Below are 288,358 nucleotides of genomic sequence, written 5' to 3' on the forward strand. Positions count from 1 at the left end.
TAGGAGGCAGACCTTCTAGTTTCGGTATAGGATACATATTCTTACGTTCATCATCGTATATCTATTATGCATCAAATTATTAAAATGATATCTTGGAAATTAAAAAGAAAAAAAAACACCCCATGCAAGATAATAAATGAAAACATGTATGGTCTGTAACAGTGAGCATAACACTTTTCTGTTAACTTTCATTACTTTTAAAGTCAATCTAATAAATTAATTGCTGTGTAATATGTATATATATTTCATGTTAAGTCATCTTCTTAAAATCATAATACAAATTATGTAACTCCTTCAATTATAAATTTCGTGGAATTTCAATAGGTATTTGTACTCGTTTAACATTATTAATGTTTTTTTTTTTCCATTTCAGGTAAGAAAAATACAGAAAGTTTGATGCAAAAAACCGGGAACAATTTGATAACAACTGTGCTGCAAGAAACGTAAAAATGTTAAAAGTCTAATAGATTATAAAAACTCACTTTAAAAAAGATGAGAACGTACAATTCATATTAACGAGACAGTAAACCCCAAAACACAACTAAAATAAAGACATCTGATAATTCTATCGAAATCAGGTATTAGTACACATTGTATTGAAGAAATGTGCATTTGTAAATACAGCTTAAAACTTGGACATTACGATTTTTATACTTTTGGCGTGTCAAACTGTTGATCTCAAGTATTCTTGAGGAAGGTTTCCCGAAAACACTTTTGTACTGTTGTGCGCACTAAAATCTGTATCATAGGTTTCAAATTACTTGTTCTGCTTGGCTTTTTATATAAAAACAAACAAAAAGAAGAAAAAAACAAAAGAAACAAAACAAAAAAACTCGATACTAGATGGCATCTCTAGTTTGATAAAACTCTTAAATCATGACAATATTTGTTATTAACCCGTTAAATTTATATTGTGTGGTTTAGTGGTGTTCTCCCGCATTTGAGTGCTTGGATTAACAGGCAGCATTTTATCGAAATCTGACAAATAAAACGAATGAAAACCTCTAACTTTGTTAGGGATCGTCTGGACTTTAGAGTGAAGTTAAGAGTTCAACATCAATATGTTGCTGCTTTTTTTTTATTATCTTGACACAAAAAATTAAGTAAAAGTATTACACGAGAACGTATGTCCGAGTTTTTTTTATGTCCCACATTTTGGTATATTTTCCCCTTATCAGTATATTATATATCAAATGAATAATTAGACTACTGATATCCATTATCAGTTCTAATATATACCAATTCATCAATGACCATTGGTTTTTCTCGTTGTTGAAGGCTGGACGATGACCAAACATTGCTGATATCCACGTCGTTTGAACTCTTTTCAATACTTGTCTCATTGGCAATCGTACCAGATCTCATTGTTCTGTTTATATGTTTTTAAATTCGAATCTGCATGTAACAATTTGTTACTTGTATAATATAAGCGAACTTCAAATTATTATGAATAAAGCTAATGGAAATTAAATATTGGTATTTTTATATTTCTATCGTCTTATCTTATTCTTTATTATATACTTGGTAGTAAATATAATTCTCTAATTCTTCGTCAATTTATCCCTTTGTGCACCCATTGTATAAAAAAAATTTAATCAACGTGTGGTTCGTTTGATCTCAGTTCTTCATTGGTTCAAATCCGATTATGACGTCGAATTTTCTTGCTTTCCTCTGAATTTCCTATTGTGACGGCATGAAAAAAGGCGACCATGCCTGATGACGTCACATAGAAAGAACACATCTTTTTGCAGATCATTCAAAAAGAAGGAATATGTTTGCCTGCATATTGTTTGAAAATCATTAGAGAAACAGATTCCACCACCAAATCTCGTGTAATACGATATTTATCCACTCTCGACAGTTAAATTTTAAATATTTAAAACGCTCGGCGAGCCTCGCGTTTTAAATTTGAAAATTTAACTGTCTCGAGTGGATAAATATCGTATCACACTCGATGCAGTGGTAGAATCTATATGTAAATTGTATGTGTAATACAATCATTGACAATCGTTATGTATCCGCCATCCGTGATGATATCGAAATCAGTTACGATTGGCATGTTTTTATCGAAAATACTGGTATAAATGTACCCCATGATAAAACTGATTTGTACATATATTTATTCATTAAATTTGAAGAATTGCTTTAGCCGTGTGATATGACTTTTGTTATCAACTGCTTCCGGTTTATATCAACTGCTTCCGTTTTATATCAACTGCTTCCGGTTATTAGCGCATGCTTTTCTGTAACGTTATCGCATGACAAAACGACGTAATTAGGCAAATTCCGGAAAATACACCTCAATGGTACGTATTGTGTGTAAAACATAACAAAGTTGGATGAAAAAAATATTAGGAATCAAGAAAATATATTATTAAAAAATGCAAAACATATATTACAACAAATGCATTTTTTCAAAGTTTTAAAAATAGTTTTTGTCTGTATGTCTTCTGCTGAAGTATATGATAAAAAGAATGATTGGAAACAGTTTCTTTAGGTCACCAAAGATGCTCTTTCCTCGTTTTGTAAAAATTGATGTAAACGGGAAAAATCTGATTAAAAATCTCTTGATTCTTATTTAAATAAATGTATGAATGTGATAGATAATGGAACATCACATTTTGAAAATAGTTTAGAAGTAAATAATAGAGTACATAATACGCCTATTTCCAGAATAAGGAATAAACTTCAAGAACTTTCAAAGCGGTTTGTGTTTGTACCGGCCGACAAAGCAGCCAACAATGTGGTGGTGGTATGCCGTAAATACTACACGGACGTTCATAAGAATGAAATTTTAAATTCATCTACATTCAAGTCAATGAGCCCCACAGAGAGTCATATAGTTAACAAACATATCATAACCACATTACAGCTTAAGGCATCTTCTGAACATTTGAAGGTCCTTACTATGTATTGGTTACCTAAACTACACAAAAAGAACAGTAAAATATCGTTTCATCTCGGCCTCTAGTAAGTGTTCTACAACTTATCGTTCAGTGCTTTCAACAAGTTCCTTAACTACTATCAAAAAACTTATCATAAACTATTGTAATAAAATATATGAAAATAGTGGAATTAACTATTTTTGGAGTGTAAAAAAATCCTTGGATGTTTTAGATAAATTACGTGCTTTTGATGGTCCTTTTGATTCTGTTGACAGTTTTGACTTTTCTACTCTTTACACTACACTTCCACACAATCTTATCAAACAAAAATTTGACTATTTAATTAAATGGTCGTTTGGTAAATCTGAATGCAAATATATTTGCTGCAACTCATTTAAAGCCTTCTTCTCTAATGAGAAAGGTAAATATGCTAGATATACTTACTGGAGGTGTGATGAGACGATTGAAGCTGTTAATTTTCTCCTTGATAATATTTATGTACGTTTCGGCAGCAAAGTTTATCGACAGGTTGTAGGTATTCCTATGAGCACTAATTGCGCCCCTTTATAGCAGACTTGTTTTTGTACTGTTATGAATCACAGTTTATGACCAAACTCAGTAAAGACCCGTCTAAATTGCATTTAATTGAAAAATTCAACAACACTTACCGTTATCTTGATGATTTTTTTTCGTTAAATAATCAAGAATTTTCTCAATATACTGCCGAAATTTACCCAAAGGAACTTACTTTAAATAAATCAAATTTAAACGGTAACAACTGTCCTTTCCTAGATTTAGATATTTCGGTTTTACACGGGAAACTCCACACTAATATTTACGACAAAAGAGACGATTTTTCGTTCCCTATTGTTAATTTTCCCTTTTTGGATGGTGATGTTCCTTTGGCACCATCTTACGGTGTTTATATTTCACAACTCGTTCGCTATGCTCGTGTCTGTTGTGACGTTTTTTGATTTTAACGAACGTAATTTACGTATTACTGGTAAACTATTAAGCCAGGGATTTCGTTACCACAAATTACTTAAAGCCTTTACTAAATTCTTCCACAGATATAAAGATTTGGTTTTGAAGTTTGGTTGTACCTGTAGAAAACTTATTTCAAACGGGATTGCACATCCTCATTTTTACGGCAATATTGTTTACCGTGCCCGGAAATTTAGAAACGATCCTGGTAAACTTATCGATCCTTTAAATAAACTTATTCTAAAAGGTTACCAATTCAACACTGTAATTAGATCATTAAACATTGTTTTTATTGGTACTAATATTGATTTTGTTATCAGTAAATTAAAAGCAAACTAAATATTATTGTTATATACATAATATACACATTCATGGATCTACAATCTGTCGATACCTGTATCTTGGCATTGCACAAGGTCGTGTTTTTCTCTGACTGTTTATGACGTCTTTACACTACATCCATTGAATGTTGGATGTGTACGGATTGATAATTTAGTCTTAGATGCATGATTTTTTTTATTAGTTGTTAGTGGCTTTGAACTAGTGTCAGTAACTGCGAGTACTCTCAGATCTGTACTTAGTGTCTTTTTGTTGTTTGGATGTACAAGTCCCCGGCCACGTCCACTTGTATTTGTAGTATTTGTATTTTTATCTATCTGATGAGTTAAGCCTCTTTCAGCTGATTTTTATAGTTCGTTCTTATGTTGTACTGTTACACCACTGTCCCAGGTTAGGCTAACATGTTTAACCCCGCCACATTCTGTATGTATGTGCCTGTCCCAAGTTAGGAACCTGTAATTCAGTGGTTGTCGTTTGTTTATGTGTTACATTTGTTTTTCGTTCATTTTTGTACATAAATTAGGCCGTTAGTTTTCTCGTTTGAATTGTTTTACATTGTCATTTCGGGGCCTTTTATAGCTGACTGTGCGGTATGGGCTTTGCTCATTGTTGAAGGCCGTACGGTGACCTATAGTTGTTAATTTCTGTGTCATTTGGTCTCTTGTGGAGAGTTGTTTCATTGGCAATCATACCACATCTTCTTTTTTATATATAACATGTCATTTTTCATATCAGACCCCTTATCAGCCCATGGTCAAAATCTAAAAATTAAAACTAATCATCCCTGAGGCCCTCATACACTAACTACCCTCAACCAATATAATACCTCTAGGGACTATATTCAATGTGGTGTCTCGGGTTGACACGGATGTGATATTGAAAAGCCATATATGATATTTTTTATGTATCATATTTTGTTGCTTGTGATTTATATCAATTAAGAAACATTACATCGAATCAATATGTTACTGTGTTTTGTTCATCTTGACACAAAGTGTTAAAGTTAAAGTAAAAGCATTACACGAAAACGTTAACTTTATCAGAGTTTTTTTTAAATCCCACGTTTTGATACATTTTCCCCTTGTCAGTATATTATATATCAGATGAATGATTATTCTATTGATAGCCATTATCAATTTTAAGATATATCAATCCATCCAATGTTACTGCCCTGGAAGATATACATGTAATGAATATTTTGTTTTACTTTATTATTCCAGATAACGTCAGTGACCGATGATCGGTAAGAGAACCAATGAAATAAGTAATGTAACAATTTAAAATTAAAAATAGATGGAAGATACCAGGGTGACATTCAAAACTCATAACTCGAATATACACTGACAACGCCATGGAACTCGAAGATACACTGACAACGCCATGGAACTCGATAATACACTGACAACGCCATGGGACTCGAATATACACTGACAACGCCATGGAACTCGAATATACACTGACAACGCCATGGAACTCGAATATACACTGACAACGCAATGGAACTCGAATATACACTGACAACGCCATGGCACTCGAATATACACTGATTACGCCATGGAACTCGAATATACACTGACAACGCCATGGCACTCGAAGATACACTGACAACGCCATGGCACAAAAAAACCCCGAAAAGACGACAAAATGACAAACAAATCCACAACTTTACTACATAGAAAACTAAAAACTGAGTTTATGTTTTGTATATATGAGAGAATACGCATTTGTTCTAGAAAAAATGTGTAAACTGAACATTGTGCAGTTGAAATTTTGTTTGTAAATTGCTAAATCAGATGCGACTGTTTATTAAAAGATTTATGAATCAGCGCCCAGAAGTAATTTTTTTATCTTGTGATTTCATTGTATCATATATACCTATAAGGGATTCTAGTATATACTGAATCGCTAATTTTCAATTCTACCAATATACGTAGGTGTAATGAAGCAAGGATGACACGGGTCATAAATAAGAATAAATGAAACAGAAAATTGCTAGACTACCACACTGTCGCTTCGTCTTTTCTCTACATTGTGTGATACCAGTCAAATTATGGAAATATTCATTCATTTTTCATTTTGGCAAATAAATTGATTTTACATCTTTGAGAAATGTCAAGATTAAATCTATAAAGTATGAAATCTAACCTTTTTAGACTGTGTTGGTCATTGATAAGAATATTGCAATTGTTCGTTTTTTTACTTCCTGTGTGTACTACTGATATTGATAATCAACCCCAGGATATAACATTCACTATGATCAAATCGCTTCTTGGTAATCGATCATCGCATAAATCTCAAAACCAATAGGTTTGAAAGGTTCAAAGATGTTGGAATCTTAGTTCAAGTAAGTTTTTTCTTACCTGGATTAAAGAATTTCTATAAAAATTTTTGTAATTATTTCCTGATGGTCAGTTAACATTCTATATAAATAAGAAGAGACAAGAATTTGTTAGATACAGGTACATGTATTACAAACGGATTTGATAAATACAAGAATTTGAATGTTTTACCTATGTAGAATTTGAAGAAAAACTAGATACACATCGATATTCGCCTGAGAATGTGCAGTTTGTTGTTCTGGTTTCCCAGATATCACAGTCGCTGGGTTGATGTCTCATTGACGGATACCCCAGATATCACAGATATCACAGTCGCTGGTTTGATGTCTCATTGACGGATACTCCAGATATCCCAGTCGCTGGTTTGATGTCTCATTGACGGATACCCCAGATATCCCAGATATCACAGTCGCTGGTTTGATGTCTCATTGACGGATACCCCAGATATCCCAGATATCACAGTCGCTGGTTTGATGTCTCATTGACGGATACCCCAGATATCCCAGTCGCTGGTTTGATGTCTTATTGACGGATACCCCAGATATCCCAGATATCACAGTCGCTGGTTTGATGTCTCATTGACGGATACCCCAGATATCCCAGATATCACAGTCGCTGGTTTGATGTCTCATTGACGGATACCCCAGATATCCCAGATATCACAGTCGCTGGTTTGATGTCTCATTGACGGATACCCCAGATATCCCAGATATCACAGTAGCTGGGTTGATGTCTCATTGACGGATACTCCAGATATCACAGTCGCTGGTTTGATGTCTCATTGACGGATACTCCAGATCTTTTCTTATTCAAAAGAACTCTTTTAAAGAATAAAAAAATTAGCAGATTGATTTTATTAGGAAAACGCATGGTTAAACGTGACCAAAATGGGATTTTAAATTTCAGAGTTCTTGCATTTGAAATAAAAATAGACATAAATTTTCAGTTTTGTCAATAAAATTGTAAGAACTAAGGTGTGTATAAATAAATTAAATTGGAATCGTCAGGTGAAATGAGAAGATGAAAATAACAAACCTTTGAAATTCATTATATTAAGGGCATACGATACAGTTTTGAATTTTTGACGAAAGTTTGCATACAAGCTATTTTTCACCTAGTAAATTCAAATATGTTATAAAAAATATATCTTCATGTGCTACTTTTAGAGATAAATGGGGTCGACATTTTTGACATTTACTGGAAATTTCTGTTTCTTGGATATTTCTATCCTTTGGAAAGACATATCAAACTTTTTTTATTTTAAAAGATAAATGCAAGCGGATTTTTGTAAAAACATTTCCAATATCTTCTCTACATAAGTTGTCTTTGAATTTGTGTAACAATTCTTTGGAAGTAATCCATTTTTATCACACTTTCCTGATTTTAGTCAAAAACTGGCATTTCTTTATGTATATTTATCTAATTTAAAAAAATTACATCGGTGAAATGTTATTAATATTGGCACAAATAATCTTCACACATAATCAAGCCAAATGTCATTTTTAAAAAAAGGGGTCCATGAATTCGTTTTCGAGTTAAATCAGTCTGAATGAAAAAAAAAATCAGTCGAAAAATGCATCTTTTCCCGATATGTTACAGTTTGACGTCGCGAAAAATAATATTTTACGTTAGCGACGTCATTACCTCCCCTGTAACTGTATCGTATGCCCTTAATATAATCAAGCTCGTGATAACATCGTACATTTGTATCTATATAATATTAGTCTACCTTGTACAAAGATCACGACACCATATCAATCAAGAAGCTATGATGCTATTATTGTTCCTTTTTTTAGGTTAAACTTTTATGCCACAACTGCAAGATCGTAGAATGATACAGTATTGATTTGTCTAAGAAGATTATTTGGAGAATAAATTTGAGTGTTGCTGACAAATTTTTAGTAATTCGGTTTAATCTATCCACAACTTTTTAGACCTGGGACGATTAAGACACATTGTATAGACACCTGTCTTATGTCGAAGACTACTGTCTTATGTCGAAGACTGTAAGACACATTGTATAGATACCTGTCTAATGTCGAAGACTGTAAGACACATTGTATAGACACATGTCTAATGTCGAAGACTGTAAAGACACATTGTATAGACACCTGTCTAATGTCGAAGACTGTAAGACACATTGTATAGACACCTGTCTATTGTCGAAGACTAAGACACATTGTATAGACACCTGTCTATTTGCCCTGTAAATGACTTTTGATTTTTCGAATCGGCGGGTTGATTTCTGATTGACGTATACGTAACCATTCATTTTTATCTAAAAGTCAATAAGAATAGTCACACTAGTAAAAACTGTACCCTCCTGAAAACCTTACCCCCTTTTTACGCCTTCCAGAGAGAGAGAGAGCAGCAAACAAAAATGATCCATCTACCAAAATGTACAGTACTTTTTGAGTTTACACGCTTGTGTGTCTATCTCTATTTTCATTTATTTTCACGGCTGTTTAACTAAAAACTCAACTTGAAATCAAATAGCTGTAGTGAGTGTATACAAAAATACATACAAGCATATTCATAACTTGAATCTTTTTACAACATATAACTTGAATCTATTTACAACATATTACTTGATGATAATTGATTCGGTTATTATTTAACTATAAATCTTCAAAAAATCCTCACAATGTTACAGCCTACAAATCAAAGAAAGAAAGAAAGAAAAGAAGAATATAATTAAAAAAGAATTTTAAGTGTATATCCGAAATAAATCGTGTATTTTATTAATGTGAATGGTTATTCTTTTCAACACATAATATTACTCTAGGGTCTAAAATCAACGTTTCCTATCTGACTCCAAATATTTAAGCAGACGTGTCCTGAAAATCTTACTAAAATAAAAAAGCATGGATTAATTGATGGCTGCTTAACGTCCAGCAAGAAATATTACATATATATGCAGCACAATTACGTGTTTTTATAATGATATATGAAGATACCCGGCTTTGTACTAGACCAACACGCTGAACCGTATTTCATACTGTATAAAAAGTAACAATCCACAGAAAGACGTATCACTTTCTTCGTTCATGGCTGCAAAGCTGCAATTATTAATTCTAAATTTTTGGTCCCTAATACTTCAGCTTTGTACTATATTAAGATTTGATAATGTCGACCATTTTTAATGTATTTGATGGGTCTCAGGCTTATATGTACCTTATGATAGAAATCTCATAAAATATGTTTTTGTCACTTAAATCGATGTCAAGCGTACATAATAAAAAACAAGAACAGAATATATTTTGTCAAGACGAAAAGGACAAATTCATTAAAGTCTTTTGTTGGACTCTCCCTTCGATCGAATCCATGACTTTTGCACTCGTTGAGAGTACGCTGGCGGGAAAGCATTGAGATGGTTAACTTTATGTTTAACTAACATAAGTTTTAACACTTTTAACGAAGTGCTGAAACTAAAGAAAGATTAAGCTTATTATTCTTCAATATTATTGAAAGTAACACAACATTTGGAATATAAATGTTTTAATCTAAAATTATGGAATCATACTAAAAGCTTATACGGTTGCAATTACTTCAGACAAAGTTAACCTCATACGATTGTATTTGTTTTATTTAGACCAATTTGAAATTGATAATGTCGACCATTTTTTTTTTGGTATTTAATTGGTCTCAGACTTATATTACCTAATGTTAGAAATCTTTCATCACTTAAATCGATGTCAAGCGTAAGTAATTAAAAACAAGAACAGAATATTTTTTTGTCAAAACAATAAAAGCCAACTCAGTAATAGTGGCAGAGGCACTTGTTCCTTTGCGATATTAAAGCCCCCTCCCTCTCCTCCAAAAGAAAGAGGGAGGGGCATTATCATCGCATGAAACAAGTGCTTGTGAATGTTGGGTCAAAATTTGGCACGTTCTGATTATTCCAAACGTTGCTAAATACGAAATGAGACGGTATATATAACAAAATAAGGAAGGCCAGAATTGAAATTTTGAATTGGTCAAATTTAAATGAAAATAGAGTTTTCGTCCACAACTTCATGTATAACGGAGTGAATTTTCTTTAGAATATAAGAGGGATATGACTGACGATTTCTTATAATTTATCTCAGTAAAATAGCAGAGCCTCAGAAGGATTTTTATGGTTTTTTTCTTGAATAAATAAGTACTTTAAATACCCTGCCATTAATTACATGCACTACCAACTTAATTTTAAACGTAGCTGGATATTTTAAATTAGTATAACATTACATGTGTTCGATTCTTATTTTGACCACAACTTGAAATCGGCATTTAAATATATCTTCGTATGAGTTTTATAGTGTTCAATGTCCACTTTTCATAAAGTATAGATAGCTTTATATTTGAGATCCAGTTGCGATGATCTATCTCCATATATAAAACAAGAATACGAAATTTCTGCGTTCTTCGATTTTTACCCAGAACTATACTGTTCTATCTACATATTTCTCATTACATTATAACTTGATGTAAAAATCCATTGTCAATCTTCAATCTAAAAAAAGAACATTTCTAAAAAAAAAAAAAAATCCATTTTGTGTTGCAGTTTATTATTTCGAGAACAGGTGTGTTTTTTTTTAAATTTAAGTTGCTTGCTTATTCAAAATAAAAGCACACACCGAGTTACTGTTCAAGTTCATAAATGAAATTCTTACATATCTTCCAATTTTTAAGTCAAATATTTAGAACTTGGCGCTTACAACTCCATATTCAATTTCCAAACATTTAGAAAAAATGGACTTAGAACATTACATTATTTCCACGACGATAATGTTATTGTTACATAAGAATATTGTTTTTGTTGTTGTTGTAATTTTTTATTAATGCAATTCTTTTCGCCCATTTCCATAGGGTGTTTTAAATAAATGTTGCTAAACCAAAATGAGATCATATATACCTCCTTGCTATACCTCAATGTGTTAGTAACCTTTCGTCTCTCGCAGGAAGATAAATTACAAATAACTATCTGAAAAATTTCTGTTCCTCAAAATGCCAATAACAATCATCCTTGATACATTTTCATTTTTTTTCACAATTTTCTATAATTTTACTAAATCTCCTGGATACTATTATAGCCATTAAATAGATCATAAATCAATTTATTATTATAAGCAAATTGGTTGGACTTCGATACTACTTCTCCAGTTGAAATAAACCTTTCTGGTAGTATACATGAAAAACGAACAGTTCTAAACAATAAAATACGCATTGTTATTTCTATGTTATCTGACAATTATAGCTTATTTAAAAAAAAAAATCTTCATGAATATATATATATATATATATTACGATTTTTTCTTTATAAATTACATAATCGTTATGTGGTCGCTTCTATTTTCTAATTTTTCCAAACGAAAGATCACAGTTACTCTCAAGGAAAAGTATGAATTCTCAATTTGTAAAAATTCTTCAAAATGCTCTGTACACGAACTGAATTCTGCTGAAAAATCAAACAAAAATCAGAACTTGAAGATATATACAGACAACATTATAACCAAAAGTATAAAAAAAAAAATAAATAAAGAACAGACAAATAATAGTCCGGAAAACACATCACAGAAAACTTATTATTGAGTACCACAAACCCAACCAAAACCGGTGGTGAACTTAATATTGATTTGACTGTTAACTTTTATTGTCTTTAATACAATTCAAAATCATTTAGAACATATTGTAGCGCTTCATGTGTCTCAAAAAAGTCAAAAAGACTATGTCATCATTTTCATACAGAAAAAAAATAGAATTCACGAAGGTTTGGAAGTTTTAAAGATTCAATTTCGCATCTTCTTTGGGACTGTTTACACACATATGACAAAGAAGTCTTCCAAAGTCGTCCTACATTTTACTAGCAAAATATTCAGTGGACTTAAATCATGATTTTCCATTTTGAAGCGCATTTATATTAGATGCTTGCATACGTTGGTAACAAAATATTCAGTGGACTTACACAAACATTTTCCTTTTTGAAGCGCATTTACAGTAAACGGTTGCATACATGTAAGTTCTCTTTTCTTTAAGCTACACACACGTTCATGAATCAGTAGCAGTACAAGATTAAGTCATATAGTAGTCAAACAACACATCAAGCCATTAACTTTGTTTTAATAACCATCATGCCACATTCCTCAGCATGAAATCAATTAGAACACCGCCATTCTTATCTTGATAATGATATGTAGTTAGAACATTTAATCTTTCCAATTGCGAAAAGTAATCATTTTATTAACAAATAGCCCACAGACTCGATACTGTTGTATTGTTTGAAGTGGCTTAACCTCAACACCTTAAAATCAAAATTATTTATCTTTTATCGCTAACTACTTAATATCATGACTTCATTTCACTTTGGATATAATAGTGAATGTTTACTGATTTTAGCACCTAGAGAAGAATTGTATGGACGTAGGGTTTAGTCACTACGCGAGAGTGTTTACCGAAAAACTTAACTGTAGGTGTTTGGAAGTAACACTTCTCCATGCAATGTTTAATATAAAAATCCTCCCATTTTGCGTGTTCCATTCATTCAAACTTGCGACCTTTTCATTCTTAGCCAATCAACGTGTGTATCATGGTTATCAATGCAAACTCAGATAAATATATATGATAGGGCGCTTCATCAAAACTTAAAAAACATTCAATTTGTGTAAAACTAAATAGAAATAAAAATTAGTTACAAGAAATAAGAAATATTCTTGTTTGTCACGTAAAATTACAAAGAAAAAAAATCGATTTGATGAATAAAAATCGTCAAGTGGTGAATAAGTTCGTGTAGATTTCAAAAGAAATTGGATATTTTCTCTATTTATTATAAAATTGAAGTAGTTTTGAACACATGTTTGATTTATTTAGAGAGATTTTATTACTTGCTGGGTTTGCACACCTGGTCGTAACAGCCGAAATAAGATTTTCGGCATTACGTCCAGAACCTGAAATCAAGGAGCGAGAGAATTATCAACCAGGTAAGAAGTATTTCATTTTTTAAAGAAAAAAATGTACGTTTTTCTATCTGTATCTGTTGTTTTTACATCCAGTTCAGAAGAATTTTTAACCTATCGAAGAAAAAAATCGGGGTTATTAACCTGTAAGATCAGTTTTAATAATCTTGATCGGTTCCATATGTAAGTTTCAATTAGAATATATTTCTTGTCGTATTATTGTATTTCTTGTATACATGGGACGACTATAGATACCATTCCTGTCGAAGACATTGGGACACTGAAATTTCATTTTTCTTAAAATTGCACATAGAAAATTTCTACAGTTTTCTTAACTAATTCAGTAGCGATAATGCATTTTATGTAAGATTTTTCCTAAATATTAAAATTATCTAAAAAAATATGTAGTCTATATCATTTCCGCTTTTTTTCTATTAGTTTTGATATAAATTTTAAGCCATTAAAATACTTTTTGTGTCGAACAAATGCGATTCTTAATTATTTGATTGCAAAAAATGCACTTACAACCCATAATCATATATCAAAAGATTCACAATTTCGTTTAGTTGATATAATCATTTAATATATTGATTGACAATTTAAATATGTTCTCAACATTATTACTGCATTAACAGAATGTTCTCAAGTAAATTAAAATGTTTGCACAGACTTCCCCTTCATTGGGTAACTTTGGTTTAGGCCTAGTAAATGTTAATACTGCTCAACTTTCATTTCTTTTAATATTAAGTAGATTTTTTTCCAGAATGAAATTTCATTTCATATCAAATTATGAACCATAAATCTGACGATTTATAATTTTATAATTTCAGTTTCATTTTTCTTGGCGTGTCCGAAATCTTATGACATGCATATATATATTTATAGAATTGTTAGGCTTATTTCCACAGACCCGTAAGTTAGGGGACGATCATTTGATATTCGGAAGTGTTTCCCCCTTATAAGAGTCTCGCTTGACTTTTTTTGCGAAAATTGATTTTCACGTTTGTGAAATTTTATTTCCTGTCCTTTTTTGGACATAATATATTGATTTTTATCCTGTTTTGGGCAAGTTATTTTTTTCGGCTCTTACCAGGCCAGAATAGTTATTTACAAAATCTTTCTGTCGCCCTCCCCCAACCCCAACCCCTCCAAAAAAATATAAATATCAAATGGTTCTTCACTTAGCACATTTGGGAATTAAAATATAAATTTGACATTAAACATCCCCCCATTTGCCAGTCTGATTAAGATAGACATCTAGATGTGTTTTGTTTTATTGTATCGTTAGGTTGTTGTCTAGACTAATCATGACGATTACCCCGTATTTTTATCCTTTAATTCATATTTCTATGAAATACATTTCCTCCATTGTACTAAAATTTTGATAACTAAATCATTTGTTTACAGTTTAATTATGTTTTAACTGTCTCGTTGATGTTTATAGTTTACCCATATCTATTTTTAATCTTTCTGTTAAAGATTATCTAGATTGTTACAGAATAAACAAGATAAATATGACAAGAGAGTTAGGTCACGCACGCGCGGATCCATCCATTTAAAAAAGGTGGTTTGAACCCACGGAACACCATAAAACGTCCCCCCCCCCAAAAAAAAAAAATCGTAAAAAGAGGGCCCCAACCCCCGGAACACACCCTGGATCCGGTTTCGGATTGACTATTCATTTTCATCTGTTGCTACGCATGCTTATTTTTTTACGGCTTCGCACCACAAACAATTATTTTCACTTTTGTAAACAACTATTTCTTGCATTTTGTGTTGCAGATTATGCACTTTCATTCTGTCTTATGCGAGGTTAGTTTTTTTCAACTCTTATCAGGCTAGGATATTCATTTTTAAAAGCCTCCTGGCACCTTCACCCCCTCCAGAAAATCAAATGATCGTCCCCTAATATAGGTATAACCCTTTTGTTTCGATGAGAAACAGGTAATACATTTCTTTTATTTACCTGGTAATAAATAAATATGGAACAAAAACTTAAAGGAAGTTTAACCTGAAGTCAAAATCTGAAAGAAATAATTTCATCATTTTGATCACCCACAGAGGTTTGGTTTAATTTATTACATACTCCAGAAAAAAGAATAAACGGAGCCCTTTTCTTTTTGTTATTGATGATCAGTGTTTTTTCAAATAAAAAGCTTATGGGATCGATTTTGTTCGGAAATGATACTCGATTGATTTCGTCACTTCAATCAAATCGAGCAGTTGAAAACGGGAATGATTGTAAATTTTGCTCACTGCACTTCATACATAAGTGAAATTTCGAAAGATGAAAAAAGGTTTCCTCACCAATAAAACTTCACATCTCTTGTTTTGCGTTTTTTTTACCGGGCGGAAGCGTTGTGGTGGTAGTAAAATTTAAATAATAAACCCCTTCACACGTGCCTGTTGCAAGTCAGAAATACCCCCAATGATTCTCTGATGATTTTTTTGTCTCTACAAGAAGTTTAGTGTTGACAACAGTTTTTTTCATTAACAACTTGTATAGAATCGGAACGATTCGAAGTTTGACATGTTGACATTTGATATACATAACTGGCTGATCAAGTCTGGGTATGGAACGCCAAAACTGTCTTATTATGTCCATTTTCATTTTATGATGTGCAAACACCTTTATCATGTAAAGGTAAAATCACATCATATTATGGCAAATGCACATCATATAATGAAAATGAACATAATAAGACAGTTTTGGCGTTCCATACCTGAACATTGACCTGTAGGTGTCTACTGTTTCATTTACATAAAAAATGGAAAGGTTTGAAAATGACACAATTACTGAAATTATTTGAATGATACATAATAAATAACCCTCCAACGAAGTGTTGCAACGAAAATTCAAATGTTGACCGATCCTCCATATTAAACATTATGAAAATAACATAACATTATTTTGAATGAAATGATACTCAATTTTTTGTCCAGTATGTATTTGGGGTCTTCTGTGGCCGAGTGGACTAAGAAGTTTAAATATGGTCTCACTATCCTGTCAACCCTCAGGTTGTCAGTTCAAACCCTGCACGTGGCAGGTGCGTTCGATTCCAATATTAAATGACTAAGATTGCCTGTTTTCCTGCTGAAGGTCGGTGTTTCTCTCTTGGCACTCCAGCTTCATCAACCAATAAAAACTGACCACCACGAAATAGTCAAAAGAGTTGAAAGAGGCGTTAAACACGAGCAATCAATCAATCCAGTATGTATTTAAAGATGTATGATTTGACATAAATTGCTGTGGAATTGGCCATGTGTTCTTATTTTGATCGTAATATGCAAAGGAAGTTTTATAAAAAGCGTACATCTGATAACAGGAAAAACATTTTTACATGAACATTTTCTCTTTGTTCTTACTTTAATTATGAAAAACTTCTGACCTACAACGAATAATTGTTTACTATAGATTAATCCCATAAAGACTTGGCCTTGAATAAACCTCATTTCTACAGAATAATTAGTTACAGTAAGAAATACTTTCGCTAGAAGGTTATCACGAAGTATTTGCGGTGCAATTTTAAGAGCATTTTACAGGCGCTAATCCAGGATTTGATGTGAGAGGGGGGATTGGGCGTACCTGAGAATAAGGCACTAAAGAATTTATTTTGACACAAAATCTGCTGTAATTTTTCATTTATTACATTTCCCCCTCTTTTATGGGTGAGAGGGTGACAAGTGAGCCCCACTTTGAATCCGCGCCCGTTTTATGATTTTTTTAATTTACAAGCGGACTTGTGAGCGTTTTGCCAGTATTTTAAGATTTATTTTCTTAATCTTTCCATGCATCTTACGCTAAAACTAAAAAGCAGTATATAGTATTACAAATTGTATATGGAGAAGACTCCATAAGTATGTCGCATCCATTTTGTTTAGATGTAGCAAATAAAATATGTTTAAACTAAATTACAAATTGTATAAAAGTAGTAATAGGAATGGATTCACCCTTTTCATTTGAAAGTTCTTCCTTTTATTTGTTTTTATATACTCCTCGAAATGCAAATGACCATCTAAATGATCTATTGATTAATTGCTGTTTGCTTAGCTTCCAGTGACAAATATTCCAAGCATTTTCAGGATGATGAATGGCCGTCTGACGAGGCTTAAATATTTGATTTGTTTAAAGTTAGCTGTCTCCAGACAATCATTTTGTAATCAATTATATGATTAATTATAGGATAAATCAGCTTAACCTCTTCATTGACCTAAAACTGCACTAAAATATAAAATAAAACCACACCTCTATTAAACAAGCTATTAGCATAACCCCATCTTCAATATCAGCTACCCTTTAGAACCAATTTGACATCGTTTGCTTACTTAAATATATGCATATATCTTGCAAAGATAGGTTAAATAGAAGTCTGTTAAAGAATACACTTACGGCAGTATATAATACTAAAATAGGAAGATGAGGTATTTATGATTACCAATGAGACAACACTATCAACCAGAGACCAAAGGACGAAGCCAGTTCTTAGCCAGGGACCTGTTTCAGTTGATTGACGTTGACTTTGCGTATATTTGATTACTGATTCTGACTAAAATCTCCTTGCATCGATAACAGATATGTACAATGGTTGTCTCTTTTGAAATTTCACCTTTTAGTTTACCCTTTTACTTTAATGATTTACCCTGCGATATGGGTCTTTATCCTTTGTTCAAAACCATACTTATCTGCACGGTAATAAGTCTTCTTTGTTGACAGTTTGTAAATGTTTATCCTTTTTAAGATAACATGCGAGTCTTTCGCCATCTTGAATCGTACAATAGCAGAAATCGACCGGTCTGGATGTTTAATAAAAAAAAGGAAATTTTTTAGACAGGAACACAATTCATCAGTTAGACTTCATTTAGATTAAGAAAATTGGATTTTATCTTATTACAACGTCTGTTTTTGCAAATACAGATTATTTGTTTTATTTATTTCAATTTAGAAAAAAACTTTATCACATAAGAGGAGATAACTCAGTTGTTTAATCTAAATTTCTATTTTCTATAACAGCAAGGAAAAAATTTTGTCAATTAGATTTATTTTTATAGCATTGTTTAAATTTTACAAAAAGTGTTAATTTTTCCAAAATCTGTAGCTTAAAACCAAGCTCAGTGATCGATATTTTTGAAAAAGCACAATATAAACTACTTTTTTGCAAAGTGTGAGAAATTCTGTCTTTTTTTTGTATTATACCCCATTACTTGGTCTACCTTAATTGGCTTTTAAATTAGAACTAGAATCTGCTTTTCGAAAAGACAACTATACATAATTTTACAGTCTCACAGATGTTGGTTTCAAAGTGACAAACAAACAATAAAGTCACCACCTTTTCACTAAGAATACGTTGTTGTTATTTGTATAACAGATGAAGTAAGATTACAAAAATAACCTGAAGCTGGTATTTATTGAATGAATATAACAAAACATTTCTTTTTTTTATTCTTCTGTCTTCTAACACAAGATTCCCATCAAACTGAATTTTACATTCTTTCAGTTATTATAAAAACTTGACAATTCTAGTAGACCAAAATTTCTGTCGTGCATATTCAAAATTTTACCTATAATTTTTGTTTTTGATATCTAAGTTTTCGTATATATTTGATGATGTAATTTTCTTAATATACTTATATGCCTTGGAACACTAAACATCAAGTTGTAAAAAGTACTTTTCCTCCAAGAATCAGATCAAGCCATACTCCCGATGTTTGTAGCTTTTTGTAATAGTAACGACACTTATTTAGCCCCTGGAATTTTGAAATAAAAAAGTATTAAAAATCTGCCGAATAGTAAGCTTTTCAAAGATATTTATGTTTGTAAAATATCGTTTTGGTTTAGGGTGTCGCTCATATTTATTTTGCCATTTTTAGTCAAATATGTCAGTTTCGCAAAAGTGACATCATAAATGACCTTTTTGCACCAATGTGTCCAGATTATATTACCCTGTTCATTAATCCATTAAATGAACATAATTTTGAAAGTCTGTCATAAATTTACTACATTTGCAATTATAGGGGCCAACTAATTGCCCTTTTCATACCTTTAGTTGTAATGTAAGACAAATTTCATATCTGGTCAACCAGTAAAAAAATCGTTATTTATGTTTTGTCTGGATTGAAAGACGTAAACCACCTCTTTGACCGTTTGTCTAGCTTTCTGAATGACCAACAAACGCCTTAATCCCTCCATCATCAAGTACATGTATTGTACGTGAAACTTAGGAATTTTATTTCGAGCATTTTCAAAAGAAACATTTTAAATCGAAATGAAAAATCTTTTTGAATTTGAAGTTTTACACCATAGATTTAGAATTGACGCATAATTTTCCGTTGAAAATGTAAATAATAGTATGCTCTGTCTGATTTTGTTTGTTATTTTTTAATCTAATTTCGAATGATGCAACTCGATTACGATTCAGTAGTGTAGTGCACCTGTGACTATTGAAATATATTTTTTTAAGCTATCGTTTGAAATATTTACCATTGATATACGGGTGCACTGACTGCGCTGTTTAAAGCATATTTATGTTAATATATACTAACACAAGTAATTGACGTAACATATTTTATTAGTTATAAAATACTAAATTTTTGTTTATACTATTCATAAAGTGTCAACATTTTCATGTCTTAACGAGATATATTATATACTGTTGTTCAGTATTTCGATTACAGAATATACAGAATATAGTACCCTAATCTTATACATTTCATTCCCCGTTTATTTGAATCACCGATTGTTGTAATGTCGGGAAACATATTAATTCGGAGATATGTATTGCGCATTTGTCTTTTAACTTAATCTAGAACTGACACATTTTTTTCAGTAATTTTTTGATGCGGTCTTTTTGTAAGTGTACTTTGTCGACATTATATATTTCCAGCCGAAGGTCGGTGGCTCTCTCAGGGCATCCGGCTTTCTCCACCAATAAACATTGACCGCCACGATATAGAAAAAAGTGCTGAAATCAGAAAGTGGCGTAAAACACCAACAGTCAATCAATCAATCAATCAATCAATCAATCAATCAATCAATCAATCGATAAACCAATCAATGGACATTGAATAGTCTCATTAGGACATACACCAATGGAAGATGTGTATATATTATTGCATGCAATAAATTGATCTACGGTCCAAGTTTTAAAGATTGCAGAGAAGGAATATTTCTGTGATCATGTGGTGTAAGGAACATTTACCAAAACGAGGTTACGTATATCATTCCAACAATTACCAGATGCGCATTATTTCGAGTTTCATATCAGATATTTTCTGGTTTTTAAAAGGAGAAATTTTCTCCTACTGAACCTGTAAAATTTTTATAACGTTATATTATATGCCCATGTACGGACTACCTACTTAATTTTTTTTTCTGGTCTCAAAAAGTGTTCCAAATTATAATGTTCAACTTCCCATTCTATCTGAACTTATATGTATGTTTACACCCCAACTCAGCTACATGATATGGGATGACATCTATCTAGAAATGTAAATGTGCTTATGTGGATACTAATAAAAGAACCAGTGCCCTGTACACCAACTTACATTACGGCCAAAAGGTGATATTTTCGGAAGATTAGTTGCTTTAGTAACCATGGAAACAGCAAAATTGTGAAAAAATTCTTAAATGTTTCAAACTTTAGTAAACATTTACAGACATAAGTGTTGTAATGCATATTTGTGCATTCAATGTTTGAAAATTTCAAAATGACTGGCTGCTGTTGAGTAGCAATTGGGGGACCGGGGTGACATCGGCTATTACTTGCAATGGCAATTCTAGATAGTGGTACATGTACATGTAGTATTAGGTTCAAGTCGGGAGCTAACACACTAATATTGTTTGAACTGAAATGTTAATTTTAATCCCAAACAATCTTTTAAGACTGAACAATAACTTTAAAGTCATATTCAATCCGTCCGTTAATTTTCAGACATTTTAGTTTTGGTAAATTCAGGAATGTTAAGACACTTCATTGCAGTCAATTCAGATCTGTTCAACCTATTTCCAGCTGTTGTTTTCATCTTTGCTAAATATTATACATTGAATTGTCGATGAACAGGTCTAAGTTAATCGCAAGCTAAATATCTGTAAGACAAACAAACAAAAAAATACTTGAAAAGATTTCTACATGAACATCTACAACATGGATTCGTTGTATAATAGTTCAAAGGTCATGTTTAGAAGGAGCGGGATTTATGCAATGCCGAATTATGAAATGCAAAACAATATAAATTGTCATAAACTGACTTGCATAATAAAAGTACGGCTGATCATTATATGATTTAACAAAAAGAACAAGTCATTTTGCATTGCAGTATTTGCTAGTTGAATATACCTAATGGCATTAAAGCAGACTATAAATGGATATAATGACAATGGCATGATTTATTTCTTCATAAAATATCACAATTTCCTCCTAGCATGTTATAGAATTATACATTTCCATTCATAAATTGTGTTTTCAAACTAAGAATGTCTCCAAGGAACCAAAGGTGTGGTTACAAACAGGCTAACATCCACACCTGAGGACAAAACCAGCATGTTTCATTCAGAATAAGTGTCAGCTCTTAACATAAAATTCCAGTTTATATCCACTGAATAGCATGTTAGCTTGCTTTGACAGGTTTTATATCAAGTAAAACTATCAGTCTGTATGTGATATAGTGCAGTCCTTCGTTTGTGTAGGTGTTTTGTGTTGTATTTTCAAATTAAAAACAGAATTTTGAATTGATTAAAGCAAGGTTATTTTTCATTTGTTTTAAATCGATCGATTCCTATTAACGAGCAGTCTTTTTTGTTTTGTTGTTTATTTTTTTTATAATCTGTCAATCTATTTAGTCTGCTTTTGTGGATATCTTTTTGGGGTTTGTCCGATTTCAGGTGACATGTTGACAAAAAAGTTTGAACTTAGGACTTGTCAAAAAGAATTTATGTTTGAGGAAAATACTTAATTTGTATAACCAAAGTGAGCCGTCTTATTCTGTCATTGCAGATGACATAGATTTTAAGTTTTACAGTACAAACTAAATAAAATAAATGTTTTGTTCCACTATAGAAAAAAAATGGATATAGTGTACATGCTCACGAGTCAGTACAAAAGATCATTAAGGGGGTATTGTCGTTGTTGACAGAAACTGCGCAAAGACACTGACCGTTATTTTTAAAGTCAATTCAAATCTTTTAGTGATATCAATATACCTGCAATAGTTGCCGCTAATTTTTTAAACGTCTTGAATTACTTGTTTTCATTTTCTTATTAAAGTTTAGATAATTCAGAATATTTGAAAAAGCAACTGCCAGTTGACAAAGGTTGACAGGGATATTAGTTTTCTCGACGTCAGCAGGATATATTGACACTAAATCGGGCAAAAAATGACAGCTAAATTGGCGAAGAAATTTCATAAAGAAATCTCATAAGAAGAAATGAGATATTTCACGAGAAAACGGATCTGCAAAGTATGAATAGCAAAAAAGTAAACCGTATTCCTCAATTTAATTAATAATGCAATAGAAAACATAACTTAATCACTATTCTGAGACCAATGAGATGATTTTCTGTAATTAAAGATAGTAAACACTTCATTCGCATTTTTCAATACATCACTTAAAATTAAAGAATACTGATATTACATGAATTATTTGACATCAACAAACCTTCAAAATAAGTTTGTATCGTCAATTCCGTGCCCTTGTAAAAAATCTCGCGCCAATCTTATATTGACGGTTAGTTGATGTCAAATTATATAGTCCTGTATTTGTTCATATTTCTTTATGACAGACTGTTGCCAAACCTTTTTGTTTTCACCAACTACATTACCTAAGCCTATATTTCAAAAGAGACAAGAAGAAGTCTAATAGAGAGAGTGAAATTTAACTTTTTTCTAGAAAAAAAGCATTTAGATGCGAGTAGCAGAATAGGAGGGCGGAATGGTTTTTTCTCTCTCTCTCTCAAAAAAAAAAGTATTGAACAAAGATTTAATAATGTATTGTAACCACCGAAATTTGATAAATTTTGATCTCAATTAGTGACCATACTCTCTAAAACTAGGCAAAACAATAGTGGAGAATATCAAATCTCTTACTGTTACAGGTTGTATAAAATTTTGAAAATCATTTAGAATTAGGGAATGTATCTCCCTCAGGCATAGCTTTGACGGGTCCCTTTTAGATTTATCAGCTCTTAAACGTTTACATTAGGTTTTTGATTTTCAAATCATTTAGTCTGGAGCCTCACTAAAGAGACATTAATTGTCATCCAATACAGTAAAATTGGTACCGAAAGTGGTAGTCTTGTTGATTTCTCACAACTCTTACAGGCGAGAACATCATCACACAACCAAAGGGAACGATGGAATATTATTTTTATTCTTTATGTAAAATGATTGCCTCTAAAACTCTTTTTATGGTGATTACCCTCTATAAAAGTACAAATTAAATAAAATAAAATTATAGTGAAATAACTTGAAGAATATAAAAATTGTACGCATGTTTGAGGTGAAATACTTTATAGAAATAGATATTTTAGTTCATTAAAATACAAAGTTTAACAGAAAAATAATAGCTATTTATCGTGTTGAATACGAATCACTTTAAAAGGAAACAAAGAAAAGATAAAATATTTAACAAAATAACAACTGAAGAAATGTAATAAGATGTGTTTAAAATGTTGACATCTTTGTTCAAAGGTCTCGCATCACGAAAGACACCATATCAAATACTAGAAAATTAAACTTTATTTTGTTCTGGACTCGGATGAAGACGTGAAATTCTTTTGTATTAAAGTAATTCCATCCGTACACTTGATAATCAAGTATGAAGCATGTTCATACGGTTAAAATTTAACTTTATATTATATTTCCTTTACTAACTATCTAGGGTGTTAACTGAACATCAAATAGCCACAGATAATTTGAATGTATTTTGCTTATTGTTGAAAGCCGTACAGTGTCCTGAAGTTGCTTACATCTTCGTCCTTTTGTCTGTGGTGGATAGGTGTCTCATTGACAAGCATGGTTATCTAGGCTCTTGACCGTTGAGCATCTTATAGCCACAGATATTCTTTACGTATTTCGCGCATTGTTGAAGGCCGTGCAGTGTCCTATATTGTTTAACCCTCGTCCTTTTGTATTTTGGTGGATAGATGTCTCGTTGACCATCATATATTATTTAGGGTCTTAACTGAACATCATATAGCCACATATAATCTGAACGTAGTTTGCTTATTGTTGAAGGTCGTACAGTGTTTAAATAATCGTCCTTTTGTCTCTGGAGGATAGCTGTCTCATTGACAATCATATCTTATCTCCTTGTGTTTATATGTATTTTTTTAAAATATGTATATCAACAATGAATATTACTTATAAAATGTAAACAAGACATTTTGATAATATTATATAATATATTATAAATACTTGTTTTCATATGCATACAAAAAAGGGAATGTTACTATTAGTCAAATCCTGTTCATCTTTGTTAGATATAAAACCATATTTCATGACGGACTAGCGGGTACGAGCACATCTTTGTTAGACGTTTATTAAAAAAACTTGTGACAAATATTGGTGACCATAACTTATTTTACTTATAGAAAAGGGCAGATATCTGAATTTACCTCGAAATCAATAAACGTTTCTGATCTGTAAACCACAGAAGATGAAAACTACTTTTTCTAATACTGTCAAAATAACAACAACAAAAAAATAATAGTAAACATATTTAATGACATTGCTATAGGTAATCCTATATTTCCAAATCTTTCCGATACTGGAAAACTAGTCGTCCTGCTGAATCCTTCAAATCTAAAGCAAGTGAAAAAAACGGGTTCTTTATAAAACAGTCTTTGGAGCTGAGGACAGGGGACTCTTAGTTCAGTTTATTTTTCGTTGCTTTTTTATCATTTGTTTTTGTCACAAGTATCAATTATGTTAACATATATGATAAAAAAGGTTTATAATTAAAATAAGAAGGACCATGATCTGAATTTATTTCAGGATGTTGGCTGGGGAAACATCATTACAAGCTTATGGAGAAATTTTCACCTGCATTGGAACCAAACGGAAGACTTGTTTGTATTCTTTGCCAGTGTATTCCGGTAAATATTACTACTTATACATATGTCTAAATATTACTACTTATAAATATGTCTAAATATGACTACTTATATATATGTCCATATGTCTAAATATTACTACTTATACATATGTCTAAATATTACTACTTATACATATGTCTAAATATTACTACTTAAACATATGTCTAAATATTACTACTTATACATATGTCTAAATATTACTACTTATACATATGTCATTGCTTTTGAAATTAACTTAAATTGCTAAAAGATATATTTTGTTATTCTCCTAAAAAAAAGTGTTATACCACACAGTCGAAGATCCGGGATTTATAATAAAGAGGAGGACCGGAGAGTCTCACCGGAAATCTTGCCTTAAAAATGAGAAATAAGAATCGTCCATAAAGGGGGAGGAGGAGGCGGGTTGACTTGGGCTCTCCCGGGATTTACCCTAGCCTAATCACTATACGTGCACGGACTTTTCACAGAAATTATGAGGTTTTATTTAATGTGTTAGAACCATCTACATCAGAGATCTATTGAAGTTTTCACAGTGAAAAAGTGTTATAAATTACTGATCTTCCAAACCTGCGATGTCGTGAAATATTTGCTACTGGACATTTAGCAAGCTACATTCAATCGTTTTAAATTAGAATTGGAACTTTCGTGGATTGTAGAAAAGAATTAATTTAAACAAAACTTAATTTTTATCACATCTCATCGATTGCATAAAACAGGTACTTTTTTGCAATTTTCCATTTTCAAGGCGAATTGTGATAATTATTTAATATGTAAGAGAGGAGTAGTAACAGCGCAGTTGGTAACCATGTCAATTTCTAAAAACAATTTGCAAAAATACTGCGACTACACGACTTTATGAATTCCTGAAGTAAAGATTATGTCACGATTCTCTTACATAACTCTCATTTTATTTAAAAAAAAATAAGAAATCGAAAACGACTTCTACTTGTATGCATTTTTCTTACGTAAAATAAATTGAAAAGCTGAACAAAACGACATCTATTCATACGACACGACTATATGAAACAAAACACACATACAAAAAAAAAAGAAAAGAAAAAGAAGATATGAATAGAACAATTAGAGGTATTTTGTGTAAACTCGATCTAAATTTTCATGCTTGTCTACATTTAATAACTTCAAACCATAGAGAAATTATATTTCGGTAATGTACATAGAAGGTTAAAATAAGGCACCAAGTCTATATATTTCATGCATGATAAAAACAAACTATGATGCAAGATCTTTATTTCATTGACTGAAAGTAAAATAATAACGATATTTTGTCAGTGAAAACATATATAATTTATTTTGAAAAGGTCCATAGAAAGACTGGATCACTATGACACAAATTTTACAGACAAATTCTAATTGATATGTGTGGTTTGGTCAAAGAAAAAAAAACACAACCAGTCCATTCGAGTCAAACAAAATATTCTGATTTGCAGTGTATCTACTAAAACAAGAAAGTTAAGAGTCTAAGAAAAAAAAAACAGTGGTCTCCGAGTCGGATGTTAAATTCTGTTCTAGTACAAAGATCGATTCACATAAAGATATTTCGTTTTGATCGTGTATAACTTATTGTCCAATATCTCCGGTGGAATTGAACTCCGTTAGACTTTAGATATTTATCAAAACCTTCATTATTATTTTGACATTACTTATGTTAAATGAAAAATCAATGCAAGTAAAATACTTGCTCTTGTAAACTTTTTTGAATAATATTTTTCTGAAGTTAAATAGCTAGTAAAATATGTCGGAATGGCAGCTGTCCCTATGAAAAGTATCTGTAGCTAGGGTTTTTGGGTGTAAAAACATCAACATTACATTTTTTCATAATACACATTTTCTAGAAGAATTTTATCGCCAATTCGCCCACTCACACAATCAAAAAGTATTCCGACACCTGTTTCAATGAAAGTCATTACATATGTAGAGGTATTCATTTCAAATAGAATGGCTTTACCATTTTTTCTCGTAAGGAATTCAAATTCATCTTTGTAGATCCGTGTTTTCATTGGGAGTAACCATTACAAAATGAAATCATATCTGCTGTTTACAGCTAATTATACTTGTCATAATGATAAAACCTGTCAATATTCTTGCTAACGAGGGCAATACACATCTCTCATCCGATAGCATGGCACGCGCGTTAACTTATCGCCTGCTGGTTTGTAATCAACAATTTTATTCTTCGTGCTAATTTGTTTAGTCTGTGTTTTATTGATTTGCTTACTTACCAACACACTTTTTGCTATGACATGTTCCGTCCTTTCTTATACCAATTACCTGAAAATAGTCTTTGAATGTTACGTTCCTTCTTATACAAATTACCCAAAAAATAGTCTTGGGTATGCATTAATGCATTGCATTGTTGATAGATAAAATAGATTAAACTTTAAAATATCGGAGATAACTAACAAATAGACGAAAGTCATGTTCAATTATAACTCAAAAGATCATTCTCCTAAGCCTACTTAAAGATCTGATTTGCAAAAAAAGTATAGAAACATGTACCTTTTGAGAATTTTCTTCCATATTTTGGGGGCTATTTTTCTCGTTTTCCCCCACTATTTTGGACAGAATCTTTTGACTCGTTATTAAAAAAAGTTTAATTAATGCAGAAAAGTTCTTCGTTTTTGACGACTCGTAGTCGATAAAATTGAGAATGGAAACGGAGAATGTGTCAAAGAGACAACAACCCGACCAAAGAGCAGAAAACTGCCCAATGCCACCAATGGGTCTTCAACACAGCGAGAGAATCCCGCACCTGGAGGCGGGCTTCAGCTGGCCCCTAAACAAAAATGTGTACTAGTTCAGCGAAAAATGGATGTCACACTAAACTCCGAAACATATAAAGGAACCACAATAAAAAAAAAAACATACAAGACTAACAAAGGCCAGAGGGTCCTGACTTTGGACCATCGGAAAAATGCGGCGGGGTTAAACATGTTTTGTGAGATCTCAACCCTCCCCCTATACCTCTAGCCAATGTAGAATAAACAAATACATAGCAATACGCAAAGTAAAACTCAGTTTAAAAGAAGTCAGAGTCTGATGTTAGAATAGGTAACAGAAGAAACTAAGCAAAATGACAATGATACATAAATTAACAAAGGACTACTAGCAGTTACTGACATGCCAGCTCCAGATCTCAATTAAACTGATTGAAAGATTATGTCATCTAGCACAACCCCTCCCGTAACACTTTTTGTAGACGAGTAGTTAGTCTCCAAGTCTAAAATCCGCTCAGTCATCACTAATTTACCACTTGCAATGAATAATCTCATGCATCAAAATCTTAGGTCAAAGAAGAGCAAAAAAAAAAAAAAAAAACAATGACCAAAATAAAAAAGATGAAAAGATTAAAACCAGTCAAAATACTATACAGGAAGCTTAAAATTGATAAAAAAAAACTGACTATAAACTCGGGTACTAAAAAAACCCCAAAAGTTCTACAATACTTATAAAAAAAAAGTTCAATAACTTAAACTAATATAGTATCACACAGTTTTGATTTTGGTCCATTACAGACCAAGCATTTCATCAATTATACCTCTTGACACATTTTACTGGTCATTATAAATAAAAAGATGTTGCATGAGTGCCCATGAGACAACTCTCCATCCAAATTTTTAAATTATAGATTTATAAAATTTATTCTCAGATGATAATTTTTTTTATAAGTTTTATGAAAATTGATGTTATTACTTCTCTAAGTAACTTTTTCATGTGTTTTGGGTATAAGTCAAGGCAAATGTATATGGATCAATATGTTTTTATACGTCGGTTGCCGTCCAAACCTATAAAAACATGATTTTCATGGTTCTTAGTGATATCTAATCCAGAAAACCGCATTGATTTATCTTTCCTGTCCCTTGTACGAAAAAAAACCCAAACTCATTCATATAAAATCATTCATGATTTGTTACATATCCTTTCTTAAATTGTCCATTTATAAATTTAGAAATCATTAAGAAACTAAGGTTCAAACTCCATCAGGCAAAGTTGAGCTTAGAGGGATTTGGCTATTATTGTTAGGTTGTCTTTTAATCATATAGTTCTTCACGTTTTTTGTTACTTATACATATTTGGCTTTCAAATATTTGACTTTGAGACCGTTCCTGATGAAGGTAAATCCAGAAAAGCGCTTCTGACGCATACAATTGATATTTTTTTCATTTTTAGAGCAATTTTTAGATCAATCTCTGTTGATTAGATTTGTCTATTGTTTAAGGATGTACACTTCTGAGGAGCCAAAAATTTCTAGAATAAAACCTTTTTCTTAACCTGAATTTTGGGTTTATATGACTGTAAAAAAATAATTGGTGAAGAAAAAATCATATGGTGGTGCACTTCTTTTTTTGCTACAGCAATTTGAAAGTACCCAATTTTGATGATTTTCCCATTTTTCATCAATTTTTACCCATTTTTGGGCTATTATCATGAAAAAAAATCACAGTTTCACAATTAATTTTTTTTTCATACTTTCACTAAAGATGAAGTGGACCAATCTGAATAAATTTAACATAAAAAAAAACTATGGGTAGGTGTTAATATAAGAAAGTTTTACAAAATTTTGTTGCTTTTTCGTGTCATATTTACCATGTAGTCAATTTTATAAATTTGGGATTTTTCTTTTTTTCAGAACAAAAAGCATATTATTTCAACTTCTTTGTTATAAATGGTTGAAAAAATACATATCTAAGAAATTTGAAAAGAAAAATTGATATGGGATGTGCATGTATCTGGTAAAACCATTTCTTGTACCCCTCACCCATTTTCTCAACATTTTGGCTAATGAGACTGACTTGATTGGTTATAAAATTAAAAAAAAAAAAAAACTACATGTACTTATTGTAAATACACATTTTTTTCACAGAGTTAAGTTTGATTATACTTTTTTTTAAAATTCATTGATATTTTCCACGTGTATCACATGTTTTTGAAATAATAACAGAAGGAGATTTCAACGAGACTGAAACGTCAGAAGAATACATCCTTAAGGTCACCTGTTGACATAAATTGTTTGTCGCTTTGTTGCTTTCTAAATGGCGTAAACCCCGCATTCTTTTTTTTGTGTCGATTGTATTTCTGCGACTTTTGCTATTTATAATAAGTTGACAAAATACTTTTATTTTGTATACTTTTGAAGTTTCTAAATGCTTCCATGTCTAGAGCGCTGGACACGGTTCAGGCGGTGTTGTCTCGATATCCCAATAGCATGAGTTCGAATCCCGGCGAGGGAAGAACAAAAATTTGCTTCAGCAAATTTGCAGATTTAACATTGTTGTGCTGATATTTAGTGTAATTATGAATATAATATGTGTTTTCAGCCGTGTATCATCTTCATTGGTGATCCAATGAATGGATCTGTCGTAGAGTTGTCACTTGTTTAGACGTACTTACTAATATTCATATATATGCACGTACAAGTTATTTCTGTCTCGTAATTTTTTTTTGAATACAGGGTAATTTGAAAAGTTTCTAGACTAACACTCATACCAGACAAAAATAATTCGGTGATTTATTACAATGACAAATTATTCCAATTTTAAAGCGAAACATGATTGTAAAATTGTTTTTAATTATACCACTTGAGATTTTCAAAGCAACGTGTACCAGAAAATGGTTAAAATTCGTTTCCTACAGCTTGTCGTCTGTCCAAATAAAGTTATCAATTTAAATAATTTATAATGCAGGATTAAATTTGTACATAGGTATACTAAAGAAACGGATTTCCTGCAAGCAATAGTTTGTGCCTTATTATTCATACGGATACCGCATAAACGCCATGTGTATGACTTCGCTTTAAGACGACCGGATTAAATCGATCGTCGGGGCTTAACACTTACAATTGTTCAAGAGCAATTCAAAAGAGAAAATTAGACGGGAGGTGTTAAAATGAATAAATAAACATCGAAGAATTTAAAACTCCCGTAAGATTCAGGTTAAAAGGTTATGGATAAAAGAATGATTACCTTTTGAGAATAGTGGTATAGATTCTTTCTTTTATTGGTGCGAGTCTATGATTTGACTATAACACTCCGGTTGAAATCAAGTTGTCGTTGCTGAGTCGTAGATTAAACGTTTATAAGGATGTTCTATGCATCTGATTAAGCACGTTTAGGTCGTTAGATTTTAATTTATTACTTGAAAAGTATCAGTTTCAACCATTACAATAAATTGTTTTTACATCATCTGTTGTTATAGATTTCGAAACGTTCTGTTTACTTTAAATGAACTTCAAAGGACGAACAGTTTATGGGACAGAAACATTAAATACGGCGTTAATTGCTGCTATACCGACCATAACCCCATATTAAGCATGCTAAATTCATATAAATTTAAGAATCAATCGATAAACGTTGACGAGATAGTAAAAATAGTAGAAAAGAAAAAAAAAAGAAAAAAAGAGGAGACTTACTTTAAGGATCTAATATGGAATTAATTTGCGCATAATACAACACATATTTAGACGATATAATATCCTTTTCCAATTTAGAATTTATAGTTTGTCATCGATTCTTGCTTAGAGTACCCCGTCGTTCCGTGTTTTAGTCAACTAATGATTTTGTTTTTATTGAAATCTCAATGCCATAACAAGATTTTATGGAAATATTTGACATATTATAGGGAAAGCTTACATGAACAAGGACAATCGACAACTAAGCAAAAATAAATCCGAACGGTCTTGAATATCAGCAGAATATTTTACTTGATATCTATCGACTATATTCAAGCAAGAAAGTTAAAGAACGAAGAAGAAAATGAAAAACCTCCGGCATTATTTTTGTGCACTATTTTTTTATACAGCATATTTTATTCTAACCTCTCTCTCTCTCTCCCTCTCTCTCTCTCTCTCTCTCTCTCTCTCTCTCTCTCTCTCTCTCTCTCTCTCTCTCTCTCTCTCTCTCTCTCTCTCTCATCTATCCACTTTTATTCTCAATCAGACTACATACCATTCAACAAAACATCTTCAGTTTGACTTTGCTCAAGATATATCAGTCAAACAAACAAAACCTATATTGAACTAGCCGTCTGAGAATACAATAATCTAAGTATTGATATATAATGGCAATAAATTGACGTAGTACACAATTGAGACGACCAAAATACTTACGTTGATTTTGAATTCGAATAATCTTTTTTGGCATCCATTTGGTCTTTAAGAGAAGTAAAAATAAGTGTTTTAAACGTGTGTCATTTTTTTAAAGAATAAATTACAGTACTCTCTCAGATGTATACAGTTATTAAGTTATGGACAATTCATCAAACAAATGCCAGTGTATACATGTGCATTTTGCAAAAAACAAATGAACGAAATACTGAAATAAAGGTCTCAGAAGTACATAAACTGTACACTACGACATTACTAATAAAAACATTAGGTATTTCCGGAAGGCTTTCAGGTTTTTGTAAGGCAGGGAAGTTTACCATTTGATATCACTGATACAAATGGTTTTGTTTATTTCTTACTTGATGTATTGTTTGATTATTTCTCGTCCTGAACATGCATGAAATATTTGCCACTGAATGTAACAATACTAAATCTTAATCTAAAATGCATTTATCATGTAGTATTAACTTTATTGACTTGCAAAATAAGCATATGAACTTCATTATTGTTTCAAAATTATCAAAAAATTAGTGTGCTTCCTTAAGATGACGGAGAGAAAAAATGTTGTACTTTCAAGAATCACACCCTATTATCGGCTATCATACAATAGGATTTTTGTTCCCGACTGCCATTCAAAACAATTATTTTTGCTATCGTGTACAGCAGATTTTTGTCTGCATCCCGATTAGCATTGCAGTACATCGTGTACAGCAGATTTTTGTCTGTGCTACCCATTGCATTTGCAGTACCGATAGCCAATAAAGGGGCGTGTTAATGCATCAATAATTTGCTTAATTTGTTAACAGCAAGCCGATAATTTGTTTAGGGTCTAATGGGGTTTTTGATTTCTATATTCTTTAAAGTTTTAAGATATTTTTCTCTATTCTTTACTTTGTTGTCTATCATTCTCTTTTCTTTATATTTTAGCAGCCCACTATAATCATCTTTTTGGTTTTTTTTGGACCCATCATTGTTCTCTAATATTTAAATTTTTATCCTTTTCTCTATTTTTAATTAATATTCACTATTCTGTAAACACCATTCAAACCCAGATTACTCTAAAACCGCCTCGGTAGTCTCGTAGGAACGTGCTCGTCTTGAGTGTGGCATGTCATGAAATCGAACCCCGGGCGGGTCAAACCGAAGACTTGAAAATTGGTACTTGCTGCTTTCCTGCTTAGGGGCATTTAGGAGTAAGAGCAAAGACTGGTAGTCTCGGAGTCAGAATAACGTGTCCGGGTAGGGTGACATGTCTTCCTGCGAACTGTTACCTTGTGAACTAGCACGTTAAAAAGTCGACTCAGCGTGTCAGTCTAGTACAAAGCAGGGCTTATATCACATGATCATGTTCTCGTCCTGAGTATGCATTTAATTTGCCACTGGCTGTTACACAGCCATCCATCCATCCATCCACCCAAAAGTACTTGTGAAATTCAGCTACATTGTAACATTCTATTACAGGTGACAAGGAAAGGAATAATTCAACATTATGGAAAAGCGAAATGTGTCAATATCAAAGATAAATGTCCATTACCTAACTGTCACAATCCAATACTGCCACCCGGCAAATGCTGCAAATCTTGTCAAGGTCAAGGTCAGTATTCCGTTTGTTCAAATTGAATTAGAGATAATTTCGTTTTAAATATAATATCCATGTTTTTTCGTAAAGTAAAAGACTATTTTCTTGTTACCAACATTTGACTCCGGAGTGTATAACTACTTACTCTGTGGTAAGACATTCTAGTACTCAGTCAAGTGAGAGCAATTAATTGAAGTAAATTCAAGCTCACAATCGGTGCAATTTGGAGAAACAAATAACTGTTTTCCGATGATTTTGTTGTGTATAGAAAATATAAAGCAGTTAATTTTTTCCCCAAATTGCACCGATTGTAAGCTTGAGTTTACTTCTTTTAGTTGTCCGTACTTTATCCAGTACCAGAATGTCCTACCAGAGTAGGCAACCTGTCGAAACATTATATACTCCGGAGTTAAAAGTAGGCAATTATGAAACTAGTTTTAATAGCTTATTCATTGTTGCTTTTAGTTAAGCATATTCACGGCAAGCTATGATTAAATTTCAGGTCTGGATGTATCTCCGCATTATTATTTAAACAGAATTACAAAGGGCGCTTATTTTTTTCATAAATAAACATGTTTCATGCTTTTTTTATTCAAATCTTCTAACTTCAAAGCTTTTCTCATTTCTGTAAGCTGTGGGGCTATAATTGGAAATGGAATTAAAAAAGTAAATAATTGCCAGACAAATAATACATTATGATAAAAATAGAACCTAATACAGAACCGTTTTTCTTACTGAAGCACACTCAAACACCCTAATTATGCTTCTTCAGTTTTGATATTTTAAAAAAGGCACTCACTATACAAACAAAGAACGTGAGAAATTTTCTGGCATACAGAATTTTTTATCAAATTATATTTATGACTAATTATTTCTACATTTTTGACATTTTTAAATGTGACTATATCAAATACTAATAATTCTAAAAGAACTGAAAACAATAGAAAAGTCTTAATGGTATTATTTTAACGGTATATTTTGTTACAATTTTGTAAATATTAACTGAATAAATCACGTACTTAAGTGTTTGTTTTTCTACACCGTGTCAAAGTAATACTTCACCCCTAGATGGATATTAAAGTTGTTAAAAGTAGCAATTCTTACCACTACGGCTAGTGACTAGGTAAATACGGTACTTAGAAAACTTAGATGGTGATATTACATCATTGTCAGTGTTTGCTGGGTGGACTTAGAATATAATAGTCCAGACTAGGGGCAAATAGTTCTCTATTGATCAAATATTTATTTATTAAACCGATACGTGATTTTATTTAAATTTTTGTCAAAAAGTAAATATAAAATTTTGAATGAGAGTGGTTATAATTAAATAGTCTGAATTAATAACATAGTTCAATGGTTATTCATAAATACGTGTAAATAAAAAAAAAGATACTAAGGGAAAAAGGAATAGGTAGTTAATCCTAATAAGGCATTGTATAAAAAGTAATGTTATAAAGATATTCCAGAAGCGAAAATGTTTAGAAAATGTTTTGAAAATTTAGACACATTTCAATTTAGAAATCATATTCATATGATTATATTTTTTATCATAGAACGTTGCATAACAGACACATTTATATGATACTTGGTTGGGCTACAAACGGAAGTACATGTATTTAATAAAAAAAACAAACATTTATTTCATTGTAAATCAAAACATCCAAAATTAGCTGTATAATGAATTAACTTGTACATGTACGATAAAATTAAGGTGGTACCAAAAACCTTGACTAAAATTAATTTGGCTCGTTTAAATTTCATAAAACTTTGACAAAATATTTACTTTGACCCTTTGACAAAAATATAAAAATTTCAAAAAACTTGAACCACACACTTTATCGGAAAAAATTCATTGGATATATAGCAGTTTGACAAACACTAATTTTGATCTTTGCGAAGTTTTATATTTCCTTAACAATAGAACGTGATTAAAACGTTCAGCTGATATTTACAGACTTATCGTTGATTTTAGTCTCTGATGCATGATTTTTTATTATTAATTGTTTTGGCTTTTAACTAGCTGTCAGTAACTGCGAGTACTCTCAAATCGTACTTTCTTGTTTATTTGACCTGTTGATACTAATTGTATTGCTTTTTTGTTATTTAATGTTATTCAGGGTTATATCTGGTCTATATACCATCTTTGATAATTGTTTGGTATAACTATAAATTTTCACTTCGTACTATGAACATCAAAATTATTTATTTTGTAAAAATATTTCCTTTCTCTATTGGTACTGTACACGTATACCTAACAACAAAATTATTTTCATTTACCTGTGTTTAAAGTTATTACAAATGGCTGATATTATTGTTCGAGCATATTGTTTTTCTTTAATTGTTTAACATTTCTTACCGATATAACATGTTACTTTTATTATTCTGCCCTTAGTTTATTTATTTTGTATTTACATTGTGTCATAGGTCAAATTTATTTGTTCAGTGTATGTTCAATGGTGTTAATATGTCCTTTGATTGAGTTAAGCTATTTCAGTTGATATTTTATAGTGTGTCTTTCTATGTTGTGATGTTACACTATTGTTTCAGAAAAAGGGTGAAGGTTTGGTACCATTAAAACGTTTAAACCCGCTGCATTTGTTTGCACCTGTCCTAAGTCAGGAATCTGATGTTCAGTAGTTGTCGTTTGTTGATGTGGTTCATAAGTGTTTCTCGTTTCTCAATTTTTATATAGATTAGGCCGTTGGTTTTCCCGTTTGAATGGTTTTACACTAGTAATTTTTTGGGGCCCTTTATAGCTTACTTTTCGGTGTGAGCCAAGGCTCCGTGTTGAAGACCGTACTGTGACCTATAATGGTTTACTTTTATAAATTTTGACTTGGATGGAGAGTTGTCTCATTGGCACTCATACCACATCTTCTTATATCTATTATCTCCCTGTAGTGTTATGTACCACCTTAATCAGGCCTAAATCATTATTGTATATGTCCTTGGATTTTTACTTAATTGTTTCAATATAAATTTATAGGTTAAATAGCATACACAAGTTATTGATATAAAATTAAGGTAAAACAATCTCTTTTTCATTCTCCTTTAGTTTATTTAAACAAAATGGTGCATATAGGTTGCGTATATAAGTATTGGTAGGTCACCAATCATGTTTTGTTAGCTCTTAATCGATGGTTTTTATCAAATCAAATAGCAATGCACAACAGTATGTCTAAAAAAGAGAGGCGAAAGATAACAAAAGGATCTTCAAAGTCGAAACAAACTGACAATGCCATGGCAAAAAAAAAAAAAAAAAAAAAATGCGAAAAACAATCTAAAGAGAATACAAAACACAAAAAAAAAAAAAACTATTTCTGAGCAACACGAACCCAACCAAAAACCAAGGGTGGCCTCAGGCGCTCCGGGAGGGTTAGCAGATCCTGCTCAACACGTGGCACCCGTAGTGTGGTTTGTAAGGCAATTAATTCGCATAGTACATTTCTACTCTCATTGATGAAATATCTACACCTTGCGACATATGTATATGTACAACAATTTTGAACCATAAAACACATAGCAACACTACAATGTACAAGGTGCAAAAAATACCATTAACTGTAAGTTTTGCTTAATGGAACTCCGTTTTATAATATCATAATATGATTATTCGAGGTATCCGAAAAACACTCTAGTAAGGGATATGCCTAAGCTATGTTCTTTTTTATACTTATTCGTATTGATTAAATATTATTCTGCATTCACCTTGTCAGTCCGTACCTTCTCGTCCATACGTCTGTCCGTAATTTCTTTACATTTAACTGTACCGTGCTATTGTTTTAAAGAATGATTTTATATTTGGTCTTGAACTTTTTAATGTTGAATTCAACAATATTAGCGGTTTTCACATCTGCAAGACACTTCCTGTTTGACGATGTTTTAATTTTTTTTTATTATACCAACTGAGCATGGAACTTTCATTAAAATATTATTCAGATTTTGTGTAAAGGAATGACTTGTTAAATATTTTGCAACTTTATAATGTTTAGTTGTACCATTAACCATACTCCCGGGCGGTCACTTCTCTTTTAAAGGTACTTTGAAGTTTTATTACAATCACTGAGCATGGAATCTGTTGTCGGAATCTAATAACGAGTTGAAGTATCCTTTACACGACATCGCGTGTACTTTCTTTTTTAATGTTTACAGTATCGTTTGAGGACCAGTATGTTTTGCTGCCACAAGACGTTAATGACCATTATGAAAGCTCTGTGAATTCTGATAAAGAAGCAAGGGAGGAATACAAAGAGCAACGTATGTAGTCATTGATTAACTTATTTATATTTAATAGTAGAAATACACTGTAGATTTAGAAGTTGTGGTTTTCTTGGAATCTAATGGCAGTGGTTTTTTGGATGATTCATCTTTGCAATTTAAATTGATGATGAAATCGAATGAGTTTCCAAACCGTTGCCACAACTTTAATTTTATCTTCAACAATCCATTAAGGTAATATTAACGAACGTAGCAATGTATAACGTTGGACGATTATGATTACCCTCTTTTATATCCTTTGAGTTTCGATATCCATTTCTTGGGGTATTTTTTATTTTCCGTCAAAATTGCAGTTTTGAGTCGTCTTTAGGCATAATTTGGTTAAAAGCTCTAAGAAATACACCATTATGAACTAAAATTACCATTGATGCTGTGAAATTTAACTAAAGCTACTTAAAGACTTTTCAAAGTGTCATTGGTGTGAAATAAATTCGCAAGAAATTGGCCTTTCCTTTTCGGTCAACAAAGACCAACCATTTTATTTTATTTTATATAATTTCATCAATCTCCTACACTTACTGGTATATGAAGTAATTCGTTTAACGGTAAGTGAAATAAATCATGTCTTTTTCTAAATGACAAAATAAGGTTACAACTTTGTGAGACAAACTTGACTTAATATGGAGTTTGCTATTCTGTTCTGTTTATGTTTTGTTCTGTTTTGAAGCTCCCAAAACATATTCTTGTAGTTTTTGTTCTTTACCGTTTTACTTGCAGACTATGTTTTAATATTGTGATATACCTTCGCGCGGTATGATTTATATTAAAATGCGCTTGATTTTTATTTCAGGATACACAGCTCTGTTGGTTGGTAAGAATGTAGTTGGCTCCCCACCTCTCATGACAAAAGCAGTTGCAATGGTATATTTATTGGTCAAGAAAGATGCTACACTCCAGTTCTCCGTAAGATATGCAGAGTAAGACATTTAAAATATTCTTAAAATATGAATTGTAATATACCTTCATCTAATTTTACTTTTATTTTTATCATAAAGTGGCTTTGACTGCCAATGTCAGTCCATCTACCATTCTTCATTTGTAGTTTTTTAAATGTACTTGACGGAATCATGTTTACAGACAGTAAACAGACAGTGTGAAGTTAAAAAGCAAATTGAAAAGAACTACAGTTGTTTGCATGTAGATCAGACAACAACAGGAATGATCCACCACATGTTGTGCCTTTAGCAATTCAGGGTATCAGGACCATTTGTTGTCGTTGTGTTTGTCTTTTTTTCTGTGTGTTTTTTTCCGAAGGAATTAGGTGTTGGTGGTTGGTATAGTCTGTTCTGCTGTCCTTTCTTTTTGGTGATTCCTGTTATTCATGTACGTTTTATAAGACAATGTTGACCATATTGATTCGAAAAGAATCGCAAATTGAAACAAAAATACGCTGAAATGAGAAAACCAATAGTTGCCTGTGTTAACTTATTTTTTTCTTCAATTATGATAGAAACAACCGACCTTCAGTTTTTCTGCCGGAGATCGGTAGTTCTTTCCTAGTATTCCGGCTTCCTCCGTGACAGTAACAACTGTCCGCCACGATATAGTCAATAGTGCTGAAAGTGTCGTTAAACACCAACAACCAGTCAATCTTCAATTCTTCAATTGTAAGAACTTGATGTTGATGTCTGATCTTTCGTAGTCTCTATTTCATGTCTGTCGTTAAAGAACCGTATTTTGATATTTACTGATTGTCCCAATGTGATATTGGTTCAAGATAAATATTCATATACGCATCTGCGTGTAAAAACATAACATTGCTTACATCCACTTCATTTGAACTTGGGTGGATAGTTGTCTCATTGGCAATCATACCACATTTCCTTATTTTTATATAACTTTATGCAACCGATTCCATTTGTGTAGTGAAATCATCTGCGTTCGTATTTTTCTTATTTGTTTCAACGAAAACAACAAAGATAAAAGATTATGAAAACAATAATGTTTCCATAGTACACGGATGCCCCACTCGCACTATCATTTTTTATGTTCAGTGGACCGTGAAATTGGAGTCAAAACTCTAATTTGGCATTAAAATTAGAAATATCATATTATAGGGAACATGTGTACTAAGTTTCAAGTTGATTGGACTTCAACTTCATCAAAAACTACATTTGACCAAAAACTTAAACCTGAAGCGGGACAGACGGACGAACGGACGAACGAACGGACGCACATATCGAAAATCATAATGCCCCTAGGTGGGGCATAAAAACTATGCCTGAAATTTATTGGAGACAGTCTTATGCTTTTGAATGTGCTTAAACAGTTTTTTGTTTTAGAATGTTACAGGTAGAGTAAACATTTGTAGTACTATTTGTTGTTAGAACAAGCTTTGCGAGAAACAATTTTCAGTGATTGCGAAAAAACACAGTAGATCTCTACTTTTGGTTACTGGTGTTCGAAAGTTACTTAATTCTATTAACAAGGTTTCAAATCTTCTTTTTATCATGTTGTACGATAATCATAGACATGGTTGTAGTTCTTATGCACGTATTGAAATATATTTATATTGTTTTGAAACAGACTACAGAATCCCAAACAAATAAATGTTGTTGATAGCAACGGAAACATACTGCTTGAACATGACTTCCAACAAACAAGAGACAGAAAGTTCTGTGGAGAATGGTATAATGTTCCATCCTATTACCTAAATTATATAGCGAAAAAACAACTTCATTTGACGATAACGACCAAAAGATACCCTCGTGGAGAGGTAGCTGGTATTCCTGAACATGACACGTCATTCGACCATGGTAAATATTTCTTACAACTGCATTTCAGAGAGACTTGTGTTAAAATAGTTAAATTATGAAGAATCATGTCTAAAGCAAATGTACTGCATTTCAGAGCGACGTGTGTTGCAAAAGTTAAATTATGAAGAATCATGTCTAAAGCAAAGGTACTCTTGTTTTAACATGGTTCATATAGGTTTTCTTGAATGATCTTACAGAAACTATAAGAAAGTCATATAATGTACTATCGACTCTCCGGAGCACCTGAGTTTATCTTCCTTTGGGGGTGATTGCCCTTTTCAATTAACAACTTATATGTAGTTATATATCAGTTGACACTATGCTATTTTCTTTTAGTGTTATTTATTCAGAAAGCCAGCTTAAAATGTATAAGATTATGTGAAACTCGTTTTATTTGTGTCCTGCATACAATAAGTATACTATTATAATTGAATAATGGTTACAATGTTTCCAGGAACATTTGGGGCCTTACTTATATCACCAATACCACGTGGTATAGGAGCTTATGTAGAGTTTAGATATTCCTATTCAAGCAGACGAAAGGTTATTGACTATCTCATTTATCAGGATGGATTTCTGGACAACAAAAGTAAGTTTGATAATTTTAACATTTTTCTCCAAGAGGAGTATAAAAATAAAGAGATGAGGTGTGATTGTAAATTATTTTATTCCACTGTATGTAAATCGGGATGTAAATACAGATAACGAAATCAACATTTGATTGGTTGAGACTAACCCACGTGACATTGAACAAAACTTCATATCTACCTCAGACACGGGAAATAAATGTATACACTTCTATCTTTGAAAACAATTAGTGTACCAGAAAAAAACTTCACTATTTTAGACCTGTCCCTTTACTTTATTAACTTTCTTAAAAAAGAAATCATCAAAGATACTTGTAAATGGTTCAGCATATACAAAAATCCACCAGACGAGTTTAGTCTACATTGGAAACACAAGTGGCATTCGGATTTTAACATTAAGGAGGGCCAAAATCAAATTAGAGTTAAAGATCTGTACGAGGCAATTTATTAACTAGTATTAACATACTTTGCTTTCGAAATAAGCTTGAATGATTGGATACACGTAAAAAATATACCGCTGTCTTTGATATAATTTTTGATCAGAAGGAAGCATGTCTCCAATTAATGGTATAAGTACTTTAATAGACTGCTTTCTTCCGAAGTATAAACATTAAAGTATATTGTCCGAATGTGTTCCTTTTTGTAAAATGGTACAAAAATCAGTGTATGGATAAATCTCTATTTTGAGTGGCTTCTTAAAGTATTGACAGCTTTTTATTGTGTATTGCTTTCATCAGTTATGAGAATGTTTGATACATTTCTCTCTTCGCTAGTTTAATTTTAATATCTATATAGCTTTATAGAGAAGGATATGTTGAAAATGTATTCGTACATGTCTTTCTCTAGTAGTATGAAGATTTGGATACATATTAACGTACTGAATAAACTCATCATAGATACCAGGACTAAATTTTGTATATACGCCAGACGCGCGTTTCGTCTACAAAAGACTCATCAGTGACGCTCGAATCCAAAAAAGTTAAAAAGGCCAAATAAAGTACGACGTTGAAGAGCATTGAGGACCAAAATTCCTAAAAGTTTTGCCAAATACAGCTAAGGTAATCTATTTCTGAGGTAGAAAAGCCTTAGTATTTCAAAAATTCAAAAGTTTTGTAACCATTTTATCTCTGACATATATACTCTTGTCTATCTTTGTTATTTTACGGACTTTGACAATTATTTCATGATATGACCTATCAATTGTTTTGCAAGCGATAAATACTGAGAGGGAGATGATCAGAATGTTTACGCATCTGGTATAGCCTAGTATTGAGTTCATGTGAATCCGATTGTTTACACCTATCTTTTCTTTTTGTATCTAAGGCAATATATTATAATTCACTGATTTAAAGGAGAATGAGTAATTTCATTTTTTCGTACCCCAAAACGAAGATAAAAAAAACGTCACACCATTGTTTGAATTTCCATTGCTGAGGACATCGTTAGCTAATCACAATGCTGTGGTGTACACTTTCGGAACTATTACCCACAATGCTTTAGATTATGAAACGGCGAGTTGACTTCATACGCGATTTTTATATAATTATTTTTACACGACATTTATTGATCCTGTTTTTCTGAATTTTGCTGAACGGATACATATAGATTCCACCACTGCATCGAGTGTGGTACGATATTAATCCACTCGAGACAGTTAAATTTTCAAATTTAAAACGCGAGGCTCGCCGAGCGTTTCAAATATTTAAAATTTAACTGTCGAGAGTGGATAAATATCGTATTGCACGAGATTTGGTGGTGGAATCTGTTTCTCTAATGATTTTTAGACGATATGCAGACAATCATAATCCTTCTTTTCGAATAATCTGCAAAAACTGTGTTCTTTCTATGTAACCTCGTGACATGTTCGCCTTTTTTCATGACGTCACAATAGGAATTTCAGAGGAAAGCAAGAAAATTTGACATCATAATAGAATTTTGACCAATGACAAACTGAGATCAAACGAACCACACGTTGATTAAATAAATATAATCAACAGGTCAGGAAAATGATAAATCGGGCAAGAATTAGAGAAATGCATATTCATGTTGTGAAATAAAATTTGTGTATACATTTATTTTTTTGTTTCTAAAGGAAGAAAACTTGAATATTTCGTGACCATTGAGAAAAACACGAAAATTATACATCAAGATACACGACGAATACGGTACAAGTCAAACAAGGTACTAAAATTGTTGCAAGTTATATGCACCATGAATTTTTTTTTTTATGGAATGGACACTTACAAATTTGACAAACTTATTCCCATAAAAAGACAAAAAAAGACAGAAAATATCCAAGAATAAAAACCTGGTAAAAAATAACACTAAATCAAACAGATGAGTAAAAAAGGATATGATGAAAAATAGAGACAAACATTATATTTACTTGCGATAGTGCTCCGAGAATTAGAAATGTTTCAAAGGCATTCTTGGAAATTGCTCAAAAATATAGAAATATTCGGACTTAATGAAAAAGCATTTCTAATTAAGATAATTCCTAGAACCAGCAAGTTTTTCATAGAAGTATGTTCATGCATGGTACAGACTAAAGTGCGCCTGTCTCGTTTTTGTTTTGAAAGCCCACACAAAAAATGCTAGAAACCAAATAAAATGAAAAAAAACAAAGCAAATACAGTACAATACAAAGAATCCATGGAAGCAACAAAGAAAATAAGTCGATGAAAGATAGACATCCTATGCATCCCAAAATGAAAAATTGACAAATTTTTTGTAAAGTATTTTTGAAACACCACACCGGAAGGGCATACACACGAACTCACACAAATCGTTTCAGAAGAACTCGGAAGAAGTGAGTTGCTAACTGATAGACGATAGAAATATTTTTTATCTTATTTATGACCTCTTCGTTTTAGAAAGCAAATTTGAACGGATCTTGGAAACGACCAAATAAAAGAGAAAGAAGATTAATGACTAGACGAAAACTTCGCTTAAGGTTAACATCTAAAGGAGGAACAACAATGATCGGTGACATTACACCAGTACTCACATGTCAAAGTATGTGATGATTTTGCATTTATATATTTAAGGGGGTGACACGGGGGTGCTCATTTCCCAAATCCCACTTTTTTGCATTTTTTTCCCACTTCCCACTTTTTCTTACTTTTATCCGATCGCACTTTTGTTTACATCCTATAATCCACAAATTTTTGATATCCCCTTCATCCAATCCCTCACTTTTTTCCCCTCTAGAAATAAAATACCATGGGTAAGATAAAAAAAACCCATATCAAATCAAGACTGAGAACACCACGTCAACGAGACAGAAACAAAACAAAACAGTAGATGCAGAATTTATGTTCATACAACAACTAACGGTCCTTAAGTGTAGACAAGAGTCTATATCATATGTCAAGCTATGAATCGACCCTTAACCAATGATAATGACTTCAGTTTTCTTATTATGAACTTTTCACTTGTATACAGCTGCATATGGAGTATATACTTCCATTTGATACCATATTCCATGACATACAGTTCTATTATGACATCTATGATAGAGGGTAACTAACTGCTCACAAAGAGGCAATTGAACGAAAAGTTTTTAATGATAATTTGAAGTCATCTCTACGAACGTTTTTTGCGAAAGCCATCCTGATTTGTTTGACTGTTATGAGATATCTGTCTCTTACGATGACTAGTGTTTTCTTTTCGTCGTAGACAAAAAACTAGTCTTCTTTTCATCTTATGCGACTTGAGCATTGGAATTTTACATCTCTTGATCATACGACGGTGATGCTAATAAACTTTTACCCTCCCACCCGAATAATTTGAGTTAATCACAGGTTTTCGAAGGGTTCATGTTGCTCAATCAATCTTTCTACTGAGTAGAGGTTTGGGGAATGTCGCTTTTCATCTGTCTCTCTTCCTCTTTTGGTTTGTAGTTCGTTGCCTCATTGAAGTCTTTGTATTTTGTTGTTGAAAAAATTAAGACTTTGAATGGACGCATGGAATTTATGAACTGTTATTCTCGTTCTGCACTTTGCAAAATGGCTTTGAACTGTTTCCTGGAAAATTTCTATTAAGTAATATTTTATGTCTTTGCAATCTATCTCAGGCTGTCTGCAATTATCTCAAAAATGTGAACAAATTTATTGATCATAGTAGGTGTGATCAGTTAGAAAAAAAAGGATTTGGTCAGGGTAACATTAACAAAAACAAAAAAAACACTTGCTAATGAGACAACTCTCCATCCAAGTCAAAATTTATAAAAGTAAACCATTATAGGTCACAGTACAGTCTTCAACACGGAGCCTTGGCTCACACCGAACAGTAAGCTATAAAGGGCCCCCAAAATTACTAGTGTAAAACCATTCAAACGGGAAAACCAACGGTCTAATCTATATAAAAAACGAGAAACGAGAAACACTTATGAACCACATCAACAAACGACAACTACTGAACATCAGATTCCTGACTTAGGACAGGTGCAAACAAATGCAGCGGGTTTAAACGTTTTAATGGTACCAAACCTTCACCCTTTTTCTGAAACAATAGTGTAACATCACAACATAGAAAGACACACTATAAAATATCAACTGAAAAAGCTTAACTCAATCAAAGGACATATTAACACCATTGAACATACATTGAACAAATAAATTTGACCTATGATACAATGTAAATACAAAATAAATAAACTAAGGGAAGAATAATAAAAGTAACATGTTATATCGGTATGAAATGTTAAACAATTAAAAAAAAACAATCTGCTCGAAAAAAAATATCAGCCGTTTGCAATAACTTTAAACACAAGTAAATGAAAATAATTTTGTTGTTAGGTATACGTATACAGTTCCAATAGAGAAAGGAAATATTTTTACAAAATAAATAATTTTGATGTTCATAGTACGAAGTGAAAATTTATAGCAATACCAAACACTTATAAAAGCTGGTATATAGACCAGATACATGTCTGATAATTCTTTGAATATTTTAGGCACAGAAATTGTCATTAATTTTAATTAAAATAGTTTTTCAGGCTGTTTTGTCAAGCAGTGAAGCATTAACTGACTCAGCTCATCCTCTAACCAGTGTTGGATCAGCTGTCTTCCAGCTTCATGATAATGGTCAAATAGCATACATGGTAAGTAAAAAATTATTTCCATTTATTTGATTTCATTACGTGTATAATGATATATACCAGTGGGGAAAAAAATGTGGTTGTTAGAAATCCAGAACAAGGGCATCATTTCGATTGTCCAAGTCAGACCTTTAAAAATCGTATACAACAAAGTAGTCGTAAAACTTTTTAATCTAATGAAACAGTAGTTTTCTGCAGTTCAAATCTCATAAATCGAGTAAGAAGACAAATAAACGTAGCAAACAAAAACATGGGGCATCGTATGAGTTCCAAAAGGAGCGAGACCTGATTGTCGTACACAGACTTAGAATTCAACCAATCAGAATGCTGGATTTGTTATTTCGAGCACGAAATTTGAAATCCGAGTACTGAGTAAAAAGTAAAATAAAAAAAAAGAAAAAGAACTCCAAGGAAAATTCAAAAACAAAATTAAAAAATGTTTGCCCTGGTTACTGTCTTTTTTTGAAGACTCTTGACTTGAATTGAAATTTAACCAAGTTTCATAAAATTCGATCAAAGTTTGACAAAGTTATTGATGTCGAAAGAACTTTAACCCAAGACTGTATCTAAATGTTAACTGCCAAAGAAGTCCATTTATCAATAAAATACGTATTAATAAAAAAAAAAAGGTGAATCAAAAGCTTGTTATTGTATTAGATGATGACCACAAAGAAGCTACTGTCCCAGTTCGTAACAATTCATTGGAGGGTTGACAAAGTTATTGCTGTATGATAAACTTTAACAACAGACTGAACCTAAATGTTGACTATACAATGACGACGGAATGTTAGATTTCTATGTATAACCGTCGCGCAATTTATTACGAAGGCGAGACAACAAGAGAGTGAGAGTATGCTTAATTAACGAACAAGTTGGATGGATGTTACATGATCACACAAAATTTATTTCGAATATCAATATTGTAAATTGTTCATCGAGGTGTAATATTATTTACATGAAAAAACAACTTTTGACTTTTTTACCTAGAAATGATACAACTATTAACTACAAATAAACAGGGGTAGTAATAAACCATAGTGTGAAAATTTGGTGTAATTCTAACATGTTCTGTACGAGTTACTGAATAGGATGCTATGGGTTGACCACGATTTTTCTAATAAACTGGAAAAAAGTAACTGTATTGATTTTCACTGATGATAAATGAGCTGTTTGTTCAATGTACGTAATGATTAATAGAAACAAAAAATGTATTTACAAAGTTACTTTTTATATAACCCTGTTTTGTTTTTTTAAGATACGGCTGTATAGTATGAAACAGAATTTAGTATCGTTAACATTAGAATCAACACCAACACGACGGCGGAGGAGAAGGGTTATACAAGATCTGACAAAGACGTTTAGATATAACACATCCTCTGATAACGGTTTTGTAAGTTATTTTCAAACATATCATGTTGTCATAAACTCATTAAATAAAGGCAACAGTAGTATACCGCTGTTCGAAAGTCATAAATCGATTGAGACAAAAACAAATCCAGGTTACAAACTAAAACCGAAGGAAACACATCAACTATAAGAGGAAAACAACGAAACAACAGAAACACTGAAGTGAACAAAAATCAAACGACAATGCAACACACACAGAAACGAACTATAAGATAACAACTGACATTTTACTGACTTGGTACAGGACATTTTAAGAAAAAAATGGTGGGTTGAACCTGGTTTTGTGGCTAGCCAAATTGAGATACAAGGATTATAATTTTGTACGTCAGACGCATGCTTCGTCTAAAAAAGACTAGTCAGTGAAGCTAAAATAAAAAAAGTTAAAAGACCAAATAAAGGACGAAGTTGAAGAACATTGTGGGCCAAACATTTAGAAAGGTTTTGCCAAATACAGCTAAGATAATCTATTCCTAGGGTAAAAAATCCTTGATGCGAACAATTCAAAATCTTTGTAAACAGTTGATTTATAGATATGACAATATATATGATATTAGATTATCTTCATTTTTCTATAACATTGTCTTAGCTTTATTACAAAATGAAATTAAACATAACGAAAAATAAGAAAAGAAAAAAAATGTTACATCCGCAAATGTAATCAACCATTACCAACAATAAACAGGTGTTTAACGAACTTGAGTACCCACGAGGATCTCGCCTGGTCCGTCAATAAATCATTCCGAGCATAAAATGTGAATTCTATAAGTTGCAAATGTTAACATCAGAAGGAATTCACTAATTTTAATAAGTTAAAGAATTTTAAATGATTATGAAACGATATTCAGTTCAAAAAAAATTACTTGAACCCTAAATTAGCCTTTATGATTGAAGAAAGTGCCAAGAACTAGATTGTATATTTAGGCATATAAGTATTAAATCTCTTTTACATTACATTTAATTCATATTTTATGTTTTAAAGGCCGTAGGTATTTTCAAGAAACCAACAGCAAAAGACCTTACCATGTTTTTGACCGGAAAGTTGTACATTAACGTGGGAACCTCATATAGACAAATCAGTGCTCTTCGTGGAAAAATAGAACGGACTGAGCATGATAGCACAATAGATATATTAAGAAGTATGTTAATACATATTGATTATCTAATATGATTAAGGAAGAATGTAATTTCAATCAAAATGTGTTTTTTAAGTCATATAAATCTGAAAACGTAAGGTACATAAATATTTTAATTGGTGGAGGAAACCGGAGTGCCCGGAGAGAACCAAAACCTTCGGCAGGAAATCTGATAATCTTAGTCAATTAAGATATGAGTTGAACGCATCTGCCAAGTGCGGGGCTCGAACTAACAACCTCAGTGTCGACATGCTCGTGAAGCCGTAAATGAACTACGTAGACCACTCGGCCACCGAGTCCCCTAATAATTTTGAAATATGAGTAGTGCACTGTTGATAAATGTTCAAATGATACATATTCTATATTGTATGAATTCAAAAATAAACATAATAAACATAAACTTGATTTCGTCTGCAGAAAACCAACAAAATAGCAATATCAAAATGACGAACACAAATAAACTAATTCTTCAGTCATTTATGAAATTCCATAAATTTCACCAATCAGTATCCTTGAAGAGTGTGGTAAAGGGTTATTTTCGTGCAACGTGTTTTGCTATTTTTATTTCACGTGCAGCCGTGAAAAAGGTTCGTTATTCACCGTGTTTCGTGAAATCGGTAAAAAGATCAACGATGCAAGAAATTTTTAATTGTGAAATGGCAATTTTATTTCACGTTCTTCCGTGCAGATACCCCCTTTACGCCCCTCCTTGAATTCTTTTAGAACAATAGCATCCTCTAATTTAATATAACTGATTGTTTAGATAACAAAACAATCAAAGGAGGAGGCGCCCTTAGGGTTCAAATTAGTTCCAAAAATTGAGTATGGTATAAGTTTGAAAAAAAGTAAGATCTTTGAAAAATAATGAATATTCAAGGAGATTTGACGGTCGAAGGATAGAATAATTAATTTTTTTCTACTAAAAATGACGAAATTTGCATATTTTCACAAATGATTAAGAGTGGGAAACCAAGAGCCACAAATGTATTTACGCTTTAGGTGTTGATATAGTCAAACATTGTGTAAACTATTTAGCTGATTCTTTATATGTTTTATAGATGCGAATCGGAAAACTATAAGAACATTTACACATATAAGAAGACCTTTTCCGTGACGTCACAATTGGACATTTAATTTTGTGAAACCTTATCTTCAAACAGAAATATATTGAAATCTTAAATCAGTTGTTCTATTTTCAGTATAAAAATAGGCCAAATAAGGTCATCATCGCACCTTGTCATAATTTATGGAATTATATTTATTTTAATAACGTTTCCGTTTTAGATGCGCCTTTTATTCTGATGGCACTACCATCGACCCCGTCAACAGGTGTCGCTGGTCACGCATGGTTATCCGTTACTGATAAATGTGTACTGCATTATCAGATATTGCTGTCAGGACTAAGAGATCATACTACAATTACAGCTCTAATCACAGGGAAATATGATTCAGCTCCATCATATAGTGGAAATGCAATATACACAATCATCATTACTGATTTTAAAAATGGAATAGTGAGTATTTGTAGATTTACGAAATACATATACACGTTTAAGAAATGATATCGACAAAGCATTTTCGTGACATTCTAATTTCATTTTATCTACATTTAGATAGTAACGTTGTTTTTGTCAGTTTTTATGGACTTCCCCTGTTTGAATTTACGTTGGAGTAATTTTGTTATAGTTATTTAGAAACTAGGCCCTATGACCAACACTGCAGTCCGATTAATTCCGACACATTATACCATATACATTGTATCCTTTTTTTTCAATTCGTTGAGTTTTGGTTAAAATATTAGATATGAAAAGATGGAAAGTTATTAACGAAGGGAAAACTTTATATTCATATTTCTAAGCGAACAAAACACGAATTATAGCAAACAAATTGTAAAATAATCATAAGCTTTTAAAAAAGTTCGTCCAGTTCTAATGATATAGTCTTTCTAATTTATCAGCTGCTGCTTAGTCGAATGATATCTGTGAACCATTATTATATAATTTGTTGACTAACTTTTTTGCCTTAAGGCAATCTCTCACAATTGCAGTACATTATTGTCATGTGCTAGTTTATTTTTGAATATGATTTGTCATTTAGGCTAGCGGGCGTATTTCTGATATCTCTAGAGAAGTATTTCAAAGTCTTGACAGAGGGACTTCCTTCATGCAAATAGACGTTGTAGGTGTGACTAAAGGGAGTATATTTTCAAATGTAAGTGCAAATTTAAAAATCAAGATCCTCTGTTTTTATACAATTATTATGTTACTGATATTTTAAGTTAAACATGTCGATGGATCGTAAAATCTCTAACAGTACATTTATTTCAGACTGAAACGTCAATTTTAGTCATGAATGGCCTGACATGTTTTTGGTTAAGTTAAATCAATTCAGTATTTCGTTTATCAATTTAAGCATAAATAAGGCTGTTGGTTTTTCTTTTGAATGTGTCAAATTTTGTCAAGCCGCGACCTTTTATGGCTTACTAAACGGAATAGCTTTTGTTCATTTTGAAACCTATATTAGGGAGCTACGATTTGATTTTCATGGGGTGCTAGGATGAAAGATTTTGTCCTGCATTTATTTTTAGTTGTAATCTCTGTCCTGCCTTTTTATTTTTTACTCTATTCGGTCCTGCCTTTTTTTTTATTAGTTTATCCTGACTTTTTTTACATAGATTGTCATCCTGCCTTTTGTTTTGCCAAGTTGCTCATCCTGCCTTTTTTTTACTCAAAACTCCTGAAGCCCCCCCCCCCCCCCCCCATAAAAATCAAATGGTAGCTCCCTCACATCCTCGTCCTTTGGTCTCTATTTGATAGTTGTCTCATTGCAATCTTACCACATCTCGTTAAATATATATTAATAATTATTCAGTCTAAAGTCTGGAACCTGTTATTCAATGTCTGTCGGTGGTTGCTGTCTGTCGTATTTGTTTGTTTGTTTAGTAATATAAGCATTAATCTAGCTATTGAATATCTCTTGAATTGTTTAACTTTGGGATGCCGGGGCCTTTGATAGCTTACCATACGGTATGTGATATATTGAAGGCCGTAAAGTGCCCTATTGTTGTTTACATCATTGTCTTTATGTCTCTGGTGGATTTGGGTCTGTTTTGCAATCATACCACATCTCATTATTTATATAGGATTTTTGCCTGCAGTCACTGTGATCCATTCAAAAGTGTAATATGTGGCAATCTCCCTCAGCACAAATTGCATTTGGAGTAACCGAGATTGAACTGATTGCATCTCTCAGTGTTGCAGTTTTTCATGCCACTTTGGTCAATTCACAATATTAGGACATTAACTTATTTGATACACGTATGATATTTCGTATTTTTGAATTAAAACCCACAAAATTTATCGATATACTATCATACTTCAAACAGTGACAGTAAATGTCTTTCAATCCCTTAGTAAGATTCTAATATTTTGTTACATTTATTTTTATTTTTTGCTCCTCTACGATGTTAGTTTGAATAAAATATCGTTTTGTATATGGCAATTGGTGGATTTAATTTCAACAATTAGGACCAACTTTTCAACTGTATATTTGTTTTATATGTTTGATTATTACGAAACCTTGACATTCGTTTGTAATCTTAAATGAAGTAATCACTAAATAGTATTGTATTAGTTGGAAAATGATGGGTTGATAGAATTTCGATTTTTTTCAAACAATTTTTAGGTATTCATTGACTATTTTCATTTACTACATCTTATGTTGGTAAATTCTCAATCTGAAATAACTAGATATCATTGAGATGGGAGCCATCTCTGTTGGCCCCGCTGTCAATAATGTATGGTAAAAAATTTGTATCTTTATCATTGGACATGGGGTTGTCAACTGAAACCAAAGTTTTTGACCTTGACCTTTGACCTAGGAAGTTGTACATAAATTATGACACACCCTCTGGTGTTGGTTTATATACATGTGAAGTATAAACTTTGAAATCATAACGGTACTCAAGATATAGAGCGGACACGATCTTTACCATAGGACATGGGGTTGTCAACTAAAACCAAAGTTTTTTACCTTGACCTTTGACCTAGGAAGTTGTACATACATTATGACATACCATCTGGTGTTGGTTAACATACAAGTCAAGTATAAACTTTGAAATCATAACGGTTCTTTAGATATAGAGCGGACACAAGTTGTTACGGACGGACGGACGGACGGACAGACGGACGGAAAGACGGACAGACGGACAGACTGATCACTATAAGGCGTCCGCCATTCGGCGGGGCCCTAATTATCGGATATAAAATTTAGTATGTTGAATGTGGAAACACGATCAAATCCGGAGTTCAATCGACGAAAAATAAAAGTTAAAAACCATCCATAAAATTAATCATAGAACAACAAAACTGACAAATCAGAACCCCAAACACAAAAAAAAAAAAAAACTAAAAGGTTTGGACATAACAAACTTCCATAAAATTCATCTAACAGTATCCTTTGATTCTTTAATTTGATAAAGTAAACAGAAATTGTACAATGCCTCGTAGTTGGATTTATTAAATTGTTATATGATATATAACATGTATAATGTTGGAACCATACCAAATATTAAAATGAAGTAGATACTTTAGTGTTTTGAAACATTCTTCTTTTATCTTGTGGCGATCAGTTATTTACAAAACAACAAGTGTTCAATACACAAAAATTTTGAATCATATTATATTTTTGATTTTGTTTGTAATCGATGATGATGATAATATATTTTCTATTTTTTTTCAGTTGAGCATTGTAAATGATTGCTGGCAAAAAACGAATGGAAATAATTATAACATGCTTTTAGATGAGGGCTACAAAGTGCGGGATAGAAATCCTATCACGTCCTGTAATTATGAAGGTCGAATTTACGATGACGGATCAACATGGATTCCTGTTGGAAACGATTCATGCTACACATGCACGTGTCAGGTAAGTGTTTCTGCTTAAAATAGTTGTGATGGCATTCTCTTGTCTGTTTGCTTCATGTCTAAAGACTATTTAGCTTGAGTACGTTTCCGATATTTAACACACAGCTGATCACTACCTGACTTAAGCGATGGATATTAAAATTGGTTTTGTTGCAGAACATGAAATACAATTACAAGATTGAAACTTGAAATTTAACATCAACCTCTTATTATTCGAATACCCCCTGAATTATTCTTACTTTTATTTATAATGATAAAGTGTTTCAAAAGGAAGACATGAAAGTTAAAATTCAACTGTTACAGAAAAAAATACATTTATAGATGATTGCACTGTTAATGCTCAGTTAATGTAGAACTGACAATTTAAATGAACTTATCCGATTAAAAGCACTCCGTATACACTTTGTTTTTATGAAGAATTTAGTGCAACTAAAACAAAACTATTAAACAAGTAAGTAGTATTTAATGCATGGTGTCAAAGGTTGGTTTCATCAAATATCAAAAATATGAATGTACTTAAATACACCAAGTATAAAGCTGGGTCAATTGCCAATTAAATATTTTCATTTGTTTTTTTTATAATCTTTTTTGGTTCATCTGTCTTTCGGTTTGTATGTCAATCTAAAAAAAAACATCTTCCAAGCAAAAACCGCGCTTTTTGTCTTTGGTTTTGGTTTGTAAGAAACGCGAAGCGATTTTTTCATGCACTGATGCGCAATATTCATCCTTTTTCTATTGAAAAAGACATTAATAAAAATCACTATTATTTGTTTCTATTAACAAATTATTCAAATTGAAATTTTTAAATCAGTTTCTATTTACCTGAAAAAATGTGTAAAAGTACATTCCTTATATTTAAGATAAGTTATGGGGTATTGTATTGGACTCGTCTGATACTTATGTAAATCTAGTCAATGAAAATTCTACCCTTCTCATTGCAGTAAAGGTTTTGAAACACATAAAGCTGAGGGTGAAAACACTTGTGTCTACAATTATTTTTCTTCTTCTTCTCGAAAAAGATTTTAAACAAAAATATTGTTTCGTCTTTGTCATATCAGTTTTAAAGTATGGCTTTTTCATTGCCGTGCATGTTAAGACTATGGCTCAATTTTAAACTTCGATTTCCATTTCTATGTGAGCTTTTGACTCAACTACAAGTTTGGTTTGCCTATATTACACCATCTTCTAAGTGATCTTATTATCCTTTTGTCAACCAGTCATAGGATTCCCTGAGTCAGTCTCTGTTTGTTACCTTGATTTGTCTCTTCCTAATCGACTTACGAGATTTGAACATCGGTAAACTAATGTCGCCTTGAGGATGTTCGCTCCTTTGGGTTTTTGAATTTTTGTCAGATGTTCGGAATCCTCTGGTTTTATCCATATAGTGCCATTAAAAAATTTTGCTCATTAACCCCTACTTTTCTTTCCATAATTTGATTACATATAGTTTAAATGTCATCTTTGAAAATCTTATGAAATCCTTGTTCTTTTTTCATCGTTTTTGAAAGAAAAAAGGTGCCAATGTTAAATGTATGAAAAATCTATAGAGAGAATTATTTCCCGCCAAATTTTCAATGGCTTATATCTCGAAAACAAGCACACGGACCTTTCATTTTTTTCTGCTTTTTTAGTTTCTTTATTTATATACTATCAATTTATATCAGTCTTTTAAAAAGCTTGTTATTTTGAAACAGAGTAGCGAACATCCTTCACTCATACCAGTTTTGTTTTGCGATATACAAGAGTTGACTGAAAGTGTTTTTTACTTTTGCATAGCCAATATAATTACAGATATTGTTTATGTATATTGACGTTTCATTAACAAACTAACGTATGTATTCATATATTTTTGTATTTTTTTTTTCTTTTTTCTTTTATAGCAACAGAAAATACTGTGTGATGTTGTTGTCTGTCCTGACCTCAAATGTGAATATCAAGTCAAAGTTCCAGGACTTTGTTGTCCAAAATGCGCAGGTTTGTTTTAATTTTTATTATTGATTGATTATATTTATTTTTCATAAACTAAGATACGATATCGTTAATACGCAAAAATAAAGCAAAAGATAAAATACGAACGTATTCGAATTAACGTATTTATTCTTGATTCATTCAACTTGTTTTTTGATGCATTTTCTAAAAAAAATAAATGTTAAATTGTTGTAGTTTGAAAATATTACGAAAATGGGACGAAAACGCTTTAAAAATACCAGCTCATGTGGTACGATCGTTTCGTCTACAGGGACCCTCGAATCAAAAGTTATTTTTTTTGTGTCAACACAGAGCTGCTGACTAAATTAGTATGTGTTTTCAAATAACTCCGAACTCAAACAATACATTGATAATACCATATAAACATGTTTATTTTGCAATCAGTCTTAAACAATTTTGTAAAGAATTGTAAAAAGGGAAATAATTTACAAATGTTCAAAAGAGCACATAATCTATTTATGACTTTTAACAAGTTGTCAAACAGTTTGTGTATGGCAGCTTCTCATAAAATAATCTTGTTGGTTTTAAATGGGTATGAATCATATCATCCTGTTATGTTTAGAATGGATTGTTAACTCAGTTTTAAGAAAAGAATATGCTTTTTCTAAAAACGTTTGTTTGTTATTTATAATATTATGTAAATTGATATGAGGTCGGTTTGCAAGCATTAATGATATGAGCAACTGACAATACATGAATGGCGTAAAATTATTATTACAGACAAACCAGACATAACGCGTATACCATTTACCTCACAGAACAATACACACTCTGAAGGCTCCTGTTATTATGACGGTGATAAACGATGGCATGCCGCTGGAACCAAGTGGCATCCCTATGTGCCACCATTTGGCTATGTCACATGTGCGGTTTGTAGCTGCATGGTAAGATATTTATGAGTTTGAACACACAAGCACTAAATTAGTTTATTAAATGGTCCCTGATGCAGTTCTGATACATTTCAAATATATTCAACATTGTTTTTCAAGAACAAAAGTCGGAACATCCTCTCAAAGTAGCAATTCGAGAAACACAGTAATTCTTTGTGGCAAAGCTCTGCCGTTTTTCTGTCGTTTTTTAAAGTGCAAATCTATCATGGTGTTAACAACAGTCATGGCTTCTTTTCAAAAGTGGTTATACATAAACACATAAATAAATAAATATATAAACGACAAAACACAGCACTATGAGTATGTTCAGCATAACCTTGCTTTATATAAAGCCAATACATATAATTATCAAAACCAGGCAAAAGGTACAAATACATCGGAAAAACGGATGCATTATTTATTATCAATGCCGTTTGCATACATGAGACACCGAGTAACAGAGTAAAAGAGAGGCGAAAGATAATAAAGGGACATTTTAAACTCATAAGTCGATAACAAACTGACAACGCAATGGGAAAAAACGAAAGATGATCAAACACAAAAACAATATGCAAAACACAACAGAGAAAATAAAAGACTGAGCAACACGAAAACCGCCAACATTAACAGTCTTTCGTATCACAATTAATCAGATGATTGAAAACGATTTCTTTTTTTACTCAGACAGATGGCAGTTATGACTGTAAAAGATCTCCGTGTCCGGTATTGAATTGTTCTAAATCTGAGGCAGTTCGTATCAAAGCAAATGATTGTTGTCAGGTTTGTCCAGGTATAAATTTTATATAGCAGTATGAATGGTGTTTCTGAAGCTTTATAAGGTCTTTAATTTTTTTTAGGCCAGAGAATATGTTAAATGCTCCTTTTACTATTCATATTCATATTCTCACCTGAAACAACTTAATTCAAAATGTCGTTGTGATTGTGAAATACAAAAGCGCTAAGACTTAGTAAAGTAATTGAGTTTTTTTCTTCAAATTCTTAAACATACAATGCTAAAACTAAAGCGCACAATCTATCAAACATTTTGTAAATACTAAGTAAACGTTATGAGTGTGACAAGTATTTGTTTGGTATTTCTGTACATTGTAAGTCTTTTACAAAGAAGTATAGTTTGTTCATGAATCATTTGAATACCTTCATTATTCTATTTCAGACAAAACACTTGTCATACCAAATGGTGAAAGCCAAGCTGACCACGCCGTTGCATCAAAAGAAAAATGTACGTATATATAATCCATGGATGAAGATATTTTTAAAAAAAAAAGACGAATGGTGAAATAATTATTTTACCATTAGCTCACCTGACCCGAAGGCTGAACGTGACAATAATTGGGACCAATCAGCCAATATTGTGTAAACATACGTCGCAGACATGCAACACAACATACTCAAATAATTCAAACAAACATACGATTGAATTGCAATAACATGCGAAATAGAAAAGCATTGCTTAATATAAGTCTTTGTGTAGACGATTGCTTTTATCATATCTACTTTGTATTATAGCTTGTAAATTTGGAGATGAAGTTTTTCCGCATAGAGCGAAATGGCACCCTAAATTGTCTGATAATGAAGAAGTAGCGTGTGTGAAATGCAGGTGTAAGGTAATAGTATACATTTCCTATTATGTCTGTTTGTTTTGTTCACACATTGTTGTCAATATAATGGAATTTTATGCGACTGTCATACAAGTGAGAGGTTTAGCTAGCTATAAAACCAGGTTTAATCGACCATTTTATACATAAGGAAATGCCTGTACCAAGTCAGGAATATGACAAATAATGTCACTCACATTTCATTATCTGCTAGCAGTGCACTATTACTTTGTCAAATGCATTTGAATAAAATGTTTTACACATTATATAAGCATGAGACAAAATAATAAGAATGTTTATTTCAGAATGAAGGAAAACACTTTTGTTTTGTTGATTTTCAGAATGGGAAAGTAAAATGCAAGCGGAAGAAATGTACACCTGACGATTGTAGAAGAACTAAAAACAAAAATGTAGAGAAATGTTGCCAGTGTCCAGGTGTGTAAAATTATTGCACAATTGTTATAACGATTGAAGATTAATTATTTTCTCCAGGTAAACATTGTGAAAACATAAAAGAATTGATGAATTTTTAACAAATAAGTTGATTAGTTCTCTATTACTAGCGTTAGAGTCTTCCCTTCAAAGTAATTTACAAAAAAAAAGCTTACTCAAATAAGTAGAATGTCGTTGCTCTGGTGTGGTAATCATACACGATGCACAGGTTATCACACATTATAAATCGCAGACGTACAGTAAAACCAGAACTAAAATTATTAAGACGAATTAAGAAATACAAATACACATCTTCTTATATCTATATCTATGAAACATAATCTGAAAAAACACTGTGAAGGAAACAAAAATGACGCATACACTGGTGCTTATGAAAGAGTAGCATTTGTAATATCCCCTGTTTGTATTGCTACTGACCACTGTCCATATGTTTGTTAGTAATATTGGAAGTCTTCTTTCCAATACATTGTTGATATACTTAGACTATAGCATTTTCAAGTGCTTATAATAGATCAATTATTTTGACCAAAAACACTTTATGAGATTTTTTTTTTACTTAATACCTTAAAATCGTCATCGGGTATATGAATTCATTTAACGACAAAAACACTTTAAAATGCAGATTTTAGAAAATTGGTTCAATCCAGTTCAAAATTTTTTTGTAAATCTTCTTTAGTTTTTCATCTACAAATAAATTAAGTTACAGAATGATAACCACGTGATATTTTACAGGTTCTCACAGGAAAAGTCGAGGAAGAAGTAAAGGCAACCGATAATAATACCTTTCACTATTTGTTATCTATTTATTTTTACATTCCATTTTTACTCATGTTAATATTTTTACATATTTGTTTGAGTGCTTGTTTTCATTATGTATAAATATGTTATCATAAAAGAATGTGATATTTTTATATGTTCCATGCTGGCACATATCACTTGAAAACGTTAATGTTTTAATTGTGTTTGAATCGAGATACTGAGGGTATTATTGTTTAGTGTACAATGGAATTATCTATGAAACTGTGTGCACTTTTTCTCATATTTTGCTTTTAAATGTTATAATATGAATAATTCATTCAATAGTTGTGGTATCAATGAAATCTTGAATAATTTTTATGAAGATGTGATACTGTTTTATTTCAATTATTGCCACATTAACAAATTGTCTATTTGGGTTGCTCATCCAATTTTGTCAATATAACAAAACTATAAACAACTGTCATACAAGTTGAGGGTTAAGCTAGCTATAAACCCAGGTTTAACCCACCATTTATTCTGCAAATGCCTATACTAAGTCAGGAATATGACAGTTTTTTATTCGTTCCGTTGGTTTATAGTCTAGCGTTTGATTTTGTCAGTTTTTACGGACTTCCCTTTTTGAATTTCTCTTGGAGTTCCATATTTTTGTTAATTTTTTTTGACTGGGAAGATGTTAATGAATATTCTGATTTAGGATAATGTTTTAAGGTAACAAGAATAATAATATATACGAATGAGTAAAGTAACCTTGTTTTTAATAGACGAGCTTACGTATCACTTTTTGAAAATAATTTAATCGAGTATGAACAACAAACATTTCAAGTAAATATAGAATTTAGTACTAAGTATTCTCTTGGTTTATGGATTCTGGATTCTTTTCGACATTTAATGTGGTCGCCTCAGGTATTCATTATACTATAAAAAAAATTACGTCCAAACTTGTTTTGCAAAAAGTACAATAACATGTATAACTTATTCCTTATCTCTTGTTTTAAAATTGTTTGTCATGACTAAAAAATCGGTCATAGTCTGGTTTGCTGAATAGCTACTCAAGTATTTAAAAGTATTAAGATAAAATAATATTACAATTATTGACTTAGATATGTTCTTTCCCTAACTGTTCTTTGTTCACATTATATTTAATAAACGGATGAACAATACTGAATACCTGAATTATGATTGCTTATCTTATTTTTTTATTTTTGTTTTGTATCAGTATTTTATGTAAATATTGCTATTTATTATAAGATGTAAATCAGACTGGTAATTGATATTTTCACACACATAAATGCTTTAAAGAAATTAAAAAAGTTTTATTTATTACTGTTGCATTTTAATTTTTAAGTTACTAGCGAATGATTAATAGTTATCAAAGGTACCAGGATTTTAATTTTATACGCCAGACGCGCGTTTCGTCTACATAAGACTCATCATTGACGCTCAGATCAAATAGTTAAAAAGCCAAACAAGTACAAAGTTGTAGAGCATTGAGGACCCAAAATTCCAAAAAGTTGTTCCAAATACGGCTAAGGCAATCTTTGCCTGGAATAAGAAAATCCTTAGTTTTTCGAAAAGTTCAAAGTTTTGCTGACTACTACCCTCGGGAAACGTCCACCAGCAGTTGCATCGACCCAGTGGTGTAAATAGTTATCAAAAATAGCTCATTATCAGGATAGTTGTACATTTGTTCAGTTTTATAGAACCTCTTGCCGACGATAGAAATTCAAGGAACCCATTTAGTACCCTTGCATTGCACTCCTCAACTTCGTTGTTTATTTTGTAATGAAGACATTATGAAATAACCTACCCTCTCCTATGACTTGACCAACCACTAGATTATAAGTTTCTTGCTTATGATACTCATAGAAAGAATGTTGCGAGTTACCTTGTTAAATTGCGTACAACCCTCCCCTTTATCATTGACAATGGTAAAATAGCACAACATATGATCACATTGCCATAAGTATTTGTAAAGGGTCATGACTCTTATTTATTATGTTATGAAATTCACTAGTTGGAAATTTTCAAACTGTCAAATTATCCACTGATAACTGAATAGGTTGATATACTCTGGTCACTTCAGTTCAGAAGTCAGTTATTGTGTAATTATTACGTCATACAACGTTGAAATGAAGCAGCAATTTTAGCATATAGATTTTGGTAAAATTAGTTATAAACCACCGCCTTATCCCAAACTATATTTTACATATGTTGACAACTTTGTTTGAAACATCTTGTGGCAAAATATGTTGAGGGTTAAGCTTAGACACATATCTAAATATCAACAACAAGATCTCAAAATAAGCATATGGAGTCGGATTTGCACGAAATGGAGGGAAATTGAAGACTTAAACGTGTGTTAAAAGAAATACGTAAGACAAAATTAAAAAAAATATCAATATTCATATATGATTTTCCAGATCAAGGGTCCAAAAAGTTGTTTTATTATACCGTCTCCCGTGTAAGAATGTTTAGTCTTTAAATAACATTTTGGCGAAACGGCTTTGCAAACTGAAGATTAACATGTGGAATAGGATTTGCTTACCCTCATTAAAAAAGAAACAGAATATGGTACGGGTTATGTGTAATCATCTCATCCTGCAGTTGTCAATCCAGATCCCTTAAAACGCACAGACATTTTCCACATATGCAGAGTTGTGTACCTACTGTTATGGAATTGTTTTAAGATGGGTTTCTTCTTATTCAAGACTTTTTATCAGCAAAATTTACAAAAGACCTGCTGCTATGGAATTGATAAAAGAAATTTAAGTCATTGTTCCAGAATTTGGAACTTGAGTAATTTTTCAACAAAATTTGCAAAAAGTAAAATAACAAAAATACCGAACTCCAAGGAAAATTCAAATCGGAAAGTCCCTTATCAAATTGCAAAATCAAAAACTTAAACAAATCATACGAATGGAAAACAACTGTCATATTTCTGACTTGGTACAGGTATTTGCAGAAAATGGTGGATTAAACCTGGTCTTATAGCTAGCTAAACCTCTCACTTGTATGACAGTCGCATACAATTCCATTATATTGACAACAATGTGTGAACAAAACAACAAGACACAAAAAGTAAGTATGTCAAAAATAGGGGTACAGCAGTCAACATTGTGTTATAATCTAAATCACTATGAAAACCAAACTGCAAAAGACAGTACCGATTGATTGTAATCCACTCCTCCTACATTTTCAAAATATATCATTAAAACTTCCTAGTCAGATACCGGTATATAGATTGCAGACATATTGATGCATAATTGTGCACCTGTTATTATTGAATTGTTTGAGGAGTTTCCCCCATATTATGACTTGCAAACATAGTCATTTTGCAGGAGTAGTTTCAAACGATGAATGAATGGATCCTTTATTCTCATAAATAATGTTACAAAGAAAATAATTTTTTTGTATATACATATGAACAATTTAAGAATGTATGATGTTGTGTGAATCAAATCCAAAACAAATATGTGTCTAACCAGGAAGAACGACCTTCCCTTGGACGATCTTAATAAATAGAGATCGTACCAAATTTTGTTTTCAACCCAAGTCTCTAGAACTTCACATAAAGTATACAAACCTATTTAGATTGGGTACCTTTATCTATGGAGTTGTTTAAAAAATTTCCCCATTTTTGCGCTTTATATTTCCGTAAATATTTCGAATGTTCAGTATAGACGATGCTCCTTTGTTTATGGCACAATCTATGCAACTCGGAAATTTGATTCTATGATTCATTTTTATAATATATATTACGTTATAATATAACTTATTAATTGAGGAAAAGGTGATACGCGTCTCAATTGAATAATCTAGTATGGAAATGTTAATGATAAATTCCAATTAATAGCGCTATAATACAAAACAGTAGCACCACTAGCACATTTAACATATTTTTTATATTATTGTTTTCATTGAGAAATTCTCTTCTCTCCTTCATTCCGAATTCTGAAGATTTACTAGAAGTAGTTTTTCCAAACAGGAAATTTGTTATCCGTCGAAGAACTGGGAGGCTGACTTCTTCGCTTACTTCTGAATAAAAGAAATATTATTAATAATAATATTGATACTAATGATAATAATTGTAAATTATAGGTTAATCATCATTATCGTCACCATCATACTCATAATCCATAAATACAGAGACTAAGGTTATTTTTTTTCTACAAAAGAAACGATCAAAATTGCAACATTTGTCGTGTTTTGTCATATTTAGATTTGAATTTTCCTTGGAGTTCGGTATTTTTGTTATTTTACTTTTTAGATATAAACATTAGTTTAAAGATGCATTTATTATTTCTGTTGGTTGTTTTTGTTGAAGATTGAAACACAAAAATTAACTGACCTTGCTTGTTATCTTTTTCGATGACGGCAATTTTGAACATTGTTCTAGAAGAAAAAGATGCCTATATAGATGTTTTCCTTTTTGCAATAATATTAGTGTTTGAGGAGTCAAGACATAATATTATACAAACCTTTTGGCATCGAAGCATCAATATGATCTGTAAATGTCGATATATTTTCGCCATCTGTATTCTGTATATCCATTTGAGTAGAAAATACCGTCGTATCTGTTTGATCTGAACACGTGATATCGTACCGGTTTGGTTTAAGTCTTGTCCACCAAGTGCAGCCCTTCAGCTGTATTAATAAACATATTTTCTGAGGATTTAAGGTGGTACCCAACACCTTGACTAAAATTAATTTGGCTCGTTTAATTTTCATAAAATTTTGACATAATGTTTACTTTGACCCTTTGACAAAAATATAAAAATTTCAAAGAATTTGAACCAACCACTTTATCAGAAAAATTTCGTTGGTTATATAGCAGTTTGACAAACACTAATTTTGATCATTGAGAAGCGTAATATTTCCTTAACAAAACAACGTGATTAAAACGTTTAGCTGATTTTTACAGAGTTATCTCCCTGTAGTGTTAGGTACCACCTTAATAATATATTTAAAAAAAAATAAAAATAAATAAGAATGTTAAACTTCTTCTAAATGCTTTTGGAAATTTACGTTCTGACCTTTTTAGAGAGGAATCTTTAATGTAAAGTTCAGCGGGTTATGAGGTTTTGTCAGACACCGTAACCTTTTTTTATTGATATTGCACTATAGGTTTATCCAAAAAGTAAATCAACAAAAATACCGAACTCCAAGGAAAATTCAAAACGGAAAGTCTCTCATCAAATGGCAAAATCAAAAGCTAAAACAAATCAAACGAATGGAAAACAACTGTCATATTCCTGACTTGGTACAGGCATTTTAGTTTCCTGTGTATAATTTGGAGTTTAGTATGACGTCCATTATCACTGAACTAGTATACATATTTGTTTAGGGGCCAGCTGAAGGACGCCTCCGGGTGCGGGAGTTTCTCGCTGCATTGAAGACCCATTGGTGGCCTTCGGCTGTTGTCTCCTTTATGGTCGGGTTGTTGTCTCTTTGACACATTCCCCATTTCCATTCTCAATTTTATTTGTAGAAAATGGTGGATTAAAGCTGGTCTTATAGCTAGCTAAACCTCTCACTTGTATGCCAGTTGCTTATAATTCCATTATATTGACAACAATGTGTGAACAAAACAAACAGACATAATAGGAAAAAATGTTAAAAATAGGGGTGCAGCAGTCAACATTTTGTTATAATCTTCATTTTCAATTCATCGTATTTTCTACTTTATCTAAATTCCTTTTTAAGCCTATATCTTTGGATCTAAAACGTCAAAACTGAGATAAAAATGTTACGATCCTCCTCGTCCTCCTCCTCCTCCTCATCATCATCATTTGCCACATTTTATGTTCGTATCGGCAGACAAACGCTGTCATTGTTTGATGTTTGTACTTAACTGAAATACTAAGTTCACGAATTGGAGAACGTTAAAAAGAATTAAGGTTAAGGTAACTGCAATCTGCTAATCATGATGAACCAATTTATGTGTCCATTATGTATGTGTTTCTCTGATTAATCAAGAAACTTAAAATTTAGATTGATATCTGCCTCAAGTATATATTCAACTACTACTTCTTCTGACAAGTACTCTTATAACCGTCATAGAAGTCGTGGTCATATATTGTGCCAAAGCTAAAGTTAGAAGGGACATTAACTACACAGTATTACAGCATACTTTACTTGAAAGTCTTGAATAATACTAGTATAAAAATATGGAGGTGAGGTATAATTGCCAACTATCCACCAAAGCTCAAATAAAGTGGATGTAAGCAATTATAGGCAACCGTGCGGCATTCAACGATGAGAATAACCCATACCGTATAGTCGGCTATTAAAGGCCCCGACATGAAAAATACGAAACAATTCAATTGAGAAAACTAACGGCCTAATTTATAACAAAACAATTAACGAAAAACAAATATGACAGACATAGCATACTACACTACCGCATAGCTTTATCAAACGAAAATGTTTGTATTCGATAAAAGAGTCATTCTAAAAATCTAAGTGTACCTCATCTTTGATATTCGATTTAAAGCCTTTTTTCATTGATTAAAGTAAAATAATACACCCTGATTGAATCTGAATGTAATAATTTATATAATAGTCTATATCTATAGTATTTACTTTCGATTTTTATATAAAGTATACCGCTAAATGGTTGGTACGCCGATGTGTATTATCTTTCCCCCTAGTATGGCCAATTCACTTCTTTACTGTCAATAATTACAGTTCATGGCTTAGTTTATCAAGTCAAGACGATTTTTTTAACAATGTCTGAAAAAATTTTCATGACTTTCTCTGTGTATTCACACGTCTCTAAAAAATATACAGTTTTGGTAAGAAACTTTACGATTCAAAGCCTGACTTTATATTGTTGAAACCCTGTTTTGACCTCAAGATTTCTTTTGGGTATTCTGAGTAGCTGTATTTTGTCACGCTATCTTCTACCCCACATCTACTTGAATTCAAAACAACAAAAAATCAACATTGAATATAATATGTTTTCTATATTTAAAAAACAAAAGACTTGCATAAGTGTTTTCTTTTGGTTAATATACCATACCTCTTTGTCTGTTCGTCTGTTACGTTTGGTCATGAAACTAATGCTGATAATTGATAAAATAGTAAAAATATTGATAATAACACCAAAGTACAAAAAATGCACTTTGGAGAGTACAGCTGGTCTTCCATCATATTCTCCACAAGCAGGCTCGGGATATACAAACATTAATATAAGACGAGCAAGTCCAACACAATTTGCTAGAAGCAAACCATAGAAACAACCCTGTAATATAACGATCCTCATTGATATATTTTAGAAACTCACTTTTACGTTTTTTATGTTGTATTTTGTAGACTGTTTGTCCATTCGTTGCTTTTCGTTTTTTGCCTTGTCGCGTTGTCAGTTTGTCTTTGACTTGTGAGTTTGAATATTCTTTGGTAACTTCCGGCTCCCTTTATAAACTGTTGGCGTTCATCGGTCGTAACCATATGAATTTTAGTCGCGATAAAGTTTCTTAGAAACTTTGTACAGTTCATAATTTTTTTCTTGAGTCCTTATTTTGATTTCGGAGATTGTGTTATACTGTGTATTTTGTGATGTCCATGAAAAAAAGGCAGGACGGAAAGCAACATTTTTTTTTTCAAGCTAAGTGACTCCTTTTTTACATATTTGTTTCACAATTTTGAGAAATATATAGTTTTATTTTTACAATTTTTTAATTGATCAACCTTTTGTACACATTCCACCAAAACACCCCACATTTAGTGGGTAAACTCGACTGCACATGCTTAATATATGAAGATGAAGAGCACTTCTGTGTTGACATGAATTATCATTGGTATAGTCATAATTTTAAATTTACTGTTTACAAAACTTTCAATTGTTCGAAATACTACGGATTTTCTACCCCAGGAATCGTTACCTTAGATGAATTTGGCAAAATCTTTCGAAATTTTAGGCCGATCCTCAATACTTTTCAACTTTGACTTATTTGGCCTTTTTAACTTTTTTTTATTCAAGCGTCACTGATGAGTCCTTTGTAGGCAAAACACGCGTCTGACCTTCAATTTATTTTTAGTCCTGATATCTATGATGAGTTTATTGGTACAGTCTAGGTAACTGTGGGTGTATATTACATTTAATTTATATTGTAAAAACAATTTGTGATCAAATAAAGACCAGACTCAAGCTAGCGACCAATTCTAGCGACCAATCAAGCTAGCGACCAATTCTAGCGACAACTCAAGAACACAATGAGAAACAACTTGTCTAAGAATCATTATGTGGTATATGAGAAAACCGCAAAACCACATTATGAAACAACGTCCTGTTAAAAAGAAAATCTATCTACCAGTACGGTATACATATTGTTTTTAGCGTTTAAATGACCAGAAATGTTCATCAAATTAAGGGAGAAGGGACACTACAATACGAATGACGTCTGTAGCTGAATGCACTAACTAGTTTGGTTGCTAAATGTCTGCATCAATATCAATGAGTAAAATATAACGTGCCAGAAAATCGTAAAAGTCAAAACAATTTAATACAATAGAAAAACAAAGGATATGGGGTATCCCTCCATGACATAAAATCAGTAAATGCACAGCGAAAAACACACAAAAAGCTAAGGAACATTCTTTGTTAACGAACTATTTTTATTCCCCTACATTCGAACACATACTATATGTTATCATATATGTATTTATATAAATAAAGGTGCGCCCCTCTCCGGAGTTTATTCTATCGGGAAAGGGACTAGTTAGGAAAAAAAGTAATCCATATTTTGACGTCTTCTTTACGTTTTCTCTGTTTTCCAAACTCTTAACCGAGATCGCAAAGATAAATCAATTATTGTAAACAAAATATTAAAAACGGAGCGTATATCCCTCAAGCACATAATGGCTATACAATAGTACTTTGCGGTTTAGAAATCAGAATAAAAAGCCAAAGAGTTTTTAGAATTTGAATAATAAAAAAAAAACAAGAGTGTTTGTTTATGATGATTTGCTCGCACAATCGTTTTCAACATTCAGTGAACCGTAAATAATTTAAAAAGTACATATTTTAATGAATATGTGTACCTAGTTTCAAGTTGATCTGACTACAACGTCATCTTAGACTAGATTCAACACTAACGTCATTCTAATGCAGTATGAATGGACGGACAAACGGACGAATGAATTAACGAACGAACACAAAAACCAGATAATATTATGGGCTTTACTGTCGTAGGCGGAGCATAGAATAACTATCTAATGTGAGTTCACTTAAACTTGTTCATTTGTACAATGTATCAGCTTTCAAATAAACGAAATAAGAAAAATATTATGTGCGAAAGAATAACTATATACTGGCTTTCCATACACTCGGCATCCTCAAATATCCTTTATTTTCTAGAAAAGGAACTTTTAATGTCTATTCCCTATACTGAAAATGAAAACATACAAAATAACAAACTGTAAGAGTACATTTCATGCCCACAAACAATATTTTGAATTGAAAGTATACGTGCACTATTTTGTACGGCAAGCATCCTTACTTAAAAGAAATGTAAAGATTTTTTTGTTTAAAAAAAAAAACCGTACACTTTGAATGTCAACTTTGAACCCCTTCAATTCCCAGAAGGTCCTAACCCCCAAAAAATCATTTCAGTGGGTCCTGCTCTGATTCATTACCTTTCATTTGAGCTATGTCCGGTGTCGAACTTTGCCGTACGGAGCTGGCGAGACTTGCCGAAAGAATGTACGGTGGAAACGTAAAAAAAAAAACCCAGCTTTGAACCCCTTCAATTCCCAGAAGGTCCTAACCCCCAAAAAATCATTTCAGTGGGTCCTGCTCTGATTCATTACCTTTCATTTGAGCTATGTCCGGTGTCGAACTTTGCCGTACGGAGCTGGCGAGACTTGCCGAAAGAATGTACGGTGGAAACGTAAAAAAAAAAAAAAAAACAACTTTGAACCCCTTCAATTCCCAGAAGGTCCTAACCCCCAAAAAATCATTTCAGTGGGTCCTGCTCTGATTCATTACCTTTCATTTGAGCTATGACCGGTGTCGAACTTTGCCGTACGGAGCTGGCGAGACTTGCCGAAAGAATGTACGGTGGAAACGTAAAAAAAAAAAAAAAACCAACTTTGAACCCCTTCAATTCCCAGAAGGTCCTAACCCCCAAAAAATCATTTCAGTGGGTCCTGCTCTGATTCATTACCTTTCATTTGAGCTATGTCCGGTGTCGAACTTTGCCGTACGGAGCTGGCGAGACTTGCCGAAAGAATGTACGGTGGAAACGTAAAAAAAAAAAAAAAACCAACTTTGAACCCCTTCAATTCCCAGAAGGTCCTAACCCCCAAAAAATCATTTCAGTGGGTCCTGCTCTGATTCATTACCTTTCATTTGAGCTATGTCCGGTGTCGAACTTTGCCGTACGGAGCTGGCGAGACTTGCCGAAAGAATGTACGGTGGAAACGTAAAAAAAAAAAAAACCAACTTTGAACCCCTTCAATTCCCAGAAGGTCCTAACCCCCAAAAAATCATTTCAGTGGGTCCTGCTCTGATTCATTACCTTTCATTTAAGCTATGTCCGGTGTCGAACTTTGCCGTACGGAGCTGGCGAGACTTGCCGAAAGAATGTACGGTGGAAACGTAAAAAAAAAAAAAAAACCAACTTTGAACCCCTTCAATTCCCAGAAAGTCCTAACCCCCAAAAAATCATTTCAGTGGGTCCTGCTCTGATTCATTACCTTTCATTTGAGCTATGTCCGGTGTCGAACTTTGCCGTACGGAGCTGGCGAGACTTGCCGAAAGAATGTACGGTGGAAACGTAAAAAAAAAAAAACCAACTTTGAACCCCTTCAATTCCCAGAAGGTCCTAACCCCCAAAAAATCATTTCAGTGGGTCCTGCTCTGATTCATTACCTTTCATTTGAGCTATGTCCGGTGTCGAATTTTGCCGTACGGAGCTGGCGAGACTTGCCGAAAGAATGTACGGTGGAAACGTCAAAAAAAAAAAACCAACTTTGAACCCCTTCAATTCCCAGAAGGTCCTAACCCCCAAAAAATCATTTCAGTGGGTCCTGCTCTGATTCATTACCTTTCATTTGAGCTATGTCCGGTGTCGAACTTTGCCGTACTGAGCTGGCGAGACTTGCCGAAAGAATGTACGGTGGAAACGTAAAAAAAAAAAAAAAAACCAACTTTGAACCCCTTCAATTCCCAGAAGGTCCTAACCCCCAAAAAATCATTTCAGTGGGTCCTGCTCTGATTCATTACCTTTCATTTGAGCTATGTCCGGTGTCGAACTTTGCCGTACGGAACTGGCGAGACTTGCCGAAAGAATGTACGGTGGAAACGTAAAAAAAAAAACAACCAACTTTGAACCCCTTCAATTCCCAGAAGGTCCTAACCCCCAAAAAATCATTTCAGTGGGTCCTGCTCTGATTCATTACCTTTCATTTGAGCTATGTCCGGTGTCGAACTTTGCCGTACGGAGCTGGCGAGACTTGCCGAAAGAATGTACGGTGGAAACGTAAAAAAAAAAAAAAACCAACTTTGAACCCCTTCAATTCCCAGAAGGTCCTAACCCCCAAAAAATCATTTCAGTGGGTCCTGCTCTGATTCATTACTTTTCATTTGAGCTATGTCCGGTGTCGAACTTTGCCGTACGGAGCTGGCGAGACTTGCCGAAAGAATGTACGGTGGAAACGTAAAAAAAAAAAAAAAAACAACTTTGAACCCCTTCAATTCCCAGAAGGTCCTAACCCCCAAAAAATCATTTCAGTGGGTCCTGCTCTGATTCATTACCTTTCATTTGAGCTATGTCCGGTGTCGAACTTTGCCGTACGGAGCTGGCGAGACTTGCCGAAAGAATGTACGGTGGAAACGTAAAAAAAAAAAAAAAAACAACTTTGAACCCCTTCAATTCCCAGAAGGTCCTAACCCCCAAAAAATCATTTCAGTGGGTCCTGCTCTGATTCATTACCTTTCATTTGAGCTATGTCCGGTGTCGAATTTTGCCGTACGGAGCTGGCGAGACTTGCCGAAAGAATGTACGGTGGAAACGTAAAAAAAAAAAAAAAAACCAACTTTGAACCCCTTCAATTCCCAGAAGGTCCAAACCCCAAAAAATCATTTCAGTGGGTCCTGCTCTGATTCATTACCTTTCATTTGAGCTATGTCCGGTGTCGAACTTTGCCGTACGGAGCTGGCGAGACTTGCCGAAAGAATGTACGGTTTTAACGTAAAAAAAAAAAAAAAACCAACTTTGAACCCCTTCAATTCCCAGAAGGTCCTAACCCCCAAAAAATCATTTCAGTGGGTCCTGCTCTGATTCATTACCTTTCATTTGAGCTATGTCCGGTGTCGAACTTTGCCGGACGGAGCTGGCGAGACTTGCCGAAAGAATGTACGGTGGAAACGTAAAAAAAAAAAAACCAACTTTGAACCCCTTCAATTCCCAGAAGGTCCTAACCCCCAAAAAATCATTTCAGTGGGTCCTGCTCTGATTCATTACCTTTCATTTGAGCTATGTCCGGTGTCGAACTTTGCCGTACTGAGCTGGCGAGACTTGCCGAAAGAATGTACGGTGGAAACGTAAAAAAAAAAAAAAACCAACTTTGAACCCCTTCAATTCCCAGAAGGTCCTAACCCCCAAAAAATCATTTCAGTGGGTCCTGCTCTGATTCATTACCTTTCATTTGAGCTATGTCCGGTGTCGAACTTTGCCGTACGGAGCTGGCGAGACTTGCCGAAAGAATGTACGGTGGAAACGTAAAAAAAAAAAAAAAAACAACTTTGAACCCCTTCAATTCCCAGAAGGTCCTAACCCCCAAAAAATCATTTCAGTGGGTCCTGCTCTGATTCATTACCTTTCATTTGAGCTATGTCCGGTGTCGAACTTTGCCGTACGGAGCTGGCGAGACTTGCCGAAAGAATGTACGGTGGAAACGTAAAAAAAAAAAACCAACTTTGAACCCCTTCAATTCCCAGAAGGTCCTAACCCCCAAAAAATCATTTCAGTGGGTCCTGCTCTGATTCATTACCTTTCATTTGAGCTATGTCCGGTGTCGAACTTTGCCGTACTGAGCTGGCGAGACTTGCCGAAAGAATGTACGGTGGAAACGTAAAAAAAAAAAAAAAACCAACTTTGAACCCCTTCAATTCCCAGAAGGTCCTAACCCCCAAAAAATCATTTCAGTGGGTCCTGCTCTGATTCATTACCTTTCATTTGAGCTATGTCCGGTGTCGAACTTTGCCGTACGGAGCTGGCGAGACTTGCCGAAAGAATGTACGGTGGAAACGTAAAAAAAAAAAACCAACTTTGAACCCCTTCAATTCCCAGAAGGTCCTAACCCCCAAAAAATCATTTCAGTGGGTCCTGCTCTGATTCATTACCTTTCATTTGAGCTATGTCCGGTGTCGAACTTTGCCGTACGGAGCTGGCGAGACTTGCCGAAAGAATGTACGGTGGAAACGTAAAAAAAAAAAAAAAACCAACTTTGAACCCCTTCAATTCCCAGAAGGTCCTAACCCCCAAAAAATCATTTCAGTGGGTCCTGGTCTGATTCATTACCTTTCATTTGAGCTATGTCCGGTGTCGAACTTTGCCGTACGGAGCTGGCGAGACTTGCCGAAAGAATGTACGGTGGAAACGTAAAAAAAAAAAAAAACCAACTTTGAACCCCTTCAATTCCCAGAAGGTCCTAACCCCCAAAAAATCATTTCAGTGGGTCCTGCTCTGATTCATTACCTTTCATTTGAGCTATGTCCGGTGTCGAACTTTGCCGTACGGAGCTGGCGAGACTTGCCGAAAGAATGTACGGTGGAAACGTAAAAAAAAAAAAAAAAACAACTTTGAACCCCTTCAATTCCCAGAAGGTCCTAACCCCCAAAAAATCATTTCAGTGGGTCCTGCTCTGATTCATTACCTTTCATTTGAGCTATGTCCGGTGTCGAACTTTGCCGTACGGAGCTGGCGAGACTTGCCGAAAGAATGTACGGTGGAAACGTAAAAAAAAAAAAACCAACTTTGAACCCCTTCAATTCCCAGAAGGTCCTAACCCCCAAAAAATCATTTCAGTGGGTCCTGCTCTGATTCATTACCTTTCATTTGAGCTATGTCCGGTGTCGAACTTTGCCGTACTGAGCTGGCGAGACTTGCCAAAAGAATGTACGGTGGAAACGTAAAAAAAAAAAAAAAAACAACTTTGAACCCTTCAATTCCCAGAAGGTCCTAACCCCCAAAAAATCATTTCAGTGGGTCCTGCTCTGATTCATTACCTTTCATTTGAGCTATGTCCGGTGTCGAACTTTGCCGTACGGAGCTGGCGAGACTTGCCGAAAGAATGTACGGTGGAAACGTAAAAAAAAAAAAAAAACAACTTTGAACACTTTCAATTCCCAGAAGGTCCTAACCCCCAAAAAATCATTTCAGTGGGTCCTGCTCTGATTCATTACCTTTCATTTGAGCTATGTCCGGTGTCGAACTTTGCCGTACGGAGCTGGCGAGACTTGCCGAAAGAATGTACGGTGGAAACGTAAAAAAAAAAAACCAACTTTGAACCCCTTCAATTCCCAGAAGGTCCTAACCCCCAAAAAATCATTTCAGTGGGTCCTGCTCTGATTCATTACCTTTCATTTGAGCTATGTCCGGTGTCGAACTTTGCCGTACTGAGCTGGCGAGACTTGCCGAAAGAATGTACGGTGGAAACGTAAAAAAAAAAAAAAAACCAACTTTGAACCCCTTCAATTCCCAGAAGGTCCTAACCCCCAAAAAATCATTTCAGTGGGTCCTGCTCTGATTCATTACCTTTCATTTGAGCTATGTCCGGTGTCGAACTTTGCCGTACGGAGCTGGCGAGACTTGCCGAAAGAATGTACGGTGGAAACGTAAAAAAAAAAAAAAAACCAACTTTGAACCCCTTCAATTCCCAGAAGGTCCTAACCCCCAAAAAATCATTTCAGTGGGTCCTGCTCTAATTCATTACCTTTCATTTGAGCTATGTCCGGTGTCGAACTTTGCCGTACGGAGCTGGCGAGACTTGCCGAAAGAATGTACGGTGGAAACGTAAAAAAAAAAAAAAAACAACTTTGAACCCCTTCAATTCCCAGAAGGTCCTAACCCCCAAAAAATCATTTCAGTGGGTCCTGCTCTGATTCATTACCTTTCATTTGAGCTATGTCCGGTGTCGAACTTTGCCGTACGGAGCTGGCGAGACTTGCCGAAAGAATGTACGGTGGAAACGTAAAAAAAAAAAAAAAACCAACTTTGAACCCCTTCAATTCCCAGAAGGTCCTAACCCCCAAAAAATCATTTCAGTGGGTCCTGCTCTGATTCATTACCTTTCATTGGAGCTATGTCCGGTGTCGAACTTTGCCGTACGGAGCTGGCGAGACTTGCCGAAAGAATGTACGGTGGAAACGTAAAAAAAAAAACCTAACTTTGAACCCCTTCAATTCCCAGAAGGTCCTAACCCCCAAAAAATCATTTCAGTGGGTCCTGCTCTGATTCATTACCTTTCATTTGAGCTATGTCCGGTGTCGAACTTTGCCGTACTGAGCTGGCGAGACTTGCCGAAAGAATGTACGGTGGAAACGTAAAAAAAAAAAAAAAACCAACTTTGAACCCCTTCAATTCCCAGAAGGTCCTAACCCCCAAAAAATCATTTCAGTGGGTCCTGCTCTGATTCATTACCTTTCATTTGAGCTATGTCCGGTGTCGAACTTTGCCGTACGGAGCTGGCGAGACTTGCCGAAAGAATGTACGGTGGAAACGTAAAAAAAAAAAAAAACCAACTTTGAACCCCTTCAATTCCCAGAAGGTCCTAACCCCCAAAAAATCATTTCAGTGGGTCCTGCTCTGATTCATTACCTTTCATTTGAGCTATGTCCGGTGTCGAACTTTGCCGTACTGAGCTGGCGAGACTTGCCGAAAGAATGTACGGTGGAAACGTAAAAAAAAAAAAAAAACCAACTTTGAACCCCTTCAATTCCCAGAAGGTCCTAACCCCCAAAAAATCATTTCAGTGGGTCCTGCTCTGATTCATTACCTTTCATTTGAGCTATGTCCGGTGTCGAACTTTGCCGTACGGAGCTGGCGAGACTTGCCGAAAGAATGTACGGTGGAAACGTAAAAAAAAAAAAAAACCAACTTTGAACCCCTTCAATTCCCAGAAGGTCCTAACCCCCAAAAAATCATTTCAGTGGGTCCTGCTCTGATTCATTACCTTTCATTTGAGCTATGTCCGGTGTCGAACTTTGCCGTACGGAGCTGGCGAGACTTGCCGAAAGAATGTACGGTGGAAACGTAAAAAATAAAACCCAACTTTGAACCCCTTCAATTCCCAGAAGGTCCTAACCCCCAAAAAATCATTTCAGTGGGTCCTGCTCTGATTCATTACCTTTCATTTGAGCTATGTCCGGTGTCGAACTTTGCCGTACTGAGCTGGCGAGACTTGCCGAAAGAATGTACGGTGGAAACGTAAAAAAAAAAAAAAAACCAACTTTGAACCCCTTCAATTCCCAGAAGGTCCTAACCCCCAAAAAATCATTTCAGTGGGTCCTGCTCTGATTCATTACCTTTCATTTGAGCTATGTCCGGTGTCGAACTTTGCCGTACGGAGCTGGCGAGACTTGCCGAAAGAATGTACGGTGGAAACGTAAAAAAAAAAAAAAAACCAACTTTGAACCCCTTCAATTCCCAGAAGGTCCTAACCCCCAAAAATTCAATCAGTGGGTCCTGCTCTGATTCATTACCTTTCATTTGAGCTATGTCCGGTGTCGAACTTTGCCGTACGGAGCTGGCGAGACTTGCCGAAAGAATGTACGGTGGAAACGTAAAAAAAAAAAAAAAACTTTGAACCCCTTCAATTCCCAGAAGGTCCTAACCCCCAAAAAATCATTTCAGTGGGTCCTGCTCTGATTCATTACCTTTCATTTGAGCTATGTCCGGTGTCGAACTTTGCCGTACGGAGCTGGCGAGACTTGCCGAAAGAATGTACGGTGGACACGTAATAAAAAATTAATACCAACTTTGAACCCCTTCAATTCCAAGAAGGTCCTAACCCCCAAAAAGCATTTTAGGAGGCTCTGGTCTGATAAAAATCAATTGATAGAAATCGTTTGTATGTTTTTTGGTAGATTTTAAGTCCCTGTCTATGATTATTTCAAGAGTGTCAGTAGATAAAATTCATTTCGCCTTGTTATTTTGTCGCCATCCTGAGTTTTTTTTTTGTCTTAAATGTACATTGTACATTATATGAATAACTTAATTAGAAAAAGCCAAATGAAATTTTTAAACGGCACTGAATGAAAAAAAAATTGTAAGCTTAAAATTATTTATTCAGCAACACTACAGACGTCACATGTCAAGCAGGATCTTCCTGCCTTGCCACAGAACCAATATATTTAGGGTCAGCTCATCCATGTAGACGGTTTCGATAATTTTACAACCCAATTCGCGATTTTTTACATGTTGACATGATTTAGTGTGAATCAATATTTCTATTGATACATGTATGTACTATCTAAGGCCATCCTGTTTTTTCCTAAAACTTTCATAACTCAAATCTATTTTATTAAAGAAACATGTAATTTTAAGGGATATAAAAGATGACTTAATCAGGGTACGAAGGTTCGATTCCTTCCATAGGCTTTAACCTTATTAGCTGGTCGCAAAGAGGACATATTGCCTAGTGGCCTCGCCCTGCTAAAGTTTTCTTTTTTCAGATTATAGTAATGTTAATGTATAAAAAAAATATGCTAAGTGTTTCATTTAATGCGGGGAGGGTGGAGGGGGGGGGGGGGGTGCAAATTAACACAACTACTGGTAAATTTTCTCAATTTACCAGCAAAGCACAAGCTGTGAACAGAATACAAGTCATTATTTAACATCCCAGGTTCATGTATCAACCTGCAATTAACACATTGCATATTTCTTAATGGTCTAAATCAAATAAGTGAAAACAGACTGTTATACTCTACACATCTGACATTCAAAAAGAACGAATTTCACTGTTCAGTACAAAAAACATGTACTTTAAATGTAGTTCATTTCAAAACTTTATAGCAAGATATTTTTCTAATTAAACAGACAACAAATCAATAAAAAAAATAAAAGAAAAATAATACCATACATCTTTTTTTTCAATTTGAATACTTAGAATTCCAAGAGTATGAATCTTCAACCAGGCCTTAGAACGCAGAAATCGTTTTCTGTTAAAAAAAGTTCAAGATTACACATTGGAGGAAATATACTCTGTTATACTTACAGACATAAAATTGTTCTCAGCACAAGGATTAATTGATTGAGGGTTGTTTTTATTTTCATCTAGTGACAAATAGTTCGTGCAGCTTTAAAGCGAATTAGTACAACCGATAAAATGTGACATGGCTTTAAAGCAGTTTGTATGAAAACTTTAAATGTGTAAATATGCATTTTTTTTCAATGAGATGAACAACCTGTAAAATATAATTGATTTGTAATATATCTTGAAAACTACCGAAAAAAAACAAATGTAACCGTCATTAGAATAATTATTTAATCCTGGTTCAACTTGCTGGAATCCGACATTTATTTTTACTTTCTGATAGCATAATGAAATTACCTGCGAATACGATCATAGATCATCATACACGGGGCGCAAAATTTACTTGCGAGAGCTTCCATCTCATTGGATAAAACGGTAACGTGATCAATTTCTAATATTAATTTAGTTCAAGCTGTCAATCATTTTATTTATATTACGAATTATATATACCACGTGTCTAACTCATTAAAATATTTAAACAAACTCATCAGTCGGATTCGTTTGTTTAAATATGTGTAGTCGTAAGAACCATGTTATATATATTACATGTACGGGAGGTTCAAGTATATAATGATTTGCATTTCATAAGTCTCTCAGCTTTCCCGAAATATTCTTCATTTTCTAAACTTTTATATATATAATGTATCATACACTTTATACTGTAAATTCCATCCAGACCCTCAGAGCAGTTGCTGGGCGCTTCTGAGAGGTCCGCGTTTGAACAATATATATTACTGCGTCTCAGTTCAATGTTTCCCGCCAAAAGAAATGAAAACTTAAAAGGAGTTGCTACAATGTATTAAATTCGATGCGTTTTCCATACTATGATAACTGTTTGGAATGGACACTTTGTGAAGTTTTTTTTATGCGTGGTTCTGACGGATGTTCAATTTATATGGATATTTCTAATGTAGTCGTATGAAAAGAACAACGTGGTAAGTTTATCTTTTTATCATACTTTATTCTTTGTCTGCAATAAGCTAGTTTATATTTTGTTGTTTATATGTCCGTTCGTCTATTCGCTTAGCAGTCCGTTACACTTTGTCTTACTTTTATATTTGCCCATGCTTTTGTCTTAAAATGGTAATGAATGTTCCTGTTGCTATCTTGTACCAGTCATTAAGCTTAAATCCCTTTTTCTACAACGGTTTTTAATGCAAGAACGTGTTGACTAATGTGAAAAGCTGACAGTGTCACTTTTAACAAGATTTCTTAAGCCAAATATCGGTTACAGACTAGGTGATGCATTGTTGCGCCCAATTTTTAAAACATATCTCTAATGGTATATTTAAAAGATAAATTTACTTCTTTTCATTGCAATCAATAAACATATAATAAACCAAAAGGTGAAATATTCACTAAATTATAAGTAAAAAATAGAAATATAATTAAACATTAATTCTTCAACTTTCCTTCTTTTATTGTCAAAATGTATGTTGCTTAATGTTTTTTACACCGTACAAGTATGTTAATTTTGTTTTACGCGTGTGTAGGCACAATCAATAGTTGCGAACAAATTGAACGCAATAAAAGTTCAGAAGGTTCCATATCAGATCAGGGGCAGGTTGTCTGATGTATCTGAAAATTTCAGGAAATATGTAGGGAATTTTTGCAGATTTAGGAAATGATCTTGAATAATATAAAAGATAGAGAAAACTGTAAACAGCAAAAGTGTTAAGCAATGTAAGCTCTACAAATAAGTCAACATGATCAAAATTTTCAATTGAACTCTTTAGGAGTTATTTTAAAAAAGAAGATGTTGCCCCTTAAAGTAAATTTTACAATTTTACTCAACTTTTCGTTAATTATTGTAATCTTTTACAAAAATCTTCTCATCTGAAACTACTGAGACAAATTTAACAAAACTTGGCCACAATCATCGTTCTGGTATCTATTTTAAAAAATGTGTCCGATGACCCCACCTGCCAACCAAGATGGCCGACATGGCTAGTATAGGGGTAAAATGCAATTTGTGGCTTATATAAACCAAAGCATTTACAGCAATTTGACAAGTGACAAAATTCTTCATTTGGTCAATATCTATTTGTCCTGAAATTTTCAGACAAATCAAGCAATCCGTTGTTGGGTTTCTACCCCTGAATTGGTAATTTTAAGAAAATTTTCAATTTTTTTGTTATCTTCAATATTATTATAGATAGAGAAAAACTGTAAACAGCAATAATGTACAGCAAAGTAAGAGCTACAAATAAGTCAACATGACCAAAATGGACATTTGACCCGTTAAGTAGAAATTGCCCTTTATAGTAAATTTTTAACAATTTTCGTAAATTTTGTAAATTTTTGTTACTTTTTACAAAATATTTTCCTCTGAAAATATTGAGCCAAGTTCATTATAGATAGATATAATTGTAAACAGCAATGATGTTCAGTAAAGTAAGATCTACAAACACATCACCATCACAAAAACACAATTTTGTCATGAATTCTATTCTTACATATTGGAATTATTGTCTATAATGTATGTCCTTTGTTAAATACGCACATAGATTAAGGTGAGCGACACAGGCTATTTAGAGCCTCTAGTTGATAATGCTTTTTTTTCCTTCACAAGATTCTTCCTGGCAAAATTAATCGGAACCTTTCTCATCGTATCCAAATTATTAAGGCAACATGATTAACAATTATTGATTGATATGGCTAATCCGAAAACTGTAAACGGAAATGTCGGTAAACACGCACGGCACTAACCTCGTGATCGTATATTGAAGAATGCGTTGTGTATATTAAGATGAAAAAGATGTTTATACCAATGAACGATTTAATGACGGATCCGGAGTGACAATAACATTCACACATAGATGCCATGACGTTTCATACAGACAGCGCTGATGCACAAAAGTACATGTATAATTTCAACAGTACTATGATAGTCTCTACTTGTCTTGGATCACAAGGGAGCTATTAAACCATGAGTTCCAAATGGCGAAGTTGAAATCAGCCCTTTGTAAATATGTTCCTTATGTTGTAACTATAATCCCGTTCCCTTTTCACAAATTTGACCTACCGAATTAGACAATTTCCCGGGTTTGTAATAACATAAGCAACACGACGGGTGCTATATGTGAAGCAGGATCTGCCTACTTCCAAAACCCCTGAGATCACCCCAGTTTTTGGTGTTGTTCTTGTTGCTTTGTTTTTAGTTTTCTATGTTGTGTCTTGTGTGATATTATTTGTCTTTTGTCTTTTCTTTTTTAGCCATTGCGTTGTCAATATAAAAAAGAAGATGTGCTATGAGTGCCAATGAGACAAATCTCCACAAGAGACCAAATGACACAGTAATAAACAACAATAAGTTACCGTGTATGGCCTTCAACAATGAGCAAAGCCCACACCGCATAGTGAGCTATAAGAGACTTCGAAATGACAATGTGAAAAAATTCAATAGTTATCAAAGGTACCAGGCTTATGATTTAATGCACCAGGCGCGCGTTTCGTCTACATAAGACTAATCAGTGACGCTCAGATCAAAATATTTAGAAAGCCAAACAAATTTAAAGTCGAAGAGCATAGAGGCGCATCAAGGAGCATTGAGCATCGTTTTCAAACGAGAAAACTAACGTCCTAATTATGTAAAAAAATGAACAAAAAACAAATATGTGTAACACATCAACAAACGACAACCACTGAATTACAGGCTCCTGACTTGGGACAGGCAGATACAGAATGTGGCGGGATAAAACATGTTAGTTTATTTTCGGTCCGTCTGGTATCTGTCGCCACTCTTTTATCCTTAAACTTATGCCTAAACATGTTTATGGATTACAGCTTACTATTACTTGATTAATTTCATCTGACTGGGCGGAGTTTAACCCGTTCGCTTATTATAGACCAGACCATCTGTAGACAGGTGTTTTGGGATAAACTCATCAATGAAATGTCTAGTTATGGTCAGTGGTCCACTTAGAATATATAAATATTATATGTGTATTCGCAAAATAAATACTTGTAATGTACACAGTTTAGATTTTCTTGTAGTGCGGAGTTTAAAAACATGTGCAACTGCTGTCGTTATAGTTTCACTTTCATATTCACAAATTCCTACATGTGACAATTTCGCAAAATCTGCATATGTCGTTATTCTATAATGTTTTGGTGACACTGATAGGTGATTAGAAACCAGTAATAACTATAACAGCAATCATTCTTATCCCACACATCTACAAATAGACTGCCCTTATGCAAATTGAAACGTAATTATACAGCAAACAGTAATGAATAATATATCTTACAGAAAGAAATTCTCTTTCGTTTTAAAAAGAAAGCTATGAACAACAGCCGAAAGCTAAATCGTTTTGGTCTCCAATCTAAACATTCTAAAAATCTAAGACAGTATATAAACCATTGATATTTCCCCATCTTTAACAGCTTCTGACATAACTTTTCATTTGAACATATACTCAGAAAAGATTGCTACGAACTTGAACCTGAAATGACATTATTATCAAGGTCAACAGTGCAGACCGTAGAAAGATAAGGCCAACAATATTAATGTACAGTAAATTTGGTACCGCTAATATAGTAAATAACCTATCACTTTATTAAAGGTTAAAAAAAAAAGCTCATGAAGACCTCATGTGTATTAAAATTTAAACACCTGCTTGAGTTATATGTGCATCAATCAATTTCGTATTGATTATTGTTGAATAGTTTCAATAAATTTCTGACCATATGCTTTTCATATACTTGTTACGGTTGGTTTTGTTCTTATGCTTTAAAATCAATGTTTTTTTCAAATGTTAACATAACTTTTTTTCAGGATTTATTCGATAGATATTTCGAAGACGAAAGAATAGAAGCAACCTGCTGTAATGGCGTAAAGAGATGGCGACATATTCGTTTAATAAATGTGCCATCAGATCTGTCAGATCTGTCAATCTGTCTGGTGCGCCACACGTCAATGAACAACATAACAAGAAAGAAAAGGAAACCAATATCAATTGACAGAATTTTGAATATGGGAAAATACATGTCTACACAAACGGATCTTTTATACAGGCTTACTGGTGTTGTAATTCACCATGGAACTAGTCCAAGAAATGGACATTATAAATATGTCAAGATAGATGGAGGTCCTCAAATACAGATTAATGATTGCTCATTTAAAGTTTACGATGATGCTAATCTTTTGAAAGATTCATACCTTCTGCAGAACGAACAAATTCCGGATGATGAAGCCATATGCCACCATTACCTTCCAGATGTAATAATGTCCATAACTGAGTGTGAAGGCTGGAAGAAATTAGAAAACACCATTCAATTCTCTGTAGGTCTGAGCGTGAGGAAAGATATGCTTTTCCAACTGATGCAACAAATTACGATTACGGAGGAAATACAGATACACTCTTGGAAGGCCTATAAACTTATCCAAGAGGTTATTGGTTCGGTGATTGATACTTCCATTGCAGACATTTCAAAAACAGTTTTAACTTATTTTTCCAACAACTGTCCCGCAGCACTGTATGAAAACTTTGGAATTACTAGCATAAGATCCTATCATTGCTGTAACTGTGACAATAAAGGTACAGATTGTGAGCAGCACTTGTTACATGATTGTCAAATGTTCAATAATCCAGTAAATTCATCCGTTACTTCCCGCAAACTGTCGACCTGCAATATGTGTGGAGAACAATCTTTAACTGAAGAAGAGTACGTGATAAATCGGGCCAGGACTATGATTGTGAAGGACTGTCTCGACATTTTAAAACTTGAGCAGTTGGAATCACTTATGTCGATATATAATCCAAGGGCAATCGTCTCAAACTCAGGAACAGTTATTTTTAAATACGCATCGGAAGCAGTACACATATTGTTGGTAGAAAGACATGGAACAGTTTGCCAAATAAACGTAGGTCAGGTTTACGAAGCAATTCGTAACACCAATGAATGTGTTATGTTTCTAGAAAAGAACACGAAGCAGTCTGGATATGAAGCAGAGGCTAGCAAGTTTGCACTAATAAAGGAACAATATATATGTAAAAATGATAACGATCCATTATCACTTTTCCTCTGTGAAGAAGAGAAAAACCTTATCAAAAATTTCAAAGTGCCGGTTTGTGTTGGATCACTTCATTTGAGTAAAGAGGAGACCGACAGATTTTTGTTGGACGACTTTTCCGACCTGAATATTGATGCTTATTTAGAAACTTTGAAATCGAAATCTGACAATAACATGTTTCATCCTGCTGTGTGGTATAATGCTACATTTTCGTCAACTTTCGTGAGAAAACCAGATACTTCTAAAGCTTGGTTGAACAATGATTTAATTTTTGTACCTGCCAATGTTGATAGTAATCACTGGGTATTAATAGTCATCAAACCTAAAGAGAGATATATATATTATCTTGATCCACTTGGAAAAGACCCCAATCATGATGTATTGGATCTCCTTTGTAAATTTCGAAACAATCAAATATTACTGGAACATTTCGAGAGCCACCTAACGGTATGGAAAGTGGAAAACCTGATGGATAATTGAATATTTCCAAGTCCGACAGATTCAACATCATGTGGACCATTGATATGCCTGTATGAAAAGATGATATTGGAAGACAGGAGATTGATGGAATACCACGTTTCTCCTGTACAGATCAGGCAATATATCTTCAAAGAAATCATTAAAGTTTACAAAAATGACTTAAACACTGATCTTTCATCTGGACTAAAAAATATTATATTTACTGAGGATTTGGATGCAGTTGTCTACAATATTGTTATGGGAAAACACGTATGTAACGATTTGCATAACAACTTTTTAAAGAATCCATGCAATATGAAGCGACAGGATTTGATAGGCTTTGCCGATGAATATCTCTCTCCGGACGTTTATTATTTAATCCAAACTTACTTATCTGATACTTACTTTATGCATGTTACACGTCCATTAAAACTACCATACCAGCAATCAATTTTCTCTGATGCAAAGCAGCTGAACACTAAACTGCAGCAAAATGTTATGTACGCAAACTGGTACGTAGAATGTGTTTTGGGAAAGGAGGTAATTGCAGAGATACTTGGATGGTTCCAGAACATCACAACTGTTGAAATGAGACAAATCTGCTCAAAGACAGAGTATTCCTGTCGTGAAGCCATAAAGGAAGAAATCCAAAGTTTTAGACAGGCAAGAAAGAATTTGAAGATGAATTAATGCGAAGAGTGATAAATTTCAAAGGTTACTTCATGATATCCTTTTGTTTTAATCCGTAAGAGGGTTAGAACGAAATTTCTGCATACCTGTAACAACTGTTTACTGTATTATGTTTGAATACTATGGTGTTAATAATGATAAAGATGAAGATACTTTATGATGATGGTACATTTTTATGGTAGTGCTGAGAATGTTGATGTTGAAGTAGGGTTAAATAGACGAAAGATATGTTATTGATTATAATGGTGATACGTTTCTGGTTATTGTGCTTAGCATGATGATGGTGAAGTAAAGTTTATATTGCCTAAATATATATCAATGATCAAGATGGGGATACGTTTTTGTTGATGGTGCTGAACATGATTATGTTGAAGTAAAGTTTTACTCGACAATAGAAATGTTAAAGATAAAGATGGTGTTTAAACTTTGTTGACGGTGCTGAACATGATTATGATGAAGTAAAATTTCAGCTAACAATAGTGATGTTAATGATGAAAATGGAGGTATATTGCTGTTGATGGTGCTGTCATGAAGATGGTGATGTTACGTTTTAACTGATGACAGTGATGCTAATGATTATGATGGTAATACGTTTTCGTTGATGGTGCTGAAAATGATGATGTTGAGGCAACGTTTTAACTGACGACAGCGATGTTAATGATTATGATGGTGGTACGAATCCGTTAATTGTGCTGAACGTGGTGATGGTGAAGAAACAGTTTAACTGATGACAGCGATGTTAATGATTATGATGGTGGTACGTTTTCGTTAACGGTGCTGAACATGATAATGATGAAATAAAATTTAAATAGCCAATTGTGATGTTAATGATTATAATGGTAGCACATATTTGTTCGGGGCTAAACATGACGATGGCGAAAAAAGTTTTAATTCACGAAAGATATGCAATTGATTATGATGGTGGTACGTTTCTGTTCATTGTGGTGATAGTGACGATGGTGAAGTAAGGTTTTACTTGAAAAAAGTGATGTTAATGACAAAGATGGAAGTTACATTTTTGTTGATGAAGCTGAACATGATGATGGTGAAGTAACGTTTTACTTGACAATAGTGATGTTAATGACAAAGATGGAGATACATTTTTGGTGATGTTGCTATACATGAAGATGGTGAAGTTAAGTTTTAATTGACAACAGTGACAATAATGATTATAATGGTGATACGTTTCTGTTGACGGTGTTGAACATGGTGATGGTGAAGTAATGGTTTAACTGACGGCAGGATGTTAATGATTACGATGGTGGTACGTTTCCGGTGATGGTACTGGATATGATGACGGTGAGGTCACGGTTAAACTGACGGCAGTCATGTTAATGATTACGATGATGGGACGTTTCTGTTGACGGTGCTGAATATGTTGAAACTTGAAATAAAGTTGTAGTAGCCAATGCCAGTATATATTTGTTAGCGGTGCTGAACATCACGATGGTGAAGTAAAGTTTAAATTGCCGAAAGCTATGTAATTGATTATGATGGTGGTACATTTCTGTTCATAAGAATGATCATGAAGAAGTAAGGTTTAAAATGTCAAGATGACGATGAAGATACAATTTTGTTGATGGTGCTGAACATGATTATGTTGAAGTATATATTTTTTGACAATTGTGACGGTGCTGAACATTACGATGGTGAGTTTTATTATTATGATGATGGTACGTTTCCGTTGACGGTGTTAAACATGATGAGGGTGAGGTAACATCTTAATGTGAATGATTATTATGGCAGTATACATTTGTTTACCGTACTGAATATCACGATGGTGAAGTAAAGTTAAGATTGCTGAAATATATGGATTTTGATTCTGATTGTGGTATGTTTCTGTTGACGGTGCTGAACATGATGATGATGACGTAAATTTTTGATAAGCGACGGTGATGTTAATGATTCTGATGGTGGTACGTTTATGTTGATGGTGCTAAATATGATTATGATTGTGGTGGAACGTTTTTGGTAGTGCTGAACATGATTATGGTGATGTAAAGTATAATTAACAGTAATTACCAGAAGTAAACGTTTTAGTTGCCAAAAATTGTGTTTTTAATAAAAATTGAGATATATCGTATTGACAGTACTGAACACAATTAAGGTGAAGTAAAATTCTAATTGCCAATAGTGATGTTTATGAATATAATGGTTGTATATATTTGTTAACAGAGCTGAACACAATACTGATGTTCACGATAATGAAGGTTGTGCAGGTGTTAATTTGGTCCTGATGATTGTTATAACGATGTTTTGTTCACAATGCCTGTGATGATGATGATGATGATGATGATGATGATGATGATGATGATGATGATGATGATGATGATGATGATGATGAGGAGGAGGAGGAGGAGGAGGAGGAGTAAGAGGAGGAGGAGGAGGAGGAGGAGGAGGTAAAAGAGGAGCAGGAAGGAAATGAGAAGGAGTAGGATATGTAATGATGTTAATGAAAATGATGAACATTTGAAGTACAATGGAGATGAAAAGATGGTGACAATTTTGGTTATTTGGTTTATTTTTATAACGTTTTGGATGGTTTTAATTATTATAAATGTGAATGTGTCATGTGAAAGACAGTTATATTGAATATTGTTTATGATATGTTTATTGTGATTGTGACAATATTTGTAATGATATAATGTGTAATGGTGTTAAAATATTCCTAATAATGACCAATGAAATAATGTGTGTATTGCTGATTATCAATTCTTTGTGATGGTTAATTCATCTGTGATGCTTATCAATAGTGGTCAATAATAATAATGATTTTGATGGCATAGAGGAATTGGACGATTTTATTTGTAATGGTAATGATGATACTTATAGGATTATGGTCATACTAATAGTGATAATAAAGGTGCTATTGATAGAGGATAGAGAACCCGATATAATGTTGATGATAATAATGTGACGTAACTTTTGTAGACAAAATGGTTGATTTTGATGTTGATGACGATTTGTACAAGAAATAAACTTTCATAAAATCATTTGGAATCAATCAAGATCAATATATTTGAATATTGTGTTATTTGTACAAATGCCATGTTTTTAATATAAATGTCTGTTCAATGCAATTCTGTAACTTTGTAAGAGTTGTTTTAAAACCGTTTTATGACTTTCTCCTATTATAGTTTCAAAATAATTATGACGACGATGAAGATGGTGGAATCTGTTACGAAGCATTTAAGCATTATTATGGAAGAATATGGTACGAAAATTATGACATAATCTTGTTTCTTCTTGGGTTTTTTTACGATTAAAACAAGGACCAGTCCATAAAGAGCAAAAGTCGACAACTAACTGATAATATCATGCAAACAAACAATCAACACACAGTCTCTAAAAATATAACAACATGGAAATCAAAAGACCGAACAAGACGTATCACACAAAACAAAACCCATTCAGTTGTCAGGTTTCAATTATATTAACATAGTAGGGAAACTCATGAATAAGTTTACATTTTTTTGCCATTGCAGGATCAAAATGAGAACATTTATCAGCTCTCCTTTATGTATAGAGGGACCGATTTTATGGTATTCCAAAATTAATAGACCTTTGCAATGTTTAGAACGGGTTTGTGAAATTCACATGTTATTTGAGAATCAGTAACATCAATTCGTTAATTTTACTGATGCCATCACGAGTTGGTAGAACGTAATAGAATAATTTTTCGTTTCAAAGATGATAGCGGATATGTTCCAAATGTCATAACTACAATCCCGTCCACTTTTAAGGAATGAGACCTACCAGACAATAAACTGTTTTATAACTCTTCAAATGTTTCGGATCCGACATATCCTTGGCTGTCAAATATTAGCTTTCCTGATAAGGGTTAAATTCAGAAAATTGATTCAGATGCATGGTTATATATTATTTCATTGAATTTATGAAACTTCTAATTAAAAGTGGTATATCGTCAGATATAGTAAGTATCTATATTTACAGTAGTGCAACCGAAATTCATCGATATGGCAAAATTTGCTCATTTCATAATATAAGAACAGATAATTTATGAAGGACAATTCACGAAAAAAAATAATGACGTACATGATACCGATTAAAGAGTCCCTGGAATTACTAGAATTATTTAAAAGACTAATACATGATTCAAGTTATTTCAGAACTACCCTATTTTTAATTTATCTGAATACATGTTTGGTAATGAGTACCCATTCCTAAAAAGTCAGAGCAGGGCCCACTGGTTTTCTTTCGGCAAGCCTCGCCACCTTCGTACGGCAAAGTTTGACACCAGTCATGGTTCAAATGAAAGGTAATAAATCAGAGCAGAGCCCTCTGTAATGATTTTTTGGGGGTTAGGCCCATTCGGGAATTATAGGGGTTCAAAGTTGTTAAAAAAAAAATACGTGTCCACCCTACACTCTTTCGGTAAGCCTCGCCAGCTTCGTACGGCAAAGTTCTTTACCGGACATGGCTCAAATGAAAGGTAATGAATCAGAGCAAAACCCACTGAAATGATTTTTTGGGGTTTAGGACCTTCTGGGAATTGAAGGGGTTCAAAATTGGTATTATTTTTTTTTTACGTTTCCACCGTACATTCTTTCGGCAAGTCTCGCCAGCTCCGTACGGCAAAGTTCGTCACCGGACATAGCTCAAATGAAAGGTAATGAATCAGAGCAGGACCCACTGAAATGATTTTTTGGGGGTTAGGACCTTCTGGGAATTGAAGGGGTTCAAAGTTGGTATTATTTTTTTTTTTTACGTTTCCACCGTACATTCCCTTGGCAAGTCTCGCCAGCTCCGTACGGCAAAGTTCGACACCGGACATAGCTCAAATGAAAGGTAATGAATCAGAGCAGGACCCACTGAAATGATTTTTTGGGGGTTAGGACCTTCTGGAAATTGAAGGGGTTCAAAGTTGGTATTATTTTTTTTTTTACGTTTCCACCGTACATTCTTTCTGCAAGTCTCGCCAGCTCAGTACGGCAAAGTTCGACACCGGCTATAGCTCAAATGAAAGGTAATGAATCAGAGCAGGACCCACTGAAATGATTTTTTGGGGGTTAGGACCTTCTGGAAATTGAAGGGGTTCAAAGTTGGTATTATTTTTTTTTTTACGTTTCCACCGTACATTCTTTCTGCAAGTCTCGCCAGCTCAGTACGGCAAAGTTCGACACCGGACATAGCTCAAATGAAAGGTAATGAATCAGAGCAGGACCCACTGAAATGATTTTTTGGGGGTTAGGACCTTCTGGAAATTGAAGGGGTTCAAAGTTGGTATTATTTTTTTTTTTACGTTTCCACCGTACATTCTTTCTGCAAGTCTCGCCAGCTCAGTACGGCAAAGTTCGACACCGGACATAGCTCAAATGAAAGGTAATGAATCAGAGCAGGACCCACTGAAATGATTTTTTGGGGGTTAGGACCTTCTGGGAATTGAAGGGGTTCAAAGTTGGTATTATTTTTTTTTTTACGTTTCCACCGTACATTCTTCCGGCAAGTCTCGCCAGCTCCGTACGGCAAAGTTCGACACCGGACATAGCTCAAATGAAAGGTAATGAATCAGAGCAGGACCCACTGAAATGATTTTTTGGGGGTTAGGACCTTCTGGAAATTGAAGGGGTTCAAAGTTGGTATTATTTTTTTTTTTACGTTTCCACCGTACATTCTTTCTGCAAGTCTCGCCAGCTCAGTACGGCAAAGTTCGACACCGGCTATAGCTCAAATGAAAGGTAATGAATCAGAGCAGGACCCACTGAAATGATTTTTTGGGGGTTAGGACCTTCTGGAAATTGAAGGGGTTCAAAGTTGGTATTATTTTTTTTTTTACGTTTCCACCGTACATTCTTTCTGCAAGTCTCGCCAGCTCAGTACGGCAAAGTTCGACACCGGACATAGCTCAAATGAAAGGTAATGAATCAGAGCAGGACCCACTGAAATGATTTTTTGGGGGTTAGGACCTTCTGGAAATTGAAGGGGTTCAAAGTTGGTATTATTTTTTTTTTTACGTTTCCACCGTACATTCTTTCTGCAAGTCTCGCCAGCTCAGTACGGCAAAGTTCGACACCGGACATAGCTCAAATGAAAGGTAATGAATCAGAGCAGGACCCACTGAAATGATTTTTTGGGGGTTAGGACCTTCTGGGAATTGAAGGGGTTCAAAGTTGGTATTATTTTTTTTTTTACGTTTCCACCGTACATTCTTCCGGCAAGTCTCGCCAGCTCCGTACGGCAAAGTTCGACACCGGACATAGCTCAAATGAAAGGTAATGAATCAGAGCAGGACCCACTGAAATGATTTTTTGGGGGTTAGGACCTTCTGGAAATTGAAGGGGTTCAAAGTTGGTATTATTTTTTTTTTTACGTTTCCACCGTACATTCTTTCTGCAAGTCTCGCCAGCTCAGTACGGCAAAGTTCGACACCGGACATAGCTCAAATGAAAGGTAATGAATCAGAGCAGGACCCACTGAAATGATTTTTTGGGGGTTAGGACCTTCTGGGAATTGAAGGGGTTCAAAGTTGGTATTATTTTTTTTTTTACGTTTCCACCGTACATTCTTCCGGCAAGTCTCGCCAGCTCCGTACGGCAAAGTTCGACACCGGACATAGCTCAAATGAAAGGTAATGAATCAGAGCAGGACCCACTGAAATGATTTTTTGGGGGTAAGGACCTTCTGGAAATTGAAGGGGTTCAAAGTTGGTATTATTTTTTTTTTACGTTTCCACCGTACATTCTTTCTGCAAGTCTCGCCACTTCAGTACGGCAAAGTTCGACACCGGACATAGCTCAAATGAAAGGTAATGAATCAGAGCAGGACCCACTGAAATGATTTTTTGGGGGTTAGGACCTTCTGGGAATTGAAGGGGTTCAAAGTTGGTATTATTTTTTTTTTTTACGTTTCCACCGTACATTCTTCCGGCAAGTCTCGCCAGCTCCGTACGGCAAAGTTCGACACCGGACATAGCTCAAATGAAAGGTAATGAATCAGAGCAGGACCCACTGAAATGATTTTTTGGGGGTTAGGACCTTCTGGAAATTGAAGGGGTTCAAAGTTGGTATTATTTTTTTTTTACGTTTCCACCGTACATTCTTTCTGCAAGTCTCGCCAGCTCAGTACGGCAAAGTTCGACACCGGACATAGCTCAAATGAAAGGTAATGAATCAGAGCAGGACCCACTGAAATGATTTTTTGGGGGTTAGGACCTTCTGGGAATTGAAGGGGTTCAAAGTTGGTATTTTTTTTTTTTTTACGTTTCCACCGTACATTCTTTCGGCAAGTCTCGCCAGCTCCGTACGGCAAAGTTCGACACCGGACATAGCTCAAATGAAAGGTAATGAATCAGAGCAGGACCCACTGAAATGATTTTTTGGGGGTTAGGACCTTCTGGGAATTGAAGGGGTTCAAAGTTGGTATTATTTTTTTTTTTTACGTTTCCACCGTACATTCTTCCGGCAAGTCTCGCCAGCTCCGTACGGCAAAATTCGACACCGGACATAGCTCAAATGAAAGGTAATGAATCAGAGCAGGACCCACTGAAATGATTTTTTGGGGGTTAGGACCTTCTGGAAATTGAAGGGGTTCAAAGTTGGTATTATTTTTTTTTTTACGTTTCCACCGTACATTCTTTCTGCAAGTCTCGCCAGCTCAGTACGGCAAAGTTCGACACCGGACATAGCTCAAATGAAAGGTAATGAATCAGAGCAGGACCCACTGAAATGATTTTTTGGGGGTTAGGACCTTCTGGAAATTGAAGGGGTTCAAAGTTGGTATTATTTTTTTTTTTACGTTTCCACCGTACATTCTTTCTGCAAGTCTCGCCAGCTCAGTACGGCAAAGTTCGACACCGGACATAGCTCAAATGAAAGGTAATGAATCAGAGCAGGACCCACTGAAATGATTTTTTGGGGGTTAGGACCTTCTGGGAATTGAAGGGGTTCAAAGTTGGTATTATTTTTTTTTTTACGTTTCCACCGTACATTCTTCCGGCAAGTCTCGCCAGCTCCGTACGGCAAAGTTCGACACCGGACATAGCTCAAATAAAAGGTAATGAATCAGAGCAGGACCCACTGAAATGATTTTTTGGGGGTTAGGACCTTCTGGAAATTGAAGGGGTTCAAAGTTGGTATTATTTTTTTTTTACGTTTCCACCGTACATTCTTTCTGCAAGTCTCGCCACTTCAGTACGGCAAAGTTCGACACCGGACATAGCTCAAATGAAAGGTAATGAATCAGAGCAGGACCCACTGAAATGATTTTTTGGGGGTTAGGACCTTCTGGGAATTGAAGGGGTTCAAAGTTGGTATTTTTTTTTTTTTTACGTTTCCACCGTACATTCTTTCGGCAAGTCTCGCCAGCTCCGTACGGCAAAGTTCGACACCGGACATAGCTCAAATGAAAGGTAATGAATCAGAGCAGGACCCACTGAAATGATTTTTTGGGGGTTAGGACCTTCTGGGAATTGAAGGGGTTCAAAGTTGGTATTATTTTTTTTTTTTACGTTTCCACCGTACATTCTTCCGGCAAGTCTCGCCAGCTCCGTACGGCAAAGTTCGACACCGGACATAGCTCAAATGAAAGGTAATGAATCAGAGCAGGACCCACTGAAATGATTTTTTGGGGGTTAGGACCTTCTGGAAATTGAAGGGGTTCAAAGTTGGTATTATTTTTTTTTTACGTTTCCACCGTACATTCTTTCTGCAAGTCTCGCCAGCTCAGTACGGCAAAGTTCGACACCGGACATAGCTCAAATGAAAGGTAATGAATCAGAGCAGGACCCACTGAAATGATTTTTTGGGGGTTAGGACCTTCTGGAAATTGAAGGGGTTCAAAGTTGGTATTATTTTTTTTTTGTTTCCACCGTACATTCTTTCTGCAAGTCTCGCCAGCTCAGTACGGCAAAGTTCGACACCGGACATAGCTCAAATGAAAGGTAATGAATCAGAGCAGGACCCACTGAAATGATTTTTTGGGGGTTAGGACCTTCTGGGAATTGAAGGGGTTCAAAGTTGGTATTATTTTTTTTTTTACGTTTCCACCGTACATTCTTCCGGCAAGTCTCGCCAGCTCAGTACGGCAAAGTTCGACACCGGACATAGCTCAAATGAAAGGTAATGAATCAGAGCAGGACCCACTGAAATGATTTTTTGGGGGTTAGGACCTTCTGGAAATTGAAGGGGTTCAAAGTTGGTATTATTTTTTTTTTACGTTTCCACCGTACATTCTTTCTGCAAGTCTCGCCACTTCAGTACGGCAAAGTTCGACACCGGACATAGCTCAAATGAAAGGTAATGAATCAGAGCAGGACCCACTGAAATGATTTTTTGGGGGTTAGGACCTTCTGGGAATTGAAGGGGTTCAAAGTTGGTATTTTTTTTTTTTTTACGTTTCCACCGTACATTCTTTCGGCAAGTCTCGCCAGCTCCGTACGGCAAAGTTCGACACCGGACATAGCTCAAATGAAAGGTAATGAATCAGAGCAGGACCCACTGAAATGATTTTTTGGGGGTTAGGACCTTCTGGGAATTGAAGGGGTTCAAAGTTGGTATTATTTTTTTTTTTTACGTTTCCACCGTACATTCTTCCGGCAAGTCTCGCCAGCTCCGTACGGCAAAGTTCGACACCGGACATAGCTCAAATGAAAGGTAATGAATCAGAGCAGGACCCACTGAAATGATTTTTTGGGGGTTAGGACCTTCTGGAAATTGAAGGGGTTCAAAGTTGGTATTATTTTTTTTTTACGTTTCCACCGTACATTCTTTCTGCAAGTCTCGCCAGCTCAGTACGGCAAAGTTCGACACCGGACATAGCTCAAATGAAAGGTAATGAATCAGAGCAGGACCCACTGAAATGATTTTTTGGGGGTTAGGACCTTCTGGAAATTGAAGGGGTTCAAAGTTGGTATTATTTTTTTTTTTTGTTTCCACCGTACATTCTTTCTGCAAGTCTCGCCAGCTCAGTACGGCAAAGTTCGACACCGGACATAGCTCAAATGAAAGGTAATGAATCAGAGCAGGACCCACTGAAATGATTTTTTGGGGGTTAGGACCTTCTGGGAATTGAAGGGGTTCAAAGTTGGTATTATTTTTTTTTTTACGTTTCCACCGTACATTCTTCCGGCAAGTCTCGCCAGCTCAGTACGGCAAAGTTCGACACCGGACATAGCTCAAATGAAAGGTAATGAATCAGAGCAGGACCCACTGAAATGATTTTTTGGGGGTTAGGACCTTCTGGAAATTGAAGGGGTTCAAAGTTGGTATTATTTTTTTTTTACGTTTCCACCGTACATTCTTTCTGCAAGTCTCGCCACTTCAGTACGGCAAAGTTCGACACCGGACATAGCTCAAATGAAAGGTAATGAATCAGAGCAGGACCCACTGAAATGATTTTTTGGGGGTTAGGACCTTCTGGGAATTGAAGGGGTTCAAAGTTGGTATTTTTTTTTTTTTTACGTTTCCACCGTACATTCTTTCGGCAAGTCTCGCCAGCTCCGTACGGCAAAGTTCGACACCGGACATAGCTCAAATGAAAGGTAATGAATCAGAGCAGGACCCACTGAAATGATTTTTTGGGGGTTAGGACCTTCTGGGAATTGAAGGGGTTCAAAGTTGGTATTATTTTTTTTTTTTACGTTTCCACCGTACATTCTTCCGGCAAGTCTCGCCAACTCCGTACGGCAAAGTTCGACACCGGACATAGCTCAAATGAAAGGTAATGAATCAGAGCAGGACCCACTGAAATGATTTTTTGGGGGTTAGGACCTTCTGGAAATTGAAGGGGTTCAAAGTTGGTATTATTTTTTTTTTACGTTTCCACCGTACATTCTTTCTGCAAGTCTCGCCAGCTCAGTACGGCAAAGTTCGACACCGGACATAGCTCAAATGAAAGGTAATGAATCAGAGCAGGACCCACTGAAATGATTTTTTGGGGGTTAGGACCTTCTGGAAATTGAAGGGGTTCAAAGTTGGTATTATTTTTTTTTTTACGTTTCCACCGTACATTCTTTCTGCAAGTCTCGCCAGCTCAGTACGGCAAAGTTCGACACCGGACATAGCTCAAATGAAAGGTAATGAATCAGAGCAGGACCCACTGAAATGATTTTTTGGGGGTTAGGACCTTCTGGGAATTGAAGGGGTTCAAAGTTGGTATTATTTTTTTTTTTACGTTTCCACCGTACATTCTTCCGGCAAGTCTCGCCAGCTCCGTACGGCAAAGTTCGACACCGGACATAGCTCAAATGAAAGGTAATGAATCAGAGCAGGACCCACTGAAATGATTTTTTGGGGGTTAGGACCTTCTGGAAATTGAAGGGGTTCAAAGTTGGTATTATTTTTTTTTTACGTTTCCACCGTACATTCTTTCTGCAAGTCTCGCCACTTCAGTACGGCAAAGTTCGACACCGGACATAGCTCAAATGAAAGGTAATGAATCAGAGCAGGACCCACTGAAATGATTTTTTGGGGGTTAGGACCTTCTGGGAATTGAAGGGGTTCAAAGTTGGTATTTTTTTTTTTTTTACGTTTCCACCGTACATTCTTTCGGCAAGTCTCGCCAGCTCCGTACGGCAAAGTTCGACACCGGACATAGCTCAAATGAAAGGTAATGAATCAGAGCAGGACCCACTGAAATGATTTTTTGGGGGTTAGGACCTTCTGGGAATTGAAGGGGTTCAAAGTTGGTATTATTTTTTTTTTTTACGTTTCCACCGTACATTCTTCCGGCAAGTCTCGCCAGCTCCGTACGGCAAAGTTCGACACTGGACATAGCTCAAATGAAAGGTAATGAATCAGAGCAGGACCCACTGAAATGATTTTTTGGGGGTTAGGACCTTCTGGAAATTGAAGGGGTTCAAAGTTGGTATTATTTTTTTTTTACGTTTCCACCGTACATTCTTTCTGCAAGTCTCGCCAGCTCAGTACGGCAAAGTTCGACACCGGACATAGCTCAAATGAAAGGTAATGAATCAGAGCAGGACCCACTGAAATGATTTTTTGGGGGTTAGGACCTTCTGGAAATTGAAGGGGTTCAAAGTTGGTATTATTTTTTTTTTTACGTTTCCACCGTACATTCTTTCTGCAAGTCTCGCCAGCTCAGTACGGCAAAGTTCGACACCGGACATAGCTCAAATGAAAGGTAATGAATCAGAGCAGGACCCACTGAAATGATTTTTTGGGGGTTAGGACCTTCTGGGAATTGAAGGGGTTCAAAGTTGGTATTTTTTTTTTTTTACGTTTCCACCGTACATTCTTTCGGCAAGTCTCGCCAGCTCCGTACGGCAAAGTTCGACACCGGACATAGCTCAAATGAAAGGTAATGAATCAGAGCAGGACCCACTGAAATGATTTTTTGGGGGTTAGGACCTTCTGGGAATTGAAGGGGTTCAAAGTTGGTATTATTTTTTTTTTTTACGTTTCCACCGTACATTCTTCCGGCAAGTCTCGCCAGCTCCGTACGGCAAAGTTCGACACCGGACATAGCTCAAATGAAAGGTAATGAATCAGAGCAGGACCCACTGAAATGATTTTTTGGGGGTTAGGACCTTCTGGAAATTGAAGGGGTTCAAAGTTGGTATTATTTTTTTTTTACGTTTTCACCGTACATTCTTTCTGCAAGTCTCGCCAGCTCAGTACGGCAAAGTTCGACACCGGACATAGCTCAAATGAAAGGTAATGAATCAGAGCAGGACCCACTGAAATGATTTTTTGGGGGTTAGGACCTTCTGGAAATTGAAGGGGTTCAAATTTGGTATTATTTTTTTTTTTACGTTTCCACCGTACATTCTTTCTGCAAGTCTCGCCAGCTCAGTACGGCAAAGTTCGACACCGGACATAGCTCAAATGAAAGGTAATGAATCAGAGCAGGACCCACTGAAATGATTTTTTGGGGGTTAGGACCTTCTGGGAATTGAAGGGGTTCTAAGTTGGTATTATTTTTTTTTTTACGTTTCCACCGTACATTCTTCCGGCAAGTCTCGCCAGCTCCGTACGGCAAAGTTCGACACCGGACATAGCTCAAATGAAAGGTAATGAATCAGAGCAGGACCCACTGAAATGATTTTTTGGGGGTTAGGACCTTCTGGGAATTGAAGGGGTTCAAAGTTGGTATTATTTTTTTTTTTTACGTTTCCACCGTACATTCTTCCGGCAAGTCTCGCCAGCTCCGTACGGCAAAGTTCGACACTGGACATAGCTCAAATGAAAGGTAATGAATCAGAGCAGGACCCACTGAAATGATTTTTTGGGGGTTAGGACCTTCTGGAAATTGAAGGGGTTCAAAGTTGGTATTATTTTTTTTTTACGTTTCCACCGTACATTCTTTCTGCAAGTCTCGCCAGCTCAGTACGGCAAAGTTCGACACCGGACATAGCTCAAATGAAAGGTAATGAATCAGAGCAGGACCCACTGAAATGATTTTTTGGGGGTTAGGACCTTCTGGAAATTGAAGGGGTTCAAAGTTGGTATTATTTTTTTTTTTACGTTTCCACCGTACATTCTTTCTGCAAGTCTCGCCAGCTCAGTACGGCAAAGTTCGACACAGGACATAGCTCAAATGAAAGGTAATGAATCAGAGCAGGACCCACTGAAATGATTTTTTGGGGGTTAGGACCTTCTGGGAATTGAAGGGGTTCAAAGTTGGTATTTTTTTTTTTTTACGTTTCCACCGTACATTCTTTCGGCAAGTCTCGCCAGCTCCGTACGGCAAAGTTCGACACCGGACATAGCTCAAATGAAAGGTAATGAATCAGAGCAGGACCCACTGAAATGATTTTTTGGGGGTTAGGACCTTCTGGGAATTGAAGGGGTTCAAAGTTGGTATTATTTTTTTTTTTTACGTTTCCACCGTACATTCTTCCGGCAAGTCGCGCCAGCTCCGTACGGCAAAGTTCGACACCGGACATAGCTCAAATGAAAGGTAATGAATCAGAGCAGGACCCACTGAAATGATTTTTTGGGGGTTAGGACCTTCTGGAAATTGAAGGGGTTCAAAGTTGGTATTATTTTTTTTTTACGTTTCCACCGTACATTCTTTCTGCAAGTCTCGCCAGCTCAGTACGGCAAAGTTCGACACCGGACATAGCTCAAATGAAAGGTAATGAATCAGAGCAGGACCCACTGAAATGATTTTTTGGGGGTTAGGACCTTCTGGGAATTGAAGGGGTTCTAAGTTGGTATTATTTTTTTTTTTACGTTTCCACCGTACATTCTTCCGGCAAGTCTCGCCAGCTCCGTACGGCAAAGTTCGACACCGGACATAGCTCAAATGAAAGGTAATGAATCAGAGCAGGACCCACTGAAATGATTTTTTGGGGGTTAGGACCTTCTGGGAATTGAAGGGGTTCAAAGTTGGTATTATTTTTTTTTTTTACGTTTCCACCGTACATTCTTCCGGCAAGTCTCGCCAGCTCCGTACGGCAAAGTTCGACACTGGACATAGCTCAAATGAAAGGTAATGAATCAGAGCAGGACCCACTGAAATGATTTTTTGGGGGTTAGGACCTTCTGGAAATTGAAGGGGTTCAAAGTTGGTATTATTTTTTTTTTACGTTTCCACCGTACATTCTTTCTGCAAGTCTCGCCAGCTCAGTACGGCAAAGTTCGACACCGGACATAGCTCAAATGAAAGGTAATGAATCAGAGCAGGACCCACTGAAATGATTTTTTGGGGGTTAGGACCTTCTGGAAATTGAAGGGGTTCAAAGTTGGTATTATTTTTTTTTTTACGTTTCCACCGTACATTCTTTCTGCAAGTCTCGCCAGCTCAGTACGGCAAAGTTCGACACAGGACATAGCTCAAATGAAAGGTAATGAATCAGAGCAGGACCCACTGAAATGATTTTTTGGGGGTTAGGACCTTCTGGGAATTGAAGGGGTTCAAAGTTGGTATTTTTTTTTTTTTACGTTTCCACCGTACATTCTTTCGGCAAGTCTCGCCAGCTCCGTACGGCAAAGTTCGACACCGGACATAGCTCAAATGAAAGGTAATGAATCAGAGCAGGACCCACTGAAATGATTTTTTGGGGGTTAGGACCTTCTGGGAATTGAAGGGGTTCAAAGTTGGTATTATTTTTTTTTTTTACGTTTCCACCGTACATTCTTCCGGCAAGTCGCGCCAGCTCCGTACGGCAAAGTTCGACACCGGACATAGCTCAAATGAAAGGTAATGAATCAGAGCAGGACCCACTGAAATGATTTTTTGGGGGTTAGGACCTTCTGGAAATTGAAGGGGTTCAAAGTTGGTATTATTTTTTTTTTACGTTTCCACCGTACATTCTTTCTGCAAGTCTCGCCAGCTCAGTACGGCAAAGTTCGACACCGGACATAGCTCAAATGAAAGGTAATGAATCAGAGCAGGACCCACTGAAATGATTTTTTGGGGGTTAGGACCTTCTGGAAATTGAAGGGGTTCAAATTTGGTATTATTTTTTTTTTTACGTTTCCACCGTACATTCTTTCTGCAAGTCTCGCCAGCTCAGTACGGCAAAGTTCGACACCGGACATAGCTCAAATGAAAGGTAATGAATCAGAGCAGGACCCACTGAAATGATTTTTTGGGGGTTAGGACCTTCTGGGAATTGAAGGGGTTCTAAGTTGGTATTATTTTTTTTTTTACGTTTCCACCGTACATTCTTCCGGCAAGTCTCGCCAGCTCCGTACGGCAAAGTTCGACACCGGACATAGCTCAAATGAAAGGTAATGAATCAGAGCAGGACCCACTGAAATGATTTTTTGGGGGTTAGGACCTTCTGGAAATTGAAGGGGTTCAAAGTTGGTATTATTTTTTTTTTACGTTTCCACCGTACATTCTTTCTGCAAGTCTCGCCAGCTCAGTACGGCAAAGTTCGACACCGGACATAGCTCAAATGAAAGGTAATGAATCAGAGCAGGACCCACTGAAATGATTTTTTGGGGGTTAGGACCTTCTGGAAATTGAAGGGGTTCAAAGTTGGTATTATTTTTTTTTTTACGTTTCCACCGTACATTCTTTCTGCAAGTCTCGCCAGCTCAGTACGGCAAAGTTCGACACCGGACATAGCTCAAATGAAAGGTAATGAATCAGAGCAGGACCCACTGAAATGATTTTTTGGGGGTTAGGACCTTCTGGGAATTGAAGGGGTTCAAAGTTGGTATTATTTTTTTTTTTACGTTTCCACCGTACATTCTTCCGGCAAGTCTCGCCAGCTCCGTACGGCAAAGTTCGACACCGGACATAGCTCAAATGAAAGGTAATGAATCAGAGCAGGACCCACTGAAATGATTTTTTGGGGGTTAGGACCTTCTGGAAATTGAAGGGGTTCAAAGTTGGTATTATTTTTTTTTTACGTTTCCACCGTACATTCTTTCTGCAAGTCTCGCCACTTCAGTACGGCAAAGTTCGACACCGGACATAGCTCAAATGAAAGGTAATGAATCAGAGCAGGACCCACTGAAATGATTTTTTGGGGGTTAGGACCTTCTGGGAATTGAAGGGGTTCAAAGTTGGTATTATTTTTTTTTTTTACGTTTCCACCGTACATTCTTCCGGCAAGTCTCGCCAGCTCCGTACGGCAAAGTTCGACACCGGACATAGCTCAAATGAAAGGTAATGAATCAGAGCAGGACCCACTGAAATGATTTTTTGGGGGTTAGGACCTTCTGGAAATTGAAGGGGTTCAAAGTTGGTATTATTTTTTTTTTACGTTTCCACCGTACATTCTTTCTGCAAGTCTCGCCAGCTCAGTACGGCAAAGTTCGACACAGGACATAGCTCAAATGAAAGGTAATGAATCAGAGCAGGACCCACTGAAATGATTTTTTGGGGGTTAGGACCTTCTGGAAATTGAAGGGGTTCAAAGTTGGTATTATTTTTTTTTTTACGTTTCCACCGTACATTCTTTCTGCAAGTCTCGCCAGCTCAGTACGGCAAAGTTCGACACCGGACATAGCTCAAATGAAAGGTAATGAATCAGAGCAGGACCCACTGAAATGATTTTTTGGGGGTTAGGACCTTCTGGGAATTGAAGGGGTTCAAAGTTGGTATTATTTTTTTTTTTACGTTTCCACCGTACATTCTTCCGGCAAGTCTCGCCAGCTCCGTACGGCAAAGTTCGACACCGGACATAGCTCAAATGAAAGGTAATGAATCAGAGCAGGACCCACTGAAATGATTTTTTGGGGGTTAGGACCTTCTGGAAATTGAAGGGGTTCAAAGTTGGTATTATTTTTTTTTACGTTTCCACCGTACATTCTTTCTGCAAGTCTCGCCACTTCAGTACGGCAAAGTTCGACACCGGACATAGCTCAAATGAAAGGTAATGAATCAGAGCAGGACCCACTGAAATGATTTTTTGGGGGTTAGGACCTTCTGGGAATTGAAGGGGTTCAAAGTTGGTATTATTTTTTTTTTTACGTTTCCACCGTACATTCTTCCGGCAAGTCTCGCCAGCTCCGTACGGCAAAGTTCGACACCGGACATAGCTCAAATGAAAGGTAATGAATCAGAGCAGGACCCACTGAAATGATTTTTTGGGGGTTAGGACCTTCTGGAAATTGAAGGGGTTCAAAGTTGGTATTATTTTTTTTTTACGTTTCCACCGTACATTCTTTCTGCAAGTCTCGCCACTTCAGTACGGCAAAGTTCGACACCGGACATAGCTCAAATGAAAGGTAATGAATCAGAGCAGGACCCACTGAAATGATTTTTTGGGGGTTAGGACCTTCTGGAAATTGAAGGGGTTCAAAGTTGGTATTATTTTTTTTTTTACGTTTCCACCGTACATTCTTTCTGCAAGTCTCGCCAGCTCAGTACGGCAAAGTTCGACACCGGACATAGCTCAAATGAAAGGTAATGAATCAGAGCAGGACCCACTGAAATGATTTTTTGGGGGTTAGGACCTTCTGGGAATTGAAGGGGTTCAAAGTTGGTATTATTTTTTTTTTTTACGTTTCCACCGTACATTCTTCCGGCAAGTCGCGCCAGCTCCGTACGGCAAAGTTCGACACCGGACATAGCTCAAATGAAAGGTAATGAATCAGAGCAGGACCCACTGAAATGATTTTTTGGGGGTTAGGACCTTCTGGAAATTGAAGGGGTTCAAAGTTGGTATTATTTTTTTTTTTACGTTTCCACCGTACATTCTTCCGGCAAGTCTCGCCAGCTCCGTACGGCAAAGTTCGACACCGGACATAGCTCAAATGAAAGGTAATGAATCAGAGCAGGACCCACTGAAATGATTTTTTGGGGGTTAGGACCTTCTGGAAATTGAAGGGGTTCAAAGTTGGTATTATTTTTTTTTTTACGTTTCCACCGTACATTCTTTCTGCAAGTCTCGCCAGCTCAGTACGGCAAAGTTCGACACCGGACATAGCTCAAATGAAAGGTAATGAATCAGAGCAGGACCCACTGAAATGATTTTTTGGGGGTTAGGACCTTCTGGGAATTGAAGGGGTTCAAAGTTGGTATTATTTTTTTTTTTACGTTTCCACCGTACATTCTTCCGGCAAGTCTCGCCAGCTCCGTACGGCAAAGTTCGACACCGGACATAGCTCAAATGAAAGGTAATGAATCAGAGCAGGACCCACTGAAATGATTTTTTGGGGGTTAGGACCTTCTGGAAATTGAAGGGGTTCAAAGTTGGTATTATTTTTTTTTACGTTTCCACCGTACATTCTTTCTGCAAGTCTCGCCACTTCAGTACGGCAAAGTTCGACACCGGACATAGCTCAAATGAAAGGTAATGAATCAGAGCAGGACCCACTGAAATGATTTTTTGGGGGTTAGGACCTTCTGGGAATTGAAGGGGTTCAAAGTTGGTATTATTTTTTTTTTTACGTTTCCACCGTACATTCTTCCGGCAAGTCTCGCCAGCTCCGTACGGCAAAGTTCGACACCGGACATAGCTCAAATGAAAGGTAATGAATCAGAGCAGGACCCACTGAAATGATTTTTTGGGGGTTAGGACCTTCTGGAAATTGAAGGGGTTCAAAGTTGGTATTATTTTTTTTTTACGTTTCCACCGTACATTCTTTCTGCAAGTCTCGCCACTTCAGTACGGCAAAGTTCGACACCGGACATAGCTCAAATGAAAGGTAATGAATCAGAGCAGGACCCACTGAAATGATTTTTTGGGGGTTAGGACCTTCTGGAAATTGAAGGGGTTCAAAGTTGGTATTATTTTTTTTTTTACGTTTCCACCGTACATTCTTTCTGCAAGTCTCGCCAGCTCAGTACGGCAAAGTTCGACACCGGACATAGCTCAAATGAAAGGTAATGAATCAGAGCAGGACCCACTGAAATGATTTTTTGGGGGTTAGGACCTTCTGGGAATTGAAGGGGTTCAAAGTTGGTATTATTTTTTTTTTTACGTTTCCACCGTACATTCTTCCGGCAAGTCTCGCCAGCTCCGTACGGCAAAGTTCGACACCGGACATAGCTCAAATGAAAGGTAATGAATCAGAGCAGGACCCACTGAAATGATTTTTTGGGGGTTAGGACCTTCTGGAAATTGAAGGGGTTCAAAGTTGGTATTATTTTTTTTTTACGTTTCCACCGTACATTCTTTCTGCAAGTCTCGCCACTTCAGTACGGCAAAGTTCGACACCGGACATAGCTCAAATGAAAGGTAATGAATCAGAGCAGGACCCACTGAAATGATTTTTTGGGGGTTAGGACCTTCTGGGAATTGAAGGGGTTCAAAGTTGGTATTATTTTTTTTTTTACGTTTCCACCGTACATTCTTCCGGCAAGTCTCGCCAGCTCCGTACGGCAAAGTTCGACACCGGACATAGCTCAAATGAAAGGTAATGAATCAGAGCAGGACCCACTGAAATGATTTTTTGGGGGTTAGGACCTTCTGGAAATTGAAGGGGTTCAAAGTTGGTATTATTTTTTTTTTACGTTTCCACCGTACATTCTTTCTGCAAGTCTCGCCACTTCAGTACGGCAAAGTTCGACACCGGACATAGCTCAAATGAAAGGTAATGAATCAGAGCAGGACCCACTGAAATGATTTTTTGGGGGTTAGGACCTTCTGGGAATTGAAGGGGTTCAAAGTTGGTATTATTTTTTTTTTTTACGTTTCCACCGTACATTCTTCCGGCAAGTCTCGCCAGCTCCGTACGGCAAAGTTCGACACCGGACATAGCTCAAATGAAAGGTAATGAATCAGAGCAGGACCCACTGAAATGATTTTTTGGGGGTTAGGACCTTCTGGAAATTGAAGGGGTTCAAAGTTGGTATTATTTTTTTTTTACGTTTCCACCGTACATTCTTTCTGCAAGTCTCGCCAGCTCAGTACGGCAAAGTTCGACACCGGACATAGCTCAAATGAAAGGTAATGAATCAGAGCAGGACCCACTGAAATGATTTTTTGGGGGTTAGGACCTTCTGGAAATTGAAGGGGTTCAAAGTTGGTATTATTTTTTTTTTTACGTTTCCACCGTACATTCTTTCTGCAAGTCTCGCCAGCTCAGTACGGCAAAGTTCGACACCGGACATAGCTCAAATGAAAGGTAATGAATCAGAGCAGGACCCACTGAAATGATTTTTTGGGGGTTAGGACCTTCTGGGAATTGAAGGGGTTCAAAGTTGGTATTATTTTTTTTTTTACGTTTCCACCGTACATTCTTCCGGCAAGTCTCGCCAGCTCCGTACGGCAAAGTTCGACACCGGACATAGCTCAAATGAAAGGTAATGAATCAGAGCAGGACCCACTGAAATGATTTTTTGGGGGTTAGGACCTTCTGGAAATTGAAGGGGTTCAAAGTTGGTATTATTTTTTTTTTACGTTTCCACCGTACATTCTTTCTGCAAGTCTCGCCACTTCAGTACGGCAAAGTTCGACACCGGACATAGCTCAAATGAAAGGTAATGAATCAGAGCAGGACCCACTGAAATGATTTTTTGGGGGTTAGGACCTTCTGGGAATTGAAGGGGTTCAAAGTTGGTATTTTTTTTTTTTTTACGTTTCCACCGTACATTCTTTCGGCAAGTCTCGCCAGCTCCGTACGGCAAAGTTCGACACCGGACATAGCTCAAATGAAAGGTAATGAATCAGAGCAGGACCCACTGAAATGATTTTTTGGGGGTTAGGACCTTCTGGGAATTGAAGGGGTTCAAAGTTGGTATTATTTTTTTTTTTTACGTTTCCACCGTACATTCTTCCGGCAAGTCTCGCCAGCTCCGTACGGCAAAGTTCGACACCGGACATAGCTCAAATGAAAGGTAATGAATCAGAGCAGGACCCACTGAAATGATTTTTTGGGGGTTAGGACCTTCTGGAAATTGAAGGGGTTCAAAGTTGGTATTATTTTTTTTTTACGTTTCCACCGTACATTCTTTCTGCAAGTCTCGCCAGCTCAGTACGGCAAAGTTCGACACCGGACATAGCTCAAATGAAAGGTAATGAATCAGAGCAGGACCCACTGAAATGATTTTTTGGGGGTTAGGACCTTCTGGAAATTGAAGGGGTTCAAAGTTGGTATTATTTTTTTTTTTACGTTTCCACCGTACATTCTTTCTGCAAGTCTCGCCAGCTCAGTACGGCAAAGTTCGACACCGGACATAGCTCAAATGAAAGGTAATGAATCAGAGCAGGACCCACTGAAATGATTTTTTGGGGGTTAGGACCTTCTGGGAATTGAAGGGGTTCAAAGTTGGTATTATTTTTTTTTTTACGTTTCCACCGTACATTCTTCCGGCAAGTCTCGCCAGCTCCGTACGGCAAAGTTCGACACCGGACATAGCTCAAATGAAAGGTAATGAATCAGATCAGGACCCACTGAAATGATTTTTTGGGGGTTAGGACCTTCTGGAAATTGAAGGGGTTCAAAGTTGGTATTATTTTTTTTTTACGTTTCCACCGTACATTCTTTCTGCAAGTCTCGCCACTTCAGTACGGCAAAGTTCGACACCGGACATAGCTCAAATGAAAGGTAATGAATCAGAGCAGGACCCACTGAAATGATTTTTTGGGGGTTAGGACCTTCTGGGAATTGAAGGGGTTCAAAGTTGGTATTTTTTTTTTTTTTACGTTTCCACCGTACATTCTTTCGGCAAGTCTCGCCAGCTCCGTACGGCAAAGTTCGACACCGGACATAGCTCAAATGAAAGGTAATGAATCAGAGCAGGACCCACTGAAATGATTTTTTGGGGGTTAGGACCTTCTGGGAATTGAAGGGGTTCAAAGTTGGTATTATTTTTTTTTTTTACGTTTCCACCGTACATTCTTCCGGCAAGTCTCGCCAGCTCCGTACGGCAAAGTTCGACACCGGACATAGCTCAAATGAAAGGTAATGAATCAGAGCAGGACCCACTGAAATGATTTTTTGGGGGTTAGGACCTTCTGGAAATTGAAGGGGTTCAAAGTTGGTATTATTTTTTTTTTACGTTTCCACCGTACATTCTTTCTGCAAGTCTCGCCAGCTCAGTACGGCAAAGTTCGACACCGGACATAGCTCAAATGAAAGGTAATGAATCAGAGCAGGACCCACTGAAATGATTTTTTGGGGGTTAGGACCTTCTGGAAATTGAAGGGGTTCAAAGTTGGTATTATTTTTTTTTTTACGTTTCCACCGTACATTCTTTCTGCAAGTCTCGCCAGCTCAGTACGGCAAAGTTCGACACCGGACATAGCTCAAATGAAAGGTAATGAATCAGAGCAGGACCCACTGAAATGATTTTTTGGGGGTTAGGACCTTCTGGGAATTGAAGGGGTTCAAAGTTGGTATTATTTTTTTTTTTACGTTTCCACCGTACATTCTTCCGGCAAGTCTCGCCAGCTCCGTACGGCAAAGTTCGACACCGGACATAGCTCAAATGAAAGGTAATGAATCAGAGCAGGACCCACTGAAATGATTTTTTGGGGGTTAGGACCTTCTGGAAATTGAAGGGGTTCAAAGTTGGTATTATTTTTTTTTACGTTTCCACCGTACATTCTTTCTGCAAGTCTCGCCACTTCAGTACGGCAAAGTTCGACACCGGACATAGCTCAAATGAAAGGTAATGAATCAGAGCAGGACCCACTGAAATGATTTTTTGGGGGTTAGGACCTTCTGGGAATTGAAGGGGTTCAAAGTTGGTATTTTTTTTTTTTTTACGTTTCCACCGTACATTCTTTCGGCAAGTCTCGCCAGCTCCGTACGGCAAAGTTCGACACCGGACATAGCTCAAATGAAAGGTAATGAATCAGAGCAGGACCCACTGAAATGATTTTTTGGGGGTTAGGACCTTCTGGGAATTGAAGGGGTTCAAAGTTGGTATTATTTTTTTTTTTTACGTTTCCACCGTACATTCTTCCGGCAAGTCTCGCCAGCTCCGTACGGCAAAGTTCGACACCGGACATAGCTCAAATGAAAGGTAATGAATCAGAGCAGGACCCACTGAAATGATTTTTTGGGGGTTAGGACCTTCTGGAAATTGAAGGGGTTCAAAGTTGGTATTATTTTTTTTTTACGTTTCCACCGTACATTCTTTCTGCAAGTCTCGCCAGCTCAGTACGGCAAAGTTCGACACCGGACATAGCTCAAATGAAAGGTAATGAATCAGAGCAGGACCCACTGAAATGATTTTTTGGGGGTTAGGACCTTCTGGAAATTGAAGGGGTTCAAAGTTGGTATTATTTTTTTTTTTACGTTTCCACCGTACATTCTTTCTGCAAGTCTCGCCAGCTCAGTACGGCAAAGTTCGACACCGGACATAGCTCAAATGAAAGGTAATGAATCAGAGCAGGACCCACTGAAATGATTTTTTGGGGGTTAGGACCTTCTGGGAATTGAAGGGGTTCAAAGTTGGTATTATTTTTTTTTTTACGTTTCCACCGTACATTCTTCCGGCAAGTCTCGCCAGCTCCGTACGGCAAAGTTCGACACCGGACATAGCTCAAATGAAAGGTAATGAATCAGAGCAGGACCCACTGAAATGATTTTTTGGGGGTTAGGACCTTCTGGAAATTGAAGGGGTTCAAAGTTGGTATTATTTTTTTTTTACGTTTCCACCGTACATTCTTTCTGCAAGTCTCGCCACTTCAGTACGGCAAAGTTCGACACCGGACATAGCTCAAATGAAAGGTAATGAATCAGAGCAGGACCCACTGAAATGATTTTTTGGGGGTTAGGACCTTCTGGGAATTGAAGGGGTTCAAAGTTGGTATTTTTTTTTTTTTTACGTTTCCACCGTACATTCTTTCGGCAAGTCTCGCCAGCTCCGTACGGCAAAGTTCGACACCGGACATAGCTCAAATGAAAGGTAATGAATCAGAGCAGGACCCACTGAAATGATTTTTTGGGGGTTAGGACCTTCTGGAAATTGAAGGGGTTCAAAGTTGGTATTATTTTTTTTTTACGTTTCCACCGTACATTCTTTCTGCAAGTCTCGCCAGCTCAGTACGGCAAAGTTCGACACCGGACATAGCTCAAATGAAAGGTAATGAATCAGAGCAGGACCCACTGAAATGATTTTTTGGGGGTTAGGACCTTCTGGAAATTGAAGGGGTTCAAAGTTGGTATTATTTTTTTTTTTACGTTTCCACCGTACATTCTTTCTGCAAGTCTCGCCAGCTCAGTACGGCAAAGTTCGACACCGGACATAGCTCAAATGAAAGGTAATGAATCAGAGCAGGACCCACTGAAATGATTTTTTGGGGGTTAGGACCTTCTGGGAATTGAAGGGGTTCAAAGTTGGTATTATTTTTTTTTTTACGTTTCCACCGTACATTCTTCCGGCAAGTCTCGCCAGCTCCGTACGGCAAAGTTCGACACCGGACATAGCTCAAATGAAAGGTAATGAATCAGAGCAGGACCCACTGAAATGATTTTTTGGGGGTTAGGACCTTCTGGAAATTGAAGGGGTTCAAAGTTGGTATTATTTTTTTTTACGTTTCCACCGTACATTCTTTCTGCAAGTCTCGCCACTTCAGTACGGCAAAGTTCGACACCGGACATAGCTCAAATGAAAGGTAATGAATCAGAGCAGGACCCACTGAAATGATTTTTTGGGGGTTAGGACCTTCTGGGAATTGAAGGGGTTCAAAGTTGGTATTATTTTTTTTTTTACGTTTCCACCGTACATTCTTCCGGCAAGTCTCGCCAGCTCCGTACGGCAAAGTTCGACACCGGACATAGCTCAAATGAAAGGTAATGAATCAGAGCAGGACCCACTGAAATGATTTTTTGGGGGTTAGGACCTTCTGGAAATTGAAGGGGTTCAAAGTTGGTATTATTTTTTTTTTACGTTTCCACCGTACATTCTTTCTGCAAGTCTCGCCACTTCAGTACGGCAAAGTTCGACACCGGACATAGCTCAAATGAAAGGTAATGAATCAGAGCAGGACCCACTGAAATGATTTTTTGGGGGTTAGGACCTTCTGGAAATTGAAGGGGTTCAAAGTTGGTATTATTTTTTTTTTTACGTTTCCACCGTACATTCTTTCTGCAAGTCTCGCCAGCTCAGTACGGCAAAGTTCGACACCGGACATAGCTCAAATGAAAGGTAATGAATCAGAGCAGGACCCACTGAAATGATTTTTTGGGGGTTAGGACCTTCTGGGAATTGAAGGGGTTCAAAGTTGGTATTATTTTTTTTTTTACGTTTCCACCGTACATTCTTCCGGCAAGTCTCGCCAGCTCCGTACGGCAAAGTTCGACACCGGACATAGCTCAAATGAAAGGTAATGAATCAGAGCAGGACCCACTGAAATGATTTTTTGGGGGTTAGGACCTTCTGGAAATTGAAGGGGTTCAAAGTTGGTATTATTTTTTTTTTACGTTTCCACCGTACATTCTTTCTGCAAGTCTCGCCACTTCAGTACGGCAAAGTTCGACACCGGACATAGCTCAAATGAAAGGTAATGAATCAGAGCAGGACCCACTGAAATGATTTTTTGGGGGTTAGGACCTTCTGGGAATTGAAGGGGTTCAAAGTTGGTATTATTTTTTTTTTTACGTTTCCACCGTACATTCTTCCGGCAAGTCTCGCCAGCTCCGTACGGCAAAGTTCGACACCGGACATAGCTCAAATGAAAGGTAATGAATCAGAGCAGGACCCACTGAAATGATTTTTTGGGGGTTAGGACCTTCTGGAAATTGAAGGGGTTCAAAGTTGGTATTATTTTTTTTTTACGTTTCCACCGTACATTCTTTCTGCAAGTCTCGCCACTTCAGTACGGCAAAGTTCGACACCGGACATAGCTCAAATGAAAGGTAATGAATCAGAGCAGGACCCACTGAAATGATTTTTTGGGGGTTAGGACCTTCTGGGAATTGAAGGGGTTCAAAGTTGGTATTATTTTTTTTTTTTACGTTTCCACCGTACATTCTTCCGGCAAGTCTCGCCAGCTCCGTACGGCAAAGTTCGACACCGGACATAGCTCAAATGAAAGGTAATGAATCAGAGCAGGACCCACTGAAATGATTTTTTGGGGGTTAGGACCTTCTGGAAATTGAAGGGGTTCAAAGTTGGTATTATTTTTTTTTTACGTTTCCACCGTACATTCTTTCTGCAAGTCTCGCCAGCTCAGTACGGCAAAGTTCGACACCGGACATAGCTCAAATGAAAGGTAATGAATCAGAGCAGGACCCACTGAAATGATTTTTTGGGGGTTAGGACCTTCTGGAAATTGAAGGGGTTCAAAGTTGGTATTATTTTTTTTTTTACGTTTCCACCGTACATTCTTTCTGCAAGTCTCGCCAGCTCAGTACGGCAAAGTTCGACACCGGACATAGCTCAAATGAAAGGTAATGAATCAGAGCAGGACCCACTGAAATGATTTTTTGGGGGTTAGGACCTTCTGGGAATTGAAGGGGTTCAAAGTTGGTATTATTTTTTTTTTTACGTTTCCACCGTACATTCTTCCGGCAAGTCTCGCCAGCTCCGTACGGCAAAGTTCGACACCGGACATAGCTCAAATGAAAGGTAATGAATCAGAGCAGGACCCACTGAAATGATTTTTTGGGGGTTAGGACCTTCTGGAAATTGAAGGGGTTCAAAGTTGGTATTATTTTTTTTTTACGTTTCCACCGTACATTCTTTCTGCAAGTCTCGCCACTTCAGTACGGCAAAGTTCGACACCGGACATAGCTCAAATGAAAGGTAATGAATCAGAGCAGGACCCACTGAAATGATTTTTTGGGGGTTAGGACCTTCTGGGAATTGAAGGGGTTCAAAGTTGGTATTTTTTTTTTTTTTACGTTTCCACCGTACATTCTTTCGGCAAGTCTCGCCAGCTCCGTACGGCAAAGTTCGACACCGGACATAGCTCAAATGAAAGGTAATGAATCAGAGCAGGACCCACTGAAATGATTTTTTGGGGGTTAGGACCTTCTGGGAATTGAAGGGGTTCAAAGTTGGTATTATTTTTTTTTTTTACGTTTCCACCGTACATTCTTCCGGCAAGTCTCGCCAGCTCCGTACGGCAAAGTTCGACACCGGACATAGCTCAAATGAAAGGTAATGAATCAGAGCAGGACCCACTGAAATGATTTTTTGGGGGTTAGGACCTTCTGGAAATTGAAGGGGTTCAAAGTTGGTATTATTTTTTTTTTACGTTTCCACCGTACATTCTTTCTGCAAGTCTCGCCAGCTCAGTACGGCAAAGTTCGACACCGGACATAGCTCAAATGAAAGGTAATGAATCAGAGCAGGACCCACTGAAATGATTTTTTGGGGGTTAGGACCTTCTGGAAATTGAAGGGGTTCAAAGTTGGTATTATTTTTTTTTTTACGTTTCCACCGTACATTCTTTCTGCAAGTCTCGCCAGCTCAGTACGGCAAAGTTCGACACCGGACATAGCTCAAATGAAAGGTAATGAATCAGAGCAGGACCCACTGAAATGATTTTTTGGGGGTTAGGACCTTCTGGGAATTGAAGGGGTTCAAAGTTGGTATTATTTTTTTTTTTACGTTTCCACCGTACATTCTTCCGGCAAGTCTCGCCAGCTCCGTACGGCAAAGTTCGACACCGGACATAGCTCAAATGAAAGGTAATGAATCAGATCAGGACCCACTGAAATGATTTTTTGGGGGTTAGGACCTTCTGGAAATTGAAGGGGTTCAAAGTTGGTATTATTTTTTTTTTACGTTTCCACCGTACATTCTTTCTGCAAGTCTCGCCACTTCAGTACGGCAAAGTTCGACACCGGACATAGCTCAAATGAAAGGTAATGAATCAGAGCAGGACCCACTGAAATGATTTTTTGGGGGTTAGGACCTTCTGGGAATTGAAGGGGTTCAAAGTTGGTATTTTTTTTTTTTTTACGTTTCCACCGTACATTCTTTCGGCAAGTCTCGCCAGCTCCGTACGGCAAAGTTCGACACCGGACATAGCTCAAATGAAAGGTAATGAATCAGAGCAGGACCCACTGAAATGATTTTTTGGGGGTTAGGACCTTCTGGGAATTGAAGGGGTTCAAAGTTGGTATTATTTTTTTTTTTTACGTTTCCACCGTACATTCTTCCGGCAAGTCTCGCCAGCTCCGTACGGCAAAGTTCGACACCGGACATAGCTCAAATGAAAGGTAATGAATCAGAGCAGGACCCACTGAAATGATTTTTTGGGGGTTAGGACCTTCTGGAAATTGAAGGGGTTCAAAGTTGGTATTATTTTTTTTTTACGTTTCCACCGTACATTCTTTCTGCAAGTCTCGCCAGCTCAGTACGGCAAAGTTCGACACCGGACATAGCTCAAATGAAAGGTAATGAATCAGAGCAGGACCCACTGAAATGATTTTTTGGGGGTTAGGACCTTCTGGAAATTGAAGGGGTTCAAAGTTGGTATTATTTTTTTTTTTACGTTTCCACCGTACATTCTTTCTGCAAGTCTCGCCAGCTCAGTACGGCAAAGTTCGACACCGGACATAGCTCAAATGAAAGGTAATGAATCAGAGCAGGACCCACTGAAATGATTTTTTGGGGGTTAGGACCTTCTGGGAATTGAAGGGGTTCAAAGTTGGTATTATTTTTTTTTTTACGTTTCCACCGTACATTCTTCCGGCAAGTCTCGCCAGCTCCGTACGGCAAAGTTCGACACCGGACATAGCTCAAATGAAAGGTAATGAATCAGAGCAGGACCCACTGAAATGATTTTTTGGGGGTTAGGACCTTCTGGAAATTGAAGGGGTTCAAAGTTGGTATTATTTTTTTTTACGTTTCCACCGTACATTCTTTCTGCAAGTCTCGCCACTTCAGTACGGCAAAGTTCGACACCGGACATAGCTCAAATGAAAGGTAATGAATCAGAGCAGGACCCACTGAAATGATTTTTTGGGGGTTAGGACCTTCTGGGAATTGAAGGGGTTCAAAGTTGGTATTTTTTTTTTTTTTACGTTTCCACCGTACATTCTTTCGGCAAGTCTCGCCAGCTCCGTACGGCAAAGTTCGACACCGGACATAGCTCAAATGAAAGGTAATGAATCAGAGCAGGACCCACTGAAATGATTTTTTGGGGGTTAGGACCTTCTGGGAATTGAAGGGGTTCAAAGTTGGTATTATTTTTTTTTTTTACGTTTCCACCGTACATTCTTCCGGCAAGTCTCGCCAGCTCCGTACGGCAAAGTTCGACACCGGACATAGCTCAAATGAAAGGTAATGAATCAGAGCAGGACCCACTGAAATGATTTTTTGGGGGTTAGGACCTTCTGGAAATTGAAGGGGTTCAAAGTTGGTATTATTTTTTTTTTACGTTTCCACCGTACATTCTTTCTGCAAGTCTCGCCAGCTCAGTACGGCAAAGTTCGACACCGGACATAGCTCAAATGAAAGGTAATGAATCAGAGCAGGACCCACTGAAATGATTTTTTGGGGGTTAGGACCTTCTGGAAATTGAAGGGGTTCAAAGTTGGTATTATTTTTTTTTTTACGTTTCCACCGTACATTCTTTCTGCAAGTCTCGCCAGCTCAGTACGGCAAAGTTCGACACCGGACATAGCTCAAATGAAAGGTAATGAATCAGAGCAGGACCCACTGAAATGATTTTTTGGGGGTTAGGACCTTCTGGGAATTGAAGGGGTTCAAAGTTGGTATTATTTTTTTTTTTACGTTTCCACCGTACATTCTTCCGGCAAGTCTCGCCAGCTCCGTACGGCAAAGTTCGACACCGGACATAGCTCAAATGAAAGGTAATGAATCAGAGCAGGACCCACTGAAATGATTTTTTGGGGGTTAGGACCTTCTGGAAATTGAAGGGGTTCAAAGTTGGTATTATTTTTTTTTTACGTTTCCACCGTACATTCTTTCTGCAAGTCTCGCCACTTCAGTACGGCAAAGTTCGACACCGGACATAGCTCAAATGAAAGGTAATGAATCAGAGCAGGACCCACTGAAATGATTTTTTGGGGGTTAGGACCTTCTGGGAATTGAAGGGGTTCAAAGTTGGTATTTTTTTTTTTTTTACGTTTCCACCGTACATTCTTTCGGCAAGTCTCGCCAGCTCCGTACGGCAAAGTTCGACACCGGACATAGCTCAAATGAAAGGTAATGAATCAGAGCAGGACCCACTGAAATGATTTTTTGGGGGTTAGGACCTTCTGGAAATTGAAGGGGTTCAAAGTTGGTATTATTTTTTTTTTACGTTTCCACCGTACATTCTTTCTGCAAGTCTCGCCAGCTCAGTACGGCAAAGTTCGACACCGGACATAGCTCAAATGAAAGGTAATGAATCAGAGCAGGACCCACTGAAATGATTTTTTGGGGGTTAGGACCTTCTGGAAATTGAAGGGGTTCAAAGTTGGTATTATTTTTTTTTTTACGTTTCCACCGTACATTCTTTCTGCAAGTCTCGCCAGCTCAGTACGGCAAAGTTCGACACCGGACATAGCTCAAATGAAAGGTAATGAATCAGAGCAGGACCCACTGAAATGATTTTTTGGGGGTTAGGACCTTCTGGGAATTGAAGGGGTTCAAAGTTGGTATTATTTTTTTTTTTACGTTTCCACCGTACATTCTTCCGGCAAGTCTCGCCAGCTCCGTACGGCAAAGTTCGACACCGGACATAGCTCAAATGAAAGGTAATGAATCAGAGCAGGACCCACTGAAATGATTTTTTGGGGGTTAGGACCTTCTGGAAATTGAAGGGGTTCAAAGTTGGTATTATTTTTTTTTTACGTTTCCACCGTACATTCTTTCTGCAAGTCTCGCCACTTCAGTACAGCAAAGTTCGACACCGGACATAGCTCAAATGAAAGGTAATGAATCAGAGCAGGACCCACTGAAATGATTTTTTGGGGGTTAGGACCTTCTGGGAATTGAAGGGGTTCAAAGTTGGTATTTTTTTTTTTTTTACGTTTCCACCGTACATTCTTTCGGCAAGTCTCGCCAGCTCCGTACGGCAAAGTTCGACACCGGACATAGCTCAAATGAAAGGTAATGAATCAGAGCAGGACCCACTGAAATGATTTTCTGGGGGTTAGGACCTTCTGGGAATTGAAGGGGTTCAAAGTTGGTATTATTTTTTTTTTTACGTTTCCACCGTACATTCTTCCGGCAAGTCTCGCCAGCTCCGTACGGCAAAGTTCGACACCGGACATAGCTCAAATGAAAGGTAATGAATCAGAGCAGGACCCACTGAAATGATTTTTTGGGGGTTAGGACCTTCTGGAAATTGAAGGGGTTCAAAGTTGGTATTATTTTTTTTTTACGTTTCCACCGTACATTCTTTCTGCAAGTCTCGCCAGCTCAGTACGGCAAAGTTCGACACCGGACATAGCTCAAATGAAAGGTAATGAATCAGAGCAGGACCCACTGAAATGATTTTTTGGGGGTTAGGACCTTCTGGAAATTGAAGGGGTTCAAAGTTGGTATTATTTTTTTTTTTACGTTTCCACCGTACATTCTTTCTGCAAGTCTCGCCAGCTCAGTACGGCAAAGTTCGACACCGGACATAGCTCAAATGAAAGGTAATGAATCAGAGCAGGACCCACTGAAATGATTTTTTGGGGGTTAGGACCTTCTGGGAATTGAAGGGGTTCAAAGTTGGTATTATTTTTTTTTTTACGTTTCCACCGTACATTCTTCCGGCAAGTCTCGCCAGCTCCGTACGGCAAAGTTCGACACCGGACATAGCTCAAATGAAAGGTAATGAATCAGAGCAGGACCCACTGAAATGATTTTTTGGGGGTTAGGACCTTCTGGAAATTGAAGGGGTTCAAAGTTGGTATTATTTTTTTTTTACGTTTCCACCGTACATTCTTTCTGCAAGTCTCGCCACTTCAGTACAGCAAAGTTCGACACCGGACATAGCTCAAATGAAAGGTAATGAATCAGAGCAGGACCCACTGAAATGATTTTTTGGGGGTTAGGACCTTCTGGGAATTGAAGGGGTTCAAAGTTGGTATTTTTTTTTTTTTTACGTTTCCACCGTACATTCTTTCGGCAAGTCTCGCCAGCTCCGTACGGCAAAGTTCGACACCGGACATAGCTCAAATGAAAGGTAATGAATCAGAGCAGGACCCACTGAAATGATTTTTTGGGGGTTAGGACCTTCTGGGAATTGAAGGGGTTCAAAGTTGGTATTATTTTTTTTTTTACGTTTCCACCGTACATTCTTCCGGCAAGTCTCGCCAGCTCCGTACGGCAAAGTTCGACACCGGACATAGCTCAAATGAAAGGTAATGAATCAGAGCAGGACCCACTGAAATGATTTTTTGGGGGTTAGGACCTTCTGGAAATTGAAGGGGTTCAAAGTTGGTATTATTTTTTTTTTACGTTTCCACCGTACATTCTTTCTGCAAGTCTCGCCAGCTCAGTACGGCAAAGTTCGACACCGGACATAGCTCAAATGAAAGGTAATGAATCAGAGCAGGACCCACTGAAATGATTTTTTGGGGGTTAGGACCTTCTGGAAATTGAAGGGGTTCAAAGTTGGTATTATTTTTTTTTTTACGTTTCCACCGTACATTCTTTCTGCAAGTCTCGCCAGCTCAGTACGGCAAAGTTCGACACCGGACATAGCTCAAATGAAAGGTAATGAATCAGAGCAGGACCCACTGAAATGATTTTTTGGGGGTTAGGACCTTCTGGGAATTGAAGGGGTTCAAAGTTGGTATTATTTTTTTTTTTACGTTTCCACCGTACATTCTTCCGGCAAGTCTCGCCAGCTCCGTACGGCAAAGTTCGACACCGGACATAGCTCAAATGAAAGGTAATGAATCAGAGCAGGACCCACTGAAATGATTTTTTGGGGGTTAGGACCTTCTGGAAATTGAAGGGGTTCAAAGTTGGTATTATTTTTTTTTTACGTTTCCACCGTACATTCTTTCTGCAAGTCTCGCCACTTCAGTACAGCAAAGTTCGACACCGGACATAGCTCAAATGAAAGGTAATGAATCAGAGCAGGACCCACTGAAATGATTTTTTGGGGGTTAGGACCTTCTGGGAATTGAAGGGGTTCAAAGTTGGTATTTTTTTTTTTTTTACGTTTCCACCGTACATTCTTTCGGCAAGTCTCGCCAGCTCCGTACGGCAAAGTTCGACACCGGACATAGCTCAAATGAAAGGTAATGAATCAGAGCAGGACCCACTGAAATGATTTTTTGGGGGTTAGGACCTTCTGGGAATTGAAGGGGTTCAAAGTTGGTATTATTTTTTTTTTTACGTTTCCACCGTACATTCTTCCGGCAAGTCTCGCCAGCTCCGTACGGCAAAGTTCGACACCGGACATAGCTCAAATGAAAGGTAATGAATCAGAGCAGGACCCACTGAAATGATTTTTTGGGGGTTAGGACCTTCTGGAAATTGAAGGGGTTCAAAGTTGGTATTATTTTTTTTTTACGTTTCCACCGTACATTCTTTCTGCAAGTCTCGCCAGCTCAGTACGGCAAAGTTCGACACCGGACATAGCTCAAATGAAAGGTAATGAATCAGAGCAGGACCCACTGAAATGATTTTTTGGGGGTTAGGACCTTCTGGAAATTGAAGGGGTTCAAAGTTGGTATTATTTTTTTTTTTACGTTTCCACCGTACATTCTTTCTGCAAGTCTCGCCAGCTCAGTACGGCAAAGTTCGACACCGGACATAGCTCAAATGAAAGGTAATGAATCAGAGCAGGACCCACTGAAATGATTTTTTGGGGGTTAGGACCTTCTGGGAATTGAAGGGGTTCAAAGTTGGTATTATTTTTTTTTTTACGTTTCCACCGTACATTCTTCCGGCAAGTCTCGCCAGCTCCGTACGGCAAAGTTCGACACCGGACATAGCTCAAATGAAAGGTAATGAATCAGAGCAGGACCCACTGAAATGATTTTTTGGGGGTTAGGACCTTCTGGAAATTGAAGGGGTTCAAAGTTGGTATTATTTTTTTTTTACGTTTCCACCGTACATTCTTTCTGCAAGTCTCGCCACTTCAGTACAGCAAAGTTCGACACCGGACATAGCTCAAATGAAAGGTAATGAATCAGAGCAGGACCCACTGAAATGATTTTTTGGGGGTTAGGACCTTCTGGGAATTGAAGGGGTTCAAAGTTGACATTCAAAGTGTACGGTTTTTTTTTTTAAACAAAAAAATCTTTACATTTCTTTTAAGTAAGGATGCATGCCGTACAAAATAGTGCACGTATACTTTCAATTCAAAATATTGTTTGTGGGCATGAAATGTACTCTTACAGTTTGTTATTTTGTATGTTTTCATTTTCAGTATAGGGAATAGACATTAAAAGTTCCTTTTCTAGAAAATAAAGGATATTTGAGGATGCCGAGTGTATGGAAAGCCAGTATATAGTTATTCTTTCGCACATAATATTTTTCTTATTTCGTTTATTTGAAAGCTGATACATTGTACAAAGGAACAAGTTTAAGTGAACTCACATTAGATAGTTATTCTATGCTCCGCCTACGACAGTAAAGCCCATAATATTATCTGGTTTTTGTGTTCGTTCGTTAATTCATTCGTCCGTTTGTCCGTCCATTCATACTGCATTAGAATGACGTTAGTGTTGAATCTAGTCTAAGATGACGTTGTAGTCAGATCAACTTGAAACTAGGTACACATATTCATTAAAATATGTACTTTTTAAATTATTTACGGTTCACTGAATATTGAAAACGATTGTGCGAGCAAATCATCATAAACAAACACTCTTGTTTTTTTTTTATTATTCAAATTCTAAAAACTCTTTGGCTTTTTATTCTGATTTCTAAACCGCAAAGTACTATTGTATAGCCATTATGTGCTTGAGGGATATACGCTCCGTTTTTAATATTTTGTTTACAATAATTGATTTATCTTTGCGATCTCGGTTTAGAGTTTGGAAAACAGAGAAAACGTAAAGAAGACGTCAAAATATGGATTACTTTATTTCCTAACTAGTCCCTTTCCCGATAGAATAAACTCCGGAGAGGGGCGCACCTTTATTTATATAAATACATATATGATAACATATAGTATGTGTTCGAATGTAGGGGAATAAAAATAGTTCGTTAACAAAGAATGTTCCTTAGCTTTTTGTGTGTTTTTCGCTGTGCATTTACTGATTTTATGTCATGGAGGGATACCCCATATCCTTTGTTTTTCTATTGTATTAAATTGTTTTGACTTTTACGATTTTCTGGCACGTTATATTTTACTCATTGATATTGATGCAGACATTTAGCAACCAAACTAGTTAGTGCATTCAGCTACAGACGTCATTCGTATTGTAGTGTCCCTTCTCCCTTAATTTGATGGACATTTCTGGTCATTTAAACATTAAAAACAATATGTATACCGTACTGGTAGATAGATTTTCTTTTTAACAGAACGTTGTTTCATAATGTGGTTTTGTGGTTTTCTCATATACCACATAATGATTCTTAGACAAGTTGATTCTCATTGTGTTCTTTATTGGTCGCTAGAATTGGTCGCTAGCTTGATTGGTCGCTAGAATTGGTCGCTAGCTTGAGTCTGGTCAAATAAAGTATCCATTTCAAATGTGAACAACTACAAAAAAATGTAACTAATGCGTAAGAAATATATATAATAAGTTTGACGTAAATGTATGTCTATTCCTTAAATAAACACTGTCATATAAAAATGGTTTATTCCTGCTATTCCTACATTTTAAAATTTGGTATGTCATTTGTAAGAAATCCATGTAGGAATAGGAGGAATACTTGAATAAACAAGGGATTAAATCAGATGAGGTTGTAAAAACATAAGGCTAATTAACTTCGGGTAAATATCCATATAACTGCTGGAGTTTTCATCAATGCCCAGTTTAAAAATATTATGAAAGTGTAAATAAAAAAAAAGTTCAAACAATTGCATGTTATTGGTTCATTGTAATTGTTCTTTATCTTTATTCTGTTTTATTTAATTTCTCTATCGTTTTTCAAATCTGTTGTGTGTTTTTCCTAATGTAATGAAAAGTCTTTGTCATTGAGTGAATCCATCAAAAATAAATCAAAACAAATTTGTACAAAGTCCCCTAAAATAGATTTTACTAACACAATGACGTTAGCATCATTTAAGCACAATAAAATATTTTAAGCACTACAATAAAAAAATATTATCCTTTATATGAGAGAAAAATATCAAAATTACTAGACAATATAATATGATTAGATATGAGAATTTATCATACAATCAGTACATATAAAGCAAGAATTTCAGTTCTACACCAAATATGTTACATGAACCATTTGAAAATTAAAAAAAATGCTGAATATTTTTAAATATGTTACGGCTTCAAAATATCAGAATTTATTACCAAAGTATCAACAGCTCAGTAGTCAGTATTTCGGTACTGACATGATTTATAACAAACCTTTCTAAAATTTTCCGTTTAGTCTATAAATTTTTAAATTATAAAGAAACTAAGGTTTCACATCCCTCAGGCAAAGTTTACCATAGATGGATTTGGCTATTTTTGGGTATTTTTTGTCATAAAGCTCTTCAACGGTTTCGGTACTTATACATCCTCGGCTTTCAAATATTCGGCTTTGAGCGTTCCTGATGAAGGTAAATCCAGAAAAGCGCTTTGGACTCATGAAATTATTTAACGTGTTGTTTTCATTTTCTTTTACACAATCAGTCTTTTATAAAGTCATTGTAATCTGGGACTAATATATGCATTGGTCCTATCTATGGGTTCTAGCATCATGCATCATCTGGGTACTGTGATCTATCTTATTTTGAGTGTTATGAAGTGTAGTTTAAATTTGGCATTGCACATTCAACATATACTTTTGTAGCAGTAATCTTAGCATAAAGGCGATCTATTAAGATTACGGTTTGAATTCTAAACTGTAAGTGTAATATATATAATTCAATTAGATTTTTTATTGCTGTATTAAGCCTTTTCTTTCTCATTATTTTTCATATTTGAAAAACTTGGAATTCTCTTTTATATAAATTGAAAGTACATTTCTATATTTAATTTTCTATTTTATTCTCTGCAATATATCCATTGACACATTGGTTTTCGCACTCTAACTTTAGTTTAAGTGAATGGATCTCTATGAATTTTACCATAAGGTTAAATACCACAAAAGGAAGGTTGGGATTGATTTTGGGGGTTATGGTACCAACAGTTAAGGAATTAGGGGCCAAAAATAAGCATTTTTCTAGTTTCCAGACAATAACTTGTGGAACGTTGTATGGATCTCTCTGAAATTATACCACAAAGGGATGGTTAGGATTTGCTTTGGGGGGTTATGGCTCAAAATGTTTAGGAATTAGGGGCAAAAAGGGGGAAAAACAAGGGTGTCCTGGTTAATGGACAAATACTTTAGTACAAAACATAATTTAAAGCAGTGTAAGGGAGGTAATTCAAATACATCATTTGAATTACCTCCCTTACACTGCTTTTAAATCATGTCTAAAGTAATGGTTAATGAACAATGAAGACAATTTAAAAGCAGTGTAAGGGAGGTAATCTAAATACAACGTTTTGATTACCTCCCTTACACTGCTTTTAAATAATGTTTAAAGAAATGCATATTTATAAAGGAAGACCAGTAACAATATCTGCAAATGTTGCATCTTTTTTTTTTTACCAAAAAATCCATATGAAAGATTTGACACCATATTATAAAATAGACCTTCTGCTGTTGTCTGTTCTATGGTCGGGTTGTTGTCTCTTTGACACATTCCCCATTTCCATTCTCAATTTTATTTTAAGTTAGCACTATGGTAAATTTAAATGGGTAATTATTTTTTTGGGGGAAAGAGGGGGGCCGGGGGGGGGGGGGGGGGTAAAAAGAAAGTCATTTTTTTAATTAATACGCAACAGCATAGTGTATTGCACAAAAGCCAAAAAAAACTGGGGTGGGGGGTCAATTTTTTTTTTGTGGGGGGAGGGACGGTCAATTCGCGACAGCAAAGTGTATTGCACAAAAGCAAAAAATTTAATATAAATTCAAATCATATAACCAATTCTGAGTTCTTTGACTACAGTTATTTTGTGTCAGAAACCTTTTATGTGTCAAATATTTAATTACAATCCAAATTCAGACCTGTATCAAGCGCGAATATTGCGTCCATTTTTGCCCCAACTGTTCAGGGTTGGACCTCTGCGGTTGTATCCAGCTGCGCTCTGTGAAGCAATTTATTTTCTCTATAATCATAATTCTTCATTGATACACAAAAAGGTGCATTTCTTTTGCACTTATTTACCTGTAAATCAATTAAATCTAAATTGCTAAAACAACAAATTACCTTATAACAACAGCTATTGTACTTTGTTTGTAGGAATAGAAGGAAAATGTATTTTTAAAATGTAGGAATAGCAGGAAGACACCATAAAAATACCTGTTCGGTTGCGCCTTTCCAAAATATGGACAAAAGAAACATCATGCCGATGGGATATGCCAAAATACTGTCAACTGCATTTATGTAGGCAAAAACCATTCCACCTTCGGCAGCTTTTACAAGAGGTAAAAACAAGATACTTATGCCACACATAAGTGTAACAAACAACCTGATAAATTGCAAATTATTGAATTTGTTAAGATCAAAATAAAAAAAAAACATATATTGTATACAAATAAAAAAGGATCAATAATGAGCACATTCAAGGTGTATGTCATAGCTTTATATTTCTTCTTCTTTATATTTCCTTTAAAATGCTGATTTAGAAGTAAAAAAAAACTCGATTCAACTGGAGATAGAAGTCAAAAGTATGATTCAGTTTGAAATGTAACCAAATGTTGTGCTTTCGTATTTTTGAACCATTTTTTCCGAGCTCATATTATTCATAAAGCAAAAAAATCTTAAAAGTGTCCTTAATTTTGTCTTTGAAAAAAGACCCCATCATGTACCCTCTCGATACTATACAACGGTCGCCTTCTTTAAATGAAATATTATCTTAATGTTAATGATATTTTTTTAACTTATTGAAATTTGGGATACAATTTCATTTTTGACATTGTTTATTATCGTGTTTTTTTCTGCACTGTTCATGACGTTGATGTATGAATCTGTTTGAAATTATCAACTTTATTCAAAATTCTCCTAAGCGAAATAACTCATTAAGTCGGACAAGCTGAATCTGTCAAGACCTTATGACAAGGACATACTTTTTTGCTGTTAATACATTGAGCGGTCACCTATTTTGCAATCTGGTAAATCAGTAATGCACTTACGAGGTAAAACTTATTGTCATATTGAAATACTAAGGGTGTTCTACTCCAGGAATGAATACCTTAGCTGTATACGGCAAAACCTTTCGGAATTTTGGGTCCTAACTGCTCTTCAGCTTCGTACTTTATTAGGCGCTTTTAACTTTTTTGATTCGAGCTTCACTGATGAGTATCTGTAGGCAAAACACGCGTCTGGCGTAAAAAATTTTAAGCCTAATATCTATGATGAGTTTATTCGCACATTACACCTTTCTCGTTCCATAAGTTTGATATAAGCGTTTTTAGTAAAAGGGCGTATCAAACCGATTTTCCTGGTCATGAAATGTTTTTCTCCAATACCTTTAACAGGTACCATCAAGACAAAAAGTGTGTAAAGCAAAAATATACGTAACGTTTCAGAGTATAAATTTGATATTCCTTAATTAACGAACATCTAAAACCCTCTTACATGAACTAGTACATATACCGGTAGGTCATTTTATGCGAGGTATTTACGACCTTACTAGCTTTAGTACAGATACATCATAATTAGGAGTTACTGCCCTTAAACGACGATTTTGTACTATTTGTTTTAGTTTTTGCCTATTATCTCGAAAACTATATTAGGTAAAAACTGTCAACATTTTAAAAAAATTAGCAATGCAGAAAAGAGAAAGATATCGAAAATCAGAATTTGATAATATTTTCCGATGAAGTTTGAGTAGACGGTCTCAAATATTGTTAAATCTTGGTCTACTCCACGCCGCTAGTAAAACTGCATTTGTGACTGTCAAACACCCAATTGACGGAGGCAACTCTTCCAATACATTACTGTTATTTCTTATTTGACAACTATTAAGATTTTTACCTGCCGTGAGTGAAACAATAACAAGGGAAATTGACTCTACCTTTTGTCAAAATGTCCACATAATTCATAAAATTCCTTTCGATATTGTATGAATTTGAAAATTTATACCAAATCAGGTATAAATCCATACCTTCCAACTAATAGCAACTCTCTTTCTCCTGCTGATTTTCGTATTTTCCGCCATACGTCAATAGTAAAGATTGTGCTTGCGCTGTTAAATATTGAAGTGAGGGAACTCATAATAGCTGATAGCATCACAGCAATCATAAAACCTCGTAGTCCTGAAACATTTAAAAAACCACATGATTATCTGTTGTTATATTCACACTCACAAACATTCTATTATCGCACTTTGGATAAATTATGACGTTGTGATTGGTTTAACGCCGTCACGTGGTGACCCCCTATGGGTCCGTATGGGGTCAGTAGATTTCATATGGGGTTCATGACGTCACGTTTACTGTTAATGGTGACGTCATATTGTGTTGTTGTATTTCATTGTTTATTTTTCTACAAAACGCGGCAGGAAAAGTCCCGTGTGCGATAAATTCATTATACGGTTCACTACTGACCCCCTACGGACCATAGAGGGTTATTAAAATCAATAGGAGATTCGGCCTTCGGCCTCACCCACTATGGATTTTACTACCCTATATAAATCCGTAGGGGGTCAGTAGCCAACCATATAACTTATATTATGACGCTCTTCAAAATACGAATATACTGTATGTCAGCTGATCGGCAACGTCATAAATTGTTTTGGCTTTTCCGATTAACTTCCACGTAAAAGCCGTTATGAATTAATAAAGAAACATATAAGCAAACGGTAATATGAATTTGTTCAAAACACAATTTCTTAAATAAAAAACTGATTTATTGAATATGTTAATTCTTTTTTTATTTACACAAATACTTGCTTAAACATTCAGGATATATTTAGACTGGGTACCAGCTCAATTTGAAAGTCAAACATAAGTAGAAAATCGAAGATGGCAGTAAAAATTGTGAACTACGAAAACCTTACGAGCATCCTAACCGCCTGAAACTGAACAATCGTTTAAGCATGCCATTAAATTCGGTTTTCTTCGATTTTTACGTCAATATTTAGTGTGTAAAATTACGATCCAAAAACAAATGATAGTAAGTGTCTTATATGTGGAGTAGGATCTGCTTACCCTTCCGGAGCACCTGAGATCACCCCAAGTTTTTGGTGGGGTTCGTGTTGCTTAGTCTTTAGTTTTCTATGTTGTGTTTTGGATACTGTTGTTTGTCTGTTTGTCTTTTTCTTTTTTAGCCATGGTGTTGTCAGTTTATTTTCGACTTATGAGTTTGAATGTCCCTTTGGTATCCTTCGCCTCTCTTATAAAATAGAAATAATTTAGGGTGGAGCTTGAATTTAGATTAAATTCACCATACCGATATTTTACCCCTGGCCATAGTTCGAGGTAAAATATTTTGAATAAATAGTCAATCCGTGGTAAAATCAATATATATTTAGGCTCCCATGAATTATTTCTTCAATAATAAATTAGATAAAAATAACATTTATAACAATAGATCTTAATTTCTGATCAATAAATGAACTGAAATTAAGCAATCTGATATTTTAATCTGATTTCGTGATTATGTGATTTTCTGTCTCAAAAAATAATGGATTCAAACCTGTGAGACATTTTCCAACCCAATACTTTTGATTGATTGATTAGTTTTTTGCTTACCGTCCAATGACAAATAGTTCACGCAAGTTCATGACGAGAACGAATTAACAATAAATACGATAAGTACATCTTGTAATGTGGGTCGTCCGAAATATTTTGACTGCCTAAGGAAAATGAGAGTATATAGGATAAGGACAAGATTGTGCCTTGCAACATGCAACCTACGAACCCTTAAATCATTGGAGTTGTTACAAGGGTTCTTAACCTGCAGAGAGCGTAGCACGCTCTCTACACAAGGCATTGGATTAAAGGTCCCCATTCTGACCGGACGTGGCTGCGTATTTATACATCCCACACATCCAAACGGACGTCCAATATTGGCAAGGGTTAGAATGCCGGTCGAAAGCAGACCAAAATGACAATATTTCTATTCCCTTGTCCCCTTGGGAAGCTAGATTTTTAGTGTAAGTATACTTATTTGTTAAAGTTGGTTAAGTTTCAGGTTTACTTAATTTCAATAAAATTGATCTTTTTTAGGTCAAAGGTAAACTTGATAATTGAGATTTAATGAAATTTCTTTAGGTTAACGTGAGATTAAGGTTTTTGCCAACACTAAGTATTTTTAATCCCCTCCCAAACCTGAATAATCAATTCTGTTACTTATATATAGTTCCTAAAAGAGTAAAGACCAAAATAGCACATACTACATGTGGTATGTGGTACTAAGATCTAAAAATTTTGCCGGCAAGTTTATTTAGTGCTGGTTTTTTTTTGCATGGCAGCAGACAAAAATCAATCAATATGTTGGGGTCTTGTCACGCTGTTAGTGGAAATCCTGATAATGTACATGTGTATTTATACAAAACTAACCATTTGGTAAAATTTCCATAACAAGTTTAGCATAAGCGATATTCGAACACCCAACTTCATTATCACACACCTTTTTACACACTTCTGTGTCTGCACAACCAACTTCATCTGATAAAAGAATATATAATGCTAAATAATTGAAAAAAAAAACATAATTCATACGTGTCAAATTATTAGTTAGAAGTTAGGATTATGAAAAACATATAATTGAGTAAAGTATTCACATTTATCTGACCTCCTATGCATTTCTAGGAATAGCATTGGTTAAAAGCGTCCGCGTGGGGGACCGTGTATATTTCATATTAGGTTAGTAGGCGGGGCTTATTTTCAATACACGGTTAGTAGTGGAGTTACGTCCCTTTATATATTAATCATGGCGTCGACGAGAAGTATGAAACGATTTGCAAGCACAACAGATCAAGAAATTGATGCCAAAAGATTAAATGTTAAAACCGAAAATACCTTGATACCTACAAATACACTCCGGGATTATCATCAGGAGAAATAACAAGACTATGACTTTGAAAAATTTGATTCTGTGCGGCTGAATGAGACTCTGTATCATTTTTATGTCAATCTACGTAAAGCGGATGGTGAGCGATACAAAGCATCGTCACTGGAGTCCATAAGACATGGCATAATCAGATACCGCAAGGTTCCTCCTCACAGTAAAGCGTTTGATATTGTGAAGGATTCTAAATTTAATGACAGTAGCGCAAACTTTAAAGCCGTGTTGGCAGAAGTGAAATGTTTTGAACTGGATGACATTGCATTATCCAATCATTAATGAAGTGGATTGTGAAAAACTGTATACGTCCATGTATGTTTCATCTACCAAACCAACTGGTCTGGCAAATAAAGTACAGTTTGATATAAGACTTTATTTTTGCAGAAGAGGTATAGAAAACATGCACACCATGACTAAAACTACGTTCACAATTAAAACTGACAAGACAGGACTAAAATATGTTACAAAGGCAAAAGACAAAAGTCGAAACCTCAGAGTCAGATCTTCTATGGCAATGTAACTGTAATACATAATCTGACCATCGACAAGAAGTTTTGATGAATATATCACATTTGTCATGTTGACATTATCATTTATTTTTCACATACACTATAATAATTATGATTTTTCAATTTTGTTCACAAAAAATGTGTTAGATGTGGACTTTGGTACTGTTGATTAATGTATTGAAAGTTCTGTTTAATATTGTTATATCAAGGTTGTTGATATTAACTTGTTATTGTTGCCATAACTTTTTGTATAGACCAACGGAAGTAGGTTCTTAATATTGAAGACTTGAAAACTTGAACACTTTAATATAAAAATAAGAAGATGTGGTATGATTGTAAATGAGACAACTCTCCACAATAGGCCACTAGTCTAAAATCCACAAATAAAGATAGTCGGTAAGATAAATTCGTTACACAGTGTTTCGCTCTCATCCCATATGGAATTTACTGACCCGTATATATCGTATAGGTCACTAGCACACTATGTAACTAATATTGTTTAGGGGCCAGCTGAAGCCCACCTCCGGCTGCGGGATTTTCTCGCTGTGTTGAAGACCTATTGGTGGCCTTGAGCTGTTTTCTGCTATTTGGTCGGGTTGTTGTCTCTTTGACGCATTCCCTGTTTCCAATTCTCAATTTTATAGATCACCATATGTAAAGTTGTCCTTAATCACTAGTTACCTGTAAATAGGATTCTACTGATCATGCCAGGAAAAACCATGGTAAAGAGCGGCAGCACCTTCAAGAAACAAGTCATCAGCACACCACCTTTAGTATGAGATACATTTTTAGCTGCTATCGTCCTTTGAACCATCACCTGCAAATTAAAGTTTTTGTTTACATACACCGTCGAGGAAGATAATTTTGTGATATGTCTTAGACCAGTTTCTAGATTTCCATTATATCCATTAAAGATTATGAGATATAACTTATTGTCCCCCGCGTAACGCATTGCGGGGGACATGGAAATACCGGGCGTGCGTCCGTCCGTGTGTCTGTCCGTCCGTGCGTCCGTCCGTGTGTCCGTATATCCGTCCGTCCGGTCTTGTTAGCGCTCTCACAGGTACAATTCTTGCCAGATTTTTATAAAACTTATACTATAGGTTAATATCAGCAATATCTCGGACAAGTTTTATAATGGTGGACGATCAACTTTTTTTGAAAGAGTTATGCCCTTGGAAATATTAAATTTATGGAAAATGGCCTCGTTAGCGCTCTCACGGGTACAATTCTTGTTAGAATTTTATAAAACTTATACTATAGGTTAAAATCAGCAATATCTCGGACAAGTTCTATAATGGTGGCCGGTGGACTTTTTTTAAAAGAGTTATGCCCCTTGGAAATATTGAACTGATGGAAAATGGCCTTGTTAGCGCTCTCACGGATTCAATTCTTGTCAGAATTTTATAAAAACTTATACTATAGGTTAATATCAGCAATATCTCGGACAAGTTTTATAATGGTGGACGATCGACTTTTTTGAAAGAGTTATGCCCTTGGAAATATCAAATTTATGGAAAATGGTCTCGTTAGCGCTCTCACGGGTACAATTCTTGTCAGAATTTTATAAAACTTATACTATAGATTGATATCAGCAATATCTCGGACAATTTCTAATATGGTGGACGATCGACTTTTTAAAAAGAGTTATGCCCCATGGAAATATAAAATATGTGCAACGCGGGGGACATTGGAACTCTGTTCTTTTATTACTGATTGCTTTTCGTTAAAGTACTAGTCGTTCAGGCATATTTACAATACAAAATAAAAAAAAAAATATTTTAAAATCAATTAGCTTAAATTTTGAATTCCACTGAAAAAAATCGATTTTGAACAGTTTCCAGGCTGATCTTTCAAGTCTTTTTAGATTTATGATATACTATAAACTGCTCGCTTTACGTAAATTTTAAAACAATATCTATTAATATACATATAACACTGGGGATTTAATTTGGCCGAACGTTTATGACTCTATGCCAGCTTTACCTGATCAAAGCACCAATACCATATGCATCCAACTGTTGCTTGCATCACAAGTCCTGGCCACGGAAACACTGTCCCATCAGCATCAAGAAACAAATGAAAGGCGTCACTACGAGGCAAACCACATGTTGAGTTATCATTTCGCTCACTCGGGATAGCCTTCATATATTTTTCTGTCATTTCACTGTATCCACCAACTTTGTATAAACCTGTAAAAATGATTTATTTCGGAGGCTCAACGAACAAAATGTTATTATGCAAGTCTCAAATGTAATAGATTAAGTTAGAATGTCAGAAGAATACGACAACTTAGTATACTGACGGACATAAGAAACGCAACACCAAAAAATAAATTTGCAGTTATTAAATTTGATAAAGGATCTTTTACATGAATTCACGGTACATACGAATATCTAATCTTTCTTTCGACGTAACAGACAAACGTTTGTGTCAATCAAGAAACCAATGACCCAATTTTCCACATTGAAATAATGGAGTACATACTACCAATCTTTATCGCATAAATTGACAAAGATTTCTGACTGTTCAGCGGGGGATGTTTTGCCATATCTGTTGTAATGCGAATCCAAGTTCATCGGGGGTACTCGGCGGATGCGAACACGAACGGACGCGCCTGCTTAACTCATCCCACATATGTCTAATGAAATTTAAGTCTTGAGAAAGATTAGACAATTCAAGCACGTCCACTCCATTTACATTCAGAAAATTTTGAGTCAATCTAGTTGTATGAGCATGCGCATTATCATTTTGGAATGTCAATTGATTGACCTTTCCATGACGTCGTAGCTCATGAACGACAACTGACTTCACTATTTAATCGATGAAGTGTCTAGCTGTTAATGTACTGTTAATAATTAGCAACCGTATTCGAAAATGGGTGTTAATAACGCCCAATACCATAACGCTCAATACACCTCCGCCTTCAAACATGTCTCGTTATAGTACACAGTTATCTGCATATATATAGCGTTCATTTTCTCTTCTGTCGATTCACGTTCTAACGTCCGAAAAACTGACATTAATCCGTGATTCATTAGAAAACAGCAGGCGGATCCAGTTTCTTCGGTGCTGCAACTTTTGCGTGGCTAACTGTTGTCGATTTCGTCTATGACGTAGAGTCCAAACCAATCCTTTATAGAGTCTCCTACCAGTTGATTTGTCGACGTTTCAGTATACGTGACACTCTTCTAGCATCAATTTCTCTGCCATGGTGCCAGTCATTTGGTTTGCGGTTGCCGTTGCCGTCGCTAATCGATTCCGCAAATGGCGTAGTCTAATTTCATTTTGTTGACGCTGCGTCGTTACTTGCGGTTGGCTGGTTGCTTGGTGATTTTTAATAATTTTTTACAGTTCATATTAATCTGTAGAGCGTTGAAATCAATAACTCATTTTTGAGATGCAAACATTCAAACGTCTTCCAACAGCACGTTGACTCATCCCTGTCAAGATTATTCCGATGGCTCTTTTAGACCAGAAACAACGATTTAGAAATAATTCTGCGTCATAAATTTCGTGCTCCTCTCGCCCCGTATTTATCTGGCTTGCATGCTCAGGTAAGTCAAGGATTGGTGTTTACTCACTTTGTAGATGTAAGACGGGCGTAAATGACATAATTAAATATATTTTTCTACTAATGTTGACAAAAAATTTTAAAAAAAATGTGTTTCGTTTACAAGGTCAGTCAATATATGAGGGTCGGGATGGGGGTCCTACATTTCTGTATTCTTTAATTTTTTAGTTAATTTTCCTGTATTCTTTATATTTTTTGCCCATTAATCTCTATTCTTTATTTTTTGCCCATTAATCTCTATTCTTTATTTTTTTTACCTATTTTTCTCTATTCTTTATATTTAAGCACCCTATTATTCTCTATTCTATATTTTTTTACCTATTTTTGGCCTTTATTTTGAACGTTTTGTCCATTATTCTCTATTCTGTAAACCCCATCCAGACCCTAACACAAAAAAGATAGTTTTGAGCGACCAAAGTGCAATAACTCTTGAACAACATCAAAATTAAAACTAAACATGCATTTATTTATTCCTCAGTAAAGGAACTAAATATCGTCCCCCATCAATTATTAATTGGAATGAGTGTCGTAACATCATCCACGACTCACTCCGTACTTACTGCTCTAAATGGATAAAACGAGAAAAAGCTGACAAGAAATCATTAGATTCTTTTTTTAATTCGGTAATGAACATAGTTGATATACGTATTCAACATTTTAAAGATCATTTTACTCCTAACAACAACCATAATAGCCCAATTTCCCGTATCAAACATAAGCTTAAAGAACTCGCATTCCAACTGACTCCATTTTCGGAAAATGACATCTGTAACAAACATAAACTTTTAGCTTCCTCTTTACAAGCTTAAGCAGAACCAAATACAATGAAAGTTTCAACTATGTACTGGCTTCCGAAGCTGCACAAAACTCCTTACAGATATAGAATTATTTTGTCTTCAAGCCATTGTTCCACTACTGAACTATCTATTCTACTTACTAGTACACTTGGACAATCAAAAACCTGGTAATAAATTGTTCAAATAAGGCCTTTGAAAATAGTGGAATTAATTACTTTTGGAGTGTCAAAAATTCGTTGGAAGTACTTGATAAATTGCATGCTTATGTTATATTAAAATTTTGTCTTTGGCAATTCATAATTTTACTATAACAACTCGACCAAAACTTAAGTGAAAATTATTCAATTTTTACAATTCGAGTTAAAGTATTTTGAAGTTTAAAATTTTATTTTATTTCTAAAATTTCTCCTTATGTAAGTTACATTATTTTTTGAATGTTAATTTTTGATAAAGAAGAATGACATACAACTTGAATATTTAGATTACGTAATTAAGACGGATAACAAAGAGACATGTAAGCGCTAAATTATTTACTTTGGATTATGTACCTTACATGTAAATTAAGGCTTTTGTTAAACAACCTTTTCCTATTACTCATGTGTGAAATTGTTAATAACACCTGTCACCCATGACTTGATTATTGGCCAACCAGTGAAAATAGGTTGTGGTCAAGGGAGCTTCATAAGGTAATTTTTGATTGGTGAAAACAGGAGAAAGTTAAGAAATCAGTGATCATGTGACCACGCCCGCATGGAAACAATTTATGTTTTCAACGGTCACTTTGATTACTGATTTCAAGAAATAAACATCTATATTTACTAGAACTTTCTCTTGTTTTACACCAGGCAAGGATTTGTACTATACAAATCCTTGTTTAAATTAAAGAGTTTTAATTACTTTATATTTTTGGGAAAAGCTAACGAAAGTTAAAATTCATTTAAGAAATTCACTTAAACTAATTGTAAAAGTTTTGTATAGATTGTATTTCGTTTCCATTGTGATTAATTATTTTTATGTTGGTTACGCTTAGGACGAGTCACTTTTAGTTTATGTAAACAATTGATAAACGTTTCAAGAATTTATTTAATATATATCTATTCTATGTTTAGAAATATTTAGTTAATTTTATAATAGTTATTTTCAAAAGTTTATTGAAAGTCCGGAAATATTTCACATTGTATCCGTAGTAACTTTTAAGTGTTATAATGTCCAGGGGAGATAATTTGTAATTTTTATTTGCCGGGAGAAATGTCTTTTGTTGATAAAGCAATGATTATAGAGTTTTATCGAAAGCTAAATAACAAAGACATGAAACCTTATTTTCTACTTCATTATTCTGTAAGTTGTGTTTTTATATTTTGTATATAGATTGCATATTTAGTTCATAAATTAGGTTTTGGAAAGCGACACTTGTCCGCAGGATTTCAGTTTGTTTACAAAATTGTTTGAACATTTGAATTGACTTTAGAACTTATATCTAAGTTGAATTTAGTTAATTTATTGTATTACACACATACACGGAACTCGTGTCAGAAGTACATGTTTGTTGCTTAGCAACATGGGTATATTCTTTATTTTAATATTTTGCAAAAGGAGTAAATACTGTTTAAGCATTATGCAAGGTTATTTTACATACCAATTTATTCATAAATAAATTGTATTTGGTATTAGATTTTATGTGATTAAATATTAAGATAGTATGACAAAGATTTTATTAATTTTAAAAGTTTATTGTTTCCATAGCAACAAATAATTATGCAAAACATTTGAAATTAAGTATCCATTTAAGTTGAAACGATTCGGTTTATTTAACATATTGTATTATGCATTAACCTGTACGTAAAGTTTTGTAAAGCTGTTTCACTTGATAAAATAGAGTTTGGGCAAGTTTTATTTAATTGATTAAAATTTGCATAGAGTTATGTCCCTTAATTTAGTTCAGTTGTGAAATTCTAAATTTATTATCAAGTGAGACTTGCTATTTTATTGTGTAAAATCTGTAGACTTTGATTACTGATTTCAAGAAATAAACATCTATATTTACTAGAACTTTCTCTTGTTTTACACCAGGCGCTAAAAGTCATCAGACGCAGCAGAAAAGTCAGTACGACATTTGGTGGAGTGACTGAAAGATCCAAAGCTAGTCCCAAAACAAGAAAGAAGATAAAATCAGCAACGTACAAATGCCAGCACCACTGAATAGCTATCTTCTTCGCAGTCAAGATACAATAAGACCAGAAGCAAGAGTGCATCAACAAGCAACAGAGACAACAGCTTCAGCGTCAACAGCTTCAACTTCAACAGCCACTACAACATCAACAGTACCTGTCCTATCAACAGATACCATATCAACCTTGACAACAACATCAACAGTATCAACTGCATCAACAACATCAGCAGCATCAGCAGCATCAACAGATTCAACTGCATCAACATCATCAACACCTGCAGTAGTTCAAGTAATAAGGGAAGTAAGCGTTAACATGCCATCAGGAATCAACCTCAATAATTATGATGGAAAATCATCCGCAGCACAATGGTGGGTATATTTTATCCGTTGGACACTCATTCAAAAAATGTGTGAACAACAACAATGCAATTCCTTTCCATTCTTTATGGCAGATGGTATACCTAAGCAATGGTTTGCTACACTTTCGGAAACTGTTCAAAATTCATTACAACTATTAAAGGATGAATTTTTTAAACGTTTTGAAAAATCCCAAGGACTTTTTGATGTAAACATTCTTCAATTAAAACAAGGCCAAAACGAAAGAGTGGATGAGTTTATGGCGAGATTACAGGAAAAAACTATAGGACAGGACATTCCTGACAACATAAAGATAGGTATTGCTATACAAGGATTCAGAGGTGAAATAGGGAAAACTGTGCATAACACCTTTCCAAAGCCAGCTACATTGGAACAATTAAGGGCAATCGCAGAAAATGCAGAAAAATCAGAACAACTTGCACCAGCATCGTCCATAACTGCTGATACGATTGCAGCAATACTGGAGGCCAAGATGCAGGAACCATTGGAGGAAATCAGAAGACTGCATACCTCAATTAACATGGCAAGACCAAACCAGCCTCAACAACAGAACAAAACCAGGTACAACAAACCTAGACCAAACTATCGACAAGGACATGGTTACCAACAACAACACGCTTTTGTACCGCAACAACAATACATTCAACAACAGCCAGTGTATAATGGACAACAGTACAGCCAACCAATGCCAGCAGCAGTACAGAATCCATATCACCAGCAGCAACAACAACAACAAGATGATGGATCATGTCAAAATGGTGGTATGTTTTGTGGTACTAATTGCCCAGCAAGAAATAAAGAATGTTATAATTGTCATAAGATAGGGCATTATGGTCATAAATGCAGAGGTTCTCAAAAATCTGGTCAAAACCCCCCATTTCATCGCTAGGGATTCGCGCCTGTCCCTAGGCATTTGTCAAAGGATAGGCACAGAGGTAGAAATTCTTTTGCAGAGGTAAATTTGGTATTGCCTATGCAGAAAAATACTTCAATTATTGATATCAATGGCAGAAAAACACATGCATTGATTGATACTGGTGCAGAAATTACTTGCTGTAGCTTTGATTTTTATAGCAAGTTGGCCCTTTCTGATAAACTTTCGCAATCAGATATTCCATCAATTAAAGGTGTAAGTGGACATAGGTTACAAGTGCTAGGAAAAGTTAATTTACCAATTTCATTTAAAGGTGCTGTTTTTAATTATCATGTTTATGTTATAGATGGGCTACATCATTCTTTTATAGTTGGTTGGGATTTTTTACATACAAACAAGATTAACATTGATTTTTCTAAAAGTGTTTTACAGGTACCAGATAAAGAAAATGCAGATATTCCTAAAGTATGTATGATACAGACTACTAGTACTGGCCTTGCTAGAACGTATTACCCTGTCACTATTTCTCCATTTTGTGAAATGAATGTTGGCGTCAAAATTTCTAAAAGAAATTCAGGAGAAATAGTTCTTTTGGAACCAGTAAGTAATTTAGTGGATTCCAATCTTACGAGTGCTAAATGTTTGGTCAAAATTATTAAGAAAAGAGCAGTCATAAGATTGATGAATCCTACAAATCAGGAAATACACATTCCCGCAACAAAAGTGCTAGCTTCTGTATCAGACATTGATTCAAATTTTATTCATGATTTAGATAATAACATGCCATCTGTTGCTAGTTTACAGCAAACTAAGGAAGTCAAGGAACCTATTAATTTTGATTTCAGCACTTCTGATTTAAGTTCTGAACAGAGACAGAAAATGCAGACATTTCTTGCTTCCTATAGAGATATTTTTGCTACTAATTTATCTGAATTAGGTTTTACTAATAGGTACAAGCACAGAATTGAAACTTTTAGGGATGCCAGACCAGTCAAAATGGGATTCTATAATCAGTCTCCTCATATGCACAAAGAAACAGAAAGACATTTGGTTGAAATGAAGAAAAACAACATCATCAAAGAATCAACCAGTGAGTATCATTCACCTGTTATATTAGTGAAAAAGAAAACTGCACCGGGTCAGCCTCAGCAGTACAGATTTTGTGTGGACTTTAGAAAATTGAATCTTCAGACAAAAAATTCGTCATTTCCAATTCCCCGTCTCGAAAACGTATTTGACACGATTGGTGAAGTGCAGCCTCAAATTCTGAGTTGTCTCGACCTTCACAGTGGATTTTGGCAAGTCGAGATGGACGAGGAAACCAGACATAAATCAGCTTTTATTACTCGCAATGGTGTCTATGAATTTCTCAGAATGCCTTTTGGTCTTAAAAATGCTCCTATTAGTTTTCAACAGCTCATGTCAAATGTTTTACGTGGTCTTAATTGGCAATTTGTTTTAGTTTATGTGGATGATATTTTGGTATTTAGTAGGAGTTTTGAAGAGCATCTTTCGCATCTAGAACAAGTTTTCACTCGTCTTCGTGATGCAAATCTCACATTGAAACCAAGCAAATGTGTGTTTGCAGCAAAAGAGGTGAAATACTTGGGTCACATCATTTCAAAAGAAGGTATTAAGGTTGATCCTGAAAAGACAAAAGCTATTAGTACTTTTCCTGTCCCTACAAGACAAAAACAGGTTCGCTCATTTTTGGGAATGTGCAATTATTACCGACGCTTTGTTGATTCATATTCGAAAATTGCCACTCCTTTAAATGGGTTGTTAAAGAAGGAAAGGGAAAGAAGTTTTAAATGGAATAGGGAATGTCAGATAGCTTTTGACAATTTAAAACAGGCTTTATTAACACCTCCTGTCCTGGCTTACCCTGACATGAATAAACCCTTTATGCTGACTTGTGATGCTTCAAATTCAGCTATTGGTTTTGTTCTAGGTCAATTAGACAGTCAGAGAAAAGAACGTGTCATTGCTTTTGGTGGTAAAAGTTTATCCAAAACTGAACAGGTTTGGAATACAACTGAAAAAGAGTGTTATGCAGTAGTTCAAGGTGTAAAAACATTTAACACTTATCTTGCTACTGGCAAATTCACTATATATACTGATCACAAAGCATTGACATATCTAATGAATCAGAAGGCAAATACAGGTAAACTTACAAGATGGGCAATGGATTTGCAGCATTACAACTTTGAGATTAAGTATAGGAAAGGTTGTAACAATCAAGTAGCTGATGCTCTCAGTAGACGCTCATATCCTGAACAGCCTGATGATGAAAATGAAATCGCAGCTGTAAAGGTATCTGAAGTGAATACTAGAACAGAAGCTAGTGGCAATGATAAGACTTCTGAGAGTATCCAAGTGGATTTCTTTTATGATGATTACACTATGGTTGCTCCATTAGATCCCGTTATTGCCAGACCAGAATTGTCAAATCTTCCTGCTATTGCAAAGTTGCAACAAAATTGTCATGATTTTGGAAATATGTACAGATTTCTTACTCAGGGTATTCTTCCTGCAGACAATGATCAGAGTTCAAAAGTTCAAAAATCTGCTCAAGATTACTCCATCTGTAATAATGTTCTCTATAAGTGGTTTCAGAAGAGAGTCAGAGTTGACAATGGTGAAAAGTGGATCAAACAATTATGTCTCCCTCAAGCTCTAAGAGAGGATGCTCTTTTAAGTTACCATGACAGTTTTGTAGGTGGTGCACATCTTGGGATTGAACGTGTTTATCATGCTTTGAGTCTTAAGTACTTTTGGCCTAAAATGCACCAAAGTATTGAAAACTACATTCGATCATGTGATCGCTGTCAGAGAATTAAAAGAGATACAAAGGGTAAGAAACCACCTCTTAATCCTCTGCCAGTTGACACAACCTTTGAGAGATGGCATATGGATTTTCTGAAACTCAGTAAAACTAATGAAGGTTATTCTTATGTGTTGCTTTTAGTAGATTCTTTTTCAAAATGGAGTGAGGCCTTTCCTATGAAAACTCAAGAAGCTTCAGAGGTTGCGAAAGTCTTATTTCGTGAGATTATTAGTCGTTACGGTGCAATGAAGTGTCTAGTTACAGATCTTGGTCGAAATTTTGTATCTAATCTGGTGAATGCTTTGTGTGAAATGTTGAATATAACAAGGCATCATACAAGTTCATACCATCCACAGACAAATGGATTAGTGGAAAGGACCAATAGCACATTGATACAGGCAGTCAGAGCTTATAGTGATAAGGATCAGAACAATTGGCCAAATAAACTACCTGGTATTTTAATGGCTTTTAGAAATTCTCCATCAACTCAATCAACAGAGTATTCTCCCTTCTCAATGGTGTTCGGCAAGGAGATGAACTTACCTTTTGACGCATCTGTTTTGCCAAAAGACAATCTGTCAAAAGATGCAAAACACCATTTAGAAGAAATAATTTCAAACCTCAAAATTACCCAAGATTTGGCTGCTGAAAATATTAAGCTTAAACAAGCAAAAATGAAAGAACGATACGACAAAAATACCAAAATTCCAGAATTTAGGCTTAGAGATAAAGTTTTACTAAAAGAACATGTAGTCCCTGTCGGTCGTTCACCAAAATTAGTTGATAAATATAATGGTCCTTATTACATAACTGACTGTGGGCCGAATTTTACATATAAATTAAGACGCTGCAGTGACCAAAAGGAACTTAAAGCTATGGTCAATGCGAGCAATCTTAGGCAATATGTAGATCCCACTGACTTCCGTGATCCGCCACAAGCTCCAGAACGTCATATTCCAGATGATGCTCCTGGAGAACAAAATAATCCACCTGCAGATAATGATCAAGATGATCAAATTGCAGAAAATGAGAGTTCAGATTCAGAAACTGACAGTGATAATGGAGATGAACCAAACAATGTTATTGATGATACGTTTCATGAGGTTGAGAAACTATTAAATAACAGAAATACAAGAGGAATACAATATTTTCTTGTGAAATGGAAAGATGGTTCCAAACCAACATGGGAACCAAAACAAAATATAGGAGAAAGCTTAATACAAGAATATTTTACAAGGAAAACTAAGAAAGGAAGGAGGAGAAAACAGAGAAAATATTTTACGAGGCCATAGGTGAAAACAAATTACTGTATAAATTTCACTGGAATAACACAGATAAAGCTTTAATGGCGAATAACTCACTTACATTAAAATAATCTGGATTGAACTCCAGTTTCGAATCTGCGCAGTGGACCATCCATTATTTATTTGACCCTTTGATTAACTTTTTTTCTAATTTCAGAAATTTGATAGGCAAATTATGATGTGAAGTCAAACCAAATAGAATGCATATGTGTTTTGTTGTCAGTAGTGCTAGAGTACGGCCGTGCTCATTCGACTAATCATCACTTTTTTTATTTTAGCAACTGAGTGTCCTGAGAAACTAGAATCCATTCCAATATTATAGTTATGTATGATGAAGTTAAGTGTTCAGTGAAATGTTACCGAGAGCCAGAGTGGAGAAGTTTAGAGCGTATTAATGTTTAGTTTATTTCTTTTTGTAGGATTTAGAACACAGATATATTAAACATTTTTCTAGATTACATTATACCATGGAGATTGCAGAACATGCGCTTGCAAGAAGTGAGCATGTAATGAATTGTTCATTTTCATGTTTTATATTTGAATTTTATATTGTTCATTGACTCAATATGAAAATTTATTGGTACTTTGACTTTTCTGTTGCACTAGCACCTGGTTTACTTGATTTTTATTATTGGAAAACTGCATCAGTACTATTTTAGAAACACACATATTTTAGTGTGAAGTGTCAATATCCCTCCTCACATGCAAAATGACAATACTGATTAAATGCATATTTGCAAACACACAATACCTCAGTGCCTTCTCGTTACAAACGTATAAATATACACCCTTTGAAAATTTGGAAGTGTCTTATTGAATATCTGCAATTATGACCATATACATTTTGTTTTTGATTCTTAATTTAATTTAAGTATTTTATGGGCATTAGGTCACAAAACTACATTCACATAAATGTGATATATAAACATTGACTCTATATGAAAATTTACATTATGTTGATCATACTTTAATTCTTTGTACATGTATATATATATAATCATTATTCTTATTTTATCAGTTCAGATGATGTTTCAAATTCAAGCTTTGGGACAAAGCTTAGTGAGGTTGAGGAAGAGTTGTTATAGTAAAATTATGAATTGCCAAAGACAAAATTTTAATATAACAGACCAAAACTTAAGTGAAAATTATTAAATTTTTACAATTCGAGTTAAAGTATTTTGAAGTTTAAAATTTTATTTTATTTCTAAAATTTCTCCTTATGTAAGTTACATTATTTTTTGAATGTTAATTTTTGATAAAGAAGAATGACATACAACTTGAATATTTAGATTACGTAATTAAGACGGATAACAAAGAGACATGTAAGCGCTAAATTATTTACTTTGGATTATGTACCTTACATGTAAATTAAGGCTTTTGTTAAACAACCTTTTCCTATTACTCATGTGTGAAATTGTTAATAACACCTGTCACCCATGACTTGATTATTGGCCAACCAGTGAAAATAGGTTGTGGTCAAGGGAGCTTCATAAGGTAATTTTTGATTGGTGAAAACAGGAGAAAGTTAAGAAATCAGTGATCATGTGACCACGCCCGCATGGAAACAATTTATGTTTTCAACGGTCACTTTGATTACTGATTTCAAGAAATAAACATCTATATTTACTAGAACTTTCTCTTGTTTTACACCAGGTAAGTTGAATTTTATTTTTTTTGTATTTTTGTTTTATTTAAATTAAAGAGTTTTAATTACTTTATATTTTTGGGAAAAGCTAACGAAAGTTAAAATTCATTTAAGAAATTCACTTAAACTAATTGTAAAAGTTTTGTATAGATTGTATTTCGTTTCCATTGTGATTAATTATTTTTATGTTGGTTACGCTTAGGACGAGTCACTTTTAGTTTATGTAAACAATTGATAAACGTTTCAAGAATTTATTTAATATATATCTATTCTATGTTTAGAAATATTTAGTTAATTTTATAATAGTTATTTTCAAAAGTTTATTGAAAGTCCGGAAATATTTCACATTGTATCCGTAGTAACTTTTAAGTGTTATAATGTCCAGGGGAGATAATTTGTAATTTTTATTTGCCGGGAGAAATGTCTTTTGTTGATAAAGCAATGATTATAGAGTTTTATCGAAAGCTAAATAACAAAGACATGAAACCTTATTTTCTACTTCATTATTCTGTAAGTTGTGTTTTTATATTTTGTATATAGATTGCATATTTAGTTCATAAATTAGGTTTTGGAAAGCGACACTTGTCCGCAGGATTTCAGTTTGTTTACAAAATTGTTTGAACATTTGAATTGACTTTAGAACTTATATCTAAGTTGAATTTAGTTAATTTATTGTATTACACACATACACGGAACTCGTGTCAGAAGTACATGTTTGTTGCTTAGCAACATGGGTATATTCTTTATTTTAATATTTTGCAAAAGGAGTAAATACTGTTTAAGCATTATGCAAGGTTATTTTACATACCAATTTATTCATAAATAAATTGTATTTGGTATTAGATTTTATGTGATTAAATATTAAGATAGTATGACAAAGATTTTATTAATTTTAAAAGTTTATTGTTTCCATAGCAACAAATAATTATGCAAAACATTTGAAATTAAGTATCCATTTAAGTTGAAACGATTCGGTTTATTTAACATATTGTATTATGCATTAACCTGTACGTAAAGTTTTGTAAAGCTGTTTCACTTGATAAAATAGAGTTTGGGCAAGTTTTATTTAATTGATTAAAATTTGCATAGAGTTATGTCCCTTAATTTAGTTCAGTTGTGAAATTCTAAATTTATTATCAAGTGAGACTTGCTATTTTATTGTGTAAAATCTGTAGACTTTGATTACTGATTTCAAGAAATAAACATCTATATTTACTAGAACTTTCTCTTGTTTTACACCAGGCGCTAAAAGTCATCAGACGCAGCAGAAAAGTCAGTACGACACTTATATTGGTTATTTCGGATCTGTTCAAAGTTTTGATTTTTCTACCTTATATACCCTATATACCATGTTGCCTCATAATCTTATTAAGAAGAAATTCACAAACCTGATTAAATGGGCATTTAAAAAGTCGGAATGTGAATATATATGTTCAAACTCTTTTAGGTCATTTTTTAGTAAGTTAAACAACAAACAAAAGAACTATGTCAATTGGACCTGCTTTGATACTATGGAGATTCCGTATATCGTCAGGTTATCGGAATTCCCATGGGGACTAACTATGCACCTCTTATTGCGGACCTGTTTCTGTATTGTTATGAGTTACTGTAACAATTTATGACTATAATCAGCAAAGACCCATCGAAACAACATTTGATTCAAAAATTTAATAGCACTTTTAGATATTTAGATGATATATTGGCTCTCAATAATGACGACTTCAGTATGTACACTAAAGAGATTTATCCTGCCGAACTGACTTTAAATAAAGCTAATACTAACAATGAACACTGCCCTTTCCTGGATCTTGATATCTTTATCTTTAACGGGAAGCTTAAAACCAAAATTTATGATAAAAGAGATGAGTTTTCATTTCCTATTGTTAATTATCAATTTTAAGTTTGTGACGTTCCCATGTCGCCATCTTATGGTGTTTATATATCTCAACTTGTTCGATTCGTTCGTGTATGTAACAACGTATTTGATTTCAACGAAAGAAATCTCTGTATTACTGAAAAATTATTACACCATGGTTTTCGATATCACAAACTAGTCAAAACCTTTTCTAAATTTTATCATCGGTACAAGGACATCATTCGTAAATATAAATCAACATACAGACATCTTATACGTTCAGGTATTTCACATCCAATATTTTATGGTAATATTCTCTACAAAGCACAAAAATGTCGGCATCACCTCAAAAGCTAACCAAACCTTTAAACAGACTTATTCGGAAAGGATATAGTTACGATACTGTTGTCAAGTCATTAAGGATTGCATATTTTGGTATTAATATTGATTCACTCATAGGGTCTTTGCATAGGAAATAATCACATTTATTCTAAAACCAGTTGTTGGCATGATACGGGTTATGTTCTTCTCGTATATTTTATGATGGTATGATACTAAACCCCTAACGGGAGGGATTGTGCTTGATTTTCATATGATGAAGACATAATCTTTCAATCAGTTTAATTGAGGTCTGGAGCTGGCATGTCAGTAACTGCTAGTAGTGACTGTCCTTTGTTAACTTATGTTGATCATTATCATTTTGCTTAGTTTCTTTTGTTACCTATTCTGACATCGGACTCGGACTTCTTTTAAACTGAGTTTTACTGTGCGTATTGCTATGTGTTTCTTTATTCTACATTGGCTAGAGGTATAGGGGGAGGGTTGAGATCTCACAAAACATGTTTAACCCCGCCGCATTTTTGCGCCTGTCCCAAGTCAGGAGCCTCTGGCCTTTGTTAGTCTTGCATGTTTTTTAATTTTAGTTCATTTATATGTTTTGGAGTTTAGTGTGACGTCCATTTTCACTGAACTAGTACACAGTTTTATTTAGGGGCCAGCTGAGGACCACCTCCAGGTGCGGGATTTTCTCGCTGCGTTGAAGACCCATTGGTGGCCTCCGGCTGTAGTCTGCTCTTTGGTCATGTTGTTGTCTCTTTGACATATTCCCCATTTCCATTCTCAATTTTATTTATTGTCCACTTAATAATAAAAAAAACCTCGTAAAAACACCAGTCGTATAATTTAGTACGCAAAAGCGCGTTTCGGCTACATTAGATTTATTAGTCGCGAAGTTGACGATAACTGAAAACAAAAACAAAAATCCGAAAGTTGTGCAAATTCTTACTATGATGGCTATCATCCATGCCTGGGAGTGGGAAAACCATAATCTAGAATTAAGTATAAATTACATATTTGTGAAAAATACTTCAATTATCGATCGTGCAACATAAGACAAATAAGTCAGATTTGTAGGATTAAACCATTAAAGGTCAATCCATTTTAGTGGGGGTCAAAGTCCAAAGCCACAATGAACTAATGTTATGCATATTCACACTTAGTTTGACTTAGTTTAGATAACCTTAGTTCTCCAGAGAACAGTTACGCCCCGAACACAAATAACTATCATTGAGGTTAAGGATCAAGTTCAGGTTAGAGTGACTGACTTTGGTATTTGACACATCACGGTCCCAGTTTTATCAATCTAAGTGCTACGGTACAAAAGTGGTGCATCGTACACAAATAATACAATTTACTATCATAGGGGATCAAAGGTCAAAGTCAGAGTGACCTGAATTTAATATATGACACCCCTATTCAATGATGCATCAGCATACCAAGTTTGGTCAACCTAACATCTACGGTACAAAAGACATGCGCAGGACACAAATCAGACAAGGTTTTATTATCATAGGGGTCTTGGTAAAAGTCAAGGTCAGATTGACCTGACTTTGGTATATTACACACCCTAGCCCTTTATGCAACCATATACACCAAGTTTTTTTTAACCAAAGTGTAACGGTACAAAATGAATGAGCCGGACACGAATTAGATTAGGATTTATTTTAATAGGGGTCAAAGTTTGATCAACCTAAGTTTAATAAAACAAAAGTTATGCGCCGGACACAAAGCGGGACGGACGGACGGACAGACAGAAAGACAGACAAACAGACGGAGAAGGTGATTCCTATATACCCTCTAAATTTTGTTTGCGGGGATTATAATTAGGAGGATTGATTAAGGATGTTTGCTCCTCTTGTTTTTGATGTTTTGTCAGATTTTCGGAATCCTCTGGTTTTATCCATGTATTGCCATTAAAAAAATTTTTTCTGCTTTTTTAGTTCCTTTATTTATATACTATCATTTTAAAACAGTCTTTTAAAAAGCTTGTTATTTTGAAACAGAGTAGCGAACATCCTTAAAGAGAAAAAGGGGAACAAATATATGTATGTTTTACCTATTCCAGCAACAATACAAGCTCCGATGTTCATAATTAACGATTGTAGTGTGTCTGTAAACATCACCGCTGTCAAACCACCTAAACGATACAATTACTAGTAACATGAACTTTCACATTCATTTTCAGGATAGCATATCAAAATATTACAGTATATCACGTAAAGTTAACGTTTTTATTCACGAGTATCATCTGTTATAGTTTGTCAGTGATCGTCACATTGATATATTTCAGAAAAAACGCGCAGTGTAATTTGTTTTAAAAAACAACTATGGTTTAATTTTTTTTCTATAGGAAAGATGAAAAATCTGAAGGTTTCATGTGCATGTCTTGGACCTTTTGTTTAAGGTATGATTATGAGATGTTTTAAGATTACCTTTGAAAGACCTGTTTGTCTTTTTCAAGCAGTTTTGACTAATTTTTTATGTGTTTTGATATTAAAAGGTGAAAAAGAGGCGATAAAAGACCAACGCTTTAAATGATAGCTCTTTTTATATTATCAATATTGATATTAAGCTTCTGATGTACAAATATTGAACTTTCCCATGCCTACCTGTGTTGTTCGCATAACGCTTTATTAATTACGTAAAGATTATATGAATTTACCTAAAATTGTATAAAATCCTGTAATGACTAACAATGCAATGATTGATACGTAGGTGTTCCATCCCAGTGACAGTTCTATAAAAACCGATCCTGCAAATATGCTGACCTAGAAAAAAATTGTTTTTCACAGATGTATCTGTTAAAACAAAGCACTATATTATATGCCTTCTTGTATTCTCGTTTATCTTACCTTCTATAGATTTATGGGGATATGATTGGTTAATCGACTACACGTGGTGACCATATATATTTCATATAGGGTGTCCTAAAAAATACATGGTTAGTTACCATATACGGTTAGCAACCATATTGGGTTAGCAAGGGGTTACTTCCCTTTTAAAACAAAAATGACATCTGAAAGGTTTAAACAAACAAAGAAACTGGTAATAAACGATTGAAATACATTCATAAAACAAATTTAAAGCTAACACGTTGTTATTGTTGGCATTTGTTTTTTCTATAGACAAATGGAAGTAGGTTCTTAAATATGTTAAAATTAAGTATTGAAGTCTTTTATATCACTTTGAAAGGCTGCTAGTCTTAATACCACATGGGAAGATAGTCGGTAAGATAAATTCGTTACACGGTGTGCTAGTAACCTAATACGATATATATATGGAATTTACTGACCCCATATATATCGTATTAGGTCACTAACACACCATGTAACTAATAATATAACAATTTGATAGTTTATCAAAGTTACTTGAAATATGAGAAATCATGGGTTTCAAAGATCAACTTTCATGATTTGTATATATTAGTTATTGCACTATTTACACCAAATATTTGCAAACGTCTGCAAATGATGTTTTGGTAGCTCAATATGCTTAAATCGAATGTTTTGTAAGAAAACCCAACATATACATACATATATGTACTGAAGCACATGTGAAAAATAATTATATGCGACAAGCTCCTTTTTGCAAATTTTACCAAACTAAATATTATTTGTCTTGTTTATATAAATGTATATCGAGTAATCTTGATTTTATTAATGCCACTAAGTTATCCGGAAGAAATTACTCTTCGGAAGCACCAGTTTTTATTCCATATTTTTAGTATGATACTTTTTGCTCAATCTTAAGTTTGTGGGTATAATGCTATGTAGATTTTCTTTCTCTATATTGTTTTATCTTTCGTTTTTCCTGTCCTCCCGACATTAATGATTTGTATTATACTGTTTGCCTTTATATCTATACCGATTGTAAATGAATAAAACAGTATGAACTATGTATTGTTGCACCATTTTACCCCCTTCCCCTTTTCACTTCTACCAAACACAGCTTAGAACAAATAAAAGGAATAGAATAGAATAGAATAGAATATAGAAAATAAAATATAGAAATAGAAATAGAAATAGAAATAGGAATAAGAACAGAATAGAACAGAACAGAACAGAACAGAACAGAACAGAATAACAAGTAATTATATATGATTGTTGTTTGCTTAACGTCACCTCTGAACTTACCGACAATTTTGTAAGGATGTACATAACTAGGGACATACAGCTGAGATATGTATTTAGTCTTTTTCCACCGTGTCGTTTTTGTATGAACTGCGGTACAGTAAACACCTTAAAGCATGAAAAAGGTAAACTTAATATAAGGGTGTGGATGGGGGTTTACATAATAGAGAACAATGGGTAAAAAGTATGAAGAATAGATAAAAATGGACAAAAAAAATAAACAAAGAGAATGATGAGGTGCTAAAATATAAAGAATAGAGAATAATCATGGGTAAAAAGTATAAAGAATAGAGAAAAATGCCTAAAAATTTAAAGAATACAGAATTGAAGGACCCCCTTTTTCTAAATTTTTTTTTTAGAATAACAGGAGATTATAGAATATGACCCTCTATTTCTATTTGCTACGTGGAATAAAACATACTTTTAACGTTGAAAACCCATTCATAAAACCGGGTGGAAACGAAAGAAGTCAATGCAAAATAAATCAAACAGACGCAAAATTGATGTAGAAAACTATTTTTTAAACACAAATAATACAAGTACATTCAATTACGTATTAAAGTTACATGTTCTTGTTTGAAAAGTTTCTTTGAAAACACTATAACAAGAAAGATGAAATATGATTAACAATAGTTTTGTATTAGATAAAATGCTGTATGCTTCATTCTCTAGATGCGGTACCCATCAAATTGTACACAACAGTTATCCTTGCAATTGATATATATATAAAGCTATGAAGACTCGACACAAAAGTATACTACTGATAGAGGAAAATGTACTATTCGGATATACCACTTATCATGTTGTTGAAAAATGCGTACATTTATATGTTGTATACCAGTAAATAGTTTTATGCTCTGAAAAAAGTTTTACAAACCAGTGTGTCATGTTTGTTTTTTCGGTTGCTGCAATTGTATTGTCATTTATCAGGTCGTAGGTTTTTTTCGTTTGAATTTTGTCATGTCGGGGACTTTAATAGCTGACTATATGGTATGGTTTTTTTTTGCCATTGTTGAATGCCGTACGGTGCACTGCAGTTGCTTATATCAGCCTTATTAAGACTCATTTGGATAGTTGTCTTATTGGCAATCATACCAAATCTCCTTACTTTATAATTATGTAAAAACTGCTGTTTACTTACTATCCTAATTCATTTTTGCAATAATATTCATGTGTGCGTAATCATAAGGAAAAAGTAGTACATGTAGTAATCGATGTTCAAATCTCATCAACTGATCGATTAATAAAAAATAAATCAAGATAAAAATAACAAACAAAAACTGCGGGAATTGCATAAACTCTAAATGGGACTGGGTGCGTCAACAAGGAAATCTTCTCCTAGCATGCATGCATTACCCTCCATGCTAATCATTTATGCTGACACGGTGTTAGGCCGCCTTCCCAAATCTAGAATTTTGACTACTGTGCATTCGTGTGTCATATCTATAGCATTTCATAAATCTATTCACTGTTTTCCTTCACGGGTGACTTAGAGCTTGACCTATTGACATGTAAAGATATTTTTATATTGTTGAAATCCGTATATTAACATTTAGATTTGATTTGTTTTTTATATGTTAATTGGTTGCTGTCTAATTGGCGCACACTAAACATCTCTTATCCATATATTATCAAGAAGAACTCAATCATAATATGATTGTTTTTAATATTCAAAATCATTGTCATTCTTCTAGCGTTACTAAGTCACGAAAACTGTAGATTATTGTGATGAAACTAAATGTCTACTTGAAAGCGGCCTGTAATACATGTATATCGCAAAGCGCTTAAATTGTTTTTTCTGTATTATTTAAAAAAAAAAAAATAATAGATTTCTTGTCGCTACATGATTGATTGATTGATGTTTGGTGTTTGACATTTGATGTCACTTTCAGCATTATTGGATATTTCGTGGCGGCCAGTTTTTATTGGTGGAGGAAGCCGGAATGCCCGGTGATAACCACTGACCTTTGGTAGGAAAACTGGCATTCCTTGTCAATTTAGATTGGAGTCGAACGCACCTGCAATGTGCAGGATTCGAACTTACAACCTAAGTGTTGACAGGCCAGTGATACAGTAGATGAACCATTTAGACCACTTGGCCACCGAGGCCCCTCATGTCACATCATCATGTTAATTAGACGTTTTGTCGATTTTTGACGCTTCATGTCGCTAATTAGTGATACCAATTTAAAAGTAATATTTATAAGGGTGTGGATGGGGGGTTTACAGAAAAGAGAATAATGGGCAAAAAATATAAAGAGTAGAGAAAAATGCACCAAAAAATAAAAAAAAAAAGAATGATGAGGTGCTAGAATATAAAGAACAGAGAATGATGAGCTAAAAGAATAAAGAATAGAAAAAATGGCCTAAAATATTAAAGAATACAGAAATGAAGGACCCCCATCCAGACCCTCATTTAGGAAACCAATGCTTTATGAAAAACAAAATGTTACGAAATTATCATTTCTTTTTTATTGAAACCATGCTTTAGGACAAATATAATGTAACGAACGTATTAACATAATACGTCAATCCTATATCATTTCTTTTTTCGCAATATAACTAGAATAAGATGGAACAATATATTGCAAACCGTAATTAATTTAAATCATCAACCACTATTACAACTATAAACAAGAGGCTACAACTGTTACAGTTTACCAATTCTAAACTCGTAAATTCATTTGAAACAAAAATACCAGCCAATAGAAACAGCTGAGATAATTACATGAATTTAAAACGGAGTGAAACCGATGCTGTTGACACGCGTCTCCTATTATGTAAAAATAATGAGATATGATATGAATGCAAATAAACAATTATCCGCCGTACAAAAAAAAAAAAAAAAAAAAAAATATGTTAACAATTATAGTTCACCATGTATACAGCACCCATATACGATATAAGACTCGGTAAAACATGAAACGACAAGGATTTGGACACAATAAGATAATAGACGAACAATTTTTACTTGTATTTAACGTCGACATGTTATCAAAATAACAAAAGTAATACTTACACCGGCTGATATATAAACTGGAACAAATATCCACCCTAAAGCTACTATTTGGAAAGTAACCTGAAATCATCCTCTAGCTTTATTGATATTCGTTTAATGGTTTAAAACAATAAAATACATTCTAAACATCATTTAAAAGATTCTTACGAATAACATTATATGCATCGGTCTTGGTTATTTGCTCGCCTTCAAATGCGGGATGTGGTGGGTTCGATCCCTGGTCACACCAAATAAAAGCATTATAATTGATTTTTACTGCTAAAGCACATGATGGAATTTAGGAGTAAAAGCAACAAATAGCCTGCTCGAAGTCTGAATTAAGTGTCAGGGTAGGGTGACATGTCATCCAGTAGACTATCTTCGAAAGTTGTACGACTGTCATCATGACACAGAATACATGTATGTGTTTCACTAATTACCAGAGAGAACATAGTCGTACCTTCGTAGTGAATATTCCTTGTTTCGTTACGTCCAACATAATTACTGAATTTCACTAATCATCGAGTATTATTAGTTATCTTGGTGTAATCGGGGGTGTACAGAATTTCACACCGTTGTTGAAAATTCATACACCCTGAGGCGCAGCTGAATGGGTGTATGAATTTTCAACAACGGTGTAAAATTCCGTACACCCCTGATTACACCAAGATAACGAATTTATTTCTTATGAACAATTCCTTTACTCATTTTTAAACCAGGATGTAAAATTGAAAAATGGTAATGAAAAATTTCCAGTGTAACATTTTTTCAACGTCGATGTTGCTGCGCATTGTCAAATACTTTTTCTCTAATTTTGTCACACATTTTCACATTTCCCAATCGATTGTGAAAAATTGTTCTCCTCACTAGTTAAATATCTGTTCTCGGCAAATGATTAGTCGAAATTTAATTATGACGTTAATGTGAAAAATTGTTCTCCTCACTAGTTAAATATCTGTTCTCGGCAAATGATTAGTCGAAATTTAATTATGACGTTAAATTTTCTTGATTTCTTCTGAATTCCCGATTGTGACGTCATGAAAAAAGGCGACCATGTCTGATGACGCCACACATAAAGAACACAATTTTCTGCAAATCTTTGAAAAGGAAGGATAAAAATCATTAGAGAAACAGATTCCACCACTATAACTCTTGTATTACGATATTTCTCCACTCTCAACAGTTAAATTTTAATATTTAAAGAGCTCGGCAAGCCTCACGCTTTAAATATTAAAATTTTACTGTCTCGAGTGGAGAAATATCGTAACACACTTGTTGCAATGGTGGAATCCATATTTTTCTTTATTTTTGGGAAAATTCAGAAAATTTTTTTTTAAATATTTTTTTTTCAATTTTTGTCCTCAAATTTATTTATTTTTTATTTTTAATTTTTTTTTTTGACATTTTATTATTATTTTTTTTTTTTGAAATCTTATTTTTTTTTCTTTATTTTGACAAAATTAAAATTTTAAAAATTTTTTGGCAAAATTTTATTTATTACGGGTTGAACAAGGGTGGGGTGTTATTTACACCGGGGTAATTAACCAATCAGATTGCAGTATTTTTGCTGCATAAGAAATAATTATTTTTACACCCCAGGTTTTCAAATGTAAGATTTGAGCGTTCCTGAGAAGCGCTTCGAACGCACGTAGTTTACAAAGTGCTTTTATATTTGAGAGCATTTGGTGGATACTACTGCTGGGGGACTGCAAGTCCCCGAGGGTATTTTCAGCTCAGTTTATTTCGGACGTGTTTTTTAATCTTCATTTTTAAAATATTAACGTTAAAAATGATTAAGAAATTACGGTTCCAATTCCCTCGGGCATAGCTGACATTTACAAGAATTTGACTAATCTTTATAAAATTTGTTATGCTTTGAAATGTTTAAGTGTGAGCGTACCTGATGAAAATTAATCCAGAAAAGCTCTTCGGACTTTCGAAATCTAAAAAGTGTAACTTCCTTTTTTACTCAATACTTGAGGTTTTTCCTCAAATTTGATATGGAAGATTTTACTTTTCAAAGATGTGAAATAAGTGGCGTAGCACTATTGTAATTTTGTGCTTAAAAATAATTTTATAAAACATTTTTCTTTACTAAGATTTTTACTATTATTGTTCAGCTGCCGCCTCAGATCACCTGCTTACATTATATTTGCCAGTGGCTACGCTACGGTAAATAATAATACTGTCACTGGATTGTTATCTACGAATTGTATAGCCATAAAAAGGCCGATTCACCTATGCGTAATATCGACCGCCAATAGATGTTGATAAATGATGATTTAAATGTAATTTATGTTAATCACCTGTCTTTTCCATCGATATTAAGATGGTATCTTCATTTACGTGTTTTATGTGAAAAAATAAATCAAAATATGTATTAGTTTTCAGTTTTGATTCCAAAGTAATATGTAATTTAAAAACAAAAATCCATTGTAAATCATTAACCAGTTTATATTTGCTTTTACTTTTTATTTTGAAGTTTATTGTACATTTCCTTGAAAGAATTGTAATTTGCTACTTACAAGCCATTCAAAAAGTACAAGTGCTATTCCGGATGCTGCTCCAGCTCCAGCCAAACCAATAAAATGTTCACTTCCTATATTACTTCCAAACAAAGACGCCCCAACCTAGAAACAGAAGTCATTCGGAACTATCTTATGTCTGGTAAACTAAGTATATTTTGTCTTTTGTAAAATATTTAATCGGCCAATAGAAAACATGTTTGTATACGGCTATCTTATATTGTATACTGTTTGTACTGTTTTTAATATTCATTTTTCCTCTCGGTAATATAGACTTACAAGTCATAGAAATGTAGTAAATCAATGTTGAAATTTGACTAATTTGTGCTGAAGCCCCTGGCCTAGTAGACTTTTAAATAAGCAAAAACCCAATACATTGTAAATTCAAGTATAACGTTACATGTGTAGTATATTAACATTAATTTCATATAAGATATCAGGCTACAATTCATATAATTATTTACCGCAAACCATGGCATAGTACGTCCAGCTAAAAAATAGCTCTTGATATTTCCTCTGTTTGGTCGAAACAATGTCTGCAAAGATGAAGATATTAAAATTTGAATTGTGGAGTTTTTACTTTATCCAATTTAATCAAATCACAATATAAGTTGTTGTTCTAAGACATTTATTACCGTTTTTACCAAGGTTTTTCGTATTACCTCGGGTGACAAATATAAATTGGAGCACTGAAAGCATGAATGTGACTCAGCAACACGAGCCATACTTAAAACCGGGGCTGATCTCAGGTGCTCAGGACAGGTAAGCAGATCCTGCTACACATGTAACACCTCGTCATGTTGAACATGTAAGTACGAAGCCGGTGATGTCTTATTTGGTAAGTACATTCAAGGAAAAGAGCTCGGGATTGTGGCTACGACAAAGTAGAACCTTTCCGTTGTCATCTGCGAAACAGATATTTTATAACAGTCAACCAACACGTGATGGCGTCTGTAAAAAATTACGAAATGATGACTTAAATTTCAGCACTTAAAACTTTTGGTTGAATAGCTTCCTTGTAAGTAGCAACTCTTTATCAAGGAAATTATGATAAGAAATGCAAGCTCCCGAATATCGTATCAACTGGGAAATTTATACTCCTTATCCAGGCGCTTTTGAAATGTTTCTACATAGAAATGGAAAGTTCCTGTATGAAGTCTGCCTCATTAAATAACCAAAAAGTCGGCAAAAAGAGGAACACAGTTGATTCCAATGGAAATAATGATTGTATTTTTGAAAAACACGTCCTCCAAACGTATGTTGTCAATCAAGAAATCAAGTATTTTGATAACTTATTGTGTGTGATATAAGTGTTTTTTCACAAAGTACGATTTACCCCTTCCTAAAATAAGATATTTGTATCTACGTTGGCTATTCTTTTTTATTAAAGATATCAGGGTCAATCTTTCAATTTTTCTTTAAGTTTGGAATACTTGTGTAAAAGTAGAAAAGTGAAGTGTTTTAACACTATTTCAAGAGGAGAGATACTTTAGTTGTATGTACATTAATATGTCTTATAAAATTGAGAATGGAAATGGGGAATGTGTCAAAGAGACAACAACCCGACCATAGAGCAGACAACAGCCGAAGGCCACCAATGGGTTATGAATGTTTTAGTAACCACATCTGATTCCCCATGCAACTAGAATTTTCACGATAACGCTGAAGTCCGTTTTCGATTTCTGATGAAATTGATGTTAATGATGTAGAAAGGAGCACTTAGAAGACCAAGCAATATAACGTTGTTTGTTATGTCACTTGTGAAATCTAGGCATCGAACAGTACAGTGAAGAAAGATCAAGTGCCCACATACAGACTTATGATTATGAAGATCATTCTCCTTGGTCAGTGTCTTGGGGTATACGTTGAGTTTCTAAGTGTGTTGTCAATACCTAATACCTTTTTCAAGCAGTTTATGTAATGTGACTTACACATAGCTCCCAAGTCTATCAAAAAGATACAAATCAAGGCAACAAATAAAAACTGAGAAAATATTATCAACTCTACGGTTACGTGTTTAATATCATAAACTTCCCACTTATACCATATCCCATACCACCATGCACCATACACCATTCCCCTTTCGTCTTACCCATATGATCATGAATCATACATGATTTGCACCATTCGAAATTATCAACAATGAAAAGCGTTTGAGGAAAATTCAAATTCAATATATTATCATTTATAAAACAAACTAATATTTAAAACAATACAGTATTCCTCATGCACCATACACTATTTCCCATGGATCATAAACATTATACCTTAAACCATTACACCTGACAAGTGTTCTTTTCGGAGGTTTACACCATTCCTGGGCTGTACATAATCTTTAAAGGTACGAGAAAAAAGTAAAATAACAAAAAAACCGAACTTCAAGGAAAATTCAAAACGGAAATTTCATTATCAAATGGCAAAATCAAACGCTCAAACACATCAAACGAATGGGAAATATATTCCTGACTTAAAACAGACATTTCCTTATGTAGAAAATGATGGATTTAACCTGGTTTCTGGTTTTATAGCTAGCTAAAAACAGTCTCCGGGACAAGTTTGCAATTCCGCTGAGTGCAAAAGTTGTCACCTTATTTTTTGGAGGTAAGTCAAAATGAAGTTGATAACTTGGTTGGTATTAGTTCCCTGATATTTGTCCTAAAAAAAATTGGCTCTAGCACCACTGCTGAAAAAGTTATGCCCAAATTTTTACATATTTCCTCAGAAGAAAAGTTGTTTTCCTCAACGGAAATCAAATTTCCCTAATGGAAAAAGATTTTTCCTCAAAGGAAAAAGATTTCCCTTTGGAAATTTGCTGCATAAATTTTTCCTTTGAGGAAATTTGCTGCATCAAATTTTCCTTTGAGGAAATTCTTTTTCCTGTGAGGAAATTTTGTCAACTACCATTTCATTTGAGGAAATTTTTGACAAACATTTTTCCTTAAGGGAAAATTCAAGACAGCAAATTTCCTCTAAGGAAAATATTGATCTCCAAATTTCCTCTATGAAAATTTCTGTACATCAAATTTCCCCTAAGGAAATGTTTTCCCCTTTTTTTCCTCAATGGAAATTTCTTAACAATACAAACAGTATGAATATAACTTTTGCTTGGCCGAATAAATGATACAAAAGTTATTTAAAACTTTAATAAATTTTTGACTGATGAGTAACATGACATACAAAAACAATACAGTCTGACTGTTTAGGTCTAGGTATTGTACATACTTTATATGACTTTAATTTTGATTCATATAATATTTTTTGTAGCAAAAGTTTTTTGTTTTTTGTTTTTTGTTTTTTGTTTGTTATTGTTTCATTGCAATACATTAATAAGCAACCGATATGTATATCATACTATTTGTGGTGTTCCTAATATTGTGTTCATATTTGCAGATTAAATAAAATAAACACTTTTCATGTTAATTTAAATTTTCTTCTGTTTCAGCTGCTGTGTTCAATTATTCATTCCACTATGTAAGAGTTCAGTGCATAAATCATTCCATCCACTAGACATTTTCCTTCAATTCTCAGAGAAAACATTGTTGCAATTTGTTCTTCAAAGATCTTCCTCTGTATATTTGATATGAGGGAGCGATGTAAATGAGTGGATAAAGCAGGTGTTCATTTCGACAACAAAATACTATTTTTTCTACATTTCTCCCTTCTTTCAACGAATATTTATGTTGTTGCATTTACACAATTGTGTTTTTGTGCACCTATGATAGAACTCCATTTTGTTTATTGCCATTATCATGTGATTATGTTGAAATTTCCTATTTCTTTTTGCAGGAAAGCACACATTCCATTTCACATTAATCCAATTAGCGCACAATGTAGAAAAATATCAACGTTAAGTTTCCTCTTCAGTATTGACCTGTTGAAGATCATGAAAACCAAGATGTCTGACTTATAAATACACAAAATAAACAAATAAAATGTTATAAACGGAGAGAGAAACAGCAATAAAAAAGCTTATTTTCTCAGTAGCTGTATATCATATTTGTTTTTCATTTATTGTTTTGTACTTAAATCAGGCTGTTAGCTTTAGTATGTTTTACATTTTTGTCATGTCAGTGCCTTTTATAGCTTTATATGTGGTATGGGTTTTGCTTATTTGTTGAAGGCTGTACAGTGAACCATAGTTGTAAACTTCTATGTCATTTGTTCTCTGGTGGAGAGTTTATCATTGGCAATCATGCCACATCTTCTTATTTTTATATTAACCTTGCCATATTCTTAATGTGCCTGTCCCAAGTTTGGAGCCTGTAGTTTAGTCTGACACTAAACTTTAGTGGTTGTTGTTGTTACATGTCTGTCATATTTGTTTTTTGTAAATTGTTTTGTTATAAATTAAACAGTTAGTTTTATAGTTGGGATTGTTTCAAATTTTGCATCTTCGGGCCTTTTATAGCTGACTATTATGACTATAGGGTATGGGTTTTCTCATTATTGAAAGCCGTCACTGGCCTATAATTGCTTTCATTGAAGTCTGATCGATAGTTTTCTCATTTAATATACCACATCTTCTTATTCTTATAATAGTCATCATTCAAGGGCAATAACTTTTATAGAAATGGCCTTACAATTTAGGCTTTGTTGGCTTCCGCAAATCATGTTTCGCCTTTCATTTCTGCTGTTTTTAATTTCTCTTTATCTTCTATAGTTCTTGCCCTACACATAAAAAGGGTGAAAATTATTATTTAATGAAATCTTGCATCAATAATTATTTTGCTGTTTAATGTATATTAATGCGTGTTTACTAAAGAGCTACGCCATGAGTGCATGATAAGCTTGTTGCCCTTTTATCTTGTCTTTATGCTTTAAATGAATTTTAATGAAAAACTGTGAGCACTGCTCAAATAGGAACCCCCCCCCCCCCCCTCCTTCGAAAAAAGACATGCACACACAGTGGTATCCGTTGACACAAAACATGAATAATTTGGCTCGATTTAGGTTATCTCAAGTGTATATAAGATTGTGGCCTTGATTTTTAAACCAATAAAATTCAATGATTTTTCAACAAATACAGTCCATAACTCTGCAATTATAAAAATAAATAAATTATAAAAATGAAAAGTGAGTTTACGTCAATAGATAAAAACAATTCACCAAAGTTTCATGAAAATTGGTGAAAGCATTTTTGAGTTATTGTCTAAAGTCCCAATAGTAAAAAAACTAAAATCAGAAATTTTTAAAAATTGAAAAGGAATTATGTTGATATATATAAACAATTCACCAAAGTTTCATGGAAATTGCTCAAAGAATTTTTGAGTTACAGTCAGAAAACTGGAAAATTCCTCCTTTTTTATGAATAGAATCCCATAACTCGAAATTGTAAAATCTCAAATCTATAAAAATCGAAAGGGAGCTTACGTCAATAGATAAAAACAATTCATCAAAGTTTTATGAAAATTTTATGATTTTATAAATTGCAGAGTTAATGTATTTTAATCACATTGATAAAATTCAAAGACTATCGAAGACACTATATGGTTTGCTTGAATTCCAAAATTGGAATTAAGTGCCTGCTAAAATTCAGGAGCCTCGGAGCAAAACTGACTAACTTCTAGACTATCAGACAATAGATTACAAAAAAGGAATTTTGTTTTTGCTTTTCTTTTTCAGCTTTTTTTTGTTAGCTATGTCATTAATACCCACTAAACTAAGCCAATTTAAATTTCCATAATTGTTTGTCTATTCTCTCTAATTAATTAACATTACGTTGTCCACAATTGGAGTCCCTAGTGTGGACAGTCATGCCAGTGTATAACTTGCAAATTATTTTCATACTCCTTCCAAATTTATTTCTTTACATTTTATGGATAAAATAGTAAGAAAGGGGATGAAATTTCATCCGAAAAAATTGTCCATATTTTGAGTTATAGCTAATAGACTTTTCTATAAATTTGAAATGATCTGTCCCAAAAGTAGTACACTACACTGTAAAATTCTCTTTGGGATAGAGCCGATGCAATTTTTTAAATTTGCCTTTTTGGTCTAAAAGAAATGCACAACGTAATAACTGTGTTCTCGGGCCTGTTACCTATTTTTTTTGGCAAAAACTTAATAGGTAAAAAAGAATTTAGCAGCAAAAATGATGAGCAAGACTAGATCTACATATGAGTCAACATTGCCAAAATTGTTAGTTGTCTACTCATAGTAGTTATTGCCATTAAATGATAATTTTTTACCTTTTTTATGTTTAGGGCAAGAACTATAGAAGATAAAGAGAAATTATAAACAGTAGAAATGATCGGCAAAACAAGATTTACAGAAGACAACAAGACCTAAATTGTAAGGCCACTTCTATAAAAGTTATTGCCCTTGAATGATGACTATTATAAAAATAAGAAGATGTGGTATGGTAAATGAGAAAACTATCCACCAGAGTTCAATGAAGTGGATGTAAGCAATTATAGGTCAATGACGGCCTTCAATAATGAGAAAACTCATACCTTATAAGTCAGCCAATAAAGGCCACAACAAGAAAAAATTTCAACAATCCAAACTATAAAACTAACTGCCTAATTTATATAAAATAAAACAATTTACAAAAAACAAATATGACAGACATGAACCAACCACAACCACTGAATTTCAGGCTCCTGACTTGGCACAGGCACATGCCCTATAACAGAAAAGACACAAAGTACAAATCTGTTAGTACTCACAGTTACTGACAGCTAGTTCAAAGCCAATAAAAATTAATAAAAAAAATCATGTCTGTGAGCACTAAACCTTACCCTAACCTGGGACAGTGGTTCTAAAAGCACAACATAAGAACGAACTGTAAAAACTGTCAAGTGGCTCAACTAAAAATATCACTGCAAGACACAAAAAACAACTAATATTAAACCGTGGACAAAGAACACTGAAATAAGAGTACTCACAAGTAAGAATATCAATGAAAGTTTCTCAAAATGTTCATGATAAAATAAGCTTTTTTTTGCTGTTTTTTTTCTCCATTTATAACATTTTTTTTATTTTGTGTATTTATAGGTCAGACATCTTGGTTTTCATGATCATCGACAGGTCAATACTGAAGAGGAAACTTAAAGTTGATATTTTTCTACATTGTGCGCTAATTGGATTAATGTGAAATGGAATGTGTGCTTTCCTGCAAAAAGAAATTGGAAATTTCAACAAAATGGCTATAAACAAAATGGAGTACTATCATAGTTGCAAAAGAACACAATTGTGTAAATGCAACAACATAAATATTCATTGAAAGAAGGGAGAAATGTAGAAAAAAGTAGTTTGTTGTCGAAATGAACACCTGCTTTGTCCGCTCATTTACATCGCTCCCTCATATCAAATATACAGAGGAAGATCTTTGAAGAACAAATTGCAACAATATTTTCTCTAAGAATTGAATGAAAATGTCTAGTGAATGGAATAATTTATGCACTGAACTCTTACATAATGGATTGAATAATTGTACACAACAGCTGAAACAGAGATAGTTTAAATTATAACATGAAATGTGTTTATTTTATTTAATCTGCAAATATGAACACAATATTAAGACCAACACAAATGGTATGATATTCAAATTGGTTGCTTATCAATGTATTGCAATGAAACAATAACAAAGAAAAAAAAAAAAAAAAAAATTGCCACAAAAATATTTTATGAATCAAAATTAAAATCATATAAAGTAAGTACAATACCTAGACCTAAACAGTCAGACTGTATTGTTTTTGTATGTCATGTTACTCATCAGTCAAAAATTTATTAAAGTTTTAAATATCTTTTGTATCATTTGTTCAGTTTAGCAAAAATTATATTCATACCGTTTCACTTTGTATTGTTAAGAAATTTCCATAGAGGAAAAATAGGAGAAAAAATTTCCTAAGGGGAAATTTGATATACAGAAATTTCCATGGAGGAAATTTGGAGATCAATATTTTCCTAAGAGGAAATTTGCTGTCTTGAATTTTCCCTCAAGGAAAAATGTTCGTCAAAAATTTCCTCAAAGGAAATGATAGTTGACAAAATTTCCTCACAGGAAAAAGAATTTCCCCAAAGGAAGATTTGAGGCAGCAAATTTCCTCACAGGAAATAGAATTTCCTCAAAGGAAAAAATTATGCAGCAAATTTCCTAAGGGAAATCTTTTTCCTTTGAGGAAGAAAAAATTTCCCTTGAGGAAAAATCTTTTTCCATTAGGGAAATTTGATTTCCCTTGAGGAAAACAACTTTTCCTCTGAGGAAATTTGTAAAAAAAGGGGCATAACTTTTTCAACAGTGGTGCTAGAGCCCAATCTTTTTAGGACAAATATCAGGGAACCAATACCAACCATGTTATCAACTTCATTTTGACCTACCTATAAAAATTAAAGTGCCACATTTATTTACTCAGCGGAATTGCAAACTTGTCCCGGAGACTGTTTAAACCTCTCACTTGTATGACAGTTGCATAAAATTCCATTATATTGACAACAATGTGTGAACTATATAATAGTAAGAAAAATAATGTTACGCATTACCTTAGAGTATATCAACCAACATATGTATTGTGACCCTATTGTCACTTCATATCTATAGTATTATTGTTTTTACTGACAAAGGCAGGAAAGACAATTTCGCTTAGGTTTGGTAAATAATTATTCCTGATATGAACGATACAGAATGAGAAAAAAAACAGACTAATATTATTTGTATAAAACTGTTTAACCATAATCTAAATGTTCCATTAAAAAGCATAAATAAAGATACCTATTCATTATCATATATTCAATTTATATAAACATCAATTCAAAGTTATATATATACAAAAAAGTATAAGAAAATCCCGACATCCAATGTAAATTCCAAAAGGGGAACGTCAATAAAAACTGACTTAATCAAACCGAGTGGAAAATAAATGTCATATTCCTGACTTAGTATAGACATTTTCCGAAGAAATTAGTACGTAAAACCTGGTTTTAAACCTAGCTATACCGCTCACTTGTATGACAATTGTTTATAGTTCCGTTATTTTGACAAAATGGGGTGAGCAACCAAAACCGACATAATATTTTAATGTGACAATAATTGGGATCCAGCAGCCAAAATTTTGATTTATAGAAAAACATTACTCATTAACAATTACAATTCTTACCCATATTCCAACTCCTAACACTGCAATTAAGTACAGCAATATAATGAGTATATCTGCCCAGTTTAAAACTTTCATTATGTCTGTTACGTCCAGGAATATAAGGTAAGCATTTTCTTCTGTAGATTTAAGATAATGTTCAAGGTCTTGACAACATGTCACATGCCCTTACTTCTTACATAAAGTTCAAATTTAATGTAAGTGTGACATTTTAAAAAGCTGTGCACTAAAGATCTTTATTGTGAAAAATTTATAATGACTACTAAACATTAATGAATGCATAACTTTTCAATTTATTCTGTTTTCATTACATGTGTATATCTTGAAGCATAATTAATATAAAAATAAGAAGATGTGGTATGATTGCCAATGAGACAACTCTCCACAAGAGACCAAAATGACAAGTTTGGATTTAGGTGACTTTATTGCAAATATTTTTTTCCCTTTTTTATCATGTTAACATAAATAAAAAGCAACTGTATAGAAAAAAATGTGGTGCTGAACTGCCTTGGTCCCGAAATGTCCGAAATTTAACCGAATTGTCTTTTGACCGGTGCCGAAATGTCTCGCTACCATCATGAAGTTGGATGTGGTATTAAAACATTTGAAATCTTTTACTTCAGGGGACCCTGTACTAAAGGGTAACTTGTGCAGTGTCCTCGTATGTCCAAAATAGAAGACCACCTTGCCCCGTCATCTTGAAGCTGCGCCCCTCTGCCCTTACACTTTAAAAAAAAATGTGCCATAAGGCTTGTTTTCCTTTCCATAGACGAGTTTCCAATTTCCTTTTTATGAATGAACTGGCTCGGTTGACTCAAGGTCATTAGCGGAAAAATGCCTCATAGGTCAATGTAACTTGAAAGTATTTGCTTAATGGCGTCTATTTTTTCCGGTAAAAACACCTTTTCGACCCCAATGGCTACAATGTTTTTTTGACCAACCATGTCGAATGGCTTCACACATTTTCAGTACTTTTTTTTAATTTGAAACAAATAAGGCTTGATTGCATTTGATAACTTTAAATGTTTAGGTAAGCAGTAAATTGTACAAATAATCATGATAATATTGAGAATGGAAATGGGGAATGTGTCAAAGAGACAACAACCCGACCATAGAACATTTTTGTTTGTGAATTATATTAGAAAGGAGCAAAGACTGGTGATTGCATTTTTGTAAAAAGTGACATTAAAGTTCAGGTAAATTAAATCCTTACCTGTTCATTGACCTCATTGTAAGACAGCTCATCATACCGTTTTTGGCCCAGTGATTTTTTTTTAAACAATTAGAAGCCATTGCATGTACATATAGTATAATAAGATTGTAGAAAAGCTGTTTATACAGGAACGAATCTTGGAAACTTGTTTGTCTTCATTTTTTAATGTAGAGTTATTTCCCCTAAGATTGGTTTTGTTTTTAGAAAATAACTGATAAGATACACCAATCTGTTTTACATTTTAACTTCTCAAGATAATCACTATAATGAATTTATTTTGTCTGGGTTTAAATTATATGATTTTGAAAATAATTATGATGGAAACAAAATTCCTACTTAGACCACTGTTTTACATTTTAACTGCTGATTATAGTAATTTCAATGAGAATGATGCACTGATTTGATTTCCTACTAGACTAATGATGCAGGTCATAAACATACTGATCTATCTGGTTAAAAGAATGAGGTTGCTGTTTAAGATATCGTAATATCTAATTACACTACTTTTCATTTTAGACTATGAAATTGCTGTATAGAAAGCTAGATACCCCAGCCAGCTTACTATAATCCAAGACATCTATACAGCTGGCTAAATATATCTAGTCTTAACTATCCCTTGAAAAAAGATAAAGGATATAAAAATAAGGAAATTAGGTATGATTGCCTATGAGACAAGTATCCACCAAAGTTCAAATAAAGTGGATGTAAGCAATCATAGGCAACTAACGGCGTTCAACAATAGAAAAACCCATACCGTATGGTCGGCTATAAAAGGCCCCGACATGAAAAATATGAAATAATTCAATTGAGAAAACGAGCATGTTAACAATTTTTTTTTCTGGATAAGGTATTGAAAGCTTCACATATTTCTGTAAGAAGTAACTTAAGTTAATGTATTAAGTTCAGAATAAAGGGGCTATTTATATTTGGCAATGAAAAAGAAGCATCTGTTCTAAAATGCTGGCCGCACAAAAAGTCCCCATTTGTATGGGAATGTGCCTCTCTGCCCTTAGTTTCTAGCTCGACTGATTTGCTTAATGGAGGGATAAATAAAAACATAGATGCGTATCAACAATTACATAATCTTATATCTATGCTGAATAACAGATTCAATAGGCAATATCAAAGCGAACACTACCTGTGTTATAATTGATCTTGTTAGTTAAGCCTTGTTCAGTTGGTGTTTACTCTGTAATATCAATGTACGTAACAAGGTTAAGTGTTAAACTTTATTTATAGTTATGGTAAGTTAAGGGTCTGGGTTAGTTTAGTATTATATATAATTCTCGTAAAAGAAGGAAACACTTTTGACAGAATGGGACCACAGATACATTCCCAAAATGGGATATAAATTTCCCAAAAATCCTAATTTTGGATTCAGCTTTAAATTTATAAACAAATTGCATTTGTTTAGATTAGCATCTTTGTTGCTGACTTTTTCAAAAACAGTATATGTTGCTATGATTCCTTTGAACCTTTTTTTTTCAAATGGATCTAAAGACCTTATCACTATTTGAATATCTGCTGTACTTGACATATTGACATTTTTCAACAAAAAACATTATGACATCCCAATGTACCATGACTCAATCATACCCATATTTGCTCATTGTTGAACGGTGTACGGTGGCTGTAGTTGAGGAAATTCACGACATTTGGTATCGGATGGATAGTTTTCTAATTTGTAATCATAACACACCTCCTTATATGTACACTTAATTTAACACTGTAATACAACAATGACTATCCCCATTGATCTGTGTCCACACTTGTTTTAAAAGGACATTATGAGTTACTATATATTATTCTTGTGTTCCGTATCTATCGTATTCGTTCTTTGTCAGGTTGAAGTTACAATTATCATATATGGGTTTTTTTCTAAATCGTTTCCCGGCTTCCTATATAAAGCAAATTGCTTTTCATCAACTTTAAAACAAAGGCATTTCTACCGAATTATAATACAAATTCAAGCTTACTTATATTTGTACATTATAACGGTTATTAAAGTATATAGAGCAGAATATTACAACCATTTTTTTTCACACTTTCTCATCATGGGATGATAGTTACACACTTTACTATTATCGGTTTAATACCAGTGCTGTACAGAAAGCAATCCGTTATCCGAGACTACGTGACGAAAAGTTCGATATATGTACAAAATTAACGAAAGTCGATCAAAAGAACATTCGTCCAAAATACTTTTCAAAGTTGGATATTCGAGCGAAAAATCATAAGAGGATAACAAAAATCCCATCAAAATAAGATTAATTAACTTGAGCTGCTTTAAAGTTCGGCAACCCTGCAGACCTAAAAGAGAGGCGAAAGATACCAAAGGGACCTTCAATCTCACAAGTCGTAAATAAACTGACAACGCCATGGCTAAAAAAGAAAAAGACAAACAGAAAAACAACATTTCACAAAACACAACATAGAAAACCAAAGACTGAGCAACACGAACCCCACCAAAAACTGGGGGTGATCTCAGGTGCTCCGGAAGGGTAAGCAGATCCTGCTCCACATGTGGCACCAGTCGTGTTGCTTATGTTAGTACAAACCCGGTGATAAGTATTATTCGGTAGGTCACATTCGGGGAAAAGGGGACGGGATTGTATACGTAATAAAAACAATTGTCGTAAAGTTTTGTTTTCAACCAACCCTCATTGTCAATGTCTAGATGTAAGTCAAGATATGAGGCAGACTTATTGTATCTGCTTGATCCTTTATCTCAAGTTCGATGAGATAGATGCGTTCAACATAGTCACCAAACTTTGAATTATTTAGTGAGATGATATCATTTATATAGCGGAAAGTGAAGTTAAAGGATACTGCTAACATTTTCTTTCTTCCTATGAAGTTCCTGTATGATTAAACGACCAAGTCGGAAAGAAGAGGAGCCCAGTTGGTTACCATAGGAATGCCGATTGTTTGTTGACAAAAATGTCCTCCAAACGTATCAAGAAATGTAGCATCTTGATAGTGTCAGTTTTAGAGAATTTTGTGTTTGATCATAGTGATTTTTGTCGAGCCTGCGACTTTTGTCGCAGAAAGCTCGACATAGGGATAGTGATCCGGCGGCGGCGGCCTTAACTAACTTCTTAAAAACTTAATATTTCAGAAGGAAGAAGACCTGGATGCTTCATACTTTGTATATAGATGCCTTATGATATGAAGTTTCCGTATGTCATAATTCCATTGTCCTTGACCTCATTTTCATGGTTCAGTGACTACTTGAAAAAAAATTAAGATTTTTTGTAATGTTAATTTCTCTCTTATTATGAGTAATAGGATAACTATATTTGGTATGTGCGTACCTTGCAAGGTCTTCATGCCTGTCAGACAGTTTTCACTTGACCTCGACCTCATTTCATGGATCAGTGAACAAATTCTGACATCGGACTCGGACTTCTCTTAAACTGAGTTTTACTGTGCGTACTGTTGTGCGTTTGTTTTTTTCTACATTGGCTAGAGGTATAGGGGGAGTGTTGAGATCTCAAAAAAACATGTTTAACCCCGCCGCATTTTTGCGCCTGTCCCAAGTCAGGAGCCTCTGGCCTTTGTTAGTCTTGTATCATTATTAATTTTAGTTTCTTGTGTATAATTTGGAGTTTAGTATGACGTCCATTATCACTGAACTAGTATACATATTTGTTTTATTAGCCAGCCGAAGGACGCCTCCGGGTGCGGGAGTTTCTCGCTTCATTGAAGACCCATTGGTGGCATTCGGCTGTTGTCTGCTCTATGGTCGGGTTGTTGTCTCTTTGACACATTCCCCATTTCCATTCTCAATTTTAAGGTTAAGTTTTCGTGGTCAAGTCCATATCTCAGATACTATAATCAATAGGCCTACTATATTTGGTGTATGTAATGATTGTAAGGTGTACATGTCCAACTGGCAGGTGTCATCTGACCTTGACCTCATTTTCATAGTTCAGTGGTAATAGTTCAGTTTTTGTGTTTTGGTCTGTTTTTCTAATACTGTATGCAATAGGTCAACTATATTTGTTGTATGGAAATATTTTACGATGTACATGTCAGTCTGGCAGGTTTTATTTGACCTTGACCTCATTTTCACGGTTTATTGCTCGATGTTAAGTTTTGGTCTGTTTTTCTAATACTGTATGCAATAGGTCAACTATATTTGGTATATGGAAATATTTTACGATGTACATGTCAGTCTGGCAGGTTTTATTTGACCTTGACCTCATTTTCATGGTTCATTGCTTATGTTAAGTTTTTGTGTTTTGGTCTGTTTTTCTTAAACTTTAAGCAATAGGTCAACTATATTTGGTGTATGGAATGATTGTAAGGTGTATATGTCTGTCTGGCAGGTATCCTCTGACCTTCACCTCATTTTCATGGTTCATTGGTCAATGTTCAGTTTTCCTGGTTACCTTTGTTTCTTAATAGATACTATAAGCAATAGGTCAACTATATTTAATACATGGAATGATTTAAAGGTGTACATGTCTGTCTGGTAGGATTCATCTGACCTTGACTTCATTTTCATTGTTCATTGGTCAATATAGAATTTCCATGGTTTGGTCTGTTTCTTTTAATTTATACTATAAGCAATAGGTCATCTATATTCTGTGGATGGAATGATTGTATTAAAGGTGTACATGTATTTCCGGCTTGGTTTATCTGACATTGACCTCATTTTCTTGGATCATAAATGTTAATGTGATACTTGTAGTAAAACTTTATATGTAGGACTATCAACATAAAATCAATGGTCAGTATAGTAGGCGAGACATTTCAACGTGTGCACTCTTGATTACAAAGTACAAATATCAATATTAACAATTCATTCAGTGCAATGTGTGTGTGAGTGATATATAATATTTTATGGCGGATAAGTGAGGGTCTGGATAAGGGGTTGGGATGGGGTGGGGTGGGGTTGGGGGTGGGTGTTTGGGCCTTCGTTTCTGTATTATAAATTTTTTAACCCATTTTTCTATACTCTTTATAATTTGGGTCCATTATTCTCTATTTTTTAGAATTTTGCACCCCATTATTCTCTTTTCTTTATTTTTGGTCTATTTTTCTCTATTCTTTTTTTTCTGGCCCTTTGTTCTGGACGTTTTGCAGTATTCTGTAGATCCCATCCAGACCCTCATAAATACATTATGTATTATATAGATCTATCAAAAATAAACATGTATCTGTTGATCATTTTGTGTATCTATTTATAAACCTTCTTATTGTTAATGAACAAGTCTTGTGTGTACAAAATGGCACAGAATGCAATGGAAATTTGTGAGATTTGTACCCAAGCTTCAGGAAGCTGGGTATGCGTTGAATGTGAACATATATTTTGCCATAACTGTAAGACGATGCATCTCAGGATGAAACAATCTCGTAATCATACTTTTAACGAACGAGGAAATCAGCATAACATACAAAACGTGTGTGATTCACATAATTTGGAATATATTTACTTTTGTGAGAATTGCAACACATTAGCGTGCAATACATGTATTGTTAAGAACCACAAGGGCCACGAAATGTCTACAATATCTGATGCTTCCCTTGACAAGAAACGTGAAATTTCTGATATATTAGCCTTTTATAAAGAGAACATTAGGAATCAACAAAAGGTGGGCGATACGGTTAAAGAAAAATTGGCAAGTCTTAAATCGGAAAGCGATAGAATTGCAGAGGGTATAATTAACCGTTGTAGCATGCTACATTCCAAAATAGACAAGGTCAGAGATTCAATGATACATGAAATTGGCAACATGTTCAATAAAGAACAAATAAAAGGAAATATGTATATTGATAAAATCAAAAGTATGAATGACGCGATGAAAGACGTATGTCAAAAATTTGATCAGATCGTGAAAGAGAAAAACAGTGTAGCCTTGCTTATGTTTTCACAAACTTTCCAAAACGATAATGAAGCCATCGGTCATAACATACCAGAGAAGCCAAATATTTCAAGAATCAAATATTATGAGGAAACCTCTGATGAAAATTGGATTCATTTGACTATTCAAAATTTATTTGGAACTTTAGAAATTACTAATGAAACTTTAGCCGAATCTAAGCCTGGTGACTGTAAGCAACAATGAAGATCACGGCCCTTATTTGTATATAGATTCTAGTTAAAAAAATGTATGGTTTGTCTATTAAATTTTGTATTATAATCTAATAATTCTTATATCATGATTTGCATATCTACAATTAATTGAATCGGATTGGTCCGTTAGATTTTTTTTTCACTTGGTTAACACTTCGATAGACCATGTTGTCGAAACTAATTTCTTAACCTAATGAAAACACTATGGCGAAATATATTCACGGTGATGTTACAATTTACCTTCTGCTATATAATTGTTGAAAACAATGCGTCGACTTGAATTTACTGATCATTTCAATAAAAAAAATATGTTAATTTTATGTTGAATTGGGTTGCGAATAGTGAAAAACAAGTTGCTTTCTTTAAAAAAAGAAATGCAATCGTGAACCTAAATGCCTGTTTGGTATATAAGATTAGATAATATTGTTACATCAGATACATTTTTTATATAAGATGTAGAAAAACTGATATGGATTCTTAATGAAACTTCTATTCAATATTGGGCATTATTTTCTTGTTAAAGAAATCATGTCTCTCTCTCCCATCCCGCTCTCTTCCGATAGATAACATTACAACATGCTAAATAGGAGGCAACCACTGAATGTTCCATTCTGTGATGCTGTTTTGAAAATTAGAGGTAGCTTCCTGGCTAAAGTCGACATGTAAATGTCAAAACAGTCTTTGTTTTGAAGAAGTTTAAAGAAATGAATCATGATCATTTGTTTTTGTAGCAAGTTTGAAAATAGTTCAAAACCCTAAGCTATATTCTTATTTGTTAATCCCGTACTAAAACCGTTCTGGAAAACCATTTACACTGGTTAGTATGGTTTGGTCATTGTCTATCATAAGCTTGATCTCAATTTATTTATACCCTTGGCAACAAACTCCAATCAGACTTTTAGAGTAGAAACAATTTGAAACCTCAACTTTATATTTAAATTAGTTTGTTCAAACAAATCTCACTTTTTCATTTATAACTTGTCCTTTTGTAAATAAATCAAAATATAATGAAGTTGTTGATTCGTTGTTATTATTTGATTGTGTGACAGACAGAGGAAATCAGAAATAACAATGCCAATTCAGTATAGCTCATGTCCAGTACGTAATTCAAAAATCCTGTTTTACAATCGCATGTCCGTTGAATACGGATATTGATTTTAAGAAAAATAATTTGTTACTATGATGTGCTATTTCTTCCTTATGAATACATACGTTTTTGTATCGCCTAGTTTGTAAAGATATCGTGATACTTTTTCGCTAAAAACGCTCTAGGCCTCTTTGTTGTTAGGGATAAGGGATCGATAAATACCCTGGCATGTCCGGTCTGTGTTTTTGTTTGATGTTTTTTCTGCTTTGTATCGATCTGATGAGTGAAGTTATTTTCAACTGATTTTTATATTTTGTTCTTATGTTGTGCTGTTACACCACTGTCCCAGGTTCGGGGAGGGTAGAACGCTCTTAAACATCCCCGCCACATTCTTTATGAGCCTGTCCCAAGTCATGAGCCTGTAATTCAGTGGTTGTTGTTGGTTTATGTCTGTCGTATTTATTTTTTTTTTGGTAAATTGTTTTGTGATGAATTAGACTGGTAGTTTTCTCAATTGAATTGTTTCATATTTTTCATGTCGGGGCCTTTTATAGCCGACTATAAGGTATGGGTTTTCTCATTGTTGAAGGCCGTACGGTTGCCTATATTGCTTACATCTACTTCTTTTCAACTTTGGTGGATAGTTGTCTCATTGGCAATCATACCATATCTCCTTATTTTAATAAAGATCCTCTAAATTCGCTTATGAATACAGGTTGCCTCAACTCCTTGAAAACAAATTGACGGAATTCCCAGAAACTTGCACCGATTCTTCTTCAGGACGGACACGAAGTTGTGCATCTGCTACTTTAACTTTTAGTATGATATTTTGTGTATGTATTGGGTGGGGGGTGGGGGGTCAAATCCAACAAAGAATATCACTCAGTGTGTCTGAAAATCGTACATATTAATAGAATTATTCTAAGGACTCAAACGCATATTCATTTATGGACTGCTTCGATAATTTCTGCATTTAACACACCTAAAAGGTGTCTTGAAAATTTTATCGCAATTTCCAGGGTTAATTTGCATTTTTTAAAAAGATTAAGTATGGTTTTTTTTTATATATAAAAAGAGGAAGATGTGTTTTGATTGCCAAATGAGACAACTCTCCACCAGAAACCAAATGGCGAAGAACTGAAGTAAACAACTATATGTCACAGTACGGCCTTCAAAAATGAGCAAACCCCTTTAGTAAGCTATATAAGGCCGCGATATGACAAATGTAAAACAATTCATACGAGAAAACTAACTGCCTGATGCATCGAGTTGTCGTTTGTTATTGCTTTTGTTTCCTTATTTATATTTTGATAAAAATGTGGAGCCTTTTAATATTACTATGAATATAAGTTCATTATATTATCTCTGACTGTATCTGTCATCACCCAGTCTCTATAAAAGACATTCGTTTTTAAGCTGACCTTGCCCACAGGGCCAAGTGAGATTTTCTCATCACTTGGCGTCCGTCGTCCGTTGTCGTCTGTTAACTTTTACAAAAATCTTCTCTGAAACCACTAGACCAAATTTAACCAAAATTGGCCACAATCACCATTGGGGTATCTAGTTTTAAAAATGTGTCCGATGACCCCGCTTGCCAACCAAGATGGCCGACATGGCTAAAAATAGAACATAAGGGTAAAATGCAAGTTTTGTGTATTATTTTGAAACCGTTATAAATAGAGAAAATCTGACGAGGACAGAAATGTTCAGAATGTTGAGCTCTACTTATAGTCCATATGCGTCAAAACTGTCAGATGACTTCTTATAGGAGGTATTGTCCTTAAATGAAAAAAAATTACCATTTTTTTTATTCATTTTTTCCTACTATCTTGAAAACTATAATAGATAGAGAGAAATTTGTATATGCAAAAATGATCAGCAAGACAAGTTCTACAAATAAGGCAACATGGTTGAAATCGTCAGTCGACTAATTATTAGAGTTATTGCCCTTTGATGACGATTTTTACCAATTTTTGCGATTTTGCCTTATATCTTAAAAATTATAATAGATACATAGAAATTTAAATAAGCAAAAATGATCAGCAAGACAAGAGCTACAATTAAAACAGATGGAGAAAATCGTCCGACGACTACGTATTGGAGTTATTGCCCTTTAATTACGATCTTTCAGAATCGTCATCATACCGCTAAAAATATTTTTTTATAACTTAAAAATAAAATGTTTCGTTGTAGCATCTTATATCTGCATTTTACACATCTCATTCTAAGGTTCATTGTGTTTTTCATTAATCTATTTTCTATTTAATTTAATTTGTATTTTGATAAAGGAAAGTTTGTTCCGATATTTTACCAAGTAAAGAAATGAACTACTAACATGTCCAATAATAATTCCCTTTTTGCTATTTTATATGAAAAAGGAACAACTTTAGAAACTCGATTCTTGTTTGCTCGCATCTTTCTTGGCCGTAGAATTTTAACTGCTGTTTAAACAGATTTTGCTCTTTTTTAAGCTAAAATGGCTTAGTTTTTAAAGGCCCCATCCATTGACCGTCACTTAATCTGCAATGTGAACCCAGCTTGTAATTTAGAAAACTTAACATATGCGACGCTAATTTAATTAACTACTGATGTAGGATATCAATCCGCCTCGATTATCACTTATCTCTATAGCAACTGTAAAACGCTAATGCATATTCATTAGATCAATTAGTAACCTATTACGCGGGCGGATATAGAAAAGAACAGATGTATTTCGAAAAGACAGGAGGCATTTCCGGTATTCCGAAAGACTACAAAATCAACCAATATATATGCGTGAACCCCTGAGGGTTCACGCAATAAAAATAAAAATAAAAATATTCAAAATATAATACTCGATTACTTTAATTTTACGCAAAAGCTTGAAAATGGTAATGCAAGGTTAGAAAATATGAGGTTTGTTCTACTATATCGTGAAATTCGAAAAACTGAGAAAACTTATATTTTATATGTAAAAAAGTACATTTAATATTTTCCTGGTTCATGGTATTTTCTTGCAGAAATCATCAGTATTGATACAACAAACTTACTTCAAAAAGCAAAGCCATCTTGTCACAACGGAAAAAAGAACGAGCTATTATTTTAATCGAGATTTTGACCGGCCATGTATCAAATAAGAATGGTTAGATTATATAAAATAAAGTAATAGTACACACGTCTTTCTGAATCAAGCCCAATATTTTGTTAGGTTTAAGTTGGAAAACAAAATTTTCATATCATTTCAAAAAGTTAGTCGTTTTGTCACAACATCCACAGAGCGTAATTGATGTCTTGCTCGTGTTTCAAAATTTAGATCATAATGAAGTGCAGAGGGTAAATTAAAACAAACATTACTAAATGTTTGTGTTAAATATAATCAGAATAAAACACATTTTTTCGAGAAGTTTTTGGTGTGTAAAATGAACTGCTGTTCCAAAAATCTAATGTGCTTCGGAAATTTTTCGTTTGATTTTTTCTGTTTGTGAGCAATTCGTTTCCGTTTAAACATCGATAATCTCTAGAAAAAAATGTTTTTAATCCTATAATATTTTAAGGTCAAGGTACAGTAAATGGGCTATGTCACATATGTTGTAAAATTATGCACACAACTTTGGTTCGTTGACCTATATAATACCTGAAAATCGAAAAAAATACGTGTTTTTTTTTGTTTGTTTGAAATATTACTGAATTTATCTTTTTAAAAAAAGAATGGATGCACAGTTGTATAGAAAGCACATAAAATCGGCGAAAAAGTTCTTCAATTTGTTTTAACATCATCAAATTTCCAATTGCAAATCCATAGATTTTTCTTTAAAATTGATATCCTGTTGGTATATGATACATAGCCATTTCGATAATGTAAAATAATAATTATTTGACTTACATCTAGAACCAACCAATAAGGGTTGGTTGAAAACAAAGTTTTACAACACTAGAGATAATTTTAGCTATAGTACAGGTGCTATTTTTGGTAGCGTTTTAAGTGTGTTTTTTTTTTTAGTTTTTCGAGATAAATTTTATTCCACATTGGAATAGAACCGAACTAATCCGGAAAATATTAGACATTCCTGTTGAAATTTTTCAATCATTGAAAAATCAACTTTTTTATGTTTTTTATACACGACAACATCATCCGAAAACTGTTTATTATTTCCCCAAATTGCACCGATTGTAAGCTTGATTTTAATTCTTTTAGTTGCTCTTACTTGACCGAGTAATAGAATGTTCTACCAAAAAGCAGCTATACTCCGGAGTCAAAAGTGTTTCCAATAGTGAGAATGTCTATTACCCTCTGAATTATGAACTTCAAGGAAGTTGTTTGCATATGCCAAGAGAAAACCGGGGTAGTAGCAAATCTTGTAGAAAATAGCTAGCTCATCAAACTATTTTAAAAGATTGCTATATTTGGAAAATAATTGATATACTAGTATTAGTATCAATGCTCAATGTTTCATTTTTATTTTGTACTGCCAGTTACTTGTCAATGAATGGCTGGTACATTGTCTTAAAAATGCTGCCAGTAGTCTCTGAATTTGCCATGGTTGGTGGGTTTTCAAACCAACTTGTTTGCATCGAATATTACACATGTATCTCATACCTTAGTATCAACACCGATACAGTTTTATCTCAGCATTCCTTTTTCCAAATGAACGTGCATATTGATGGTCGAGTACTAGTGTAACAGAAATAGATACCCAAACATCTACAATTGTAACATATCATATCGATTGTACGTGCGATGTACATCAGGTATCGTCATCTCTTTGAATGGTTGTGTATTATTAGGAAACCTATTGTTATCGGGCATTCCAATCGGTTTTAGTAAACTGTGTGGCGTTTTATAAAAAAAGGGAGACGGAGTTTTTACTAGGCAATTTTTCTTGTACATATGACTAGTTTAAATAAAATGTTCATATAGATCCTATATATGCTCTTGATTTTTACACTTCATGACTTTTAGTAAGGTTTCAAATTACTTTTGGGTTGAAATAACCAATGAGCTTCATCATTGTTTCACTAGTTGGTTTTTTTCTTCAGAAACTTTGATCGAGTGTTAATCTGTATGCCGTTCATCCTTGTTATTCATTTTTATGTTAACCAAACGTCTATATTGCTTATCTAAATCTAAGATTTTAACATTTTGGTTTATAAATTTCCGAGGATGAAGATAGATTAAGTCATCTTCTCACATGCTTGAAACGGGAGTATACATCACCAATCTCTGGCAATCATGTGTAAATATAAAAAAACTAAATTCAAACAACTCTCAAGAACATGATTCTATTACATTTATTCTGTTATCATGAAAAATTTCCGAAAAATGGCCAAAGTGTGAAAAAATTCTGATTTTTGAAACTCCCCCTTAATTTTACCCTTTGACCACAATTTTCAAAAATCTCTACCACTTAGGCACCTGATGACAGGCTTTATTCCGAAAGGCATTAATTACAGTTATATTCAAAATAAGATCAAATTAATCCGTGAGGTATTTCGGTCCATTAAATGTTTTAATATACTCTTGATGTCACCGTACTTGTGTACATGATAAAAAATAAAAACAACACTTTTAAATTTTATGCGTCCTACACGCTTTTTGGATTTACCTTCACCTTGAACGCTCAAAGCAAAATATGAATGCCAAGGATGTATAAGTAACAAAACACATGGTGAACTATATGACCTATAGGGGTTTAAGGAAGTTTGCTACTCAGTTTCAAAATAACAAGATTTTCATTACACTAGAATATATTGATAGGGGTCTAGTAAAGGAACTAAAAAACCGAAAAAACAAATATAGGTCCGTGTGCTTGTTTTCGAGATATTAGCCATTGAAATTTTGGCGGGAAAATGTTCTCTCTTGATTTTTCATAGCTTTATCATTGGCAACTTTAAGTTCTCAAAAACTATTAAAAAATAACAAAGATTTTATAAGAATTTGACAGATGACTTATAATTATACATGTTAAAGATTTATAAAAAGAAAAATTGGGGTTAGTGGGCAAAACTTTTTAAGGCATTCAAATGTATAAAACCAGAGAATTCCGAAAATCTGACAAAAATTCCAAAACATGACAAGCGAACATCCTTAAAATAAAAACCAAATGCATCTAAGGTCAACTTTGCCTGAGTGAGTTGGAACCTTAGTATCTTAATCATTTTCCAAATTTTAAACGGACAATTAAAGAATTGTATGTTATAAATCATGTCGATACCGAATTGCTGACTCAGAGGCTTAAGGTTGCTCGGCCCTTTAACAGTGCGCATATTTTAACGCATGTTACTAACGACGAGCGCCTTGGAAACGGTCGCTTTGAGGGGTTTTCTCAAAAATAGTTTTGACGACATTGGAACGCGGGCGTGTATGAAAGCACCCTTTCCCGATGTCAACAAACCATGCAAAACGTTCTACAAAAGCCACAAAACAGGAAATACGTACGGTCAGGACTAAAGTGGTTTGTTCATTTTTCACATAAAAAGGACAGAATTATACATGATATATTAAAGCGTAACATTAAAAAAAAAGAAAATATAAATATTGACTTGTACGACGGTATCTGGTGCGTTCGCTCCAAAAACACATTCTCACCCTACACGGTCGCCCCTTGGATCCGTTCGCACCCTATTTTCATTTAAATACTGGTTGAATATATCAAAAGATGTCTTTTAGATGTATTAGTATATATATGAAAATATTTTGCCAATGACGCAATGTTTAACCGTAAACAAAGGATAGCGATGTAAACAACTGCTTGTCACCTTAATTTCGGCTTTCAAAAACAAGTAAAACCCATCCTAGTATGCTATAGTATAAAGGCATCGGGGTTCATCTGCACGCTATAAATAATAAATAAATAATAATAAATAAGCTTTATTTAGAGTCGGCAAAGTATACAAACAGAGTCAACATAAGCTCTAATGAGCTTTTAACAGTTTTATCCGTTTGGCGTATTATAACATTTTGTTACTGTCATACAGTAGTGTCCGGTAATTCCGCCCACCCGCCCACTCCCATTTATTTCCGTAATTGTCACTTCTGTGAATATTTAGTCTGCTATTTTATTCATACATTGTAGGAACTGTGCTTATCATCACTGTATGTCAAATTTAAAAAAAAAATCCGTTAACTTATTACGAAAATATCTAGTGATAGATATAACACGGTCCCTAAAGCTAACGATAATCATATAATTGCTTACAAAACTCGTTTCTGACTTGAAATTTTATTTTTTTTCGATTGTCTGGAATCCCTTTATAAGTAATCTATTAATATATCACCTTGTCCTTTCATAAAAATGTGATAAACTGGCCCTTCATACATATTTACTGCCTATGGGCGGATTTACCGGACAAACACATTTCCGATCAAAACACAGATGACCCACTTGTTTTGTTGATTTTTAAAATTTATTTCAGATATTTTTTGGGAAATGAGATAAACTACTCAAAATTGATTTGTCAGTGATTCGAATTATGTTAACTTTGATACAATTTGTACATAATTAAGCAGAAATACATACGATCAAAGCCTTATGTGGGCGGATTTACCGGACTGCATCATAAATCTCTTTTTTACTTGAAATATCTTCATTTCCAAGTATTGGTAGGATCTTATTCCGGAGTATGTGAAATATTTTCCCACTGCAAAATTTTGATAATACATATAGTTACGTATTTTTTATTTGCCAAAAATTTTTGAACATAACAATTCCGGAGTATGTGAAATATTTTAACACTGCAAAATTTTGATAATAGTTAAGTATTTTTAATTTTCCAAATTTGTTTTTGGACATTACAATTTTCAAACAAAGACTTAATACTTGACAGTCACACATAACATTTTTATTTAAAGATTTATATACTTTATCAAATAATGGGCACGAAAATATCTAACAAATTTTCTCGTATCATGATTCTATGAAATTTGGAACTCTAGTCCTATAACATGAGACCTCGGGGCCAATGTTTTCTATTTATAATATTTTCCTTTTACTTATTTTGCTATTTGTTAATTTTCTGTTTTCTGTTGTATCTATCAATATGCCAACAGAGTTCGCATTAAAAAAAAAGAGGAAATATCAGCGTAAAAACTAAAATAATTGATTAAGAATGAGTTATTATAATAGACTAACGGAACTCGAGCAACACATTTTTTGTTTTACGCAGAAAAAAAAACGGACATTTCAATAATTTGCAGTTTTCAACCTTTGATCATGTAGATGAAAATTGGTCAAAAGCAACCGGGACCTTACTAGTATTCCGGTCTTATATATCGGTATATGTTATTATCCCTCAATATCACATGCTTTGCAACGCAAAATATTTGGCTTGACCAAGTCGGGATTTTGCCTAGGACACACATCCGCAGTCTACCGGGCAGTTCCGAACACTACCAGTTAAAGACATTATATATACACAAAATCTATACTACTTACTAGGTTCAGGAAAAGTTGGGATTGTAATTTTAAAACTCCGCCCAGTACACAGGGACGCTATAATAGTCGGTGATATTGGCAAACTTTAACTTCTGTCTTACTTTTTTTTCAAAAGGGAAGCTAATAAGGAAAGATCTTGAATTAAAAAAAATAAAAGTGGAGTGTGTCATTGCGGCAAGAAATATGCATGACAACTTTTTAAATGATGTGTGAACACTGGTTTGACCCAACTGCTAGCTGCAAAGAAACGTAATTATCGGCCTATGATGATAATATGGAGATGCAATTTTTTTTCAAGTGAATATTGACTTTTAAACTTTGGTGGATAGTTGTCTCATAGGCAATCATACCACATCTCCTTATTTTCATATCGTAGGGTATAGAAATATGACTTCCCTAATCTGACAGATAATCCCTTGCTATGACAGGGTGTTCATACAGCTGGATGTATAAATACCTCCGGGGGGGGGGGGGGGGGGGTGGTAGGAGGGGGCACTTCAATACTTAATTGATAAGGGGTGCCGCTGGGGCCCACCTTTTTTAAAAATTTATATTTCAAAAATGCATACCTTTTCATATATTGCGTAGGTAAAAATGTAACCTTTTCCCTATAATGCTTGGGTTTCATGTAGTGTAATGTAAGACTAGAATACCGGGAACACCAAGAAAGATGACGGACGAAGAAGTTATGGAAACTTTATTGACCTTGAATATAGGAAGTGCCCACTCCCCCACCCCCACCCGAGATAAATACGCAGCCTCGTATGGTAAAAAGGAGGAATTTTGTCCATACCAAGCATGCATTGTCCATTTATTTTCTAGCGGCAGTCCATATAATTTTTGTGTTAACAAGAGTGCACAAGCTGAAAGGTCTCACCTGCGTTACTAATCATCATTCATGATTGGTTATGTTGATATTCCTAAAGATAAAGTTTCACTACAAGTATCAGAAAAAATTAATATTATCAATGATCATGAAAATGATCAGATAAACCAATCCAAGCCAGCCTTACACAGTGGCGGAGCCAGAATTTTTCATGAAAAGGGGGCTGACTGCCTAACAGAGGCCTGCTCCAGTCATGCTTCAGCGATTCCCTATATAATACCCATGGGCCCTCCCCCTAAATCCGCCTCTGTTACAATCACCCCATCAACCAAATATTTTAAACATATATATAGTATGCCAGTAACAGACAAAACCATGAACATAAGGTTAAGTTCAGATAGACCCTGCAAGACAGGCATATTTGTTTTTCATTCATTATTTTGTACATAAATCATGCCGTTAGTTTTCTCATTTGAATTGTTTTAAATTGTACATTTGTCATTTGGAGGCCTTTTATACCCAACTATGCAGTATAGGTTTTACTCATTGTCGAAGCTCGTATGGTGACATTTAGTTGTTTATTTCTGTGTCATTTGGTCTCTTGTGGAGTGTCTCATTTACAATCATATCACATCTTTTTACTTAATATTTCAATATATACATTTAATAATCATACCATACACCAAATATAATAACCCATTGATTACACAATGTAGCATGTTAAAAGAGGACTTACCATTGACCAATGAACCATGCAAATGTGGGCAATGACAACTGCCAGACAGACATGTACTCCTTACATTTGTGAATCATTGCATACATATAGTTTATCTACTACATGTACTTCTAGTATTCGAAAAAAACAGACAAAAACACAAAAACATGACATTGACAAATGACCTATTGCTAACAGTATCTGATAAACAACCCTAATCGGGTAACTTTAACCTTGATCACTGATCGATGAAATGTGCTTGAGATCTTTGTAGCAATCTTGAGTGCATATCTAAATTTACAAAACAATATTAATCTGGATCATTGTGATACTGTAATATTAGAAATTATTGTGAGGTTATTATTAATGCAAATAATGCGACAGGGTGAATATTGCAATAATAAGAACTTGCATTCTGATAACTGAATTATAGATCTTTATGCAGATTTTTTTTGTAATCGCAATAATAAAACTCGCAATTTAGTCCATTCGTCAAAAATCGCAATAATAAATGCACGCAATAATTTCTGAATTTACAGTAGGTAAAAATGTTGTCAGTTAATAGTGAGACACAAGTTTTCCCAGGCAATATATAATTCTTTTGGTTGTTTTGTTTGGTTGCTGTCTCATTGAACAAAACTGTATTTTATTTCTCCTTTTATCCAGAAAATATAACTTTTAAAATAGAAACTGAATAGCATATGGATAAAAAACAAATGCCAAATGATGTAAAATAATTCAAGTGGCCATTTAGGTCAGGGGTTGGTGAGGTAAAAGATGAGGCAAAGGCATGTGCATTAACCACAACTGCCACTTGGTATTATGATTTCCAAAAATCTCATAGCAACCTTCTGTATTAAAGACAACTGCATATATTGCAGTTTGCATATCATGAATTGTGTTTGCAGCAAAATTCACTACAGACAGCAAAAAAAAAAAAATTAATTCAGCTCTATTAAAATTAATTTTTTGAAACATTTTTGATTTTTATTCCTAAAATGTCTATGAGATCAAATTTATAAAACATTTATTAGCATTGTTAATTTCAATATACTAGTAATTTTTGACATGTTTACATCATGTACATGTACAATCATTAGCTGATCAGCTCTATATTTTCATTATTTTTATATCAATATTCTTCATCAGTTTTTTTTTATAAGACTCAATAATCTGTATTCATCATTGGGACAGGTAGGTAAAGTAGGTCCTTTTGATCTTGGATTTTTTTTATGGATTTTGACAGCACTAAAGCATATGGTTCCAAATTATAGTTGATCTTGGCTTCTTGGATTCTGACAACACTTTGCATATAGACACCAAGTGTAGATGATCTTGGGTTCTCTCATATGGATTCTGACAGTACTTTGATTATACATGTAGTTCCAAGTATTGTTGATCTTGGCTTCTAATGTTGTTCTTAAGTTTCTGCACTTTACATATAGTTCCCAATTGCAAGACAAGATGATACTGGCTTCTCGTGTAAATTCTGTCAGTTCTTTGCCAATAGTTTCCAAGTAAAGTTGAACATTCCAGGATCTTTCACAACAAATCACTCCTTCCTCTTACATGTACTTGAAGCCTGAAATTAAATGTCAGAGTAATTCTGTCAGAAAAGCAACCATGATTGACATTTAAAAGCATAATGTAGTTCATATTTTAAATAAATGGGGAATGTGTCCATGGGACACAGGTGATGCCCCCACTTGCATATAAAGTTGTAAAGGAGCACAACTAAAGAACGGTAAGAGTGACACTACCCAAAGTTTTACTTGATCTGAATTTTGTTGTAATAAGTAATGTGTATAAGTTTCATAACATTTGGATGAGAACTAAAACAAAAAATTCAGCAATTTTTCCATTTGTAACGGGGCATAACTCTAGAACAGTAAAAGTGACACCACCAAAAAAAATTCAAACTTGATCTGTGTTTGTTGGTAATAAGCATTGTGTATAAGTTTCATAACATTTGGTTGAGGCAAATTGAAGTTAGAGAACGGACACCAATTTTGGGACATACGTACAGATAGACAAGGGTAAAACTTGATGCCCACTCCACTACGGCGTAAAAAAATGAAGAATTTGTGGCAACAATAATGAGCAAACAAAATAAAATTACATGCACAGCAAGTGTAAATAGTGATTTTGTTTTTATATATATGTTGAATACAGACTTCTCGAGGCATGCTGTTTCGATGCCAGGGACAAGTTATTTCTATGCCTAAAAATTCTAAAATGAAGCTGAGCTACATTTGTACTCCTCGTCAACCAAATTATGCTGAGGTGTCTTGTAACCTGTTTGGAATACTAGTATGGGATATACAAATTTTGTGTTTAAAAATACTAAGCACAAAACAATAATGAATTTTTCAACTCAAATGTATGTGTTATTTGGTAAACAAGATAAGCCCTATGTGTATGTTCAGGCGCGTAGCTGCCTTTACGCAAAAAAATCATTTGCTTGCACATTTTTTTCACAAGTAGGAAGACAGGTCAACCGGGCTAACTATCCAGCTGACACTCCAAGTCAGTATTGGAAGCGAGCCTTGTATTTCTCCTTTCTTGACTATTTCATTGAGGAACTCACAGGACGTTTACTGGATAACTCTGATCGTTTTCAAGGCCAGAACCTTATACCTGCACGTTTGGAATCTTTGACAGCAGAGTGTATAGACAAACTATACGAAACATTTAGACACGACTTGACGGACAATCAAGAAACCTTCAACTCTGAGGTAAAGAGATGGCAGAGACGCTGGTCGGGTCCAGATGTTATAGAGTAGCCCAAATCTCTGATGTCGTCTCTAGCAGTGACTAAAAAGGAACTATATCCTTCAATAGTTTGCAATCGTATCAATCCTAGTTACAATGCCAGTAACTACATCAACTACTGAACGATCATTTAGTGCATTACAGCGACTGAAAACTTATCTCCGTTCAACCATGGTATAGGACAGACTATCTTCGTTGGCGCTCATACATGTTCACAGAGAAATGAATATTGACACCGAGAGAGTTCTGCGATCATTTGCCTTGGCAAAAAATAGATATATGGACTTTAGATATTAACCTATACTTTAAGTCTTACATGCAGTATTAACATTTAATAATACAGGCTCAATACGATAACCTTGAAAACATCTTAGATTTATATCCCTCACTTATAAGTCAAGACTTAAAAGTCGCCGTTTGATTTCGTATTCCCATTGTCCGTTCGTCCAAAAGATTATTAATTCACCTTGGGTATCTGTGTCCCAAGTGACCTTCTACCGTTGTCGTAGAAACCCCTCCTTTGATTCGAAAATGACCTTAGTGAGAAACGCTACGGTCGGGTGTCTTGCAAGAAGCAGGACCTGCTTACCCTACCGGAGCACTGGAGGTCGCCACATTTTTTTTCGGGGTTCGTGTTTTTTATATGTACTAGTATTTAGTTTCAATATTGATGTTTTTGTTTGTTCTTTTGTGTCTTATCTGTTCCCGGGTTGGTCATGTGTCCATTGATTGCCCTTCTATTGATAAACGCTTCGGTTGACTTGTCGACTGATCTTCCCGTTTTATAAAACTTATTTTATATTTGAAAACAACCATGTTAATAAGGGAGCTACCATTTGATTTTTATGGGGGGCTAGGATGAAATTTGAAAAAAATGCAGGACAGGAGTTTTGAGTAAAAAAAAAGGCAGGATGAGCAACTTGGCAAAAAAAAAAGGCAGGATGACAATTTATGTAAAAAAAGTCAGGATAAACTAAAAAAAAAAAGGCAGGACCGAATAGAGTGAAAAATAAAAAGGCAGGACAGAGATTACAACTAAAAAAAATGCAGAACAAAATTTTTCATCCTAGCCCCCCCATAAAAATCAAATGTAAATTCCATAAGCATGGCATACCTGGAAAATGACCGAAAAATAATAATTTTCTGCATAAAAAGGTCCCAAAAAAATTTTCCCCTCGCTCCGCTCGGCGATACAAGACTTATGCTTGCACTTTATTTTAAGCCAGCTACGCCCCTGATGTTTAAACCTGATACTTGACGTTATGAAATTTTTTATACAAAAGAGAGACGCGGGGGGGGGGGGGGGGGGAAGGGAAGGGAACATGGGAATGAGGGATCAGGAAGCGAGAAAAGGGTATCATGTGCAGGTCCGTTACCGTTAGTTAGCCTGGTCTGAAGTGAAAATAAAAGTAACCAATTTGGTAGAAGTAAATCTTATGAAGATTATAAATAGAAAAAAACCCTTTGATCTCGTGTGAGTCACTTTATTTTTAAACATTATAAAAATAACTTAATATATCTTTATTTTATTGTTATAGAACTATACTAACAAAAGCATGATTTAGATAAAAGGACGGGTACAAACAGACTCAGGGTGGGAATGTAAAAGGGATGAAAGTGAATTGGAGCGAACATGATTTTGGGTGAAAGGACAAGAATTCGAAAAAGAGGGGGGGGGGGGGGGGGATGAATAATCTGGGAAATATATTTTGCAATTTTTTTGTCTGGGAGCAAGGAGGATGGAAGTAGAAGTTAGGGGAGAAAATTTTATAGTAAAAGGGAAGAGAAATGGGAGTTGGGGATAGGTAGTGGTAATCATGAACTCCTGTCCGAGGTAAGTTATGGGGTACCCCATTTTACAGGTTGGGAACAAACCCTCTATATGGTGTTCAGGGGCGGATCCAGCCATTTATAAAAAGGGGGGGGGTTCCTTACCCAGGATAAAGGGGGTTCCAACTATATGACCCCATTCAAATGCATTGATCATAAAAAAAAAGGGGGGGGGTTCCAACACCTGGACCCCCCCAGCCGATCCACCACTGGTGTTTGAACCTGTATAGAGGAATAATACTTCTATAGAGGGATAAAATTATCCCTCTATAGAGGGGTATTTATGTTTAGACTGGATTTAAAGCAAAATAGGGCCAGAATGGCATTTTCTACTTATTATGGCAGTAACCTGCTACATTTGATGCACCAATTGATGTACTTAATTTCATTTCACATGCCCAGTTTACTGCTAAACTGACTGAATATACAATCTATTGTACACCATAATTGAAAGCTGTGATGATCAGGTAAATTCCATTCAGTTATGCCTCACTGAACAGAATTTCTATTGTTAGATTTAACATAAAATTTAAAGGTCAACTGCATGTCCCTTTTGTTGTTGATCAGGTGTTCAGATAGGTATACAATAGATTGCAAGTTCTGTCACTTTAGCAGAAAACTGGGCATCCCAGGCCATTTTTTAGTAAAGGCATATAGCGGGTTTGTTCCCAACCTGTTTTACTAGTCATTATAGACGCTAACGATAAATATTTAACTTCATTTGACCCTAACGTGGCTACGAAATTAGATTTTACGAATGACGATATAAAATCAAGACTCATTTGACGCTAACGGTAGCGCAGATCATGAGATGCTGAAAATGACCACCCCCTCCTCTTTGACTGTTTGACACGGATATTTTTCAAAACAGGCTATACATGTTCACAACTTGCCAGTTAACAGGTTAAGGGTCAAGTAAACACATAAATAAGATACCAGCCATAACGATTATACATAGAACAGAAATTTAGCCCATGCAAGGTTTCAGCCGCAGTGATTTTCTACAGTAGCGAGTATTTTGAGATAACCCCCCCACTTTGTATTTTTCGTGATACTGATAACATTTGGCGGATCTCCTGTAGTTGGTGATCGCATTCCTTATAAAATTGTCATGTCATATGTTAATATCATTATGCATATATATGTGACACCTTTAATAAAAGATTAATTACCTATATAATGTATTGTTTATTTAAAAAAAACACAATATAAAATCTATGTTTTCTTATGTAATGACTCTACCTTCATCGTTGTCTATTCGCCACTATGTCTGTTATTCGTGCACATGGTCGTATTTATCAGTGCAGTATGCTGCTCAGCAATAGCGACCCTGAAATTTCTGTTGTCCGATTATGGCGCCAGATTAGAGGGAAGCAACTCGCGCCAGACAAAATTACCGTATTTCACCAAAATAATCAAAATTTCCCTTTTTATAACAAACAGTAAAATGTTCATCACATTTATATTCAGCTTTCGTCCATTGATATAATTACAAACATTATTTATTTAAAGACATCAATAAAAAAATCACAATAAAGTAATTAATGGAGTGCATTGAAATCAGATCTCATGGGGTAGAGGGGTTAAACAAAAGCTCGTAACTTTCTTAAAAGCCTGGTGACCCCCATTTTATTTTACCTTAAAATACTCGAAAAGTTCATAGCTTTGACATATCCGTTTTTAAAAAAAATCTACCGGGGAAATTTTACGAAAAATCGATTTAACCAATATTTTTAGCATTAAACTGAACTTAAAAAATGCCAAATTTAGACATAAATCTGAAAATAAAAGGATTTTTAAGTCTAAAACAACCAAGGGGAAAGTTTACATTTCAAATTTAATTGTTTTTTCACATAATAATCATACTGACATGGTTCTAAAAGTCTTTGAATTTGATGTAGTCGTTATTGTTGAAAGGGTGTAAACTTTTGGAAATAGGGTCAAAATCGCACATTTTGCTTCCATTTGAGGGGAAAACGAGCCTGGTGACCCCCATTTTTCTTTGCATTTTTGGATTCAGCTTAAAAAAATCTACAAAATATGTGAAAATAAAAAAATTCTACCGGGGGTCCTTATTGGGGTGAGCCACCTTAAGCTGACGATACAATCGGGGACTAATAGTCTACCACCATAGATATCAATCCAGTGTTATAAAAAATAAAAAAAAATGACTTAATGATTGAATGAGTTCGAAGCGCTTTTCGATAAAGCCCATAGTCAAAGAAACCAAAACAAATACCTCTAGCAATTTTTCGTTCTGTCAATGATCAAACATTAAACATTATCAAAATAGTACAGTAAAACTAAAGCAGAATTCGAAAATTCGAATTGTTTCTTTAGAGATTGCAAAGTGTTGTTCATGCATATCATTAATGCAAATAAAGTTGATATTAAGTTGGTCAAGGTAGTTCCTCCATCGTACGCGTGATCACTATAGCTAGCCTGTCAACTCTGAGGTATCAAGTTCGCACCTTAGCTCGTGGCGAAACCTTAACTGACAAGGATTGTAGGTTTTTGCTGTAGAAGATAAGTGTTTCTAATGGGGTACTCCGGCTTCCGCTACCAATACAAACTGGCATGTAGCCATCACGCTGAAAGTGGCGTTAACACCAACAACAAGAACAACCCTGCACTGAATAAAACTTTAAATGAATAAAACAACTTGGAATTTATTTTGTAATAGTTATGTGGTTGTTAATACTGATTAGACAATAACGTAAAATATTGATTGATTGATTGATTGGTGTTTAAACGCCACATTCAGTACTATTGTGCTATTTATTGGCGGTCAGTTTTAATTGGCGGAGGAAGCCGTAGTGAAAGAATCACCGACCTCCGGTAGGAAAACTGACAATCATAGTCAATTAAGATTGGAGTCGTGCGCACCTGCCACGTGCGAGATTCGAACTCACAACCGCAATGTTGACAGGCTAGTGATACAGTTGTTCGACTACATAGAAACCGAAATGGCCAGCGAAACCCCTAACGTAAAATTAGTCAATCCTCGGAGGAAAATTATTCAGCTAATATTTTCATATATACTGCATGCTTTATTATTCAATAAACTACATAATAAAGTTATTACATTTTTCAAATAAGCTTGCATATTTTACTTAGATGATATGTCAAGCTTAACATGAGAAAAGCTGTAGTCAATAAAAGTTTAAAGGGACATAAGCTGTCAAATTCATTTTCACCGATTTCATTCAAATTCTCATATTTGATATATATGATATACTAAAACGGTAACTATAACCAAATTACAAAAAGTCCAAAAGAAACTCATAATATTGTATAGGCATTTCGTTTTTATTGTAGACTAGACGCCATCTAGTTAAGAATGGAGATGACCTCCGAGGAATGCCGATGGTCATATGAACTGATGTAAACATAAATATAAATACGAAGACAAAGACCGTATAATGACAGTTTTTTAGGGGTCTGATATATGTCATGTCATAGATTGAAAAAAATGCAAATATCCGTGTTGAAGGCCTCACTGTGACTTTGAGATTAAGAACATCAATAACAGGCTGTTCCTTTGCTTTATGTGTGTTTTTACTGTGCATGTACTGATTTTTGTGTCATGTATGGGTACCCCATATTCTTTGTTTTTCTATTATATTAACGGAGTTTGTCTCTCGTGCTGTTTGGAGGCCACAGAAAGTTTCCACGTGTTTGAGGTATATGCTCTTCTGTATTTTTAAATTGCAGTGTATTTATTATTGAGATAACTTCTCTTATGTGTGTCACATCATTCTTTCAAACTAAGGTTAGTTTGTGTACTAAAATTTTAATAAGAAGCACACAACCTATTTTTGGCCCTCATCTCTTTCTATGTTAAATTTTCTAATTTCAAGCATTGAATTTTGGGGGGAGGGAAGGGGGGGGGGTCTATATAACCGTTATTTACACAGTCTGTACTGGTTACCTGAAAATCGGATATACCAAATCAGATACGTCATATCTGAGAAACAGTCAATATATACCCTCATTTCTAGACTAATTCATAAATTTTTGTATTACTCAAAATTATAAGTCAAACAGGTGTTCTCTTCACCTTTCATTTGGTACCAAAATTACCAAAATATAATCTACATAGTTTGATATTTACACCTATACATAGGAACTATTTTGTTTTAGATATGTACTACTTTCTCGTATGTTCCTTTACACCGGGCCCGATTTGGTGGTGTTACATCTTGCAAAGTCTACCCGAATTATTCCAGTTTGCAAATAATTTAGCTCAAACCGGTGCTAGGGGCCGTCTTAAACTTGCAGTGAGGTGAGAGTTTTGTTGTCCCGTGTTGAAGGCCTCACTGTGACTTTGAGATGAGAAACAGCAATTAAAGCGCTGTTCCATTGCTTTTTGTGTGTATTTTGCTGTTAATGTACTGATTTTGTGTCATGGATGAATAGCCCGTATCCTTTGTTTTTCTATTAAATCATCATTTTACCTGTATAAAAATTATTTTTTGTTGACAATATCAATCATAGAAATGGTTCTCCCCGGTGGCTTTCAGTGTTGACATTATTTTCTTTATAATAACTGAACATGCTTAGCACATGGATGCTTAACCCATCTTCAGCTAAGTTTCATATCAAAGGTCGCATGAATACGGATTAAAATGAGGTTGAGTTATTTAATTGGAAGCCAATTATACATCGGCGATGTTTTTGAATTTATTTTGACAAAATTGAACCATACGGATTGCTAATAGCGAAATATTATTCACAATAGCGAGATATTATTATGTCACAATTCCGCTTTTATAAATGGTTGAAACAAAAAACATCATATTTTATTTTTTTGTCTAAATCGTGTGAGTATAGTTGTTTTTTTCCTATATTTTTTATTTTAAAAATTTTTATTTCTTTTATTTTGTTTTGTTTTTTTGTTTTGTTTTGTTAATTCAGTAGATTTGTTCTAACATGAGCAACACGACGGGTGCCACATGTGGAGCAGGATCTGCTTACCCTTCCAGAACACCTGAGATCACCCCCAGTTTTTGGTGGGGTTCGTGTTGCTTAGTCTTTAGTTTGCTATGTTGTGTTTTGTGTACTATTGTTTGTCTGTTTGTCTTTTTTTTTTTTTAGCCATGGCGTTGTCAGTTTATTTTCGACTCATGAGTTTGAATATAAAAATAAAAAGATGTGGTATGATTGCCAATGAGACAACTCTTCACAAGTGAACAAATGACACAGAAATTAACAACTATAGGTCACCATACGGCCTTCAACAATGAGTAAAACCCATACCGCATAGTCAGCTATAAAAGGCCATGAAATGACAAATGTAAAACAATTCAAACAAGAAAACTAACGGCCTGATTTATGTACAAAATAATGAACGAAAAACAATATGATATACAGCAATAAATAACAACTACTGAATTACAGGCTCCTGACTTGGGACAGGCACAAACAGAATGTGGCGGGGTTAAACTAGTTTGAAGGCGCCAACCCTCCTCTAACCTGGGACAGTGGTGTAACAGTACAACATAAGAACAAACTATAAAAATCAGTTGAAAAGGGTTTAACTAATGATGGATACAAAGCAGAAATACATCTAACAAACACAGAGTGGACTTTAAATTAAATTTTCTGGAAACTTCAATCAATTATCTGTCAGATGAGTCAAAGTTGGCCTTTGTATGAACTTTTGATAAAATTTCCAATGGATTGAAATTGGACAGCGTTTATTCGGGTAGAAAACGTAAAAAATCCTTGAATGTTGAAAAGGGTTAAACTAAGCAAAATAAAAAAAACCAAACAAATATATAAAGATGAACCAACGACAACCAATGTACGTATACTACAGACTCCTGAATTGGGACAGGCGCATAAAGAATGTTTGACATGTTTTGTTAGCACGCAAGTCTTATAACTGTGCCCCGATATCAAACGGATGCGATATAATCACTTTCCAGACAAAATAATCCTTGATAACAGAATCGTATAAATTCAAGTCAAAAATAAAGGCAACAGTAGTATACCATAGCCAGAAATTAGTAGTACTTTTGCTAATTAAATCAAAACAATGAACGCGAATTTAGTGAATTTTTTGTGTTTTCGTGAGTTTATTCTTCTTGAAATAGAGGCATTTTAACTTTACGTGGGAACCTAGAGTTCAACGACTACATACAAGGTTTGGACTTGCTTATTCTTTGGACATTCAAGTTTCAAGTTTCACCCCGGCAACCTGTATTTCCAGAGACATATAATACATAATTTGTATTATATGTCTCTGGTATTTCTAATGACCTTGTTAGCCAATTTTCAACACGAAGTTTGCAAATTTGACGTTTCAGCCATTTTAGTCTGTATTTTATACTGCAATGTTAAAAGCCTCTCGCTTCGATTTTTAAAATAGCTCAGGAACCTTGATTTTTGCAACGCCAGTCATTATATTTCGTTTAAATGGTGCATATTGTTGTGTATATTTATTTTCTGCCCCGGCAACCTGTCTATCACTTAAATCAAAGTTAAAACAGACATTTTTTCTAAATTCCCTATCATTTCAATATAATTTCCATCCGTATCCGATTTCTTTAGTATAATATTCAAATAAGCAAAGTGGCGTTGATTTCTGGATATGACCGCTGTTCGAAATTCATAAATCGATTGAGAAAAACACAAATCCGGGTTGCAAACTAAAACTGAGGGAAACACATCAAATAGAAGAGGAGAACTACGACACAACAGAAACACAACATTAAAATGTAACACACACAGAAATTAACTATAATATAACAATGGCCATTTCCCTGACTTGGTACAGGACATTTTAAGAAAAAAATGGTGGGTCGAACCTCACACTTGTATGGCTTGTAAATATAACACTTAAACATGGAAAGAAAATGTTTTTAAATGGTATATCAAATATCAAATACAAATACACCTTTCACCATTGCAAAGAGAGTTTAACGACCATCGGATTAAAAACAGATCCTGTGGCCAAGGATCTGACAATGTCAATGTTCCCTTCTACTTTTTGTTTTAAAGACCTTTCGGGATTCTCTGATTTTGTCGTAATAATGCACACCCTAAAATATTTGAAGGAAAAAAATGTCATTGGCTGGTGTGATAATTACCAGAACAGAAAGTAAAACAGATTGTTGTGAGATCCTTGTAAACGAAGCGTGAACACATGCATGATCTGTATTTCAAGCAGATTGGTATAATGTGTATAGACCCTAAATCAAATACATTTATTAAAACATACAATTTATATTTCAAGATAATTTATTTGGCACACGTTGGGAACACACCACACAAAATGATACAAAAGGAAAACACCAATCTGAAAAAGAACAAAAGCATATATGAGACATGTTGCCTATCAAAATCACAATCGCACAGTTATGTGAATCAAGTACATATGAGAAGTCGCGTCAAAAGACCACTTTGGAGTTATGTCCTTCACCGGAAAAGTTCGTCCATTATGCGCGCCTTTATGACGTAATTTAGCAGATAGAGGGGAACGCCTGTATCCCTGCACTATTAAAGTTCATCAAGCGTCTTCGTGATCGTCATTATGCAGGATACACTAGAAATAATGTTTGTTCCGTAGGTACTTAATCACAATTCCCTAATGACAGCAGTGCTGATTATCAATTAAAAGAATTTAATTTGCCGAATAATTCGTATATTATAGCATCATATTTTTTCAACCGCTCGCTCAATATGGGAAGGAAGTAACGATGCCACTAAACGCACGAATGGTGTTCACTAAAACCAAAGTTTTTGACGGAAATGCAATGAAAGTGGTCTTCCAAAAGGTTAATGCCTGAATCAGTTATAATTTGTTTGGAAACTGAATTTTCTGTCCTTAAATTGATTTTTACAACTCAAATAGTCGAGTTTATCCCTTTATTCGATGCCTTTTTATAAACGTATAAGAAAGACAAGACCGTATCTAGCACCCTCAAATTCTTAATAATAAAGAATAAGCGTGGTAGGATTTCAAATGAGAAGAAAACAATACCCAACAGAGTCCAAATGACATGGATTTAAACAACTAAAAAGGTCACCGTACAGCCTTCAAGAATGAACAAAACCCACACCACATTGTAAGCTACAAAACACAATTTATTTGTTCGGATATATATAAGGGTCTAGATGGGATATTCAAAATAGAGAATGATGCGCCAAGACTTCAGAAAATGGACAAAATAATAAAGAATAGAGAATAACAGCCAAAAAAATAAATAATAAAGAATAGATAAAAATGGCATAAAAATTAAGGGATACAGAAACGAAGACCCCTAATAAGATCCTCATGTATAGAACGATAGCACCCTTAAAATCTTTATATTAAATGGCAACTCTATGATGTAAATTTGATACAGTTTTGACGATTTAGCCGCTTGAACATCTCTTATCAAACGTATATTTTACAGATGGAAGAGGGCCAGAATGTGGCTAACAGAATAGAGAATAATTGACAAAAAGTGTAGAATAAAGGAACAAAAGAAGAATAGGCAAAAAAAAGGCAAAAAATAGAAATAAAAGAAATAGGGAATAAAGGGGTGTTAAAATATAAGGAATAGAACAAAATAGAGAAAAAAGGTATCAAAATTATAAAAAAAAAAAAAAAAGGACACCCCCCCCCTCCCCGCATCCAGATCCCTGTAGAAAAATAACAAAAGAGATGGGTAAATATATATCATAAAGATATAAATATTGGTGGAGGGGTGCAACATTTTTCATATCATCCCCTGTCCTGTCTCGTTTGTATTTTATTAATTCAAAATACCGGTATATTTTTTCTTTTAATTTCATATATAAAATGGAGACATCATAACCCCGTTCGGATGTATAGAATAATTGTCAAAGGGAGAGTAGAGTTAACAAATCATAACGGTTATTCCTCTGCACAGTTCTACTAAAAAGTAAAATAACAAAATACCGAACTCCAAGGGAAATTCAAAACGGAAAGTCTTTTATAAAATGGCAAAATCAAAAGCTGAAACACATCAAACGAACGGAAAACAGTTGTCATAATCCTGACTTGGTACGGGCATTTCCTAATGCAGGGAATGGTGGATTAAACCTGGTTTTATAGCTTACTAAACTTCTCACTAGATGTTCGATACTAAATCAATCAGAAGATTTCTGAATATTTCGAATCGAGCTTTATTTCTGAGTGTTTTTCATTATGTTACGAAGGAGCGAAGGCAGACGTGATCGTTTCTTTATAACAGTACACATATTTGTTACTGGATTGAATTAAGCTGGATGAAATTTGAATAAATCTTCTTTAATCAAAATTCCAAAATACTCCGATAAATATGTTAATGCCTTATCAACAAAAACAATATGTCATTAACACTGCCTTCATTGAGGACCATCTTGATAAAAACAGTGCTTGCAGCTTCATATTAAGTTATGAATTACGTCTGATACAAAGATACATTTGGGAGCTGCCTAATTTTTTAAGAACTGGCCAGCTAAGAAGTCTTCTTCCATACATGTACATTGTAGCTGTTGTTATCGGTACACGAACACATCCTTCTATTCTTTCAAAAAAACAAGAAGCATCAAATACAACGTTATTATGTGACCGTTTCATCATTTACTACATAAACTAGAGGCTCTAAAGAGCCTTTGTCGCTCACCTTGGTCTATGTGCATATTAAACAAAGGACACAGATGGATTCATGACAAAATTGTGTTTTGGTGATGGTGATGTGTTTGTAGATCTTACTTTACTGAACATTCTTGCTGCTTACAATTATCTCTATCTATAATGAACTTGGCCCAGTAGTTACAGTGGAAAATATTTTGTAAAAATTTACAAAAATTTACAAAATTTATGAAAATTGTAAAAAATTGACTATAAAGGGCAATAACTCCTTCAGGGGTCAATTGATAATTTTGGTCATGTTTACTTATTTGTAGATCTTACTTTGCTGTACATTATTGCTGTTTACAGTTTATCACTATCTATAATAATATTCAAGATAATAACCAAAAGCTGCAAATTTTTTTTTAAATTTCCAATTCAGGGGCAGCAACCCAACAACGTGTTGCCTGATTTGTCTGAAAATTTCAGGGCAGATAGATCTTGACCTAATGAACAATTTTATCCTGTCAGATTTGCTCTAAAGGCTTTGGTTTCAGAGATATGAGCCAAAAACTGCCTTTTTCCCTATGTACTATTGTTTAGCCATGTCGGCCATCTTGTTTAGTGGGCGGGTTCATCGGACACATTTTTTAAACTAGATACCCTAATGATGATTGTGGACAAGTTTGGTTAAATTTGTTTTAGTAGTTTCAGAGGAGAAGATTTTTGTAAAAGATTACAAAAATTTACGAAAAATGGTTAAAAATTGACTATAAAGGGCAATAACACCTTAAGGGGTCAACTGACTATTTTGGTCATGTTAACTTATTTGTAGATCTTACTTTGCTGAACATTATTGCTGTTTACAGTTTATCTCTATCTATAATAATATTCAAGATAATAACCAAAAACGGCAAAATTTCCTTAAAATTACCAATTCAAGGGCAGCAACCCAACAACGGGTTGTCAGATTCATCTGAAAATTTCAGGGCAGATAGATCTTGACCTGATAAACAATGTTACCCTTGTCTTGTCAGATTTGCTCTAAATGCTTTGGGTTCAGAGATATAAGCCAAAATCTACATTTTACCCCTATGTTCTATTTTTAGCCATGGCGGCCATCTTGGTTGGTTGGCCGGGTCACCGGACACATTTTTTAAACTAGATACCCCAATGATGATTGTGGCCAAGTTTGGTTTAATTTGGCCAAGTAGTTTCAGAGGAGAAGATTTTTGTAAAAGTTAACGACGACGGACGACGACGGACGACGGACGCCAAGTGATGAGAAAAACTCACTTGGCCCTTTGGGCCAGGTGAGCTAAAAAAACACTTGATTGATTGATTGTTGTTCGTTTAATCTCCAGTACCTAATTTTTCATGTCTATTCAGAACAAGAACAAATAAACAAAATAAATAAAAGGTAGGCAATCTAAAGTGAGTCAACAGGAATGAAGGGCGGGAAAATAAGAGTATTTTGGACAAAGGTAAATATTTCGTCTTGCAGCAAGCTGCGATCTCATCGCTCAAAGAGTTTTTAAAGGGTTCTGTAACGTACGGAGAGAGTGGCACTTTCTTTGAGCAGGCAGATAACTCTTGAAGTGCCGAAATCCTGTTGATTTTATGTTTTCGACTAACTAATTAAAAAATGAAGTAGTATCTGGTTGATATAACATTCCGAATAAATGTAACCCGTATTTCTAGTCGTTATATTCCGCTCACTATGACCACTCCATTCTCTGGAGGACACTGTCTGTAAGAGGGCGCTGCATTATTCGTGGCAGAATAAATTTACTATATAGTGAAATAGAAGACAAATTTACCTTAGAAATCCGGTCATGTTGCTGCTGTTGGCGCTGCTGTTGGAGCTGCTGTTGGCGCTGCTGTTGGTGCTGCTGTTGGCGCTGCTGTTGGTGCTGCTGTCATCGCCATTTGAGCAACTGGTATACCTGGTAATACTGCAAAAATACCAGAAAGATATATACAAATAAATAAATTGAGGGAATGAGTAATTAGAAATTAAATCCATCCTGCCTTACATATATGTTAACGTATCAAGTGAGAAACCACGCAGTATTTGCCATTGTTCCAGACCCTGTAAAGAATTTGGTGTAAATGGCTGATTTTTGGAAGTATGTTAAAACAACGTGCAAGTTGTATAGACTCAGGACGATTAACATCATGGCAAATAGTTTAAACACCTTTTGACTCAAGATATAACTCCGTTACAGATTCATGTGTCTGTATTAAGAATGTACCTTGTCGGGTAGTTTTATTTCTTTATATCTTAATAAATTCTCGGGCGATTTTCAGCACGGCATGATTTTTGTAAGCGAAATACACTTGTCTGTTCGTTAAATGAAAATAACTCTTTATTAATTTCGTGCTTTTCTGAATATGCTTCCACTGGGAACGCTAAAACCACCACCTTTGAAAGCCAGGAATGTATAAAAACGTAGAACCGTTTGTAGCTATATGACCAAAAGGGTCTAAAAGGTAAAATTTCTTATAACTCAATATATCATCAACGTGGAATTTTTGAAAAATATGTTGTAAATCGTGTCAGTACGGATACACTGATTACTGATTACTGAGTTGATAATATCCTGGGGAACTAACAGTCAACTAGCAGTGGTATCGACCCAGTGCTAGTACATTTTGTTGATGAAAATAACACTTAATAAATAAATTTCGAACGTCTGAAGCGCTTTTTCGGATTTACCTTCGGTAGCACTCCACAGTTAGGTGTGTACATGTAGTTTCGCATTTTGGCCCCTGTGGATTTTTCATATATGAGAGCTAGTGTGCAATAAAATTCATTTTTGGATAGCTGAAGATTAATATAGCCTTCAAAGTGGGTTTATAGGAACATCTAGATTGTGTAATGCATGTATTATGGGATGTTTTCTGTATGACAGTCCGTATTTTCATATCCATACCAGACATCGGTCCGGCAATTATTGCATTGTTTTTTTTCTAACTTTTTGTCGCACGAACTTTGTGATTAAATTTTACGAAAAAATGAGGCGAAAGACACCCAATTTTTATTTGATCATTTGGTAGATTAACGTCAACAGTTTCAGAAAAGGTATCACTCATAGGCATCCAGTTTAAACCAAATTTTGGGGGAATATGTGACATTTTCATGCCCCTTTTTGCAATATTTTATGATAGATAAATGTAGAATGTTGCCATGGATACACAAAAAAGGAATTATTTTTCACCATTTTAACTTTTGAAAATTAAATCTATGGAAGATACTGATTACATACATATGCACATGTGTGACACAAACAGGTGGCTTAATGTATTAGAAAACCAGGAATAGAAGATGATAAAACATTTTGTGGTTCAATTTTAATTTTATTTTCTAACTGTGGAGTGCTACCTTCATCAGGAACGCTCAAAACAAACCATTTGATTTTATCTGTATCTTTGGGTTCTTTTCTCATTGGCGTTTACAGGGACTAGGTGGACGAGTGGTCTAAGAAGTTCACCTACTGTATTAACAGTCTTTAAATACTGAGGTTATTGTGAGCTGGAACCCTACACGTGGCAGGTGTGTTCGATTCCAATTTTAATTCCTTAGGATTGTCATCTTTCCTGCTGGTGGTCGGCGTTCTTTTCTTGTTTCCTCGGCTGGTCTATTTATTGTGTTTTGGTTCGGTTTTGTTTGATTGCTGTCTCATCAACATATACCCCACATCTTCCTTATTCATATTTTTGTTAAATTGTTAGACAGACGAATGAGAATAGATATTTATGATTTCATTAAATGTGCAAACAATGAATGTTTCTTATCTTTCCTATGTGTTTTTGTAACTCAACACATGCAAATTTCAAGACACACATAACAAACATATGGATATGTTTATTTACTCATTGATAATTGTCATCAGATTCATTTCAATGCATCGGTTCGGTAGAAACAATCTAGACTTAAGGGTTCAATGTTTCTATGTGAATTCAATGAAAAGGTTATCATTCTTATAGGGGAACGTTAACAATATACCAATGCTTGTAATTTTACTGGGATAACTTGTTGAGTCGAAAAGGGATTTAGAATTTTGCTTGCTGTATTATTGCGGTATTTCATAAATTTGGTTTTCTTTTTAATAAATTGTTTGATTCTAAACTTCTTGAAAAAATATAGTTTTAGAAGGGGAGTGGACATTGACAATGGGGTTGGGAGAGGGTAAGGGGGGTATAAATGACACTTCCCCCTACACAGACACGATAGATTTTTGCCCCCACCGCTACAGCGGGGGCATAAAAAAATAAACCAAAACACAAAAACTTAACACTGAGTAATGAACCGAAAATACACTAGTTTATGCTGTTCTTGAAAAAAGATCAAAATTCAGCCTTTATTTTACTTTAACATTACTTACTTAATTACTTAATTACTTACTTTTAAATACTATCCAAATTACAAGACTACAAGATGCTTTAATTGCACGTGACTCTAATGTTTAATCTTTTTAAACTTTACAACAGTATTGCGTTTTTAGCTACCTTCTTAAAAAATAGCTTTCGAAATTATTTTTGCCATCTACAGCTTGAAAAAGGTGGAAAGAACCGACTCATAGTTGTAATATAAACCTGAGAGGGGGAAGGGTATGCCTATTATGTGGTATTGATAGCTAATGCACGTAATTTACTACCATACTAATCACAGCCATATTAATTCTTTTTCATGCCTTTGTGTTCGAGTACACCGGTAATTTACAGATTTCGTTTTAAATAATTGTCATTGATTCGTCTCTTACTCGACACTACAGTCAGATGTTGAAAGCAACCATTTTGAATTTTTTTTAGGAATGAAAAAAAAACAAAGCATTTACTAACTTAAAGAATAAACGACTGTACATAATGTGTGATAGACATACTTACACATCATCAATAACGGTAGAAAAATTAGTAAACCAAGCAATGCACCGATACCGCCACCACCAAACAAATTGCCACCAGTGTTACCGGCAACACTACTACCGCCGGTTTGCAGTACTCTAATTCCACCTGTTCGTCGTGTTTCAGGCATTCGAACATAATAAGGTACGGGTATCACTTGCGTTAGAGTCCCGCCATGCCTGCGAATCCCTCCATAACCACCGTGAGAGTAGTGACTTTGACCTGACGAAACAGGAACAGAACAATAGATAACTATTCCTAAAACTGTGAGCAGGATAGTTCTATCTAACAACGCCATTCTAAAATAAAAAAAAAAAAATAAAGAAACATTCGTAAGAAACCTGAACATCTTTAAACTTTTCATACGGTTAAAAACAGTCATATGATTTTATCTTAATAAAAGTGAAACATGAAAAACTTTAAACATTAAAAAAGAGTAATGTGATCTTTTGTTAATTAAAGGCATTTCATTACCGTATTACTGATGGTATCAACATATAGGTTTTGTCTACACTCCATCGAACTTCAACAATTTGATTTTCGATGAGATGAAACTTGTCAATGTATATTTGTTCCACCTTACAGAGGTTCCCGTGGAAACTTTAATATAAACAATGCCCTTTATTCAATAAGGAACAAATACTGTAATATTTGTTCCAGTGGAAATAATATAACAAGATTATTCTTCCGCATCAATACTTTAAACAAAAGATGTGTCCTAATCAAAATTTTAAGAGTTCTTATCTGTAACGTACGTGCTCTGCAATATTGACATGTTTAGCTATTATGTCTGTTTGTTTTGCTCACACATTGTTGTCAATATAATGGAATTCTATGCTACTGTCATACAAGTAAGAGGTTTAGCTAGCTATAAAACCAGGTTTAATCCTCCATTTTCTACAGAATGAAATGCCTGTACCAAGTCAGGAATATGACAACTGTTTTCCATTAGTTTGATGTGGTTGAACTTTTGATTTTCCATTTTATGAAGGACTTTCCGTTTTAAATTTCCCTTGGAGTTCGGTATTCTAGTTATTTTACTTTTCAACTAATATTTAGTGAGGTAATACGTAGTATGGAACGGAACGGATATGATCTCTGCGCTAGAGATTGAACTAATGACATCCTGTTATTTTATGATGATGAGTCATATCCGGTGATTAAGCATCACACAATAGCGAATCAAGTCTCTCTGATCTAAGTCAAAAACATCACCAAATTCCTTGACCATCAGTCATGTTAATTTTCTAACAAAAAGAATCAAGACGAACCATTTTAAACAAAACTACAGTGAAATCATCTCCTCTGGAAGGGTAAACAGTTTCTGTTTCACTCTTTACGAGGAAAGACGCAAGGACAAACAAAAGTCCACAAAATACTTCAGAGATCAATCGTATTCGATGATGTCTCTATCGAAGACAAGAAGATGGGCTTGTGTCTACGACAAGTGAAACACAGCCGTTGTCATCTATGACATAGGTATTCGATAACGGTCAACGAAATAACAATTGCGTCCGTAAAGCTTTCTCAACTATATATAGCTACCAATCATTTCAGTATTACAAACAACCAAAAAAGGATAATGCATTTTTATAAACATATAACCATTTGAATGGTTTAAAATATGTCAGATGTTTGAATATTATGTAAGGCTTCAACAATATTTCGAGTTTATGTGTTCTCATTTGAATCTGAAGAATCATACTCTACTTTTACGCTAACCTTTAGTCCGCTGCTCTAAGCTCATATAAGATGCAATCATGTTTTTACTTTAACTTAATAATTTATTATTTATATACAAATGATGATTTCTAAAATAAAATAGAAGAAGATTAAAATGTTAAATGGATAAACTGAAATAACAAGGTGGAAATCAACATCTTAGATGGCATTCTCAATCTCTGCAATACAAAAAGTAGGAAAAATCCTTGATATTCGATTGATATACCTTCTGTATGTGTAGATTCAGTGCAGAAAATGGAGACACACCAAGAAAATTATTTGCATGGAATTGTCGTATAAGAACTGATCGTTCATGTCAATATTTTGTATACTAATTATAAAAATGAGAAGATGTGGTATGATTGCCAATGAGACAACTATCCACCAAAGTTCAAATAAAGTGGATGTAAGCAATTATCGGCAACCATACGGCCTTCAACAATGAGAAAAACCCATGAAAATTTCTGGTCACAAAGACTACAAAGCTGGTGGTCCAAGGGAAAATTTGGTTGTCCTGCTATCAATTATTTCAATACATGTGGGTTTAATTATTATAAGTTAAGGCCAGTTCCCCAAAAATTATATGGTTCCATGTTTAAATATTGATATACATTGTAATCAGAACATATACTGAATACCAGACAGCATAAAAAATACCCTCTACAAATTATCAGTTGGAAAGCAGGAATACCACTACAAGCAAAATTGGCGGACTTACCTGATGTTTGGTGGTCAGGACCTGCTTTTTAATGTTTATTCAAACAAATTAAAACTTCCTCGTTAATGTATTTATGGATAAAAGTTATTTTAACAAAAGTTTTGAAAAGTTCATATAAACACACAGATTAAAAACCTGTTAATTACGGATGAATTAGCGCAAACGTAATACCATTTGCTTGCGCAAACGTAATAACTGTCAAAATTTAAATCCGCGTCTATGTCGCTCATTTGTTTATCTATAAAATAATCTATTTATTTATTTGACTATTCATCATCATCATCATCATCATCATCATCATCATCATCATCATCATCATCATCATCATCATCATCATCATCATCATTTTTATTATAATTATTATTATCCTACCGTAGTCTATAATCGGTCATCATGTCGGTTCGTTCGGACTTTGTTATTGTACTTATCACACGGGAAAACTCCGCATTGACGTCACTACGCTCATTCCAGCGTACAAAATTAGTGCAGAATACATTTTTTCTACTCTTCTAAATAAACAAACATTTCTAAAGATATGTTTTCATTGTTATTCTAAAGTATTGTACAAAAATGCCAATTTTCTAATGGCCGCTTCAAACCTGACTTCCGAATGCCTAAAAACATTCCAGAACTTCAGAAAATCCCTCTTCCGGCCTCCATTGCTTTGTTTACATTCCATTAAGCGTCATCAATCTTAATGGCAGACCAACCAGGCCAAGCAAATCGTATTTTTAAGAATTTCAAAATGGCAAGCACCTTACGTCTTACGCGATTTTCCGGCGAAAAAAACCCATCCAAATTGAAAGAAAAACTTTGGGAAACAAACGACAATCATGCCATATTTTGTTCAAGAATATAGAGTAGGTTAATAAAAAACAATATACATATATTTTTCATGAACAAAAATTTGGTTCAATATAAAGAGATCGATATTCTGACCATAAGTAAATATTCATATAAAATTCCATTGATGTCAAATTTCATGGCTAATAATGAGGTTTCCTATTGAATAAACCCCCAATTTAACTATTTCAAAGCAATATCATACAAACAAATAATATAATTGCCTTGTACTAAAAAATCACCTAATTGACAGTAGAGCAATTTGATTGGATATAACGATTCAATGTGTCACGTGGTTTTGAAGCCATTAGAATTTGAATGTAAACAAACCGGGTCAGCTGCTGCAGTATGGAACAACATCGTGCATTCAGTGACTGAGAAACAATTACGAGTAACCAAGCTTGACAATACACAGTAATAAAAAAAAAGCTAAGTGTACAGAAAAAAAAATGGACTTAAGTGCACGACTTACCACCATTGCGAGATATTATTATTATTATTATTATTATTATTATTATTATTATTATTATTATTATTATTTATGTTATCAATGTTGTTACCATTTTTACCAATAGAAAAATTTGCAATCAATGTTTCTTTGTATCTTTTTCACAAAAGTTTTATCAACTAAAAGATCTGGCTTATGCGGTAATACAGTATGTACCTTGATACCTTTATCCGGCAGAGATCCTTTCTGTGAAAAAATCTAAAAAGATCTCTTTATATTAGACTAGAAAAAACATTTACATGAAACGGAAGAGATTCTTTTGCCACCAGCCAAAATGGTTTTCATCAGGAAGAAAAGTAAATTTTGATATCAAACTAAGTGTCATGTATATCCTATACCTTAGTGATATATTTTTTGTTAAATGTTTTGCAGGTATACATATTTCAGCCTTAGGGAAAGGTATAATGTTGACATTTGCACGCAAAACATTTGCTTTCTGACATTTTATGAGTCAAAGTTTATTGAAGTATTGTAGTGCTAATAACATATCAGAACCGTAAAAATGACTAGAATATACAAAATATTGAGATTGAACTAATGACATCCAATGTGTTACTTCTATTAGTTTAAGATAATGAGTCATATCCGGTGATTAATCATCACACAATAGCGAATCAAATCACAAAAAATCACTAAATTCATTAACCTTCAGTCATCTCAATAACTCTTGTGAAAGTTTGAGCGTTTTTAGGGACAAAGGAAAGATCTGACTGATATACCATTTGAAAAAGCAATGACATTTTAAAATGAAATTGGATAAAAAAACGATACTGAAAGCGCAATCAGAAACACCAAGAAACCATTTAAAACAAAACTACGGTAATATCATGTCCTCTGAAGGGTAAGTAGTTCCTGTTCCACAAGTGACATCCGTCGATTTACTTATTGTGAGTAAAGACACAAAGACAAACAATAGTCCAGAAAATACTACACAGTTAAGTCGTATTCGATGATGTCTCTATTGTGGTAAAAAGGATGGGAAAGTAGCAACGACAAGTGAAAAAAATCCTTTGTAATCTATGACATCGATATTCGATAACGGTCACCAAAATAATTATTGCGTCCGTGGAACTTTCAAAGAGTTGACGTCCTTTCTTCAAAGTTCAATGTGATAGATCCGATCAGCATAGTTAGCAAACTTTAGATTATTAAGTAAAAAGTATCATCTTCAGAGTTAAACGTGAAGTTTAAGGTTAATTAAAGCTTTTATTATTTTATCTTAAGAATCTACTGTATGCAGTCTGCCTCTCTAAACAAATCGTAGCGAGCCGGAGCACTGCTGGTTTCCATAGGAATACCGATTGATTGTTGAGAAAAATATACCTTCAAACGTACAAATAAGTAAGGAATAAAGCACCATATTGATATAGGTTTTAAAATTTATGTTTGAATCAGAGTTTTGTTTTTTTACAAAGTATGATTTGCCCTTTCCTAAAACTAAGCATTCATATCGGCGTTGGTCATTCTTATTTATGAAGCAAAGTTGCTCGTCAGTTGGTCTCTGGTGGATAGTTTTCTCATTGTCAATCAAACCACATCTCCTTATTTTTCAACTTGACTAATGTTTTCAATCTGATTTAAGATAAAATGAAGAATACCTCAGTAAAGGGTAAACAAATCATTTTTTTATACTATTGCACGAGGAAAGGGACTATAATTGTTTTTTTTCTTACAGATCTTTAATATATTTTAGTATCCACTATTTGGCAAATCAAAGTACAGAGAAACCATAAATTTTTTGAATCAGTGCAAAGAAAGCTTTCATATGAGACCGGAGGTGACATTTTCTTCACTATAATAGCAAATTATTTCCCATATTTAAGGCAAAAATAACAAAACGTTCTTAGTGAGAACACTTGTGTAATTTGGGTATCCAGTAGAGAGAAGTATGATTCATCTCTTTGTTTTGGGTTGAAATTCCAAAGAAACATATCAGGTGATAATTGTCTATACCTTTTATACCACATCTCCTTAGCTTATAATTTTTTTCTTTGCTCAGGATATCATCTTTAGTGAGTGTCGTGTGAGTGAATGTTGGGTTTCCACGTGAATTATACCTACTTCCTTTATCAAGCAGTTTATACTATGAAATGTTAAAAGTTAATATTGTTTTGGGCTTTGAATGCGCGACAATAACATAGGTGTCATTGCATATACCAATTCGTTAAATTTATTCACGTTTTTTTATATATTTTTTCATTGTCTGGCATTATCCTCTACTGAAAAAATAGTATTTTAAAGTTTATGGATTTAGGTTCAAGGTATAAGGCTCTTTGATAAACTCCTTTCGTAGAAAATGTTGTTATAATGTCATAAAAAGTTGGTGGTTTAGCTAGCAATAAAATCAGTTTTTTTCTTCGGAAAATCCCTGTATTAAGTCAGGACAATTGTTTTTATTCGTTCCGTTGGTTGATATACTCATGTGTTTGATTCGGTCAGTTTTTATAGACTTCCTCCTTTTTGAATTAACATTGAACAAAAATCACTGATCAATATCATAGCCCCTCCTTTATATTGAAATATTTGTACATTTGTATTTGTAGCATGCAGCAATAAAATTGAGAATGGAAATGGGGAATATGTCAAAGAGACAACAACCCGACCAAAGAACAGATAACAGCCGAAGGCCACCAATGGATCTTCAACGCAGCGAGAAAATTTACCTAGAGGTGGTCCTCAGCTGGCCCCTAAATAAAATTGTGAACTGGTTCAGTGAAAATGGACGTCACACTAAACTCCACAATATATAAAGGAACTAAAATTAAAAAAAAAAACAAACAAGACTAACAAAGGCCAAAAGAAACTAAGCAAAAAGACAATGATACATACATTAACAAAGGACTACTAGCAGTTACTGACATGCCAGCTCCAGACCTCAATTAAACTGATTGAAAGATTATGTCTTCATCATATGAAAATCAGGTACAATCCCTCCCGTTAGGGGTTTAGCATCATACCATCATAAAATATATGAGAAGAACATAACCCGTATCATGCCAACAACTGGTTTTAGAATAAATGTGTTTATTTCCGATGCAAAGACCCAATGAGTGAATCCATATTAACACCAAAATATGCAATCCTTAATGACCTGACAACAGTATCGTAACTATATCCCATCCGGATAAGTCTGCTTAAAGGTTTGGTTAGCTTTTTAGGTGAATGCCGACATTTTTGTGCTTTGTAAAGAATATTACCATAACATATTGGATGTGAAATACCTGAACGTATAAGATGTCTGCATGTTGATTTATATTTACGAATGATGTCCTTGTACCGATGATAAAATTTAGTAAATGTTTTGACTAGTTTGTGATATCGAAAACCCTGGTGTAATAATTTTTCCGTAATACAGAGATTTCTTTCGTTGAATTCAAATACGTTGTTACATACACGAGCGAACCGAACAAGTTGAGATATATAAACACCATAAGATGGTGACAAGGGAACGTCACCATCTAAAAATGGATAATTAACAATAGGAAATGAAAAATCATCTCTTTTATCATAAATTTTGGTATTAAGCTTCCCGTTAAAGATATAGATATCAAGATCCAGGAAAGGGCAGTGTTCATTTTTAGTATTAGCTTTATTCAAAGTCAGTTCGGCAAGGATAAATCTCTTTAGTGTACATACTGAAGTCGTCATTATTGAGAGCCAATATATCATCTAAATATCTAAAAGTGTTATTAAATTTTTGAATCAGATGTTGTTTTGATGGGTCTTTGCTGATTTTAGTCATAAATTGTAACTCATAACAATACAGAAACAGGTCCACAATAAGTGGTGCATAGTAAGTTCCCATGGGAATTCCGATAACTTAACGATATACGGAATCTCCATATATAACAAAAATGTTATCTAGTAAATATTCAAGGGCAGTTATGGTATCAAAGCAGGTCCAATTGACATAGTTCTTTTGTTTGTTGTTACTGAAAAATGACCTAAAAGAGTCCGAACATATATATTCGCATTCCGACTTTTTAAATGCCCATTTAATTAGGTGTGTGAATTTTTTCTTAATAAGATTATAAGGCAAAGTGGTATATAGGGTAGAAAAATCAAAACGTTGAACAGATTCAAAATCACCAATATAAGCATGCAATTTATCAAGTACTTCCAACGAATTTTTGACACTCCAAAAGTAATTTATTCCATCATTTTCAAAGGCCTTATTTGAACAATTTATTACCAGGTTTTTGATTGTACCCAGTGTACTAGTAAGTAGAACAGATAGTTTAGTAGTGGAACAATGGCTTGAAGACAAAATAAATCTATATTTGTAAGGAGTTTTGTGCAGCTTTGGAAGCCAGTGCATAGTTGGAACTTTCATTGTATTTGGTTCTGCTTGTAAAGAGGAAGCTAAAAGTTTATGTTTCTTACAGATGTCATCTTCCGAAAATGGAGTCAGTTGGAATGTTGGTGAATTCGTGATTTCCTTTTTGAGAACCTCAATGTAAAATTTGAGCAATGCACACAAAGAAAATGATTTTTTTTTGTCTGAAGATAATAAGATAAAAATTGTAGCAATACAGTGTGATCCACCCTCATCGGCCATGAGGTTCTTACCAAAATACCAAATACTCTACACCAATAAAAATATAGATATTATTTCTTGCTTAGTTGATCATAATCAAATATGTATGTTGCCCAGCTGGATTTAACTTGAAAAAAAGAATTCACTGCTTCCCCACTAAGCACGCGTTATTTAGAAATGAGAGCATATCAAAACAGAGTATAAATACAAAATGTGCTTAAAACTTAAAACGAGGAACATCGTCAGTAGTTGTCGTACGTCATAACTTAATGTGTTTCGTTTTATAGATAATTGTGTATTTAAAGCAGTTCTTTTGTTGTATTTTGTCTAATTAATTCGCAACTTTTATTGACTCGTCATGATTTAGAGCTTGACATATCGTGTGGATACCTTGAGGGGCGTAGGTGCCGGTGTCACTTTCAAAAGTTGAGCCTACATTTTTGTTCATATATATTATATCATATATATATATGTTCCTAACGTATTTAAGATTTCCTAGATATATTTGTTGCAAAATATAAATGTACTTACAATGTAAACGTAACATATACATGTTCGATAATGAGACAGCTACTCTACAACACAATAAACCAGGTCAACTGTCCAGACATCAGTCAGTACCAACCATATCAGTATTACAAACGACAAAAAAAAAATGACGAAATTTCGCCAATAAATCCAAGACATATGTGTCATAATTTAGAACATTTGAGTATGATTATATGAATGTCCACCCACAGAAAGAACTACTCTTTAGCAAGTGACAGGATAATACATTAAGGTAACAGTAAGTTACCGATGTTCAAATCTCGTTAATCGATTAGGATGAGACAAATCAAGCCAACAAACAAACCCTCCAAAATGAGCGAGACCAGGTGCGTCGGCGGGATAAGCGTCTACTGATATGCATGCATCACATGCCATGCGAATTCACACTCAGTCAAAATGTCACTATCTGGAACAGGACACAATCGGTAGAATTACAGATCAAACGACTACACTGATATAAGACCGCGAAAGCATATCGCTAGTGAGTTGAGAAACTGACACATCTTTTTGGACAACAACCTAAGTTGGTAACTGTAAAACTTAGGTAGTGTCGATTTCAGTTCGCTTCAACATAAAACTGTTTGAGAGCTATTTGTGTAAGTTGGACATAAATGTTAATACAGTGCGTAACATGTAGTAATAGTGAAGTGAAGTTTTCATCACTGGAGGCATTTAAAGCAAGTGTCTCAACTCTTTGCGACTAGAAAAATCTAGCGCACATACACATCCAGAATAAGATGTACTCATCATCGGAAATTATTCCTGGTACTCTATTGATACAGATACATATTAAGCAATAAATCGTTTATGTACATCAGTAATGCATGTGTATCAACATATAACCATTTAAATGGATTGAAATATGTCAGATGTTTAAATATTGTGTAAGGTTGCAAACAATATTTCGAGTTTATGTTTTCTGATTTGAACCAGAAGAATCCTTTTCTACTTTTACGCTAACCTTTAGTCCGCTCTAAGTTCAGATGAGATATATAAATGTTCTTATTTTAATTTACTCATTTTCATATAAAAATTATGATTTCTGAAATAAAACAAAAAAAGATTCAAATGTTAAATAGATAAACTGAAAGGACAAGGTGAAAATCAACTTCAAAGATGGCAATTTCTATCTCTGCAAGACAAGCATTGGGGAAACGTTCTTGGTAATAGATGGATATACCTTCTGTTCGTGTAGATTACGTGTAGAAAATGGAGACACACCAAGAAAATTTGCATAGAAATGAAGGATAAGAACCGATCGTGACAGTAAATATTCTATATACTAAGAATGTTTCTTTCTAGTAAATACCCACTTTATTTTATTTAAGAATGTTCCTTCGCATACATGATGAGTTCTCAAAATCTATATTTAGGACCACCTTATGACCACCAAGACAACAAAGCTGGTTGTCCAAGTTAAAACTTGGTTGTCCTGCATTTGCAAAAAAAGAATTATTTCCATTCATGTAGGTATAAATAAGATACGGCCAATTCCACAAATATTTTATTGTTCCATGTGAAATATGGATATACATTTTAATCAGAACCTATACTGAATACCAGACAGCCAATAAAAAGCCACTACAATTTGTAAGTCAAATATCTGGACCACCACAACATTTGAAATTGACGGACCTTCCTTATTTTCGGTGGCCAGGATCTACAGGACTGCCACTTTTTGAGAAAACTGCATTAGTGTTTTTCAATGTTTATTCAAAGAAATAAAAAACTCTGTTTATATATTGATGGATACAAGTTATTTTAACAATCTTTTTATTTTTTTTTTAAATTCATGATATTTTCAGTATTAACAAACAGACAAACAACCAGGTCATTAGCACAAACATTAAACCATTTGTTTAAGGAAACGTAATATCTGTCAAAATTTAAATCCGCTTAAATGTAGGTCTCTCATTTGCTTATCTGTAGAATAATCCATTGATTTTTTTACTATTTGTCATCTCTGCGCTATTATTATTTATTATAATCATTAATTATTAGCATTATAATCATTAATTATTATTATCATGATCATTAATTAATATTATTATTAGTATGATTATTATCATTATCATTAGTATTATTATTATTCATTATTATTATAATTATTCATTATTATTATAATTATTATAATTATTCATTATCATTATAATTATTATGATTTATATAATTGTTATCATCGTTATTACCATTTTTACCAATTGAGAAACTTGCATTGAATGTGTCTTTTTATCTTCTTTTCACACAAGTTTTATAACCTTAAAAAAGTTTACTAATGTGATGATATTGTATTTAACTTGTTACCTTTATCTGGCGCAGATCCTGTCTGCGAAAAAGTATAAAATTTTCTTTTTATATGAGGCAAGTAAAAAAACATTAACATAAAACGGAAGAGACTCTTTTGCCACAAGCCAATATAGTTTTCATCAGGAAGAGAGAATTGGTTTATATCAACCGAGGTGACACATATATCTTTTACCTAAGTAATATATTTTATGTAAAATGTTTTGCATGTATACATGATTAAGGCTTAGGGAAAGGTATGATGTTGACTTCTGCACCAAAATCATTCGTTTTCTGACATTTTATAAGTAGAAGTAATTGAATATGCTACAAATGTGAAGTGCAAACAAGTCTTTTAGTGCTAATATCTTATCAGATTTACAAAATTCTACACAGATAAGTCATATTCGAGGATGTTTCTATCGAAGAAATGAGGATAAGATTGTAGCTACAACAGGTGAAATATAGCCGTGGTCAATTATGACATAGATATTCCATAACGATCAATAAAAAAAAAAAACGATTCCGATCTTGAAAATTTCAAAGGGTTTTATGTTCATGTGAGAGATGCGATCAACATAGTTAACTAACTTTAGATTATTAAGTAAAAAGATATCTTCTACAGTTTAAGGTTAATGAAAGCTTCTATTATTTTATCTTTAGAATTTCCTCTATGGAGTCTCTCTGAACAAGTTGCCAAGAGCAGGAGCAAAGTTGGTTTCCATAGAAAAACGGATTGATGGTTGAAAAAAACATGCTTCTAAACGTACAAATGATAAAAAATAAAGCATCATGAACGTGGCGTGGGAATAAATGTAGGGTTTCGATGTGAATTATTAATACCTAGTTTCCTTTATCAAACAGTCTATATTAAATTTAAAAACAGCACTTTATAAATTTCATGCGTCCGAATTAGCGCTTTTCTGATCTGACCTTCATCAGGAAAGCTCAAAGCCGAATATTTGAAAGTCAAGGATGTATGTGCACCAAAATAGTTGAAGAGCTTAACAATGTGATTTTAAAACAAAAACGATATTGTTTGCTGATTTGACTGGGAAGGGGGGGGGGGGGGTATGCAATGACATATTTGTCATTGAGATAGGACAGTAGTTGTCGGAAGCGTTTTGTTTTATGGATAATTTGGTCTTGATAGCAGTTCGTTCTTTTATTATTTCTTGATGATTAGTTCACAACTTTTAATGGGCCAACATTTTTGACAGTTCATATGTTTATGTTCATAAAATATTGAAAATATTCTTGATATATTTGTTGAAAAATATAAAACAGATATAAAAATGTACTGACAATGTAAAGTTTACTTTTACACTCGCGTTAATAAAACAGCAACCCATCTACACAAAAAACCAAACAAGTCTCATGCCCAGACAGTAGTCTGTACTTATCATATTTGTATTACAAACGACAAAAAAAGGCAGAAATTTCGTTAATTAATCCTAGGAATATTTGCAAAAGTTTGTAAAATGAAACATGCAAACGGTAGATGATATGTCAATCTCAAATTCTGGATATTGAATGAAGGTTTTCCAATTTTATAACAAATAATTCTTAAGCATAGCTATAGAAATGTCAACCGTCGAGAACTACTCTTTTGCCAGTGAGAGGTAAATAAATTAGGCGACAGTAGTTTACTGATGTTCAAATCTCGTAAATCGACGAGAAGAGACAACACAAGGAAACAAACTCAAACTGAGGGAATCACATGAATCCCAAAAGCAGCAAGACCGGGTACGTCAACAGAGTAAGCGTCTGTTGGAATGCATTTATCACCCGCCATGCAAATTTAAATTCAATCAAAATGTTACAATCAGGAATAGGACGCAGTCGGTACAATTACAGATCAGAAGACTATACTGGTATCTAAAGATATAAGACCGCGAAAACATGTCGCTAGTGAGTTGAGACATCGACACATCGTTTCGGTCAACCACTCCTCGTAATAGTGTTCGTAAAGCTTAAGTAGTGTCGATTTCAATTTTTGTACCTCATAACTCTGTTGGGGCAGATTTTGTGTAAGGAGCTCACCTTTGTAAATACATTCCGTATAGTAATAGTGAAGTGAAGTTTTCATTACCTGAGACATTTAAAGTAACTGTCTCTTCGCGACTAGTAAAATCTAGCGCATACCTCAAGCGCGCATAAGATGTACTCATCATCGGAAATTATTCCTGGTACTCTATGGATACAGATACAGATTAATCTATGAATCGTACAGCAGTATAATGCATGTGTATTAACATATAACCATTTATATGGTTTTAGATATGTCAGATATTTAGATATTATGTAAGGTGGCAAACAATGTTTCGGGTTTATGTTTTCTGAAATATATCGGTAGAACCCTATTCTATTTTTACCTCACCTTTAGTCAGCTCTAGGTTCATATAAGATGGATTAATGTTTTTATTTTTATTATTTTTTGAAAACAAACGAAAAGATTAAAATTCTAATAAGTCCTTGATATTCGATATACCTTCTGTACATGTAGATAACGAGTACAAAATGAAGACACACCACGAAAATTTGCATGAAATTTTTCTTAACAAAAATACCAAACTCCAAGGCAAATTCAAAATAGAGGAAGTCTATTGAAACTGACAAAATCAAACGCTATCAATCAACGAACGGAACAAGTGAAAAGCAACTGCCATATTCCTGACAGCGCCTTCATACGGAGTATATATCTCCCAGTTGATACAATATTCAAGGATTTGTATTTCCTAATATGATTTCTTTGATAGAGGGTTGCTGCTCACAATGAAGCTATTAAACCAAATGTTCCAAGTGTTGAAGTCGAAATCATCACTTCGTAAATTTTACGGACGCTATCACGAGTTGGTTGATTTTTTTGGAATATCTGTTTTACAGATGACGACGAATATGTTCCAATTGTCGTAACTATGTTCCTTTCCCCTGTTCCCCGAACGTGACCTACCGAATTAGACTTATCAGCAGGTTTGTACTTACATGAGTAACACGTTGGTTGCCCCATGTGGAGCAGGATCTGCTTACCCTTCCGGAGCACCTAAGATCAACCCATTTTGTGGTGGGTTTCGTGTTGCTCAGTCTTTAGTTTTTCTCTGTTGTGTTTGTGTACTGTTGATCTTTTTCTTTTTTGACCATGGAGTTGTCAGTTTGTTGTGAGTTAGAATGTACCTTTGGTATCTTTCGCCTCTCTTTTGGTACAGGCATTTCCCGAAGAAAATGGAAGGTTAACCTGGTTTTATAGCTGACTAACCCGCCCCCCCTTCCCCCACTTGTATGACAGTTGTTTATAGTTCTGTTATATTAACAAAATTGGGCGAGCAAACCAGTGTAGGATAAGAGCTGATCGTGCATGTAAACATTTCATATACGAAAAATGTTTCTTTCCAGTAAATACCCACTGTATTTTATGTAAGACTATGCCTTTACACACATGTACATGTTGAGTCCTTGAAATCTATTTAGGGCCTAGATGGACGAGTAGTCTAAGTTATCCAACTAATGTATCCCTAGCCTAACACTGAGGTTATGGTTCGAGTCCCACACATGGTAGGTGTGTTCGACTCCAATCTCAATTGACTAGGATTGTGAGTTTTCCTACCGAAGGTCGGGGTTTCTTTCCGGGCACTCCGGCTTCCGCCGCCAATAAAAACTGGACACCTCGAAATATTCAACAGTGCTGACAATGGCGTTTAACACCAATCAATCTGTCATTATGACCAGGAAGACTACAATCCGGTGGTCCAAATGAAAATTTGGTTGTCTTGCATTTGTAAAACAATTTCCTATCAATTATTTCCATACATGTAGGTGTATATAAGGCCAATTCAATAACAATTATATGGTTCAATGACAAATATCACGAACTATAAAAATAAGAAGATGTGGTTTCACTGCAAATAAGACAACTCTCCACAAAAGGCCAAAATGACACAGAAAGTAACAACTATAGGTCACCGTACGGCCTTCAACAATCGGCATAGTCAACTATGAAAGGCCCCGAAATGACAAATGTAAAACAATTCAAACGAGAAAACTAACAGCCTAATTTATGTACAAATTAATGAACGAAAAACAAATATGTTACACAGCAACAAACGACAACCATGACCACAACCAACGAATGACAGGCTCCTGACTTGGGTATACATTATTTTGTAGGGGCCAGCTGGTGCGAGATTTTTCTCGCTGTGTTGAAAACATATTGGGTGGTTTCGGGCTGTTTTCTGCTCTTTGATCGGGTTGTTGTCTCTTTGACACATTCCTTGTTTCCATTCTCAATTTTATTTTCATTGTTATCAGAACCTATACTGAATACCAGACAGCTTAAAAAAAACCTCTACAAGCTTTAAGGTGGACATCAAGACCACAACCACATTTGAAATTGGCGGTTCTTCATGTAATTGATGTTTGGTGGTCAGGACCGACAGGAATGCCACTTTCGAGGACACTGCATTGAATGCTTTATTTGTGTTTATTAAAAATTGATTTTCTTTCTAAATCTATATTCATGGATACAAGCTATTTCTAACAAAATTTTGTAAAGTTTTATTTTTGGATTAACTCACAGATATAAAAAAAATAATTAAATGTAAATAAAACTCATCTTAGATACCAGGGTTAATTTATTTTAACGCCAGAAGCATGTTTCGACTACAAAAGACTCATAAGTGACGCTCGAATCAAAACAGTTAAAAAGGCCAAATAAAAGCTAAATATGTAAATTAGTGCAAACGTAATACCATTTGTTTGTACAAACATAATAGCTGTAAAAATTTTAATTCAGATTCTTTGTATCTTCTTTTCAATCAAGTTTTAGAAACTAAAAAGGTTTACTAACGTGGTTATATTGTATTTACCTTGTTACCTCTATCTGGCACAGATCCTGTCTGTGAAAAAATGCTACAATGGCCTTTTTATATAAGACAAGAAAAAAGATTTTACATGAAACGGAAGAGACTCTTTTGCCACCAGCCAAAATGGTTTTTATCAGGAAAAGAGTAAATGATGATATCAAAGTAAGTAATATGTTTTATGTCAAATGCTTTGCTTGTTTACATGATTCAGCCTGAGGGAAAGGTAGGATATTGACTTTTGCATCCAAAATATTCGCTTTCTGACATTTTATAAGTCAAAGTATTTGAATGTGGTACATATGTAAAGTATTTTTTCATTCGTTTCCGATTTTGATTTTGCCATATGATAAAGGACTTTCCGTTTTGAATTTTTGTTCGAGTACGGTAGTTTTGTTATTTTACTTTTTAGTGCAAAGAATAATTAGGATACAAAACGCTCTAAACAACAACGCACTTCTTAATCTTTGGTCATGTCAATAGCATTGTCGATGACTATTGTTAACGTCAATACCTAATTTCATTTGCTTGGGTATAATATATTGATTAACTTAAAGATAACAATGTTTTTGGTAGTGAGACTACTGACAGATTTGCAAAACCAACCACTTCACCCTTAATAGATGGAGTTAACGAAAAATTCAGTCTGGCCTATCGAATGTTAGACAGCATGATTTGGTCTATCGAATGTTAGACAGCATGATTTGGCCTATCGAATGTTAGATAGCATGATTTGGTCTATCGAAAGTCAGACAGCATGATTTGGCCTATCGAATGTTAGACAGCATGGTTTGGTCTATCGAATGTTAGACAGCATGATTTGGCCTATCGAATGTTAGACAGCATGATTCGGTCTATCGAATGTTAGACAGCATGATTTGGTCATTTAATTATTAACATACGTATGTAGAAAAAAACTCTTGCAATTTTTAGGGTAATGACTGGTCTTATTACATGAAACCATAATTGGATTTCAGAAACAGCCAATCAAGCCCAGCAACAGGATTTTTCGAATTCACGATGTCGGAAAAGGACCCTTTTCTCAAGGACTGCCAAAACAGATTCTGTATCGTATCATTACTTTAAATATTAATGCGTTTACTATCCCTAAAATTGATAAGTTATGTTTTATCATGCATTTGAGATAATGTTTTCAAGTATTTTTGGATACAATTATATAAATTTTAAATTATATACAACTGTAAAGATGGTACATATCACATGACTTGTGTAGTGTACCCTTTCTATTATTAAGAAAGTTTTTGACTGTTGACTACTGGGCCAGTAAAACTCTCGGGGAAACATCCATTAGCACTGAGTGGTTGTAAGGATTAATCAAAACTAATTTATATATCCCTTTTCACGAATGTGACTTACCGAATTAGACTATTTACCGGATTTGTAATAACATAAGCAACTCGACGGGTGCCACATGTGGAGCAGGATCTGCTTACCCTTCCGGAGCACCTGAGATCACCCCCAGTTTTTGGTGGGGTTCGTGTTGCTCAGTCTTTAGTTTTCTATGTTGTGTCATCTGTACTATTATTTGTCTGTTTGTCTTTTTATTTTTGGCCATGACGTTGTCAGTTTGTTTTCGATCTATGAGTTTGACTGTCCCTCTGGTATCTTTCGTCCCTCTTTTATAAACAGAAATATTTACTATCATACTATTTTTCTTTCATTCATTGTCTTTTTTGTTTTTTTAATATAATTATCCAATTTTGAATTTTTCCTAAGAAAACACAAAAAGCAACCATCACAAGGATAACTTTAGCTGTCATTATAAAATCCAAATCTTTTTGGGTGTCCTTTTTTTTATCTATTCCAACACGTTTGTAACAAAATTAACTATCAGCTTATTTCAATTTACGCCAAGTTTTACACATTTTGTTACAATTTTAATTGCTATGAATTACAGGTCCGCCTACTTTATGCTGGAATCTGAACACGTAACTAACAGTTATGAAATAATTAGCGACCTTTTTCCGGAAAACATGTTAACTACATTATCATTTCTTGTAAATCGGGAAACAGACATTTATGAAAACATCAATCAGTCTCGTTGAATACATGTGAATATTTGCACCATCTGCTTTATTTCTGATATGTAAGAAATAATTTTCAGCATGCGCTCACATAGATTCAAATGGATAGTTATTTGTCATCCTCTATAAGATCATTAATGACTTGATGGCCATTCCCACTGAAAACAAATCATAATAGGTCAACAGAAGACAACTAATAATAGACTCATTTCTATAAACAAATACAATGATATTAAAAAGCTCTTTCTCTCCAAAGATAATAATAGTGAAGTGAACTTTTAAAACAGCATTAAAGTGCTTGTTGCATTTGTGGATCAAAAACCAAGATTGATTTGCATTCCCAAGAAACAAAGAAGAAAATTGTTTGGTGGAAAATTACTCGTGAATTAAAATGTGAAGGTTATTACTTCAACGTTTATCAGGTGGACACATAGTGGGAAAATCTAATAAAAAAATATCGAGATACCTTTTATACTTATGATACTAGATTAAAAGCAAGCACACATAACTATTCAAAGAACTGTCTGCATTTATGATTGTAGACCAAATGCTACTCAATTGTAACCATAAGTGCACTTTTTACAAAACTGGCAATGGCGTTGACACGACACAGTGGCTGTAAATCTCATTAAAGATAACATACTTGTTATTGGAACACCAGACGCGCATTTTGTCAACATACAATTCAGCAATGGCGCTCGATTGAAAATTGTCGAAAGATCAAATCAAGTGCGAAGCTGAGGAGCATTGAAAACTAAAAATGTCAAAGTGATGCTAAATATGGCTAAGGACATCTTTGGCTGGGGTTTAACCATCTGTCGTCTGCTTATTGCCATTTCTTCACTAAGCTTCTTCTCGCACACATTTAACAGGTCCCGACATAACCAATGAGCAAAAAGCAGTGACTTTAGTAGTAACGGCGTTTGTAATTGTTTTCAATTTTTCAAAATTTGTTTGTGACTTTAAGTTTTACTTAATAAGTAAATAAAACTAATTCATTACTTTTTTTACATATGATAAATTTGTTTTAAATTGATGAACTTTCAAAGCTATATAAAATTGCATATCAATTGTAAAGACACTTCTCTCAAAATCTACTCCCTGTATAATAAAAAAAATTCAAACTATATGCTGATATCACAACAAAATTACCAATGAAACTAATGTAAAGTATTTATACATAGGCACTTAAAATAACTTTCTTCGATATGCATTCAATATAGTCATTTGTATGTGCGCAGGACATGAAGCAAAAACTATCACCTCTATTTTTTCAAATGAAAGAAAACAACATAACACTAAGTAACTATATTACATTGAATGTAGAAAAACAGGTAGGACCAATTTCTTCCCAGTTTATTTAAAAGAAAAAATATTTTCAAAAGTCTTTTATTGCTATCAATGACAGAATCATAGCTTTATATATGTATACTCAAGATATACTAACAAAATAAATCGGTTTTTTTTTAACAAATAATCGAATAATAAAAACTTAAACATGGCTAGCTGAAAATGTAATTATGAAATATTGTTAAATAAAGAAGAGTCTTTACACCAAAAGCAAAATAATACCGGAAGTAAACAAATGTGTTGTCTCCAAGATACCAAAACCATGTTAGATTTGTAACATTATAGCTTATCTGTCTTTAACAGCAATCATTATGTAAACCACTAAGTAACATTTTCATTTCATGGATTCATGTATAAAATAAGGCCATCGTAGTGTAGTTTCTCGTTCGAATTGTTTTACTTTTGTAATTTCGGTGCCTTTTATAGTGTACTATGCGGTATGGGTTTTGCTCATTTTTGAAGGCCGTACGTTGACCTATAAGTGTTAACTTCTGTCATTTGGTCTCTGTTAGGTGAGTTGTTTCATTGGCAATCATACCACATCTTCTTATTTTTCTGTGATGTTAAAATTGAGTAAATCGATTAGGAAGATACAAATAAAGGTAACGAATTTAGGAGGACCGTTTTATGTATGTCAATGAGGCTGTATGATAATCACAATCCACTTTCAGTTTCTGATTTTGACCCCATGAATATAAATATTCAGGTTAAACTGGGTATACCTCTTTGTCATTTTCGTGTTAACCTCGAAGTTAAACAAAGCGCTAGATATATGAACATTTGTTCTTATTTATTGTTTGTTTAAAGAAATATATATATATCTTTGACCCCCTGGTAATGTCCTGTCGCAATTATTTAAGTGTGTCAAGAAAGTTGTTAGAACGCTTTCCCGTAAAGATATTTTCATATATTAAATTTATCAGCAACAACAAATAAGGCGAAAGACACACCGGGGGCATCTAAAAGTCATGAGTCGAAGGAAAACTCACAAATTCTTACATTAGTACCAGTGGATTATCGGATTATTCCAATCAAGATATTTAAATAATCAATAATTTAGTATCGAGATTGGATATATCCGATAATCCACGAGTGACTATGTAACAATCTATTTCTCAAATGATCAAACTAGTAAATTAATTTTGATTTGAAACGGTCATTTTGATCTGAACAGCTCTTAATAAACTGAATGATACATTATGAAGTCAATTCCAGTCTTTCAGTCAATTTTCCGACTTATCTACTGCGGTATATTTAGTACTGTCTGGACAAGTTGCTTGCAGTCAATTAAAACCTATTCAGTAGTTTTTCAGACTGTGAACTGTAGAAAACTCAAAAACTTTAATTGGCGGCATCTAGCTTCTTTGTCTAATATCTAATGAACCCAGTTTAACGGATTTCGTCTACATAATGAAAATGGGGACAAATGCTACTTAATTAAAAAAACAACAAACAAACAAAAGACACACAGACACATTATATAGTTTTCGTTAGTACACAACACTTGTCTCTGGAATAACCTTTATTGGGTTCGCTCGATATTCGGAGAACGTTTTATTGACCTCGGTAGGAAATCAAGGGTGATGACTTACAAAAACAATGTACATATGTCTAGGACACGATAATGAAAATTGTACTATTAAACAAAATAACATGATTAAGTTTACAGCTTTGAAAAGGATAAGAGAAAAAAAGGTTGAACTCTCATATTTGCTTCAAGGTAGGTTATAATGTCGATAGAAAAACATTTGTTTGGATTTCATCAAAAGATTTAATTAGCTTTCAGAGTATACCGAAGGTTTATCTTCTTCGTCACAGCATATATAAGGGTTGGGAATTGAACTTTTCTTGGAAAGGACAACCGGCGACCATAAAGATAAATTAAATGTAACTATAACCAATAAAACTTGCAATTAGAACTATGAACAGAACTCCTTGAATTCAAAATATTATTTCAGAAACCTTTACTATCAAATACTGACACAACTCACATCCGAATTATTTAATAGTTGTTGTTATTAGAAGAAAATGTTATTTCTTACTTTTGATTCTAAGATATTTACATAATAACTCATCACAGAACTAGATTCTCGAAAAATATTCAGCGAGTAACAAAAAATAATTAAGTCACGAATTTGCATAGCGCATTAGTTATTTATCAGTATTATTCTGTCACGAGTTGAATATTTATAAAATAACTAATCCAATAACTATGGAAAAATACTCACAGCAAATTAATTCATGTTAATTTTCAGTATTGGTAGGTCACGACGAGTTGAACATTTTTCGATATTTCAATTCTTGAATTAGTTATTCTTTTTATTAAATTGACCATGGACTTATATTAATTGAAATAAAGAAGAAACTGGAAGAAAATATATTATTTTTCCTCGCGATCTCATTTTGAAGCAACGTCATCGAAATATTTTTGACAACACCAATTGTTGCATAACTTTAGAGGAGTGAAATTATAGGTTTTCATGTCACTCGGAAATCACGGTATTTTATTGCAACCATTGTAATATTTTTCGTGTTTAAATTTTAGGATCAGTTCTTCCTTTTACATTTGAGAAATTGAAAGTAGGAAATGCAAGAAACAAAGTGTTTTATTCGCGTTCTCACTTTGTATGCAACTTCGTTGACAACACACAATGTTTTTTTATTGTTATTATAATTCATCAAACGGTACTTAACAACGAAAAAATTTTCTTTAGACTGTCTGAATATTGTGGATTTTTTGTGCGTTTTGTGTTTGTAGACAAAACAGCCATCAATGTGGTTTTGGTATGACATAAATACTACACGGAAGTTGTTAAGAATGAAATTATACATTCATCTACATTTAACGCCGTGCTATCCACAGAGAGTTAAATAGTAAATAATCATGTCACGATCACAACCCAACTTAAAGCCTCCCCTGAACATTTTATGGTCCCTACAATGTACTGGCCTCAAAAACTACATACAATTCGTTAAAATTTTGTTTCATCTCGGCTCTCTAGTAAGTGCACGTGCTTTTGATGGTCCGTTCAATTCGGTTAACTGTTATGACTTTTCGACTATGTGGACTACACTTACCACACAATCTTATTAAATAGAAATTTTCTTATCAATTTAAATTGTCCTTTGAAAAATCTGATTGCAGATTAATTTGTTGAAACTCATATACAATCTCCTTCTGTAATGAAAAAAGAAAATACTTACTTGAACTATGATGAGATTATTAAAGCTGTAAATTTTTCTCCTTGACAACTTCTTTGTACGTTTCGGCAATACAGTAAATCGACAGGTTGTAAGCATACCTATGGGAACCAATTGCGCCCCTTTAATAGACGATTTGTATTTTTATGAATCACAGTAAAGATCCGTCTGAATTACATTTAATTGATCAAACAAAAAACAAAACGTACCATTTAATACTTTGATGATATTTTTGCTTTAAATAATCAAGAATATTCTATTTTTACTTCGGCAGTTTACCCAAAGGAACTTACTGTTTATAAACTCATCATGGATACCAGGATTATGTAAATCAATTTAATACAGACAGCAGTACATATCTTTTTAAGATTTCGATATTTCAATGGAAACTCTATACCAAATTTACAACAAGATGGACAATTTCCTCTGTTGAAAATAAAAACATTTACAGGTGTAATCAGATACGACAGAAATGTGGAAAATTACAGGTCAGCATACGGCCTTTAACAATTAACAAAACGCATACCTTGTACTATATAATTACGAATCATCACACGGAATGACAACATCTGAAACAATTTAAAAAAGAAAACAACGATTTGAATTACACTTAATCAATAAAAGAGTCATAATTATGGTAGACACCAATCAACGAAATCATTCGTCAAAGAGACTTTTAGACGGCACATAAATTTAAGAACCATTCCTCTAACTTGGACAGGGTGTAGCAACAACACATAAGAACAAACCATAAAGATCAGGTGAAAAGGGCTTGATTTATTAGATCGATACTAAGCACAAAATTATAACAAAATGATTACAGACACAAATTTGTAATGTAAGACTACTCACATGTGCTATAAGCTGGGTCAAAACCCATTTTCAATTAAGAAATTAACCATGTTTACACAGACAGAAATTTGATTCAGTTTACCGCAAACGAATTTAGTGTAAAGAACTTTATAGCTGCCTGAGTGAATCATGATCTTTTATTGCTGTATATTAACCTATCATGTAAAGTTTCAAAGAGCTGAGCTTAATTAGTTACTCAAAATTGATAGATTTTTTGAAAAAGTAAAACAAGTCAAAACATTAATATCATGTTATGTCATCCTTTTCATTATGTATGAATATTTCCACCGATTTTTTATGGTGTCTTCAAACTACGAATTCAACAACTATAAAACAGCTCTACAAAGGGTACGAAGGTTTATAAAAGACAGACGATGTCGTATTAATAAAGATAAAAAGGGAATGATAGGCGCATCCATGTCTATTAAAAAGGATTTGTCGGGCCAAAAACCCTACCAAAAAAGAGGGTGACAACAGAAAATAATTAGAAATTTGATAAAAATCCAACAAATAGATATAGATTCCTACATTGGTACCAGTGGATTACCAAATTTATCCAATCGAGGTAGCGAAATTCGATAATTTATTTATCGAAAATCTGTTTTTCTAATGAGTATAAGTTAAATTTTCATTTTTGATAAACGTAAATCGGCTTCGAGCGTCTTCTACATTCCACAAAGTCGCCAATGTCGCCAACACCTGTTAGCACATTTCGATTCATCCAGTGAACTGATAAAAATTGTGACCTATTAACTCCGCCAATCATCTACTGAGATCATAGACAACCACACGTTTTTAAAAAACGATGGGTCCAGAAAGGATTGATTTGCCAAAGAAGTAGAGAAAAAAGATTGCATCACCAATAACTGTACTGAACCTGTACCAGAAATTTGGAAAAGAGAAATGTTATTTTTGAGCGACAAATCTATTCCCAGATTTAGAGTAGGACAGATCATTTTGTAGCGGGCATACAATTAGTTCAATATCTGCAAGCAAAGCGAGGAAAGAGTCCTGACAAGTAATGTTTGAATAATTATTTACGTCCTAAGTCCTTTTGCATGGGAAGTCACACAGACATTAGTTATCTACCGTGCGTATTGATTAAAATGAAAGGAAGGCGCTTCATTTTTAGCATTACTCAGTTGAAAATTTTTGTTAAGTTTTGGCCAGCTATGAAAAAAAAACATGTACAGGCTGTAAGGGGATGAACATTTGATATTGAATGAGGGGGATATTTTCGGTTTTTCATTAATGTAGGTTATTGTATATTCAATAAACATGGATTATGTTGTGAGGTTACACTATTGTTTCAGATAAGGGTAAAGGTTTGGTACCATTAAAACGTTTAAACCCGCTGCAATTGTTTGAACCTGTCCTAAGTCAGGAATCTGATGTTCAGCAGTTGTCTTTTGTTGATGTAGTTCATAAGTGTTTCTCGTTTCTCGTTTTTTATATATATTAGACCGTTGGTTTTCCCGTTTGAATGGTTTTACACTAGTAATTTTTGGGGCCGTGTATAGCTTGCTGATCGGTGTGAGCCAAGGCTCCGTGTTGAAGACGGTACTTTGACCTATAATGGTTTACTTTTATAAATTTTGACTTGGATGGAGAGTTGTCTCATTGGCACTCATACCACATCTTCTTATATCTATTGTGTATGCACTCAATTAATAATCATAAATGAGATATGTAATTATTCTACTGAATGGAACCCCATCTTTTATGGAATTGATCATGTTTGTTTTTATATAAAACATCTATTAGTATGTTGTTTATAAAAAAGATTTTAGGGGGGGGGGGGGGGGGGGGGTGGAGGGGTGTCATTCCGAAAACCCGAAAAAATAAAGTTTTTTTCCCGAATCCCGAAAAATATATCTTCAACTCCCGAGTCCCGACTTTTGTAAATCCAAAATTCACGCAAAATTAAAGGCACAATCCCGTATTCACGCAGACATTAAGGTCCAATCCGGACGTCCCGAAAAAGGTCCTTCCGCCCCTTAATGAATGACAGTTTTCAATTCAGATACTTGTTAGTTTATCATTCGTTCATCGTATCAGACTGCGCAAACCTCTGTTGAACAAATATAAATTTTGTCCTTTTGGTGTGTTAGACTTGTCATGGGAACAACATTGCTATACATTATGTGTGTATTTTCAGTAAAGCAATCATTTTTTTGAATGTGTGCCTTTGCATTTCAATGTTCAATGTAGAGAGGCCTACGTAAACAAGATGTTTTTTGTTAATAGATGGCGTATTTTAAACTAGCCATCTTTGCCACAACGGTTTTTATTGGATTAGTGCATGGTCCTGTTAATGTTAGCTGTCAGATATATTTCCACCTCCACCACTTCGTGTCACCAAGTGGCCCGGTCAGCCTATTGTATGTGCCTGTACCTAGACCGATTCTTGTTTTGGATAGACGTTCTGAAGATCGACGGACCGTTCTACTGGTCTGAGACAATGACCTACAGGACGGTTGATTTGGCAATGGATTTGGGGGAGGATTTGAGTCGATATTATCACTGTTGTTCATACCCTATGTTAGTACTTTAAATTATGTAATTAAACTTAAACTTCACAGGGAAATGGCACTCACATGAATTTCACGTGAATTTAAATTCGTGCGAATCTCACGTGAAATCACGCGATTTTCACCTCAAACGAGCTTATACGTGAAAATCACGTGAAATCAGTTCGTTTTTTATCACTTGAAATTCACGTGAACTTTAAAATAGAGTTATTCAAATAACATTTAAATTAAGATCATTAAAATCATGATTTTTTTTTGTAAAGTTCACGTAAATTTCACATTAAAATTTGTATTTGAGTTTCATGTATAAGCTCGTTTGAGGTGAAATTCACGTGAATTTTACGTGAGATTCATGTGAAATTCACGTGAACAAAACTTGCCTGTGTAAGGTTACAACACCCCACTATAAGGTTGACCATGAAAGTAAATTATGTTTAAGTTCTAGTAGAATTTTATGCTAACAAACGCTTATACGTGTTGTCATTCTAAATTTTGGTTTCAAGAGTACATGATTAAGGTCATCAAAATGTCCACTGTATATATTCTGTCATGGTTGTACAGTCACAATATTATTTATTGACTGTTTATTTTTTTGGTTTCGATAAAACATGATGATGACAATCAAGCTGTCCACTGTATTCTGAGTTATACAATGACAATATTGTTTTTTGGCGTTCCAAACTTTACACTTTATACCTGAAAGCAATTACACAGTCTACATTTTTTTTTAAATCTACGATTTATATAAAAATAAGGAGACGTAGTGTGATCCCTAACGAGGAAACTGTACATCAAAGAAGAAAGGATGATCAACTATAAACTAAAGAACAAATAACTATATCTTACAGTTACTTGTCACTGTTAGGCCTTCAACAATGACCGAACCCAACACTATATAGTAAACTATATAAAATTCTCCAGGATATGAAAATGTGAAATCTTAAGATAAAAAAACTAACGAACAGGCTGAGGATCATTACATTAACATTAAACGAATAACTACTATAGCAGACTGCAATCAACGACAACAAATGGAATGCAGGCTTCTGGTTTCGAGGATATAAATAATGTGATAGGGTTAGTATGTTTTCATTCCATCTATTAATTCGTTCCTTCCACTACGAAAACATTTACCCTTAATTTTCCTAACTTAAATTTGGCTCCGCTTGTCTTCTAATAGAACAAAAGTATACCCAATTATGTACAAAATAATATATATCAAAATGAGATAGCCGCATAATGAATATAACTAGAAATCTGAAAAAAAAACCGAAAAATGTATATCAATCGTCATTTACATTACATGTCTGTCTGCACTCTCCAAGTGATCCATATCCCATGCTTATAAAACGGACAAATTTATTTTATATTGTCCATGGCTAATAATGTTAAAATGTTCACAAATTCTCATTCTAATACGGAGCTCTGTATCATCTTCGTAGTATATTTGTCTACGATTATAGTAAGTAAATTTTACTATTCTTTTTCGACTATCTTTAGTCATATACATGTAGCTCCTCAAGTATTCAAGAATTTATACATGCTTGTCTTTCAAATTGTTGGGTTTAAACGTTCCAGGCGCAATGGATTATTTGATATCCGTAACCATAAATACCAAATCAATATTATTGAAAGAAACTTAATGATTTTCAAACGCCTTCCCTTTTCAGTTAATAAAAAGTTTACAATTCTCAATATCTCTTGCGAAGACATCTCAATATTCTAAAAGTAAGATGCGACTATTAGATATTACACACATAATATTCAACTTTTAACCGCTATGTCTTAACATCGAAGGCAATTTTCGAATATTAACACAGACTGCATCAAAGAATGCGAACTTTAAAATGCTCGTGAATTTACGAAATGTTCCAGCTTCACCAAATTTATCGATATACATGCATTATAAAAAGATTCGAGAAATTTTATTTATATAATTATATAACACTTTTTTCTGAAGTAACACGAAATGAATGCAAAGTTACAAGATCGGCTTTGTTCAGAGTCATAAGAATTTGAGGAAACAATCACCATTATTTCAAAGAAACCACGTAATCACCGTCGGGCAGTTTTTACCTCTCTCCGATAGTACACTGTGATTGATTGGTTGGTTGGCTGATGGCTTGCTCAACATCAAGTGTCACATTTATAATGAATTTTTAGGACGAAAACAAATCAACAATTAATAGAATAGATAGGTTCTGTAAGGTAGGTATTTTGGATGGCGTGAGAAATGGAGTTGTTGCAAGGAGCGTGGTATTCGCTTTACATAGACACAATGCGTTTAATCAACCATATTTTTTTAAATGTCGAATACACAGGACAGGTATATAACTAAAAGGTCACTAATTGGGACAGGCACATTTAAACCACCGCACGGGGCAGGTACACTCGACTCCAGTCTTAATTGTCAGTTTTCCAACCGACAGTCGTTGGTTCTCTCCGGGCACTCCGACTTTCTCCACTAATAAACAACTGACCGCCACGAAATAACACAATAGTGTTGAAAATGGCGTTAAACAACAATAAACCAATCAATTAATCATATTTAAACCCTATATTTTTCGAAGTTTTGAAAATTCATTTCGATTTCATTCAGTTATTGATCTGAAACTGAATATTTTTAATATTTATCAGTATAACAATTCTCCAGAAAATTAAAGCATTTTGACTATGTATTAACAAATGTAATTGATATTTGTTTAGTAATGGCATAAGATCTTGGTGTAACTACCACTACAGAAACAGCAGCAGGTACAACTTCTATCTTAAACTTTCCTGACCGATTTGTCTTTGATTAGATTTTGCATTCACGTCATTCAACTCAGTAAAAGAGGATTACTAATTACCCCACGTATTTGTTTCACTTACAGAATGAAATTCTAATGTTTTCAAGAAATTGAATGTAAGATAGTCTATACCATATACTTAAAATTGAGATAAAAGCGTAATATAGACATTTTCCACTCCAACATGTAATAAAAGACATTGGTCTTAGAGAATTTATGAACCTCAAATTTATTGGTGACTAACTAGCGAATATTTGTTACAGGAATTCTTCAAACATTTTCAAACATTTTAAACTAATAGTTTCCATAGAATGAATGATTAAAATGAGATAGGTAGTATTAGTCAATGAAACCGACATAAACAAATAGTGGCAATATAGATGTCAATATATAGTATTGACCAATCAATATATATCTATACTTAAACACATGATTCAACATAGAATGAAAATAAAGTGTGGGGGAGATAAGTCAACAATTCTCACAGTGACTGTATCTTGAACTCTTGAATTAGAGGAATTAACAAAGACCAATTAACAATATATCATTCTCCAAATGGCTAAATTCTATACGATATGGTATTAGACAAACCTTATTCAATATATATATAATAAGAAGCTGTGGTTTTATTGTCAAGAAGACAACTGTAAACCAGAGAAAAATGACGTAGATGTAAGCAACTATAGGTGACCGTACGGTTTTCAACAATGAGCAAACTGATACGGCATATCAACCGGTAAAAAGCCTCGAGATTACAAAATGTGAAACATTCAAATGAGAATACAGAAGGCCTAATTTATATACAAAACAACAAACAAAACAAAACAAAAAACAAAACATGATATATACAGCAGAAAATAAGAACAACTCATATAAATCAGTAGGAAAGTGCTTAACTCATCAGATCGATACAAAGCACAAAAAAAAACCAACTAAACAAAAAAAGAAGTCTTGCAAAAAAAAGGAAACCACACAATTCTATAGATTATGTAAACAGAAGTTAACACTGTTGACAGCTAACATTTTTCTACCTCATAAACTATTTGTCCACATAATCTGGTCAAAAATTAAATTTGTAGACTATTTGAATGTTCTTTTGATATCAAGGTTTTTAATTCATATAATGCAATGATAACTTGTATCATTTACGGTATCGCTTTCAAACAGTTGGGACACTTAGTTTCTATTCATAAAAATACAAATTGCCAAACTCGTCCGAATAATGAATGGTTGGACGACAATTGCAAAAACACCCGAAAAAGATTTAATATTACAAGAATTGTGATACCCAAATCTGGTAATTGCAGATCACGATGAAATTGAAGGTGTTACGTTTTCGTCCTTTTTCTCATCAATTTGAAAACTTTTTATATATTTTTCGATATTCGATACAGGAAAGTATCTAGAAAATTTGACTGAATACTTAGCTGTTCCTGTTCCCATGCGATCTAAAGAATTCCATTAATTATAGATCTTTCATAATAGTAACCATCATCCTTTAGAGGTTGTTCACTAGTATTTTATCTAACCGTTGGTTATCGTGGTTTTAGGACGAAAATCATTACAGAGAAAACTAATTTGGATTCCAGCAAAGCTTTGTTATACATGGAACTATTTCATATACTCGCCTGCATAAATTTAAATTATACTGTAGTTTCGTAGACTTCCGTAGGTCGTTTGATAAGGTTGACAGAAGAAGTTTGATATATACACTTTTCAAATTCCGAGTTAGTAGTAAATTCGTATAAATAGTAAGTTATGTTTATTCATCTGTGTGTTTACGTGTGCGGTCATGTGGAATACAATCAGAGGCTTTTGATAACCATCTTTATATAAAACAAGGCGAATCCTTATTTCCCTTAAAGATGTTCGATCCTCTGTAATAAAATAACAACCTTTTGAAAAAAAACTGTTATAAATAAAAAGTATATAAATAAAGGAACTTAAAAAGCAGAAAAAGGAAAGGTCCGTGTTCAGATATAATCAATTGAAAATTTGGCGGGAAATTATTCTCTCTAGAGTTTCGGTACATTAAACATTACCACCTTTTTTTAATTCAAAAACTATGAAAAATAACAACGATTTTATAATATTTTGAAAAATTTCTATTTAAACTATATGTAATAAAATTATGAAAAGAAAAGTAAGGGTTAGCGGGCAAAAGTTTTATTGGCACAACATGGAAAAAACTAGAGATTTCCGAATATCTGACAAACATGAAAAAAAACAGGAGTAGCTAACATCATTATTCAAGATATTTACACTGATGAAGACGAAGATATTGTATCTTTGAATGGATTTCTTATTTATTTGATTCTTTTTGCGGATGAAACCATTTTATTTAGGAAAACACCGACCATGCCGACTGGTCTACAACACTTATTTGATAAACTTTTACCCTACTGCAATAAATTAAATACTGATAAAACCGAAGAAGTTGTATTTGAATAAACCTTTTGAATTGAAAAATATAACAATAATGTTTGTCTGTTTACAAAGTAACGTCGTGGAACATTTAAGGTAGCACAATACAAAGACTTTTTTCACCCCCAATCAGACAACTTTAAACTGATGTAATTTCTTTCATCCAGCTTTAAATTTATAAATGAGGTACCAAAAGAAAGAAGAAAGATCAATCTTTTAAATGGTGATTATTTCATTATGACATGATTATTACATAATTAATTATTATGTAATTAGTTGCTATATTATGATGTCCACACTTGAATGAAATTAGCTATTTTGTTATTCATACCATCCCAAAATATTTTATAGATTCTTGTGCAACACAGTTTGACCTCCAAAAGGGTGTCTCAGATTTTTCCTATTGTATTTCATTCTCTCATAAACCTTCAATGAAGTTTGCAACCTCAATTCATAAGATATCACTAAATTAAATTGGGTATACAATTTGTTCTATTGATGTTTTTGGAAATCTGAGACACCCTTTTGAAGATAGCTGGTCAAGGAACAACATGTGTGAAAATCAAGCATATAGAGGCACCCATCTAGGAGCTAATTTCATTTAAAACTACCATTTCATGACAAAAATGAATGTGTCACAATTGAATAAATAAGGATTTTCCTACTTGTACCCCTTTAATTCAATATAATTCAAACATGTATCATGGGAATACTTCAGGATTGGCCTTTAATCATAAATCAATTAGGTTTTGACCAGTAAGAAAGCATTCCAATTCAGCAATTCTAAATATATAAAGAAAATGCACACCCTATGCATCAACAATCAGATCTGGCGGGAGATGTTATATCATTATTGACCTTGCTGTAAGTCAGTTGCTACTCATATGGTCAAAATTCCGCCCACCATGATAAACCTTTACTATTAATGATCTCAGAAGTTTAATTACACATTGCATTTACTTTTTTCAATATGGATTTTATTCCTTTAGTACATAAAATGATATATTTTGTTTTTTGCATTGTTACAAAAATTAAGTTATGCATGTGTACACAAAATGATCAGTTGGTCAGTCTAGAGGATCCTTATGGGGGATTTCTAGAATTATAATTGTATACAATGACAATATGGTGTTTTACACAAAGTAGATTTTTTTCATTTTTTGCAGTTTGAAAATGAAGTATTTAATTTGTATTTTCTTTTAAAAAGAATTCATATTTAAACATTCTCCTCAAGAAATTCTAGTATAAACATCAGCAACATTTATTGTTGTACAATTATATTTGTTTAATATCTGTTCATTTATATTTTGATTCCCTCTTTAGCTCCAAATAGTTGTTTTGTTTTTTCTCCTGACATCTCCAATACAGAAATGTATTTTTATTTGGAATTCATTATCTTTCATTTTTCCATAAATCCCTAATCCACCTCTTTTTCATAACTGTTATTTTCATTGCTGGTCAGTGGTTGTAAAGCTATCAAATGATTCTATTGATTAACCATATAGTACTGCCCACATGTTCTTATCTTGTATCAGTCAGACACGTGCATTTGTTTATAAAACTAATTATCATCAAAACTCATTAACACTGCAAGATATGTAAATAATTGTTTCTTCTGTGGTTTTTGAATATTAAGAAGTAACAAAAACAGCCGAAAATGAAAGTTTGATAAAATTTAGTTGATTTTGTATTGTGCTACCTTAAGTTAAATGTTGAAGTTGGTCGTTACAATAATATTCTGAGTGAAAATCGAATATGTAGATGCTGTAAAATGTGTGTCATAGAAGTTGAATATCATTTTGTTCTAGTTTGTCTAGGTTATATATCTGGCGAACACACTATTTACGAAAGTATTATTGTGTCTTGGTCTTATAATCGTGAACTTGTGTTTTTACTTCAAGCATCCAGTAAGCCTCCATCAAATTATGTAATTATATAAAAACTTCATAGAATATAAGATCTCATATAGTTTCAAAACTTACCATTTGTCATTAGTAGTTTACTATTGTTCTCTGCTTTCTATCCATGTTTGTTTCTATAAAGTAATATATAATATGTTGTTAATTTTGCCATAGGATGTTTATGTTTTTTGCAATGCACAGTTTTGGCTGCTAGATCCCAATTATTGTCGCATTATGTCTGTTTCATGTGTTTGGGTTGTTCACCCATTTTTGTGAATATAATTGAACTATGAACAACTGTCATACTAATGGGAATGCATGAGTTATTTATAAGTGTTGTTCGTCCACGAGATGAATATTTTTCGATATTTTATTTCTTGGATTAGTTATTCTATTTTTTATAACACTATCCATGGATTTTTAGATAGAACTTAAGTAAAAAAATGAAAGAAACGATATCTTTTTCAGACACTGTGAATAACCAATATAAAAAGGGCCAAAATGTTTATTTTTGATGACGTTCTTGGCAAATTTAAATAAAAAGGCAATTTCAAATCACCCTAGTTTCATGTACAATAAAGCATGAAAAATAGCGTTCTCAAGCATCAATTTCATTCGAATCAATATCTTATTTGAAATCTAGTGGTAAAATAATTTCTTAGATGAGGCTCTTGCTTTCATTTCAATACTAAGGAGGCAATTTCAGTACTGTTTGGAGTTTCCCCTTAAGGTGGCACATAACACTACAGGGAGATAACTCAGTAAAAATCAGCTGAACGTTTTAATAACGTTCTATTTTTAAGGAAATATTAAGCTTCTCAATGATCAAATTGAGTGTTTGAACTGCTATATATCCAATGAAATTTTTCCGATAAATTGTGTAGTTCAAGTTTTTTGAAATTTTTATACTTTTGTCAAAGGGTCAAAGTAAATATTTTGTCAACATTTTATGAAAATTAAACGAGACAACTTTTTTTATTCAAGGTGTTTGGTACCACCTGAAATACTGAAAGATTGTAGACCTGAATCTAGTATTTGAGACAAAACAAATAATACAATATAACTGTTATTTGACAGACTTAAAGTTTTTTAAACATCGAAAGGATGATATTTGTAGAATTGTATATGACTGTTTATTTTCGAATTAATTGTGTCAAAACAGTGTTTATTGATTTGTTTCCTACAATTAATGTCTGAAATCATTGTCATCAATAGATGCCACAGAATGTTTCCCAGGACAGCCATGTTATATTTTTAAATGCGACATTTATTTTCGATTATAACATATCATTCCAATAGGATACACCCTTGTCCTTCTATTTATGCAAATTATTATAATACTGTCAATTCAAAAATTATTGCGATGTTTTTTTAATGCGAAGAATGAGACAGTATCATGTTTGCAATAATAATTTTTATAAGAACTCTCACTCAAATTTCAGTGGTGAATTCCACTCGCATTAATGAAACCTCGCATTTTACCAGTAATCGGGATATTTCTATTTTAAAAGATTTTCCTACTCAAGTTATATTTTTGAATACATATGCTTTAGTGATTATAAAATAGTGGAATTGCTTTGGAGACTAATGAGTCCAGTAGTCTGAGTATTAATCTCAGCAGCATCTGCTTTCCCTTCCGGAACTCCTGATATCTCCACCAGTTGCTGATGGTGTTCTTGTTGATCAGTCTTTGGTTTTCTATGTAGTGTTTTGTTTACTGTTGTGTGTCTGTTTTTCTTTTTCATTTTTAGCCATGGCGTAGTCAGTTTATTTTCGACTGATGAGTTTGAATGTCCCTTTGGTATCCTTCGCCTCTCTTTTAACAAATGATATTAACCAATGCTATAGACTGAATCAATACACTACTTTAATTTAATGTAAATTTAACAATTAATTCAACCGGAAGGTGACTGGGGTATCGACATATGACCACCTTGGTCTTCTTCTGACTGGCAGTAAAACTCGTTTGGCTATGCGGGATTTATAAATAATCAGTCACGTCCGATTGGCACATGAAAACCCTTGCAGCATTGTTTAATTTGAGGGATTGAGGTGGCCTGTTACAGGACACAATATTTTCTAACATAATCACCATTGGTTTCTAATAGCAGTCAAAGTTTTCTACTCTTCATACATGGCGTTCCACCATAAAAAAGATAAAAACATATTTTACTAATTGTTAATAATTTATCGTCCGGAATATGCATGTAAAAATTGCCACTGGACATTAAGCAAATACAAATCCACCAATCAACAGTTAAAGTTGATTTATTGTTGGTGATGCATGCCACTTTCAGCTCATTTGACTAAATCAGTTTTTGTTTGTGGAGTAAGCCGGTGTACCTGAATCAAGTGACCTTTGGTAGGAAAACTAGCAATTCTACTGAAGTTTAATGTTGGGCAGTAGAAGACTAAGATGAAGCTGTGTTCAAACCTCGGTTTTAACAGGCTAGTGATAACTGCAGATGAACGTTTTTGACCTCTTGGCCACCGAGGCTCATTTGAAGTATGGAGAAAGAATTCCCATTCATTTGTTTCTGTGTTGTAATTTTTCTTTTTTCTGTTATTTTTGAGCGAAACTGTAACCAAAGACTGATCCCCTATAATGTTCTTTCAGGACTTCAGATACCAATTGCTTATTGTCGATAACCTTGTTTTAATCTTAAGACGTTTTATTGTTTAGTTTTGTTTTATGTCGTTGGTTTGTCGTTTAATTTGTCCCACATGCATATCTTTTATTCCCTTGTTCCTCAACCGCCATTTTGTTAGCTGTGATCTAGAATTATGGTCATCCCTCGACTTCTCTCGACCAGCAATAAAAGTTGATAGTCCGTTTGGCTGTGTTTGATGAATATATTCGCAGCCACATTCGGTCGGGTTCGGGACGTGAAATCCGATGTATCTTGAAGGGAGAGTATTGTAATGATTTTCCAATTAATGCATGATATATGTACCATTTGGACGATAAGCAAGAAATATTCTATCAAATATTTATTCCCAAACAGTATCAGTACATTAAACTTTTTCAAGCTTAAAGCAATTACGGTCTACTCCGGAATCAGCTTTGTAGTCTTCTAAGGAAAATTAAATAATATAAGAAAGGAGAGTAAGTAGGATTGCAAATCATACAAATATCTTCCTGAGACCAAACTACAAGAATATGAAAAAACAGAGGACACTGTGCGACCTATTTCAAAGGCGAGAATAGTAGAACGTAATTACATGCAGAAAACAGCACATTTATCTTGGAAACAATTGAAGCTATTTAAAAGGTCAATAAAAGAATCCAAAGTAGGATAAAAAATTATCTGACGAAAACGCTTGAATTGATGACGGTCCCTCTTATATTTAGGTCAAATCAAGTCAAACAATTCAAGAGAGAAATTCCATTCAAATATTAAGGTAAATATTTGACAAAAAGACTACTAGTAAATTAGGAATAAGTTGAAACATTTTAGATGTAAAGCACAAATACTTCCTGCGTGATGAATTGTAACGAGCATTTCTGGGTCTGTGCTGTTATATAATATTTTAAAAATCATTTTCATTTTAGGCATATATCTTCACCATACAAAGCTATGATTCCTTGTCCGGATTTTGCTATACTTTATGTCTTTTTAGGTTTGATAAGCTCTTCAACGTTTCCATCAGGTTTTGGATTTTAAAATATTTTGGTTTCGAGCATGTCAATATGGCAGAACTATAAACAACTGTCATACAAGTGGGAGGTTTAGCTAGCTATAAAACAATCTTTATACACCATTTTGTTTTGGAAAATGTCTGTACCAAGTCAGGAATATGGCAGTTGTTTTTCACTTGTTTCGTTGATTGATAGCATTTGATTTTGTCAGTTTTTATGTACTTCCCGTTTTTGTATTTGCCTTTGAGTTCGTTTTTTTTTTTTTGCTTTTATACAACTTTATTTCGTAAGAGACAGTTATTTCGGAATGTGCATATAGTACAACAAAATTGGTACCGTTCATAATTTTACTAACATTGAATCAGTACCTTTACTGGTGTACTATAACTCGAATAAAATACCCAGTTCAGTAGCCAGTACTTTGTTACTGTATGAAAATACGGATATAGTTTGATTGATAAGTTGCTGTTGTTAAAAAAATGGAAATTATTTTGAATTAGGAAATATATCTCCCTCAAGCAATGTTCTGATTGCTTGTCAAGATTTGGCTATAACTTAGGTCCTTCGTGACTTGATCAGCTCTTCTGTGTTTGTATTGGGTTTTGAATTTATTGAATATATAGTCCTTGGGCATCACTGAAGAGACGTTAATTGTTGAAATGCGAAGCTGATGCAAGAAAATTAGTAAAGTTAATGTTTTTATCAGACACAAACACATTTACCTACCGAAACTTTGATGTATTCAATTTGTTTTCCCGTCACACATTACTCCAGAACTTCTGAACATATTGACTTCAAATTTGTAAGCAGCTTTCCTATAATGAAAATTATTAGCGGGTGTCAGACACTTGCTTTCTGTGTGCCGATTCCTTGAATTATTATGTTTCACATTTCTCCAGTATTACTTAACCAAACGTGTACCTTTTAGACGCGATGTACATATCGGATGAGCACATCTTTTCTATTGATTATTTTTTAATAGTCATACACAATAAATAGGAATTTTAGTGAGAAGTGTTTGTAGATTTTTTTAATATGTTTTCTTTCAAAATGGAATAAGATTGAGAATGGAAATGGGAATGTGTCAAACAGACAACAACCCGACCAAAGAGCTGAAAACAGCCCGAGGCCACCAATGGGTCTTCAATACAGCGAGGAAATCCCGCACCCGGAGGCGGGCTTCAGTTGGCTCCTTAAAAACATGTGTACTAGTTCAGTGAAAATGAACGTCACACAAAACTCCGAAACATATAAATGAACTAAAATTAAAAAAACATACAAGACTAACAAAGGCCAGAGGCTCCTGACTTGGGACAGGCGCAAAAAATTATATGTTTTAACGTTTAGTGTGGTGTCCATTTCGCTTAAGTAGTATATATTATTGTTAAGGGGCCAACTGAAGGCCTCCTCCGTGTGCAGGATTATCTCGCTGCGTTGAAGACCCATTGGTGGCCTTGTGCTGTTTTCTGCACTTTGGTCGGGTTGTTGTTTCTTTCACACATTCCCCGTTTCCATTCTCTATTCTAAACAATCAACTATTTGTTTGCAAAAGATACAACAATATTTCGCCATTTGATCTAAGTCAAAAGCGTTATTTTTTGACAGAACTGATGGAAGGAAGCACCTTTCAACACAAAAAAAAACCAGTTAAGAATTGAGGTGACAGTAGTTTACCAATGTTCAAATCACGTAAATCGATTAGGAAGAGACAAAACAAGGTAACAAACTAAAACTGAGTAAATTGCATAAATTCCTTAAAGAGCGCGATCAGCTACGTCGACAAGTGTCTCTTGATAATCATGCATCATCCACCATGCGAAAGCACACACAGACAAAATGATTTTAATTGGGAAAATGATTTAATCCGGTTTATAACATTATCAGACAATTTGTATCTAAAGATCTAAGATAGCGAAAACGTGTCGATTGAAAATTTGAGAGTTGAGACACAAACACGTCAAATCTTTCAACCAATTCATGGTGCTGACCTTACATTTTATGTAGTGTCGATTTCAGTCATTCTTACTATTTTTGAGCAGGTTTTGTGTAAGGAGCGCACAATTGGAAAGTTTAAGTTATCTTGGTTAGCATATATTCTAAATTAAAGTCCCCCATGTCTGGCAACATGCATATGGCAGAAGAAGCGCACAATTGGAAAGTTAAAATTATCTCGGTTGTAATAGATTCTAAATTAAAGTCCACCATGTCTGTCAATAAAGAAGACAAGATCAAGATATAAAACAGTTCTTCTGCTTTTAGTAGTATCCTTAATCTGAAGGTCACTAGGATATATGAGATGCATAATATCTGAACTAACTGTCGTGTATTTGGATGTTTATTTTTGCCAGAGAAAATCTTTGATTTGAGGCAAATCTATATGTAGAAGGCATTGTAGCAGTGCTTCACAATTACATTTGGTTTCAGGAAGTTCGTAAAAAATTTCTAATCAATGTTAGCTGAAGGTAATTATATAGTAACAACAGAAAACATTACCTATTAAAATGTATACAAAAAATAAAAGAAATGGTTGATGTTTAAGCCAAAAAGATAAACTTCTATTCCATACCTCCCGTCCATATATATTCTTGCATTGTTGGTAAAGTACTGTTTAATTTCCGAAAATTGTGCATATTATATTAATAAATTAGGTAAAAGAAAAAATCACAAATACGATTATTTTATCTACCTGTCCTATCTTTCTATCAGGAGGAAGGAAACAGTTTTTGGCCTTCGTGTGCAATGATGTCAAGGCAAATCGTAACCAAATGTTGATAAACGTTTTATACTGAATGTTATTTCTTTATTTATATAAAAATAAGGAGATGAGGTATGATTGACAATGAGACAACTATCCACCATAGTTCAAATAAAGTGGATGTTAGCAATTATAGGCAACCGTACGGCCTTCAACAATGAGAAAAACCCATACCGTATGGTCGGTTATAAAAGGCCCCAACATAAAAAATATGAAACGATTCAACTGAGAAAACTAACGGCCTAATTCATAACAAAACAATTTACGAAAAACAAATATGACAGACATGAACCAACGACAAACGATGAACTACAGGCTCCTGACATAAAGAATGTGGCGGGGTTAAACATGTTTGTGAGCTCTTAACCTCTCCCTAACCTGGGACAGTGGTGTAACAGTACGACATAAGAACAAACTATAAAAATCAGTTGAAAAAGGCTTAACTCATCAGATGGGTACAAATAGAAATACATCTAACAAAAATACACAGTGCACGTGGACGGGTACTTATACATCCCAACAACAACAAAAAACTAAGTACAGATCTGAGAGTATTTGCAGTTACTGACAGCTTGTTCAAAGCCAAAAACAACTTATAAAAAAAATCATGTATCTAAGACTAAAATATAAATCAGTACACATCCAACATTCAATGGATTTAGTGAAAAGACGTCATAAACATTCATAGAAAAACATGACCTTGTGCAATGCCAAACTATAGATATCGACCAATTGTAGTACCGTGAAATTAAATATGTGTAATATTTAGTATGGTTTAAACTTACTGATAGTAAAATCAATATTTATACCTAAATACATTTTACGCACGTCTACGCAAAGTAAAAAGCGTGTGTGTCTGAAAAAAAAAGCATTTTTCAGTCCAATTTAATCCAAATGAAAGCAGTGAATTAATGAAGTCGAAATATGATCAATCTGCCTAATTATGTACACAAAAAGTCAATTTGATCATTGTAAAGCTGGATTTGTCTACCTCACAAATCATGTTAGGCAATATAACCTAGAAAATAAACACTACAGGACACATTCACCACCGGACATAATTTACTGTCAATATCTTAAATACATGATCATGCTGTCTTTTTTTTAACAATAGCAAACAAGGTGTGTCACATGTATCAAAGGGGACTCGTTGTACGTTAAGTAAAAACTTGAACTTTAAAAATGTGAAAAATATTAGTATTTAGGCTGTAGATGAGTACATTAGATAGTATGAGTATAAGCAAGAACACGCTTAATTAAAACAGATAAAAAAAGTATTTTACTTCAGTAAGAAAATTTTCATGTGGATTCATTAAATGATCTGCATGTATTTAACAACAAAATAGAAGTAAAAAAGTCCAAGGTCCAAATAAATTCAGCGCCAAAATACACTACAAGTTATTCTCAACTCAGAGTTCAACACCGCATAAGACACGAAGAATTAATCAATCTCTACGGGGAATGTTTGCTCAATTATTGACATTTCTCAATTAAACGTTGCTTAGTAATAGGAATGATATCAAATACAATCATATATATAACCAACTAAAAAGAGCCAAATGCGGATTTTCTTGAAAAGGGACATTTAAAATACATACCGGAAGTTTTGAAGTGGTTCTTTAATACATTTATATGTGTGCATATATATATACTTTTTGAACCGATTAAAATTTCTTCATGCGCAAGGAATAACATAGATTAGCTGAAAATAACGATTATCGGAATTTCCAAACAAATATAACCTTAGTTTTGTATAAAGGTGCATAACTATGGGCTACAGAATGATCCAGTGTATTAAGGTATAACTTTTGATATATCATTATCCTTACTTATAGAAGCCTATTCCTACATAATTTGTATTACTGTAAATTCAGAAATTATTGCAATGTTTTTATTATTGCGAAAAATGCGACAGGGTTATAATCGCAATAATTTAAACTCGCATTTAGAAATTTTTTATATGAATTAAACAAGATTTTTCTCAATATCGCAAAAATTAAAATCGCATTTTAGTCTAAAATGACAAAATCGCAATAATAAACGCACGCAATAATTTCTGAATTTACAGTAATAATAGTGTCTGAATTGTTATATCAGTAACGTAAGTTTTTGTTGCAGTAATCATAGATTTAAACAGATTTTCAGAAAATGTGTAAGAAGCAATTCCCTCATAATTTTTTTCACACCAGGTTTATCTTTAAATATTTACTTAAATACGCATGCAGTGTCAAAGCCAAATACATGTATGTGAACTTTAACATTCTAACAATAGTCGGCTTTCTAAGGAGGTCATTATATTATAACGCCTAAAGAAATGCAAAAAAAAAAAAATGCAATTTTCAGAAATGTTTTTTCACAAATTTTTAACAATTTTATAAAACTGCTTTCAACAGCAACATGTAGTGTTGAATAAAGTTTTGATTAATCGGAAATATGCAAATTTGTGAATCTCAATTTAAAGTAACTATATGATATAGATTCTCCTATATTCAATTTCTGGTAAGATTTGACAACTTTTGAATTTGATTGTGTTAGAGAATCACATACAGGGGAAATTATCAAACTCTTTTACTGAGTAGGACGACGCCATTACGAAAGCTAACCGAAGACAAATCGTCCAGCAAAGTTTTAAATATACTTGTTGCGGCTACAGTCATAGCAGTTGTATCTGATGTAATGGTAGTTACACCAAGACCTAATTCCATCACTAAAATACATATTTTATATATATAAAACATTTTCAAGATGTTTAAATTGGAATGAGAAACGCGACTGGAAATAAAACAATACTGAAAATTTGACGTTTCTAGACTTTTATAAATCATGGGGAGCTGTTTTTCCATACAGGGAAAACGGTACTATTACATTTTCCCAGCATTAGGTTGGCCTTTTGTGTACCCAAGGCAGGTGAAGGAAGTCAAATTAGGAGCGCTGTGATTGGATGTAAGGGTACAATATATTTTTTTATTTATCTATGAATAACTGCAGTGTGTATATTTACAATATAAATTTTAAAACCTATTGAAATATTTTCTAGAGAATTATTCGAAAAGGCTTCCAAAATTTCATAAATTTGGTGTAAAATGACGGTGGGCATGGATAACATAAACAAGCTCCGTTGGAAATTGGTCATGATACTATTTGGCTTCAATTTTTAAAATAGAATAATAAAGTACTAACACCACACATAACTGTTTTATCCAGGTTTTTATTATAAAAAGTGGTAAATTTAGAAAATGTTAGTATTGTCGCCTATGGCAGAATAAATAGTACCGTTTTCCCTACAATATAGCAATATTAATATTGCAGAAAACCTTAATGATTACCATGACTTGGTTTTTGGGGAGAATTTTCAATTTGTACACAGATGAATATGAAAAACATTGAATATTAAATCAGTCAATGTAACTAAATATTTAAATAAAATTAGAGAAAAATGTGCCTTACTCTTAGTAATAATTGTGCTTATCATATACTTAGAGTAAATAATTAATAATTTTTACAGTATGATAATAGCATTGAATTTACGTGAATTCCGTATTTTCCGAATTGGTGCTTAGCGGGCTGGTATGAAAAATTTATCACATGCTTCCAGCTATTATCACATGCCTTTCCGTAACGTTATCGCATGGCATTCCGGCATTACTCGGGAAATTCCGGAAAATACACCTCAATAGTACGTTTTCAGTGAAAAACATAACAAAGTAGGGTACAAAACAGTTATTATAGGAAACAGGAAAATATTTTATGAAAAATTCAAAAAAACAAAACAAAAAAAAACCAAAAAAAAAAAACAAATAATACAATAAATGATACAATCAATCAAAGTTTCCAGCATAATTAAGAAAGTTACTTTACAAATGTTGACTTTTCCAAACACTGTTCATTATGTTTTGTTGAATTGGTTTTTATAGTCAATATAAAAATATAGTATACTGTTGTTTTCCCCTCTGTTGAGGCATATGAAAGAAAGATATCATATCGGATGTATAACATTTGGCGTGCGACGTCCGTAAACTTTTCACTTTTGGAACTTCTAGATATGTAATAGTTAGGTCAAGTGTGTACTTTTACTTTGTTAAGTAAACGTATCGATACATTCAATTAGATTTGATTTTATTGATTTTTGGTGTTTTAACGCCACTTTTAAGCACCGCTTATGGGCTATTTCGTGGTGGCCAGTTTTTATTGGTGGAGGAAGCCGGAGTGCCCGGAGAAAACCACCGACCTTCGATAGGAAAACTGACAATCCTAGTCAATTAAGATTGGAGTCGAGTTGAGCGGGGTTCGAACTCACAACCTCAGTGTTGACTGGCTAGTGATTACAGTAGTAACTACTTAGACCACTCGGCCACCGAGGCCCCCATTCAATTAGAAAAAGAAGGTGATTTTGTTTACCTTCTTATTACATTTCCAATGTTTATAAACAAAATAGAGCAATGTATATAACCTGATTAAAAACTTACCTTGTTGTAGACAGGTATCACTGTCTATAGATTTGGTCCCAGCAGGCACAACAACGTTGATTCAACATTGAATAAACGTCAGATTTCAACGTTGAATCAATGTTGAAAAGTAGTGTTGGATTGAAAATTGATATGACGTTGAAAACATAACGTTGATTCAACGTCAACTTGCAACGTTGAAAATAGGTTGAATTTTGGTCTAAATTTGGTCAATGCAAGTTGAAAACAAGTCGAATGATGGTTGAACTGTGGTTAGTGTATGTTGAAATTAGGTCGAATGCTGGTTGAACCGTGGTCAGTAAATGTTGAAATCAGGTCGAATGCTTGTTGAACTGTGGACAGTGCATGTTGAAATTGGGTCGAATGCTGGTTGATCTATGGTCAGCGTATGCTGAAAACATGTCGAATGTTGGTTGAACTGTGGTCAGTGTATGTTGAAATCAGGTCGAATGCTGGTTGTTCTGTGGTCAGTGTATGCTGAAAACCTGTCGAATGTTGGTTGAACTGTGGTCAGTGTATGTTGAAAATAGTTAGGATTTGGGCCCCGATAGACTGTTTTAGGATTAACGTTAATGCAAGTTGAATCTCGAAATGTGGTCAATGTTGAGAATATGATTTTGAACATTGGTTAAATTGTGGGTTGTCAACAGCTGAAATAATTACCACTTATTATATCCATCAGTGCCATTTTATGTGTAATAAAACTTTCACAAAACTATATGTACTAAATGGTAGTAGTCATGTGTCGGTGGTTGATGTGCATGTATTCTGTTGCAGAGTTCATTATTTAGGAGATTTCTGCCTGTTCCAATATTTCCCTTTTTGTATTTCGCTAAATTTTATGATTAAGTGAGAAATAAGTCATTCCCTTTGTTTTGGTAATTATGATACTAATATAATGAGACCACTCACTTCTGAATCTGGTGTTTATGATACAAGACTTGACAAGAAGAACAGGCACAACTTATTAACCCTACCAGGCATAGATAATCTTAAACTTTATTGTAGTGTCAGTTGCCATACATTTTTGTAATAGACAGGATCATGTTTGTTCATACACAAAATATGTTTGTGACATAAAACAGTAATTATATAACATGTTGCTCACATATGCATCTTACAATTTCAAACAAACACAAACTGAATACTTAATTTTATTTAAAATGTTAGTCCTTTTGCTAGACACATTCCCGATATTTCAGGGCGTATTTTAGGTATATTGCACACTAGATCCATATTGTTGTCCATGTTGCACATTTGTGACTTGTAGCTATAGCATCTGCAACAGAAAAAAAACATATTATACTATCTTTATCATAACTAGGTTAATATTATTATGCAGCTCAAATAAAGAATACTAATGTAATATGTGAACAAATAATCTCTGTGCAATGATATTGTTATTTTCAAAAATATTTATTGAGAGCAACCATGTGCTTTTTTTAAACTTGAGTTCAGATATAATAAAACAAATAATTTTTAATACAAAAAACCTATAGATTTTAGTAGACAATGATGCTAGAGCACATTTAAAAGAAATTGTGACAAAATCTCACACAATTTTCAATGTGGAAAACAATGATATATATTTTAATACTCACCTCTTATTATTTAAAAAAAGCTTGAACCACCAAAGGCATGTTTATTCTTTTTACCCGTCATGTATTTTTCAGACATGGGTTTATTGGTGAAGAAATCTACAAAAAAGACACTTTTATGTGCAGTATTTCCAAATTGTCACAACTCCTTCTATAACTTGAAATAGAAAAATAAAGTTTCATATGTGTGAAACGCTTACAAAATTTGGACTTCCAAAACCTTTCACAATCTGGTTGAGCATCTTTAAGTTCAATTATTTTTATTGTAGCATTAAGGGAAATTTGTCCTGCAGAATCCAACAAGATTCTGGAATCAATGGGGGATCTGGAAATTTTTATAAGGGGGTCCATTGAGTGCATAAGAGGGGTCACACTCTAGTCATGCTTCAGTGATTTCTTATACAGTCAACCAATTTTTCCCTCAAAAGGTTCGCCTCTGGGACCAAGGGCTTAAAATTAATTTTAATCCTAAATCATAGTTTGAAGATCTCACAATAAGCTAATGGCATTTCAATTTATTTTATCTTGACAGTCACTCATCTTGAAAAACAATAATGCACCACAAGCACCAAGATCTTGACAGTCACTCATCTTAAGAAACAATAATACACCACAAGCACCGAGATCTTGACAGTCACTCATCTAGAGAAACAATTATGCACCACAAGCACCGAGATCTTGACAGTCACTCATCTTAAGTAACAATATTGCACCGCAAGCACCGAGATCTTGACAGTCACTCATCTTAAGATACAATATTGCACCGCAAGCACCGAGATCTTGACAGTCACTCATCTTGAGATACAATAATGCCCCACAAGCACCAAGATCTTGACAGTCACTCATCTTGAGATACAATAATGCCCCACAAGCACCGAGATCTTGACAGTCACTCATCTTAAGATATAATAATGCCCCACAAGCACCGAGATCTTGACAGTCACTCATCTTAAGATACAATATTGCACCGCAAGCACCGAGATCTTGACAGTCACTCATCTTGAGAAACAATAATGCACCACAAGCACCGAGATCTTGACAGTCACTCATCTTAAGATACAATATTGCACCGCAAGCACCGAGATCTTGACAGTCACTCATCTTAAGATACAATATTGCACCGCAAGCACCGAGATCTTGACAGTCACTCATCTTGAGATACAATAATGCCCAACAAGCACCGAGATCTTGACAGTCACTCATCTTGAGATACAATAATGCCCCACAAGCACCGAGATCTTGACAATCACTCATCTTGCGATACAATAAGGCCTCACAAGCACCAAGATCTTGACAGTTTCTCATCTTGAGATACAATAATGCCCCACAAGCACCGAGATCTTTACAGCAACTCATATTGTTCAGTGGCGGATCCCGAAATTTTCACAAGGGTTGGTCCACTGACTGCCCTAAGAGGGGGCCGCTCCAGCCATGCTTTAGTGATTCCCTTTATTAACAACCAAATTTTTCCCACAAAAGGGGGGACCCGCCTATGTTGTTAGTATAAAACCCATAAAACAACGCGTTTCGGCAGATAATGTTTTGGGTGGTCACCTTAAGATGCTTTAGCTGTATTTGGCAAAACATATAGGAATTTTTGGTCCTCAATGCTCTTCAACTTCGTACTTTATTTGACCTTTTTAACATTTTTGGATTCGAGCGTAACTGATGAGTGTTTTGTAGACGAAACGCGCGTCTGGCTCAAATATAAAATTTCAACCCTGGTATCTATGATGAGTTTATTTACTTTCATATAATTCAAAATGAATATTATTCATGTATAATTTATTTTATTGATATATTTCATTATATATTTAAATATTTCATCAATTAATATTTTCAGCATGTTTACTATACTCAAGCAGTAGTTCAACTTTGAACCTTTGTTTACATTCTTCTTCAAATTGCAATAAATTCAAGTCTTTCCGACGTGGTGCGTCTTTTTTTAAATTTTACGTATACATGCATATGGGTTATGTTTAGATATTAAAATTAAAGGAATATTGTCTATTTCCTTGAATTTTTTTGGGCTGTAATAATCAGTACGGTCAATTGAACAAGCATCTATTTCGACTTTATCATAATTAAGTATCAAATAAACCACTTTGAAATTGGTCAGATTGTGTATTAATTTGTTATGGTCACACGTGTTTCTTATCCGCCGTATTGCTTCACACGATTAGTTAATCTTCGGAATACATGCTGTGAGTGACATCTATTCTGATGCAGAGAAAATAATTTGCTTGTTTTAAATGTATTTCAAGGTCAAGAATGCCATGCGTTGTAAATCTTTGACTTTTAATTACATCAACATATAAAATATCGAGTTTGAGATTACATAGGTGAACTTCAAAAAAGGGTTATAATTATTTGCCATACTTGCGGGGACAGCGAATATTTACAGCTACAATACTGTTTTACATTAAATTATCATATAACTATTATTAAAGCAAATAATGAATGAAAATTATACTTACTTTGCACTGCTTCGAGCAACTGTTAACTTGTTGTGGTAATCATATTGGCGCAAATAAATTCGAAATGCCGGCCTCATACGCATGCGCAAATTAAAAAAGAAATCTCTTTCGCGTAAGTTAATTAATTCGCTCTTATTGTGTAAATTTGAAGATTTATATACACATGCAACAGTAATCATTGAATTTATTCAAAAACATCAGTAAAGCAATATAAATAAAATGTGATTATTTAAACAGGAAGGATTTTATTTGTCTTTGTCAAAACAATGTTGGAGAGGATATTTCAGGAATAGCCCACGGAAGATCTATGGCCTGACTTGGGGTTTCTATATAGTAATAAAAAAAAATCAACAAAAAGAGAAATCAATAATGAAAATCAATATGTAAAACAATACCATGTTCTAGTGAATTCCAAATTATTAACATTTATTCCCAATAATTTCTACAAAGTTGTATATTATATATAAAATGATTCAATCTCATCTGGATTGAAATTTCGGTCGACACTTAAAGTCATTAACCTTAAATAAACCTTTTATCAACGTTATAATTTCAACCTATCAAAACATTGAAAGCATTAACTTAAATTCAATGTTGATTCAACGTTGACAGTTCAACGTTGATATTTTTAACCACAAATCAACGTTGATTCAACAACGTGATTTAAACGTTGATAGGATTGACGTTGATACAACGTTGATTTTACGTTGATCAACGCTACAACCAAATTTCAACATATTTTCAACGTTGGTTCAACGTTGTGTGCCTGCTGGGGTGTGATCAATTTAATGCATTATGTTGGGTGTGTTTGACTTGGTTTTAATTTGATACAAGAAAACTACAATATGTAATTTTCTAAGTAAAGTGGACATTTATCTCGCCTGTTTTCTCTGGACAGGAGTGAAAATGTAACACAGGGACCCTAAGTATGCTCTCATGGGCTGCTAAGGTAATTGTAACAGGATATTGGAAATAAATTGTATTTAAAATTAACAAAAAAAAAAGGTTTCATATCGGATGTATAACATTTGGCGTCCGATGTCCGTAAACTTTTCATTTTTGGAACTTCTACTTGAGAACCACTTAAAAGGGCAATATATAAAACTGTTATTTGTCACCATTATTGAAGCATATGATAAAAAGATCATTACATGTAATTTTTCATATCAGATGTTTTATAAGCCCTTGGTCAATATCAGCCTTCGATCCTTCGGCTCTTGGGCTGGTATTGAACCTTGGGCTGATAATACATCTGATATGAAAAATGCCATGTTATAATCCTGTAGTACTGGATTTCCCTTTAAATTCTACCAATGCAAGTGCTTGTTTATTATTATTATTATCATTATTATTATTTTTATTATTATTATTATTATTATTATTATTATTATTATTATTATTATTACTATAAATACTAAAATTATTATTATTATTATTATTATTATTATTAATATCATTTTTTTTTATTATCATTATTATTATTTTTATGATTATTATTATTTTTATGATTATTATCTTTATCATAATACTAAATAATTTTTAGTAAATGATAAAAAAAGTTTTAAAAATTTGATGCGTTCGGAGCGCACTTCATCAGAACGATCAAACCCAAACCTTTGAAAGACAAGAATGTAAAAAAGTCTTGATAACTTGAGGAGCTACATGTATATCATCAGATGATAGGTTTAACAGAATAGTGACATGGACCTACTATAAGCGCAAAACAAACATACCACGAAGATATTACATCGAATGACAATGAGAATAAGTGAACATTTGGACACCAATGGCCATGGACAATATACAATTTTTTTGTCGTTTTATCAATATTGGATGTGGACATGACACTTGAAGAGTGCCAAAATATAACAATTCTAATGACGGTATGATAAGCATTTCCGTTAATATGTCTAGATATATTTATCATGTGGCTATCCCAAATTAGATATGTCTGCCCATGTGTAGGAACAACTGTAAATTATACCTTGTCCATCGGACTTCGATCTACGCTAGGTTAGGTTGAATTTCTAGGCACTCTGTAGATATCCTAACGCCTGGTATATCTTAATCGTAAGAAATCCGACGGACAAGGTATAACTTATAGTTGTCACAACACATAGGCATACATATCTCATTATAAATTCATAGTGAATGTATGCCTTAAAAAATAGAATAGCATCCTACAACTATACTGAAAAGATGAGAAGTTGATAATTCCCGTGCACTTAAAAATACTTCGTGAATTGTGATTAGATGTCCTTGTTTAATAACTACGACGAGAAGGTATTTCCTCCCGAAACGAAAGCAGATTTTATAAGCTACAGTTAGAGGAGGGGATAAGGCGTTTGCGCAATGCTAGGCGGTATAGTCGTACAAATGAGAAGTATAACATTGTTAGGTTGATTTTCTAGACACTTTATAAATATTCGTACGCCTGGTAGTTCTTAATCATAAGAACTCAGATGGGCATGGTATAATTTACATTTTATTCTATTAGAATAAAGAGCTAGAAACAAAATTTAACAAAGTAAAGTCAAGGCAATTATTTTCATAGTATTAGAAACAAATTAATTGATGGAATGCACATATATTTGACCTACAATCTGTCGATAAATTTTATTGCCGGAACGTACATAAATGTTGTCATGGAGAAAATTTACAGCTTCAACCATCTCATCACATATCCAGTAAGTATATCTAGCATATTTACCCTTCAAATTAGAGGAGGCGGCTTTATATGAGTTACCGCAAAAAAAAAAAAAGGAAAACAGGGTGCGGGAATTTCTCGCTGCATTGAAGACCTGTTGGTGGCCTTCTGCTGTTGTCTGTTCTGTGGTCGGGTTGTTGTCTCTTTGACACATTCCCCATTTCCATTCTCAATTTTATTTTAAAAGACGACCATGTAATCAAAACGGTAAACTTTTGCATTATACAACATTGGTGCCATTTTTTTTAATTATTTTTACATCTACCTTCGTACATGCTTTTGTACCTATTTGGCATGAATTCCATTCATATTCATATGAAATTGTCTTCTTTGTGATACTATCATGCAGTGTAACTTTTTGTAACATTTACATCATTAATAATTAACATTGAAAGTACACATGGTAAAATCTTCTATGTAACGTTATTGTAAAAAAGTTCTGATTGAATTGCTTGTAACATTTTAAAGGTTGGTCCTGCAACAGCTATCTTTTCATTTCATTTTGATTTCATTAGTTTGTTACTATTTTGATACAATTTTTCACATACTTTATAAAATTAACGCCTATAAACCTCAATATTATAAACAGTTTCATATTACTTTTGCTTTTCGACTAATGTATCGGTCTGTCACTCAAAGAAAAGCCTGCTGAAAAGTCCCATTGCATATAATCACATTCTGACAAGTGTGAAAGGGGACGATAGCTAAACAGACTCAAAATGTGTTCAAAAACTCTTTGGCATTCTAAAATATTAAAAAGTTGATGTTCATATCTTGCATTAAATTCAAATTTCAAATGACTCAAGCAACTTTTATTTTGTCTTTAATCCCTTAAATTTAAGTTTGTTTTAGGTATGGTGAAATCAAATACCAAATGCAACGCCTATTTAAAATAAGTTCCATTGCAAATGATCACATTTAAAAAGTGTAAATAGAATAAAACTAACAAGGCCAAACAAACGATACATTTATTTAGGTCACTTTCAGTATTATTGTTAATTTTTTTAACAGCAGTATTGACATTATTGATACTATTATCTTGCATTTAATTCAAACCTTTAATAAGCGAGTGACAAATTTTCAAAAAAGATGCTAAGTTTACAACTTTAATGCACCCAACTAACATACGGCTATATTATATATCATTAGAAAGCTTAATATCTGTACTTTCTGTTTTGCCTGGTCGTCAATAATTCATACGGTGGATTTTTTTTAAATCAAGATCAAAAGTCAAATATAAACATTCCCAAATTTCGCAATAATTAAACGAAATGCCATATTCTGGTTCTCGAAGGACATTTTCTTCTAAAAATCATATAAACTAAGAATACCTCAATACCAAATCATTATAAAATTGAAAAGTTAATTGCGCAATATTTAATTCTTTAAAATTCTCCAAAAATGATCTAATTGTACTAAAAGCAAAATATTTCCTCAGGTATCAATATTTATATGTAAAAGATAAAATCAATTAATCATTTAAAGGTCAAAGGATTTTTTTCATCATTTTAAACAGCAATTAATGTAGTATTGGTCAGGAATCATCCTTCTAATGAAACTTTTGAAGTTGCCCAAAATACTACCATCTACATATACGGATCATTTTGTTTTTCTTTGATTAGATAACACATCGATTGCTGTTAATCAGAAGAAAATGTTTTATCATAACTGTAAAAGGGATAATACAAGTATTTTAAGGAATATACAATATACTTACACAAAAACTATGTTTTTTTCTATGTAGAAAGTGAATACAGTTGATCATTGTTCAATAGTCGAATGAATACTGTTTGCACCACGTGCTTTTAATCACAAATCCAGTTATTTTGTTTTATGTTAGCACATTATTACATCTATATTAGATGTTTTATCACAGATGATTGAACATTGATATTGTGAAATAAAATTGAGAATGGAAATGGGGAATGTGTCAAAGAGACAACAACCCGACCATAGAACAGACAACAGCAGAAGGTCACCAACAGGTCTTCAATGCAGCGAGAAATTCCCGCACCCGGAGGCGTCCTTCAGCTGGCCCCTAAACAAATATATATACTAGTTCAGTGATAATGAACGCCATACTAAACTCCAAATTGTACACAAGAAACTAAAATTAAAAATAATACAAGACTGACAAAGGCTAGAGGCTCCTGACTTGGGACAGGCGCAAAAATGCGGCGGGGTTAAACATGTTTATGAGATCTCAACCCTCCCCCTATACCTCTAGCCAATGTAGAAAAGTAAACGCATAACAATACGTACATTAAAATTCAGTTCAAGAGAAGCCCGAGTCTGATGTCAGAAGAAGTAACCAAAGAAAATAAACAAAATGACAATAATACATAAATAACAACAGACTACTAGCAGTTAACTGACATGCCAGCTCCAGACTTCAATTAAACTGATTGAAAGATTATGTCTACATCATATGAATATCAGGCACATGAGAAACTGCGATCACCAATGGTTTTAGATAGTCTTCGTACATTTCAGTGTAGTGTTTTGAGGAATGTTGTTTATCTGTTATACTTTTTCGATTTGGTCATGAAGTTATCTGTGTTTCTTCGGCCATTGTTTGAAACTGCTTCTTCTTTTTTTCTTCTTCATTCTTTTAACCAAGGAAAAAATTACCATATGTTCAAGTTATTACAGATTTCAAAGCAAAACTTATATATATAGAGAGAGAGAGATGTATGTCTATACACGTGTGTGTGTCTAGCAGAAATGTAGAAATCATATTGTTTATACGTATATTTGCATTTGTTCATTCCTTTCATATGCCTATTCATTAGTTTAAAAAAAAACGTTGTTATGAGCAACACTCCTCTTACATCGATTCGTAGATTTAAGAAAAGTTCGCAGCTTTAATTTGCACATATGGAGATTGTATATGAAAGAATTTTATTCATGATAAACACATTCAAATAGAGTTAAATAGTAAGCGATTCAAATTCATCATTATAGACCTGCTTTCCGGTGATCTCATTTTTAACGCTTGTTTAGCCTTTACTGTTGAGTCTATTTTTAGCAATATACTTTTGGCGTGACTCAATACTCATACATCCCGCCATCATGTTATTGTGCTATGGTCAATTTTGTATTCTTGTTCTTTCATTTTTGCTTATGTTCTTTGTCTATAAGCCATTTTGTTTTTCTTTGTTGAAATCGTTACTTGTTTTTATAGTGATTAAGATTATATTACAATGTTGACTGCTTTACCCCAATTTTTGACATTTTTACTTATCATGTCTGTTTGTTTTGCTCACACATTGTTGTCAATATAATGGAATTCTATGCGACTGTCATAAAAGTGAGAAGTTGAGCTAGCTATAAAACCAGGTTTAATCCACCATTTTCTACATAAGGAAATGCCTGTACCAAGTTAGGAATATGACAGTTGTTTTCAATTCGTATGACGTGTTTGAGATTTTAATTTTGCCATTTTATAAAGGACATTCCGTTTTGAATTTCCCTTGAGTTCGGTATTTTTTTTATTTTACTTTTTGTTTTTTCCACATTCATTCATACTATTTTGTATGGGGTTTTTCATATCAACTTCTATCAGACACTTACTGCTGCAATGAAATCTTTTGCACCATTGGAAAACTAAACGAACAAACTATAGCATGCAAAGCATGGTAATGTGAAAAAGTGCTGGGGTTTCTTCTTTAATCTAATTTCTGAAAAAGACAACACTTCAAACCAACTAATTTTGGCAAGCAATTTATTAACGCGACCTTTTGTAATTAGAAAAATAACTCGAATATAATAAACTTCGTTCTTTTGTGGTATGAAAATCAAGTGAGAAAATCGATAAAAAATTACGCTGCCAGGTAAAAAAAGCTTACCGCCAAAAAAATAATATCCATGAAAGTAAGTTGGTTTAGATGACATAAAACCAATTAAAACATTATAAATTCAACCACAATTTCATTTCTCACAATTGTCTTAATATTTTAGCTTTAGCATCAATTCATTCTAATTGTAAATGTATTATCAGTAATGCAAACGTTCAATCAATGCGTGATAGATGATCTACTAAAATAGCACTCTGGTTTTCTGAATGCCTTAAATGAGAATAGTTTGTGGCACATCTTCCATAAAATTTGAATGTAAAATCATAGCCAAGTAAATTTGGAATAAAATTCATCCAAATAGCCCGCTTTTGGTGCGGGATTTTCTCGCTGTGCTGAAGACCCATTGGCAGCCTTGTGTTGCTTTCTGCTCTTTGGTCGGGTTGTTGTCTCTTTGACACATTCCCTGTTTCAATTCTCCATTTTATTATCTTTCGGTTTCAATTATGCAAATGTATTTGTCACATGTAGTTGTTATTAACAGCATCATCAAAATTGACATTTTTTGTCCGAGGTTGCCGTCTCTTAAAAATTGTAGCGAATTATAAGTTCTTTGTGGCTTCAATGAACATAACATTGAACAGAAAATCTGAGAACTTACCTTGTTTGTATTGGATACCTAAACTTCACAAAATTTTGTAAAAACAACGGTACATGGCCGGCTCATCTGCATGTTATACAATGGAATTGTCCATTAGATTGACAATTAATTCTGTACGCAGTGAAAGGGGGTCTTCAGAAATACTATGAAATTGTTTACTCGTGTAGTGGTATCAACCATATGTCGATTCTAAAAAAGTTGAAGAATTTCTTGATAATTTCAAATCTCGATCTTTTTCTGAAATTAATTCAGAAACAACTTTTGATTTTTTTAACCCTGTATATCACCATTCCCCATGTGATAAAAGAAATAATCCACAATCCTTTCAATATAAAAATGGTAGCATATGGCATATTTTGTTAATAGTGAACAAAAAGGTAAAACACAGAGGAACAAGTGATCACCATGCTGGAGTTTCTTATTGACAACATATTTGTTGAATTTGGAGGGAGACTTTTTCAACATTTGTCGGCATTCCTTTAGGAACGAACTGTGCGCCTCTCCTTGTCGACCTCTTCTTATATTCATATGAGTCGGAGTTCCTTCAGACACTTATTAAAAGCAAGAAGATCAAAGAAGCCAGATCATTTAATTTCACATTCAGATATATTGATGATGTTCTTTCCATTAACAATTCAAACTTTTCTGATTGGGTTCCATTAATATATCCTACAGAACTAGAGATTAAAGACACAACAGACACGGCTTCATCTGTTTCGTTTTTAGACTTATACCTCGAATTTGACATAAGCTGTCATCTCAGTACCAGAATTTATGACAAACGAGACGATTTTAATTTTGAAATTATAAATTTCCCCCACGTTAGCAGCATTATACCGACTTCACCTGCATATGGGATATGCATTTCCCAACTCATTCGGTATTCAAGAGCTTGCAACTGTTACTCAGACTTTATAAAACGTCACCCGTGTCTGAGCAGAAAATTAATGAACCAGAGTTATGTAAAAGAACGTGTCGTCCTTTTTCTAAAAAAAAACTCTTATCGGAAAATACCAAGATCTTGTTTATAAATATTCCGTATTAACTTCACAAATATTACATGATGGTCTTGAAGTATAGATTCTAGGTACTGACGATGTTTATCATCTTAATTACGTGTTATAGCGCTCTTTTTATTTGTCTTTGTTTATTTCTAACCTTTACGGTTTAGTCCATTTATAATATACTTTTGGCGTGGCTCGGTTTTATACATCCCGACATTGTGTTATTGAACTATGGTCATTTTTGTAATCTTGTCTTTCATTTTTGTTAATGTACTTTGTCTATAGTGTGTATATATGCCATTTTGTTTGTTGATATAGTTATGTGTTTTTATAGTAATTAAGATTACAATACAATGTTGACTGCTGGAACCCAATTTTTGACATTTTTATCTATCATGTCTGTTTGTTTTGCTCACACATTGTTGTCAATATAATGGAATTTTATACGACTGTTGTACAAGTGAGAGGCTTAGCTATCTAATAAACCAGATATAATCCACCATGTTCTACATAAAGAAATGCATGTACCAAGTCAGGAATATGACAGTTGTTTTTAATTCGTTTGATTTATTTGAACCTTTGATTTTGTCATTTGATAAAGGACTTTGCGTTTTGAATTTTCATTGGAGTTTGGTATTTCTGTTATTTTATTTTACTTTTTGCAAAAGTTCTTGATGCTGATTGGTTGAATTGTTCAGGTGTCACCTAAACAGTAATTTATTTCTAATATTTCAACTTCTTAGGACGTCAAATTATAACTAGACTTATTGCAAATTTCTTAAATTTTCAAATCAAAATCAAGATATTGCCTGTAAATAAATTTAATGGCAAAATGCCATTTCTAAAAAAGAATACATAGTGTGATAGTGTTTCCTACTTCTGACAGGCATACAATACACTTGCAGTGTCTATTATATGATAGGTTTTACTTTCTTTGTCGAAGCAGGGTGTATTTGAAGCAACATATAAAACACCGTTTCTAATTTGTGGAAGATAATTTGAAATGCAACTTTCCCTTAATCAGTTTACTAACTATATAAATATCTATAAATGTATCTAGTTTTTGGTGACTCACTTCATGAAAAAATAAAGGCTGTTAATATTAATCATGAAATTACAAACACAATGACAAGAAAAGACGGAAGGGTTTTCTCAAGTTAGCTATTAAAATACATATTGAAATATCAAAGTTTTGCTCCCAAAATTCTCCCTAAAAGCCCGAATCCCGCACGAACTATTTCTATTTGCATTTTTGCAGATTTAAGGTTTGTGTTTTTGGGGCCTAATATTGACTACTTATCGTTTTGTCACGTAGAACAGCTATAAAGCTATCCTTTTGCAGATGGTGGTATTTAAGGCAACTGTATCACTGAATCACTGACAAATATTTAGGTTTTCACTCATTTTTATCATTTTTACTGGAAGTTCTAAAATAAGGCGCTATTTGTTAAAAATACGGCATTAATATTTTAAAGTGCGCTTGATGAGTGACTATTAACCTCTGTTCTAAAAGTTTGTCATATTTCCATCCGTAGTTTCATTATTAAAAAGACAGAATATGCAAAAATGTCAACAATACTTTTCTCAAACGTTTACTTTTGAACTTTGAATTCTTATTGAAAAAATACAAACCTTCATTTAAGTAGATATTCTGTTCATTTTACCATTATCAATTAGAAACTAACTAATAATGTAAAAATAACAGCCAATAATGTGGAAACTAACAGCAAACAGAGTTATAACAAACAGCCAACTATGCGGTAACAAACGGTCAACCATTTGGTACCTAACAGCCAACAATGTGAAAAAAAATAGCCGACAATATGGTAACAGCCAACAATGTAATACCTAACAGCCAAGTATGTGGAAACAGATAGCCAACAATGTGGAAACTAGCAGGCAACAATGTGGTAACTAAAAGCCAAATACAGGGTAACAAACGGCCAACAATGTGATAACTAACAGCCATTAATGTTATAAAAACATCCAGCAATGTAATAACAAGCAGCCAACAATGTTATTACAAACAGCCAACAATACAATTGTGAAATGACGTAATACTAAGCGGAAGATCCTAAGAATGAACAATGAATTCTTAATCACTCATGTCTGTGCGTTTCACATAATGTCAAATAGTAGATTATCAAATCATTCCAACATCTCAGCTCAAAGTTTCAACTTAAAACTCAAATGTCCTTGCTATGGATTGGCTACCTAAACTTCACCAAAAAAAAGTCAAATGTCGTTTCATCCAAGCTGTACCACAATTAATCTTTCAGATCCTTTTACCCATGTTTACATATCATGATTTTTTGAAAAAAAGCATATAATGTATTGAGTTTTTATTGTTTTATTGTTTTTTGGATATTTTGGATAAATTATGCGGTTCTGATGGTCCTATCAGTTCGGTTGACATATATGACTTTTCTACTTACCATCTGCAGTATCAAAAAATAATTTCCGTCACCTTGATGATGTGTTTGATTCAAATAACAGAAGATTGTCTCAATGTCAAAAGTTTTGCCTGACAAACTGACATAATCACAATAAAAATACGATGATCAGTGAATAGGGAAAATGAGGTAATGACATTGATGGTTATCGATGGATTACTGTTTAACGTCTATTTGCAAATTGTTTGCATATTCAAGACGAAACACGTTTATATGTTCCAGCTATTAACCCTGTTTTCTACTGAAATGATACAATGATCAGTCATTCTGTTCATTTTAACATTATCAATTAGAAATCAACTGAAAGTGAAAACATAACAGCCAATAATGTGGTAAATAATAGCAAACAATGTTATAACAAAAGCCAACAATGTGGTGACAAACGGTCAACAATGTGGTAAATAACAGCCATCAATGTGTTAACTCACAGCCAACTATGTGGTAACAAACTGCCAATGATGTGGTAACAAACGGCCAAACAGGTGGTAACAAACAGCCAAAAATGTGAAAACAAACAGCCAACAATGTTGTAGCAAACGGCCAATAATTTGGTAACAAACGACCAGCAATTTGGTAACAATCAACCAACAATGTGGTAACTAACAGCCAATAATGTGGTAACAAACAGCCAACAATGTGGTAAAAAAGACAAACAATGTGATGAAAAACGGCCAACAATGTGGTAACTAGCAGCCAACAATAGTATAACAAACATACAACCATGTGGTAATAAACATCCTACAATGTAGTAACAAACGGCCAGCCATACGGTAACAAATGTCAAACAACAAGTAAGAAACAAATGTCAAACAACAAGTAAGAAACAAATAGACGAGAAAGTGTTAACTATCAGCCATTAATGTGATACCTAACAACCAACAATATGAACACAAATAGCCAACAATGTAGTTATGAACAGCCAACAGTGTGGCAACAAACGGTCAACAATCTGGTAACAAACAGCTAACTATGTGATAAATAACAGCCTTCAATGTGATATGAAACACCCAACAATGTGATTCAAAAAAACGGCCAAAAATGTTATAACTAACAGCAAGCAATGTGGCGACAAGCAGCATAAAATGTTGTAACAATCAACCAATAATGTGATAACTTACAGGCAACAATGTTGTAACAAACAGCCAACAATGTGGTAACAAACAGCATACAATGTTGTACCAATCAGCCAACAATGTGATAACTCACAGCCAACAAAGTGGTTACACACAGCCAACAATACGGTAACACACAGCCAACAATCAGGTAACAAATAACCAACAATTTGTAACAAAGAACTATGTGATGGGTAACAGCTTACAATATAATAAAAAAAAAACCCAACCATGTGGTTTCTAACAGCCAACAATGTGATAAAAAACATCCAACAACGTGGTAAAAAACGGCCAACAATGTGGTATTAAGTAGCAAACAATGTAATAACGTGCAGCTAACTATGTAGTATCAAAAGGTCATCTATGTGGTTCCTAACGGCCAACAATGAAGAAACAAATAGACAACAATGTGGTAATTACCAGCCATCAATGTGTTAACTCACAGCCAACAATGTAATAACAAACGTGCAACAATGTTGTAAAAAACACCTAGAAAACTGATAACTAACAGTCAACAATGTCGTATCAAACATCAAACAATGTGGAAACAAACGGCCAAAAATTTGGTAACGATCAGCCAACAATGTGAAAACAAACAGCCAACAATATAGTAGCAAACGGCCAATAATTTGGTAACAAACGATTTACAATTTGGTTAAAAAAACGGCCAACAATGTTATAACTAACAGCCAGCAATGTGGCGACAAACAGCACACAATGTTGTAACAATCAACCAATAATGTGATAACTTACAGGCAACAATGTTGTAACAAATAGCCAACAATGTTATAACAATCAGCCAACAATGTGATAACTTACAGCCAACAAAGTGGTTACACACAGCCAACAATGTGGTAACACACAGCCAACAATGTGGTAACAAATAACCAACAATTCGTGACAAAGAACCATCTATGTGATGGGTAACAGCTTACAATATGGTAAAAAATACCCAACCATGTGGCTTCTAACAGCCAACAATGTGATAACAAACATCCAACTAAGTGGTAAAAACGGCCAACAATGTGGTATTAAATATCAAACAATGTAATAACTTACTGCTAGCTATTTAGTATCAAAAGGTCATCCATGTGGTTCCTAACGACCAACAATGTAGAAACAAGTAGACAACAATGTGGTAAATACCAGCCATCAATGTGTTAACTCACAGCCAACAATGTAATGACAAACGTGCAACAATGTTGTAACAAACACCTAGAAAACTGATAACTAACAGTCAACAATGTCGTATCAAACATCAAACAATGTGGAAACAAACGACCAAAAATTTGGTAACGATCAGCCAACAATGTGAAAACAAACAGCCAACAATGTAGTAGCAAACGGCCAATAATTTGGTAACAAACGAACAACAATTTGGTTAAAAAAACGGCCAACAATGTTATAATTAAAAGCCAGCAATGTGGCGACAAAAAGCACACAATGTTGTAACAATCAGCCAACAATGTGATAACTTACAGCCAACAAAGTGGTTACACACAGCCAACAATGTGGTATCACACAGCCAACAATGTGGTAACAAATAACCAACAATTTGTGACAAAGAACCATCTATGTGATGGGTAACAGCTTACAATATGGTAAAAAAAAAACAACCATGTGGTTTCTAACAGCAAATAATGTGATAAAAAACATCCAACAACGTGGTAAAAAACGGCCAACAATGTGGTAACAAATAGCAAACATTGTTATAACTTACAGCCAACTATGTAGTATCAAAAGGTCATCCATGTGGTTCCTAACGGCCAACAATGTAGAAACAAATAGACAACAATGTGGTAAATACCAGCCATCAATGTGTTAACTCACAGCAAACAATGTATTAACAAACGTGCAACAATGTTGTAACAAACACCTAGAAAACTGATAACTAACAGTCAACAATGTCGTATCAAACATCAAACAATGTGGAAACAAACGGCCAAATATTTGGTAACAAACAGCCAACAATGTGAAAACAAACAGCTAACAATGTAGTAGCAAACGACCAATAATTTGGTAACAAACGACCAACAATTTGGTTACAAAAAACGGCCAACAATGTTGAAGTATGTCCAGTGCACGATGTTTTGTCGATATTGTCAACATCGCAATGTCTACTTTATCATGTCATTATGGTGTTCACATTGTATCCTATCTATATATATGTTCTGTATCTTTGTGTTTACATCGTTCACATCGTATACATCGCAATGTTAAAAATATCGTGTCAACATCGTGTTTATGTTGTATATATAAAGTCTATACCTTTCTGTTAACATCGTTTACATCGTATACATCGCAATGTTAACAATATCGTGTCAATATCGTGTTTATATTGTATATCGAGTCTATACCTTTGTGTTTACATCATTCTCATCGTATACATCGTGGTGTTGACAATATTGTGTTTAGATCGTTCACATCGTAAACATCGTATTAATGGTGTGTACCAAGTCTATACTTTTGTGTTTTCATCGTTCACATCGTATGCATAGTGATGTTGACAATTGCGTGTCAACATCGTGTTTATGTTGTATATAGAGTCTATACATTTCTGTTTACATCGTGTACATCGTATACATCGTGATGTTGACAATATCGTGTTTACATCGTTCACATCGTTAACATCGTATTAATGTTGTGTAACAAGTCTACACCTTTGTGTTTACATCGTTTACATCGTTATGATAACAATATCGTGTCAACATCGTGTTTATGTTGTATATAGAGTCAATACATTTGTGTTTACATCGTTCACATCGTATACATCGCAATGTTTACAATATCGTGTCAATATCGTGTTTATATTGTATACAAAGTATTTACATTAGTGTTTACATCGTTCACATCGTATACATCGTGATATTGACAATATCGTGTCAACATGGTGTTTATTTTGTATATAAAGTCTATACCTTTCTGTTAACATCGTTTACATCGTATACATCGCAATGTTAACAATATCGTGTCAATATCGTGTTTATATTGTATATCGAGTCTATACCTTTGTGTTTACATCATTCTCATCGTAAACATCGTGGTGTTGACAATATCGTGTTTAGATCGTTCACATCGTAAACATCGTATTAATGGTGTGTACCAAGTCTATACTTTTGTGTTTTCATCGTTCACATCGTATGCATAGTGATGTTGACAATTGCGTGTCAACATCGTGTTTATGTTGTATATAGAGTCTATACATTTCTGTTTACATCGTGTACATCGTATACATCGTGATGTTGACAATATCGTGTTTACATCGTTCACATCGTTAACATCGTATTAATGTTGTGTAACAAGTCTACACCTTTGTGTTTACATCGTTTACATCGTTATGATAACAATATCGTGTCAACATCGTGTTTATGTTGTATATAGAGTCAATACATTTGTGTTTACATCGTTCACATCGTATACATCGCAATGTTTACAATATCGTGTCAATATCGTGTTTATATTGTATACAAAGTATTTACATTAGTGTTTACATCGTTCACATCGTATACATCGTGATATTGACAATATCGTGTCAACATGGTGTTTATTTTGTATATAAAGTCTATACCTTTCTGTTTACATCGTTCACAACGTATAAACCCTAAGCCGGGATTGTCACATTATATACCACGTCTGAAACCCGAATTACACATATATTACTGATTATCCCTGCCTATTTATTTTACCAATACCAGGTATTTGTTAAACATTCACAACGCAGTATATACATTCAGTACATAGGGTTGAGATCTCAAAAAACATGTTTAACCCCGCCGCATGTTTGCGCCTGTCCCAAGTCAGGAGCCTCTGGCCTTTGTTAGTCTTGTATCATTTTTAATTTTAGTTTCTTGTAAATAATTTGGAGTTTATTATGACGTCCATTTTCACTGAACTAGTATACATATTTGTTTAGGGGCCAGCTGAAGGACGCCTCCGGGTGCGGGAGTTTCTCGCTGCATTGAAGACCCATTGGTGCCCTTCGACTGTTATCTGCTCTATGGTCGGGTTGTTGTCTCTTTGACACATTCCCTATTTCCATTCTCAATTTTATGTTTATTATTTCTTAATATTTTGGGTAATTCTTTTAAAATACAAGTTTCCCATCTTCTCAAATATTTTTTTTTCTTCATTAATATTTTTCAATAAAGTTTTTAGATTTCATGTATACCGTTTGACTTTTTATGTATTGTTTTTAATAACAACAAATACTGAAAAAAAAACAATTTGATATTTTCCGCATATGTGAAGGATTTTATAATTTGCTGTGAAAAAAATTCTATCATATATGCAATAATTTGTAATAGCACTCTAAGACATTACTTAAGTATTGAATGTGTAAATAGCATGGTTTTAAAGAAGAAACATATTATTGGCGGATATAGTCATTATTTTCCCTCTGAGGGCCTCTTACATTATTTAAGTGTTCTGCTATGATGACGTTGTTGATGTTCCACTTGGGGGAAAAAATGTAGGATATACCCCGGCAGTTTCCTGAATATATACTGACATCTCCGTGTTGTAATCCAATTACCAAAATTGACACATTTGTTACCCATAATATATCGTTAATAAATTGTAATATATCGATGTAAACGATGTAAACATTTTATAACATTTCAAACATTTATAAATAAACGATGTAAATACGATATTGATAATACATTGCATTGTATACATCGCGATGTTAACGATGTCAACGATGTAAACAGTATATGAGAGTTGTTACAATGTAAACGATGTTGACAATATATCTTGTTTACATTGTTAATATAGCAATGTAAACAATGTAAACACTACATCGTTACTACATCGTATACATCGCGATGTATACGATGTAAACGATGTAAACAGTATAAAACAGATGTTACAATGTAAACGATGTTGACACAATATAGTGTTAACATTGTTGATATCGCGATGTAAACGATGTAAACACGATATCTTAACAACATTGTATATATTGCGATGTTAACGATGTCAACGATGTGAACAATATATAAGAGTTCATACAATATAAACGCTGTTGACACAATATCGTGTTAACATTGTAAATATCGCCATGTCGACAATATTGTTTTAACATTGTGCAATGGACATGGATGGCAATGTTATAACTAACAGCCAGCAATGTGGCGACAAACAGCACACAATGCTGTAACAATCAACCAACAATGTGATAACTTACAGGCAACAATGTTGTAACTAACAGCCAACAATGTGGTAACAAAAAGCACACAATGCTGTAACAATCACCAAACAAGGTGATAACTTACAGCCAAAAACAAATTGTAACATACAGCCACCAATGTGGTAACACATAGCCAACAATATGGTAGCAAATACCCAACCATGTGGTTCCTACCATTAAAAAATGTGATAAGTAACAGCCAACAATGTGATTACATACATCCAACAATGTGATAAAAACCAACCAACAATGTGGTAACAAACAGCAAACAATGTAATAACTTACAGCCAACTATGTAGTATCAAACAGTCAACAATGTGGTTCCGAACTGTCAACAATGTTACAACAAATAGACAACAATGTGTTAACTATCAGCCAACAATGTGCTACCTAACAACCAAAAATATGGAAACAAATAGCCATCAATGTGGTAAACAACAGCCATCAATGTGTTAATTCACAGCCAACAATATGGTAAGAAACGTGCAACAATGTGGTAACAAAGACCTAGTAAACTGATAACAATGTGGTAGCAAACAGCCAATAATTTGTTAAAAAACTATCAACAATTGGAAAAAATATGGTCAACACTATGATAACTAACAGGGAACAATGTTATAGCCAACTTCTCACAATGTGGAAACAAATAGCCAACAATTTGTAACAAACGTGCAATAATGTGGTAACAAATAGCTATTAAAGGGATAACTAACAGCAAACAATGTCGTATCAAACTGTAAACGGTAAGGTAGAAAACGGTGAATAATGTGGTAACAAACATCCAACAATGTGATAACTAACAGCAAACGATATTGCGACAAACAGCAAACAATGTGGTAACAAACACCCAGCAATGTGGCAACAATCAACCAACAATGTGGTAACTAATAGCCAACAATTTTGTAAAAAATAACCAACAATTTGTAACAAACAGCCAACAATGCGATTAGAAAACGGCCAACAATGTGATTAGAAACAGACGGCCCGAGAACACAGTTATTTTGTAGTGCATTTCTTTTAGACAATAAATTCAAATTAAAAAAAATCGCACCTGCTCTATTTCAAAAAGATTTTCACAGTGTAGTGTACTACTATTGGGACAAATAATATCAAAATTATAGATACTTCTACCAGCTCTAACTCAAAATATTGACAATTCTGTGTTAAGGGGGTCTAAAATTCAGTTTGACAGCTTCAGACGTACTAATTTTTGACCCTTTTTAACTGGACCAAATCACCACTTAACATAAAGATTCAGCACCCAAATTTTTTTAACATGTAATTTTATCCCCTTACTTAATATTTCATGCATTAAATATCAAGAAATACATTGAGAAAGTGTATCCAAAAAAATGCAAGTTATACACTGTTCACACTAGGGACTATATTCGTAGACAACGAAAACCAAAGGAGGATAACTGTGTCCTTGGACCAGACAGCAATGTGGTAACTAACAGCAAAGAGTGTGATAACTAACAGCCAGCAATGTGTCGACAAACACCACACAATGTTGTAACAATCAGTCAACAAACGGTCAACTATGTGGTTCCTTACAGCCAACAAAGTAGGAACAAATAGACGACAGTTTGTTAACTATCAGCCAACAATGTGCTACCTAACAACCAACAATATGGAAACAAATAGCCACCAATGTGATAGCTAACAGCCTACAATGTGGAAACAAATAAGTAGCCAACAATTTGTAACAAACGGTCAACAATGTGGTAACACACAGCTAACAAAGTGACAACTAGCAACTGGCGACAAACAGCACACAATGTTGTAACAATCAGTCAACAATCTGATAACTTTCAGACAACAATGTGGTAGCAAACGTCCAACAATCTGGTAACAAACAGCTAATTCAGTGATAACTAACAGCCTAAATTTTGGTTTCAAACAGCTAACAATGTGGTTAAAAAACGACCAACAATGTTATAACTAACAGCCAGCAAAGAGGCGACAAACATCACACAATGTTGTAACAATCAGCCAACAATGTGGTAACAAACAGCAAACAATGTGGTAACAAACAGCAAACAATGTAGTAATAAATAACCAACAATATGTAACAAACAGCCAACAATGTCATAAGTAACAGCCAACAATGAGAAACAAATAACCAACAATTTGTAACAAACAGCCAAAATGTAGTAATTAACTGCCAACAAAGTCGCAACAAACGGTCAAGAATGTGGTAACAATGTCCAACAATTTGTGAACAAACAGCTAATAAAGTGGTAACTGACTACCAACAGTGTCGTATGAAACAGCAAATAATGTGGTAACAAACGGCTAACATTGTGGTAACAAAAAGGCAACAATGTGGTAACTAACAGCCAACAATGTAATACCAAAATCCAAACTATGGCAATAAACGGCCAAAAAAATGGACCACAAATAGCCAACAATTTTTATAAACGGTCAACAATATGGAAACAAACAGCCAACACTGTTGTTACTAAAGCCAACAATGTTATACAAACGGCCAACAATCTGGTTACAAACAGCAAACAAAGTGGTACCTAACTGCCAACGATGTGTTAACTAACAGCCAATAATCTGGTAAAAAACATCCAAACTGCGGTAGCAAAGAGGCAACAATGTGGAAACAAACAACCCACAATGTGGTTACAAACAGCCAACAAAGTGGAACCTAACAGCCAACGATGTGATAACTAATAGCAAAAAATCTGGTAACAAAGAGACAAAAATATGACATCAAACGGCCAACATTGTGGTAACAAATAACTATGGGTTAACAAACAGAAAACAATGTGGTTATAAACAGCTGACAATGCCATAACAAACAGCCAACTATATGGAAATTAACAGCCAACAATGTCGTAACAAACAGCCAACAATGTGGTAAAAAACGCCTTACAATGTGGTAACTAACAGCTAACAATGTCATTTCAAACAGCAAACAGTGTGGCATCAAACGGCCAAAAATGCAGTAACAAAAGGCCAACAATGTGATAACTAACAGCCAACGATGTGTTGACAAACAACAAAAGGTATGGTAACAAACAGCCAACAATGTGGTAACAATCATCCTACAATGTGATAAAAAAACAGCAAACAATGTGGTATCAAACAGCACACAATGTTGTAACAATCAGCCAACAATCTGATAACTTTCAGACAACAATGTGGTAAAAACGGGAAACAATGTGATGAGAAACGGCCAGCAATGTGGTAATAAATAGCCAGCGATGTGGTAACAAACGTCCAACAATCTGGTAACAAACAGCTAATTCAGTGATAACTAACAGCCTAAAATGTGGTCTCAAACAGCTAACAATGTGGTTAAAAAACGGCCAACAATGTTATAACTAACAGCCAGCAAAGTGGCGACAAACAGCACACAATGTTGTAACAATCAGCCAACAATGTGGTAACAAACAGCAAACAATGTGGTAAAAAACAGCAAACAATGTAGTAATAAATAACCAACAATATGTAACAAACAGCCAACAATGTCATAAGTAACAGCCAACAATGAGAAACAAATAACCAACAATTTGTAACAAACAGCCAAAATGTAGTAATTAACTGCCAACAAAGTCGCAACAAACGGTCAAGAATGTGGTAACAATGTCCAACAATTTGTGAACAAACAGCTAATAAAGTGGTAACTGACTACCAACAGTGTCGTATGAAACAGCAAATAATGTGGTAACAAACGGCTAACAATGTGGTTACAAACGGCTAACATTGTGGTAACAAAAAGGCAACAATGTGGTAACTAACAGCCAACAATGTTAATACCAAAATCCAAACTGTGGCAATAAACGGCCAAAAAAATGGACCACAAATAGCCAACAATTTTTATAAACGGTCAACAATAAGGAAACAAACAGCCAACACTGTTGTTACTAAAGCCAACAATGTTATACAAACGGCCAACAATCTGGTTACAAACAGCAAACAAAGTGGTACCTAACTGCCAACGATGTGTTAACTAACAGCCAATAATCTGGTAAAAAAACATCCAAACTGCGGTAGCAAAGAGGCAAAAATGTGGAAACAAACAACCCACAATGTGGTTACAAACAGCCAACAAAGTGGAACCTAACAGCCAACGATGTGATAACTAATAGCAAAAAATCTGGTAACAAAGAGACAAAAATATGACATCAAACGGCCAACATTGTGGTAACAAATAACTATGGGTTAACAAACAGAAAACAATGTGGTTATAAACAGCTGACAATGCCATAACAAACAGCCAACTATATGGAAATTAACAGCCAACAATGTCGTAACAAACAGCCAACAATGTGGTAAAAAACGCCTTACAATGTGGTAACTAACAGCTAACAATGTCATTGCAAAGAGCAAACAGTGTGGCATCAAACGGCCAAAAATGCGGTAACAAAAAGCCAACAATGTGATAACTAACAGCCAACGATGTGTTGACAAACAACAAAAGGTATGGTAACAAACAGCCAAAAATGCGGTAACAAAAAGCCAACAATGTGATAACTAACAGCCAACGATGTGTTGACAAACAACAAAAGGTATGGTAACAAACAGCCAACAATGTGGTAACAATCATCCTACAATGTAAATAAAAAAACAGCAAACAATGTGGTATCAAACAGCACACAATGTTGTAACAATCAGCCAACAATCTGATAACTTTCAGACAACAATGTGGTAAAAACGGGAAACAATGTGATGAGAAACGGCCAGCAATGTGGTAATAAATAGCCAGCGATGTGGTAACAAACGTCCAACAATCTGGTAACAAACAGCTAATTCAGTGATAACTAACAGCCTAAAATGTGGTTTCAAACAGCTAACAATGTGGTTAAAAAACGGCCAACAATGTTATAACTAACAACCAGGAAAGTGGCGACAAACAGCACACAATGTTGTAACAATCAGAAAACAATGTGGTAACAAACAGCAAACAATGTGGTAACAAACAGCAAACAATGTAGTAATAAATAACCAACAATATGTAACAAACAGCCAACAACGTCATAAGTAACAGCCAACAATGAGAAACAAATAACCAACAATTTGTAACAAACAGCCAAAATGTAGTAATTAACTGCCAACAAAGTCGCAACAAACGGTCAAAAATGTGGTAACAATGTCCAACAATTTGTGAACAAACAGCTAATAAAGTGGTAACTGACTACCAACAATGTCGTATCACAGGAAAATAATGTGGTAACAAACGGCTAACAATGTGGTAGCAAACGGCTAAAATTGGGGTAACAAAAAGCCAATAATGTTGTAACAAACAGCCAACAACGATGTTACAAACAACCAACAATTTCAAAAGATATGGCCAACAATGTGGTAACTAACAGCCAACAATGTTAATACCATTTCCGAATTGTGGCAATAAACGGCCAAAAAAATGGGCCACAAATAACCAACATTTTTTATAAACGGTCAACAATATGGAAACAAACAGCCAACACTGTTGTTACTAAAGCCAACAATGTTGTACAAACGGCAAACAATCTGGTTACAAACAGCAAACAAAGTGGTACCTAATTGCCAACGATGTGTTAACTAACAGCCAATAATCTGGTAAAAAACATCCAAACTGCGGTAGCAAAGAGGCAACAATGTGGAAACAAACAACCCAAAATGTGGTTACAAACAGCCAACAAAGTGGAACCTAACAACCAACGATGTGTTAACTAATAGCAAAAAATCTGGTAACAAACAGCCAAAAAATATGGCATCAAACGGCCAACATTGTGGTAACAAATAACTATGGGTTAACAAACAGAAAACAATGTGGTTATAAACAGCCGACAATGCCATAACAAACAGCCAACTATATGGAAATTAACAGCCAACAATGTCGTAACAAACAGCCAACAATGTGGAAAAACGCCTTACAATGTGGTAACAAACAGCTAACAATGTGATTACAAACACCCAATAATATGATAAGAAACAGCAAAAAAATTGACAAACGGCAAACAATGTAGTAGCAATCAGCCAATAATGTTTTAACTAACAGTCAACAATGTTATAACAAACGGCCAACAATGTAGTAACAAACAACTGACAATGTGATAATTAAAAGCCAGCATCCAGCAATGCGGTAACAAATGACCAATAATTTGTAACAAACGGCGAACAATGTTATAACAAACAGCCAACAATGTGGTAACAAGCAGCCAACAATGGACACAAAAGCCAACAATGGGGCAACAAACGACCAACAATGTGGTCACTAGGAACCAACACTATTATAACAAACATCAAACAATGTGGTAACAAACAGCAAACAATATGTTCACAAACAACCAACATAGTGAAACAAACAGTCATTAATGTGGTAACAAACGGCCAACAATGTGGTAACAAACAGCCAACAATGCGATAACTATGAGCTAACAATGTGGTAACGATCAGCCAACAATGTGGTAACTAACAGCCAATAATGTATAAAAACATCCAACAATCTGATAACAAGCAGCAAACAGTGTGGTCACAATGCAAACAGTTAACTATACAATTGGAGAATGACGATCTTAGGAATGAACAATACATTCTTAATTATTCATGTCTGTGCTTTCCACAGAATATCAAATAGTTACTTATCAAATCATTACCACATCTCAGCTTAAAGTTTCCACTGAAAATTTAAATGTCCTTGCTATGGATTGGCTACCGAAAACTCAAAAAAAGAAAATGTCAAATGTCGTTTCATCCCAGCTTCTAATAAGTGTACTGCAATTAATATCTCAGATCCTTTAACCAGTTTCCATATCATAAACTTTTGAGAAAAACATATGAAAATAATAGATTGAATTTTTTGTTCTTTGGATGTTTTGGATTCATTTTGCGCCTCTAGTGGTTTTTTCTATTTGGTTGACATATATGACATTCCTACTTACCAATATAAACAATATTGAACAATATTTTTACGTCACTGTGATGATTTTGTGCATCATACAATAAATAGTATCTAGCAGCAAATACACAAATAATTGCTTTGATCCGATCGGGAGTTGAACCAACCACATCCCATACCCGAGGCAAGTACACTTCAAAGATTAGAAAAGCCCGTCACGCGAACATTAGAATCATTCAAATCAACAAAACATAAAGTTGACCGATAACCTTGAAAATAAGATCAAAGTTAAGTAAACACCGACAGAGGAACATGTAAACATTACAGTTATTCTTTACACCACAAATAGTTGTTGAATATATCAATTCATTATGGCAATGTCAGGTGAGCCAGGAAAAAATGGTCAAACATATAATTTAATTAAGTAGCTATAGCAGTTTTCAAAACACGCCTTTGAAATTTCACAGAACTATTGTCCTCATATTGAAGCTGTACACCTGTTATTATGATGAAATACTGAAGTCAACACAAATTAGATTGTTATTCTCTTCACAAACCCTACCACTGGCTTAAAATTAATCAGTCGTTAGTTTTCCATGGCTGCAACCTGGTCAAAGAAACTTTTAAGTTAATGCAAGTTGTCTGCTTTAATAAAACAAACAGTATAAGTTGTGAAACGTACACGCCATAACACATGACAAAAACAACATTGCAATCTAAAAAGAGGTGCAGTTTTTGCAGTATATTTTTCCATTTTTTACCCATAAAGGTATGTCACAAAATTGACAATATTGATATTACCATTAGCTTTATATAGCATAAGCTCTTTCAGATAAATGCATTCAACATTTTTAATAAACCCGTGTTTTCAATTGTATGTGCATTATGTTGGTATTGTCTATTGTTTTTAATCATGTCCACGAATTTTTATGAAATTTTGATTTTCTGTCTTAAGTAATTTTTAACGAAAAATGATGCATAACCGTTTAGAAAAAGATCAAGGTCAAGAAAAATACATGAAGCCTGCGAATGTTCTCGAATACTGAATTTTAAATCTTATAAACTTTATGACTAAAGAAAGATAGGTTATGTTTGTAGCAGATAAATAAAAAACTTGGTTAATCAAAAGCCCATTAAATTAGTCTACAAATTTAATGTTTGACCAGATAATGTGGAAGGATAGTGTATAAGTTAAAGACTGATGTGTTGTTACACTTCTTTTACTAGCAAACAGGTTTATATCCGCCATTATAGTACTTGGTATGTGTCTGTCTGTCCAAAACCAGGGCCTGTTATTAAGTGATTGTCGTTTGTTTCTTTGTATCATACATTTTTCGTTTATTGTTTTGTAAATAAATCAGGTAGTTAGTTTTCTCGTTCGAATTGTTTTACATTTGTCATTTCTGAGCCTTTAATATCTTGCTATGCGGAATGAATTTTGTTCTTTGTTGCTGTCTGTACGACCTTTATTTGCTAACGTCTACGTCATTTGGGCTTTAGTGGAAAGTTATCTCATTAACAATCATACCGCATCTTCTTTTTTTATTTTCACTTAATACTCCAAATAAAGTTGACACTTTTGCTAGGCCTAACTGCTGTAAATGGACCCTACTCATACAAAGCGTTAACTTAGTATAGTCCCTTTAGTCCCTCTTCTAATTAGAGCGCGGGTCAGCATTAGTACCCGATGCCATTTGTATCAGCATATTATACTGACGACAGTCGCATCAAGCCCTGAGATTCACATACCATAGGTTGCCCATACACACCATGTGGCAACGAATGTTTTGGGGCCAATAATACAAATTTGAGTGCATCTCAGTTTTCAAATAGACTGTTTCCCTCGACTAGGGCGTTCACACCTCATACCATGGAAATTACAAGAACAATTCAAATATAACGCAGTTAGTACAACCCGTAGAATGTATCTATCTTTTCTATTGTATGCATCTTCGTTGTATAAATGGACTAAACCATGATTGATCTAGATATTTTACTACTTCAATGATGACAAACAATTTACGCACCAAAAAGATGCTTTTATTTATGAATAAAGTGCTCTGGTGGATTTCAGTGACGTGAGTAATGGCGACGCAGAATTTTTCCAGTAAAATCGGATATTTCTTTACCGTTCCTATTCGAATGAAACGCTGTTAAAATGATAAACAAAAATAAATATTTCAAATATCCCAGAATCTTTGAATGCGATCGCGAAATGTTGCTAATTACTCCGATTATTAACTGCGGAATGGACGATAGATGTCACCCAATTAAAGCTAACGGAAAATGACATCAACACACGCATTTGAATATTTTCTTTTTAAATGTATATAAAGCATGAACAAAAGTGAAAGCAAGTGCGATAGTATAATGATAATTTTCCAAGGTTGGTTGATCTTATGCAATTGATCAACACAAAACAACATTTAAATCGTCGTTCTACGTGTGTAAGAATGGATTATTTTGTGAACCAAATCAGTCAACGCAATTTTTTGGCTTTTTAATTATCAAATTTTCAGTCGTGACATTTTTGCTGTACAATAGCTGAACATGCTGAGGACATGGATATCCAACTCAGATCACATGCATATGGTCGAAAATACGTCAGATTATTGATAAACTTAACAAACTGACAATAGCTAATCCGTATTAAAAATACCGTTTTTTGTCTATGTTTGAAACATAAAAATATACCTTTTTTCAAATCATTCTGTCTAAATCGCTGCTTATGCTATGAATGTTTTGTTCTCATGTCGGGTTTCTGTGCAAATGAATCATTTAAAGACGACAACTATACCGGAATATTATTGATTGAAAAAAAGTTATTTACGTTATTTTGAGACTGGTGTATTGATGTCAGATCCTACTTACTTCTTTCTGTCGAATGTATTCATAACTTGTATAGACCCGGTAGGATTTAAAGATTGACATATTATATTATGTAGATGAATATTGTTAAAAACCGTTGATCGTTCTGTAGTTATGTTTTGTTTTTATTTTTGTCAATATATGAGAGTCAGCCATAAGTATTGGGGTTTTCATTTCTTTATTCATTAATTTTTAAGACAAATTTTCTTTTATTCATTTTTCTTGTCCACTATTATCCTACGCAGTAGTTGTAGCGGCAGCAGTAGTAGTAGTTGGTGTAGTAGTGGTGGCTGCTGTAGTAGTGGTAGTTGTTGCAGCAGTGGTAGTTGTTGCGGCAGTGGTAGCTGCTGTAGCTGCTGAAATAGAAAAAAAATATATTTTACATCAACACAATAATGACATAGTGTATGAAAAAATAAAATAAAAAAAATACTCAAAGGAAAATACAATGAGAAAAGTCCCTTATCAAATGGCGAAATCAAACGAATAAAAAAGACCTGTCATATTCCTGACTTGGTACAGGCATTTCCTTATGTAGAAAATGGTGGAATAAACCTGTTTTAATAACAAGCTAAACCTCTCACTTGTATGACAGTCGCATAGACTTCCATTATATTGACAAGAATGTTTGAACAAAGAAACAGACATAATAGGTAACAATGTCAAATATTATGGTACAGAAAAGGAGAGGCGAAAGATACCAAAGGCACATTCTAACTCATTAGTCGAAAACCTGACAACGCCATGGCTAAAAAAGTAAAAGACAAACAGACAAACAACAGTACACAAACACAACATAGAAAACTAAAGACTGAGCAATACGATCCCCATCAAAAACTAGGGTTGGTCTCAGGTGGTCCAGAAGGATAAGCAGATCCTGCTCCACATGTGGCAACATTCGTGTTGCTCATGTTAGTACAAACCCGGTGATAAGTTTAATTCGGTAGGTCACATTTTGGGAAAAGGGAACGGGAGAAGTTCCTGTATGAATTTCGCCTCATATGAATAAAAGAACAAGTCGGCAAGAAGAGGAGCACAGTTGGTTCCCATGGTAGTGCCGATTGTTTGTTGAAAAACACGTCCTCCAAACGTAACAAATATGTTGTAAAACAGAAATCAAGCATCTTGATAATGTTAGTTTCAGAAAAATTTTTGTTTGAATCAGAGCATTTTTTTGCAAAGAACGATTTATCCTTCCCTAAGACAAAATACTTTTATATACGTTGTAAATTATTTTTTATGAAACCAGGACCAACTCTTTCAATTTGTCTTTTAATTTGAAATGGGGAATACTCGTGTAAAGTGTACAGAAGTCAAATGTTTAATACTATTGCAAGATGAAAGAGTCTTATAATGTATATACTCTAAAAGATCTTTTGAATTTTTTAGTATCAACATCTGATTCATGTCACCTCTAGAATAGGTACTTTCACAATAACTTTGATGCCCGGCTCTGATTGCTGGTAAAATTGATGTTAATAATTTAGAAAGAGGTATTGTGGAGCACTTGGAAGACCCAGTAATATAACGTTGTGTGTTAAGACACTTATGTAGTTTATGTAACCAATAAAGTGAAGGAAGATCCATTCTTCGTCTTTGGTTGAAATTTAAAAGGAACATAGAACAGACCTATGATTATCCAGGATTTTCTCCGTGGAAAGTGTCGTGGGGGTATATTTTGAGTGCCCATGTGAATCGTCAATACCTAATTCATTTATTAAGCAGGTTATGCAATGTGATTTACACACAAAAATGATGTTGTTTGTGGCTTTATCTGCGGGGACAACATATTTGTCATGAAGGTAGGACAGGTGTTTGCAACATTTGGGTCTTTAAAGATTGATGTAGCATTGGTATTCATAGACCCATTCAGTTCTTTAATTCTGATTTGTATCAACAACCTCACAGATGGCCTTAATCCATTCGGAAAGAGTATCTACGTCTTCTTTTTGGCGTTTAACCCATTGCCAGGCATAATCCTCGACGGAATCTATCAGTATTTTGAAGTTGAGTTTTCCATTGATGGATTCATGCTAACGATATTTCTGTCCTCGGATAACACATTCCGCAGAGAACTATTATTAACAATGTTTAGGTCACCAGTAAAAACGTGGCCAGTCTGATTATATATGAATGGGGAACCAGCACATGTGCAATCAGGAGGTTTAGACATGAGATTATACATCACGTGTTTGTAATTGAAAATTCTAGTTGCAGTTGGTTTGGTATAGATATAAGAATAGGTACAGATTGATCTTTAAATAAGGATGTATTTTCGAACTGATTTATGAAGAAGATTATTGCCCAAGTTGATCGCATCGAAACCTTTGATGGCAAAAGAAAGTTTTAAAAAGGATATTTTCTCCTTTTCATCGTTTTTCAATGCGAACTGGTTTGAAAAGTTTGTGACTTGCAATATCCGAAATGATAGCTGTTTGTAATAGTTTGAAAGGAGGTTTGTAACGGTGGTTTCCAGAAGTAAGTTGTACAGAGAATGAAGTTTTGAAAGGAGTAATGAATAAATCTTCGTGCGAATGTGATGATTACCTAACGGCTTTTGTATAAGCAGTCAACGTTGTGTTATAATCTTAATCACTATAAAACAAATAACTATGTCAACAAAGAAAAACTAAATGGCATATAGACACTCTATAGACAAAGCACATATAAAAAAATGAAAGACAAGAATACCAAAATGGCGGGATGTATAAATACCGAGCCAAGCCAAAAGGATATCAAAAATGAACTAAACAGTAAAGTTGAAAAAATACGAAGACAAATAAAAAGAACACTATAACACGTAAGTAAGATGATAAACAACGTCAGTACCTAGAATCTATACTTCAAGACCATCATGTATCATTTGTGAAGTACCGCTCTAGTCTTGAGATGACTTCTCATGTGAGTTTGAATGTCCCTTTGGTGTCCTTCGCCTTTCTTTTGATACGAAATATTTATCAAAAAGGTCTTTGTATCTTCCGATGAAATTTTTTATTAAGAAAGGACAAGACGTCTTTTGATATAATCCTGGTCATCAACTTTCTGCTAAGACACTGGTGACGTTTTATAAAGTCTGAGTAGCAGCTGCAAGCTCTTGGATACCGTATGAGTTTGGGAATGTATATCCCATATGCAGGTTAAGTTGGTACAAATGTATATTGCTGCTAAGGTAGGGAAAATTTATAATTTCAAAATTAAAATCATCTCGTGTGTCATAGATTCTGGTACTGAGATGACCGCTTATGTCAAATTCAAGATCTGTGGATAGTAGTGAATTCGTTATATCCTTTCGTGTTTTACAAATATGAGGGGACGACCGTCCCATTTTCTAGAGGAGAAATACACTTTGGAAATTAATGTGTTGACCCGGTAAGAAGTATAACTAGATAATTTAAGACAGTATGAAAATACATATCTTTCCCATAAAGTGCAGGGTATATTTGTGTTAAAAAATAAATTTCCGAGTGAAATAAATAAGTGTGACAGGTGAAATAGAAAACTCCGTCCACGAAAATATCCTTCTACTCTTTGGCCGCCCCCCCCCCTTTTCCACGGCAAAATGAAACGGAGGTCACATAACCGTGATAGACAACGTTATGCATTATATTCAGTGTTTTATAATGACACTGAAAGTAAAATAAATATTGACGTTAGTAAGATAAATACCATTTTTCCACAAAAGCTTTGCGTCATTCCTTGGAACCAATTATACAGAGAAGCGATGGCATTTTAGATTACGACATTATTATTTAAATTTATCTCTAATATGTTTTGTAAGCTATAAATTATGCAAATTGCTAGGATAAATAGAATATAACAAGATAAGTAACTAGTATTTTTATGCCTATGGATTTATCGTCGTACTTAAACTGTTCATGTCCTGTATTTTACTAGGAACATTCATGTTCTGAAATTGTTGTATTATATTATCTAAATACTTTGGTATTTTTTTAAGTATGTGCCAAAAATATTTGTATTTCAAATATATACATCGTACATATTTTCCTACCAAACTGGATACCAGAACTTTTATGTTTGTAACTAGGAAACTTGAGTTTTACTATTTTACTATTCAAATCGAATTTGCATTATAAAAAATTAAATAGTGTAAAGAATCGTATTAGAAATGAAATTTTTAAGAAACTTTCTTTTCAGATGAAAAATCATAAAGATAACCAGATCCATAGACTTTGCTTTCTAGATAGCAAGTCCACGTTCTTTGTTTTGCAATAAAATGAAGTATATGAACAAAATTCTTGGTAAAAGTAAGTACCAGACATAATATACTGACCATGCACTTATTTTCCAGGTAACATTTTCCTTGATCTTTATGTTTACTAAAATGATTAACACGGACTTATTTACCTATTAAACAAAAACTGGGGGATACCTTTTACTACCAGACCGAATTTACTGTAACACTTTAACATGCATGCCCATGTTGTTCTTATTTTTTAACAATAACAAGTTGGGTTACATGTATTAAAGGGAATTCGAGGTATGTGTTTAAAAAAATTCGATCTTTTTAAGTTGTGAAAAATTTTAGTAAGCCTATAGGGGCGTACATTAGATCGTATGAGTATGAGCAAGACCACGCTTAATTAAGATAAAATAAACAGTATTCCGCTCAATTATAATAATTTGCATGTGAATCATTAAGTGCTCTATAGGCATTGATCAACAAAATATATGAAAAGTAGCTCAAGTCCAAGGTCCAAAAAAATTCCACGCCAAAATACACTATAAGTAAATCTCGCTCAATTATGGAATTTCTCAATCAAACGTTACTATGTAATAACAACGATGTCAATTATCTACCAAATAAAAAGAACGAAATCCGACTGTTTTTAAAAGAGACATTAAAAAGACATTGTTTTGTTTATCTATGAAGTGGTTCTATTAAACACTTCTCTAATTTGTGCCGACCCGATTAAAATTCCTTGACGGAAAAATAACTATTTATAGAAAATATAGATAATAGTCTTTGTTATTTATCGTGCCTGACCTTCTTTTAGTATAACGTTGCGTTATTATCAATACGTACTTAAATTCATAGTTTCAAAGTCAAATATGTTTACCTTAACATTCTAACACTATTTCTAAGCAGGGACCCTGAAGGGAAATTTTCGCTCAATTATGGACATTTCTCAATCAAACGTTGCTAATTGATAACAATGATGTCAAATATCTACCAACTAAAAGAGCCAAATATGAATTGTCTAAAAATAGACATATAAAAAAATAGATTTATTTATTAATGAATTAGTTCTATAAGGCACTTCCTTGATTTTTATGCATACTTTTGAAACTGATTAAAATTCCTTGAAGCAATAACAACCAGGTATAGAAAATACAGATAATCGTATTTTCATACATCTTGTCAAACCTTATTTTAGCATAAAGTTACGTTATGATGAGCTACAAAATGATTCACGATCATAAACTATAACTTTAAATAGAATTAACATCATCCCAAAGTCTGAATTTAAATACCTGTAACGTAAGTTGTTGTTGCAGTAATCTTGTTATAGGTTTATGCAGATTTTCAGAAAAAAAATTATAAGGACCAATTTCCCCTGTATTTATTTGACACCTGACATATTTTCAAACTTATTTTACGTTCATAGTTTAAAAGCCAAATATGTGCACTTACAGATTCTCACGTTTAGTTTAAACATATATTTACTCAAAGTAAAATGGATTGGACACAAGTAAACCATACTTATGAAGTCCGCTCCGAATAACAATAAATTACAATACAATATTAATGTGAGCATGCAATAATTCAGAATAAACAATACTATGAGAGTCTATCTATTGAAAAAAAAAAGATAAACAATAATAACGGAAACATTGGTAATGATGATGAGGATGATGACGTGAATGTACCGCAAATACACTATAAGTATCATATAACAAGAAATCTCTCAGACCTTTTAATAAACTCGAATACATGTTTAAATATATTGACGTTTTGTTCATACGAAAGGTTCGGATTACCAGATGTTAGTAACTTAACATTTAATATAAGGTCACCAGGGAGCCATCTTAGATTGTTCATCAGAATTTCTCTCGTATTCTCACGTATGTCGGCTTTTCTCTAAGCAGGTAATCAAATGACTCTCGTATATCCAATATCTTATAAGATATGCAATCCCTAGAATTTGGATCATGTAAGTGATACAAATAGAGGAAAAAATAAGCCATACTCTTTTTACTGAATAGGACGACGTGATTTAAAAAGCTAACCGAGGACAAAACAAAGTTTTAAACATACCTGTTGCCGATGTAGCCATAGTAGTTGCATTGTTAGTTACACCTAATGCCATTACTACAATAAATATAATATACATAATATGGATTCAAGATGTTATCATTGTAATAAAAATAGCGACGGAACATCAAACATTCCTGAAAATTTGACGTTTGTAGACTTTTCAAAATCTTGGCTAGCTTTTTATTTTACAATGGCATTTCAAATTTCTAATCGTGTATTCCGGTAGACCTACTTTGCAGAGCCCACATTTACCATTAGTTTGTTTTTGTCTTGAAAATAAATGTTAAATGTGTCACTGGATGTTAATCAAACAGGCCGCCAATATATCACTGTGCACAATTAGAGAGCGGTTAGATACCTTACGGTAATCACTTGGTTACTTTGAAATAAAATAAAATCACAAAAATACTGAACTCCGAGGAAAATTCAAAAAGGAAAGTCCCTAATCAAATGGAAAAATCAAAAGCTCAAATACATCAAACGAATGGATAACAACTGTCATATTCCTGACTTGGTACAGGCATTTTCCTATGTAGAAAATGGTGGATTGAACCTGGTTTTATCGCTAGCTTAACCTCTAACTTGTATGTCAGTCGAATCAAATTTCATTATATTGACAACGATACATAAAGGTGATTGTTTCCCTAAATTGTTAATTGTAGAAATAGTTAAGGATATCAACAATCCAGTGCGTCTGATAAATAGTAAACATTTATTTCTTGAAGTGTTTTTATTTATTTGTATAGTATTTGTACTTTACTTGAGAGCTATTGTATTCAACAAAGTCCTTCACTATGATTTTGTTCATAATAAAAACAATAATAATTTTCAGTATATGAGAAAAACGTTTTAACAGTTGGTTCGTCCGGAGGTTTTTTCATTAGGAACGAACAAGCATACAAATTTGAAAGACAAGGATGTACACAGTCTTTGCAACTTGAGGAGCTACATGTATATGACCAAAAGCCAGGCAAAAAATAGTGAAATTCACCTACTATAATCGCAAAAGAACATACCAAGTAGATAATACATCGAATAAGAATGATAATTGGTAAATTGACACCAATGACCATGGACAACATCCAAGTGTTCTTCGTTTGAATAATATGGACTATGGACGATTTAACATTATCGTTTTTATTTTATGTATATTTATGATGTGGCTATCCAAATTATATATATAAATATTATTTTTAGACTCTCTATATATATATTTAAGAATTGAATGCTTCTTTTTGTGAATTTATTGGGGTGTAAAAGCGTTGACCGAAGTACATTTTGTATGAAGCGCGGAAACGATACATTCTAAAAAAAGTGCGCACGGTCAACGCTTTTACAACCCTATAAAATTAGACGTTGCGCACGATGTTGGTACCAATTCCATTTTGCTATAGATTAGTATAAAAATAAATACGTAGATTGGTCAGTTCGATAAAAATATAGTGATTTCTGATTGGATTCATTACATTAGACTTGAAATTAAAGAAAAAAAGGAACCGAAATTTAAAATACCAGGAATTATAACACTTAATTATCCCATTTTTACGCAAAAACGTAATGTCCAACGTTTCATTTTGAGTGCAAAAGATCAGTGTTCCGTTTTTTTCCTACGGTATTTTTTCTCCGATCATCGTAAAACTTCAAAAGAGTATTGCTGTTGTTATAGATATTCGCGTGTTAAAGCAAAATCAATATCACTGAAACCGTAATCCGGAAAATGTTATTTTTTAAAACGGTCTGAAAAATGTCCAAGCATATGCAAGGTAAGTATATTTCGGGTTTGCGCATTTATACTGTGAAATTGAAAAAGCTGACAGGAAAAATATTTATTATATTTTGAAAGTTTTTTTACTTTTCTCCTGGTTCATGATATTTTTTTGCCGGAAACCATGCGTATAGTTTCTATTGCAATGACTTCAAAAAGTATAGCCATCTTGTCCCAACGAAAAAAACGCTGTATTTTCTTTAAAATTGAGGTTTTAATCAGCTGTCTATCAAATAAGCATAGTTAGATCATAGAAAATAAAACTTGGCGGTAAAGGTTTTTTTGTTTTTGTTTTTAAACAATATAGTGTTTAATATTTTTTCTTTGGGCAATAAGGTTTTAAGTTCGTTTCAAAAAGTATAGCCGTTTTGTCCCAACGTTCGCAAAACGTAATTGATGTCATGTTCGGGTTTTTAATTTTATATCGTAATTATTTGTTTCCAGTTTAATTCGAATGAAAATAAAAATAAATGTATAATTTACAATACAACCAATGCATGAGAAAGGAGTAGTTTAGTTTAAATTCAAATATTGACCAAATGAGATTGATATAAAAAAAATATCGGGATCTTAGTTTTTTTTTATGGCATATTTGTTTTATATAAGAAACATTGTCTATCTGCAAGTGTTAAATCGTCAAAAGTAACATGTATAATTTTTTTTATAAAATAAAAGAGAGAAAAACCATTGCTGGCAATTCTAACAAACAAAGGATATGCATAAGCCACAAAAAAAAAAACGGAATTGAGAAATGAATCTCGAATGTTTAACTTCCTAGATATTTTGAGACAAAGAAAGCATCGGGAAATGATAACTTGATATAGAAAGGAAACGGAAACGGAAACGGGAAGAAACGCAACAACAGGAGTATGTACAAATGTATAAATATGCAAAAAATAGGAGAATATTTATTCAAAATCTAATTTATATTAAAAATAAATCTGTGTAAATTTGGAAATTAATGTATCGGATTCATTAATGCGAACTGCTGTCGAAAGGAAAATTATCAATTATGGCCTGGAAAGACTGACAACTCCTGTAAATGAATATTCATTTAAAAAAAAAATATCTATACGACCGCTTTGAGTTTTATTTGTAAAATTATGCATTTTTTCAGACAAACCGAAATCAGGTACCAAATTCACAACTGTTACAGTAAATTGACATCATCAATAATATGCTTGAACGCCTGAAACTTTCTTTGAAATCGTCGAAATCGCCTTATTTTAAGGAACGTCGTGAAACGCTCAGTAGTACCAACATCGTGCGCAACGTCATTACTAAAAGAAGCATTCAATACTTATAATTACATTTTTTGCTAGGATCATGAAAACACGATTTCTATCAAGTTTTTCTTTTATGTACCTGTGCACTTTATTATTGAAGCTCGTGTCATCATGAATGTTACATTTCATTTTAAAATGAAGGTCTATTTCAGTATGACGTAGGATTGCTGTTAGCCAAACAATATAACGTATTATAATGAAACATACATGTAATGTAATTATATATATATATATAAATCTATACATAAATCGTATGTTTTTTCTATTAGAAATAAATAAAAGAGACTCAAAATTAAAGGGAAATTATGTTCGTAAAAATAAGAACGAATGAATTAATGAAATGCAAATATGTTTAGCCGTACCATATTAATAATGTGACAAAAATCATAAGCCTGCAGTCCATTGGTTGTCATGGATTGCACTGTGTCTTGATAGTTTTTTGTTTAATGTTATGATCCCTTGCCTGTCTATTAGTTTTTTAAGATTGTTTCATATTTGAATATCACGGAGATTCATATACCTTACTATATAGTGTGAGTTTTGACCATTGTTGAAGGCCATACAGTAACCTTTAAACATAAGATATGGTTATTTGTTTTTTCGGTGATCATTTCATTTGTTCTTTGGTGTACAGTTGCCTCATAAGCGATCATAATACGTCTTATCATTTTTATATATATCATAATTTGAATTAAGAAATAATTGTAGATTGTGCAAATACTTTCAGGTAAAGGATATAAAGTTCGAAACGTCAATAAACAATATTGTGAATGTATAACCCATACAGAATACATTGGACAGTTTGATAATTATCATCATTTGTTATAGAAGTACTTACATAAGAAAGATAGAAATAACAGTGGCAATACCATTTCAAATACTCCACCAAATCCACCGCTTAATCCACCGTCCTGTAATCCATTGTCATCGACCAAAAGAACTGTCCGTCTTTCATCAGAACGTCTATCTATAACAGGAACTGGTTTAGGTACAGGTACTGGCATTAGGTGGAGACTACCACCTTTTGGAACGAAAGTGGGCGGTCCTAATCTCGGTGGTGGCGGAAATTTATAGCAGCTTACATGCACAGGACCATGCATTAATCCAATAAAAACCATTATGGAAAGGATGGTCAGCTTGAAATACGCCATCTATTAAAAGAAATTCCTATTTACATTGAAATGCAAAATAAACGCATTCAAAATAGTTAAATGATTGTGTAAAAACTAATTGTTTACTTTATAAGTTCAACACTAATCTGCACTGTCAGATATGATAAATAAATAATAAACTAACAAGATATCTATATTGAAAACTGTCATTCATTATATCAATTATGAAAAAAGGCCAATTCCATAAAAAATGGGTTCCATTTATTAAAATAATTACATACGATTTTTAACAAGTGTATAAACTATCTATGTTAATTGAATATACAAAACCCAGTTAATGAAAAAACAACATTTTTCATACGTTTTATTTAAATTTGAAGCTAAATCTGAACAAAAATTACCAACTGAGTAATAATGGGATAAGATGGTGGGTAAAAATTCAGTTCCTTAAGCTGCCACGCTGCATTACTTTGTATAACGCCTTCCGTCCACCTGAATCATTACGGCAAAAAAATAATGATGGTATTTTTTTCCCGCGTAGAGAATTATGCTGTCTTCTCAATATAGCCATGTTTAACAAAAAAAAAAAAAAAAATATATAGTTAAAAATTACCATTTATAATAGTTAATAAAATAATCCAAATTGTAAATATTTTTAAATGTATAACGAAAAATGAAAGCATTTACAACTTTGAAATAAGCCGAAAGTAAATGTAAATGCCTTTGTATCGAATTTTCAAACAGTTACCTGTGGAGTACCTCAAGGTAGTATTTTGGATCCATTCTTATTCTTGTACTATGTAAATGATACGTCTATTAGTATAAATTCCGATTGTAAATTATTATTATATGCTGATGATAGCACAATTTTATTTTCGCTTAGAAGCCCGGCGGTAATATCTGAAAAAAACTTGGAAAGGAACTCCTGTCTTGCAGTTCATGGTCTATTGATAACAAATTGTCCCTTAATTTGGGCAAAACTGAATGTATTTTGTTTGGTTCAGAACGCAAACTTACAAAAGTTTACATTTTTTAAGTCAGCTGCAATAACCATATTACTCCAGCTCATACTTGTGTAAAATACTTGGGCCTAAACATAGACAGATATTTGATTGGGGAAATTATTGTCAGTACTTTTTTTTTTTTACAAAAAGTGAATGCAAGACTAAATAGAAATAAGAAGATGCAATATGAGTTCCAACGAGACACCACTCCATCCAAGTCACAATGTGTAAAAAGTTAACAATTATAGGTCAAAGTACGGCCTTCAAAAAGGAGCCTATGCTTACACCGAACAGCAAGCTACAAAGGGCCCCAAAAAGACTAGCGTAAACCAATTCAAACAGGAAAACCAACGGTCTAATCTATATAAAAAACGAAAACGAGAAACACTTATGAACCACATCAACAAACGACAACAACTGAACAACAGGTTCCTGACTTAGGACAGGTGCAAACAAATGCAGCGGGTTTAAACGTTTTAACAGGCGCCAAACTTCACCCTAACCTGAAACAGTAGTGTAACATTACAACACAGAAGGACACAGTTCCTTTATAGACATGGTCGATGTTTATTAGAAAACTCTAGAAAAAAACGTTATATACTGCTTTATTGCATTGTCATTTTGATTATGCATGTACAGCGTGGTATTCCTGTTTGTGTAAAAAGTTTAAACATAAGTTACAAGTATTTCAAACTAAATCTGTTAGATTTATTAAAGATACGGAAAATAGAACTTCTGTATATTTTAATGTACTACATAGCATTGGTGTTTTGAATGTAGAAAATAGAGTCAAACAACTAAGACACAATGCAAACTATTCTATAACAAAAGCCCTTACTGCATGGAAGTCACTTTTACTAAGATCAAAGATTGTTATAATTAT

The 288,358-nt window shown here is 34.1% G+C and overlaps 3 protein-coding genes and 1 long non-coding RNA gene across 4 annotated transcripts; 1 reads left to right on the forward strand and 3 right to left on the reverse strand.

Annotated features, from left to right (window-relative positions):
- The first annotated feature begins 13,164 nt into the window (after nucleotides 1–13,164).
- LOC127720071 (chordin-like) lies at nucleotides 13,165–60,302 on the forward strand. The gene is made up of 22 exons (XM_052226466.1): nucleotides 13,165–13,503; nucleotides 25,468–25,568; nucleotides 34,150–34,282; nucleotides 38,420–38,524; nucleotides 39,336–39,462; nucleotides 41,072–41,301; nucleotides 41,756–41,890; nucleotides 43,981–44,069; nucleotides 44,762–44,903; nucleotides 46,880–46,992; nucleotides 48,245–48,379; nucleotides 49,376–49,532; nucleotides 50,814–51,043; nucleotides 51,627–51,740; nucleotides 54,270–54,455; nucleotides 56,335–56,428; nucleotides 57,164–57,327; nucleotides 57,997–58,102; nucleotides 58,487–58,552; nucleotides 58,840–58,937; nucleotides 59,270–59,363; nucleotides 60,114–60,302. The coding sequence occupies exons 1-22, from the start codon at nucleotides 13,377–13,379 to the stop codon at nucleotides 60,155–60,157; spliced, it is 2,790 nt and encodes a 929-aa protein (XP_052082426.1). The 5' UTR covers nucleotides 13,165–13,376; the 3' UTR covers nucleotides 60,158–60,302.
- Nucleotides 60,303–64,595: 4,293 nt separating this feature from the next.
- LOC127720913 (sodium/glucose cotransporter 4-like) lies at nucleotides 64,596–164,030 on the reverse strand. The gene is made up of 14 exons (XM_052227651.1): nucleotides 163,956–164,030; nucleotides 155,322–155,393; nucleotides 154,858–154,962; nucleotides 152,354–152,413; nucleotides 149,338–149,442; nucleotides 147,867–147,972; nucleotides 147,261–147,341; nucleotides 131,428–131,633; nucleotides 130,123–130,258; nucleotides 128,425–128,532; nucleotides 126,027–126,177; nucleotides 124,220–124,388; nucleotides 67,162–67,383; nucleotides 64,596–64,784 (listed from the first exon to the last, which is right to left on the reverse strand). The coding sequence occupies exons 1-14, from the start codon at nucleotides 164,028–164,030 to the stop codon at nucleotides 64,596–64,598; spliced, it is 1,785 nt and encodes a 594-aa protein (XP_052083611.1).
- Nucleotides 164,031–198,289: 34,259 nt separating this feature from the next.
- On the reverse strand, nucleotides 198,290–201,627 carry LOC127720914 (uncharacterized). The gene is made up of 2 exons (XM_052227652.1): nucleotides 201,347–201,627; nucleotides 198,290–198,411 (listed from the first exon to the last, which is right to left on the reverse strand). The coding sequence occupies exons 1-2, from the start codon at nucleotides 201,492–201,494 to the stop codon at nucleotides 198,290–198,292; spliced, it is 270 nt and encodes an 89-aa protein (XP_052083612.1). The 5' UTR covers nucleotides 201,495–201,627.
- A 44,688-nt stretch (nucleotides 201,628–246,315) lies between these two features.
- LOC127720095 (uncharacterized) lies at nucleotides 246,316–250,057 on the reverse strand. The gene is made up of 3 exons (XR_007990613.1): nucleotides 249,410–250,057; nucleotides 246,936–247,031; nucleotides 246,316–246,613 (listed from the first exon to the last, which is right to left on the reverse strand). It is a non-coding gene; the product is annotated as an uncharacterized LOC127720095 (long non-coding RNA).
- Between the last annotated feature and the right edge of the window lie 38,301 nt (nucleotides 250,058–288,358).

The sequence above is a fragment of the Mytilus californianus genome, unplaced genomic scaffold (assembly GCF_021869535.1).
Source record: "Mytilus californianus isolate M0D057914Y unplaced genomic scaffold, xbMytCali1.0.p SCAF_11, whole genome shotgun sequence".
Taxonomy (NCBI): domain Eukaryota; kingdom Metazoa; phylum Mollusca; class Bivalvia; order Mytilida; family Mytilidae; genus Mytilus; species Mytilus californianus.

Bases quoted from the DNA above. Each gene is read 5' to 3' on its own strand.
- LOC127720071 (XM_052226466.1), top strand. From the start codon at position 13,377: ATGTTTGATTTATTTAGAGAGATTTTATTACTTGCTGGGTTTGCACAC. The intron at 39,463-41,071 runs GTAAGACATTTA...GTTTTGAAACAG, and splicing joins TTCTCCGTAAGATATGCAGA to ACTACAGAATCCCAAACAAA. The intron at 56,429-57,163 runs GTTTGTTTTAAT...TTATTATTACAG, and splicing joins TTGTTGTCCAAAATGCGCAG to ACAAACCAGACATAACGCGT.
- LOC127720914 (XM_052227652.1), bottom strand. From the start codon at position 201,494: ATGCCTGAAACACGACGAACAGGTGGAATTAGAGTACTGCAAACCGGC. The intron at 198,412-201,346 runs GTAAGTATGTCT...GTATTTTTGCAG, and splicing joins TCTACCGTTATTGATGATGT to TATTACCAGGTATACCAGTT.
- LOC127720913 (XM_052227651.1), bottom strand. From the start codon at position 164,030: ATGAAAGTTTTAAACTGGGCAGATATACTCATTATATTGCTGTACTTA. The intron at 155,394-163,955 runs GTAAGAATTGTA...TCATCTTTGCAG, and splicing joins TGTTAGGAGTTGGAATATGG to ACATTGTTTCGACCAAACAG. The intron at 147,342-147,866 runs GTAAATTCATAT...TGTATCGTTTAG, and splicing joins AGGATTTTATACAATTTTAG to GTGGTTTGACAGCGGTGATG.